The 288,358-nt window shown below is 41.9% G+C and overlaps 1 protein-coding gene, 1 long non-coding RNA gene and 1 pseudogene across 2 annotated transcripts; 1 reads left to right on the top strand and 2 right to left on the bottom strand.

The window, feature by feature from the left end:
* Window positions 1-76,394: 76,394 nt before the first annotated feature.
* Window positions 76,395-76,507, bottom strand: LOC116979432 (annotated as a pseudogene).
* A 54,084-nt stretch (window positions 76,508-130,591) lies between these two features.
* On the top strand, window positions 130,592-262,482 carry klhl4 (kelch like family member 4). Its single transcript, XM_033030395.1, has 11 exons — window positions 130,592-131,200; window positions 216,529-216,702; window positions 220,233-220,369; window positions 221,811-222,007; window positions 238,768-238,980; window positions 239,773-239,959; window positions 242,762-242,986; window positions 251,254-251,416; window positions 256,719-256,931; window positions 260,333-260,504; window positions 262,382-262,482. The coding sequence occupies exons 1-11, from the start codon at window positions 130,785-130,787 to the stop codon at window positions 262,439-262,441; spliced, it is 2,157 nt and encodes a 718-aa protein (XP_032886286.1). The 5' UTR covers window positions 130,592-130,784; the 3' UTR covers window positions 262,442-262,482.
* Window positions 192,659-205,182, bottom strand: LOC116979016. The gene is made up of 4 exons (XR_004413616.1): window positions 205,171-205,182; window positions 204,323-204,326; window positions 202,887-202,895; window positions 192,659-192,730 (listed from the first exon to the last, which is right to left on the bottom strand). It is a non-coding gene; the product is annotated as an uncharacterized LOC116979016 (long non-coding RNA).
* Window positions 262,483-288,358: the final 25,876 nt, after the last annotated feature.

The raw sequence follows: 288,358 nt of genomic DNA, 5'->3' as shown, positions 1-288,358 counted from the left end.
GAAGGATTTGATTAAAAACGTGTACTTAAACACGACGAAATGTAATGAGGAGCGGATACTTAGAAAGAAAAGTGAAATCTCTACCGAAATGGAAAAGATGTCGGCGATTCTGCGTCTGGTTTCGCAGTTGCAGGGAATCAAAGGAAGAAAGGCGGCCGGCAGCCGTCCATGTAAATGGATCCATACCGATTGGACATCTGCGAGTATTGGGCATTGTGACATCACACGATGGAACGAATCAAAAGGCAGAAAGGCAGCCGGACGGCAGGCACACAGTTTACCAAGTGCAGACCCGTTGGGTCTGTTTCCCCAACGGCGTTTGCGGGGAGGGGGGCTGAGGCATCACACTCACATTAACCACCCCCCAAACACACAGGTGGGGGGAGGGGGGGTGAGAAGAGGGGAGGGAGGGGAGAGGAGGAGGATGAAACGGGACGGATTTGGGAGGGAAAGGAGAGCGGGGTAGGGGGTGAGAGAGGGGGATGGGGAGAGAGATGTGGGTGAGGGGGGGGGGGGTGGGAGGGAGGGGAGGAGGGAGGGAAGGGGAGAGGGGTTGGTGGAGAGAGGGGAAAGAGTGGGGAGGGAGAGTGGAGGGGGAAGGGGAAGAGAGGGAGGAGAGAGGGATGGGGAGGGGAGAGAGATGTGGGGGGGGGAGGGATGGGGACGGAGAGTAGGAGGGAGGGGTAAGAGTGTGGAGGGAGGGGGAAGAGTGTGGAGGGAGGGGGAGAGAGGTGGGGGGAGAGGGGGGAAAGAGTGGGGAGGGATAGTGGGAGGGGGGAGAGGTGGAAGAGTGGGGAGGGTCAGAGGGGTAGGGGGAAGGGGTGTGGGGGGAGAGGGGAGGGAGGGGGAAGGGAGGGAGAGAGAGAGGGGTGGGGGAGGGAAAGGGGTGGGGTGAGGGAGAGAAGTGGTAGAGTGGGGAGGGAGGGGTAGGGAGAGTGGTGGAAGAGGGACAGAGGGGTAGGGGGAAGGGGCGGGGGGAGAGAGGGAAGGGGATAGGGTAGAGAGTGAAGGGGGGTGGGGGAGAGAGGCATGGGTGGGAGAGGGAGAGGGGTGATAAGAGGGAAACTTAGAAACATAGAAATTAGGTGCAGGAGTAGGACATTCGGCCCTTCGAGCCTGCACCTCCAGTCAATATGATCATGGCTGATCATCCAACTCAGTATCCGGTATATTCCTTCTCTCCACACCCCCTGATCCCTTTAGCCACAAGGGCCACATCTAACTCCCTCTTAAATATAGCCAATGAACAGGCCTCAACTACCTTCTGTGGCAGTGAATTCCAGAGATTCACCACTCTCTGTGTGAAAAATGTTTTTCTCATCTCGGTCCTAAAAGATTTTACCCTTATCCTTAAACTGTGACCCCTTGTTCTGGACTTCCCCAACATCGGTTTCTATAAGATCCCCCCTCAATCTTCTAAAATCTAGCGAGTACAAGCCGAGTCTATCCAGTCTTTCTTCATATGAAAGTCCTGACATCTCAGGAATCAGTCTGGTGAACCTTCTCTGTACTCCCTCTATGGCAAGAATGTCTTTGAGCATTGGGCATTGTGACATCACACAATGGAACGTTTACCATGGGCTGGGGCTCCTGCAAAGGCATATGTAAATGGATCCATTCCGATTGGACATATGTGAACATTGGGCATTGTGACATCACACGATGGAACAAATCAAAAGGAAGAAAGGCAGCCGGCAGCCGGACGGATGGACGGCAGGCGGCAGCCACAGACTTTTATATAATAACTAGACCAAGTGCAGACCCGTTGGGCCTGTATCCCCAACGGCGTTTGCGGGGGGAGGGGGGGCTGAGGCATCACACTCACATTAACCACCCCCCAAGCACACAGGTGGGGGGAGGGGGGGTGATAAGAGGGGAGGGAGGGTAGAAGAGGAGGAGGAAACGGGACAGATTTGGGAGGGAAAGGAGAGCGGGGTAGGGGGTAAGAGAGGGGGATGGGGAGAGAGATGTGGGGGAGGGGGGGGGATGGGGAGGGAGGGGAGGAGGGAGGGAAGGGGAGAGGGGTGGGTGGAGAGAGGGGAAAGAGTGGGGAGGGAGAGTGGAGAGGGAAGGGGGGAGAGAAGTGAAGTGGAAGAGAGGGAGGAGAGAGGGATGGGGAGGGGAGAGAGATGTGGGGGGGAGGGATGGGGACGGAGAGGAGGAGTGAGGGGTAAGAGTGTGGAGGGAGGGGGTAGAGTGTGGAGGGAGGGGGAGAGAGGTGGGGGGAGAGGGGGGAAAGAGTGGGGAGGGATAGTGGGAGGGGGGAGAGGTGGAAGAGTGGGGAGGGTCAGAGGGGTAGGGGGAAGGGGTGGAGGGGGAGGGGGGAGGAAGGGGGAAGGGAGGGGTGGGGGAGGGAAAGGGGTGGCATGAGGGAGAAAAATGGTAGAGTGGGGAGGGAGGGGTAGGGGGAGTGGTGGAAGAGGGACAGAGGGGTAGGGGAAGGGGGCGGGGGGAGAGAGGGAAGGGGATAGGGTAGAGAGTGAAGGGGGGTGGGGGAGAGTGGGATGGGTGGGAGAGGGAGAGGGGTGAGAAGAGGGAAACTTAGAAACATAGAAATTAGGTGCAGGAGTAGGCCATTTGGCCCTTCGAGCCTGCACCTCCAGTCAATATGATCATGGCTGATCATCGAACTCAGTATCCTGTACCTGCCTTCTCTCCACACCCCTTGATCCCTTTAGCCACAAGGGCCACATCTAACTCCCTCTTAAATATAGCCAATGGACAGGCCTCAACTACCTTCTGTGGCAGTGAATTCCGGAGATTCACCACTCTCTGTGAAAAATGTTTTTCTCATCTCGGTCCTAGAAAATTTCCCCCTTATCCTTAAACTGTGACCCCTTGTTCTGAACTTCCCCAACATCGGTTTCTATAAGATCCCCCCTCAATCTTCTAAAATCTAGCGAGTACAAGCCGAGTCTATCCAGTCTTTCTTCATATGAAAGTCCTGACATCTCAGGAATCAGTCTGGTGAATCTCTGTACTCCCTCTATGGCAAGAATGTCTTTGAGCATTGGGCATTGTGACATCACACAATGGAACGTTCACCATGGGCTGGGGCTCCTGCAAAGGCATATGTAAATGGATCCATTCCGATTGGACATATGTGAACATTGGGCATTGTGACATCACACGATGGAACGAATCAAAAGGAAGAAAGGCAGCCGGCAGCCGGACGGACGGACGGCAGGTGGCAGCCACAGACTTTTATATAATAACTAGACCAAGTGCAGACCCGTTGGGTCTGTTTCCCTAACGGGGGGGGGCGGGCTGCGGCATCACACTCACATTAACCACCCCCCAAACACACAGGTGGGGGGAGGGGAGGTGAGAAGAGGGGAGGGAGGGGAGAGGAGGAGGAGGAAACGGGACAGATGTGGGAGGGAAAGGAGAGCGGGGTAGGAGGTGAGAGAGGGGGATGGGGAGAGAGACGTGGGGAGGGGGGATGGGGAGGGAGGGGAGGATGGAGGGAGGGGGAGAGGGGAGTGAGGGAAGGAGTGGGGAGAGAGGAGGGGGAAGGGGGTAGAGAAGAGGAAGAGTGGAGAGGGAGGAAGGGAGGGGTAGGGGGAGTGATGGAAGAGGGACAGAGGGGAAGGGGGCGGGGGGAGGAGGGAAGGGGTGGGGTAGAGAGGGAAGGGGGGTGGGGGAGAGAGGGAAGGGGGGTGGGGGAGGGATGAGGAGAGGGAGAGGGGGAGAGGAGTGGGGAGGGAGGGAGGGGTAGAGGGGTAGCGGGAGTGGTGGAAGAGGGATGGGGGAGTTGTGGAAGAAGAACAGAGGGGTAGGGGAAGGGGTGGGGGAGCGAGGGGAAGGGAAGGGAAGAGAGAGGGGTGGATGAGGAAGAGGGGTGGGATAAGGGGAGAGAAGTGGAAGAGTGGGGAGGGAGGGGTAGGGGGAGTGGTGGAAGAGGGACAGAGCGGTATGGGGGAAGGGGGCGAGGGGAGAAAGGGAAGGGGGGTGGGGGAGAGAGGGATGGGTGGGAGAGGGAGAGGGGTGATGAGAGGGAAACATAGAAACATAGAAATTAAGTGCGGGAGTAGGCCATTCGGCCCTTTGAGCCTGCACCACCATTCAATATGATCATGGCTGATCATCCAACTCAGTATCCTGTACCTGCCTTCTCTCCATATCCCCTGATCCCTTTAGCCACAAGGGCCACATCTAACTCCCTCTTAAGATCCGATTGGACACATGTGAACATTGGGCATTGTGACATCACACAATGGAACGTTCACCAGGGGCTGGGGCTCCTGCAAAGGCATATGTAAATGAATCCATTCCGAATTGGACATCTGTGAGCATTGGGCCTTGTGACATCACACGATGGAACGTTCACCAGGGGCTGGTGCTGCTTCTATGGGTGAGAAGCCAGTTTATTTTTGAAATATTGGGGGGGGGGGGGGGGAAGGATTTGAGTAAAAACATGTACTTAAACACGACTAAATGTAATGAGGAGCTTATACTTAGAAAGAAAAGTGAAATCTCTACCGAAATGGAAAATATGTCGGCGATTCTGCGTCTGGTTTCGGAGTTGCAGTGAATCAAAGGAAGAAATGCAGCCGGCAGCCGTCCATGTAAATGGATCCATTCCGATTGGACATCTGCGAGTATTGGGCATTGTGATTGGACATCTGCGAGCATTGGGCATTGTGACATCACACGATGGATACGAATCAAAAGGAAGAAAGGCAGCCGGCAGCCGGACGGACGGCAGGCGACAGGCACACAGTTTTATATATTAATAGATAGATAGATAGATAGATAGATAGATAGATAGATAGATAGATAGATAGATAGATAGATAGATAGATAGATAGATAGATAGATAGATAGATAGATAGATGTGGTATTTATATCTGTAAGAGGAGCTGATTCTGTCATATTTCTTTGCTGAATGGTTCCCTTGGAAAAAAATAGGCATCATTTGGCTTGATGGGAATTCACAAACACACAGATCAAATACCAGGGGCAGACTTGGTGCAAGTTCTGAGGAGACCATTGATTTATTCTGGGATTGAAAGGCAAAGGAATAATTGGCAAAGGGGAAGGTAAATTACTTTTGTTTAAATTTTTATTAAAGTAATTTTACTGGGACTATTAGAGTGTGAGAAAAATGTCACACTGTGACGTATTTTCAATGGACTACTAACAGCCAAAAATTGAGCAATTAACATTTACCACACAGGGGTAGAACAGAAATGTTATGGAAGCAAATTAAAGAAAATATAGTTGAATGTAAAATTCTGAGGGAGATCCTTTTCAAATGTCATTGAGTTATTACTATGGTCAAATTAGTACAGATTCCAGCATGGTCAACTTTTTACAAAGGCAAGATAGGGAGTGACTAGAAGAACAATAGATTCTATTGCAATAACTGCCAAAAGTAACACAGCAAAATAAATATTTAGATTATATATTTTTTATAGGGGAGAGGTCTGGGAATCAATCTGGGAATTATTTTGTTACTGAAAATATTAGTTGGTGCCAGAACAATTCAAGAAACTCAGCTTCACAACAATTACATATTTGGTATTAGATTATAAATTAGCCATAGCTCTCTGGCTTTGATTGATTGAATGTTGCAGCATGGAAACAGACCCTACGGACCACTGAGTCCACGCTGCCCATCGATCTTCCATTTGCACGAGTTCTATGTTATCCCACTTTCTCATTCAATCTCTGTGCACTAGAGGTAATTTACAGAGGACAATTAACGTACAACCCCCCGCGTCTTTGGGATGTGGGAGGAAACCAAAGCATCTCAAGGAAACATAAGAGGTCACGAGGAAAATGTGCTTCATGTGGTCAGGAATGAACCTGGGTCTTTGGGCCTGCATATCTTCGGTATATTTGCACCATTCATTCCAAGCACAAAACCTTCAAGTTCAAGTGAGTTCAAGTGAGTTTATTGTCATGTGTCTCTGATAGGACAATGACATTCTTGCTTTGCTTCAGCACAACAGAACATAGTAGGCATTGACTACAAAACAGATCAGTGTGTCCATATACCATTATATAAATATATACACACATGAATAAATAAACTGATGAAGTGCAAATAACAGATAATGGGCTATTAATGTTCAGAATTTTGTCCGAGCCAAGGTTAATAGCCTGATGGCTGTGGGGAAGTAGCTATTCCTGAACCTGGTTGTTGCAGTCTTCAGGCTCCTGTACCTTCTACCTGAAGGTAGCAGGGAGATGAGTGTGTGGCCAGGATGCTGTGGGTCCTTGATGATACTGCCAGCCTTTTTGAGGCAGCGACTGCGATAGATCCCCTTGATGGAAGGGAGGTCAGAGCCGATAATGGACTGGGCAGTGTTTACTACTTTTTGTAGTCTTTTTCTCTCTAGGGCGCTCAAGTTGCCGAACCAAGCCACGATGCAACCAGTCAGCATGCTTTCTACTGTGCACCTGTAGACGTTAGAGAGAGCCCTCCTTGACAAACCGACTCTCGTTGTTATGCAAACCACAAGAGTTTGTGGCTCAAGAGGTGCTGTAGGTTGCAGCAGATCACTCACTGCAGTATATTTCATGGGAATGTGCTGCATCCATTGCTCACGCTGCTCAAAAGACAAAGCGTTGGAGGAAAGTCTAGGAGGAGTGTCGAAGATGGGAAGTCATGTGCAAGAAGGAACTGCAGATGTTTGTTTACACCGAGGATAGACACGAAATGCTGGAGTAAAAAAGAGCAAGATGGCACCTGCCTGCGGCGACTTTTGCGGAGCACCAGAACCATAAAAGGCTTAAATACCTTTACATTTATTTCACATTTGCAAATAAACCTGCCTGATTAAGTCAGTCAGAAATGTCGATAGGATGAACCACCTTGAATTCTTCAGAAATCTCCACTATCACCAAATAGTGGCAACTACCTGACAATGTGGAAAATTGTAGAACTATATCCTGTCCACATATAGCAGGACAAATGGCTGCTCACTAATTGTAACTGTATCAATCTGCTCTCAATCCTTTGCAAACCTTTGAAAGATATTGTTGGCTGTACTGCCAAGTGGCACTGCCTCACAAATAACCTGGTCACCGATACTGAGGTTGGGTTTTCCCACAAGGATCACTCACTTGCAAAAGTCATCCCAGACTGGGTCTGAATATGGACAGAAGAGCTGAATTCCAGAGGGATGTTCGGAGCAGTGTTTGACAAATTGTGGCTTCAAGGAGCCAATGGCTGAAGTCCTACCTTGCCTATAGCAAGATTGTTATGCTTATTATTGGAGATCAATCCAGCAACCCAAGGACATTACTGCAAAAGCTCCTCAGTATCCAAGGCTCAAACATCTACTTCATTTTAGACCTTTCCTCCATCAGAAGATTGGAAGTAAGCCAATCTATTGATCATAGTGCAATGCTCATTTCTATTCACATCTCCTCAGTAGATTAAATTCATGTTTGCATGAAACAATACCTAAACAGCACTGGTGCTGTAGTATGGGCTGCTAATTGATAGATACCATGCAGCATGCTCACCAGACAATGATCATCTCTATCAAAACAGAATCCAGCTACCAAACCTTGACATTCAATTATATGACCATTGTCATATCATATCCTGGGGCTGGCTATTGACCAGAAACTCAAATGGACTTACTACATAAAGCCAATGGTTGCAATGGCAGCTCAAAGGTCTATTTTTCAAAGCCTTCCCATTAATCACAAGGCCAAAATCAGGAGCACGATGCAATTGACTGAATGGGTTCGAAGAAGGGTCCAACCCAAAATGTCACCTATTCCTTTTCTTCAGAGATGCTGCCTGACCTGCTGAGTTACTCCAGCATTTTGTATCGATCTTTGGTATAAACCAGCATTTGCAGTTCCTTCCAACACACGAGGCAATATTCTCCTTATGCCATGTACTTGGGCGGCGCGACTCACCCGTTGCAGCGGCCCCTACAGCCTGTCTGTCTTTTTTTTATTTTTTGTCTAGTTAAATGTAATGTTTGGTGTTTTTTAATACTAGTTTTAAATGTGTATATTTGGGGGGCGGGGCGGGGGAAACTGTTTAAATCTCTTCCCTGTCCGGGAGACCCGACCTTTTCCCTGTCGGGTCTCCGTTGTCGTTGGGGCCTAGCACCGTGGAGCGGCCTCCAACCTGAACGACCCGGGGGCTCGGGAGACTGCGGAGCTGCGGACTACTCACCATCGTGGGGCTGGCCGGCCTCGGAGCTGGGGAGCGGTGGTGACTCGCTGCTGCGACTCGACTCCTGGGGCTCGGAGGCTCCAGCAACGCAGCCGCAGGTCCGGTGGACTGGGACATCGGGAGCTCGCGGGTCCGGGGGGAGAGACCGCTTCCCGGAGCTCCCGCAACGCGACTTCTCCAGCCCGTGTCGCGTGGTTGGAATGACCCGGACCGGGACCGTACATCACCTGGCACGGCTTCATGGCCGTGGGACTCACCATCGCCCGTGGGGGTTCCAACCTTGTACTTTCAGACCGGGAGCGGGGCCGTAAATCGCCCCGCGCGGCCTAAAATGGCCGTGGGACTTATCATCACCCGCCTGGCGCTTGGACATCGGGAGAGACATTGAGAGCAGGGGAGAGAAAATACTTTGCCTTCCATCACAGTGGGTTCACTGTGATGGATGTTTGTGTGAATTTAATTGTGTGTATGTCTGTAGGACATTGTCTTTGTTTGTATGGCTGTGGAAACGAAATTTCGTTTGAGTCTCACTGAGGCTCAAATGACAATAAATTTGTATTGTATTGTATTGTATTGTATTGTATTGTATTGTATTGTATTGTATCTTTGCCAGAAAGATGCTGCCGTTCAAAAGAATGGCTACCACCACCTTGCTAAGGATACAGAGGGATGGACAACAATTACTGGCCATGCCAGTGATACCCACAACTTAAAAAATAAGTTAATTAAAAAAAAATTAAAATTGGAATTCTCATTGGGGACATTTGCTGGGGTTGTATAACTCTGAAACATAGCAAAAACTAGCAATTCATTGGAATGAATCAACTGAGAAATGGTTTGGAAACACAATTTACTCCAGGTATACTATGCAGACAATTGTGTAGGTATACTTTCCAAATGCATGTGAAAAAGGTAATATATGTTCTCTGATACATATACTCCAAAATGTTTTCTGTGAAGTTAAACCATGTGATTGGAGTGGTCTAATGCTGGCTAATATTAATATTTTTTAAATACATCAAAATAGCCAAAACACCTGCAATTTTAGCATGCCGTTTGAACAGTAGTGTCTCTGAATGTTTACATGCAAGAATATTTGTGCACAATACTGTGCACATTATTGTGCACATTATTTTTTTGCAAAATATCTTTGTGGACTTTTATATTGTTTTGGGTATCAGCCAGAATTGTGAATTCAGATGAATTATAAATTAGGGCACAAGAGAAATTTAGAGTATTAATCTCAGTCCAAAGGCTCCTTCATTCAAACTGTGTTCAATCAATTAAATTCAAAGGCACAATGAGGCAATCTGTGCTAGATGCGACATAATGAGTTGTTTTTTACAGATGGTCCTCTGAGCATCAGTTCATGGAAAGAAACATTATATATTTTTCCCTTCAATCTTTTCTTTGAAGGTTTGGTCATTATGAATAATGAATTCACCTGTTACCCTCCAGTCTGCATATTCATCTGTCTTTCCATTTGAAAGCGAGACTGCTCAACATCTAAGCAAATACTGATCTAATTAGTTTTGATGAGTTGGCACGAACAGCAACAGATAAATCAGCTCTTACTGAAGGTGAATTAAACAGGTCAACTTTGTTTATTAACCACTCCCCTGTATACATTAATTCCCTTTCAGTTGCAGGTAGCTGTTGATTCAATTTCTGCCACAACTTTGTAACTAGAGTTTGACAAAAGAGCTTGAAAGTAAAGTATAAGCTGTATACCCCAAGTCCACACCCAATCTGCAAAATGCCACGTGGTTTAAAGGGGTTGAGATCTATGCAATGTACTTTATGCAATCTCTGATGTGAAAGAAAATAGATAAAGGGCGATGGTGAGGGGTTTGGAAGGGGAGGTCATGGTGGTAATTTCTTTCTTTCTCAGCACATATCATAGCGGAACAAATACATGGTCATATCCAGGAGATTACAACAGGAATGTTTGGGAGTGATTTACATTGAAAATAACGAGTTTGGATCTTTCTCACGTCTTGAAAAAAGGAAGATATTTTATGTGCATATTGCCCTGTCTGATTAATAACATTGGATTATGTTATTCCTTATGTAGTGGTATGACAAGATTTGTTATTGTATCGACTGATAATTTGTGCTGCTGAAACAATAGATCAAAGGTTGTATTGATTACTGACCTATCTTAATGTTAAGTGATCTCCTTCATCATTGAGGCATAGGTTATTGTAGCCCTATCAACGTCATGGTCACATTTCTTATTTGTTTGCTTATAAAGTGAAGACAATACTTGAAAGATGTCCTATTTCTGGAAATTGGCATCCATCTGTGCCACTGTTCTGAACTCCCAGAAAGACTGATGATATAGATGAGAAGGTGGGGGAACATTGAAGGTTTAGGGTCTTTGAATGCAGAGGTGGGTGGTATCTAGAGCAGTTTTCAACATATCTCCAGGTTTTCCAGCTTGATGTGGTGGAATTAACAGCATGATACACAGGTACACAGAATCTGACCGGTCTCCCCCAGGGCTAATGCTATAACAATAATTATTTGTCCACACATTGAATATTGCGTGCTGTGAGTGAAGTACAATCCCTTAGGTTTGCCGGTATGAGTGGAGTGAATGGAGCTCATTGCCAGCTACCTATTGCATTTCCATTTCGGTGTCATCAGCCATCTGATGCCACCCTTTGGAGTAATAAAGTCTTACAGCTTAGAAACAGGTAATTCGGTCCAACCTGCCAACACCGGCCAACATGTCCCATCTAGGCTAGTCCCACCTGCTGGTGTTTCGCCCGTACCCTTCTAAATATATCCCAGCCATCAACAAGAAATATAAACTGAGAGAAAAAAATCATGGGATTCAGAGAAAGAAAGAAAGAAGGAGAAAAACAGAAATATTTTTTTACAGTCTTTAAATTTCAGATGTATGACCATTTACCTGCAGGATCCATCTCCCAGGACGAAGGGTAAATGTAGCAACAAAACCATGCAAGGCTGGAAGGTCGCAGGTTGTACAGAAATATTTGTCTTTTTTATGGGGTGGTATCGTGCACATATTTTAACAACATTTATAATGCTGACAGTTATGGTCCATCATTAGCTAAGGATTTCTCTGTAAAATATCTCCCAGGTGGTTTTTGATATTTCTCCCCTGCAGAAATTTGTAGAGATAATAAAAATGAACAGCCTCCTTTTTAAGTTTGATTTTAATATCCATACCTGCAAGCTGTTCTGTAGCTATTTAGCTCCCAGAAGAATGTTGTTTGTGCAGTTGGTATACGCAATTTAAATAATAAATCAAATATACTTCCCTGGGAACAACGTGCTTTGAAGTGGAACATTACAATAACTTAGCTAAAATAATACACTGACTTTTTTTGATTCCTTGTTGTGGAATTGGAAGAATTAGCTCTTTTGGGCCAGTGCAGAAGTTCCTGCAAAGGAGAAATGCATTGTTGACAATTTCTGTCAACAAAGGGCCTGTCCCACTGACGCGACTTTACAGCGACTGTCTTCAACCTTCAAGCTCGATGGCACTCGCCTGGACAACCTCAAGCTGGATCGACCGTCAGCGATGAAACCGCGAGGTGGATCGACCGACCGCACAGATGCACAAACACATCGCAAAGGCAGGGGCCAGGGAAAGCAGGGGGGCGCTGTCTGAAATTCACACCCGCGATGAACAGGAAGGTAAAAGACGGCTGCACAGTGTACGGTAAGTCCTTTAGAGAGCACGGGGTGGGGGAGAGAGGGGGAGAGAAGGGGAGAGAAGGGGAGAGAAGGGGAGAGAAGGGAGAGAAGGGGAGAGAAGAGGAGAGAAGAGGAGAGAAGGGGAGCAGAAGGAGTGGAGACATTTTTAAGAAGCCAGAGAACATAATAAAGTTTACCGGGCATTTAAATTACTGGTCGGTTTTCCTTGGTCCTGAAAACTCCAATGAGCCAATTAAAATGCCCGGTCAGCGAAGGAGATTGCCTACTACTGCCCTCGACTGCCAATATCTACGTAGGGACCCCACTCCACTGCACTACGTTCAAAAGAACCATGCTAACCAATTTTTTCTCGCAGAAAATTTTTCAACATGCTGAAAATTTTTCCTCGATCAAATTGAGGCCGTAAGTAAGCAGGAACTTCCCTCGAGCATGAAGAAGAGTTCCAGTGATCTCTTAGGACCTCCTAGGACCACGTGTCGACCATGCTGTGAGTTTGAGTCGAGGGCAAACTCTTTTAAACTCGCAGATTAGGTCGCTGCAGTGGGACAGCTCCTTTTAGACATATTGTATGCACACTGATAGAGGTACATGGCAGAACACTTAACCCATGTGCATCTTATGTCAGACGGAGTGTTTCAGTCACTGCTGCATTGTTACCAGGCTGGCATACGTAACAATGGCATTCTGCACAACAGAATCAAAACATGTCAACACAGTTAGAAAGACGTAAATATATTGTAATACTCACCTTTTTCTAAACAAAAAACATTGTAATATCTATAGTATGTTTATTCCAACCGTGAGTAGTGTGGGGAATGTGAAGAATCACAAAAGCACATGGAGAATCACGAGCGCATTGCAATTTGTTCATGCAACTTATTTAAAATGTATTGTAGGTATGTTGCAAAACGTACCTGAAGCGTCGCTGAAAATCTGTCCCAGCCCGTGTGCGCGATTTTGGCGCCGTTTAGAGGGGGGCGGGTTTAATACGCGATTTTCCCTAGGCTGCTCAAATCGAAGTTTTTCAGCCTAGTTAATTATTAACGAAAAATCGCTGGAAGATTCCCTCGCTTGAGCTATTATTAGTTTTAAGGGCTTTATTAAATTGTTATAGTAGGTTAAAAATTAACGTCTAAACCCCTGACCGCCGGCAACCGTCCGGATCTCATACAGGGGACAACAGAAGGTAGGCTGTTTATTTTTACGTTAAAAAAGGCTTCTTAAGATCCCTTTACACAAAGTTTAATGTTGCGAGTAGCTAATTTTGGGCCCATTATATCCCGCAGTATTTTTCTGGGCATTTGAGGGCACAAATCTACCGCAATGTGAACGTTCTAAACCAGCGCGTTCACAGGATCCCACTAGAAAGCTGATTTAAATGGACTTTAATTTACAGCAATTAAACACTAAATTCCTTCCATTTGGCCTATAAATTAATGTAAATGAGATTTTAAAATCATGTTTTACTGTGAATTATTTGTGAATATTATTTGGACACTTAGGCTATTTAAAAATGTTAATCATTTATTAAGAAATGGATAGATGTTTAGATCTAGTAATTGAAGTTTGAAATTAGCTACAATTAGGTTAACTAATTATATGCTTTAATTTCAGGTCATCCAAGTAAGATTATTTTATATTTGTTTCAGAATGCTTCAATCTATGATAACTGAAAATTTCATTCAGTTCTCTTAATTTTTAAGAAAGTTATGGGCTTTTGATTGTCCACGATCACAGCTTTTTTGTTATGTCCATAGAAAATCAATAGGGAACAAGATGCTCATTTCCGAGTATGAAAATGGCCATAACTTTTTAAATACTTGAGATATGAAAGTGAATTAGATATCAAATTAAACTTATTTTTATGCTTTATCTGATGGGATAAATTGCAGACTTGATTTTTAAAATCTCAAAATTTGTAACATTGCTACGTATTGTGTGCAAAAATCATTACGTATTCATTATCCATTTGCACACACTACAGTATTTTAGTCTTTACCCTATTTACCAGCATGGTGTAGATAACTTAGCAGGATATATATTTCATGCAATTACAACAGGCCTTGTCTTTTAAACAACAACCATAATCTAATCTTGCACTTGATTTGCAGAAGTTTATTTATCTCCTTCCAGATTTAAAACCCCTGTCCCATGGTACGAGTCCATTCCAAGAGCACTCCTGAGTTTGCGCTGATTCGAACTCGGAGATTTACGGTAATGGCCACTCGTCGGTACTCAGGGCTCTCGTGGACATTTTTCAACATTTTAAAAAATCTTCACGAGTCTTCCCGTGCTTACCTGCCATTAGCGAGTCTTCCCGAGTATCTACCATTCGCGTTACGAGCCGGTAAGAGACGTCCCTGAGATCCGACATACCCGCTACATTCATTCTCCATACTTACCAAGAGTTTGATTTTTTTTAAACTCGGGAGAGCTCTTGGAATGAACTCGTACCGTGGGACAGTGCTATAACATTGAATCTAATGACAGTTAATTTGAACCTATAGAATTTTCTGTTACTTTGTCAGAAGTGTTTGGATTTGGTAATCTGCTTTCCCAAAACTGTGCTATTTCAAACTCAGGCACAACTTCAGATCAACTAGTTGACCATCCAGACTTGGACCATCCTGAGCAGAATCAACTGATCCACGCTATGGATTTTTAAACCAATTTCAACCAAATATTTATTGGTCCAATAAATTTCTGCTATTTTTCTTAACTCCCAATTTTGTGAGCTTGGTTTGCTGGTCTTAAGGACACAGATGTGCTTATCTTGCTTGTAGTACTGTTCCTAAAACTTGCTAATCTTGCCCTGTATGTTCTCATCCAAATCATTGATGTAGATGTCAAACAATAACGTGCTCAGCACCGAACTCTGAGGCACACCACTGGTCACAGGTCTCCAGTCCGAGAAGATACCTTTCACCATCACTCCCTGCTTCCATCCATGGCGCCAATTTGCTATCCATTCAGCTATCTCTCCTTGGATCCCATGCGATGTAACCTTCCAGAGCAGCCTACCGTGCTCCAGTCATAGAGTTGTACAGCATAGAGACATGCCCTTCAGCCCACTATGTTTATGATGACCATCACATCTATCTATACTATTCCAGCTTGCTTGCTTTAATTCCATATCCTTCTATGCCTTTTATAGTCAAGTACCTGTCTGGATGCCTTTTAAATGTTGTTACTGTTCTTGCCTCTGCTACCTTCTCTGGCAGCTCATTGCAGAGACAGGCTGCTTTTTTTTTTAAATGAAAAATTGACTCTTTAGATCCTTTAATCCTCCTCCCTCTCAACCTAAACCTATACCTTCTCATTTTAGACATGCCTATCATGGGAAATGGACTTTGGCCATCAACCTAATCAATGCTCTCATAATTTTAGATACTCAAGCATGTCGCGTCTCAGCCTCTTACCCGTGCTTTATTTCCCCTAATCTAGGCAGCATCCTTTTGATTTGTTTCTGCAACCCCTGTAGCTTAATTAAGTCCTTACATTCTTTAATGAAACAATGTATTCGACATTATGCTCTCTTTACCAAAATTATACATTTTCGCTGTTTCAAAGGGCAGTGGATGAATGTGATCTTCCAGATATTCACAGCAATTTTAAGCAAAACATTTTGCTTTATTCTTTTGATCCAATCAGTTGCATTTTTACCTCACATTATGTGGGCTCTTATGCTATATCCTTCGCTTTTAACCTCTGCTATGTTATATGCTTTGACTATGTTCAACTGTTTGATATACAAGCTGAACAGTGTGCAAGTTCCTTTTTCATGGCAGGGCTCCTGGTACTGCCATGGGGCAGCCATATTGTCCCACACCCATTCAGCAATGACATGTCAAAACTTGATGCATGGGTTATTGTAACAATAATCAACTCCAGTCTCCTTCCCCACTGTAGTCCTCCGGGCTATGTGCTCTTGTCAATTCCCACAGAGCCTCAGGCAATCAGATGCAAAGCAAACAATTACTAGAAAACACTTCAAAAATCATTTTTGGTCCTCAATACTTATTGAAAACTTGCCATGCAAGACCATTAACAATTCAGATGGAAAGGAATAGTTACGATTCCATTACTGATACCAATTTATAATGTCTTCACAAATGAATTAAAGCAATTTATGAACATCAAAAGATAAAATGATCTATTTGCAATGCATATGCATACTGCTACGATTTGAATGCTTCAGTTGATGTTACATTGTTACAAAGGAACCACGCAGCATGAGCTTTCTGTCCAACACTCAGGGGTTAACATGGATACACTACACTGATTAATTCTGAAATTGATGTAGGATTGGGTGTAAATAAAAATAGAAATGCAACTATATGAAAAAGACAATAAACAGAGAATAAGAGGGGATGGGTTTCTTAAATGTGTATATTTTAATGCTAGGAGCATTGTAAGAAAGGTGGATGAATTTAGAGCCTGGATTGACACCTGGAAGTATGATGTTGTGGCGATCAGTGAAACATGGTTGCAGGAGGGCTGTGATTGGAAACTAAATATTCCAGGATTTCGTTGCTTCAGGTGTGATAGAATTGGAGGGGCAAGAGGTGGAGGTGTTGCATTGCTTATCAGGGAAGATATTACAGCAGTGCTTTGGCAGGATAGATTAGAGGGCTCGTCTAGGGCGGCTATTTGGGTGGAACTGAGAAATGGGAAAGGGGCAGCAACACTTATAGGGGTGTATTATAGACCGCCAAATGGGGAGCGAGAATTGGGAGAGCAAATATGTAAGGAGATTGCACAAGGTAGTGATTGTGGGAGATTTCAATTGTCCACACATAGACTGGGAAACACATTCTGTAAATGGGCTGGATGGGTTGGAGTTTGTAAAATGTGTGCAGGATAGTTTTTTGCAGCAATACATAGAAGTACCTACTAGAGAAGGGCCGGTGCTGGACCTCCTGTTAGGAAATGAGACGGGTCAGGTGGCAGAGGTATGCGTTGGGGAACAGTTCGGGACCAGTGATCACAATACCATTAGTTTCAATATAATTATGGAGAAGGTCAGAACTGGACCTAGGGTTGAGATTTTTGATTGGAGAAAGGCTAACTTTGAGGAGATGCGAAAGGATTTAAAAGGAGTAAATTGGGACAGTTTGTTTTATGGGAAAGATGTGGAAGAGAAATGGAGGACATTTAAAGGTGAAATTTTAAGAGTACAGAATCTTTATGTCCCCGTTCGGTTGAAAGGAAATAGTAAAAATTGGAAAGAGCCATGGTTTTCAAGGGAAATTGGACACTTGGTTCGGAAAAAGAGAGAGATCTACAATAATTATAGGCAGCATGGAGTAAATGAGGTGCTTGAGGAGTATAAAGAATGTAAAAAGAATCTTAAGAAATAAATTAGAAAAGCTAAAAGAAGATATGAGGTTGCATTGGCAAGTAAGGTGAAAGTAAATCCAAAGGGTTTCTACAGCTATATTAATAGCAAAAGGATAACGAGGGATAAAATTGGTCCATTAGAGAGTCAGAGTGGACAGCTATCTGCAGAGCCAAAAGAGATGGGGGAGATATTGAACAATTTCTTTTCTTCGGTATTCACCAAGGAGAAGGATATTGAATTATGTGAGGTAAGGGAAACAAGTAGAGTAGCTATGGAAACTATGAGATTCAAAGAAGAGGAAGTACTAACACTTTTGAGAAATATAAAAGTGGATAAGTCTCCAGGTCCGGACAGGATATTCCCTAGGACATTGAGGGAAGTTAGTGTAGAAATAGCAGGGGCTATGACAGAAATATTTCAAATGTCATTAGAAACGGGAATAGTGCCGGAGGATTGGCGTACTGCGCATGTTGTTCCATTGTTTAAAAAGGGGTCTAAGAGTAAACCTAGCAATTATAGACCTGTTAGTTTGACGTCAGTGGTGGGCAAATTAATGGAAAGTATACTTAGAGATAATATATATAAGCATCTGGATAAACAGGGTCTGATTAGGAACAGTCAACATGGATCTGTGCCTGGAAGGTCATGTTTGACTAATCTTCTTGAATTTTTTGAAGAGGTTACTTGGGAAATTGATGAGGGTAAAGCAGTGGATGTTGTATATATGGACTTCAGTAAGGCCTTTGACAAGGTTCCTCATGGAAGGTTGGTTAAGAAGGTTCAATTGTTGGGTATTAATGGTGGAGTAGCAAGATGGATTCAACAGTGACTGAATGCGAGATGCCAGAGAGTAATGGTGGATGGTTGTTTGTCAGGTTGGAGGCCAGTGACTAGTGGGGTGCCACAGGGATCTGTGTTGGGTCCACTGTTGTTTGTCATGTACATCAATGATCTGGATGATGGTGTGGTAAATTGGATTAGTAAGTATGCAGATGATGCTAAGATAGGTGGTGTTGTGGATAATGAAGTAGATTTTCAAAGTCTACAGAGAGATTTATGCCAGTTGGAAGTGTGGGCTGAAAGATGGCAGATGGAGTTTAATGCTGATAAGTGTGAGGTGCTACATCTTGGCAGGACAAATCAAAATAGGACGTACATGGTAAATGGTAGGGAATTGAAGAATGCAGGTGAACAGAGGGATCTGGGAATAACTGTGCACAGTTCCCTGAAAGTGGAATCTCATGTAGATAGGGTGGTAAAGAAAGCTTTTGGTGTGCTGGCCTTTATAAATCAGAGCATTGAGTATAGAAGTTGGGATGTAATGTTAAAATTGTACAAGGCATTGGTGAGGCCAATTCTGGAGTATGGTGTACAATTTTGGTCGCCTAATTATAGGAAGGATGTCAACAAAATAGAGAGAGTACAGAGGAGATTTACTAGAATGTTGCCTGGGTTTCAGCAACTAAGTTACAGAGAAAGGTTGAACAAGTTAGGGCTTTATTCTTTGGAGCGCAGAAGGTTAAGGGGGGACTTGATAGAGGTCTTTAAAATGATGAGAGGGATAGACAGAGTTGACGTGGATAAGCTTTTCCCACTGAGAGTAGGGAAGATTCAAACAAGGGAACATGACTTGAGAATTAAGGGACAGAAGTTTAGGGGTAACATGAGGGGGAACTTCTTTACTCAGAGAGTGGTGGCTGTGTGGAATGAGCTTCCAGTGAAGGTGGTGGAGGCAGGTTCGTTTTTATCATTTAAAAATAAATTGGATAGTTATATGGACGGGAAAGGAATGGAGGGTTATGGTCTGAGCGCAGGTATATGGGACTAGGGGGAGAATACGTGTTCGGCATGGACTAGAAGGGTCGAGATGGTCTGTTTCCGTGCTGTAATTGTTATATGGTTATATGGTTATATGGTTATATAATTGCAATCTCAAAACAATTTGGCTAGGATTGGAATAAAGATAGCGTGTGGGGCACAGCAGATATTATGCATATGAATAATCTTCCCATAACCACAATACTGAAATCAATGTTCTCATGTATTATACATTTGTCAGAGTTCTTTAAGCATATTGTCACAGGAAACTTCAATAATATATATTTATGGTGTCCTTAAAAAGTAAACTAACAATTGGCATTGCATAATAGGAAAAGAGAGTCTGAACCTTTTAGTGATTGTTTGTAAAGATAAACATTGTAAAAATAAGGAATATTATCCAACAGGGGGCGCTGACCTGTGCGCGGCTGCCCAGCCAGCAGCTGTCTGTCTTTTCATCTTTTTTTTATTTTTAGTTAGTTAAAGTGTTTTTGTTTCTGGAGTTCTAGACTTTTTTATGTGGGGGGTGGGGGGGGGGGGGAAGGGGGAAACTACCTTTCAGGGTCCCTACCTGGTCGGAGAGGCAGCTTTTCTCCGGGCTGCAGCTTCGACCCGTCCTCGCGGCCTACCAGCGGGCCTGGAGCGGCGTTTCCTGTCGGGCACTGCCCAGAACCACGGCTTCGGCAGCGGCACAGCGCTGGAGCGCTATCGTGGAGCGGGCGATGCCTTGCCTGGGTCGCCGCGCTGGAGCTCCAGTGAGCTGAAGACCGCCGAGTAAAACATCGCGGAGCTGCGGGTTTGAGGAGCGGCCAGCTGCGGGCGGCGGCGCTGAACTGTACACCGGGAGCCTGGGATCTCTAGATGAGATCGCCAGTAGTGGAGCTCCAACCGGCGCGGCCTTGTTGGCTTCGGAAGCCGCGGCCTCCAGTACGGAAGCGGCCGTTCCAGGGTTCCCAGGCCGCTGCGAGGATTCTCCCGACGCCGGAGCAACATCACCCGGCGAGAACGGCCAGGAACATCGGGCCTCCGTAGAGGCAACTGTGGAGGCCTCAATGGGCCCGACTATGGGTGAACTGGGGTTGGGGACTGGACTTTGTGCCTTCCCTCATGGTGGGAGCCATTGTGGGGGGATGTTCTTTATGTTTAAATCTCTTATTAATGTTATGTCTGTATTCTTTCTTTATGTGCTGCATTGGCAAGAAGCATTTCACTACACCTAGGTGTATGTGACCAATAAATAACCTTTGACCTTTTTGACTTTGAATACTATCAACTCAACAGAAAGTTTAGGGTAGCCAGATTTTGTGAAAAATTAATGTTGAATCTAAATTTGGCTTGCTGAGGTTTCAATGTTTGAAGCCAAATCACAAGTTAGTGTATGCAACAGATGGACATTAGACTGGAAAAATTGGGGGCGGAGATTCTAATCTGTACTCAACAAGGCCTCTCAAACACCAAATGGAATAAACACCCAGTTAATCTGTTTTCTAAATGTACTACAAATGGGAAATGTGTTCACCAAGAGGTCAATGCTGTTTAATTTCATTTGAGTATTCAGACTGGGTATTTGTTCAACACAATGCAAAAGATAGTACTTTTGATTCAGTAGCTCTTCTAAGTATTGCACCTTCAGTCTAAATAGTGAGGTCAGTTCCACATTAAAAATATCATGATCATTAATAATATGTAGCACCTTTAATCCGGTAGAAAAAAAGCTGTCAAGGTGCTACACAGGAACGTTAAAAGAAGAAGATAAATATTGCCGAGCCGCATCAGAAGAAATTAGGTTTGATGATCTAAAGTTTAAAGACAGAGACAGATTTCAAGTAGTTTATGAAAGAAGAAAAGAAAGGTTGAGGAGTGGAGAGTGTTGGCAAGAGAGTATTATGAAAATTTGGTTCTTAGCATCTGAAGGGATGGTTAAATTCAGGGATGTAGACGTCCATGGCTGATACAGTGCTGGTAAATGGGATTAGTATATATTGTTACACAATGGTTGGCCTGGATATAGTGGGCCAAAGGGCCTGTCCCTGTGCTATATGAATATATGTCTCTATGACCTCAGAGAGAAAAGATTACAGAGACTGGATGGATTGGAGGGATTTGAAAACAAAGATGAGAAATTTTAAAATCTAGGTATTAGTTAATCTGTACTCACCATGGATCAACTCAATCAGGGTGATCAGTAAACTTCTTCAAAGTGGTCAGTAAACTTGGTCAAGTTAGGAAATGCATTCCATAGTGCTCGTCTCCATGATCAATAAACGTCTCCATGATCAATAAACCATCGGACTGCATATATGTTAATTGATTCATATTATTGTTTTTCCAACTGTTGTTAATCAGTTCACAAATTCTAGATGTTTATTCTAGATGTTGTTCATAAGTAATAGGAGTAGAATTAGGCTGTTCAGCCTATCAAGTCTATTCCGCCATTCAATCATGGCTGACCTCTGCCTCCTAATCCCATTTTCTTGCCTTCTCCCCATAACCCTTGACACCCATTCTAATCAAGAATTTGTCTATCTCTGCCTTAAAAATATCCACTGACAGCCTCCACAGCCCTCTGTGGCAATGAGTTTCACTTTCACTTTCCTCTGACTAAAGAAGTTCCTCCTCACCTCCTGGAATCATTCTCGTAAAGCTCCTCTGGACCCTCCAGTGCCAGTACATCCTTCCTCTGATATGGGGCCCAAATTTGCTCTCAATACTCCAAATGTGGCCTAACCAGTGCCTTATAGAGCCGCAGCAATACAGCTCTGTTTTTGTATTTCAGTCCTCTTGATATAAATACTAGCATTAAATGTTGTTGAAAAGGTTGGAAATATTTAGCAGACCAGGCAACATATCTAGAGTGAGAAGCAGAAGGTACACTTCAGAATAATGACCACCTTCAGATTAAATGTTTTAGTTATGTAGGTTTTACAGTGCATTACATTCCAGTGATGTATTGCCAAGAATTTTTGAACTTCACTCAATAGACAATAGGTGGAGGAGTAGGCCATTCGGCCCTTCGAGCCAGCACCGCCATTCAATGTGATCATGGCTGATCATCCCCAATCAGTACCCCGTTCCTGTCTTCTCCCCATTCACTCATTTGTGCTTAGTTTAGTTTAGAGATACAGAGTGGAAGCAGACCCTTGGGCCCACTGAGTCCACGCTGACCATCAATTCCCACACATTAACACTATCCTGCACACACTAGAGACAATTTACAATTTTACTGAGCCAATTAACCTACAAACCTATACATTTTTGGAGTGTGAGGGGAAACCGGAGCTCCCAGAGAAAACCCACGCGGGCAACAGGGAGAAAGTACAAACTCCATACAGACAGCACCAGTAGTCGGGATCGAACCTGTAAGGCACTGTAAGGCAGCAACGCTATCGTGGCCCTAGACAATGTAAAAAATGTTGGAAATATTCAGTTACCCAGGCAACATATTCAGAGTGACAAGCAGAATCTACACTTCAGAATGACAACCTTCTTTAGAATAAATGCTTTAGCCATGTAGGTTTGGTGGTATATTCGATTCCTGTGATGTATTGCTGAGAATATTTGAACTTCACTCTTTTGTGCTAAAGCTAAACTTTGCACTACGTGATAGATGAATGATTAAAACATTTTTCAGATATCATTCCGTCACAAATGAATGGCCACTCCGATACCTTGTGAATATTCTGTAGCATTTAATTTAGAAAAAGTGTTGAGGGATTGCCTGTATTCATTGCCTGAGATTTCACATCCGAAAGCTGGGCTGTCTTTGAAATAGTAGAGGCCTGTATAGTTCCTGACATTTAAGCAGAGAAAGAACAGTAATTGACTAAGTAAGTGTGCGTGTGAATCTTGACCAAGATATATCAGCAGGGTTTGGGAATATAAAATACAGTAAACAATTTGTAGAGGCTGAGAAAACCGTCTTTCTATTTCTATTCATTCTTTAGTACATTGGTTAATAAAATACTGTTTGGATAGTAAAGCTCTTCCACAGCTCTTGAAAAATTATGTTCAGTGTGAAATGGTTATTTTAAGATGGAGTCTGGAAATATCTCACAACTAGGATGATTATCTGGCTGATTGAAAGATGTGTGGGTGCACACACTGATACATTCTAAGGAACATCAAAAGAGTGTAATTAAAATTAATTACTGGGCACAGTTCTTTTGGAACTGCTGAGTTCTTGCCTATCAATAGTTTTTTTTTAAAGAGTACTGCAGTGGATAATTGACCACCATCTCGCATGATGGGATCAATGAATAGAGAAAAGAAACATTTACAGTTACAGATCTTTTGGGAAGATCACCTTGAAAATGAAGGATGATTTGTGTGAGGTGACACATGTAGCCTTATGCCCCTGTCCCACTTACGTGTCCTTGGCACGCAAATTTAGGGACCTCGTGGTCGCGTTGAGGCGCGATGGTCCCGTGAAGGTCGCGTGTGATTTTATGCGTTCGCACAGCCGTCTGGAACGCGTGACGTCATTTGAAGATGGACATAAAATGCTGGAATAACTCAGTGTGACCGGCAGCATCTCCGGAGAGAAGCAACGGGTGATGTTTCGTGTCGAGACTCTTCTTCAGTCTGAAAGAAGGGTCTTGACCCGAAGCGTCACCCATTGCTTCTCTCCAGAGATGCTGCCGGTCCCGCTGAGTTACTCCAGTATTTTGTGTCTATCTTCAATTTTCTTGGCCCCGCTCTGGGAGTAGAAGTGGGGCGGATCCGGACCGCAACGGCCGTGAGCCCCAGGCTGAGCTCGCCGATTGTTTACCTGCTTCTGCTGCTGTTGGAGGTGAGACGTTGCATCGTGCCAGGGTCTTGGGCCTGTCCCACTTTGGCCGTCAGTTATGCGACAGGCCGTTGGCGCGCAAAGATTTCTAGCATTTTTTAATTTCATTGTCTTTCTGAAGCAAGGAAAATAAATTATCTTCCTTTACTTTGAGATCATTATACCAGTAGAGGGGCTGGAACATAATACAATACAGGTGCACAACCTTTTATCCGAAAGCCTTGGGACCAGACACTTTTCGTAATTCAGAATTTGTCGGTCTTCGGAATGGAATTTTTTTAGCGTAGATTTTAAAGGCTGGCTCAGTGGTAGATTGCTCGGCTCATATCCGCAAGGTCGCGAGTTTGCGCCTTGATCCCGGCAGTAAACTCGATCGCGAGTTTGAGTCTTCAATGTAGTTTTTTCTTGCAGAATAAATGTTTGTATGAAATGCAGTGTAGGAGAGGTGTACTGACTGTGTGGGCAGAACTTTGGAAGTGATTGCCCACCAGTCTAAAAAGCCGCTGTGTCTCCCTGTCCCTGGGGTAGCAGGGGGCGATCAAACAGCACAATATCCCCCTCCCCCTCCAACTCCAGAGGAATCCGCTCCCCGATGGGCCGCTACGGCGACAAGTGGCAGTTTGCCCACAACCCGAGCTGCGCCCCTTCATCCGCCACCCCAAGAACAAGACGTACCTTGCACACCATCAGCTTCTGCCCCTACGTGTTCCTCTGGAGTTGGAGCGGGGCTGGGCTGGAGTTGCTGCTGGCTGTAGGTCTCTGGGATCTCCGTGCTTGCAGTGGGCCTGGGGGTCGGTGTCCCGTTGGTCCTGACGTCTCCGGCCACCCACCTGGACAGGAGCTGAGACTGGGAACTGTAGCGCCCTTGCCCCCTCCCTCTGCAACTGCAAACAACCCCACTCTCCTGCAAGGGCGGTACAGTTCCCGGAGGATGGCAGGTGGCCGGAGACGTCAGGACCAACAGGAACCCGCTCCCCGATGGGCCCCTATGACGCCCCGAGCTGTGCCCCGTCATCCGCAACCCAGGTTCCTCTGTAGTTGGAGCGGGGCTGGGCTGGGCTGCTGTTGGGTGTGGGTCTCTGGGTTCTCCGTGCTTGCAGTGGGCCTGGGGGTCAGTGTCCCGATGAGGGGGCGCAGCTCGGGGAACGGCTTCTGGTGGTCCTGACGTCTCCGGCCAGTTTGCAGTTTTCCTCTGGAGTTAGAACGGGGCTGGGCTGCTGCTGGCTGTGGGTCTCTGGGATCTCCGTGCTTGCAGTGGGCCTGGGGGTCGGTGTCCCATTGGTCCTGACGTCTCCGGTGACTGGCACGGTCCTGCTGCAATCGCCGACGTGAAGACAGTGCAAAGCCCCCACGCCGGTGCAATGGGCGGGGAGCTGGAGAGGGGAGGGAAGGGGTCACACACATGGCCGGGAAGCAGAGGGCTGTAGGTGGGGTGAAACTGAAGGGAGCGAAAATCTGCTGCTGCCTGCCCCGCTGAGTTAAAAAGTTCCCACGCAAGACTCACGATACACTGTGTATCGTGAGTCTACCGTGGGAACTTTTTAACAGCGGGCAGGCAGCAGCATATTGTCAATTATTAACCCTCCCGCGCAATATAGCCTCACCTTCTCTTTTATGAATGGGGATTTAGTTCCCCTTTCTTCGAGGACCGACCGGAGGTTCTGCTGTCACCTCTGCGGGCCGCCCTTGGTGAACGTTTTCAAGGACCTTTCTTCAAGGACCGAAAAAATGGCCGCTATTCGGAGGTTTACGTTATTTGGATCTTCGGATAAAAGGTTGTGCACCTGTAGTGACATTAAATCACAGCTGCTTACAGCTGGACTGGAGCAATGGTTGCATTAATTTGCTCAAACACACATTATCAATCTCTGAACTAGAGAGATCTAAAAAAGTACCAGTTAGTGAGGGCGTAATATAGCGTAAAATAATTGATGACTTGAACCAATTTAAGGTAATAATAGAAAATGTTTTTTGTTTAATATTTGCAATTAAATATGTTACATTTTAAAATATTTTATTTTTTTTATTTTTTGTTTTTTTTAATATTTTATTTTATTAGAAGTAAGTACAGTCATATGGCACCAAAGTGCCTAATATATATTTTCATAATACATTTTATGTACAACTTCTTTTTTTTTTTTTATTACACTGAAAAAAGATTAGAATAAGAAAAAGAAGTTAGATAGTAAAGGATAGAAAGATGTGAAATATATAGTGTGTGAAAAAAGAAAACGAGTAAATGAAGAAAGTTGAGAGAGAGAATAGAGAAAAGAAAAGAAAATAAAAAAAGAAAAGGAGATCATTATTTATAGTCTTGACCAACCCTCGTCCAGTCCTGAAACAGTTATTTTTTACAATTGTGTTGCACCATATGATTCCAAAAAAAGGACGAATGGAGACCAACTCGTTATGAATTGGTCTGATTTATCCATTAGGAGGAATCGCATTTCCTCAAGATGAGCGGTGTCCAACATACTTGCAATCCACATTTTAAGCGTTGGTATTGATGTACCCTTCCAAAATTTAAGAATTAATTTTTTTGCTATTATTAAACCATAGTTAAGGAATAGATTTTGAGATGTGTTCAATTTATTCCCATCTTCCATTACGCCGAATATAATCTTTTCAGTATTAGGTTCCATTCTTGTCTTGAATAATTTTGTAAATATTTCAAAAATATCATTCCAAAATCTATAAAGTTTTATGCAGGAAACTAAGGAGTGTGTTATAGTTGCCTTTTGGGCTAGACATTTATCACAAGTGGCGGATATATTTGGATAAAATTTGTTCAATCTTGTTTTTGAATAATATAATCTATGTACAATTTTAAATTGATTTAGATTATGTCTTACATTAATTGAACATTTGTGAATATATATCAGGTATTTTTCCCATTTAACCTTCGTAATTTTTATCATTAGTTCCCGTTCCCACTCTTCTCTAAGTACCTCTGTCGATGGTAGGTCTATATTTAGAATACTATTATATAAATATGATATTAATTTTTGTGAGAGCTTCAATATTCATTGCTTCTTCCAATAAGTCAGGAGTTACTTTTTGATATCCTATTTTTCAAACTTATTTAAATCTTTTTGTTTTTAAATGCTTTTGAATTGCACAGATATTTGAAAAGTATAAAGCTTTTTGTAACGAGTGAGCCAATTTGGTTCTTGATTCCCTTAGGCTGCTTGGAGACTATTGTACTTTGCCAGACACTTATTGTCTATGAAGGGTGAGCTTGTTCAGACCTTCATATAAGAAAAACATATGTCTGTATAGGGACTGAAGGCTGTGAACTTGGGCAGTAGGTCAGAGCCAGGATGACCTGGTTTAACAACTGTAATTAAATGAAGTCAGAGTACAAAGCACTAATGCCATTATATACATTTTTACGTGTTCACAGGAATAACACTCATGAGCAGGGAATGATTTATGTGCCACAGAATTTCATGAATTGTGCAATAATTCCCAGAAATTTCAGAGGATGTTATCACTCACAACTCGCATTGGAACTGGAAATGGGCAATATGTGTTGGCCTTGTCAGCGATTTCCCAACCAAAGAATAAAACACAAAAGTTTGCAATTGATATGGACCATTTAATTGTATCCTTGGGCCAGTTGTGGCCTGAAGAACATCAGCAGCATTCTCTGTTGATCAAAATATACAGAATAACTTATAAATTCTACTTAGAGGAATATTCCCCTTTACAGCACCTCACAACATCTAGGAGCATCTCTGATCCCAGTACACCCAATTAGCTGCATTCAAAGTGCTATCACTATTCTTACCTCGGTAAGTGTACAGATAAATCTACAGGTAACCCTCAGCTTCAACATCTGGCAGCACTTGGATAATGATACTCATGATATTTAACTACACAGACTACAACTAACACAGACTACAACTAACAACAGACAATTAAGTTATCAAATACTTTCAGACATTAAATATAACATAAGATGATTTTCAAAGTTCAGAAATAATGAACACACATCGCTTAATCTTCACTGTGATTTCTAATGTCACACATTTTCCAAAGCCTTGAACTAAATTATGTTTTGGCAGCCACCCAATATTTATTAGTTACATTACAACACTGCAATATTGTTAGAATATTATTCCACTTTAAGCATATTTTCAATGCCTTCTTGCTAGCTTTTTATTAGATACTTGGATTCACACGTTAGATTGGATTTTGCCCTCAACCTATTTATTGACACAGGTCTCATTTTCTCCTTCCATCTTGTGGGCTTGCTTACTGGTCATGTGTAATGGAAGGTGTTAACAGGGTAACAATTCTAAGCGTTTGTATGATGCTAGTATTGTGAAGGGGAAAAAACAGATAGAAAGATGTTTCATGAAGGCTACAAAGGAAACTGGGCTAAAACCAGAGAAAAGAGCTGTAAATGCTCAGGAAATCAGCCAGCATTTGTGGAGAGAAAATCAGAGTAATACCAGAGTAATGGGAGGAGCAGAGCATTGATAGTGTCATTGGTCTGGAGACAGGACCCGTACGATTTTGGGACATGAAGTGCTTCATTTTTGCTGATCTAAATTGGAAACTGAATCAAACATTTTGGAGAGTAGCATTAGAGTGTGAAAGTCATGCCGCTGAGCAAAAGGTTTTGTGAAGTTAGGGGAGGAAAGAAGGAAGGAGCAGACTACAGGCCAAGGGAGGCTGGAAAGGAATCACAAAGATAAGCATTTATCTTTGAAACACCTCAATTTGTGATCACTAAGGAAGACATAAACAATCTCCCAGAAATACTAGGGGGGTGAGGATCTAGTGGGAGGGAGGAACTGAAGGGAATCCACATTAGTCAAGAAATGGTGTTAGGTAAACCAGAGTTAGGTAAACCAAATCCCCAGGGCCTGATGGTCTGCATCCCAGAGTAAAGGAGGTGGCCGTAGAAATCGTGGATGCATTGTGATCATTTTCCAATGTTCGCTCGACTCTGGATTAGTTCCTGTGGACTGGAGGGTAGCCAATATAACCCCACTTTTTAAGACAGGAGGGAGAGAGAAAACGGGGAATTATAGACCAGTTAGCCTTACATCGCTAGTGGGGAAGATGCTTGATTGTTAAATATGTTATAGCTGCGCATTTGGAAAGCAGGGACAGGATCAGTCAAAGTCAGCGTGGATTTATGAAGGGGAAATCATGCTTGACTAATCTTCTGGAATTTTTTGAGGATGTAACAAGTAGAATGAATAAGGGAGAGCCAGTGGATGTGGTGTATCTGGACTCTCGAAAAGCCTTTGACAAGGTCCAACACAAGAGATTAGTGTGCAAAATAAGAGCACATGATATTGGGAGTAGGGTATTGACATGGATAAGAACTGGTTGGCAGATAGGAAGCAAAAAGTAGGAATTAACAGGTCCTTTTCGGAATGACAGGCCATGACTAGTGGGGTGTCGCAAGGCTCGGTACTGGGACCCCAGTTATTTACAATATATATTAACAATTTAGACTAGGGTATTAAATGTGACATCCCCAAGTTTGCAGATGACACAAAGCTGGGTGGCAGTGTGAGCTACGAGGAGGTTGCTATGAGGCTGCAGGATGACTTGGATAGGTTTGGTGATTGGGCAGATGCATGGCAGATGCGGTATAATGAGGATACATTTGAGGTTATGCACTTTGGTGGCAAGAACAGGAAGGCAGATTATTATCTGAATGGTGTCAGATTAGGAAAAGGGGAGATGCAACGAGACCAGGGTGTGGTTTCACATTAGTCAATGAATGTAAGTATACAGGCACAGCAGGCAGTGAAGAAAGATAATGGCATGTTGGCCTTCATTGCGAGAGAATTTGAGTTTAAGAGCAAGCAGGTCCTACTGCAGTTGTACAGGGCCCTGGTGAGACCGCACATGGAGTAATGTGTGCAATTTTGGTTTCCTAATTTGAGGAAGGACATAATTGCTATTGAGGGAATGCAGCATAGGTTCACCAGGTTAATTCCCGGGATGGCGGGAGTGACATATGATGAAAGAATGGGTCGATTGGGCTAGTATTCACTGAAATTTTGAAGGATTAGAGGAGATCTTATAGAAACACTAGGCTAAGTGCGACCCATTGTGTCCCATGTTCACATGGGAGGGCTGGTCCCCCAATGCAATATTCCACCTCTCCACCAATTCCAATATTGGTGGCCCGTGGCGGGGGGCTTCCTGGAGTGCTAGTATGGGTGTTGCGGGCCGAAGAGACTGGTTTCCAGAGGGACATTATGGGCCAAATGGATTCTTGGGCTAGCAGCTCAGTCACTCAGGCCTGGTAGGCTGGAAGCTCAGTCACTCAGGCCTGGTGGGCTGGCAGCTCAGTCACTCAGGCCTGGTGGGTGGGCTGGCAACTCAGTAACTCAGGGCTGGTGGGCTGGCAGCTCAGTCACTCAGGGCTGGTGGGCTGGTAGTTCACTCACGGCTATTTCTTGAAATTCCATTTCAGCAGAGTACAGGCCACCAGATTCAAATGCAATTTCATACCATTTCAAGCAGAGTGCAGGCCACCAAATTCAAATGCAATTTCGTACCATTTCAAGCAGAGTACAGGTCACCAAATTCAAATGCAATTTCATACCATTTCAAACAGAGTGCAGGCCACCAAATTCAAATGCAATTTCATACAATTTCAAGCAGAGTGCAGGCCACCAAATTCAAATGCAATTTCATACCAACTCAAGCAGAGTGCAGGCCACAAAATTCAAATGCAATTTCATACCAATTCAAGCAGTGCAGGCCACAAAATTCAAATGCAATTTCATACCATTTCAAGCAGAGTGCAGGCCCACAAATTCAAATGCAATTTCATACAATTTGGGCTTTATACTCCTGGCCCCCTGGAAGGAGCGTTACTTTCATCACAGGCGCGAGGCCCAATCAGCTGATCTCAAGATTTTTTAAACATTCATAACCTTTTTATTTTTCATCGATCGGAAAAATCCTCAAGGCTGCCTCAGCGGAGGAGGGCTGTGAGTAAGATGGCCAAAAATCATAGCGATATATGGTAGCGTTTTTTCTAAAATCAATATACAGACAGGAAGTGGTCAAGATGAGACTTTTAGTTATATAGATATAAAATTCTTAATGGATTGGAGAGGCTAGATGCAGGATAAATGTTCCCAATGTTGGGGGACTCCAGATCCAGGGGTCACAGTTTAAGAATAATGGGTAGGCCATTTAGGACTGGGATGGCAGGACTTTCATATGAGGAAAGACTGGATAGACTTGGCTTGTACACGTTGGAATTCAGAAGACTGAGGGGGGATCTTATAGAAACTTACAAAATTCTTAAGGGGTTGGACAGGCTAGACGCAGGAAGATTATTCCCGATGTTGGGGAAGTCCAGAACTAGGGGTCACAGTTTAAGGATAAGAGCGAAGACTTTTAGGACTGAGATGAGGAAATCATTTTTTACACAGAGAGTGGTGAATCGGTGGAATTCTCTGCCACAGAAGGTAGTTGAGACCAGTTCATTGGCTATATTTAAGAGGGAGTTAGATGTGGCCCTTGTGGCTAAAGGGATCAGGGGGTATGGAGAGAAGGCAGGGATGGGATACTGAGTTGGATGATCAGCCATGATCATATCAAATGGTGGTGCAGGCTCGAAGGGCCGAATGGCCTACTCCTGAACCTATTTTCTATGTTTCTATGTTTCTAGGACTGAGATGAGGAAAAAACTCATCTCAGTGGAGGCCATTTCACTGGATGTTTTCAAGAGAGAGTTAGATTCAGCTCTTAAGGCTAAAGGAATTAAGGGATATGGGGAAAAAGCTGGAACGGGGTACTGATTTTAGATGATCAGCCATGATCATATTGAATGGCAGTGCTGGCTCGAAGGGCCGAATGGCCTACTCCTGTGCCTATTTTTCTATATTTCTATGTTTCTAAAAACTATTAACATCAGAGGGTCAGTGACTCTATTCCAGCAATGATCAGTTGTGGGTGTCGGGAAGGACTTCCACTATAAAAGTAAACATGACAGGACCTCATTAATGATGTTCCATGTAGAAAGCCATGGATTTGATGCTGAGGGCTGGCTGTGAGGCGTGTATTGTGATGCAGCTGGAGTTTAATGATGAGTCAAGCAATGGAATGGGCAATTAGGTATACTGGTATCTGACCTCTGGAAACCTTGGACTCGAATATCAGACAGCATCTGAGCTGTTTCCCTTTGCTTTCACATATGTGGAGTGTTGGCTGCATCATAATCCATGTTGTCTCCCACATGGATGATGCTTTGTAAAGCACTGAAGGGTCAGTGGTACAAGCTGAGGATTGAATATCTGGCCCTAAGACCCTGCAGGACGTGCAGCAATCATCAATGCTGGATGTGGGGAAGAACTTCCAATTTAAAAATAAGCATGACTGAATGGTGTCCCTTAAAGAAAGCACAATGAGTGCACCGGGATCTAACGTGTATTGCGTTTGGTAGACTGTGAATTTCTGTGCAACCCTTCCCACTATTTGATAAGGTCCCACATAGGAGATTAGTGGGCAAAATTAGGGCACATGGTATTGGGGGTAGAGTGCTGACATGGATAGAGAAGTGGTTGGCAGACAGGAAACAAAGAGTAGGGATTAACGGGTCCCTTTCAGAATGGCAGGCAGTGACTAGTGGGGTACCGCAAGGCTCGGTGCTGGGACCGCAGCTATTTACAATATACATCAATGGTTTGGATGAAGGGATTCCAAGTAACATTAGCAAATTTGCAGATGATACAAAGCTGGGTGGCAGTGTGAACTGTGAGGAGGATGCTATGAGAATGCAGGGTGACTTGGACAGGTTGGGGGAGTGGGCAGATGCATGGCAGATGAAGTTTAACGCGGATAAATGTGAGGTTATCCACTTTGGTAGCAAAAACAGGAAGGCAGATTACTATCTAAATGGCGTCAAGTTGGGAAAAGGGGAAGTACAACGGGATCTGGGGTTCCTTGTACATCAGTCTATGAAAGTAAGCATGCAGGTACAGTAGGCAGTGAAGAAAGCGAATGTCATGTTGGCCTTTATAACAAGAGGAATCGAATATAGGAGCACAGAGGTCCTTCTGCAGTTGTACAGAGCCCTAGTGAGACCACACCTGGAGTATTGTGTGCAGTTTTGATCCCCTAATTTGAGGAAGGACATTCTTGCTATTGAGTGAGTGCTGCGTAGGTTTACAAGGTTAATTCCCGGGATGGCGGGACTGTCATATGCTGAGAGAATGGAGCAGCTGTGCTTGTACACTCTGGAGTTTAGGATGAGAGGGAATTTCATTGAAACATATAAGATTGTTTAGAGTTTGGACACGCTAGAGGCAGGAAACATGTTCCCAATGTTGGGGGAGTCCAGAACCAGGGGCCACAGTTTAAGAATAAGGAGTAAGACATTTAGAATGCAGACGAGGAAACACTTTTTCTCACAGAGAGTGGTGAGTCTGTGGAATTCACTGCCTCAAAGGGCGATGGAGGCAGGTTCTCTGGATGCTTTCAAGAGAGTGCTAGATAGGGCTCTTAAAAATAGCGGAGTAAGGGGATATGGGGAGAAGGCAGGAACGGGGTACTGATTGGGGATGATCAGCCATGATCACATTGAATGGCGGTGTTGGCTTGAAGTGCCGAATGGCCTACTCCTGCACCTATTGTCTATTGTCTAGTCTGTGACAGAAATAAATGCATTTATAAGTTTTTAATTAAATGTCAATTTTGTTTTCATTTAATAGAATTAGAATATACTCATGTTTTCCTATCTTTTTCTCAGTTTGACGTAAACAAAGACAATTCTTACAATGAGTCATGCACAGATGGATTTTTTTCAGTTAGCTCAGCCTCGATTTTAACAGACTTGATGTGTGGGTGGAAGAATGCAAGAGAGTTGTCAGGACAAAGAACAAGTTAGTATGTAAAGGGCTGCAGAGGTTTCTGGCTAATTAATGCAAGATCAGACTCCTGTCCAAACCCTGTCTGAATTAACCAGGTTGGCAGGAGAGGGATTCCCATTGAAGAGAAGCTGGGTAAACCTGAGTCAGTGGACCAAGTTGTGGGCAGCGGGAATCATCCTTGCTCCTTGCTGACTTCAAAGGAAAGTACAAAAATAATAAATAATAACTTTTCTGAGCTTTGTTGTTTTTTCAGCTTTGGCCTGGTGGGAGGAAATATTTTTTTCCTTTCTTTATCTGGACCCTGGATGCCTTTATTGAAGTTCAATTTATCGTCTTACAGAAGGCGTTCTCTTGTCAGTTGAGCATTAATATCCAGTGCAGTTTGAAACTGGAGTTAACCGGATCAGGGTAAAATTGTCACCATTTTATTTTAACTTCTTGTATCTTGATGTAGCCAGGTGAAGGGAGTTAATGTGATGTTTTCAGTTCTGTCCTACATTAAACTGAAGCCATGTATGTTAGTAAGCTGCACAAAAGGTAATTAAAGTAACTTACTTACTTACTGCCTATTATGCCTCCTGGCATGTAGGGCAGCAACAATGGTCCTCCACTCCTGTCTGTTCTGGGCTAGCTTCTGGACACTAACCCAGATCAGGTCCATTGTTTTCATTTCCTCCTCTAAAGTTCGACGCCAGGTGGCTTTGGGTTCTCCACTTTTCCTTTTCCCTTCCAGTGTCCAGTGCAGGGCTATTGGGATGCTGTCTAGTTCTCTTCTCAGTATATGGGCAATCCAATTCCAGTGCCTTCTCATGATGATGGTGTCCATGCTCTCTTGTTGGCATTGAGCAAGGAGATCTTGTTTGGATCTGGTGTTTGGCCAAAATAATCTAAGGATTATTTTCAGATTCTTAGTATGGAAGACTGATAGCTGATGTTTGCTGTCATTCTCTAGCATTCCAAGCCATATAGGAGGGTTGAGAGGACACAGCTCTGGTATAACTTCAGCTTGGTCTTGGTGCTGTATTGCTGGGACCTCCATACATTGTTTAGCATTCTGAAAACATTCCTAGCCTTGCATAGCCGGTTCTTGATGTCATTGTGTGCTCTGCCATCGTGTCTGACTTTGCTACCAAGATAGATAAACTCCTCAGTTATGGGAAGATCGTTTCCATTCACTTGGATTGTCAAGGGGTTTTGGATGTTTAGTGTCATTGCTTCAGATTTTTTCTGGTTTATCTTCAGGCCAATTTGTTGTGCAAAGTCACTGAGACGGGATGTTTTTTCCTGCATGTGCTTGTGAGTGTGGGAGACCAGAGCCAAGTCATCAGCAAAATCAAGGTCTTCCAATGCTGAGAAGAGGGTCCATCGTATGCCTCTTGCTTGGTCTTCGGTTGTCTGATGCATCACACAGTCAATAACAATATTGAAGAGCAGCGCTGACATCACACATCCTTGATGGACTCCTGTCTTCACCTGGAATGTGTGGTTACTGTTCTCCACTTTGCAAGAGGAGTTGGCATAGAAGCTCTTAATGACTTCGACCATATGCTGTGGGATCCCATACATTCGCAGTATGCCCCAGAGGCTGCCTCGGTGGATGGATGCTGTCAAATGCTTTCTCAAAATCAACAAAACATCACCATCAACATCAACAATTAAAGTAACTGGGGGGATGATTTTCATTATTTAAAGTATCTTCCCTCTGTGCGATAAGCAAAAATAAAGCAGCTGAGAAATTTTAGCATAAAATGGGTAAGAAAATGACCTACTATGTTCACATAGTAATCAATTGCAAAATATACACTTTAAATTCTTAGAAAGAGCAGAATATAAATTCCCCCATTCTGACATATTGCATATATCATATTTCTAGCCCATGTGTTGGGCATTGATTCAGCTGCTTTTATCCACAACATTTCACTGCTCACCAAGCTAAATGATATATTGTGCTATTGGTATTCTTCTTCAGATCTACCAGATCTGTTTAGCTTCTGTTTAACTTCCACCAGTGAGTGTTCAGGGAAATGTTATGTGGTAGGAAGCAAAGTCTTGCACTGAATTGTCTTTCTAGGTTACTACTGAACACACTGCAGAATAATCATTTTTCAGTAACTCATTTTGACATTAAGCCAATTGCCTTTGTAAAAAAAAAGCTTTCATTGAAGTAAATGGCTTTTTGATGGAAAAAAATTATCTCTGAACTAACACTGCCAGTCATCTATTTATTATCTTGAGCTATTAGAATTCATTCCATTTAAGTGAATAACAGTATTTTTGTTAAGTGAACACAAATTAAATATTTTTTTCCCAGTTCAAAACCCAATGGGGTAAAATTTGATTTGTGCAGATCTTTAGGCAGGAGAAGCAGTGCTATTTGTGAATCATGTAGGGCAGTGAAGCTAGAAATACTTATTGAATGGTGGTGTCACGTTCGAGGGGCTGTATTACTAACTCTGCACCTATTTTTTATGTTGGTATACAGAGCAGGCTTTAAAACCCAATGGCTCTCTGCTGTGCTCAATTTGATTGCAATTCAAGATATTGGCATTAATGTGCACGTCTTGCAACATGTAAAACTGAATCAGATGCGCATGTTGTCCGAAGTGAACAGAAATGAGAATTCTGATGTAAACATTGGAAGGTGCTTTGCCTCCCGTACAATGTGGTAGCTTTATTGGTGACGCTATTGGACTTACAATAGAATTAAGAGCAGAGAAGAGGGCTCAAAGCCAAACTCGCCTTGTCAGGGAGCCCATAGGAGGAAGACAGAAGGGATCTGATTCAACCAGGAACACCAGTTCTACCACCACATGTTCAAAGAGCAATGTACCTGGAACTAAGCTTTTCAAAGAATCTTATAGCTAAGATCTGAACTATGGTGAGTCACGGTGATTATGTAAGGAATGGCCTCCAGCTCATTCCATCAGGCAATGGCTGATATCTGCTACATCGTCCAATTTGGAGAATGTACCTACATTTGTGATGAGATTCAGGGTTTGCACTTAAGGGGAAAGGAATTCATCCTGTTCTCCTTCAGCTCCAGGACCACTGGCTGGTAATCAACCTCGCCAAGTGCCAGTTCGGCCTGCGCTCCATTTCCTCCCTGGGGCATCATGTCACCTCGCAGGACGCGGCCCCGCTGCCCACTAAGGTGGAGGTCATTCGGCAGTTCCCTCGGCCGTGGATTGTTTTACGGGGTGACCTGAGGCAATTCCGCTGACCGACACCTCCGCCGCGTCTTGTTCTCGGGCTCTCGTGGCCCATTGGATTGCTCGTGTTGGAGTGCCTGCGGATATTTCCACTGACTGGGGGGCCCAGTTCACTTCCACTCTGTGGGCAGCTCTGACACAGCTATACGGAGCACAGTTGCAGGGCTCTCGCTTAACTTTTTTTCCCTGTTGCCAGCCGGGCAACCTTGACAGCTTTTTAGGTTGCCAAATGACAGTTTAGGTGGTCATTTAAGACGGTTTGCATGAAGCATGTGATAATGTGCTTGGACGAAGTGCATAGTTACCAGTTGGAATTATGCTCCATGAAGCATTCACATATTATGTTCAAGAAGGAACTGCAGATGCTGGAAAATCGAAGGTAGACAAAAGTGCTGGAGAAACTCAGCGGGTGCAGCAGCATCTATGGAGCAAAGGAAATAGGCAACGTTTCAGGCCGAATCCCATCAGTCTGAAGAAGGGTTTCGGCCCGAAATGTTGCCCATTTCCTTCGCTCCATAGATGCTGCCGCATCCGCCGAGTTTCTCCAGCACTTTTGTCTACATTCACATATTATTTCTGCTTCAAATAATGTCACAAACTAAACATATTCACCAATCAAGACATTATATATACCGCAATGACATGCAGCAAAATTACAGTACAATATCTCAACTCTTTTTACATATTGGAATTGATGCAAGCATGGTTTCTGTGAAGGACCGAAAATTACCATGACATGGCCATAGCATGGGTCGTTAGAGCTATTGGCACAGAAGCACTCTCGCTTCCCCCATAATTTATCCATAACAAAATATACAGGTTGCAAGGAAATTTCTAAAGGCATTTTATGATAATAGCTGTTAAAACCGACTATACCCATCTGACAGGTTAAACATTACACTAACTGACAAGAGATGACCAAAGGACATAACAGCAGCAAATGTCCTTTTGGTAATATGTTTAAAGGTGTCAAAACAAATAATAACATTGGGAATTAAAACACATTTGATTGCATTCCGTTATCAAACATAGTCAATGTTCGCTCTGAAGACCGTGAAGCTCAATAGGGTCAGGGGGTGTGTGAATCAATGCGGGGTGGATAGATGGCGGTGGGGGGATTGAGAAGGCAATCGGTGCGGAATGGATGGATTGAGGCAGGTGAATTAGTACGTGTTGGTTGGAGTATGTAAAATTGTGAGGGGAGATGTCAGTGGTGTTGAATGGGTGGTCAGTACGGAAGGATGGGGGGCGGATCAGTACAGGATGAATGGGGGTAGACAAAAATGCTGGAGAAATTCAGCGGGTGAGGCAGCATCTATGGAGCTAAGGAAATATGCAACGTTTCGGGTCGAGACCCTTCTTCAAACTGTTCCCCCCCTTCTTCTTGAATGGGGGGGATCAGTCCAGGATGGATTGGGGGGGGAGGTGGTCAGCACAGGTTGAATGGGGGGGATCAGTACAGGATGAATTGGGGGGGGGGGGGGGAGTGGCAGGAGAATCAATGCGAGGTGGGTAGGGTGATTAATAGATTGGGGGGGGGGGGTAGATCGGAAGGGGAGCACATGGGATGTCAGTGAGGACTGAATAGAGGAGGGAATGGAGATCAGTGTGGGGTGGAGAGGAAGGGTCCCAGGATAAGAGGGGCGGAGGGGCCGTACAAGAGAGAGAGGGAGATGGCGGGGTGGAAGGTGCATAGGAGGTGGGGAGGAAGGAAGGTCAGCGCTCCTCGGACAACATCGCCCCGCTGCCTTGGCCTTCCCTGTCCACCGCCAAAGTGCCGCCACCTCCACGCCACCGCCTCCCCTCCTCCGCCAGCTGACAGGAAGGTGCGAGGCCGAGCGGTGCAGCTCAAATATCCTATAGCTATAGGATCTTTGGTGCAGCTGCTTCAGACGGCGGAAGGAGGCCTCCGCCTCCCCCTCCCTCTCTCCCTCCTCCCTGCCTCGCCATGCGGGAGGGGTTGTGAAAGTGCCGTTGGCGGATTTGCAAGCAGTTGCCGTTATCAGGGCTATAGCGGCCGCAAATCCGCCAACGGAGCTTTCACAACGCTTGTCGCACGCCGAGGCAGGGAGGAGGGAGGGAGAGGGAGGGAGGTTCCTTCCACCGGGCGGTGTGCGGAAGGAGGAGGTGATGGAGCCTCTGTTGCCGCTGGGTTGGGGCCGTCATTCACTCCGATCCTTCGCCACCACGCACCTAGTATCTTTGCCCCACAATCAAAGATACTAGATGAATACAGCCGCCGCCGCCGACTCGAAACGCCACGTTCCTATTCTCCAGAGATGCTGCCTGACCCGCGGAGTTACTACAGTTTTTTGTGTCTATCGGTATAAACCAGTGTTTGATTGCCAAGCCGGGCAAAATGAGTCGGCATTTAGGTTGCCCGGCTGCACTTTGAGTGGTCAATGGCACCCGGGCAACCGTTAATTTCGAGCCCTGAGTTGCACCACACCATCGCCTATCACCCTCAGGCCAACGGGTTAGTGAAACGTTTCCACCGGCATCTGAAATCGTTGCTGAAGGTGTGACTCACTGGACAGGTCTGATTCGACCAGTTGCCTTGTGAGTTGATGGGCATCCGTACGGCCCCAAAAGCAGACCTGGACACGTGGTCCGCTGTGCTGGCGTACGTCTATCCGCTGCGGGTACCCGGGGATTTCCTTCCTGTGGCTCGGGGGCAGCCAGAGGCTGCCTCGGCCGTTCTGGCGAGTCTTTGGGAGAAAGTGAGCAGCCTGGCTCTTGTTCCCACCTCGCGGCATGGGACAGCCCCAGTGTATGTGCCGCCGGACCTTAAGAACTGCCTGTTTGTATTCCTTCCGCAGGGACTCGCACCGGTCACCAATGCAACGGATTTATGAGGGTCCTTTCCCACTGGTGCGCCCCGGCGTCATGACTTTCCTGTTGGATGTCGGGGGCAAGGAGGAGATCGTCTCGGTCGCTCGCCTCAAGCCCGCCCACCTGGATGTCGATAGCCCGGTGGTGGTGGCTCAACCCTGGCATAGTGGCCGTCCGCTGGTCGGTCCGGTGGCACCTGTTGTGCCTGTCTCCCCTTCACCTGTTGTGCCCGTTTCCTCTGCACCGTTACCGTTTCCTGGCTCTGTTTTGCCAGTCCCACTTGTATCGCCCATCCCGTCCTTTGTTTCCACTCGGTCCGGTCGCCTTGTCCAGCCTCCCGCTCGGTTCTGTACCTCGGGTTCTGCGGGGGGTCTTGTAGCGGCACCTAGTGGTAGCTTGGAGCATCACAAACCCTTGCTATTGGCTGACGCCGTCACGTGATTGCGGGGGTGTTTTTGCGGGTTTTTCTATAGTCTTCATTCAAGCTCCACCCTGTTAGAAGGAGCTTCATATTTTTGGCTGATCTAAAACGTGGTTGAGTAAATCGCTTTGTTATCGTTTAAAATAAAGAATCTTACTTGACTCAACCGACTCGACTCACCAAACCACAATAAATGTGCTTGAGTAACCTCAATGTAATTATTTGTAGGCATTTTATTCAAAGGTCAGTTAGGACGGCTAGTTTGTACTCTGGCATGTTCTTTTGTGTTGAAAGTATTATATCTCTGAGCTTAGGATTGAGGAAAATTAACTTTTTTTTATGCATGTGATGTAAAATGAAAATGCTGAATCCACAGCCTGTTAAACATTTTTGATAATTTTGCTTTCTATTTTTCATTTATTGATAAACCAGGTACATCATAAAATGGCTATCAATTAGTTATTCCCTGTTTTGCTGAAGACCAACTTCAACCCAAGGCATTTTAATGGTAGATGAACAAAGCTTTTCCCTTCATTTGTCCAAGCATTTCCTGGCCAAGGTACTACAAGTACTCAACAGCTATATGCCTTCCCTGAAGCATTTACTCCACGTCTGTAATATTTAATGGCACTGACATACTGTCAGGAAACTCAAAAGTCTAGAAATTAATATTTTTATTGAAATTATTGGAGCATTTAGTATGTTTACATGACTTCTTTTTATCCACTATTTAAATCCAGTATTAACTAACTGGAGGTCTGAAGAAGCCTATTTCCTTCGCTCCATAGATGCTGCCGCACCCGCTGAGTTTCTCCAGCACTTTTGTCTAACTTCGATTTTCCAGCATCTGCAGTTCCTTCTTAAACATTAACTAACTGGAAGTATTTTTACTAAGGAGAACAGAGTATCTAATTAATGTGTTGTCTGCTTTTCCTTATATATAAGTCAGAGTCTATTGGATGGATGAAAAAAAGACTGGAAAATTCTTCCTGTTCAGGGCACTGATGTTTAAATGTATCAATATTCACCGTCTCTAACCTTAATGAATTAGAAATCTGCAGTAGGAAAGGAGCAGAGAAATTGCTATTCTAGCTATTACACTGCACTGCTAAATGATCAGTGCTTCTCTTGTTGGTCACAACACCAGGTAGCACAGCTGCTCAGCTCTTCCATTTGCCATAGCTAGGGAGGAGGTAATGACATTAGCTGTGGACAAAGCTGACACATCAGGTTTCATGGGGCATGAAAGGCATATAATGCTGATGACTCTAACACCAGGCAAGAAGGTGCTTGAATAATCAATGGAAGCAATCAGTAGATAGTACAGCCACATTTCACACTGCTGCATGGCATTAAGCTGCTTTCGCATTAGGGTGGTTAGACTGCCTCATGCTTCCCAATGGGTTATAATGCTAGTGATCAACTAATGTGATTTAATGACGCCTGCAATAAAACTATGGTGCTCACTGAGTTTTCCAATTGCTGCCAGTCTTCATGGCTCAATTCACCATTCAGACAAGTGCGGTGAGAATCGTGATATTAAGACTCTTAGGAAAGGATACTGAAGGTTATGGAATTCTTTGCCACAGAAGGCTGTAGAGGCCAAATCAGTGGATATTTTTTAAGGCAGAGATAGATAGGTGTCAGAAGTTATGGGGAGAAGGCAGGAGAAAGGGTTTAGGAGTGAGAGACAGATCAGCCATGATTGAATGGTGGATTAGACTTGATGAGCCGAATGCCCTAATCTTACTCCTTTCATTTATGACCTTATGACCTTATGACCTTATTGTAAAGACGAGTGGAAATGCACTGTCTTCACTACTGTTTTATTACTAATCACACACATTACTATTCAGACACATTCCTGCCCTAGCTGTCCGTGGTCTGTCACCGGAGCTAGAGAGCGATCTAGAGGTGGGGAGGTTACAATTATACTGGTGATATGGGGAGTGGTTAGTAGTGGTGAGGTCACTGTGTTAAAGGAACATGCACTAGTCTACATCCTTCCCCTTGGAAACAAAGCAGTACAGCAGTGACAGGGCGACCACGACTCATACGCTACAAGCAGTTAAACACACACACAGTCAGGCAACAGTTAAACAAATTCCCCGTAACGTACAGGCGGCTTGACTAACCGCCCGGAGAGGGTACGCAACCCGCCCTCCCCCTCCTCCGCAGGAAAAGCAGGAGCAGGAGCAGGAGCAGGAGCGGGCGAACGAGCCGGAGAACGGGCGGAGAGGGAAGGTGCGGAGACCGGGGAGGGGAAGCTGGCACAGGGCCGGGCACGCGAACAGGCGAGGGCGGGCTGGCAGCAGGGGAGCGGGGCACATAGAGCTGAGAGGGCAGTGTTCGGGGCATGCGAGGAGCGGCAGGCAGAGAGTAAGAAATCGGGGGGGCGAAAGGGGCAGCAGGAGGCGGAGCGGGCTCATTGACCAGCCGCAAATGCTGGCGGGACCGGCGGTAGATGGTACCCTCGTGGTCGATGAGGTACGACCGCGGTGAGCCGGCAGAGCCGACGACAACTGCCAGACGGTAGTGGCCGGAGGGGGACTGCATCCGGACGACCTGACCAGGAAACAGACGCGGAAGGGGGCGGCAGGACTTGTCGTGGGAGCGTTTTTGTATATCTTGCTTTTGGGCAATGCGCTCCTGGACGGCATCAGGGCGGAGGACAGAAGGCATTAGGGACCGCTGGAACACAGGAATCGGAGGGCGCGTGGTGCGGGACATGAGCCGCTGAGCAGGCGAGCCCAGGGCAGGGTCACGGGAGATGTTGCGGAGGTTGAGGAGGGCCAGGTAAAAGTCCGACCGGGAAAGTCTGCAGTGCTCCAGCAGCTCCTTGGCACTGCGGACGGTGCGCTCAGCAAGGCCGTTGCTCTGCGGGTACTCGGGGCTGCTGGTGAAGTGACGAAAGTTCCAGGTGGCAGCGAAATGGCGGAACTCCGTTCTGGAAAACTAGCCACCGTTGTCCGACTGCAAACTCGCAGGGGAGCCAAAGGTTGCGAAGTGGCGGCGCAGCTTGCCAATGACAGCAGCAGATGTGAGGGAGGGCTTTTTTCTTTTTTTTCTTCTTTTTTTTTTCTTCTTTTTTTCCTTTTTTTTTTTTACTTCTGACACCATGTAAAGATTTGTGGAAACGCACTAAGTCTTCACTACTGTTTTATTACTAATCACACACATTACTATTCATACACATTCCTGCCCTAGCTGTCCGTGGTCTGTCACCGGAGCTAGAGAGCGATCTGGAGGTTACAATTATACTGGTGATATGGGGAGCGTGAAATCCCAAGTTACAGGAGAGTTAAAGAATTGCATGATATGCTATCCAAGGCAGAATATTGCACATGGCATTAAACAAGCCTTACATTGTGCATCGTCTCCTCTGAGGGCCGAGACAGACTATCAGGAAGTTCTCAGTGAGTACACAAAATCACTGATTGAATTTATCAATGCCTTTCTTTGTGGTAGAAGTTCTGTCTTTATTGAGATTAGAGGAGATTTTTAAGAACATTTTTGCATTGAAAATATTTGAAATTGGCTTCAGGACACTAATGTCTATGTGAATATGAATGCTGCTTTTCTATGTAGGTTTATGTTCAGCAGATCTGTAAGGCATCTGGAGGGGAAAAATGGCAGAGCTATTGTATATCTCGGATGACATTGCTCACAATTTTTTTAATGTGGCAATTAAACCAGTGACATCAAAGTATAACATTCCATGAGTAACAGAGGCAGAACAAGTAATAATCGCACACTAATAAGAGGTTTCCTTGGTAAACAGGTAATACAAATAGCTCAGAAATGTTGCAAAAATGTAAGGAGGTGAAAAGTATACTGTTGAAGTCTGTGGCAGAGGACTTACATATTTTTTTTAGCTCTGCATTGTTATTTTCAAACATTTTGCTTCTGGACCCATCATCTTCAAAAATGTTAGTGTCGTAGAGAGATACAACACTGAAACAGTCCCTGTGGCCCACTGAGTCCCAACTGACCATCATCCACCCTTGTACACTAATCCTGTATTAATCTCACATTCTCATTAACTTAATCATTGATTAACTTGATCAAATCAACAGACATATAGTGATCACATGAAACATTATCAGTGAGATCACTGACAGATTTTGGATTACATTTGCTCATGAGATGATTTTAGCCATTAGTCTCGGGATGGGGCACTTTTACTGATGGCACTCACAAAAGCATTTTTCATGTACGTGACCTTGACCCTGTTCCTCACCCTATTTGGCTCAATGATGCCGCACAATGAGTGGAATTTTTATTACCATTCCCCAGATGTTTTGATCCCTCTAAGGGGTGTATGGGATAGAATGTGAACAGTGGGATGGAATACTAATGCTGCAGGAGGTCTGAAGATCACCTCGACACATCTTATTAGGTCTTCAAAAGTCTTTTGGCATTACCCCATACCTCAGGGATTCTCATTATTGGTCATCACCATCCCAACGTCTTTGATCATAAGATCATGTGAGTAGAATTAGGCCATTCGGCCTATCGTCTACACTGCCCATTCAACCATGGCTGATCTATCTTTCCCTCCTAACCCCATTCTCCTGCCTTCTCCCCATAACCTCTGACAGCCGTTTGCCAGCCTTTTCTAGTGTTAGGCGTCCTGCCTAAGCCTCCAAGACAATAAGACTTCAATGTCGCCTTACATTAATTATGGAGTTCCTTGTGCCTGTCTCCCCAGTAGAAAACCACATGTGTGCTGCTACTTTCTAAATGTCATGGGAAATATGCTGTCATCTTTCAGTGTTGTCCCAACCATGCTTCTGGGTGTCAGCCATTCAAGCATTGCTTTAAATGTCCTTTGGGCCAATCATTTTTTGATAATTTCTTTGCACTGAAGCTGACCCTAACATATTTCTTGCAGATACTGAAAACTTTTTAGAAACTGCTATATGTGTGAAGATCCCAGTTTGATAACCATTGCTCTAAACCAAGAATTTAGAAAGAAAAAAAATCTAGTAAAGAACATGAGTAATATAATTCAATAGCTTTGTATTGGCTTTTACAAAAACACTCACACTGTCCAGAAAATCTATCATTTAAAATTTGACCTTACTGTAAATAATAGTTATTCAGCTGGTCTGAAATCCTTAGATGCTTACATGAAATATGTAATATGTTAATGGTTATGCACACTGCACACACCCAGGAGTAAGTTTAAATTATTATTCTGAATTTGAAGTACAACATCGAGACAAAACTAAAAGGAGCTATTCTCACATGAAGTGTGGATGCAGTGTTAGGCAGATGAGAAGAACAAAGACCAACAAGATTACAATGGATGTCTCACAGGATATTGATAACTGCATATGTAGGTGAACATAATGAGCTTTTCACCCCCTCCTCACCTTTTGTCACCTTTCATTTTTTTTAGTTTAGAGATACAGCGTGGTACCAGGCGCTTCAGCCCACCGAGTCTGCACCAACCAGCGATCCCCACACAGTAACGCTATGCTACACACACTAGGAACAATTTACAATTTTACTGAGCCAATTAACCTACAAACCTGTATGTCTTTGGAGTGTGGGAGGAAACCAAAGATCCCAGAGCAAACCCACGCTGGTCACAGGGTACAAACTCCGTACAAACTCCATACAGACAGCACCCGTATTCAGGATCGAACCTGTGTCTCTGGCACTTTAAGACAACAGCTCTATCACTACGACACCGTGCCGCCCTAGAAAATAAAATAAACTAGTATTCACAGACACCCAAGATGGTTATCCTTTTCCAAGCCAGGAATGTGGACTCCCATTATAGTGCATTATTTCCACAGCTATTTTTAATCTTTATATTAATATTATTTTGAGCAGCCTAGTATTAAACTTTCAATCATAATTCCCTGCCAAATACAAAGTGAAGAATTTCCAATTATAATTTTTTAAAGCATCAATATCACCTTAATGGAAATTTCATTGCAAAGGGATCAAGCAATACATTAGTATCTGTTCTTCATTAGTGACTGCAATAGAGATAATTCATTTGGCAGTTATTGAAAAACTGGAAACATAAAGAACTAATTCATCAAATAAAGAGACGACTGTGAACACTTCCATGGAGAAAGGATCATAGGTTTGCTCCACTGTTACACATTTTTGGTAATTTACCTTTGTGTTTTCCTTCATTAATTTTTTGGCAAATGAATGTTACTGGTGAGACAGGGTTTTATTACCTCCCGTAATTGTCCTTAGGTACTGAGCCACCTGCTACAGTTTCCGCCATCCTTTGGTGAAGATACTCTCACATATTTGTCGGGGGAGGGACTTCCAGGATTTAGAGCCAAATATGATAAAGGACTTGGGATATGTTTCTGAATCAGGATATTCCACAGCTTAGAGGGGCACCTTCTGTGGTGATAGTCTATTACTCCAGCTGCCACTGTCCTTTTCGGAAGTGGAAGTTGTTGGTTGGATATGCATTCTCACAGTGGTCTAGGCAAGTTACTACAGCTCACTTTAGTAGGTGGTGCACAGTGGGGAGTGGAGGGAATTAATATTCGGGATGGTTGTTGCGGTGCCAGTGAAGCAAACTGCATAATCTTTGATGGTGTTGATCTTCTTGTATGTTCTTCTTCACTTATCCGGCACGTGGAGTGTATTCCATCACACTTTGGATGTGTCCCTTGAGGTGAGCAACTTGCCACAGTATATGCAGAGTCTCAACCTTCTGTTGATGATGTCTCCATGCTCCAGTTGTGAACGACAGGGGATGCAGCAATAGTACTGCCATTGAATGTCAGCATGGGTACAAAATTGGTAGGGACAAATCAAGTTCACAAAGTGCAGGAGTAACTCAGTGGGTCAGGCAGCATCTCTGGAGAAAAAAGATGGATGACGTTTTGGATTGGGACCCTTCTTCAACCTGCTCATGAAGGGACTGGATTTGCTGAATTCTCAGTTGGTGTAGCTGGGAGATCACATGTCTGGCCCGAGCATGAGCTGATGAAATCAGTCAGAAAGGCGCACACCCCAAAGAGCCAGATCTCCCACCTCGGTTCATTGCACAGGTGAAAGGAAATATCGGAAGTATCAGGTGAAGAGAAGGAATAATCTGAAACTAATACCCAATGTACCAGATACTCTCCCAATCTGATAACTAGTCCACACATTGGCCAGCATAATTTGATCAAAGTGTCTTGGGAGCTGAAAGATGTTACTAGATTTTACCGCAGCTGTTTTTTTTAGTTTTCAAGGAATGAAGGAACAAAGTTTTGCTTTAAATTCATTTCACAAGGATATTTTTCTTGTGCCATTTGACATTGTATTGTATCCGAAGCCCAGAACCTTGTTACATTTCTTAGTTTCAGCTCTAATTGTAGTACAACTAGGAAAGAGACTATGAGAGAGAACAGGTTATGGGGAAATTAGTGGCGCATTGGGAGCGATGGGAAAACCTTGCAATCTGGCATAGACGCGATGGGTCAAATGGTCTGCTTAGTAATAAGGAAATATAAGAAACAAAATATGAGTCTGCTTTGTATTGTTGGTGGCGACTGCCTGATATTATTGACAAGAACTGTAGCTTTTTTTATATTTTTCTAATGCAGATGATTACAGGACTTCGCTGATTTTAAGCCATCAGCAGGAAGTCTTACGCATTGACTGTACAATAAAATTAATGTGGAAACTCATGGGCAGTGCGCTTGCAATTTCCTGATAACCACAGCTTGGGAGCTGCGTTCTGCACCAGTCATTTGTTTCATTTATATTTTCCGCCTCTAACCACTGAATAGATATAAATGAAACTGAAAAGATATCTATAAAAATTGAAAGCTCACTCTCTATCAGCATATTGAAAGTGTTCCTGCTCCCTGACCACAACCGATCTCAAACTGAGACTGAAATGCCGTCAATTCCTGCAAAATCATTCAGACGGGAGCATCCCGGCGCTCAACGCAACAAATTCACTGATGAGTCTCAGTGGAACCTGGATTGCTACCAGTGAAGGTTGCCCACCAATATTAATGCTGGGATAGTCCAACTCATACCAACACATGGAAAGGAAGGCAAGGACTTGTAATCACCAGTCAGCAGATCATATGTTCCAACCCAGGATGTGCTTACTACTCTTCATTAATTGCCCATGAGAAAGTGATGAAGAGCCACTTTCTTGAAGTGCAATGTCCAGTAACAACAACAAAATGGTCTGTGAACCTTGAGGTGCTGCTTCACAGCGCAGATAAAATAGAACCACATTGGTGTGGATCAGGAGGCATGCTTAGGCCAGGGCTGGTGCCTTTGTCCAAATGACATTAGTAAATCAGATGGGTATTTGATTACTCCAATCCATGGATTTAAAAGCAACAACCAAGTTGCTGGAGGAACTCAACAGGTCTGGCAACATCTGTGGATGGGTTGATATTGGCATTGGTTTATTATTATTACAGATACCCTGCAAATTTTTTTAACGTGCTATCCAGTCAAATCCCATACACATGAGTACAATCAAGCCAAATACAATAGATAAAAAATAAAAAGTATACAATGTTACAGTGTTATAATGTTACAGATATGGAGAAAGTGCAGGTTAAAAAAAATGCAGGGGACTCAATTAAGTAGGTTAGAAGATCAGGACTACACCCTTGGTGTATGAGATGACAATTTAGTAGTCTGATAACAGTGGGGAAGAAGCTGTTCCTGAATTTGGTGGTATGTACTTTCAAGATGAGAGAGGAGAGAAGATGGAATGCCCAGGGTGTAAGTGCCTTGATTATGTTGGCTGCTTTCCCAAAGCAGCATGGTGTAGATGGAGTCGATGGGGACGCAGCTAGTTTGTGTGAACGACTGGGTGACATCACAACTCTGCAATTTCTTGCAGTCTTGGGCAGAGTTGTTGCCAGACCAAGCTGTGATGCATTCCGATAGGATGCTTTCTATAGTGCATCTGCAGAGGTAGGTAAGAATCATTGGAGACATGCTGAACTTTCTTAGTTTTCTGAGGAAGTAGAATTGTTCATGTGCTTTTTTGCCTGTAGCTTCAATGTGAATGCTCTGGACATATTATATTTATGTAGGAACTTGAAGCTTTCGCTTATTTCCATGTCAACATTATTAATGCTGACTGGCCGTGTATGCACCTCGTTTCCTGAAGTCAGTAACCAGCTCCTTTGACTTGTTGATCGTGAGATGAGATTTTGTTGTCTTTACAATATGTTACTACCCTTTCTATCACCTTCCTGTGCTTTGTCTTGTCATTGGTAGAGATCTGGACCATGACAGTGATGTTGTCAGCAAACTTATAAATGGAGGTGGAGCAGAATTTATGGTCGTGTGTGTATAGGGAGCACAGTACGAGTCCAAGATTGTGAATTATTGTTTGGGATTGAGACAAACTGGACTGGAAGGATAAAGGGGAGATAGCCAGCAAGAAGAGGTGAGGGGAAGTGATGCTGTAGAAGTTGCAAATGATAGATGGACCCAGATGAGGAGTTGTTTACTTTAGTTTAGTTTAGACATACAGCGCGGAAACAGGCCCTTCGGCCCACCAGGTCTGCGCCGACCAATGATCCCCACACATTAACACTAACCTACACTCATTAGGGACAATTTTTACATTTAACAAGCCAATTAACATACAAACCTGTACATCTTTAGATGTGTGGGAGGAAACCGAAGATCTCGTGTCACGGGTCACGGGGAGAACGTACAAACTTCGTACAGACAACACCCATAGTCGGGATAGAACCCGGGTTTCCAGCGCTGCATGTGCTGTAAGGCAGCAACTCTACCACTGCGCCACCATGACGGCCCTGGTTGATTGGCCAATATACGGTGGGGATGGAGATAGATTCAGACGCTGGGAGTAATGTGGAGATAATAAAGGGCCGCAGATTACGAATCTGATGAGGGGGATGTTGGGTAGAACAAACGCCTTAAAGATCTTTGCCAGAATGGGCTGAGGTACACAGCAATTTCTCAAGGACTGGGCTCTGAATTAACACCAGAGCACCTTCTGGCACAAACCTGTAGAGCGGCTTAATTCCATAGTTTGCAGAAAATATTAAACTGAGAATTCTGAGAGTTATTATAGACAACATTAGGAAAACACAGTCAAAATGGTCATAAAAGCAACAAATCTGTGTTAATATGGTGTGCTGTAAAGTGATTGATTTGAGTTGTAAGAAAGAGGAGAGGCAATATAATGTGGTTCTACAACTTTAAAGGGATTACATGATCAAAGAGAGCTTTTGGTCTTTGAACATGTTTCAGAAATTGGCAGGAAGAGATGAAAAGATTTTGAATTCTTAAAGGATCCTTGGCTTTATAAATAAGGACATAAAGTGCAAAAGCAGGGGAGTTCTGCTGCAGCATTTCTCAGCTTATATAGCTGGAATTTTAGGAGCTGGTCACGTTCTACAGACTGATCAGGCGATTGGAGTCAAAACAAGAGGTTATGGGGAGAAAGCAAGAGAATGGGGTTAGGAGGGAGAGATAGATCAGCCATGATTGAATGGTGGAGTAGACTTGATGGGCCGAGTGGCCTAATTCTACTCCTATCACTTATGACCTTATGACAAGGATTTGAGGTTTGTACTAGATGAAGTGGGGGGGAGGTACAACCCAACGCATTGTGTGGTACTGAATCTGCCTTATTTAAGAACTAAGACCGCGACTCCTGCCGTTTAAATGTCATTAACTCGTTCACCCCCGACGATGAAAACCTCTACAAAACGAACAGCCAAGACAAAGCCGCCGGAAGAAATATGTGACAGTATGAACAAACATATGGTGGAGGTAAACTCTAACCTACAAAAGTTGGAATCTGAATTTAGCAGTAAGTTGGAACCTAATATTGCTGCGGTACAACAACATGACGTGGCTATACACCAGTTGGAAACACTAGCTGAGTCAAGTGCTGAAACAACACAAAGAGTATTAAAGGAGCCTCAGCATCTATCTGACTTACTTGCTAAAGTAACCAAAAAATGTATTGATCTAGAGGGACGCTCTAAACGTCAGAGCTTAAGGATTGTTGGAGTTAAAGAAGGTAAAGAGGAAGGTAAAAACCTACGTGACTTCACTGCTGAACTCCTACAAGATGTTTTACAACTGGATGAAAAACCTTTGCTGGATCGAGCCCACAGAGCACTGAGAGCTCGACCAGGTACTGGCGCCCCCCAAGACATCTGATATTGAAGGTGCACTACTGTCATGTTTTAGAAGATATTTTGACGAGAATTTGTGCCAGCAAAAAATTAATATACCAAGGCGACAATATTCGTATTTTCAGAGATTATCCTGCTGAGGTTGTTAAGAGAAGAGCACTTTTTAATGAGACAAGAGCAATCCTGAGCAATTCAGATATGGACTGCTGTACCCTGCCAAGCTGCGAGTCACCTACAAGGATAAATAATCCTTCTTTACTGATCACAAAAAGGCACTCGAATTCGCTCGGGAGATTGAAAAGTCGTTGAAGGAGTGAATAACATCCCACGGTTTAATAGCCGGCAGAGAACTGATTGGACTCTAAGCTGGACTCTACGGTGTTATAACTTAAAGATCTTTTAAGTTGACGATCTATCCAAATAGGGATCTAGTGTATAGTTTAAATCTCCTCCAATTATCAAATTGTATTGTCCAAATTCTGGAATGGTATTAAATATTTTCTCAAAAAATTGCGGGTTGTCAAAGTTTGGTGTATAAATATTCACCAAATAGTCTTGTGGAATGCAATTCACCCACTAATATAACATATCTACTATCTGTATCAACAATAGAAGAGGTATATTTAAATGGTATACCCTTACGAATTAAAATGGCTACCCCTCTTGACTTAAAGGAAAATGATGAATGATATAATTTATCAATCCATTAGCCTTTCAGTCTATTATGTGCTGTGTTTTTAAGGTGGGTTTCCTGAAGGAACATTATGTCAGCATTAATTGATTTTAAGTGTGATGGTACTTTACCTCTTTTAATTGATTTGTTAACACCCTTGACATTCCAACTACAAAATGTAATTCTTTTACCCCCAATTTTCGTGGTAGTGTCTTGCATCTTATCAGTTATATGGTCTGTGATAAAGTACTTTCAACACTTTCACACAACATAAATTGCTCCCTCTCTGACCGTTATAAAAATTATTTTACCTCTATATGGTGGAACTGTCTTGATGACAAACAGACTTAAAATTGTTGAAATTCTCATCTCAGATTCTGTTTTGCTTTTTTTTGTTCTCTTTAGTTTAGGGGGATTTTGTTTCTTCCTTTTTTCCTTTTTTTTCCTTTTCTTTTTATCTTTGTGTTTTTTTCTACATCTATAAGTTTTCTTTTAAACATTTAACTGTATTTACATAGAGACCGGGAGGTCTATATTCAATGTGTATTTTGACACTGGACTCATATTTAGGTTATACCTGTTATTAATGTAATCCTGATCCCTATGTATCAATATCATTGTTATGTTTATCATTATTCTTTTTGCTTTGTTTTTTTTTGTTTGTTTTGTTTTTGTTTTTTGGAAAAAAACAAATAAAAAGATTTTAAAAGAAAGAAAGAGCATGGGAGGATGAATTGGCTCAACCCATAATGAAAGACACATGGGATGAAAGTTTACAACATATATATCACTGTTCGTTAAACACTAGACATTCCTTAATACAGTTTAAAATATTACATAGATTACACTATTCAAAGACAAAATTAAATAGGATCTTCCCAAGTACTTCCCCTCTCTGTGATAAATGTCAATTTCAAGAAGCCAATTTAACTCATACTTTTGTAACGTATAAAAATGCAAAATGTTTGGACGGACATTTTTAAAATTATCTCTAAAGTTATCGATAATCAACTGGACCCAGATCCAAAATTAATAATATTGGGATTGTCAGAACATACCACAAACCTTATGATAAGCCAGAGACACTTTCTTGATTACAGTTTAATAACTGCGAAAAAATTAATACTTAAATTTTGGAAAAAAACAGCAACCCCCACAATTAAAATGTGGATTAAGGAAATGACGAGACCTTGCATTTGGAAAAAAATAAGATTTGTATTAATTGACAAACCAGAACTATTTTCTAAAATATGGTCCATTTATTGAATTTTTAAAAAAGTAAACTGGTTTAACACAAAATTAAAGTCACAACTTGAGTTTAGGGTTGGATGAACAACTATGCTCAATATCTCCCGGATCTATCTCCACAATCTTTATGTTTGTAATCTCCTTTCCTTCTTGCTTTTTTTTTTCATTCTCCTTTCTATTGGTTTATATTAAAAAAAAGAAAGAAAAAAAAGAAGAACTTCTTTCACAATGCAAATGATTTTTAGTGAGTCCAGGGATGAGGCAGAGTCCAGGTACACTGGGTGGGTGAGGCAAGGGTTTGGTTGGGGACACAGATTGGCAAAGGGTTCCTGTACTGGGAGGAGGTGTCATGGTTTGGGAGTGAGGTGATCAGTTGCTGGTAATTGCTTGTGGTGTGGCCTATGATTTCCATTTGGGAGTGAGACATAAATGAGTTGGTGCTGAGTTTAATGGTGGTGGTGGGGAAAACCATATGTTACTTTAAAAGACTGTATTAGATGGTCAAGGGGATTCAGTGGCTGGTAAAGTTAGGCTAGTTTTGATTATCGTGATTGTGTGATGGTCACCTAGATGGTCATATTGGGTAGAAGCAAGGAACTACAGATGCTTGTTTACAAAAAAAAGCACAAAGTGCTAGGGTAACACAACAGGTCTGGCAGCACCACTGGAGAACATACATAGGTCACATTTCAGGTCAGGACCCTTCTTCAAACTTATTGTGGGTGAGAAGTGGGGAAGAAAGCTAGCAGAGAGGCAGGGCAGGAAATGTTGGAGGATGATGTGTTGGATGCAGAGGCTGGTAAGGCGAAAGGTGAAGATCAAGGGAATTCTATCCATGTTCCTTCCGGGGGAAGGAGGAGCGAAGCAGAACTACCAGACACAGAGGAGATGCAGGTGAAGGATCCATCTATGACAGCAGGACAGAAACCACATTCAAAGAGGACATGTTGGATGTCCTAGAATGGAAAGCCTGATCTTGGGAGCAGATGTGGTGGAGATGAAGCAATTGAGATTAGGGGATTGCATCTTTGGAAGAGGCAGGCCGGGAGGAAATGTAATGCAGATGGTATGGAGAGTCAAGTTTGTAGTCGGTCATATTGGGTGGGGAATGAGGTGTACATGATTAGTGATAGTGCACTTATCGGAGCCAAAGGAATTGTTCTCTTGCTGGGCCTTTCTCCTGGTCGCCTTTTTCATCATCCTGGTCATTTTGCTCCTACTCTTCTTCAGTCTGCATCTTGATTTTGCATACAGCTCTTCCTCTGGTACCTGCCTACTCTTCAGGTTGCTAGGGCAGTCCTTCTCCCTCAAGATCTAACCTACTGGACAGTGCTGGATATTGGAGTTATTGGCTGAATCCCAAAGCTCCAATTTATCTCGGTAAGGGAATCATACAAACACTGCGTGACTAGTGATGCCATTAGGTGTTCACCAGATGTGGAGAATCATTAGAAACACTAATGTGAATAGCATATGAGAGTGCCCAGTGCAATGTCCCAATGGTGTGACTTCAGCCGGAAATAATTGCTATTACCCTCCAACTCATATTACATCGCTCTTATGTTTAGGTTGTGTGCGGAATATAGGAGCTAATCAATAGAGATTTTACGCTTTAGCATCTGTTTTATGTTATGTACATTGATTGTACATAAATAAAATGATACTCGGACACTCAAGCTTCAGTCTTAGTTGAAATGTGTAAGATAATCTCAAATACTGCAAAATCCCAAAATAATAGTTTCAAGAATTAGTGATAATTGGGTAAAACTGAAAATAAAATAAATCTTTTTAGTAATTTAAAATATAAACTGTGATTTTGGGCAGAATAGACAAATATTTGCTTTTCTATAAGGTACTGCATGTAATTGTTTCTCCTTCGCCTTTGGGCATCATAAACTGTAGCTTAGTACCCGAACAGTCCTCAGTGCAATCATTTTCTCCAACAGTTCTGAACTCTAGTTGCTCTACTCAACCAGCAGTTCAGCAAATGAATTCTTATCTGAAAATCTCATTAGTCTATCTTGTTAGCAGCTCATTTACATACATGTTTTTTAATCATTTCCAATTCAGGATCCTTTGAGGCCTCATATTTTACACAGAGATTCTGATATATGATTGCAAAGTAATATTCAAAAATAAAACCAGGATGAACTGCATGGTGTATTTACATAATATGCTCTTTTAATCTCAACAGTAACATACTTCATATGACTCATTCAATCCAGGCAACCCACTTGCCGTGGTACAGAGATCTATGTGCCTGTGATGCTGATGCAAGCAAGGTTTTCATTACACCTGTACCTCACTGTACTTGTAGATATGACAATAAGTTTGACTTGACTTAATATTCCACTTAAAAACCTTTAAAAGGCACTTCATATTGATGTAAAGGTGGACCTTTTTTAATTAGTGGGTGCGTCTGTGTTAAGTGATGCAGATCTGTGAGCAGGTCAAAGCTTTTCACTGTATTTCAGTACACTGTGACAATAAGCTAAACCAAATTTTCAAAGCCTATGTTCTGTTCCCAGTGACTAATGGTTTAGTTTATAACAATCCATGTACAATTGTAGATATGGGAAAAATTCCTCAATATGCCAATACACTTCCAGCTACACTGTTGAAAATATAGTACCACAGGGAAATCATAAGCAAACAAAATGGCAGTGGTCATGATTGAACTTTGAAGAGCCTAGCAATTTTTCCAGTGCGCCATGTTGGAAATCTTGGAACAGGTGCTGCAAAACTCATTCCTGGTGGATAGCAGTAAACATGCTGTATACTTGTAGCTGCATGTTCTACTCCATTTTTAAATTATTTGTATAATTGAAACTTAAAGACCTGCTAACTAAAAACAATTGAAAACATTGCCACTAATCAAATTCAATAATAAAATAGGATTTTATTACCTTTCTCTTGGCAACTAATTCATTTTGCGAAGGATTTTAATGCCACAGACTGAGCAAGTACATTTAAGTTTGTGCAGAATGTTATTCATCAAAAGAAACTATATAGAAATCCTTTACTTTGTGGATAGATCGTCCCAGTCAAGACTCATCAAGATTTTGAAGTTAAAAGTTAGGGTTAAAGTGAGAACATTGTTACTGAATAATAAAGTTACAGAATGGATGCAGAAAGTACGAATGGGCCTAAATGAACATGGGGATTTCCAGATAGAGGAGGGATTGATGTATGTGGTGAGAAAGCAGAGGTAGATGCCTATCAGAAAGTAATAGCGAAAATTTGGTTTCTCTGACTATTCATTTTGTAGAATTGATTGGGTTCACTTATTCTTTCATTTTCTTGCTGTATCTCTATTGACCAATGACATGTGATAAAGTGGTGAGTGGATTTACATAATGTGAATCATTTATAATGCAGCCAATCTTTACCATACTGTTTTTAATTGTTAAGTTAAATATCACAATTAATTTCAAACCACAATTCCCATTCCTCAGGAGAGAATAGCAAATATTTCAGGTACAGAGGCATTCAATGAAGCAAAATAAACAATTTATTGCCTCAGAAATCCGACTCCACTAAATTTTCTCCATAGCCCTGCATATCATTCTCTCTCCAAAGACTGGCCAGATCTGTTTTGACGGTCTAGATTGATTCCTTTTCTGATAGCCCTGTGGAAACAAATGGAAGATAATAAAGTTCATTTCTTAAATCCTTTGCTAAAAAATATGTCTGTGGCCCCAGGTTTTTTGAAGCATGGGAGCAGTTCCTATATATCTTATCTAAATTAATTGTAATCTTCTATACTTCTATTAAATTTCCTTTCAATCATTCTGCTTGAAGCACTGTTTTTCCAGTCTATCCTCTGAAGGAGGAAGTTGGCTCCCGGTTAGCCTTTGTTTGATTCATTACCATCTGGAATTTGTATCCAGGATTTTTAAAGGGGAAATTTACCATGAACATCACTGCTGACTTTTCTCTATCTCCTTACTATTGCCCCACCTCATTCTGCCCACCAAAATATATCACCTTGACCTTCTGTGTTAAATTTCACCTCCAGTACAACCAGCCTACTTGCATTCTCTTGAAGTCTTTCACTCTCATCTGTGTAATTTATAATGTTTTCAAGTTTTATGGCATTTGTAAGTCTTAAAATTGTGCTCTAAAATCCCTGTGTCCAAGCCGTATATCAAAATCAGCAGTGGACACAGGGGACCTTGGGGAACTCCATTCCACCGGGTGACGCTTCGATGGCAGCCTCGCCTACAGTTTGTCTGTCCCTTTTGTCTTTTTTTGTCTTTTTTTGTGTGTTTAAAAAGTTAGTGTTAATGTTCTCCGATTTGTATTATGTGGAGGGAGGGCGGAGGGGTTACGGGAAACTTTTTTTTTCAATCTCTTACCTTGCAGCGGATGCAATTGTTTTCCGGGTCAGATCTCCGGTCGCTCTGCGGTCTAACATCGTGGAGCTGGAGTCCTTGCTCAGGACTGACTTTGTGCCCCACCACGGGACGTGGACTTACCATCGGAGCCGATTCCTTGCCTGGGATTGACACTCCAACTGTGGCCTGCGGACTTTAACATCAAGGAGGTCGCAGTCTCGGGAGAGACCGAGTCGGGAAGCTCCAAAACCGCACAACGTTCGACAAGCCCCGACCCGAGGTAGATCGCCCGGCGCGAGGGAGCTGAGATTCCCCCCCGATGCAGGAGCTTGATCGCCTCGACGAGGAAGCCCGCCGCCAGCCTCAGGAGTAAGATCGTCCCGTCAACAGAAGGTTAGAGGCCCCCAACCACTGGAGGATAAAGAAGGGAAGAGGTTGAACTTTTTTTCGCCTTCCATCACAGTGAGAAATGTGGAGGAGTCACAGTGGTGAATATTTATGTTAAAATGTATTTTGTGCATTCTGTTGCTTTTTATTAGTATGACTGTATGGCAAATCAAATGCCTCGTGTATTAAAAAACATACTTGGCTAACAAAGTATTATCATGACTATGACTATAGCTCTCTCTAATCCATTCTCCACTACTCTTCATCAGCACCATTAATAGCCTCGTCATCCTAAATTGGCCAAGAACCGGATATGTGGTCATTTTATCAAATGTCTTATGAAAATCCTTACCTGCAACAACATCTGTACTGGCTTCATCTCCCTGTAACCTCAGCATAACTTCTCCAAATATTATAAAGAAATATCTTCCATTTTACTTAAATTACAACTGATATATACATTGAAGTTCATCAGACTGCCCAGTTGCAATAGACAACCCTGCACAATAGTTAATCATCTTAGTGCAAGAGGAGCTTATAATATTAATTTAATCCTCAGAAATGTGCCTCATCATTTGAATTGTTACCTGAAATATTCATTTAAAACTTCTGAACAATTTACAGTTTCCCAGTTTACTGCACCTTGTTTCCCAGTTTACTGCACAAATTTATTTCATTTGTATAATATAACTATTTCACAAAAAGGTTAAAAAAAGGACAAAATGACGAGAATGCTGGTTAAAGAGCATGGTGGAAAGATAAAAAGGCATGATTAGTAAGTTTGCAGGTGATACTAAAGTGGGTGGTATTATATCTAGTGAATATGGTTATCACAAGTTACAGCATATGCTTAATCAGCTGGGCAAGTGGGCTGAGAAATGGCAAATGGAATTTAATGCAGATAAATGTGATGTGTTACATTTTGGGGAGTTAAACCAGGGCAGGCCCATCACAGTTAATGGTGAGGCCCTGGGGAGGATTGGAGAGCAGAGGGAACTAGGAGTACAGGTACATAGTTCCCCCCAAAAAACAGTGGCATAGGTAGGTAGGATGGTCAAGAAGGTTTCCGGCACATTAGCCAGGGTATTACATAGAAGTTGGCACATTATGTTACAGTTGCACATGACATTGGTGAGGCCACACTTGGAGTACAGTCTTCCGTTTTGGTCACCCTGATATAGGTAGGATATCATCAGCCTGGAAAAAGTGCAGAGAAGATTTATGAAGATGTTGCCAGGACTTGAGGGCCTGAGCTATAGGGAGAGGTTGGGCAGGCTAGGACATCATTCCTTGGAGCGCAGGAGGTGGATATATGATCTTATAATCATGAGGGGAATAGAGAGGGTGAATGCATAGACTCGGGGTAGGGGAATCAAAAACAAGAGGACATATGTTTAGGTGAGAGGAGCAAGATTTAATATGAACCTGAGGGGCATTTTTTTCACTTACAGGGCAGTAGGTATATGGAATGAACTGCCAGAAGAGGTAGTTAAGATAGATACTATAACAGCATTTAAAATACACTTAGACAGGTTCTTGAACAGGGACGGTTTAGAGGGAAATGGGCCAAACATGGACAAATGCGACTTGCTTAAATGGGGCATCTTGATCAGCAGGGATGAGTTGGGCCGAGCGGCCTAACTCCGTGCTATATGAATTTATGTCTAGGTCTGCAGTCTGTAGTGTGATGCACCTACTTCCAAACTGTGCAATCATTGCCAGTTGCTAAAGTTCAGTGCTAGCTCACTGCGCCAGGGTCTTCGAAATGGTGTGAGCATACTGGTATCCATGATCACTCCTCACTCAAGGTCCTTGAAAATCAAACTTAGTTTTCAGATTTTAAAACCAGCCTTGAAATTAACAGGAACATGAATCTTTGTTATATTGAGAAACCAATGGCGTGTGGTAAACATTATAGGAAACCAAAAAAATCCCTCCAACTAACTTGCTCTTCCTTTACCTGCCTTTGAACATCCCTGAATCTGGACTGGCCTGTGAAAGTGAATGGGCGTGAAGTGGAAAACATTTTCAGAGAAAAGGGAAATCACTCAAAGAGTTCAGTAAACAGCATCTGGCACTCTCAATCTGATCCAGGCAGCAGAAGAGACCTTGGGGACTGCAGACAGGTAGCGCAAGGTCAGAAAGGCAGCCATATGCAGACAAAGTTAAGCTGCACTGCTGTGTGAAAGGAAAATGATTGTGGAAATGAAAGCAACATTGGGAGTTCTGTTTCAAGTTCAGTAATAAACACTCTAGTGCAGGACGTTCTTCCGACCAATTGATGCAGATTAACCATGAAAACACAATTTAGCAATTGTGGAATAGATCCGTAGAACATGAAGTAGTAAATACAGTTACAATTATTCAAAAAATATAAACATAACATGCAGAATATCAACAGGAACAATCTTTGTTTTGCAGATTTATCTTTGAGATATTACTCCAATAAGCCAGCTCCGGCTTTACTCTTTATTCTGCATTAATATTGTTTCCATTAATAAAAGGGCATCAGAGTATGATATCACTTGGATTACTCATTTGACTGCTCTGAGAATTAACTTGTTGCAGAGCAAGAAAGAAGACTCCTTATCTCCTGCACACTATTGTCAGGAGTATCGTCAGGACATACAGTAAATGTGCCTTTTTTTAATCTTCCTTTAGTTTTGCAGTTGGTTGGTAACATTTTGTTCGTGTGACATCCACATTACAAATATCACCTTTCAGTTCTCAAAGCCTGAAAAGCCCTGAGGTCTGGAAATTAATCCAGTTATGTGATAATTTACAGAACAGAATTTCTAAATATAGGGACTTATTTCTTTCAGCTGCATAAGACTATTTGGGCCTAGATAATCCATTTGCTACAGTTTCAATCAAAGCTTTTACTTGACTAGCATGCAGTAATGATGAGGAGGGTCACATTCAGACCACACATTTAAATGTGCTGATCAACAAATGGTGGTATTAATGTTTTAATTAATGTGACAAAGCACTGAGTGGTTTGCAACTAAATCATAAATCAAGGACTTAGAAGGTTTATAATTCTTCCTTGAAGAGAATTTTGTGACGTCAGGTCACGTGACACAGAGTACCATGCATCACTTTTATAATCGAACATACTTAAGATCTCTTATTTTACAAAAAACATCTCCAGATATGACATAAGTAGAATAAATAGATTGTGTAGTGAATTGTATTGTATTTTATTTTATTATCTTATTAAAGGGCAAAACAAAACAAATGCGTGCAAATTCTAAACGAGGGAGGCATATATTCTCCAGCACACTGCAGGATATTGCTGAGCATTCTCTTTTCCAACATTTTTTTCACACAATCATTTCCTCCTGAAGAACAATTGGTCTTGGTGCTCTAATCCTTATCTATCCTGATTTAACTTTTCTCAATCAACGAGAGGATTATGGCACAAAATCTTGTCACAGTTCTTTCACGCTTTTAAAATTGTGAGGAAGGTTGGTGGGAGGACAGGAGTGGGCAGGGTGGGAGGAGGGTGGTGAAATACAATGAGCCATGATTCTAGCTCATTGTAACTAATACCTGCCTCACAAGGTCACTGTATATGGCTTGTCTGCTGACACTCACTGTCAAGTTACAGTCATCAGGAAGAGCCGTTTGGTTGTGTTATGGACATTTTATTGACCAATACCCAAAATTAATAAAAAGAGAGAGGTGCAGTAATATATCTCATATCCCAGAGAGAATGCCAAAATCACTTGATAGTTAGAGAAGTACTTTTGCAATGTAATTACTTCAGGAAAGGTAGCAGCTGACATGTGCACTGTCACATAAAATCCATACGTTAACAACCTGATAGAAACAAGGAACTGCAGATGCTGATTTATTAAACATGACCTGATAACCTTGTGGTATCAGACGAAGAAGTACACCAGTATACTGAGGATAATGCTACCACTGCTGGAAATAGTTCTTTCATGTTCTGTTGTGAGACCAGAGTATTTTAATTTAATATTTCAAATGAAAGATAGGGATGGCAGATTTAAAAATTCTGAAGGGCATTAAAAAATATATTAAAATTGAGCTATATTGCAGACCCAAGCATGTGTTTAGAAACATAGAAACATAGAAAATAGGTGCAGGAGTAGGCCATTCGGTCCTTCGAGCCTGCACCGTCATTCAATATGATCATGGCTGATCATCCAACTCAGTATCCTGTACCTGCCTTCTCTCCATACCCCCTGATCCCCTTAGCCACAAGGGCCACATCTAAGTCCCTCTTAAATATAGCCAATGAACTGTCCTCAACTACCTTCTGTGGCAGAGAATTCCACAGATTCACCACTCTCTGTGTACAAAATTATTTTCTCATCTCGGTCCTAAAAGATTTCCCTCTTATCCTTAAACTGTGACCCCTTGTTCTGGACTTCCCCAACATCGGGAATAATCTTCCTGCATCTAGCCTGTCCAACCCCTTAAGAATTTTGTAATTTTGTAAGTTTCTAGGTTTATGGAGAAGGGATTTCTTTGTGACAAGTAATTATGAACACAAGCATCTTTTATATTTTCCCAGGGTGGTTAATTTTAACGTTAGAAGAGCAAAGTTTAAAGGAGATGTGAGGGGCAAGGTTTTTACACTGATGGTGGTGGTTGCCTGGAATGTGCTGCCAGGGGTTGTGGTAGATACAGACATGACAGTGGAGTAGAATAGGCTTTTAGATAGGCACGTGGATATGCAGGGAGGGGTGCGATATGGATCATGTGCAGGCAAATGAGATTAGTTTATCGGCATTATGTTCAGCAAAGACATTGTGGGCTGAGGGGCCTGTACCAGTGCTGTACTTTTCTATGCTTGGTGTTCTATCTAAAATTAGGGCTTTAGTGCAGTTACATCTGGTAATCCTATGCAATTTCAAAAAAATGTGTGATGAGTAAACTCAGAGTGTGACAACTCTCAACAGGAATCTATCCCACTTCTGATTCAGATCACTCCCATTGGGGGAGATGGGGTGGATAAGGGAACATGCACCCCAGTTCTCTGATGGTCGATCAGACATTATTGAAGGTGGGCTGGCATTTGGAAGGTGAGGAAATCGTTAGAATGGTCGAGGCAACCCCCCTCTCACCATTACTGCCGAAGATAATGGTTGGCTTTGATTGCAAAATGGGATTCATCAAGGCTATAAAGAGGATTCCAAGCTTGTCTTCGACCATCAACTCCCATTCTAAGCATTGGTCCTTCAAGCCTTCTTCCTCCCATTAAGGTTTGTGATTCTCTTTGACATCTATGCACTTTCTTAAGTGTGTATGTGTGCATAAATATTTGTCCAGCTGTTTTCAGAAGGTGTTGCATACTGGTTGACAATATTGGCGTGCCTTGTGCTCTCTGTGCACAGATACATGATACAGTACATACCAATGGCCATAATACAATCTCATATGGTGTCCAATGCATTTCATGGGCAAGTGTAAAATTGAAACCTATCACGCAATGCGCAATAAACACATGCTATATGATGGTATGTCTTGCCCACAATAATGCACGCTGCTCGATGTCTCAATAACAAGCTGTGTTATATAACCCAGGAAGAAAGTACAATTAATATTGCTTAGCCTTATCATGTCCTTAGGACATCACAAATAATTCAATTGTTGCTTTGAAAAGTGCTGCCAGTGGTATGAAAGTAAAGGCAGAAGCATTTTTGTGTACAAAGGAGCATTATAAATCATAAATAAATGAATGATCAATTAAAATATTTATGGTGTTGTCTGAGGCAGTGATAAAGCTCGGGGTATTAAGAAATCTTCCTTTCTCTTTTAAATAGTTTTCAAAACAATGATACTGTTTAATATTAAAATCTGGCAGCTGTGACAATGCAGCAATCCTTTGTACTGATAAACGTAATTAATTACTAGTTGCATTGATTACTAATGTAATGGGCTTCAAGCAATGAATCTCCATCTGAGATGTGTGAATATGATGAATCTAAACTTCGAACATGCTAAAAATTACCATTGTCTTACACTGCAATAGACTATGCCATACTGAGTTTTAACCATATATTAATATAGAGCAATTCAAAGGTAGAGTTTGATGCTCAAAATTTGTGACCCATAAAATTCACAAAGTGCTGCAGCAACCTGGTGAGTCAGGCAGCATCTCTGGGGGAGAGTGTTGTGCAGTGTTCAAGAGCCAGAAAAATAAGACATAGAAGCAGAATTAGGCCATTCAGCCCATTGAGTCCATGGTTTATGTTTGCTGGGAAGAAGTTGCTCTTGAACATGATGATTATAGGTTCCTACTCCTTCTTCCTGACTGTAGCTGCATGATTAGGGCATGGTCAGGGTAGTGTGGGTCTTTGATGATATTAGCTGCCTTTGGAAAATTTAAAGATGGTGTTGCAGCTGTGAATGGTTACATTGTCACAGAGCAAGTGGAGCAGAGGACTGAGCGCACAGCTTTGAGATGCTCCTGTGTTGCTCATCACGGAGGAAGTATTGTTGAAAATTCGTACTGATTGTCATCTGCTGACGAGGAAGTCGAGGTTCTGCAGGCAAATCATAGAAGGTCCACGTCTTTAGTGAGGCAGGAGTTGGTATGCATCGTAACCAACCTGACAAAGCACTTCATTACCACAAACAAAAATGTCACCACTTGGTAATCATTGAGGCATCTGATCTTGTCCTTCTTGGGCATCAGTATTATGGATGTCCTATTAAAACAGGTGGGGACCTTAGTAGTGAGATGTTCAAAATGTTCCTAAAAACCTCAGCCAGTTGGTTTGTGTAAGTTTTTAAAATGTGGCAAGATACATTGTCACGCACTCCAAGAGTTCACCCTTCTGAAGGATCTTCTGATATCAGCCTTGGTGACTGAGATTATGCTGTTGTTGGAGCCTGAGAAAGTACATCGATGTTCTCTCTTTCAAAACGGGCATAAAAAGCATTGGTCTCGTTTGGGAGGGACTGCGTATCTGAAACTTGAGCTTAGTTTAGTTAGTTTAGCCTTATAATGTCTCTCTTTAGTTTATGTCCAGTGAAGAGGAGTTAGGTGATGTCGGTAGTGCAACACTCATCTATACCTGCTGGTGCTCACATGATGTGCAAAAAGTTCTGGGTGCATGCTGGGTGCTTTCAATGATGTAATTAGGGAAACAAGATTGTTCTGACTAGATAAGGCCACTGAAGATGTTTACTCAAGCCAAAATTACATTTGCAATGTGATTCATTTCAGAGTGTGTTTTGTTCATTGACTCTATGACCCCTAGAATTTTATTCTTCAGGGTAAATTTAAACCTAGGGAAATGCTGCAGTCTCAAAACAACCAGTGTAGGATGTACTGAAGGAAATGTGCTGCTGAAGTGATTCCTTTAACATCATAAACACCGCTAGTGATCCTGGAGAAATGTATTTGATTAAAGATTCCACTTTTGTCTGAAGAAACAAGCATCCTGTTACGTCTGGGAGAGCTTTGAAAATAACAAAATAGGTCAAATTAAATTTCCTTTATGAAGATATTTTCTGAAAATCTGTGTCAGCTCAAAGGAAAAAATCTATAGTTTTGTTGATACCCCTCCAGGCTCCTGCTCACAGTGTAATGAATGCTTCAGCTGGGCGAGTGTGATCTCTTGCCTAACTTATACTTGGGCAAAGATATCATAAACAAATTCTCCATTGTCATAATTGATGAGACCTCAATTTAATCGATTCCTCCTATTTGTGTCCAAAATAAGAATCTAATGGGAAGTTGGAGGAGACAATTTATTGCCAGCAGGCTTCAGGGACCAATCTAAATGTAGCTGGATTCTGGCCGTAAATATAAACCATCACTGACTCCAACACAAATCAAAAGACAATTTGGGTACTGTCAAAGCCAAATCAAAATGAATGACTTCGGAAACCAATAGACTGATGCATGTAACAATTACCATGTGGAGGCCCAATGGCACATACTTAGCAGCAGTACTACTCATTTGTCATTTGTTTGCTTCAGGCAATGCGCCTCACATTTTCTTCCCTTCATGCTTTAATCAGCAAACAACCTTAATGTGATATTGATGCGCTATTTTGTGTTGACTTTTTCTTTGGTTGAAAGGTCACCTCACAACAGTTTCTGATCAAAAAAAATCAGGTTTAAGTACACATTGCTTAGTTTTAATTTTCAGATAAATTTACTGACTTGTTCCCTTGCTCCCTTGTTCATTTGGGAAACTGGTAAGTACAGTTTTTGATTGATATTGCCTTTTAAATTGGAGTCTTCAAACTGGGTCAACTAATGTGTCCTTGGAGACCATTGCATAATTTATAATGTTCTTTTTTCTAATAAAATAACAAACTTTCTTGACAGATGAACGCCCAGTTGAGAAATTGTGGTCACATTTGCAGAATATTTCAGCTTTTGATCTTAAAGAAAAAATATAATGGTCTAATACTGCACACAAACTGCAAAAAGCCTATATGTAGATCTATTGAAAATAAATGAATGAATGAATGAATGAATGAATGAATGAATGAATGAATGAATATGTTTATTGGCCAAGTATTCACATACAAGGAATTTGCCTTGGTGCTCCCCCCACAAGTGGCAACATGACATACAGTGGCAGTTAGGAATGACACATAAAACTTTAAACATTAATAATAAAACATTATTGATTAAACATGTGAATTAAATAAAACACCAGAGCAAACGCAAGAGGCTACAGATTTTTGGTTATTGAGTAGAATTAATGGTATATATTTAGGTTAATATGTTAGAAAAAGAAATTTCTTCATGATTTATCTTGCTCCATCTTTTAAAATATTCAAAGCCAAAGAGTTTAATTGCGAAGTTGGGAATTTTGATTTGCTGTGTTGTACGATTTGCATTATTTTCGGCAGCAATTTTCAGTTCAGTGAGAGTCATGGCTTCCAGAGAAATGTGTAGTTTTTTAAAACATATTTGCCTTCCATAAAGAAAAGAATGAATACTGCAGGATATGAAATTATATCAGTGGAAATATCAGGGATTAGGGGTAATAGACGGATCCTATAGGGAAACCTATTATTTACCAAGCTGTACTTCATAGCACAAAAAATGAAATAACTATTATCTCACATGTTTCAGGAAACATATAATGTTCTTGGCAAACATTCTTCCCCTTACACAAAAAAAGTTGACAGTGGTGTAAGCTGGGAATTTCATTATCTCCAGTCCCTGCACCAAGCAATTTAATTCATAATTTTACTGCATGTCAATGTCATGAACATTTCATCTCCAAATGTTACAACAGTGAAACATTTGAGAGACTGTAATACTGAATCCAGCCTCTCAGTGTCGTGTGTGGGAGGGCCTTATCCTATAGTCTTTTCTTACAGAGGGTTTACAGTGGCTGCACCAAGCTCCAGTCCTTCAGCATTCATTCCTGCACTTTGAAAATGTGCCATCTGGCAGCATTTGGGTGTGAAAACCTCCTTACTCTGGAAGACCTGCACGTGTCAGGCTGAGCAACATACATCTTTCACTATAATGACAATTCTCCAGCTCAGCAAGCTTCGCTGGGAACTGCCTGTCCTCTGTTGCGGAATCCTCTGTTGCGGAATCCTCTGTTGCGGAATCCTCTGTAATGCAGCTGCATAGGATGGACCTCAACAAAACCACTACGTTCTTTTGCAGACCTCTTGGCAAATACCTAGTCCACAATGACATTTGGATTGAGGCCTTGGATGTGCATGAAATGTCTTCCGAGTAGCCAAACAAGGTCTTGTTGCTTGTTCTAAGAGAATCTGTTAATCCATCAGGGGTAATCAGGTCACTGTTCAAGGTAAATGGGGGAATATGAAATTGTTACTGAAGGAACCATCTTGCTCTCAGGGGAGACATTTCCCATTTAAGTTTATGAACAGAAAATTGTATCAAATATGAATTATTTGAAAATAATAATAATTACTGCAATATATGTAGGTATGTTACAAAACCTACCTCAGCGGCGCTGCAGTTCTGTCACTGGCCGTGTGCGCGACTTTGGTGCCTTTGAGAGGGGGGCGGGTTTAAAATGCCGTTTTTCTCCAGCCTGTTCAAATGTCAGGCTGTCAGGCTGTTTAGTTGCTGATGAAAATTCGCTCCGACTGCCGTTATATCAAGTTTATTAAAAATAGCGCTGGATAATTTAATAGCAGGAGTAAAATTAAAATCATCTTCTAAAGCCGTGAACGCCGACAACGGGACGAATCTCATGTTATCATAGTTATCCATTGTCATTCGTACACAAAACAAGCGTAAACATTACCAACTTGTAAATGGTCCACATACCCCATGTTTCGGAAAGAACCAGACCCACCTACCTCCATGGTTACTGGTGGTCTTATGGTAAGTCCAAAGGCCCCTGATGCGGTTCTATTTTCGTCCTTGATTTGGAGAGTAGGAATGCTGGGGTGCGTGGATTGCATATTTTTCCTGAGGGCCGGCTTGAGCCTTGGGCCTGAAAGACCTCTGCCCAGCTTTCAAGCTGCCACCTGCTTCAGTGAACCGCTTACTGCCGATGGAGGCGTGGGGGTGTTGTCGCCGGAACGATGAAGCTTTGCTCGTCGTTGGTACCTTGATCAGTCCGACAGCTTTTGCCTGTCTTACCTGTTGGATAGGTCTTCCCTGAAGAGAAGATTCGGCGGCTGGACATTGCTGGCCTTACATAAGCCTGCAAATTTGGGATGTAAGGCGTTCTTATGAAAGCAGTTCATTTCGAAGTGTGCATTGCACATCAGCACCAGGGCATCCAGCTGGAAGTCCGATAGCCCGCCACCCACAGATTTGGCAAATGCCGTGATGCCTGAGGCCAGTAATTTTCAAAATTTGTTGGAGTTTCATTTCATGGGTTTGATGCCTCCTCCAATGTCTCCCCAGATAGCGCTGTTCACTGCCGGCACTTTCAGTTTATAGGTGTATGGTAGTTTGCAGCCGTCACCTGTTCCTGTAATGATGTGAGGTGAGGTGAGGTAGCTGATGCTTAGAAGCTTGTAACGTGAGGGGAAACTCTGTCCCCACCCCCCCCCCCCCCTCCCCCCCCCCCCCCCCGGGTTTTCTGCCAATGGCTGAAATCCAACTCTTCCAGCAGCGGCCCATCTTGAACCTCACGCATGTATTCCAGTATGTTCTGTGGACATACTTCCGAGTTTGGAGTCAGACATACACTGACCCCTGGCACTCCCCTCTACAGAGAGGGAGATTTGTAAGCAGCCCTGAAACAGGCGCTGTCGCAGGCCCCCGAGGAGACCTGCGCTGATATGGCCCCATTCCACGGACCATATCAGGATGGAGCATCACCTTTGTGGGATGAACGCCCGAGGACGCTATCCATGCTCCATCTGGGTTAAACGTCCGAGGACGTACCCATGTATGTCGGAGGGGAACCCTCCTGGCCTGACTCGTCCCAGCCCAGGCCTCTCAGACTCCGTTTGGCTGCACATCCTTTCGGGGCTGCCGAGTCTGAAGTCGCGGACTGCACTGTCAGCGACTCGGGTAGCGAATCCGACGGCCGCCAGCTACCCGCACTTCCATGGTCTCCGTAGCCGGTTTCCCCGCGGCCCGTCCGGACTTCGCCCCGTATTTCATATCCAGCAGGAAACTCTGTAAAGCAGGAAACTCTGTAAAAGAGATTCCTGCAAGCAAAAAACACAACCTGAAAATAAGTTCAAAAACTTACATGCAGGGTTTGAAACTTACCGCTGGAGGAGCGACACGCCTGCCAGCCAGTCGTGCTCCATGCGTTAGACGAATTGACGCGAATGCAGGCTGGAGGGCTGGCGGGCTTCTTCACATAGTCACTCACGTGACTCCGAAGTAAAATTAACAATACTCTTGATTCTTGAGCACAATTACCTCTTCTTTAAATTATGTGCTTGAAACTCTGGAGACAACAGGAGTGAGCTTGATGAGAATGCTTCTCCAATGGAATGATCTGCAAACTATCATTCTGATAGCAGATTGACAAATTAAAATTTCAGTAAATTAGCACAAGATGCAGAAGATGTGCAACTGCAAATGCCTTCAGAAAAGAAAGGTGAAAATGAAACAAGGTTAATTAATTAGAAATGAAATCTCCCCCAAGATGTTCAACTATAGATTCCCATTGCCATTTTTCTTCTTATCGGCACTCTGCATTTGAAGGTGCATTCCTTTCAATCAGTTTGGATTCTATCTGTAGAACAGAAAATGAGCTAATCACAACTTACATATTGAACACTTCAACAGCTTCAATTACTTGCATCTACTTCTTGGAGGAATAACAGAAAAAATGGCTATCACCATAAATAACTGTTAATTACCAAAATCCGTGAGATTTCAGCAAATATGAAATAACATGTATTACACTCAACATTCAAGGTGATAAAAAGTTGAAATAAATCATCATATCATTTCATCCATGCAAACAAATTGGATTGTAAGCTCTGCTGCGTTTTCAAGTGCAAGGCTTAAATCACGTGCAATATTATTAATTCAAGTTGATATTTCTTTAAGCCTTTTTCAAAATGCAAGAAATACATAAATAGAATAAATGTTTAATTAGTTTATGAAAAATATATCACTGACGTTGAGGGATTTGCAAGAAGACAGCTTAAAAAGTGAATGTACATTGGCTTTGACACTACTAAGAGCCTAATTTATACCCTTTGATTTTATTGATATTCCGCAGTACTGCTACAAAAAAGCTGCAAATGTTTTCTTTCCTTGTACAATTCGGCTTTGAAATGGTAACGCTGGAGATTTGAACTCCTTCTACATTAAAAGAGAACTGTAACTGCGCTGAATAAAGATTCAAACAGGAGTGAATTAATTTGTTTCCAATTAAAGACTAATGTAGTTAAATCAAAATTTGAAAAGAATTAGATTAGCTTGAATAATATCAGCATAAGGATTTACTGGCAACGGTCTCCTAGTTGGCTGATTCAAGGACCTTGCAGGGTTTACAGCAGATGCTAAAAAATATATATTACATGTACATTGTGCCTTTCCTGACCTGAAGACATCTGAAAGCACTTTTTAGCTAATAGTGCTTTTGACCTGTAGTCAGTGTTAAGGGCCTGTCCCACTTGGGAGACCTCCACCGCGAGTTCTGGTGACCTTAAGCGACTAAAAAAAATCAAGGTTGCAGTGACGTACGACCTCCTACGACCTCCTATGACTATGTTGAAGACCTCCCTCGACTATGAAGAAGACCTCCTTCGACCTCCTTCGACTATGTTGAAGACTGGCTTGGACCATGTACGTTTTACTCGAGGATGGTCTCTGGAAAATTGGTCCGCAAATGAGCACGACCCCCTTCGACCTCAGTGGCCCACACCGAAAACCAACAATGACCAGTGACGAGTGTCTACAGCTCCAATGATCACCTGATAAAATGATGTCATGTCTGCATTTTTTTCTCACAAAAAAATGCCTCCCAGGTTTTTTTTTAAATCATTCTAATCCATGCAAGCAAGGAAGGAACTAGTTTGGAGGATGTTAGTAAACACACAACTACTGCTGTTTGCAGTAGCCCTTTTGCTTCAGCAGCCTTTTAAGAAAGGTAGAAGGGAAAGAGCATGGGTGAAGAGGAAGCACAAGAAGAGGTCTCAATGGATGAATGGACATGATGTGATGGACTGTCCCAGTACACCAGATGACTGGAAGAGAGTGGTGTTGGACTTTGACAAAAGATGGAACTATAAGCACACATGTGGGGCAGTGGATGGCAAGCATGCCATTCTTGTCCCTGTACCCCTCATTTTCCTTATCGTACAGGATGGCATTCTGCTGGAACCATTCCTCAACCCCCCCGTTGCCTGGTGAAGGTGTAGGGCATAACTTTCCTTCAGCCCTCCTTCACCACCAATGGGGCATCTGCCTCTGATGCTGTGTCAGACACAGGAGAAAGGGCTGCTTTGCTGCCTTCAAATGAGGCAGTGAAGGATGGGGTGGTGGTGGGGACATATACTAGCAATGTTACAAAATTTTGAGATTTAAAAAATCATGTATGTAATTTATCCCATCAGATAAAGCATAAAAATAAGTTTAATTTGACACCTAATTCACTTTCATATCTCAAGTATTTAAAAAGTTATGGCCATTTTCATACTCGGAAATTAGCATATTGTTCCCTATTGATTTTCTATGGACATAACAAAAAAGCAGTGATCATGTGCAGTCAAAAGCCCATAACCTTCTTAAAAATTAAGAGAACTGAATGAAATTTTCAGTTATCGTAGATTGAACCAGTCTGAAACAAATATAAAATAATCTTACTTGGATGACCTGAAATTAAAGCATATAATTAGTTAGTTACCCAAGTGTAGCTAATTTCAAACTTCAATTACTAGATCTAAACATCTATCCATTTCTTAATAAATGATTAACATTTTTAAATAGCCTAAGTGTCCAAATAATATTCATAAATAATTCACAATAAAACATGATTTTTAAATCTCATTTACATTAATTTATAGGCCAAACGGAAGGAATTTAGTGTTCAATTGCTGTAAATTAAAGTCCATTTTAAATCAGCTTTCTAGTGGGATCCTGTGAACGCGCTGGTTTAGAACGTTCACATTGCGCTAGATTTGTGCCCTCAAATGCCCAGAAAAATACTGCGGGATATAATGGGCCCTAAATGAGCTTCTCGCAATATTAAACTTTGTATAAAGGGATCTTAAGAAGCCCTTTTTAATGTAAAAATAAGCAGCATACCTTCTATTATTTGCTCTGTGCGACCCTGACAGCTGCCAGTGGTCGCGGGTTTAGAGATTCATTTTTAAACTACTATAACTATTATACGAGGCCTTTAAAACTAATAATAGCTTTTGCGACGGGGTCTTCCAGCGATTTTTCGTTAATAATTAACTAGGCTGAACATCTTCGATTTGAACAGCCTAGAGAAAATCGCGTTTTAAACCCGACCCCCTCTAAACGGCGCCAACATCGCGCACACCCGCAGCGACAGATTTTCAGTGACGCTTCAGGTACGCTTTGCAACACCTACATATACCATCACCCTGGTCTCCTCCTCCAAGAGTCTCTCATGCAGGGCTACCTCCTCCTGCACTATCACCTCCTGTGGCATCACCTCCTGCCACTCCTCCTCCTGGGTGGGCAACACCTGCATGGCAGGTTTTTTTGAGGGTGGTGCCCTCCCCATGCGCTGCTGCCTTTTTGGTGCCATCTCTAAAACACAAGTCCCCTCACCAAAAAACTCTCCAGCTATGAATGAACATGCCCTGGAGTGACGGAGGTCACGTGCTGCTGTTTAAATCACCTTTTTTTTCCTACTGACATTTTTTTCACCCCGGAGCTATTACCTTCGACTACCTTCGACACCTTCGAGTACTTAGGACTAGCATCACGATCTACTACGACCGACTTCGACTAGACCCACGACTAAAAAAGTATTTATTTTTCCCACATCGACCTATTTTTAGTAGCGGTCAATTTTTAATATTTTGAAAAATACGCTGTGACCTAGCTGAAGCCTCGACTACGCGGAGACCACTCTCGACCATGAAGGAGAGTGACGAAGACCTCCTATGACCTCGTGGAGACCTTTCCGCGACTACGGGTCATGGGCAAGGTCGCCAGAACTCGCGGTGGAGGTCGCCCAAGTGGGACAGGGGCTTTACTGTATAATGTAGGAAATGGCAGGAAACTTGTGGGCTCTTGTCATATGTCAGAAAATTTTGATCAAATATCTGGACATGTTTATGAGTTTCCTGCTTTCAGTAAGAATGAGTGCAATAATCACATAGTTGATAGAGCCATGGCCTTGTAGCAGTTGGAGAGAGAAAAGAGGACCAAGAGAGATATAGCAGGGAAACAGATCCTTCAGCCCTGTTGGGGTACCAATGTACATTAATAGTAAGATTAAACGAGAACTTACCAGTTCGAAGTTTGATCTGTATTTTATGAGGAGTAACGTTGAGGGAATACATGAAGAACCCGCCACTATGCACGTGTATCATTCTTCAAAGCAGCGGAGTGAATCACAGATACGTGTAATGACTTAAGCATAGTAAGATTAGAGAAAAGATACCAGTTGTGTTTATGATCAAGGGTGGGAGCGGAGGGCATGTATTCCCTCAACGTTACTCCTCATAAAATACAGATCAAACTTCGAACTGGTAAGTTCTCGTTTAATCTTACTATTTTACTTCGGAGTCACGTGAGTGACTACATGAAGATTTCAAAGCTCTGTGATTCAAGCCATGGAACGAGTCCATCATCACGTCTGCCTTGGTTTTGGGGAGAATAGTGATAACATATTAAACATCAATATGATATATATAAATAACCATAAAGTTAATAATAATTGATAGCCCCTGTTTTTTGGGGTAAATTATGGTACAGAAACTTAACAATGTTTCTGAACAATTCCAGTTTCCATTACTGGTTAGTTATAATCCTTAGAATGTTCTTTCCGATGGCCATCCTGCAGTCCTGAGGATTTTATCCATAGGAACCTCCAATTTAAATGCTGCCGACGTTGCTGCAGCCTAGTGGAGTGAGATTTTAACCCAGTTAGTGTTTACACCAACTTATGTCAATACTATGTTAGCCATTTAGCTGGCCTGGCCTGTTATTCTTTAATGAGGCTGTCTGTCGTTGATGAGAAGTTCCTCTTCTGTGCCACTTATGGTCTGGGTTTGTTCCATGTATATTTGTAGATGTCTCGCAACACAGTCAATCGTCTGTAGGGTAGGCTCTAAAAAATGTTATTTTAAGGCCTGCTGACCCCTGTCTGTTTAGTTCCCTAATTCCTGAATATAGAAGTGTAAGTTGCCAGGTGAACTGGTCAAGGTATCCAGCCTTAATTTGGTAGGGACTGAGTCCTTAGTGCCGTGACCTAAGCCATCAGCATGACAGTTTTGTAAAATGTCAAAAACTGTAATGACAGCGCTGTGGCTGGAGCCCAGTTATTTAACAACGTTAAGACGATGCTGATGTCCCATATTTGGGAATACCTGGTCTTTGGGGAATTCTCATAAAAAGTGTCCCTCATAAGCTGTTGTTCCGTTCTCTTGCCATAGGTAAGTAGATGGGCCACTTCTGGCACAGTTGATGTCACTAATACTAAGCCCCTGTAGGTTAACAAAGCTTCCAAACAGGCTGGATGATGTATTATGGTTGCAACACATCTCCCATTAGTTTATGTATTTTAGACATTGTCTTTAGGTTGATTGTCTGTGGCCCGCTGTGATCATGTCCATTGCTCTGGCCGTCTGTTTTGGATGGTGCTGCATGGTTCTAATCTCATCCCCTAATACCACCTAGAACCATGGTTGGGTAGGTCAGTCGGGTACTGTTAAAAACACCAGACGCAGTGTCTCGTAGTATTTCCCTTAGTACCCCCCCCCCCCCCCCCCCCCCTCCCTGATGAGGTTGCCAAATTGTGTTGGCCAGATTGTTACATGATGTAGATTCCCTTTCACCCATGTGGTTGATATGTGCTACCACAGTAGTGTTGTTAATTTATAATCTAATAACCTGTTTAATATATTCCAGAGCAACATGACTTTAGGCCATGAAAAAACACCCAACATTTCCAGGTAGTTATGCCCAGTGTTAGTAATAATGATGCTTGCTGTGTATTCCATCTTCCTCCACAGCTGGAGATGGAATTGGTAACACACCGTCCTAGTGCATAGTATCCATATGTAGGACCATAGACTGGTTGCTGACAATGATAGGATTGGAGTTAACTGAGTTAATGGTGAACCCCAAATAATCCCTTTAGTTCGAAGGGCCGAATGGCCTACTCCTGCACCTAATTTCTATGTTTCTATGTTTCTATGGAGCAATGCTCAATGTTATCTTTCCACCATTTAGTTCCAATATGGCTTCTGTATGGCTTCATCATTCTATTGAAATGATCACCATTAATTTTAAGAGCTCATATTTTGGCCCTCTGTAAATCTTTATAATGTAAGGGTCTGAATTATGTGGCTGGAAACCATATGTTGCCAATATTCTTGCTACCAGTCTGATGGATGGTTTATCCTCATGTCAATGATTTTGCTGTATGCCTCTATTAAGGTTGTAACCTCTGTTGGCAAAGTTACTGACATGAGGAACTGAGTTAATGGTGAACCCCAAATAATCCCTTTAGTTTGAAGGCTTTAATTTTGATTTAATTGGATGGATAATGATCCTAGTTTCCAAATAATTGTTAAGTGGCTGTTACCGTTTGTTCAGCCCGTCCTAAGTTTCCACACAATTAGTATGTCATCCAAAGAAGCCATTACCATTGTGTGGCTGGTTGTCATATTTTGTAAATAACCTAGGTGCTAATGTAAACACATTAGGTAGTGCTCTATACTGCTAGAGCTGAGCCATCAAATCTGATAAAAATAACGTCCGTGGTCACCTGTTATGGGTACTGAAATTGTAAGCATCCTTTGAATCAATGCTTGCCATTTTCGTTCTTAAAAGGAATATACTTATCAATAGAAAAGGTTTCTGTTCTTAAAACGAATATATCGTTTTATTTATTTTTCACTTTTCCATCTATTTATTTATTTTTCACTTTTCCATCTATTTATTTATTTAATTAATTTTATGATATATGGTCCCTAGATAAGGGACATATCAGACATTTAAACTGATAAGAACAGATATTATACTTGATCTTAGCCAAAAAGCCGAGATCTGATCTATGATTGATGCGTCAAGCGCCATATCCTATTTTGTTGGGAAGGGAATGCGTAGATAATAATTCTTCCCTTGCAATGCAGTTAAAACCCCATCTGTTGCTGATGTCCAGTGTCTGTATCCCTTATGACATATTTGGTAATTGGTGATTATGTCTGGATACGAGTAGATCGGCAGCTGGTGTTCCATATCGTGTAGAAACATCAGCAAATACTATAGCCCAACTTGGTGTTCTCCTCCAAATTCCTCTCTCGATATATCAGCTGGACTAGAAGATTATGTGTTGTAAAATTCTATTGTGTATCCCCGGATACTGTTTAAGATATGAGTGTCAAAAAGTTATTTATTCGATGTCTTCTCGCACCAACCTCCTTGCTTCCTTCTGGTTTTACTGTTTTCTTCTGGATCCCCGAGGCCGTGTGTTGTGGGTGTACACATCTTCCAGCATAGGGGCGATACCTTTGAGGATGATGTTTGGACGTTTAGATGAGCTCCAGTTTGGCTTCATTGTCCAACTCCTTGACCTTCTAGATAGGTCACCCCCAAATAAAAAGATTTTGCTAGGAGGTTTCGGGTTTACACAGGCCCGCGTCAATCCCGGTTGGATGTAACCAGATGCATAAATTGATTAGTTTAGTACATTCATGGATTTACAATCCCCGGTGGCAAGTGACAGCTATGGTGTCAGCTAATGTTTGCCCCTGCAGTAGATAGAAAACATATGGTCTATGCTGGCTTCTAACCTGGTTTGTAGATCTTTCCCAGTTAGCTTTACTCACAGCTGTACTGTTGTTCCCCCTGAAACATAGACAGACATTCCCGTGTGACTTCCCAGATGGGAATGGAATTTGTCAGTAAATTTTTGGACTGCTAAATCCTTCAGTCACAACATAAGTATTCCTGTATTTCTATCAGGAAAGGACCAATAATGCACTCTATGTACTTTGTGACTTAGAAAAGGCATCACCTCATTGTTACAGCTCTTACATCTGTTTACCTGTCCAGGGTTTGCCCTAGACTTGACCCCAGCACTCTTCTGACAGAAGAGTCTACTGGGGAGAGAGAAGCATGATTATAGCCCTATAGGAAAGGTGCTGCTTCCTTCTCCCTGAGTCTGTCTTTTCCTCAACCACTTCCCTGTAATAGTAGAAGTGAAATACAGCCCTGTATAAGGTGCTGCTATGGGACTTACCCACTGGAGGTTTTCTTCTTGGACCTGCATCGCTGCAAAACGGTATGTTCTCGCAGGTGCAGGCCCCGCAGTGCCAATGCGGTGCAGTGTACACGGCCACTGTGCCGCCTGTATCCCCGTTGGCCTGCGGTGCTCCAAAGCGCGGTGCAGTGCTCACAGCACTGAGCTGCCCGTACTGCCGTTAGCCTGCGGTGCTCCAACGCGGTTCAGTCCCTCGGGGAACTGGCCGCTCGCAAACCGCAGGTATGGCAATTTTAACGCGGTGCAGTGCTTCCCGCACTGTGCCACTCCTTCTCCTTGTGCCTGCGGTGCTCCAATGCGGTCCAGTCCTCTCGGGGAGCTGGCCGCTCGCGACCCAAGCACAGCGGCTCCAACGCGTACTCAGTGCTCTCGGGCACTGACCGCTTGCCGCTATTTTTAGTGCTGTGGAAAACCCCCAGCACCTTCCAGCCCCTCGGACCCATGTAGTATAGGTCCGTGGGGCTGTTGTCCGAGCCGTCGGAATGACGGCTCCAGAATGCTCCACCGCTGTCGGCGTCCTGCTGGAGCTGAGGTCGGCTCCGGCTCCCGTTTAAGGGAGATAGTGGTGCCCCCGGCCGTTGCTGGCTGCCTGCAGTTCTGCAGACTCTCCCCAGCCAGTTTTCATCAGCCTGCCTGTAAAAAAGGTAAGTCAAGAACTAAGTTCTCCTACCTTACTTGTTGCAGGTTCAACCCTGCCATTTGGGAGGAACGTCCTCCCCTCGTAATGACTTGTTCACAATGCGTGTAGCGATAATGATACACGTGCGTAGTGGCGGGTTCTTCATGTAGTCACTCACGTGACTCCGAAGTAAAATCATAGTTTATTCTCCTCACATTCTGATCCACATAAAATATTCTACTACTCACCTCTACACCAGGGAAAATTTACAGCAGCCAACTAACCTACTAACCAGAATGTTCTTGGGATGTGGGAGAAATGCAGAGCACCAGGCGAAACACCGGAAGAACATGTAACCCCCATACAGACAGAGGTCTGGATTGAACTTGGGCCTCTGGCACTGTGAGGCAATGGCTTTGTTAGCTGTGACAATGTGCCATCCCTCCCTCTTGAACACAGGAAATTCCCTGGGAGTGACCCAGAGCCTCCAGGAATTCATGAAAATATTGAAAATTCAGATCACCAGAATGCAAGCTTTTGCTAAATTATATAAATGTCTTTCTATACACCAACTGGAGTTTGTGGCCGTTGACTTCAAAGCAACTAATCAATGCTTGGAAGATAGATACAACATGCTGGAGTAACTCAACAGGTCAGGCAGCATCTCTGGAGAAAAGGAATAGGTAATGTTTCGGCATGAGACCCATCAGAATGAGAGTCGGGGGAATGGGAAACTAGAGATACGAAAATATAAAAAGTATGCTTGGTCCTGAAGTTCTGTTTCCATCAGATTTAAAATTGGAATTGGGCAAATCCTGATTGCAGCAGTTTTTTAAATAATATTTCTAAAGGCCATTGGGTAAAGGCACTAAATATGCTAAACTTGAGATTTATTGTTTATTGCAAGAAGCACATCAGCGAGAGCTTTGGCAACAACTCAGTAGTAACATTGGTTTCAAATCTGATTCTGCGTTTCATGGAAATTATTGATTGAAAACAGATTTCCACATTTTTTAGAGCAGACTTTTGTTGTTTAGACAACCAGTTAAAAAAGTTCAACATTGGCAGTGTTGCAAATGACTCCTCCCACTTCCTCCAAATCCAAGGCGTGGCTATGGACACTCGCGTGGGCCCCAGCTGTGCCTGCCTCTTTGTGGGGTACGTAGAACAATCACTGTTCCGGCGTACACTGGCCCTATCCCCGAACTCTACCTCCGATACATTGACGACTGCATCGGTGCTACCTCCTGCACCCATGCAGAACTCACTGACTTCATTAACTAAGTTCCATCCTGCACTCAAATTCACTTGGACCATCTTCCACATCTCCCTACCGTTTCTTGATCTCACCATCTCCATCACAGGAGACAGACAATCAACTGACATCTATCATAAACCCACTGACACCCATAGCTATTTAGACGACACTTCTTCCCACCCTGCTTCCTGTAAAGACTCTCTCCCCTACTCCCAATTTCTCTGTCTACGCCGCATCTGCGCCCAAGATGAGGTGTTCCACAGCAGGTCATCGGAGATGTCCTCATTCTTCCGAGTAGTGGCGCCATCGAGTGTGGCAGCCTCGCCTGCAGCTGTTTGCACTTTCATCCTTTTTTAAAATTGAGTCCGTCACAAGTTTTGTTTTGGAGGTCTTTTAGTCTTTTTATGTGGGGGCGGCGGGGGCGGGGAAAACTGTTTTTCACAGTTGCCACCTGGGTCGAGGATGCATCTGTCCTCCGAGCCGCTTCTTCGCCCTCTCTTCGCGGCCTACCATCTGGATTGGCGCGGCCTTTCCTGCCGGCGACCGGCCAGAGCTTTGGCTTCAGCAGCGGCACGACACTGGGGTGCCATCGTGGAGCGCCTGATGCCTTGCTGGGGTTGCCGTGTTGGAGGCTCCGGAGTGCTGGGATTGCCGACTTTGACACCGTGAAGCTGTGGTCTGCGGAGGTTTCAGCCGCAGGCAGCGCTGACTTTAACATCGCGGAGGCCTGGGCGTAGTAGGAAGCAGCCGTTTCGGAACTCCAAGCCACTGAGAGTGTTCTTCCGACGCCGGAGCTCCATCATCCTGGCGAGAGGGCCTGAAACATCGGGCCGTCCGTATCGGCAACTACGGAGGCCTCAATAGGCCCCAACCACTGTTGAACAAGGGGAAGAGGACTGAACTTTTATTGCCTTCCCTCGCAGTGGGAAATGTTGATTCCAATGTGGGGGATGTTTTATGTTTTATGTTAAATTCTATAGTGTTGTGATTATCTTAATTGTGTGCTTCATGGTAACTCAAATTTCACTGCACCAATTGGTGTATGTGACAAAAATGTCCTTTGTCCTTTGTCCTTCGTTAGGGAACAGGGGTTCCCTTCTCCCATTGTAGATGAAGCCCTCACTAGGGTCTTCTCGATATCCCGTATCTCCGCTCTATCTCCCCCTTGTCCTCACCTTCCACCCCCATCAGCCGTCGCATACAGCACATAATCCTCCGACATTTTTGCCACCTCCAACGGGATCCCACTACTAGCCACATCTTCCCATTTCCACCCATTTCTGCTTTCCGCAGAGACCGTTCCCTCCGAAACTCCCTGGTCAACTTCCCTCCCAAACCACCCCCTCCCCAGGTACGTTCCCCTGCAACCGCAGTAGATGCAACACCTGTCCCTTTATCTCCCCCCTTGACCCCATCCAAGGACCCCAACAGTCTTTTCAGGTGAGGCAGAGGTTCACTTGCACCTCCTCCAACCTCATCTACGGTATCTGCTGTTCCAGGTGTGGCCTCCTGTATATCGGCGAGTCCAAGCACAGGATTGGCGATCGTTTCGCTGAACACCTCTGCTCAGTCCGCCTAAACCTACCTGATTTCGCGGTTGCTCAACACTTGAACTCCCCCTCCCATTCCCACACTGAGCTTTCTGTCCTGGGCCTCCTCCATTGTTAGTGGGTCCCAGCACAAATTGGATGAACAGCACCTCATATTTTGCTTGGGCAGCTTACATCCCAGCGGTATGAACATTGACCTCTAACTTCAAGTAAACCTTGCTTACCCTCTCTCTCCATTCCCTCCCGCTTCCCAGTTCTCCGACCAGTCTTAAGGGCCTGTCCCACTTGGCGATTTTTTCGGCGACTGCTGGCGTCATATCAGGGTTGTCAAAAGATTTTGAACATTTCAAAATCCAGCGGCGACAAAATAAATGTTGCAACACTTGAAAAAACACCGCCCGTCAATGCATCATCACGGCGTAAAATTTTCAGTGACTTGATACGTCAGTCAATGATGCCAGCAATCGCCGAAAAGATCGCCAAGTGAGACAGACCCTTTACTGTCTCCGACTATTTGAAGGATGACACTCTACATTGAAAACATTATTTTCTAGAGTCAGAAAGTATGATAGTAATTAAGACTCATCTTGCCAAATGAAACATTTTTACACTAATAGCACCACATGCACCTGGTATGTTTGATGGATAAATATCGTTTATGCACAGCAATTTCATACTCTTCATGAATTTCAGTCCAAATCTTTCACTGAGCTTTTGAATTAATTGAACAATTGTGGAGCTTGATAGTCAAATGGCAGCTCCTCGATCTCCATGTTTAGTTGTGCACTTTGGGACACTGGAAGATGCAGTGATTGCTGCTACTTCAACAGCAAATCTGGTTCATGCCCTGTCCTTGAGATATTGGACACTTTTGGAATAAATGTTAAAGAAAACCAAACAGAAGTTTACTGGCAATTTAAATGGAAGAACTCTTCCTTAAATTCACATCATCTTCTGTTCTACTTAATCTTTTCCCACCAGATGTCATGTAATTTATTTGAGTATTCAACCACATTTAACTGGAGATTAATTGATATGATTCTCAACTGAACTGATATGATTTTATAATTGAATTATCAGTGTTCTATTGTCCCACTGTTTCACACCCTCTTTTACATTCATTTGAAAACATTATATATTAATTCAACCTTTTTTTGTAATACAATGTATTATACATGTGTCATGATCTGACTCAAGAGTGGAGCAAGCTTCCTCCTATTCTGAATTTGCATTTATCTTAGTACTGCACTATTGCATGGCCCAAAGGATTCTGCACTCTCATTAGACTGTAGTTTTATGAAGCACTCAAGCAATCTTCTGAAGAGACATTGCTTGCAATCAAATTTTCCATTCGATGTGAATGGATGGTATATTAGCTGCATCAGCAATTGCTCTACAATAAAACGTGGCTGTTAATTCTTCTTCATCACATGGCCACTAATACATGATCTGTGCTGCAAAGTCAGTCAGCTTTAGTGAAATGTGTTGGAACGAACTGTAAATGCTGGTTTAAAACAAAGATAGATACAAACTGCGGGAGTAACTCAGTGGGACAGGCAGCATCTCTGGAGAGGGAATGGGTGATGTTTCGGGACCCTTCTTCAGAATGATGTCAGGGGAGAGGGATTGCTAAACATTTTAACTCCCCCTCCCATTCCCACACTGACCTTTCTGTCCTGGGCCTCCTACATTGTCAGAGTGAGGCCCAGCGCAAATTAGAGGAAAAGCACCTCATAATTCACTTAGGCAGCTTACATCCCAGCAGTATGAAAATTGACTTCTCTAACTTCAAGTAACCCTTGCTTTCACTCACTCTCCATCCCTCCCCCTTCCCAGTTCCCCAACCAGTCTTACTGTCTCTGACTACATTTTATCTATGTTTGCTTTATTGTTACCAGCTAACAATGATTTATTCTCCATTTTCCTTGATTTCCATTCCCTTTGTAACATTTTCACACCTTACACTTCCTAATTTAAGTACCTCCCTCTCCCCTGACATCAATCTGAAGAAGGGTCTCGGCCTGAAACATCACCCATTTCTTCTCTCCAGAGATGCGGCCTGGCCCGATGAGTTATTCCAGCATTTTGTGTCTACCTTCAGCTTTAATGAAAGTTTAGTGTAGTTAGATCAAAGTGATTTTGCCTTTGCAATGATGACAGTGTAAAATGAAAGGTTTGTTGTAAATATTAGCCCAAGCATTTTAATAATCCAATTTAGCAACGATACATTTTGAAGGATAAATGAGAAGATTCTCATCTGACCAAAATAAATATTTCATCATCCTCAAATACTTTTTTTCCATTTTTTTCCTATGTAGAGAATGGGTTAAAGTTGGGATAAAGAAGGAAGGCATGGATGAGAAAAGGCTATTCATTTTATAGGGCTAATTTCCCTAATAACTTTTCTTCTTAAGTCCTTGATCTCCAGCCCAGATCTGAGCTGGTATGAATCGGTGGGGGGGGGGGGGGGGGGGGGGGGGGGGGGGGGGGGGGGGGGGGGGGGGGGGGTATGCCGTGGGTGATCTCCTGATGTTTGTTTTGTCTAGCCCATGAGCACCACAATGCGTTTCTCAGCCACTGTGTAGCGTCTGGCACTTTCCCAGCACCTTTTCTTTCTGCTTGTGGCAAAAAAAAGCTTTGGCAAGTAACCACAGCTCAATGATAACATTTAAACCTATGTGCATCAATCACTTCACCATAGTTTGGTATGCCAGGCCTATGCCTGCAACCCTTGCATCTGTGCAGTATTAACAATCAGGCAGCAAGCTCTTTTGCAGAAGGACTGGGATAAATTGTACCAAAGCTGTAAAAGGTATTCTGCCAGTAAGCTTAGAAGCATAGAAACATATAAAATAGGTGCTGGAGTAGGCCATTCGGTCCATCGAGCCAGCACTGCCATTCAATATGATCATGGCTGATCATCCAAATTCAGTGCCCCGTTCCTGCTTTTTCTCACACAGCCCTTGATTCCATTTGCCCTCAGAGAAATATCTAACTCTCTCTTGAAAACATCCAGTGAATTGGCCTCCACTGCCTTCTGTGGCAGAGAATTCCACAGATTCACAACCATTTCACTTGTAAACAACAATGGGATGCATGGTGCCTGTGTTGCATTTAACCAAAGTTTAGTTCCAAATACACAGCATATCCACCTTTCCTGCAAAAATACCCACCTCTGGGCAATATTCTCATTCATTTTGGAGCGAAAACAATTTCCATGTCTGAGTTACATCAGGTTTTACTCGTGGACTTCTCCATTTCCCACTCAGTTTTAATTCATCTATATACCATTGTCCACGATGTATCCCAAAATAAGTTTCATGCCTTCTGTCATTTTGCTGCCAATTGGCACCCTGGTCCGTAGGCACCAAATGCAAAATATTTCCGCTCATTTAAAAATCCTTCAAGTGCATGGCATCTATCTACATTTGAAGCCTTTTCAAGGATCACACTTCCAATATTCACAAAATCATATGATTATACAGCAGAGGAACACGTCCCATTGGCCCATCTAGTCCACTCCAACTGTGATGGTTATCTACACCAATCCCATTTACCCACATTAGGCACATATTCCTCTGCACATTTCCTAACCAAGTAGTTGTCAAAATGCCTTTCCATCATGAAGAAAGAAAAGTGGCCAATTAAAATGAGACAAGGCCTTCTCCACAGCCAGAGTGAACCACACACAGACTGAAAGAGAAAACACTTCGTATTCAGCATGAATAGCTACAACCTAGCTATGGCATGAACGCTGAATTCTCCAATTTCAGGTCACCAACCCCACCCCCAACCCTATCTTACTCTCATCTACCCAACTTTCCCTAACACCTTGTGGATACCTTTCTTTCCACTTCCCCCACCCTCAGCATCCAGTTCCTTCCCCTCCTCCACCTCCTCCATCTGCTCATCGCGCACCCCTCCCTACATGGGGTTCCCTATTTCTCTCTCCCCATAATTCTAATTCCTACTCACCACTCCTCCCTCTGGTTCTATATTTTCTTCCTTTCTTATCAGATACCACAAATTTGTCTTCTCCACTTATCAAGCCAAATGTTAGTTACTATTTCCACCCTTCTCCCCTCACATAAATCACCTACTTATCTGGAACCACCCATCTATGATGATCTATCATCGCCCCTTCCCTCCTTCCCTTCACCTCGCCTCTTTCTACCTTCTATTTCTCCTCTACACCATCAATCTGAACAAGGGTCCCAACTCGAGAAGTTGTCTGTCCGTTTCCCTCCCCGGACATTCCCTGACTCACTGCATTCCTCCAGCAGTTTGTTTTTCACTCTAGATTATAGCATCTGCCCAAGTCTCTTGTATCATTCACTTTCAATGTCCATCTGAAGCTTCTTCTAATTGCTAGAAAGGGAGTTCAAGGGATTAATTGCTCATTCATGAAGGTTCCAGGAAAATATTAAAGGATTAACAACCCTAGTAACATTAATGCCCTTTGCCCCCCCCCCCCCCATTCAACAATCCAGATCCCGGCTTTCTTTAATCCACTGTAACAATTATGCTACTGGAGCTTGGCTTCTATTTAACCTCAGTAAAGCACAATGGGACACCGTTACAATAAAGGCAACGTCTATGTCCAAAGTGTGCTGTATCCTCACATGTCAACAGCCTGTTAGGGTTGAGCAAAACTTAATTAATCTACTTGGGCGCATGCCAGTGTATCATTTGATATACACTCTTCCATTTAAAAGCAATCCTTCAGCATTTTTATACATTGCATTTGGTCCTAAGCAGCGCCAATACATCAAAAAAATTAACATGATTGCTGATTACAAAAGCATTTTGATTTTGCATTCTTCAAAAGTAATTTAAAATCACCTATGAGGTCCCTTATAGTGCTCCTATGGTTTTAGAGGAATTTAATTGACCTTTCATATTGCTAGAAACACTGTTGGAAAACATATGGAAAAATGACTCTAAAATCCAGTAAGAGTAATGTACTGGATGTCCAATTATCTTGAACATCCAGTATTGCAGACTACAGCTACCAAGGCAAGATAGGGATTCCAAATATCTTGCATTGTGAATGGGAGTATGTGGCTGAGTGTACTCAATACTCAGGAATTACCAGTAATGTGAGGGTAAATATGGCAGGTAAGGATAAACAAATTTGAGAACAACTGTGCATTGATTTTAGGATTCATAAATAGGGGCATGATGTACGAAAGCAGAGATTATGTTACACTACAAAACACTAGTTAATCGACAGTTTCAATTTTAGAGATTACAACCTGGAAACAGGCCCTTCGCCCACCGTGCGGAATAATGATCATCCAAACAATGATACATTCTGATGCAACTATTTATGTACATGCCAAATATTCTGCATGCCTTGTTCTGTTTTCTTCTCAATTATATTAACATTGTGTATGATGAGTTAGACTGAAGAACCTGCTTCGGTGCTGTATGGTTCAATGGTTTTATAAATGTTTGAGGTCTAGATGACCCATCTGTAGTTTTCTTGCCCAGAGAGAGTTCCATTTATGTTTGTTTATGGTTTAAGTTCAGAGAAGGGAGAATAAGCACTCTCAATATGTACGCATGAAGACCAATAAGTTGGACAGGCATTAGGAAGTCCAAAATATATACTGAGTTCAGTTTTGGGATTCTAATGAAGTTATGCTCAAGATTATCTCCTCTGAGTATTAAACAGCCTCCCCCTACATCAAATCCCAAATTTGGTGTTCTGAAATGGTTGAGGATAGCTAGCAATGAAAGCTCTGTCAGTAATGTAACTGCTGGTAAGTGTCACTTTGATTTTGAAAATAATTACCTCCAATGGACTCTTGTCTTGATCTCTCATTGTTAACATTGATGCCTCCCAAAGATTTGAACTCAGTCTGCTTACACTCATGTACAAGCAGCCCTTATTCAATGTCACATAAATTTTCATGTGTACGACATGACCCAGTTCCACTTCACTTCCATCAACTGCCCTCTGCTGAACAGACACCAGGTACTGTTCGAAGGAATTTCCCCCAAGTAAATATTCGGAAGCTTTAACCTTCAGATGATACGACAGATGCAGTCGACATATCACCAACTCTATTACTCTCCCTTATGCTTGTCTTGAACTGGAGCAGGACGTTTGCAACTTACTGTCACACGGAGATGAGCCTCTGGTAACGTCTATTCTATTATGAAGATTTCTCTTTGCAAAACATCACCTCATTCTGCCTTGTTTCAGCTTGTAAATCTACGTTTGTTACCTTGAAAATTCAGGATCTTATCCCTCCTTAACTCTGTGAAATTCAATAGATAATAGACAATAAACAATAGGTGCAGGAGTAGGCCATTCGGCCCTTTGAGCCAGCACCGCCATTCAATATGATCATGGCTGATCATCCATGATCAGTACCCCGTTCCTGCCTTCTCGCCATATCCCCTGACTCCGCTATCTTTAAAAGCTAAAGGCCCGTCCCACTGGCGATTTTTTCGGCGACTGCCGGCATTGACTGACGTATCAGGTCACTGAAAAAGTCGTGGCGTGATGCGGCGTGAAGCGGCATGTATTGACACACAATGTTTCTGCAAGTGTCTGCAAGTGTTGCAATTTTTTTTTTGTCGCCGCTGGATTTTGAAATGTTCAAAATCTTTTGGCGACCCTGATATGATGCCAGCAGTTGCCGAAAAAATCGCCAAGTGGGACAGGCCCTTAACGCTCTCTTGAATGTGTCCAGAGAATTGGCCTCCACTGCCTTCTGAGGTAGAGAATTCCACAGATTCACAACCCTCTGTGTGAACTCAGACCTAAAAACATCAGAGAGGTAGCATTTACCTGGTAAGCACTAAGCACACAAACTCCCTCCAGTAACCTCTTTGTCTTTCTTCCCTCAGGTAAAACCTACTTCTTTGACCAAACCTGCCCTAAAATCAATCTTATTGATTTGACAATATCAAATTTTACTCAACAATACTCCTGTTAAGTGCCCTAAGGTAAAGAGAAGATATACATTGATAAGTTAAAGACATGATATAAATTGTTACCTACAGTAAAAATGCAATTAAAATAAACCAGAGAGACGATTTTTAAATCCATTGCATGTCAGTTAAAAGTCATTTGTTCAATTTATCCTGTTTTGAAAATATTGGTTTAATTATTGGTCAGATGTCTGTGCAAAACCTCTGGATATAGTTGTGCAACTATATATATATAGTTGCACAACACATATTTAACTAGATATTAATATGTATTTTACAGATCTGGGATATGTATCCTTCAACAAGCTGCATCAATGTATTGTAATATTATCCCAAAACATTTGATTCTTATTTAATGCTGCATTTATTATTTTGTCTTCTCAAATGAGTGTTTTTGAAAATACATAGGCACTTGTTTCAGGTTATCTATATTTATAAGCTATTTCTTTGAAAAAGAGGAAGAGCTTATCAATGATTCATTTACAAAAAACAGCAGTCTGTCATGTACAGCTTACAGATATATCTGCAATGCAGCAAAATGATTCTAAGGGATTACAGAAGTTTGCACAAGTTCTTAGACTTTTGTTGTGAATTTAAAGCTAGGCAGTATTACATGGTGAGTAGAAGCAGAAACACAATCACATATTCCAGCAGCTGATGAACAAAAATGTTTTTTTCTTAGAACATATGCAGACAATATTTATATTCTGAAATGTTGGGTTTTTCCAAGCTGATTTCTGCCAATAGTAAAACTAACCTGCTCATCTATGTCTTAAATATTTTAAACATATACTTCTTAGAACTTAGCAATGCTGTTCAGACAAGGATGCTGGTTGTCAAATTTGTTGCGGTTACATTTAAACACAAGTGCAACGTGTTCTAACATATGCCTGTTTCTGCCATTCTAATAATGTAAAACCCAAGTTTTTTTTACTGTATATATTGTGCTGCAGTAGCACAGGTTTTCATCATTCTGACAGGTCCGCTTCTCAGTAATTGGTTTCTCCATGACTAAGGTTAGGTGTTGCAAGTTAATAATGTGGTGTTGTTTCACAAACTGCCATTTCAATTTCTAGTCCACAAAGCTTCATCTTTGCCTCTCTCCTGCCATTAGGAAACGTAATCAGCCACTTGGTCTATGCAAATTTCTCTAAAAAAACATTGAATCTAAAGAAGGCAACTCAGTCCCTCAAATCAGTCATACTATTCAACAAGATGCTGTTCTGTGTCTAAAACCAATTTACCCAGATTAGCTCTTTACTGCCCTTCTATTACAAACGATTCATAATTTATAGTTTTGATTTTGTCAGAATGTCATCAACTAGTTGAAGGAAAGTGCTCTAGGTTACAGGACGGCACACTTTGCCCGTCACAGTACACGGGTACAATTTCTTTAGAGATTCCTTCAGTATTGCAGGACCAGACTGGGATCTGCTGGGATCAGAGCTGGCAATTCCAGTGGGACTTTATGCTTCATAGTCCCATTAACCACCAATAGCTTTTAGTCTAGTTTAGTTTAGAGCGTGGAAACAGGCCCTTCGACCCATCGAGTCCACGCCAACCATTGATCACCCATACACTAATTCTATCCCACACACTAGGGACTATGCAGAAGCCAATTAACCTACAAACCCGCATGTCTTTGGAATGTGGGAGGAAACCGGAGCACCCAGATAAAACCCACGCGGTCACAGGGAGAACGTACAAACTCTATACAGACAGCACCTGTGGTCAGGATCAAACCTGGGTATCTGGCGCTGTAAGGTAACAACTCTACTGCTGTGCCACTGTGCTGCCCAAGAGATTTTTTTTCTCAGTGGAATTTCTCAATGTGAATACTTTCTTACAACAGTTCATTGCAAACCATTTACCAGTGGCTTGTATTGGATCAAAGTGTGGAGAAAGGATAGGTCACACCAGGAAATCTGAGACAAACTAAAGCTTGGGAATGACACCTGTCTGGTCCTTACACATATCCAGTGAACAACAAATTATTGGAGCAAAAGGACAACCTGCAGGGGGAGCTCAGATGATCGAGCAGCGTCTGTCAGAAGAGAGCAGCTGTCAATGTTTCGGGTCAAGGCTCTGCATGAGGACAGATTATTGGATGCCAATTCTACCATCAAACAGCATCACTGCACCCTCTGTCCAGCATGCAGATTGTCTGACAGCCACAGGTAACCTGTCCTTTTACTTCACGTAATGTTATGCCACACACAGAGACACAAAGAACTGCAGATGCTGGAATCTTGAGCAAACAATGAAAGGCTAGAGCAATTTATCAGGTAAGGCAGTATCTGCAGAGGAAATGGACAGAAGACATTTCAAGTTGGGACCCTTCGTCAGACTGATGGAGTGGGGGGACAAAGCTGGAATTAAAGGTGGGGATGGGAGCCAGGCTTAGCTAGTGATAGGTGGATGCAAGTGAGCGAAATGATTGGCAGATAAGTGGACCCACACGTATGTTGACAACAGCCAGTTCTGGAGCATCATCACCTTTTCTCTTTCCTTCACTGTTGATAAATTGTTAAACTGAACAGAAATTCCATCCAAATAAACGTTGGGAGAGCAAAGTTATTGCCTTTGGATCCGTTCTATGAAGTGAACTGCTTGGCCACCAACTCCACCTCTGCTCTTGCTTGCTGTCCCATGAGGCTGAATCATACTGTTTACCTCCAAGTAGAAAGTGCTTGGTGTTGTTTACTCTTACTCCTAACGACATATGCACAATAACATAAAGACCAAGTATGTTCTCCTTCACAAATTGTCTGACTTTAACTTGTTTCATATCATTTGCTGCTGAAATCCCACCCATGTCTTTATTTTGTCTGGACATGAGAATTCCAACACACAGATGGCAATGATCCCATCTTCATCCAACCTTACTCTACCCAAATTTTGCTATCTATTTCCCTACTTGCAGTGTACCCCAGTTACCCATTCCTTGTGTGCTCACTGACCTACGTTGACAGCTGCTTCACAAATGACTTGTTTTTAAAATGTACATCCTTGTTTTTATTTCAGTCCAGGGCCTTGCTTCACCTGTAATCTCTATGATCCACAACATCTGCCTACCTCTATCTTCGTCATTTTGTGAGATGTGAATGTTTCATCATTGCCACTCTAGCAGGCTGGGTCCTAAATTCTGGAAAACATTCCTCAATTCCCTAATCTTTCTACCTTTCCCTCTTCCATTAAAATTACAATATGCCTTAAATTTCAATTCTTTGACAATTTTTTGTAACTTTATTCATTTACAGGATAACAGCATTTCTGCAAAACAATGATGTTTCACCCATTTCTAAAACCCGTGTACTGCAGATGGTAATGGTGAGCTCTTTCTCAAACTGTTCCAGTCTTCTAGTGAAGGGACTCCCATATGCTGTTTGGTAGGGCCTCCAAGATTGAGATCGAGGAATGTCAAATATTTTGGAGTGTGTTTCAAGGTGAAATGAAAATGCTGTTGTACTTTTCTACATTTACTGACCTCATCCTTGTTCTTAATGATGGAGGTCATGGGTTTGGGAGATCCTGTTGAAATAGGTTAGGTGAGTAACTGCAATGCATTTTGCAGACAACACCCACTGCCACCATTTTGCAGTAGTGGCGGAGGAGGTGGCAGATAGGATGTAAGTACCTGATGTTCTCAAGTGTCTTGATTTCTATTGAAATGATATTCAGATAGGCAAGTGGAGAGTATTCTATGCAAATCTTGACTTGTGTCTGGATGATGGCTGGGAAGGTTTGGTGTATCAACTCTGGATGGTCTGTAACAGAATACCTAGCCTGTGAGCTATACTTGGAGCCATTGTATTTATATGGCTTGTCAATAGTGAGCCCAACTATCTCTGGGATATTGATGGTGGGGATCTGGTGATGGTAATGACACTGAGCACCATGGGTAAGTAATTAAGCTCCACCTTGTGGGAGATGGTCATTGCCTGATACTTATGTCAACTCAAGTCATGTTGAGTTTATTATTATACGCACATGTACAGTGAGGCCAGGGCACAATCAAAAATGCTTGTACTAGCCTCACCACATGGACTGTGAGAACATCGAAAAACGTAAATTACAGATAAATTACACATAAATTCTACATGGCAGTGAAAAGATAAAGGCTGCACCAAAAAAGACAAGACATTAGTGGAAAAATGCATAATTATAAAACAAGTCCATAGGAGAGCAAGAGGTGGTCCATAGTGTTCTGTTACTGAGGTAGGATTAGTAACGTGCAGGTTGGTTCAAGAGCTGATCCTGAACATGGGACTTCAGGTTATTGTGGACGAAGCAGCTGAAAATGATAAGGCCTGAGGCATTTTCATAATATCCTGAAAATGAAACGATTGTTTCTTTGTAAACAACAGTCGTCATCCTTTCATGAGTCCTGCCTCCAACAAGTGGAGACATTACCCTTTGATTCCCATTAACCACATTTGCCATGGTTCCTTTGTGCCAAAGGGAGCCAAATACTGACTGGGCACAAAGTGCTGGAGTAACTCAGCGGGTCAGGCATCATCTCTGGAGAATGTGGATAGGTGAGGTTTCAGGTTGGGACCATTCTTCAGACTGATAGTACGTGGGGTGAAGAAAACTGGAGAGAGGGGAGTGGAAGGACAAAGTATTGCAGGTAGTAGGTCAACCAAGGAGAGGGTTTTTCTTGACAGGTAGATGGTTGGTATAAAGTCCAGAGATAAAAACAGCAGGTGTGAGACAGGTTTGAAGAGTTTCTGATTTTGAAGCCCAGGAAAGAAAGAAGGGGTGGGAGGTGGTGGAGCGGAGAAATTGGTGAGAGTGCATGTGGGGAGCAGGGGAGGGAAAGGGGGGGGGGAGAGAGAAGTGGGTTTGGGGGAGAATGGGAATAGTGGGGGGGCGGGGGGGGGGGGGGGTAGTTAATGGTTACATAAACAGTGAGTGGATGTCAGTGTCGAGTCGCTCAAATTTTATTCCTTGTTTCCTTGTTCGGACAAAAAATACATAATGTCTGGTGCTCATTGGTTTTGGAGAAGTCAAGCCAAACTGGCTATTAGTAAGTATGTGTCACTTTTCAATGCTGCTAGTGACACCTTCCATCATTTTGCTGATGGTTAAGTCAATTGATGGTGTGGTCATTGATAGGATTGGATTTCGCTGTTTTTTGTGGGTTGGACACACAGGGCAATTTTCCAAATTAGTAAGTAGAAGCCATTGTTATAGCTGTACCAGAATAGGACTCAAGGGCCTGAACTATAGGGTGAGGTTGAGCAGGGTAGGACTTTATTCCTTGGAATGCAGGAGGATGAGGGGTGATCTTATAGAGGTGGACAAGATCACGAGAGGAATAGATAGGGTGAATGCACAGTCATTTGCCCAGAATGGGGGAATTGAGAATGAGCTGCCAGAGAAGGTAGTTGAGGCAGGTACGATCATAAGGTTTAAGAAACATTTAGACTGATACATGGATAGGATAGGTTTAGAGAGATATGGGCGAAATGCACATAGGTGGGACTAGTAAAGATATGGCATGTTGGTAGGCATGGGCCAGTTGGGCTGAAGAGCCCGTTTCCATGCTATATGACTCTGTGATTCGATCAACAGCCACGACCAAATGATTAGGTAGAAGTCAGCGTTATAGCTATACAAGAATAAGTTGCCATGGTTCTTCCATGTGAAAATTAGCACTGACTGGACACAAAGTGCTGGAGTAACTCAGCAGGTCAGACAGCATCTCTGGGGAACATGAATAGGCCCCCTAACCTTTGTATTCTTAGTGCTCTCGGCTATTTTTGTTATTATCATACAAATAAATCAGATTATTAATGATGGATTCTGTGATGGCATTGACCTCCAAAGGAAGAAGATGAATATTCAACATGACATTTCTAGTTGAAGATGCTTGCAAATAATTTAGGTTAAGAAAAACAAAAAATGCTGGGAATGCTTGAAAATTCAGCCAGTGTAGGAGTTAGGGAAACAAAATGTATGTTTTAGATCGATGGCCTTTCTTTAGAAGGAGGAAGATTAAGAAATCAAACATTTTAAATTGCAGTGGAGAGAGACGGATAGAGATGAAAATGGGAATATCTGTGATAGAGGAGACCAAGAGGGACTGAATAACAAATAACACATATGGTAGTGGAGGTGTGCTAATCACAGTTGAACTGTGTGGTTGGGACGTAAATAGAAAGAGATGGATGAGGGCAGAAGAGAGAAGAAAGTAAAACAAACTGAAATGGTGAGATACAGAATATCAGGGTGGAAATGTCCAACACCAGAGGGGATATCTATAAGGTGAGAGGGGAAAAGTTTAATGGAGATGTGCTGGGCAATTGTTTTTTACAAAGGGGTAGCAGCCTGGAACGTGTTGCCAGGAGTGGCGGTGGTGACAGATATGATAGTGGCGTTTAAGAGGCTTTTAGATAGGCACATGTAAGTGGAGGAATAGAGGAATATGGATCATGTACAAGCAGATGAGATAATTTTAACTTGGCATCATGTTCAGCACAAACATTCTGTGTTAAAAGGCGCATTCCTGTGCTGCACTGTTCTATGTTATTACTGCAACTGCTCGAGGAGCAGGTTCACAGCATCCTACGAGACACATTATAGTGTCCAGGATTTAAGATTCAGTTCAACGATTTCAGATGATTGGGAATTTCAGTTTGCAACAGAATTGGCTGATCCTGATAAAATGTCTGACCACCATTTCCCTCTTTATTCTCAGATGCTGCTTGAGCTGCTGAATATTTCCAATATTCTCAGATTACCAGCAATGGCAGTGTTTTCTTTTATCCCACAGTTTCAGCAGTGTTTCCTGCCCCTGTTATAGAGAAGCAAGAAGCCATCACCTCTTTCCTCCTATAATCACCACCTCCCGAGTCATTCAATCTCACTCCGCCACCACTCAAGGCCAGAGGGTTCACTTTATCTCTGCTCCTTCCTCTGCAACTCAAAACATGTTTGATTTCTAACTTTTCCCAGTTATGATGAAAGAACATCAACCTGAAACATTAATCATATCTCTCTGGACAGGCATCTCTGACGTACTGAGTATACCCAGCCTTTTCTATTTTTATTTCAGATTCCCTGCAATTGCAAATTTATTTTATTCTCCTCATGGCCAGCCTTGTTTATGGCTTTGTTGCTTAGTGATCAACCTCAGTTGAGAAAGCCTTCTTGTATGAATTGATTTGATAATGCTACTGAATCTCCGTGGGGATACATTGCTGTATTAAATATAGTAAATGAGTAGATGTTGTGCTACAACCAAATCAAACTCTTTGCATTTTCAGGAAACTATTTGCAGCATGAGTGCAAATGTGTTAACATTTTTTGAAGCGCTCGGAAATAATGTATTCAAGCCCAATTAGTTACTAATTTTATCTTATGGCATGCATATCGCAGTGAGCCAGCAATAGGCAAAGGTTTCAGATACATTTCCAAGGGTTATACTGATTCTTGTAGGACAGAAGAGTGTCATAAAAAATACAAAGCAGTTGTTAAGAATGAAAACGATTGTCAGTTCGAAAAGAAAAGGCAATGGATCATCCAAGAGATTAGTTGAATAGCTTCTAAATCCAGACCTCAGAAATGCAATCTTGACATCTGGAATGAATACAGATATCAGGACAAGAAAATGAGCAGGCAGATATTGTTGGATCAGGGACTGACTTGAAAAGGTTTAACTTTAGTTGAATCAGTAGGAATATATATAAAAAAGCAGAAAATAGATAGAGTTAATCTCAGATGTCTGGAAGCCAGTTCTGAGTGATAACCATTATTACACTAAATTCTAATTGCCTGAAAAGATGGCAAGGACCAGAACATCTGAGCAATAAATTGATTTCAATACTTATATTGAATAGACATCTGCAAGATTTAATTTAAAGGATAATTAGTTTCATTTTGATTAAATTCCCGTGAACTGTATTGTCTATGTTAAAGATGATTCATTCCTTTACCTTCACTCACTGGCAATGGAAGAGGGCTTTTTATATGTAGACAAAAGGTAATGTTCTACCTTACAAAACATCATTTTGAATGACTGGATAAAATAACCTCAGCTATTAATGGTAGTTTGAGATAAAATTCAAGTAAAATAACAGTTCGCTATCAGTTTGATGGAAATGAGTGAGGGGAGGGCATGGTGAGGGAAGTGGCAGCAGTGAGAAAGGATGGTTGCTGTTAACGTTGCTTTAATGACGAGAAACAATTTATTCCATGGACACATATTTACTTTGCAAATCCTATCGACAGTGATGTATCCAACTTTTCACCAATTATTTTGGTCTGATGATTTAATGATCATGATTTGACGATTTCCAACAACATTCTCAAATTTTCAGCAGAAGAATATTCCTAAAAGTTTGCTATTAGATTGCCAAGAGACATTTTTAAGACATCAGTTTACTCTCAGTCATAAAAGTAATTTATATAAATCAAAGAACATGTTTTCAAATGCTGGCAGTAGCATTAACAGTGCAATACTTTAAAATTATATTTTATCTTATTTTAGTTGGACACAAATGTTACTGTGTGTGTGAGAATTAAGGCTGTGACCCCAGTGATGAAGTGAGGGTGTGGTGTGACTGCATCAGTCACACATGTGAAGGCCAATTTAATCTTAATGACAATGCTTTGTTTATGCACTGAGATAAACATGAAGTGTTGTTGGCAGAGCACCATCCTGGTGAAAAAGCCACGTAGCCTGTCAGAAACTTGCAGTTATTACAATGAGGGATTATGCATTAACTAATATGGTACATGCTACAGAAATATATTACGGAATGCTTTGCAAATGGTAAATGGTTCCTACATAAATTATTAGCGAGCACAGGGTACAAGTCCAGGCCCAATATTTTTTTCTTTAATTTGTCATTCATTTCTAGGATTTGATAGTGCTCTGAAATGCTTCGGAACATTCTTCTATATTGATAGCTTTTTTGGAAATGCGGTCGCGTTGTTAATGAGCTGGGAGTTTAGGTAGAGAATCCCAATTTGTGGAAACCAGGTGGCTGATAACTGTCTCTGAAGGTCAAGTGGAGGGATGGAGAAGGCATATTAAATGAGAGTTTGAATAACAAAATGTGCAGGATGAGATGTAAGACAGGAGGAAATCGTGGAATGATTTGTAGATGAGAAGAAGCACTGCACTGATAAACCGCAGACAGGAAAAAACTAAAAATGCAGGATGCAATACTTCAAAGCAGGTCAAGGTAAAACATTGTTACAAAATTAATTCCCGGTTTCAAGCATTAGCTAATAACATTTACAAAGTGAAGAAGCATTGTTGAAATGTGTAAAAAAATCTAAATTGGGAAAAAATCAATTGTTTAGCTCAGAATTAAAATGTTGAACATGTACCCTTTATTTAGGTGTGATCTTTAACTGTTCAGACACCCTTGATGATTTTTTCCATTCAGATTAATTTCAGATTCAGGTAAATTGCACCAGGGTGGAATGAAATTCTATGTTCACATGAAGCTCACAGAGTAAACAGTATACAGTACATGGTAATGATTGATACAAAAATAAAAATGAGTGCAAGATTGCAGTGCACTCTAAAGTGGTGCAAAAAAAAATACTGTAGTGCAATAATAAAGCAACTGAACGAGGTATAGTTAAGAGTATGAGAACATGGCAGCACCTTCGGGAAGACTGTGTGAAATAGATAGACACAAAATGCTGGAGTAATTCAGCTGGGCCGGCAACATCTCTGGAGAAAAGGTGACAGTTTGGATTGAGACCCTTCATCAGAGATGATGGAAACATAGAAACATGGAAATATAGAAAATACGTGCAAGAGAAGATTCAGCCCTTCGAGCCAATGCTCCTCCTGCACCTATTTTCTACATTTCTATGTGATGCAGTGGACCATTCAACATGATCATGGCTAATCATCCAAAATCAGTCCCATGTTCCTGCTTTCTCCCCATATCCCTTGATTCCTTTAGCCCCAAGAGCTATATCTAACTCTCTCTTGAATATATCCAGAGAATTGGCCTCCACTGCCTTCTGTGGCAGAGAATTCCAGAGATTCACAATTATCTGTGTGAAAAAGTTTTTCCTCAGCTCAGTCCTAAGGCCTACCCCTTATTCTTAAACTGTGACCTCTGGTTCGGGGACATTTTTCCTTCGTCTAGCCTGTCGAATCCTTTAAAATGTTTATATGTTTCTCTAAGATAACCACTCATCCTTTTACCTTTTATATTTTACTGAATATGAGCCGTCGATCCATTCTTTCATCGTATGTCATATGTTTAATTCAGGTGTTTAATAGTCATGGGGAAAAAGCTGTTCTTAAATCTGAATACTCAGGCTTTTAAGCTCCTATATCTTCTTCCAGAGGTAGAAGAGAGAAAAGGGAATGGCCGGGGTTGCAGGCATCCTTCATGATAGTTCCAGACTTCCTGATACAATGCTCCATGAAGATGGACTGGGTGGAAGGAAGCGACAAGCCAGTGATGGACAGGGTTGTGTTCATCACTCTCTGTGGGTTCAAGCAGTCAAGAACATAACAATTGACATACCAGATTGAAATGCTCCTTGTCAAAGAACTTTCAATCGCACATCAGACAAGGTTTGAAAATATCCTTGTGAACTTGCTGAATCTTCTCAGATTCCTAAGAAAATAATCACACCGTTGAGCCTTCTTGATCACTGCATCGGTCTATCATTTTCAACTGAATATTTTATTAACTGGAAAATAAAGACACAATGTAGAAGTAGGAAGGCAGGGCTGTTAATAATTAGACTAAGATTGCTGACACATTTAATTCTCTCATTCATTATTGGTTCATAACACAATTAATTCCTCTGAAATATTAATGTCCTGCAGAGGGCTTTTTTTAAACTGGAAATGTCATTATTTATCCTGCCAACAGCAGGCAATTGTGGATTTGATTTATTTAATACATATCCATAAAGAACAGTTATCGTTCCAACACTTGAAGGCATCTCAAAATTATGAAAAGAAAGCCTTGAACAAAGCAAGCCTCTGATAACATTTACCATGGTACATGTGAACAAATTAGGTGCAGGAGGCAGCCATTGGGACCCCTGAGGATCCTGTATGTTTTATTCTAGTCCCTTCTCACTCTTCTAAACTGAGGCAAATACAAGGCCAATCTTTCCTCATAAGACAATTTCCCATTACAGGTAAACTTTCTCATAAATACGAATTATTATCATCCTTCCTTATACACAGTACTCCAATTGTAGTTAGCAATACTCTATACATGAAGCATAGCATCCCTTATCTAGTATTCAATTCCCTATCAACAAATATTCTTGGCTTTTTAACTACTTTGTACACTGAAAAATCTTGCACCTGGAATATTCAGATCTCTCTGCATCTCAGAACTCTTACAATCTTTCATATTTAATTAATCCATTTTTGTTTTTGCATTTAGTCATTCAGTCACAAAATACAGCATGGAAACAGGCCTTTGGCCCAACTAATTCATGCTAACCAAGTTGCCTGAGCATTTTCCTGCTGAAATGAGATATTTCACATTTTCCCATATTAAATGCCATTTGTGAGATATTAGCCTATTTATATGATATCAGTTTATATTATGCTCTGATCCCCGTCACAGGCAGACAGGCCAGGATAAGCCAGGAGGTCCAGTAGGCCTTGGTGGACTGAGCGCAAATATTCATCGAAAAGGTTGCTGAGTCTACACTTGGTCAACAATGTACAGGAGATCACATCCGGAACACTGGGAACTGTAGTTGAGGTTAGAGGAGTTGCATGTGAATCTCTGTCTTACCTGGAAGGTCTGCTGGAGTCCCTGGATGGAGGAGAGGGAGGAGATATTAGGGACATGTGTTATATCTCCTGCATTTACCTGGGGAATAAGTGGTTTGGTGGGAAGGAATGAGTGAACCAAGGAGCTGCGGAGGGAACGGTCTCTGTAGAAAGTGGAAAAGAGTGGTTGGGAAGATGTGGCTAGTGGTGGGATCACATTGTAGATGACATACAAATTGGAGATTATGTGTTTAGATGTTGAGACTGGTGGAGTGAAAGGTGAGGATCAGGGGGCTCTATCCTTGTTCCATCTGGGGGAAGGGGGAGTGAGAACAGAACTATGGGAAGCAGAGGAGATGCGGGTGAGGGATCAATCTATGACAGTAGGGGTGGGGAAACCACATTTACAAAAGAAAGAGGATATCGGAAATGTCCTCAAGTGGAAAGGCTCATCTTGGGAAAAGGTGCAGTGGAGACTGTAGAATTGTGAGTAAGGATTAGAGTCTTTGCAAGAGACATGGTGGAAGGAAATGTAATCCAGGTAGCTGTGGGAGTCCGTTGGCTTACAGTAGATGTTAGTTGATCTGCCCCCAGTGATGGAGATGGAGAGATCAAGAATGTGGAGACAAATTTGAGGTCAGGGTAGACGTTAGCGGTGAAGTTAATGAAAGCAAAGATTTCTACACAGGTGCAGGGGGCAATCGTAGATGTTGCGGAGAAAGTTGGGGGATGGTGCCAATGTACATTTAGAACAAGGACTGTTCAATGTAACCAATAAAAAGGCAGGCATAGCTGGGGCCCATGGGAGTGCCCATGGCTGCACCTCTAACTTGGAGAAAGTGAGAGGAGTCAAAAGTGAAGTTGTTGGGAGTGAAGACAAGTTCTGTCAGGTGGAGAACAGTGTTAGTAGAGGGAAATAGATTGGGGTTCTGTTCAAGGAAGAACTGGAAGACTTTGAGACCTTCCCAATGGGGGATGGAAATGTAAAGGGACTGAATGTCCATGATAAAGAAAATTCAATGGGGGCTTGAAATTAAAATTGCTTGAAGGCTATTGGCGGGAAGGGACTGGACTGGGGGGGGGGGGGCAGGATGGAATTAGGGCGTGTGGAAATAAATGCAAACATACTCGTGTGACCTCATTGATCATTACAATACTTGTTCAGTGAAGTTATATACTTCTTCAGATCCTCTCTGACAAAAACAACCTCAACTGAAGCAAGCAAACAATCACAACAAGCACAGTTAAAGAACAGTCTCTCTGTCAGTGGCAGCTGACATTGTCCCAGATCTACTAAACATGACTGGATTTTGACTCATAGGATTTGCTACTGTTCCTTTAGCATTAGTAACTTGCTTTGGGGATGATAGACAGTTCATAGACCACAGGAATCTGCGTTTGAGAACAGTCTTCAACTTCAGGCCTTTTATCATTTCAACCAGTGCATGGGTATCTTTCCTCGTAGAAAATTCAAGGAATCAGGGTTGGCATCCAGTAGTTCTAGTGTAGGGCATGTTGCTACTTCACTGCTGAAGTCACTGAACAGTTTTGACAGCATTTTCAGATTTATCATTCGATTGTGGTTATAAAGGTAATGGTGTTATGCATCTAAAACTCAGATTCATATTGTCATTGTACAGTGTACAGTACAGAGACAACGAAATGCAGTTAGCATCTCCCTAGAAGAGTGACATAGAATATGAGCAATAAATAAATATATTTACGTGCATACAGTCATAGTAGTGCATTTTTTTTTTCCCTTGTGGAAGGAGTGTCCGGGGGAGGGGGCGAGGGGGGGGGGGTGATTGGCAATCACCGAGGTACAGTGTTGAGTAATGTAACAGCCGCAGGGAAGAAGCTGTTCCTGGACCTTTATCAAATATTGCATATTCAACAAAGGCAGTTTGTGGCCTATTATCAGTAACTTCCGAGTGGTGGCACCATCGAGTGTGGCAGCCTCCCCAGCAGCTGTCTTTCCTTTTATCCTTTTTGTTATTTTTAGTCTGTCTAAAAGTTTGTTTTTGGAGGTCTTTTAGTCTTTCTTATGTGGGGGGGGGGGGACCGTCTTCTCAGTCACTACCTGGTCGAGGATGCGTCTTTTCTCCGAGCCGAATCTTCACCTTACCTCGCGGCCTAGGATTGGCGTGGCCTTTCCTGCCGGAGACCGGCCAGAGCTTCAGCAGCGGCGCAGCACTGAATTATCATCGCGGAGTGGGCGATGCCTTACCGGAATCGTCGTTTTTGAGCTCCGGAGTGTTGGGCATGCCGACTTGAACACCGTGGAGCTGTGGTCTGTGGTCTGTGGTCTGCAGAGTTTCCAGCTGCGGGCGGCACTGACTTTAACATCGCGGAGGCCTGGGATCTTTTGCTGAGGATCGCCAGTGTTGGAGCTCCGCCCAGCTCAGTCTGTGGACTTCGGAAGCCGCGGTCTCCGGTAGGAAGCAGCCGATTCGGAAACTCCAAGCCGCTGAGAGTGTTGTTCCATTCCGACGCCGGAGCTCCGATCATCCGATCATCCCGGCGAGACGGCCTGAAACATCAGGCCGCAGTAGCGGCGACTGTGGAGACCTCAATAGGCTCCGACCAGGGATGAACAAGAGGAAGATGACTGAACTTTGTTGCCTTCCCTCACAGTGGGAAACATTGATTCCGTTGCGGGGGCTGTTTTATGTTACATTCTATAGTGTTGTGTTTATCTTATTTGTGTGCCGCATGATAACTCAAATTTCACTGTGCCAATTGGTGTTTGTGACAATAAATGTAACTTGAACGAACTTAACTAGGATGCCAAATCTACCAAACATTTTTTGAATTTTTTCAAAATAATTTCAAACCGAGGGATCATTTAAACAATATAATTTGGTAACCCGCACCACAAAGTATACAGCAATGTAATCTTCCCCACAGCCTACCCACAACATCATGCTGAAGTAAAGATTTATTTGAGCTTTGATATGCCAAACAAATATCACAGTTGGAAATATACAATTTAAGCTCAGATGTCATTCTCAGCCAACAGAGACAACCTCAGGCTACACAACTAGAAACTTCTGTGCCAATGTGTGGCGAAGCAACATCGATTGCTTACATAAATATATTTGTCATCACAAATTGTTGCCTTTTGAATATTAGATTTCACCTTTAATTCACCTTGAAAATCAGTGTGGATAGAGGAATTCAGGCACTTCCGATGTGACCGTCGGCTGCCTATGCTACATGCAAACTTTATTTTGTATCTGAACTGATTATCTGCAACTGGATGATTGAACTATTCCAGTACCATTTTCATCTTTACCTGGAATTGATCAACTTCTTCCAGCTCCTGTGTAAAATCAAAGCTACTCACCATCGATGGATACATCTGCTCAGAATATTTGCCTACCATGTTTGGATCCTAGTTACTGGTAATTTGAGGGTAACTGGTGAGGCAATGGCAAGAGAGGCTTCATTTGGGGAGGCTGAGCAGGGGATGATTGTAAGATAAGGTAAGGAATTTTTTTTGCAACCTTCTTCCTTGGTTTTAGTGTAGCAGGGATGGTAGTTAAGGCACAAGAATGTTCCTTCTACAGGATGAGCAAAGTAAGAGAAACCTCCAATGTCCCGGAGCACTACATATGTGTAAAGTGCATCCAGTTGCAGCCTTGACTGACTGCACAGAGGAGATGGACAACCTTAAGATTGCCCATTAGATGGAAGGCTCCATGAATAAAAGTCAAAGTTAGGTGCTCACAGCTATGGTAAACAGAAGATAGATGGGTGACCACTAGAAAAGGTAAACAAAAAGGCAGAGAGTGCAGGAATGAATCTACTGTTGCCATTCCCCCCAAAACATATATACCCTTTTGGATAACAATTTGAATGGTAGTCCTAGAGAGTGTGGAACAGAGAAATCTGGGAGTACAAGTGTGTGATGCCCTGAATGTAGCAAATTAGGTGGATAACATGGTGAAGAAGGCCATTGGCCCACTTATCTTCATTGGGAGGGTAGACAATAGACAATAGGTGCAGAAGTAGGCCATTCGGGCCTTCGAGCCAGCACCGCCATTCAATGTGATCATGGCTGATCATCTCCAATCAGTACCCCGTTCCTGCCTTCTCCCCATATCCCCTGACTGCTATTTTTAAGAGCCCTATTTAGCTCTCTCTTGAAAGCATCCAGAGAACCTGCCTCCACCGCCCTCTGGGTACCGAGTATAAAGTTAGTTCATCATGATACAAGTCATCAGTTGAGACCATGCTTGAAGTACTATGTGCAGTTCTGATTGCCCAGCCATATGAAGGATGTCATTATGTTGGAAAGACTTCAGAAAAGATTTACCAGGATGTTACCTGACCTTGCAGGCTTGAGTTATTGGGAGAGTTTCGATAGGCTTGGAGTTTGTTTTTTTAAGAGTGTAACAGGCTAAGTGGTGACCTTATTGAGGTATGCAAGATCAACAGGGACATGGATAAAGTGAACGTTCATTTTCACCAGGGTAGAGGATTCTAAAACTAGGGTTGTAGGATTAAGGTGAGATGGAAAGATTTACAAAGGACCTCAGTGGCAACATTTCACTCAGAGAGTAGTCCATATCTGGAATGAGCTGCCAGAGGAAGTTATAGAAGCTGACATAATTACAATGTTTAAAAGATGTTTGGACAGATATATGGATAGGAATGTTTTAGAGGTTTATGGGACAAATGCAGGGCAATGGAAATAGCCCACTATGCCAGCATTGACAAGATCGGCAAAAGGGCCTGTTTCAGTGCTGTAGAGCTTTATGACTCTACATTTTTGTTATCATGACAGCATTCTTTGAAGTATCAGTGACATTATTTATTGGTTTGAAAACAACTATTTCCATTGTTTAATATTCATAATGTCCCGTGCATAGATATCATCATCATTGAAAACATCAACGGGCACTGTGCCTTATAATGCTATCTACGACAGTGATCGCAACTTCTATCATAGATATATGATTCACAAATGTCAGAGACAAACATATGTATTAAGGATACCTTCTCGATTTGTACGAATTTCATCTCTGCTTCATCTCTAATAACTTTGATTTGTAGCCAATTGGCTGTCCTTCCTATAATAATGTTGTCCTGTCCAAAAAACATAGATGCACTACTTTGTAATGTTATCTCTTTAAGTTATGGCATCTAGGAACTAATGTACCAGTCACTGCATCTTTACACTTCTTCAGCACCATATCTTGGAATTTCTCCCAGAACCACTTTACATCTTTCTATAATAGGGGTGGATTTCCTATCTCTGATGGATGAAGGAAAAAACATATTCTGACATTGTGCTTGTCCCAGCAAATGTTAGATCCTTGCCACATCCATTAATGTTATCATCCCAGATTTAGGCTGATCTGCACAAAACCCTTTGACCTGCAGCAACACCTCCCGTTAAAGCAAATTCCTGCCTGTGAAGCTTCACTTTACTTCATTTCACTGTTTTTCGCAGTCACTGGATTTTGGAAGTCATGCATCAAAATGCCTACAATGGTTTTGAATGATTTATTCCTGCTTTCCTGTAAAACCTCAGGGCTTAGAATCATCAGCGATTGCTTCAATTCCCAGAATTTCCTCTACCCACACATACACTTTCCTTTAGAAAAGTTCTGACAGAGCTGATCCGAAACACCTTACGCCTCCTGCAAAAAGGAGAGTAATTAAATCTAATGACTGCTCCTCTGAGCTCATCATCTAATACCCATTTGAACATTTAGAATAATAGAAACTTCACAAAAAAATTTGGTACACTTTGTATGATTGGCAATAAATAATTTTCCCTTTCAATAACTTTATTCAAGTTTTTTACTTAACATCATCTATTCTCAAGCATGTATTTATTACCAGCAGAGGTCCTATAAACATATTTGCGTCTTTATAGGACTTTGGTTAGGACACAATTAGAGCATTGTGTGCAGTTCTGTTCATCCTATTACAGGACAGATGTAGAAGCTTTGTAGAGGGTGCAGAGGAGGTTTACCAGAATGATATCTGGATTGGAGTGGTTGGATAGATTTGGATTGGTTTCTCTTAGACATCGGAGGTTGAGGGGAGATTTGATAGAAGAATATAAAATCATGAAAAACATAAATAAGGTAGTTAGTCACAACTTGTTCCCAGGTTGGAAATGTCCAACACTGGTGGGCATAGCTATATGGTGAAAGTGGGCAAGTTTAATGGAGCTATGCGGGTTAAGTCTTTTTACACAGTGGGATCCTGGAACACACTGCCAGGGGTGGTGGTGGATATGATAGTGATGTTTAAGAAGCATTTAGAATATGGGCCGTACAATGGAGCAGCAGTAGAGTTGCTACTTAAAAGTACTAGAGACCCAGGTTCGATCCTAACGATGGGTGTTATCTATACAGAGTTTGTACGTTCTCCCTGTGACTGCGTGGATTTTCTCTAAGTGCTCCTGTTTCCTTCCCACTCCAAAGACGTACAGATTTGTAAGGCAATTGGCTTCTGTAAATTGCGAATTGCACTTAGTGGGTAGGATAATGCTAATGTGGGCTCGGTGGGCCGAAGGGCCTGTTTCTGTATCCCTAAAGTCTAAAGACAGGTACATTGATATGCAGGGAATGGAAGGATATTGATCACCGTCAGGCATACAAGTTCAGCTCAGCTAATTGTCATGTTCGACACAAACAATGTGGGCGGAAGGGCCCATTCCTGTGCTGTATTGTTCTATGTTCTATACATACAGTCCAACCCACATTTATAGTCAACACACTGTATTGATTCTTGTACCTTCCCCTCAATTGCAAAATAAGCTCTAATCACAAGGTTAAGTGGTTCTGCATAGGCATGTTTAAAATAAATTTTTGCTGTTTTCCTGTATGTGAAGTGGAAATACATTACATTTGGGCTTCCTTATGAACTCAGATGATTGCCTGACTAATTTAATTGTTCAGCACTACTCATCGCCCAAGCTCACTTGCAACATACACTTTTGTTCCTGGTTTTTTCCAATGTCTTCCATGCTATGTTCAAATGATAATTTTCCATGACTTTGCTTGGCAAAATAATTGTTCTGACTGACCTTCTCACACTTACTCCTAGGAGCAGTAACCAATTTCTCTTCTGTGGAACTTGTGTTTCCTCCTGTTGTTCCAACACTCCCATGACCTGGGGTTTCTTCAGGCTGAACGTATAACTTCAATCTCTCGTGTGGAGATATCCTTTTATTTTTGTATTCCGCTCATTCTTTTTTGTTGACTTGCTAATTTAGGTTGAAGTTACAATTTTCTGCTGCATGACAAATCACATCTGTTTTCATTTTACTTTTCAAATGATTGCTTTTCAAAACAACCTATCCTGTACTCTTAAATCTGCAATTCCAAATAGAAATCTGTCTCTCACGGTTTCTTCTGACATAATTTCATGCAGCTAATACCATTAGGGGAGTTTACACAATGCCATTCTGTACTGATCATAAGATTCTAGTATCTTGCCTTTTCCTGTTGATACCGCTCAAGCAGGATGCAAATACATGGGACTTTTCCCAGCTTAGGTACAGTATTAGTTTGTGCTTATCCCTATCTTTGTCCCAGGCATGCACTTACCTGCACTTACCTGTATCACAGTAATACCTGGGCTCATTCCGTCTTCTGGTCCATCTCCATCATTACAGTATAATTCTGCCAAGCAAGCTTGAATATCATCCAGTTTTCTGCGACATTCCTGTCATTAAGTGTTTCCGAAAGCCAACATATATAACTTCCAAATCACATGACTACCTTCCTGATATCCTAATTGAAATGAGAGTTGTTTTAAACAATCATGTCCAACATCACTGCCACCAGACATCAATTCTTCTTCAATTATTAGCATAGCAAATGTTTGTGGCAAAGATAAATCAATTTTTATTGATTAAAAAATAAACTAATTATCTTAAAGTCAGAGAGCCAGATTTACTGACTGTTTGTTGGATGCCCTAGATTCCAATGTAAGGAAGTATACTTACTCGTGCAAATCTACTGACTACAGTAATAGTATCTACTCAATGAATTTGTAGATCAAGTTCAAGTGAGTTTATTGTCATGTGTCCCTGACTGGACAATGAAATTCTTGCTTTGCTTCAGCACACAGAACATAGTAGGCATTTACTACAAAACAGATCAGTGTGTCCATATACCATAATATAAATATATACACACATGAATAAATAAACTGATGGTGCAAATAACAGATAATGGGTTATTAAAAATCAGAGTTTTGTCCGAGCCAGGTTTAATAGCCTGATGGCTGTGGGGAAGTAGCTATTCCTGAACCTGGTTGTTGCAGTCTTCAGGCTCCTGTACCTTCTACCTGAAGGTAGCAGGGAGATGGGTGTGTGGCCAGGATGGTGTGGGTCTTTGATGATACTGCCAGCCTTTTTGAGGCAGCGATTGCGATAAATCCGCTCGATGGAAGGAAGGTCAGAGCCGATGATGGACTGGGCAGTGTTTACTACTTTTTGTAGTCTTTTCCTCTCCAGGGTGCTCAAGTTGCCGAACCAAGCCATGATACAACCGGTCAGCATGCTCTCTACTGTGCACCTGTTAAAGTTAGAGAGAGTCCTCCTTGACAAACCGACTCTCCGTAATCTTCTCAGGAAGTAGAGGCGCTGATGAGCTTTCTTGTTAATTGCATTAGTGTTCTCGGACCAGAAAAGTTCTTCAGAGATGTGCACGCCCAGGAATTTGAAGCTCTTGACCCTTCCAACCATCGACCCGTTGATATAAACGGGGCTGTGGGTCCCCCTCCTGCTCCTTCCAAAGTCCACAATCAGTTCCTTGGTTTTGCTGGTGTTGAGGGCCAGGTTATTGCGCTGGCGCCATATGGACAGTCGCTCGATTTCTCTTCTATACTCTGACTCATCCCCATCAGTGATATGTCCCACAACAGTGGTGTCGTCAGCGAACTTGATGATGGAGTTCGCACTGTGACTGGCTACGCAGTCATGAGTATAGAGTGAGTACAGCGGGGGGCTGAGCACGCAGCCTTGAGATGCTCCCGTGCTTATTGTTATCGAGGCTGACACATTTCCACCAATACGAACAGACTGTGGTCTGTGAATGAGGAAGTCGAGGATCCAATTGCAGAGGGATGCGCGGAGACCCAGTTCTGCGAGTTTGGTAACCAGCTTGGAGGGGATGATTGTGTTAAATGCCGAGCTGTAATCGATGAATAACAGCCTGACATATGGGTTTTTGTTGTCCAAGTGGTCTAGAGCGGAGTGGAGGACAAGCGAGATCGCATCCACCATTGATCTGTTGTGGCGGTAGGCGAACTGCAATGGGTCCAGGTTTTTGTCGAGGTAGGAGTTGATTTGCTCCATGATCAACCTCTCTAAGCACTTCATCACTACTGGCGTTAGTGCCACTGGTCGATAGTCATTGAGACACGTCACCTTACTCTTCTTGGGCACTGGTATAATTCTCAGTGTTGATATTTGCTTATAGTCCTTTTAAGAAAGAGCTGCTGATGCTGGAAAAATCAAAGGTAGACAAAAATGCTGGAGAAACTCAGCAGGTGAGGCAGCATGTATGGAAAGTGGCATACGAAAGTGGCATCTCCATAAATGCTGCCTCACCCGCTGAGTTTCTCCAGTATTTTTGTCTACCTTTGCTTATAGTCAAATTCTTATGGAAAAGACACAAAGTGCTGGAGTCACTCATTGGGTCAGGCAGCGGTTCTGGAGAACACGGATAGGTAATGTTTCAAGTTAGGACCGACGGTGTTCTGTGAGAGCCTCTATGATTCCTGCTGCTCTCCTGCTCTGTGATCATGCTCTGACCCAGGCACATAGGTTTCCTCAAAATGCCGCATGTGTATCTCAACAAATACGTACGTTGCCATCTTGTGCCACTTGGCTTCCAGCTCCGTTTCCAGGCCTCCCAGTTTGGGGCCCAACAGGATTTCAGATACCAACACTCAATCCTGTGCTTCTCGCAACAGTTCTCCTTTAATGCCCTGTGGTCTACACTCTTCAACATGTGTTGGCACCAGCAGGTCCTCGCTCCGTCTCTCCTGCAACTCTGGACCTCACTCATCCAGGTTTGCAATGGATCTCAACTTGATTTTATTCTCCACCGAATCTACAGAGAAGGTTCTCGGCCTGACATAGAAACATAGAAAATAGGTGCAGGAGTAGGCCATTTGGCCCTTCGAGCCTGCACCGCCATTCGATATGATCATGGCTGATCATCCAACTCAGTATCCCATCCCTGCCTTATCTCCATACCCCCTGATCCCTTTACCACAAGGGCCACATCTAACTCCCTCTTAAATATAGCCAATGAACTGGCCTCAACTATCTTCTGTGGCAGAGAATTCCACAGATTCACCACTCTCTGTGTAAAAAATGATTTTCTCATCTCGGTCCTAAAAGACTTCCCTCTTATCCTTAAACTGTGACCCCTAGTTCTGGACTTCCCCAACATCGGGAACAATCTTCCTGCATCTAGCCTGTCCAACCCCTTAAGAATTTTGTAGGTTTCTATAAGATCCCCCCTCAATCTTCTGAATTCCAGCGTGTACAAGCCGAGTCTATCCAGTCTGACACATCACCTATCCACGTTCTCCAGTGGTGCTGCCTGACCTGTTGAGATATCTCAGCGTATTGTGTTTCTTTTTGTAAACCAGCATCTGCATTTCCTTATTTATAATTCTATTGCTTCTGATGTAGCTTCTGATCTAACTATGTAGCCTCCACAGAATCTGCCATAGATAGAGTGGGTGGTACTTATTCAAGTTAATTATTGTCATATGCACAAGTAAGATGAAGTGCAGATACAATGAAAATCTTGCTTCCAACAGTGAAAAAAATCACTGCAAAAATTAAGACATGAATGCAAAAATACAAAATTAGAAAACGAATCTGATGTAGCACAAAAGGTGATAGTGTTGTTCCATTACTAAGGTACGATTAGGTTTGTGCAGGAAATTGACTTCGTAAACCTGGCAGTGTTATATTTTAGGCTTCTGTGCCTCCTGCCTAATAGTACCACCATAAGGAGGACATGGTGGGAATCTTTGATGAGAGATGCCGCATTCTGGAGGCACCACGTCATGTAGATGCTTTTGTTGATGGGGAGGGCAGTGCCCAGGATGGAACAGGCATGGCCCACCCCTCAGCATTCTCTTATATTTCCATGTGCTGGAATGGCCATAACAGATCACGGTGCAATGAACCAGGATGCTTTCTACAGTGCATCTGTGGAAGTAAAGGGGCTGTCCCACTTGAGCGACCTAATTGGCGAGTTTAGAAGAGTTTGAAAAAATGACATGCTGAAGACCTCCTTCGACCTCCTTCGACTATGTTGAAGATCAGCATCGACTAGCTACGACTAGCTACGACTAACCTTGGGAAAATTGGACACCGAATAGTAGAGAGTGAAGACGACCTCCTTCGATCTCCTTCGACCTCCCTTCGACTATGATGAAGACTATCTACGACTACCTTCGACTACCTTCGACTACCCTCGATTACATGCCGACCTACTACGACCTACTATGACTAAACCTACGAGTAAAAGAGTATCGATTTTTTTCATGGTGGCCTTTTTTTACTCGCGGGCATTTTTTAACATATTGAAAAATCACCGCGACCTAGCTGAGGCCTCGAGTACGCGGAGACCACTCTCGAGCATGAAGGAGAGTCACAAAGATCTCCTACGACCTTGTGTCGACCATGCTATGAGTACGAGTCGAGGGCAAACTCGCCAGAACTCGCGGATTAGTTCACCCAAGTGGGACAGGCCCTTTAGATATTTGGTGACATGCCAAATCACTTTAAACTTCTAAGGAAGTAAATGGAGCAATAGATGGATTGCTTGGGATATTGTGCATTCCTTCTGCTGTTTGTGCCTGGCCTGTAAATATATATAAACTTGGAGAAATATACATAACATATTTGAAAGGAGTGAATACACAAAAACAAACATTAGATTAACTATTAATGGATAATTATTATTTAAGGAGGGGATATCAAATGAGCTGAAATATCTTGGAGAAATTACAACACTAGTAACTTAATATATCTAACAAGATTTCACTTCTTATTCAGTTCAATGGGTCCCAAAGCTCATTAAGAATCGTGCTTGCAAAATTCCAAGTACTGAGGCTTCACACAATTCACTTGAGAATCAATGAAACTCACCCCAGAGGAACTAAAAGTACTTTGGTTCTATCTTCACTAAGGAAGACATAAACAATCTCTCAGAAATAAAGATTTCAAAGGTTTCAAAGGTCTTTTATTGTCACGTGTACCAATTAACATACAGTGATATGCGAATTACCATACAGCCAAACCAAAACAAGCAGCAAGACACACAACTACATAAAAGTCAACATAACATCCACCACAGTGGATTCCCCACATTCCTCACTGTGATGGAAGGCAATAAAGTCTAAACTTCTTCCCTCATTTTTCTCCTGCGGTCAGGGCTGTCGAACCACCTGTCGGAGCGATTGAAGCTCCCGCAGCCGGCGTTCGAAGCCCCTGCGTCGGGGCGATCAAAGCTCCCGTGTCGGGGCAGTCGAAGCTCCTGCGGCTTGGAGTTCCCGATGTCCGTCTCTGACCAGAGACCGTGGGCTCCACTATGTTAAAGTCTGCAGGCACCCGCGGTAGAGCTCAGAGGTCGATCCCTGGCAAAGGGATCGTGGGCTCCGTGATGCTAAAGTCCCGCAGGCACTCGCGGTGGAGCTGTCGAAATCGGTCTCCAGAAAAGGCCGGCAACTCCTCAATGTTAGGCCGCAGTGCGGACAACGATACGATACGGAAAAGAAAATGTGCATCTCCGTCAAGGTAAGACATTAGAAGAAGCTTCCCCCAAACCCCTCACCACCACCAACATAAAACAAGCTAAAGAACACTAAAAACATATATTTAACACGTACTAAAAAAACAAAGAGGAAAGGGACAGACAGACAGTTGTCGAGGATCTAGCGTAAGGTAGGAACTGAAGGAAATTCACATTAGTCAGGAAATGGTGTTAGATAAACTGTTGGGACTGAAGGCAGATAAATCCTGATGGTCTGCTTCTCGGAGTATTCAAGGAGGTGGCACGAGAAATCGTGGATGCATTGGTGATCATTTTCCAATGTTCTATAGACTCTGGATCAGTTCATGTGGACAAGAGGGCAGCTAATGTAACCCCATTTTTTAGGAAAGGAGGGAGAGAGAAAACTAGGAATTATAGACCAGTTAGCCTGACATCAGTAGTGGGGAAGATGCTTGAGTCGATTATTAAAGATGCAATAGCAGCGCATTTGGAGGGCAATGACAGGATCGGTTAAAGTCAGCATGTATTTATGAAGGGGAAATGATGCTTGACTAATCTTCTAAAACATTTTGAGGGTGTAACTATTGGAATGGATAAGGGAGAGCTAGTGGATGTGGTGTATCTGGACTTTCATAAACCCTTTGACAATGTCGCACACAAGAGATTAGTGTGCATAATTAGAGTGCATGGCATTGGGGGTAGTGTATTGACATGGATAGAGAACTGGTTGACAGACAGGAAGCAAAAAGTAGGAAACATAGAAAATAGGTGCAGGAGGAGGCCATTTGACCCTCCGAGCCAGCACCGCCATTCATTGTGATCATGGCTGATCATCCACAATCATCCACAACCCGTGCCTGCCTTCTCCCCATATCCCTTGATTCTGCTAGCCCCTAGAGCTATCTAACTCTCTTTTAAATTGATCCAGTATATTGGCCTCTACTGCCTTCTGTGGCAGAGAATTCCACAAATGCACAACCTCCTGGGTGATTAGTGGGGTGCCGCAAGGCTTAATGCTGGGACCCCAGTTATTTACAATATATATTAATGATTTAGACAAAGGAATTAAATGTAACATCTCCAAGTTCGCAGATGACCCAAAGCTGGGTGGCAGTGTGAGCTGCGAGGAGGATGCTATGAGGCTGCAGGGTGCCTTGGATAGGTTGGGTGAGTGGGCAGATGCATGGCAGATGCAGTATAATGTGGATAAATGTGAGGTTATTCACTTTGGTGGCAAGAACAAGAAGGCAGATTATTATCTGAATGGTGTCAGATTAGGAAAAGGGGAGGTGCAACGAGACCTGGGTGTATTTGTACATCAGTCACTGAAGGTAAGCATGCAGGTACAGCAGGCAGGCAAATGGCAAGTTGGCCTTCATAGCGAGAGGATTTAAGTATAGGAGCAAGAAGGTCCTACTGCAGTTGTACAGGGCCCTAGTGAGACCGCACCTGGAGTATTGTGTGCAGTTTTGGTCTGCTAGTTTGAGGGAGGACATTCTTGCTATTGAGGGTGTGCAGCGTAGGTTCACCAGGTTAATTCCCGGGATGGCGGGACTGACATATGATGAAATAATGTATCGAATGGGCATATTTTCACCGGAATTTAGGATGAGAGGGAATCTAATAGGAATATATAAAATTCTTAAGGGAGTGGACAGGCTAGATGCAGAAAAAATGTTCCCGATTTTGGGGGAGTCCAGAACCAGGGGTCACAGTTTAAGAATAAGGGGTTGGCCATTTAGGACTGAGATAAGGTAAAAACAACTTTTTCAGCCAGAGAGTTGTGAATCTGCGGAATTCTCTGCCACAGAAGGCAGTGGAGGCCAATTCACTGGATGTATTCAATAGTTCGATATAGCTCTTAGGGCTATGGAATCAAGGGATATAGGGAGAAAGCAGGAACGGGGTACTGATTCTGGATGATCAATCATGATCATATTGAATGGTGGTGCTGGCTCAAAGGGCCGAATGGCCTACTCCTGCACCTATTTTCTATGTTTCTAACTCCATCCCTTCCTCTGGCTTTACATTTCATGCATCCTCTCCTCATCTCACAGCCTTTCTTCCTTTTCATCTCTGGTATTTATCCAACCATCTGCCAAACAGATCTTCTTGAGTCCACCTATCATTTGGCTGTCTTTGTCCTACTCCCACCTCTCTTCCAGTTCTCTCTCCCCTACTACAATCAATCTGAAGAAGGGTCCCGAACTGAATCATCACCCACTGATGTCCTCTCATGATACTGCCTGACCCGCTGAAGCACATATTGTCTTTAAAAAATAATATATATATATACAGAGCAAACTTATAGGTTTAAACCTTAAACAATGTTATTCCTGCATCAATCTGTCCAGACGTGAATAGAAGGACAATGTTGTCTTCCATTTTGTTCGCTAATTCTAAAATCCTCTCAGTTACAACAGCTTTTCATTTTAAAAAAGCAGTAGAAATTCTAAAAGAACGTAGAATCAAGTTAGCTTAATATCTGAGCTTGCCATTTGTCTGTTCAAATATTAGCTTCAAAGAAAATCAATTGATTCATGGTTGGCAATTCCACCAACAAGAAATAATATTTCTCAAAAATGTTTTGATCAATAATGATATGTCACCATCTTATTTTTCATGTCATGAAAGCAATTCCCTTTTGATGTTTTCAGAGCAATTACTACTATAGATAATCCATATGGGCTAATTGATGAGCCATATCATTTTCCAGACCTTTGCTTGAAGGGGAAAGGGATTTGTAAAATAAGACACACTAAAATATTATATTTGGTTAACAGATTCTCAATCTCTGAGTATTGTTATTCCCTGAAACTACTATTTGAACTGGGGAAATTGCCACTTGAGTTATAATGCTTATAAAGGCAACAATATGTTATGAGGTAGTTTATAATCCATTGTGGCGAATCTGATCTTTGATTGCTTACAGTGGTGATCCTGAACATATTTTCAAAAGAGCAAAACACAAAATTGATCACATAAACTACCGACATAACTACTGGCGTAGCTGACACAACATAATCCTCAGTGATGGTATAAAATAACCTTCTGGTGCCTTGGGATGTAACTATCGTACATGCAAAACATGCTTATTGCCCTTCAGTGTCAGAAGGAAAAAAGTGAAAAGTGACCTTGGTGTTGTGTCACACAGCTTAAACAGGCAAAACTATTGACTAATTTTGCCATTCTTTTTCTTGTCACCTCCAATTTTATCCTGTGTCCTCATCACTTCACCGAAGTTGCATGTGTAAATGGCACCAATTAATCATCTGGCAGCTTACCATTCCTCATGCTAGAGCCCAATTGTCAACCAGTGGAGCATTAGTTCAATTCTCACTCAACATGTGAATGTGCTCCTTTCCAACGGAAACCATTGGGTCACAGTCCACAGTGGCACCCCTAACCTTCGCTCATTCTCCCAGCCCAAAGATGAATTTTAGAAGCTTGATCTACAACTTTTTTCTGAATCCTTTAACTTAGTACCAGTCAGAGTATAACATGAGGACCTCAGAGCTGCATGATTAAGATGCATATCTGCATCTTGTTATCTTAAGTAACTGAACTGCAATATTCAATAGCAGAGGAAGCATTACTCCATGCACACGGTGCAAGCATAGGTAATAAACATTCACAATGAAGACATGGGTGCATCAATTTTCCATATGGAATATTGAAGGCCTTTCTGCCCATCCAGCCTATACTAGCTCACATGGCTACATTATTTCCCCACCAACTTTCTCTGTAATTTAATCTCCCTGTTCCTGACAATTCTGTCATGAACCTGCACTAAAGGTAATTTATAGCTGCCTACTATAAATGCCATTATGACTGGAGAGCAAACATCGAGGACATTCCAGGGGCTTGGTGATCAAATCAGTTGAATCAGGAAATTAGCCATTACAGACCACACTGGGCAGCTTGAACACGGTTGTTCAGCCAAGATCAGAAAAACGGAAAACAAATCAGAGAGAAAACATAGCAATAACAGTTTAAATTGACTGAACCCTAATGGTAATGGATGTACCAAGGTACATGCTGACTGCTTCATTAAATCGTTAAATGATTAGAGCCCATAATTCTGAAGCATTTTCTATTTATATGAGTTGTTACTTGGATGGGAATGCATTTCCTTTTAAATTTTCTTGCACTTCAGTCAACATTTGGCAAATGAGCCAACTTAGTTTAATAACAATTTTGAAACAGAAAACAAATCTTTACCAAGTTGAATGTAGAATAAGTTTGATTAACACATAACTACATGTACACGCATATTTGGGCAGCTTACACTACAGCGGTATGAATTTTGACTTCTTTAACTTCAAGTAGCCCTTGTTTTCCCTCTCTCTCTATCCCTCCCACTTCCCAGTTCTCCGACCAGTCTGACTGTTCCGCTCATTACATTTTATCTCTGTTTGCTTTGTTGTCACTTTCTCCTAACTAACAGTGATCTATTCTACATTTTCCTTGATAGTCATAGTCATAGAGTGATACAGTGTGGAAACAGGCCCTTCGGTCCAACTTGCCCAGACTTCCCAGCTACACTAGTATGACCTGCCTGCGTTTGATCCATATCCCTCCAAACCTGTCCTATCCATGTACCTGTCTAACTGTTTCTAAAACGTTGGGATAGTCCCTGCCTCAACTACCTCCTCTGGCAGCTTGTTCCATACACCCACCACCCTTTGTGTGATCTTCATCTCTTATGATCTCTTATACTTCCTTATCTCTGTGACCCTCTCCCCTGACCCACATCCTCAGTTGCCATGACCCTGTTGAGGATTTGTGGTCTCACCAGTCCGCATGTCCTCCTGACTTTGTGGCTGTGGCTGTAACAGTCCGACAAGATGGGGTGGGGAATGGAGTAGAGGCCTCAAGCATTGGATCCTGGGGTCCTGCTCCAAACTGATTTTACACAATTAATAAATCAGAAATAAATGAACATTTAAATTATGTGTACATTAATAAATATTGAAGTGAAATAAATTAAAAATAATAAGACCAAGGCAAGATTAAGACTAAATGCAAAATAGACACTAATCAGCACTAATCATATTTTCAATTGTGTTTAATGGTTAAGGTAAAAGGATCTTTCTCCTTGGTTCAGTATATTTGTGTTCTGCTCATGAACACAATGCTGATTCCAGTTTGTAACTCATTGCAATGGGCAGGGAGATAAAACGAAGCTGACCTGTGCAATGTGGTGGTGGTATTTCTCCAGCGAATGAGAAGCTAGTGAAGATAGGGAAGTGATATGACTCATGAGAGGTATCTGTTTTAGTGAAGCTCAGAGTGAATCCAGCGTCAACACATCAAAAAGATATTAGCAATGATTTCATTTTCCTTTTTAATTTATTTCTTAGCTGAAGCACTTTTCTCATGGAGTACAAATGGTGCCAGTTGTCTGAATAATGAATGCCAATGTTATTAATGAGCTGCTCTTTCAGGTATGGAGACACAAAAGATTATAGAACAACAAACAAATTACTAGAGTAACTCAGCATGTAGGAATCTGCCACCTTCTGTCACTATTTTCACTTCGCACTCCCTCACCTAACTTCACATACCCATCAATCCTCCACAGCTGGATCTACCTATCGCATCTCAGTTCATGCCTCACCCCTCCCTCTTACTTCTTCATATCGGCTATCTACCCGTTAACTTTCAGTCTCGATGCATGATGACCATCAAACACATCAACTATACATGTGCCTCAACCGAGTCCCTTCAGGAATTTGTTTTTCTTTGCTCTTTCAGGTGTGCCGGGAGGAGTTTCAGAACATCCTAGATAGTTGGTTAAGAAAACTCTCTCTGTGTTGCTACCATTAAAATCCTCCTCAGTGTGTATATTACACAACACATAGAACAGTACAGCATAGGAACATGCCTTTCGGCCCAACATGCCCATGCAAAAATGGATGGCAAGTTAAACTAATTTGCTCTGATGCGATTCATCGGGCCGAGACCCTTCTTCAGGGTCTCGACCAGAAACGTTGCCTATTTCCTTCGCTCCATAGATGCTGTCTCACCCGCTGAGTTTCTCCAGCATTTTTGTCTACCTTCGATTTTCCAGCATCTGCAGTTCCTTCTTAAACAACTAGAGTTACTCTAGCATTTTTTGTATTTTTATGATCATACAGACGTTATGTCAACAGATACCATATGCAGCTTACTAGAATAAGCATAGACATTTCCCAAGGACAACAGATCTGAATTCTAGTAAAAATTATTTCCTATAAGATTTGAAAGTAGAACAAACCCAATGCATCCTGTCAACTTTCTGTGTAAATCAAATCCATTTGCTCTGCAAGAACGTAGGAGGAATCTTCATGCAGCAGCTCAGAAAACACAATCTGCCACAGGCAATGATGGTCCAGTTTTATACTGTCATCATAGAGTCTGTCCTCACCTTCTCCAGCATGGTCTGGTTTGGCTCAGCCACCAAGCACGACATCCGGAGCTTGCAGCGCATCATTCGATCAGCTGAGAAGGTTGTTGGCTGCAACCATCTCCCCATCGACGAACTGTACACTGCAAGGGCCGGGAAGCAAGCGGGCAAGATCATTTTTGACCACTCTCACCGTGGCCACAAACTCTTGGAAGCACTTCCCTCTGGAAGGCGACTCCGGACTTTCAAAGCCGTCACAGCCAGACATAAAAACAGCTTTTGTCCACTCAACAACCAAAAGTCTGTAGCCTCCTTTTGCGCTGGTATTTTTAAAAATTCTTTACATGTTTAAATTATAATGTTTTATTCTTAATTGTTTACTGTATATCGTGTTGTTACTTGCGAGCAAAGCACCAAGGCAAATTCCTTGTATGTATACATACTTGATTATTTTTTTAAATATTCAGTTCGCTGGGTGATTGCTATGAAACATCAAATCTATCTATCTATCTATCTATCTATCTATCTATCTATCTATCTATCTATCTATCTATCTATCTATCTATCTATCTATCTATCTATCTATCTATCTATCTATCTATCTATCTATCTATCTATCTATCTATCTATCTATCTATCTATCTATCTATCTATCTATCTATCTATCTATCTATCTATCTATTTAAATAGATGCAGGAAAATGTTCCCGATGTTGCGGGAGTCCAAAACCAGGGTTCACGGTTTAAGAATAATGGGTAGGTCATTTAGGATTGAGATGAGGAAAAACCTTTTCACACAGAGAGTTGTGAATCTGTGGAATTCTTTGCCACAGAAGGCAGTGGAGACCAATTCACTGGATGTTTTCAAGAGAGAGCTAGATTTAGCTCTTAGGGCCAAGGGAATCAAGGGATATGGGGAGAAAGCCTGAACGGGGTACTGATTTTGGATGATCAGCGGTGTTATGAATGGCGGTGCTGGCTCAAAGGGTAGAATGGCCTATCCTGCACCTATTTTCTATATTTCTATTTTTCTAGATAATGGTGGTAGGCCCAAGAGATATGCTCAACCGAAAGTGTTGCAGGGCATGGGAAAAAAGATTTGTTTCTTCTCTAAATTCAGAAACATAATTTTTACTCCCTACCAGATGGCATGAATTCCACAAATCTAACTTTGATCTGCAGGCATGTAAACTGTTGCCATACTGATCACCATATGGCATATATTCAACAGAGCAAACAATACATCATCCTTCATAGGTGTGACTGACAAAATTGGCAGACCTGATCTTTACATAGGCAATGAGATAGTTTTCTTAAAAATGGCAGTTAATTTCAAATTGAATAATTGAAAACAAATCAGAATAGAGAATTATTCAGTAAAATGTGTAATATTTGAATTAACTCCACAAATCATTTTAATTTAACGCACATCCTCAGCGTAGACTTTAAAAAAAAAATCTTAAGCTGCCAGGCAGCATTTATGAAGCACTTTCTTTAGAAATCTCTTGCCAATTATACTTTCTGACATGCTCAATCATTTTCTCATTTCATTTTAGCTTTCCAGCATTATTTTGACTTTGAACTCAGCAAAGTGATCTGAATTTCCAGCTCCACAGAGAAAATGATAAATATGTTGTTCTTTACAAACAAAAGCCTCCTTTACTTACTCAGTGCACTAGTCAGTTTGTCACACTGATTTGATTCTGAGTTGCTGGGAGTTTTGATTCCGGGAGTTTATATGTCTCTGCCTCTCTGTTTGAAATAGTGGAGACAGGTCACTTCTTGACGGTGAGCCTAGCTGTACCTGACAAGGCGAATCCTGGGATAATTTAGGTACATTTGTGCACCTGAGGTGAAGTTAAATAATCGTGCTTGTTTCTTCGTGAGTGGGCTTTCTCTTTCAAATGTAGGAATCCCTCTAAATCAGTTTCAACTATTCCCCCGTTGGCTGCTTCAAGTGACACCAGCAGAAGTAAATACAATTCCTGCAATCAAAATCCAGACATAAACAAAGGCAGGAAGTGACACACCAGTGGTAATGTGGAATAAGCCACATAGTAAGTTGAAGAATGCAACCTTTCAAATCAACACTCTGATGATAATCATGTTTAGGAAAACAACTCCCAAAGTTCAGAGCAATTGGACAACAATTTGCCTCTTCAAAAGCATTAGAGCAGCTCCAAAATCACAAGGTCATTTTTATTGCAGATAAAACAAAGTGCAGGCTAGATTTTTAATTCTGGAGCATAGTGAATCAGCAAGCAGATCTCACAACACACCACAACCTCTTCTCAGACTCCTCTTCAAACTGCATTTTTGAATATTATTTTGAGTATTATTGCATGTTTAAAAATGTATCATGGAACTGCACATCAGGCACCATGTTGACATTTTGGGCAAAAGAAGAAACCAAAAGTAAGTCTCGGTACAATGTGTTTCTAATACAAACGTTTAGCATTAGAGCACATGTAGGACAAATATAACTTGATTATGATAAATGCAGTAACTGTGTTATCTATCAGCTTGTTTCATATAGTATATAATGGATTGTAGGTCAAGTTGGAGTGTTATAAAGTATACCTTCTATACATAACTAAAACTCTGATCTTATCTTCCGGTTTGCGCAGTCTTTCAATTTGCGCAAAAACGGTTCGCGATAGCGCTATGATTTTTCATCAGTTCACTCACCGTTCTCCTGTGCTGCAAGTACACCAAGTTTCGTTCCAATCAGATGAATGTCGTAAAAGTGAGCAAGGTTTAAAAAAATCTTAAAAACCGCACATGCGCAGATCGATCTCTTCTCCTGCCAGTCGGCGCCACGCGGATTAGTCTCTTCCCCTGTCATTCCCAGGACGGTCGGCCCCTTCCTGCCCAATCGCGTCTTTACTGGAGCTGAGGACTGTCAGTGGAGGTTTCCAACCGGACACAATTTTCAGAGGGACCCGATGCAGCCCCGCACTGAGCAGCCCAGTACCGGAGACCCAGCCCAGACCAGAGTCGGAGACCCAGCCCAGACCAGCGTGGGGGACCCAGCCCAGCCCAGAGTCGGAGATGACGCCGATGTCACCAAATGGAAAGTGGAGACTGATCCCGGCGTCCCCATCGCACCGCCAATTCCAGCCACTACCCCTCTGGTCCCCCTCGCTGGCTCCTCCCCCCCTCCACCATGATACCCCCCATGGCTCTTCCCCCATCTTTTCTCCGAGCTCACTCCCCCCCATCACCTCCGCCCACACACCCCTCTCCCCCCACACACACCCCCAACCGCATGTACTCCCCCCCGCCCACACCTCCCCCTCCACAACCCCTCGCCCCCACAACCCCTCCTCCCCCACAATCCCCACCCCCATAATCTCCCCCCCACACACTCCCCCCCATAACAACCCACCCCCCCTCCACAGCCCCTCCTCGCCCCCACAACCCTTCCCTGCCCCCACAACGCCCCCCCCCCCCTCACAACGCCGTTGAAGAAAAGTCCACGCTGCGCCCACTGCTGAAACTCCGGGTCCGACTCCGGGAAAGGCCGCACCAATCCAAGGTCTTAGGCCGCGAGGGAGGCGACATAGAAAAAGTCGCCTCTCCGTGGAGGCGGTGACCAAAAGCGGTTCCCCCCTTACCCCCTCACCACCCCAACGCAATACACACCAAGAGACATTGAAACACACATTTGGACACATTAAAAAAAACAAAAAAAGTAGAAATTACGAACATGCAACTGGCAGAGCAGCCGTCTCGCAGCCCCCCTTTGATGGGAAAGTGCTGCTGCAATAGTGAGCGCATTATGTCAATCTGACATAGACGACAAAAATAAGAAATATAGACGTATTTATGATGGCATGGCTTTGTATCAGCTCTGTCTAGGTATGTTGCAAAGCCTACCTGAAGCGTCGTTGAAGATCTGCTGCTGAGGGTGTGCGCGATTTTGGCGCCGTTTAGAGGGGGCGGGTTTAAAACGCGATTTTCTCTAAGCTGTTCCAATCGAAAATGTTCAGCCTAGTTAATTATTAACGAAAAATCGCTGATAGACCCCGTCGCAAAAGCTATTATTAGGTTTAAAGGCCTTGAATAATAGTTATAGTAGTTTAAAAATCAATCTTTAAACCCGCGACCGTCAGCAACCGCAGGGTCTCATAAAGAAAATAGCAGAAGGTAGGTTGTATATTTTTACATTCAAAAGGGCTTCTAAAGATCCTTTTATACAAAATTTAATATTGCGAGTAGCTCAATTTGGGCCCATTATATCGCGCAGTATTTTTCTCGGCATTTGAGGCACAAATCTACCGCAATGTGAACGTTCTAAACCAGCGCGTTCCACAGGGACCCACTGGAAAGCTGATTTAAATGGGCATTTATTTACAGCAATTGAACACTGAATTCCTTCCATTTGGCCTATAAATTAATGTAAATGAGATTTAAAAATCATGTTTTATTGTGAATCATTTGTGAATATTATTTGGACATTTAGGCTATTTAAAAATGTTAATCATTTATTAAGAAATGGATAGATGTTTAGATCTAGTAATTGAAGTCTGAAATTAGCTACAATTAGGTAACTAACTAATTATATGCTTTAATTTCAGGTCATCCAAGTAAGATTATTTTATATTTGTTTCAGAATGCTTCAATCTATGATAACTGAAAATTTCATTCAGTTCTCTTAATTTTTAAGAAAGTTATGGGCTTTTGACTGTTCACGATCACAACTTTTTTGTTATGTCCATAGAAAATCAATAGGGAACAAGATGCTCATTTCCGAGTATGAAAATGGCCATAACTTTTTAAATACTTGAGATATGAAAGTGAATTAGATGTCAAATTAAACTTATTTTTATGCTTTATCTGATGGGATAAATTACAGACTTGATTTTTAAAATCTCAAAATTTTGTAACATTGCTACTCTGTCTGAAACATATGTCACTGTTTATGTTTAATGCAGTTTAATGACAATATACTCGATCAAAATGGAAAAGATAGGACACTATGCCTGATAATTATGACTGCACTGTTCTAAATAACTCAGAATATATATTTAAATATGGAATATGTGAAAACTAAAGTTGAGTTATTTTGAAAGGTTGATTATGTTTCTTTTTCCACTGGTGCTACCTGACCTGCTGAGAATTTCCAGCAATTTTTGCTTCAGTATAGAATTCCAGCATCTGCCATTTAAAAAAAATAAACATTGCGCATATCTACCATCCACGCTCTGTATTTTTCTGTAGAAATATTTTGCCTTTATCGGGAGAAGTTGGCATAGTTTCTGGGACAGGCTTCTATTTTGTCCGTCCTTTAAAAGGTCTCTAAGTGGATGAGGGGTACCTCATTGAAAAATGCCGAATAGTGAAAGGCTTGGATAGAGTGGATGTGGAGAGGATGTTTTCACAATGTTGTTGCAAAGAGACTCTGGGTTTTAAAAGTATGAGTTTCAAAGAGATTTCATGTTTTAATAAGTTAACAGCTAACCTACATAACCCTGGTTAAGCAAGAAGTAAACTTGTCAATGGAAACATTCAACAATGGTTCAATGAGGATGGGAGTGGGCTCAATGGACTTTGGGATGCTGCACAGGAACCATAGATGGAGGATGTGTGAACAAGAAATCCAATCTTGTATTCCCACCCACCTGGACACATGCAGTCAGGACAAAGGGCCATGAATGTCTATGAGAAGGGTCAAACCCAGAGGACATGGATTTCAGTGACATCACCTGACTGTTAAGATGAGTGAATGCATCCTTAAACATTCTCCAAAGACATAATTAACTGCAAGGAAAGCTCAATTTTCTGTGCCCTTACCAGTCACCTACCAACGTGATATGAACCAAGGTTCATGTCCAAAGCTCAGTACATTTCACTCTCACACAGAGCACTGTTTTAAGACTCACGCACACCTACCACAACCTGCCAACTATTCAACCATAGGTAGACACAAAATGCTGGAGTAACTCAGCAGGCCAGGCAGCATCTCTGGAGAGAAAGAATGGGTGACATTTCGCATCGAGACCCTTCTTCAGACTTTCAAAAACATTCAACTATTTCAACTATTCAACCATGACAGCCATGTCATACAGACATTTTACAAACACCCCCGATCACTTGCAGGGCAAAGTGGTAGAGCAGATGCAGGGTTAAGTTTGTTTGGATGTTCACTCTCCAGTGGGGAGGAAGTAATGTTGGCCATTATTGGAGGTGCGTGTTGCTGAGTGTAAAAACATCCGACGTGAATCCTTTTGCTCCCACTTCACCTAACACTCAATCCACTATCTGTTATAATATAAACATGCATATTGCAAACCAATGCTGGACTTCCTCATTATTGAGATCTGGTAGATGCAACGTGGCCTGACAGTAGATGAACTGCAAGTGTTTTTTTATTAAGGGGGGCACAGTGGTGCAGCAGTAGAGTTTCTGCCTTACAGCACCACAGACCCAGGATTGATCCTGACAACAGGTGCTGTCTGTATGGAGTTTGTTCGTTCCTCCTGTGACTGCTTGAGTTTTCTGCAGGTGCTCCAGTTTCCTACCACATTCCAAAGATGTGCAGCATTTTAGGTTAATTGACTTCTGTAAATTGTCCATAATTTGTAGGGTAGAACTAGTGTACAGGTGACCGTTGGTCGGCGTGGACTCCATGGACCGAAGGGCCTGTTTCAACGCTGTATCTTCTAAATAAATTAAACTTAACGCAATAATGGTCATTCACATTTCAACCACCAGAGCAGGCACATACCATAGATGTTATAGCACAGAGGAAGGGTTCGGATGCGAGGAAATATTTAACGCAAATGGGCCATAATCTGGGCAGAGCCAAGATTAGATGAAATGTTTTTTAACTCTGAAGGTTATAAGATTGTACAGAGTTCTGCTGCAGAGATTTAAGTGAGGACTTTCATGGTGCAAGCTTCAGAAGAGGGCTGGTTAGTTCGTACAATGAAATGCCTGTGCATTGCTGACCTGTGGGAAGGTGTTGTCAATATCATGGAGCACAGTGGAACCAATGGGATTTTATGCAGAGCCTGGGGCTTGTCTTTGAAGCAATGAGATTCCATGCGCACACTCATCCACCCAGTCAGCCTACAGTGTCTAAGGGGTGATGTCTCAGCCTCCATTGCAGCATAGACAGCAAGTACCGGACATCTCACTGTTGCCGTCAATTATAAAATGCAATGAATCTTGAAGTTGTCATTGCACGCTCAAAACCTATCCTCTGGCAGGTTGCTCGGATGGCTGTTGCTCCATCCCAGGGGAGCAGGAGCCAAAGTGTGGATCATGAACAGACTGTTCTCCATCAAGAAGATACTATTCATTATTCCTCTCCTCTAATGTGCTCTTGCTGCACGCTGACAGTTGGCCTGCCTCAGCTGGCATTAGTACTGCTTTATTACTGTCACATTTACCGAGATATTGTGATAAACAATTGTATATCCAAGGAGATCATATTGTACACAAGTACCATCATGCCTCCCATGAGTACAACAGGTAGTGCAAAAACAGAAAGGAAAAAGAGTGCAGAATATAGGGATATAGATATGCAGGGAGTGGAGGGATGTGGATCACAAGCAGACAGTGGATATTAATTTAACTTGCATCATGTTTGACACGGACATCGTGGTCTGAAGTAGTGGTCTCAACCCACAACACACCTATTCCTTTTCTTAGTCTGACCCACTGAGTTACTTCAGCTTTTTGTGCCTATCGTGGATTGAAGTGCCTTTTCCTGCGTTGTTCTGTTCAATGCTCCATGCTCTAATATAGTGTTACAGCTATCGAAAAAATACAGATTAAAAAAAACTGCAAGACCTGCAGCAAGGTAGAATGGAAGATTGACATTTATCATTAGTATATGGGAGGTATACGAGTCTGATAACAGCAGGAGTAAGCTGTTCTTGAATCTGGTAGTATGTTCTTTCAAACATTTGTGTCTTCTGCTTGGCAGGAGAGGGATTGGTGTTAAATGACTGTCCTGAAGCTCCTGACTTTCTGTGCAGAGGACAGCAGGTCGTTTGGCACGATTGTGTTACAGGGCCATGTGGTGCCGTCGTACAAACCCTTTTGTAACCTCCTTCACTGAAAGTCAGCAGACACATTTGGGGTGCATTCAATGGGTACAATGTAATTGGAACAGCCACATAAAAGACAGGCACCAATTGAGTATGAGGGGTGATCTATTGGGTATATGTATCTTTTGCCATAACATATGTAAATCCAGTGTGGAATATTTATCTTGTAAATGCGAATGGCATTATGATTAAAGGAATGCCATGCACGGGAAATGAGGGGTCTAATGGAAAACTGAAGTTATATTGACTGATTATGAGCTTCTAATTACTTGTTTTATGGACTGTCAAAGCAGAACAGAGTTTAGAACATTTTTTTCCTTTCTTCTCCTCTTCCTTCTCTACTTTGTGATCCTTATCATCAGCTGCTTGCTGTACAGTGGATGAAACTGGTGCCATCCAATGCTGGTGAAGTTAAATAGTGCACAGACTAACGTGAATCACGATACCCACACTCTGCTTGGAAACGTACAGCTCTTCCTATGTAATGAGGTACCAGAGGTGTTGTTGTGGAAGGACAATGATCTCCTCCATTAGTTTGCTTGCTGGCATGACTTTTACTGCACGTATCTCGCACATATGTGCATGAGCAAACATACCAGTTTCAATCCACAGCTTGCCTTGAGTCACATATAAGATATACAACAGAATAAAGGCATAATTTCTGCTGGCAGAATACAAAGGATTGAACTACATGACTCACTGGAAGGAGCAGAATAGCTGTGGGTCTGGTAATAAGGCAAACTTACCACGCAACAAGCATGAAGTAATGTATGTGCAGTTAATGTCATCCTTCACCACAGGCACACTTTCGATGCTAACAAAGTTACACAGTCTCTGCTGAGAGCGATGAACGTGTGATTAAAAACAGAAAATGCTGGAAATATGAAGGGTCAGACAGAAACTGAGAAGAATGAAACAGTGTTAATGTATCAAGTCATTGATCGCTCATCTGAACTGGTTGGAACAAGTTTTAAGAGCAAAGAGCAGAGCAAAGGAGCAAGGGAAAGTGTGAAAGAATGGAAGGCAGGTGTGATTAAATGGCAAAAGGAGTGACAGTCAAGTTGAATGAAGATGGCGACAGGGATCAAAAGGTTATTCAGGCATAATATAAGTGCAAAATAGTTTTTTTTAAATAGCAGAGGAATGTGGATCTTCTCACTTGCCACGCTAGCAGTGGACTTTGCTGAATATTGTCAGACTGGGCAAAGTCTGAAAGCTGCCAACCTCTACTGGAGTCTTTGCAACAATCCATGTTGTGACTATGGCAGAACACAAACCATGTTACATATTCTTAATGACTGCCTGCTGATTAAATTCAGTGCTGAACATGAAGGCCTCCCATGGCCGCTGAAGATGCAATGCATGGTTCGTGAAGTGATGCACATATTGACTGACTGAGTGCCTTATCAACCCATTTGCTGAAGGCTTCTGTAACTTGGAACAACTCAAGAAAGCAACAAACACTTCCAGGTTTGCAACTAACCAGTAAGCAAAGTACCATCCCTTTCAATTGTTCAGCTGCTGAACATGTGCCTCTTAAGAGGACTGTATGTAAAATACTGAGTTTGAAAATGGCACAACCATTGTTACATAAATCTTATGTACCAATTGATATCATGATCACACATTTCCATTGAGCATTCCAGATCCTGTATAGTAAGACATGCCTTCTTCACAGTTGGGTTTAAGCATTAGATTTTTTTCCAAATTGCTGAATACCACAATTTGAATCTGCCTGACACTACTAAAGCTGTACTACCTGCAAATATATTGCATAAATTACGAGTAAAAGTAATGTTTTTGCAGAGCTATGCATGGGTCCTATGTATCCACTTCTATTCAAAGGAAGATTGAAGTGGATGAGCCACAGATTTGGAATGGCTCATGTGGTAAAGGTTGTGCAGATTCTCAGATTTACCACCAGTAATCCTGGCGAGAAGGTCCAAAGAAGATGTTGGACACGTGCAGGGGCAAGGAGTGCCGCTTGATTTCCTGATCCCTCTCCCTTGCAGCAGTTGAAGCAGCTATAACTAGCCACATGATCGCCACATGATCGCCACATGATCGCCACATGATCGCCACATGATCGCCACATGATCTCCTCCAGCCCCCCTCCAGCGCCTGGCAAGATGCCAAAGGCCCACACACTGTTCCTCCAGTTAACTCACTAACTGTCCATTAAGGTGGTTCAATTATAGTCTCTCAAGAATTTACCTGTTTACTTCAAATCAACTAATCACTTTTGAGAGACACGATCGGGAGACGTGTGGTCCAACAACTGGCCCCATTACTGAATGCAAGCAGACTATTTAAGTGGCAATCAGTCCTACAACGATATTCCAGGCAACTTCAATTTACGTGCGAAGTTGGTAATTGGACTGAAGGCAGGTTAACCGGCTCAATACCCAAGCTATTGCACTTCAGAGGCTCCTTAATGCCTGAAAGAGCCCTCAAAAATCACCTCCCTTGGGGTGAGTAAATTGTTGCCTTTTCTCCAGTGTGTAATATTTTTCGAGGAGTCACAAGCTCAGCGCTGTTTTTGATTGCATTTTTTAGTGTACTTGCGTCACTGTATAAAAGAAGACCAAACTGGGCGATTTATTAATTCTACAACATCCTATAATGACAAATTGAGAAAGATTGAATCTGTGATTTTCTTTTGCAATATAGCTGGGGTAAAGGTGTACTAAATTAAAGAATATAATTTTCTGATCTCCAAAATTAATGGCAGCCATAGTTTCTGAATGTGGGAAATTATTTTAATAGATGGTTTACTGAGGATTTTACCCATCGGCACTTTGGAGTAAAATTGCCTCTTTTTCATCCCTCTGATTAAAATAAAACCTGAGGCATTCAAATAAAGTTGTCATTTGGGATTTTTTTTATTGCTGACAAAATACAAGGAAGCCATGAATCAAAAGTGATTTTCTGCATCGGGAGACATTACATCTTCAGCTATTTTTAAATTAAAAAAAGCTAACACTTGCATTCAGTGATCCCGCCACATCATACATCATACGGCGAAACTGTGCAAGATCAATGGCACTTTGAAATTTATACATCCTTTGCCCTAATTTAATCACATCACAAAACAACACAATTAACTTAGACCGTTCTTCTCTCTCACCACTTTGAACTGCTGTTTAGTGTGTGGCAGGGCATGACACTAGCCTTTTGACCCTCTTTCCAGTAAAGAAAGTGACAAGGCAAGTCAAGGGACCATTACAGTCAGACTGGGGGAAAAATGTTTTATTGTTGATTCAGTCTTTTAGTGAGAGAATGTGACTGTCATGTGGAAAAAAGGATGGCAATATTCGCTGGCTGCATTTACTTTTCCCGGGAATCACAAGCCCAGTATTTCATTGTATGGCTTCCTGGATCTAATGTTACGGCTCGTATTTCTGAAAAGCAGATGGGATCTTGCAAAGGACAGTGTCAGTACATCTGTATTCAGCTGCATGTAAGACAAGCTGCTGTTTGGAGTTTTGGTAGCTGTCTTCCTGTGTTAATCTGATTTACTCGTTTAAGGGCTGACCTCATCATCCTGTCAGTATGCTATCCCACCGACACAGTTAGCAGCAGCTTAGTGTTTGCTGTGAGTGCTTGCAGTACTGTGTACTGCTGCTCTGACAAGAAAGGTTTGTTCTTTTTGGTTTCTCCACTGAAAGGATTCGGTGCAGAGGCGTGAAGCAGGAATAAGAGGAAGCTAACATCCATTTACAAGTTTAAAATTCTCTTGGACAATGATGTCTGTATCCGGGAGGAAAGAGTTTGACATGAAGCAAATTCTGAGACTGAGATGGAAATGGTTCAGCCACCCCTCGCAGGGCTCTTCTGGTAACACGGGCTGCCTCCAGCAGGAGGGATCTGAGCACCGTGGCATGGGTCAGAACAGGTTGAAAAGCCACTCTCGGGACAGAAATGGGCTCAGGAAAAACAGCAGCCCGATAAGCAGTTTACTGGCACCTGTACCAGGGCCAGTTTACAACAGACCCGACAGTCAGCCATGCTATCAGCTCAATACAGTTTCACGCACACCGGAGAACGAAGGGCTCTCTCAAATTCCAGCACCAGATGACTCACTTAAAGAAGAAGAAAAAGAAAACAAAGAAACACGGGAAGCGGACGGTGCCGATCTTACAGATGAGTCTGGAGAGAGGTAGGAATCTGTTGTGGGGGAATAATGAAAAAAGCTGAATAGTGTTTACAACACTCGTTTTATAGATGAAATCCATTACGTAGGGATGATTTTGTCCAGTATTTGCTGCAAAGCTCGCATATATTTCCTATGCTTTGCCTCCTGTAAGTAGAACGGATAAGCTACTAGTACATTATTGCACATTCTGGTGAGGGGTTCTCATTCATGTGGATAATTTGTCTACAATCACATGTTTTTCACACCTTAGTAAATTGTGCTAGTATGCGTTGCAACTCCATAGGCTGATGAGAGTTTTGTTTCGACCGCTCAGGCAAGCACTCTTTGACAGTCTGTTTTCACTGCAGTCAGCAGAACGGATAAATAATGTATTCTGGGTTATATTTAAAACGTGTCAAACTCATGTTTATTCAAAGCTTTATTTTATGGCACTTTACAAAACAGAATTTTAAGTGTTTTTTTTTCTTCTCTCCCTTATTTATTGTGGTGTGGAAACACCTGACTTAAGTGCGAAAAAAAAACTTCGAACATTTTGGCTCCACTTCAGAGAGCCAGGGCACTACATACTGTGAGAGCAGGGGACTCGGTACCACGTGGAGTGGCTGATGTAAATAACATTGAAAGGGAGGCTAGATAAGTATTAGCTGGAGGAAGGAGCAGAAGGTGAGATGAAGTAACGTGAGAACAGATACATGCGGAGCGTTAAACCCGGCACAGATTTCGTGTTTGAGCTGCAATGATTTCAATCGTTGCCTCACAAGTGATAACCCGTAAGGTGAGAAGGGGCAGCAAATATGCTGGCATTGGTTATCGGTTATTTAGTGCTCTGATTCTGAATTCACATAGAGCAGACTCTTTGCCATCAGGAAGAGCAGAGAGAACAGGAACAGCAGAGGAAAGGAGGCAAAACGGAAGCAGGAGTTGCTGCAGCCTGCTGCTGCTGCTGGAGTAATAACACTGGCCCGAGGGCAGGCAGTTGTTGTACTTGGAGAGAAGGAGAATATTGTCGGGAGTAGAGGACGAAAACAACCAGTAGCCAAAGAATGGGAGAGGGTTTCGCACAGCCACTGACAGAAAAAAGTTATTTTTCATTAAAGATAAAACCAGAAAATTGCAAATATTTTTCTTGGTAGGTTTGTCACATTGTATTCTCAGTTATAGTATATTCAGGAATAATCCCATTATCTATGATATGTGGATATGCTAATCAGGATTGTAAAGGCTGCTTCAGGGTAACTTAGAGGACCTGCCAGTGTAAGTCACCGTTGGGTGCTGGTGGTGCTCCTCCTCCACTTGGTGCCCTTTAAGTATTGTATTTACCTGCCAGTGCAATCACTTACCACAAACCCCAAGTACGAGACTGTTGTGATCAACCAACCCCTCCATCTACCCACTGATCTATTGTCTTGATTATATTCCCATCCATCGATGTGCAGAGCCAACTCTTCTCCCCCCTCCCCAAAAACTGACCACGTTCACTATAGATTGATTCCAGTTTGCACTCCTACCCTCAACTGTCCACTGCCTTCCATGATTACTGATTCAAATCTTCCTGCTAACTCCTCACATTTACCTCTCTCCATCTCCTCACTAACTCGGACATCTCTCTTGCATCCACTCAGCACAACCCATCTACTAAACTACTTAATTGTCCCCAATCAACCCCCCCCCCCCCCCCCAATCATTGTCCCCAGATCAATACTCATCTCTGTGCCATACTATTCTATGCCATCCTGGACATGAGCCCAATACCACACTTTTCTGATGTGCAAGGGAAAGCCATGAGGCGACACCTTGGGGTTTTACTTGACTCAACTTTTCAGCAATGAGCTTTAATCAAAGTCATCGTTTATCTGTTGTAAACACACTGTTAACTGCCACAATCCAGGCACCTTTTAATTTTGAGGCATATGATGTTTAACCTATAGTTAACCTATATGATGTTAAGCCTATAATATCTAATTACTAAACTACTTCTATAGATGTTAGAAGAGAAGCAGAAAATTGGTTCCCAAGTTTTCAATGTAGATTATTGGCTTATTTTCACATGTTGACATATTTGATGGATATTATTGGACAGGAAGCTATAGGTATTTAATTAATCAGCCATACAACAATAACAATTAAGAACCTCTGGGTCTACCACCCTGCCCTTCTTACACCATTCTTCTCTGACTGAGTCTGACAAGTATTGAGATTAGTGCATATAATATGCAGGCAATTTGTGATTAAAAAAAAGGAGGTCATTATTGGGGATCTTGAAGAGCACTGGTGGATACATTCCCAGAGCCTGATGGGATCTATTCCAGATTATTAAGAGAGGCAAGAGAGGAAATTGGCGGGTCCTTGACAAAGATATTTGCATCCCCTCTAGCCATAGGTTCAATACCAGAGAATTGGAAAGTTGACAGTGTTGCTCCTTTGTTTAAGTAGGGAAGTGGAGAGAATTGAGGGGCTTCATGTCAGTGTATGGTAGCTGTTGGAGCGGATTCTATGGGATAGGATTTATTCTGATTTGGAAGGGAATGGCTAATTAAATGCAGTCAGAGAGCTTTGTACCCAGCGGGTAATCTCTTACGTACTTGATCGAGGTTTTTGAAAAGGTGATGGATGATGTCTAGGTGGATTGCAGTTAGGCATTTGATAAGGCACCAAAAATAATAAGATATATGGGATTCACAGTGAGTTGGTCATATGGATTCAGAACTGGCTTATAGAAGACAGAGGGTTGTAGAGGGAAGGGGTTATTCTGGCTGGAGGTCTGTGACAAGTGGAGATCTGCAGTGATCAGTGTCGGGACCTCTGTTGTTTGTAATTTTGATTGAAAAGTGCAGCATGGAAATAGTTTATTTGGCTCATCAAGTCCATGCCGATCATCCATCACCCATTCATACTATTTCTATGTTATCCCACTTTCATATCTACTCCCTAAACATTTGTGGCAATTTACAGAGGCCAATTAACCTACACACCTGCATGTCTTTGGGATGTAGGGAGGAAACAAGAACACCCAGAGGAAAGCCATATATGTAAATGACCTGGACATAAATGTATATGGGTTGGTTAGTAAGTTTGTAGATGACACCAAGACTGATGGCATTGCAGACAGTGAGGGAGGTTGTCAAAGTGTACAGCGGGATATAGATCAGCTACAGAAATGGGCAGAAAAATGGCAGATAGAGTTTAACCCAAACAAGTGTGAGGTGTTGCACGTTGGGAGGTTGAATGTAAGTGGAAAGTATATAGTTCACGGCAAGACCCTTATCAGCATTGATGTTCAGATGGATCTTGGTGTCCAAGCTATAGCTCTCTGCTATGGCAACACAAGTAGATAGTGTGGTGAAAAATGCATATAATATCCTTGCCTTCATTTGTCAGGGCTTTGAGTATAAGAGACAGGAAGTCATGATGTTGCTTCATAAGACTTAGGTTAGGCTGCATTTTGAGTATTGTGTGCAGTTTTGGTCAAATTACAGGAAGGATGTGGAGGCTTTGCAGAGGGTGAAGAAAAGTTTTACTAGAATGCTGCTTTCATGAGGGTATTAGCTACAAGGAGATATTGGACATACTTGGATTGTTTGAGGGAAAACCTGATATAAGACTATAACATTATGGGAGGTATAGATAGAGTATTTTCCAAGGTGCAAATGTCAAAGACTAGAGAACATAACTTTAAGGTGAAAGGGGCAAAGTTTAAAGATGTGTGGGGGAGGATTGTTACACAGAGTGCTGGGTGTCCGGAACGACCAGCCAGAGGTGATTCTGGGGGCAGATATTGGTGTTTAGGAGGATTTTAGGTAGGCACATGAATATGCAATGAATGGTGGGATATGAATCATGTGCAGGCAGAGGAAATTAATTTAACTAGGCATCATATTCAAGACAAGAGAGATACAAGATACATGTATTTGTCACATGTGCCAGTTGTCACAGTGAAATGTGATCACCATACAGCCATACAATAAAATAAAGAACACAACACAACATAAAACATCCCCACCCAACAGAATCAAAAGTTTCCCACTGTGACGGAAGGCACCAAAGTCAGTCTCTTCCTCTGATATTCACCCGTGGTCGGGGCCTCCGGAGCCCTCTGCAGTCGCCGCTATGGTCAGCCGGCCGCTCAGGCCCGTGATGTTGGAACTCCGATGTTGGAACGGGAGGCCAACCTCAGCGGCTTGGACCTCCAAATCGGCCGCTTCCCACCAGAGTCCGCAGCTCCCGACGTCCCCAGGCCGCGCCGGGTGGAGATTCAACACTGGCGGCCCTCGGCAAAGGGCCCCAGGACTCCGCGATGTCGGTCAACGCCGCCCCCAACCACAGCATTTGGCACAGACATTGGGGATTGAAGGGCCTGTTTTAATGACACGGAAAATTGTTTTCAGATTGAGATATGAGGGTGTCGCCAGCATAATATTATTTTATTATTTCTATCTCACTTTATAGGTTTCATTCTAGTTCGTTCATTCCCATGCCTCTAGTTCATTCCAATGCCTCAGTCCCAACCTTTCTGCATCCATTAGGCTATTAAACTCGACATCAAACAAACTCTGAACAATAACAGCCTATTGCACTTTATCTGTTTATTTATTGTGTGTATATATATGGTCTATGGTATATAGAAACTGAACCTTTATCTCCTGTTCTGTATTATGTTGACATATTCTGTTGTGCTGCAGCAAGCAAGAATTTCATTGTCCTATCTGGGACACATGACGATAAAACTATCTTGTCTTGTCTTGTTGTCTAGCTGTTCTAAAACAGCAGGCAAGCAATCTATTCTGTCGTTCCATGAAGCAACCCAAGACAATGTAATTTCCTCAATGGCTTGGCTAAAATGGAAGTCACCGTTTATGTACTTCAGGGTTCTCACTCTTTTCTCCTAGCCAAACATGGGGTAGAGTTCTCCTGGTCCTTACCTTTCACCCCAACAGCCTCCGCAGCAAACACATCATTCTCTGACATTTCCACCACCCTCAACTTGTCTCTTGCTCTCTCTTTTTGCAGTGCAGAAAGCCATATTGATTTGCACGTTGATGATCCAATTTTAATCAAAGGATATCTAATAATCCACTTGCAAACTAAAGAATAGGAGATGCCCACGCAGTCTCTCAATCTAGTCATTCATTCAATTGATCATTTGTAAAACATCTCCATCTACACCACTGGGTAACTCCAATGGACATTCAACATACCCAGTGTTAGCAAAACAAATTGTATTGTTCAGGATAAAAAACATTTTTTTGACTTACTTTAGCACATGGGTTCATTGATCATGCTGGCTCACCACACCACAGTTCATGGTCTAATTTTGCTTACACACAACTTGGCTGGATGCAGTAGACATTTTTTGCTGACCTTCTCATTCATCAGCAACAGAGCCTCTTGGTGCTGTGAGGAGACCCCACTGAAATACGTTTGAAGCCACTGACAGCCAGTATGCTGGATTTTATCATTGCAACATTTGTCATTGATTTCAAGAATGTCTCTAACATTTACATTTTATAACACAAAACATTTTAATTAAACTAAAAACATAAAACACGCAGAACTGATTAAAACATTTAAGCAGATTTTAAAGGAATTAACTTGGCCCACTAAATTCTTGCCCTATGATGCTCAGTGAAATCAGTAGGGTCTTGGATCCTGAGCCAGGAAGAGGGTTGGAGATGCGATTCCTCCACATGCCACGATGCTGGGAAACCCAGCAAGACTGTATGCCCTCACCAGGTTCCATCTGAAGTTCAGAAACAGTGTGAATGCACAGATTTAGCCCTTGGCAAAAGTCAGCATGATCTGACCTAATGTTTCTCATGAAGCATTTCTTCTGTTTGGCCTTAAATATTTTTAAGGTTATTGCAAGAAAGTCATGGGAGAAATTTGATTTAGCAGCAAGGCATGGGTCAAATAAAGAAAGCAAATGGTTCCTTTAACCTATTTCCCCAATTGCTTTGTAGCTAAGAGCCTGCAGCCCCGGCACACCGAGTTCACAGCTTTGATTGTACATGATGGGAGAACACTTGTTCCTTTATAAAAAAATTGATCGGAGCTGAAAGTTTTATTTTAAATTGGCAAATTGCAAGCATATGCTAATTTCACCCCCCCACCCCCGACAAACACTTTCCACCCACACTGATGGTAATCACAACACCCACAAGCAAAAAGGTCTTATAATCAAATGGAATGATGTGTGAATATTAATGATAATGTGGGTAAAACATGGAGGTGTGTAAACTTTATTCTCGTCAAGCAGCTGCAGCATAGCCTTGAATGTTAAAGCTGCCCACTCATGTGGCAACATTTTTCAAACATAGAATATTTCTTCTTAAAGTAACAGGCCACCTGAATGAGGTAACGTCATTTAAACTGTTTATTTTGAACAGTGGAGAAACAAACATATCAACATTTAAATCATGTAGTGAGATAGGAACATTATATAAGCACTTGTATATGAACAACTTACACTAATTTAGCATATTTCATGTAATTAGATGAATTAAAAATTAATGTGCTCACATGAGTGTTATCGATCATAATTTATGATTAAGGTATATAGTGTTAAGGCCAGATGATTTAAAAAGTAACTGGTCAAGGAGGCATGGTGTGATGATCATTTTTTAAGAGATATAGAAGCAGCGGCTTTGGGGATGAAACTAGAGCTTAGGCTCCTGGCAGCTGATGGGATGAAGACAAAACCTGGAAAAATACATTTTAGGTCATGCAAAAGATCTTGTAGATATGAAGGCTGATAATTCTTACAGTCCAGTAGCTTGTGGAGGATTTAAAAAGAGAGGCACTACCTGAATATTGATTGTCTATGGTTGCATTGGGAATTTGGGGCATTTGTGCACTAGAATTACGGTTATTAATTTATTGAATTAAAAAAAAATCATTACATATTATCTGTGTGAATTGTGTTTACAGGCTTGTTAAGCAGCTGCAAGTAAGAATGTAATTGTTCCATTGACTCTTGACTAACAGCCAATGCATGAATGGAAGATGATGTAGATTAACATAGCGTTTTCATTCAGTTTATAAAGGGTGGATGATGGAATAACATTGAAAAGTCAAGTCTTGCCGTCATAAAAAGATCAATGATTTAGTAAAAGCTGAGACAGAAGTATTTGTTACGACCTAAATTATGGTAAACCTGTCAAACAGAAAAGAGTAAATAGCTATTTAGAATACTTAAAGTGAGATAATAAATAATGTGATGTATCATCAAAGGTTGTCTTTAACTTTCAGATCAATGCCAGGAGGCATTTTCCAGAATATATATTGTAGAATAGAGGACTTGCAAATCGATAAATAATGTTTCATTAGTAATAGCTGATAAAGCCTCGGATGTTTTAATGTGCAGCTTATGACAGAATGACGTTTGATTGTGTTTCACAGAGAGTATTATTCAAATTTGTGAAGAGAGCATGTTTAGTAATTCAAATCAGATTAGCCTTTTGCACTTTGTATAGATCTCAAGGTATAACCAGTTTGTGGGGGAAGACAATGAATATCAAAATAAAAAATGGAGGTTATATAGCAGATGCTGTATAAATGAATATGTGATTTGATTCCTCAGTCTTGAAGCAAAGGTACAGCTTTAATTAGCTCCCAATGGCTCTTTCTTCTAGTCACATGCATTTGGTAAGATTGAGATCACTATGTCCCAAGTCGGAATATAGTTAATGAAATAAGGTGAACCCAAGATGAAACAGGTATCACTTAGAAACATCTTAAGGGGCTGTCCCACTGCGGCGACCAAATTGGCGAGTTTAGAAGAGTTTCGCCTCGACTCATACTCGCAGCATGGTCGACACAAGGTCCTTGGAGGTCTTTGTAACTCTCCTTCAGGCTCGAAAGTAGTCCCCGCTAGGTCGCGGCGTATTTTTCAACATGCTGAAAAATGCCCGCGAGTAAAAAAAGGTCGCCATGGAAAAAATCTATATTTTTTTTACTCGTAGGTTTAGTCGAAGTAGATCATACATAGTAGGTCGGCATGTTATTCGTACGTAATCGAGGGTAGTCAAAAGTAATCAAAGGTAGACGAAGGTAGTCGTAGATAGTCTTCAACATAGTCGAAGGGAGGTCGAAGGAGATCGAAGGAGGTCGTCTTCACTCTCCACTATTCGGTGTCCAATTTTCCCGAAGCTAGTCGAAGTTAGTCTTCAACATAGTCGAAGGAGGTTGAAGGAGGTCTTCTACATAGTCGAAGGAGGTCTTCAATAAGACACTTTTACAAACTCTCTTAAACTCTTCTAAACTTACCAATTAGGTCGCCGCAGTGGGACAGCCCCTTTACACTGTTATATCTTAAAAGGTGCTCTGATTTACAGTAAACCCCTATCAGCTCTTTATCATGTGTATTTATTCCAGAAAGAAAGCTATCATTCCTGTCACAAAAAAGGTGAATTATAAGTGTCTATTTTCAAAGTGGACATTAGCAGTAAGGAGAAGCTGCGAGCAGATTCAGAAGGAACTAATTCTAGTGTTAAGTATGGAACAAAAGCACTCTCTCCATGTTCAGCGTGTTTAGATTCACTTGCAGAATTTTTCTAAGAAAGATTGAATGTTCAATGTTCTTTGCTGATACAGGGTTAGTTGATCCCACTGCAAAGATTACAGCCAGCCTTAGCGCCTCCTGGTTAAGAGATTTCAGATCACTGTCCAATAGTCTCTAGTGAAATGCATGTTTGTGGGTCGATGAATTACTGAAACCCTTCTCCCCGTCAATGGATCAACAGCCTGGGAAATCGCTGTCAACCTCTGATACTGACCGTGTGACAATAGGCAATAGACAATAGACAATAGATGCAGGAGTAGGCCATTTGGCCCTTCGAGCCAGCACCGCCATTCAATGTGATCATGGCTGATCATCCCCAATCTGTACCCCGTTCCTGCCTTCTTCCCATATCCCCTGACTCCGCTATTTTTAAGAGCCCTATCTAGCTCTCTCTTGAAAGCATCCAGAGAACCTACCTCCACCGCCCTCTGAGGCAGAGAATTCCACAGACTCACCACTCTCTGTGAGAAAAAGTGTTTCCTCGTCACCGTTCTAAATGGCTTACTCCTTATTCTTAAACTGTGGCCCCTGGTTCTGGACTCCCCCAACATCGGGAACATGTTTCCTGCCTCTAACGTGTCCAAGCCCTTAACAATCTTATATGTTTCAATGAGATACCCTCTCATCCTTGTGAGCAAGATATTGGCAGTAACTCAAAGATGGAGTCAACGTCAGGAGTGTCATTATGGAAGAAAACTGGACCCACAGCTGCATAGAAATAAAAGGAATACCTTAACTGAAAGATGCTAGTAGTTAGTAAATGGGTTATATTCGGCGCTGCAAAGCACCACAGAGCATCATGAAAGGCGGCGCGGTGGCGCGGTGCCAGAGCTATTGCCTTACAGCACCAGAGACCTGGATTCGATCCTGACAACACGGAGTTGACTACACGACTACACAGCTGTCTGTACGGCGTTTGTACGTTCTCCCCATGACTCCACGGGTTTTCTCCGGGTGCGCTGGTTTACTCCAACATTTCAAAGAGAAACAGTACAGGTTTGTAGGTTAATTGTCTTTGGTAGAATTGTAAATTGTCCCTAGTGTGTGGGATAATGCTAGTGGACGAGGATTGCTGGTTGGTGCAGACTCGATGGTCCGAAGGGCCTGTTTCTACGCTGTATCTCGAAACTAAATCGAACTAAGTTTATTTAATCTTTAAAGGACATTACAGTCTATCTGCGATTACCCCAAATGCTGCACTCTATGCAAATGAGTGACTATTTCTTTTTGCTTCGTTTTAAACTCTCTGAAGTGTAAATACACTGAGCAAAGATAAATATTTCCAGGAACTCATTAAATAATCAACTACAGTGTGAACAGTAAGTAATGCAATTCACAAGGATTAAACTAAGATTATCTCTGGGTAGCAAAGTTTAGTCTTAGAATATTAACATTTTATTTAAATCTACTGATGAGAATTAGTACATTTAATTTTAGATCTGTAGTTCAATGCATATAGTTATTTAATAATAACTACAAATAAACAAATCCATTGATTTCTGCATGAATGTTCTATAATTTAAGAGGGCAAAATATATCAACTATGGATTTAACAAATTATTGATCAGTTGTTCATGTGTAACTGGTACAGTTATTGGATCCTAACAATAGGAGTGAATAGTAAATCTCCAGAGAGGCATGTAACTGAATGGAAGAACATGGTTTAAAATTGGATGTGCCTTGATCAGATGGAAAACTTATTGCAGGAAATAATTTTCTTCTGTCAAATTATTGTTCTGAATTATGGACTGTAAAGTATCCTACAATGAACCAATGATTCTGTTGTAGTTCTAGTAAATTCAATGGGCAATAAAAATTTCAGTGACACAGGAGTTCAAATAAGATGCTTACTCAAACTCACTGCAAATGGTGCTTACTGCATACATCCACATGATAACACCATTCTGTCATTTGACCATGTCTTATTTATGTAATGCTATACATATTTGCATCACACTGCTTGCCACTTCAAAGTTAATGCGCATAATCGCCACTAACAATTGTACATGGTCATTACACACTGACTTCCTCCATCGGTTTAGCTTTCCCAAATGTGTACGTCTCTAATCATTATACATGGCTGGTAATGAGCAGCCTTTGGGGTTAGTCAGCACTGATATGTGACATTTGAAAAATAATTGACTGTTCATCATGTAATGGCACTGCCTCATAGCTCCAGTGACTCAGGTTTGACCTGACTTAGAGTATTGCTTGCGTGGAATTTGCGCTCTAACTGCGCAAGTTTATTCTGCATCCCAAAGAGCTGCTGGTAGGTTAATTGCTGACCATAACTTATATCTAGTCCAGAAGAAAGACATAAAATGCCGGAGTCACTCAGTGCGTCAGGCAGCGTCTCAGGGTAACATGGATAGGTGACGTTTCGGGACAGGACCCTTCTATGGACAGATTGTAGGGGGGGGAAGAATAATGGAAAAGATGAGAGGCAGGACAGAGCATGGCCAGTAATAGGTGAACACTGGTTTTCTTTGATAGGCAGATCGTTAGACAATGGCCAGAGAGGAAAAGACAGGTGTGAGCCCAAAAAGGATAAAGAGTTGTGAATTGTGAAACTTGAGGGTAGAAAAGTTGTGAATTGTGTAGCCATTGGAAGGGATGCAGGTGGAGGGGAGTGGAGGGGAGGGGAGAAACCGGTACAAGATTAGCCTGGTGTGGTGGGGGGAGAGAAAGGGGAGGGGGAAGAAGATCCTTTAGTCCAGTAGAGTGGCAGGAGAATCAGACACCTGCATGGCTGTGGTGGAATTAATGTGGGGAATGGCGACGAATGGGAAAGCTTTGACTGCTGGCATGGACTTGATGATCAAAATGGTCTTCCTCTATGTGAGAAAATAACAAATGCCACAAATAGATTCATCATACTGTGCTTCAGCATTCATAAATTACAATTAAAACACAAAGTACTTGTGCTATAACTCCAGGATAAGCACTCAACTAAGAAAACCAACCCCAAAACCAAAGTATTATCTAACTCAATACACCAACTTACAATAAATGAATGCATATGCAACAAAAAAAAAACCCAGCTACCTACATATTATATTATCTCTTTAGCTACACTAATCCTGTAGATGCAAGTTATCAAATGGGCACCTCCCTTCATTGGTGTTTCATTGTTAGGCCCATGACACCTCAGGAAGGCCCAACAGTTGGTTCTGATGTCCCAGAACAACCTCCCTCAATACCTGCTCTCACCACCTATGCTACCAGTATCTACTAAATAAAGGACAACTATCTACATATGAATTAGCTCATTAAAAAAAAAAAAAATCCCGTAGATGCAAGTATATGCAAAAATAACAAATGCCATGAATAGATTCATCATCATACTGTACTTCAGCGTTCACAGATATGTCTCTTGCTGTGATCATCTGATATGTATGCAGATTGGTGTCAGAACAGATGAAAGGTCTACAGCTTGAAACATTAAATCTGTTTCTCATTCCACAGTATCTGAGTGTTTCCAGGATATTCTGTTTTGAGTACAGGATAACAGATGACCAGAGTCTATCTAGAGACAAAATGTGCAAGCAAATGTTGATACCTCCAATTGAAGTCAGAGCAGGGGGAAATGGTGCAATGACACCATTGAACAACCTTTTAATTGATTGCACGGCAGTTGTAGAAATACTATTTTGCAGCTGTATCCAATAGAATAGAGGCTAATAAAATTGATGTGAAGTATTTGGAGTATCAGAAGGCCTTCGTAGATCAATACAGCACCAAGCAGTAAGAGATGTCAAGACCATCTCTTATCTACCTACACAAAATCCATATTCCTCAATTCTCTGCATATCCATATGCCTATCCAAAAGTCTCTTAAATGCCACTAATGTGTATGCCTCATTCTGGGCACTCGTGGCCGTGTGTGTAAATATCTTTAAAATTTTCCATCTCACCTCAAAACAAGGCCCTCTAATATTTGATGTTTCCATCCTTGGAAAGCGGTTCTGATTGTCTACTCTATCATGATCATAAGATGTTAGGTGTTAGGAGCAGAATAAGGCCATTTGGCCCATCAAGTCTACTCCGTCACTCAATGATGGCTGATCTATCTCTCTCTCTCCTAACCCCATTCTCCTGCCTTCTCCCTATAGCTACTGACACCCATTCCAATCAAGAATCTATCTATCTCTGCCTGAAATATATCCACTTACTTGGACTCCACAGCCTTCTGTGGCAAAGAATTTCACAGATTCACCACCCTCTGACTAAAGAAATTCCTCCTCATCTCATTCCTAAAAGAACATCCTTTAATTCTGAGAATAGGACCTCTAGTCCTAGACTTTCTCACGAGTGGAAACATCCTCTTCACACCTACTATATCCAAGCCTTTCATTATTCTGTTTGTTTCAATGAGGTCCCCCCTAATTCTTCTATACTGCAGTGAGTACAGCCCCAGTGCCATCAATCGCTCATCATATGTTAATCTACTCATTCCTGGGATTATTCTTGCAAACCTCCTCTGGACCTTCTCCAAAGCCAACACATCCATCCTCAAATATATTGCTCACAATATTCTAAATGCGATCTTACCAGCACCTTAGAGAGCCTCAGCATTACATCCCTGTTTTTTGTAGACAAGCCGTCTAGAAATAAATGCTGGCATTGCGTTTGTTTTGCTATCTATGCCTCTCGTAATATTTTTGAGATGCACCTCATCTTGGCTTAATTGCAACATATACAGGTCTTCTGTGGAAAGCATGTAACAAATTGGTTAAGCTCGTAAACAGGGTAAGTTGACAGTGAATGGTTCTACTGTTGAATTTGATAAAGGGGCAGAATATCTTGACCGAGAGTTAGTTATGTCTAAGCGTAAGGACTGCAAGACCGCTCTCCAGTTGTCTGACTTAAATAACTGCTAGTCTTAACATAAATGCATCTACAAAATATTATGATAGTTTGAATAACAAACTGTTTTGGAAAGCAATGTACCTGCCTCACCGAAGCACCAATGATAACCATAGTACTGAGCTCAGTAACAAAATTAATAAATACAGCAGTACTGTCGGTTCTCATGAATACATTTATAGCTGCAATGTAGTGCAAACAATTTTATAGCAAAATATTCAACTACAGGCGATTGTGAAGGGATTATTCAAACAAATTTTGGATACAAAAATGGTCTGTATTTACAAAAAATCACTGGCATTCAGGAAGGGACACTGCCTCCCAGGCAGGGTGCTATCTGAATGGAGTTTGCACGTTCTCCCTGTAACTGCGTGGGTTTTCTCTGGGTGCTCTGGTTTCTTCTCACACTCCAAACACGTACAGGTTTGTAGGTTAATTGGCTTTGGTAAAAAATTCTCCCTAGTGTGTAGGTTAGTGTTTGTGTACGGGGTAATCGCTGGTTGGTGTGGACTCGGTAAGCCGAACGGCCTGTTTCTGCACTATATCTCTGAAGTCTAAAGATGGTCTCCACCAGTGACATACAGAGGACACAGCATAATCTGGCTGACATTATAGAGTCACAATATAATGTGGCACAATTAACCACAGAGGCATTTACCAAAAACATGGTCTCCAATGGCTTCAGTATATTAGTTTGCAGGTGAGGGTAGTGGACTTTGTTTCACATGGAGGTAATTTGTCAGTAAATAGGCAACCTCCTATCATGTAACACCATCCCCCTTGGTCCCTACTCCACTCCCTATCTCTGTAACCCCCTCCAGCCCCTGCACCTCTCCCCGTCTATGTAAGCCCTTCTGGTCCCTCTGCCCCCTCTGGCTACACTGCAGGGGCTACTATAAGGCTAATGCAGTAAATTAAATAGTAAATGATAAACTCCAAACAAAGCATGAAAACAAACACCACACTCAGTCATTCAGCCAGTGCATATATTGGAACTGATGTCCTTTTGTAAGAACATACATATGAACAAATAAATCAGGAGCAGGGGTGAGACAATTCTCCTTCAAACTTGTTTCACTATTCAATAAAATCATGGCCAATCCAGTCTTGGTCTTAAACACCACTTTTCTGTTCTATCTCCATATCACATTCACTGCCTTCTAATTTTAATATTTGTCAGACTTTGATTTAAAGATTCAATCTGCACAGCTCATGGAGTAGAGAACTCCAAAGATTCATGACTCTCTGACAAAGTAGAAATTCTTCCTGTCATCTGACTGAAGTTGATGTCCCTTTATTCTGAAAGTAATCCTGCAGGTTATAGATACTCTCACCATGGGGAACATACTCTTGGCATCCATCCTGCCTATGACTCTCACAGGCATAAATAAAAGTTTCAATAAGATCACTTCCCATTCATCAGTGCCCCAATCAGTGTAGATCCAGATTGCTCAACCTTTCTTCATGCATCAATCCTTTCATCTTAGGAATCAACCTGAGTAATGGTCTTTGCACCTTCTCTAATGTAAGAACAATCTTCCTTAGATATCAAGGCAAAAACAGCATGCAATATTTCAGGTATGGTCCCACCACTGCTCTGTAAACCTCCAAACATTCAGTATTATTTTATACCATTTAACCTTCTCAATAAAGGCAACATTCCACTTGCTATCCTAATTACTTCTTATACAGGTACCTGAATATTAACTTTAAATGCCTCATGCACTAAAATTGCCCAATGTTCATGTACCACAAATGTACCACAAAAACTCCATCAAATAATTTTCATTATTTCTTCCAAAGTAAATAACCTCTCTCTTTTCCCTATATTATGTTCCATAATGCCAACTCATCTGTATGTTTAACCATTTATATTCCTTTGCAGGCAAATTTGGCAAGGGTGCATTCAGTTCTTTCATCCAGGTCACTACTGTAGATCCTACTGGAACACAAGTAATTACTGAATCTAAAAAAGACCCATTTATCCAAGCTCTCTGTTTTCTGATAGTTAGCCACTGCCTATCCCCATCAATTCATCCCCCCCCCCCCCCCCACCCCCACATCTCCTGAATGTTCTTAATTTATGCAGTAAAGTAAACTTTTATGTAGCTCTTTATTAAATGCCTTCTAGAAATCCGCCAGATCTACTGGTTTCCCTTTGTCCAACCTGTTAAGGGCCTGTCCCACTTGGGCGACCTCGTCTGCGAGTGTAGAAGAGTTTGCCCTGGACTCAAACTCGCAGCATGGTCGACACGAGATCCTAGGAGGTTCTATGAGGTTGCTGGAACTCACCTGCATGCTCGAGGGAAGTTGCCGCCTACTCGCGGCCTCAGCTAGGTCGCGGAAAATTTTTCAGGGTATTGAAAAAATTTCTGCAAATAAAATTTGGTCGGCATGGGACTTTTTCACTTGTAGTGCAGTGGAGTGGGGTCGCTATTTACTTACAGGCACTCGAGGGCAGCCGTAGGCAATCTCCTTTGCTGCCCGGGCATTTTGATTGGCTCATTGGAGTTTTCAGGACCAAGGAAGACTTACCGGTAGGTAAAATGCCCGCTAAACTTTATTATACTGCTTAAAAGTGTCTCCACTCCTTCTCCCCCCTTCTCCCCCCTTCTCCCCCCTTCTCCCCCCTTCTCCCCCCTTCCCCCCCCTTCCCCCCCCTTCTCCCCCCTTCTCTCGCCCTTTCTCTCGCCCTTAACTCCCCCCCCCCCCCCCCCCTGTGCTCTCTAAAGGACGTACCGTTACTGTGCAGCCGGTTTACCTTCATCTTCATTGCGCAGACAGCGCTCCTCCGTCTTCCCTGGTCCCTGCCTTCGCGATGTGTTTGTGTGTGTGTGTGTGTGTGCGTGTGCGGTCGTTCGATGCAGCTTGTGGTTTCAACGCGGACGGTCGATCCAGCTCGAGGCTTTCCAGGCGAGTGCCCTCGAGCTGGAAGGTCGAAGACACTATTTTTAACTCGCCGTTAGGTTGCCCAAGTGGGCCAGGCCCTTTACATTCTCAAAGAAGTGTAGCAGATTTGTCAAACAATATTTCTATTTAAATTAAAAAATGGTAACTCTGCTTGATTGTCTGATGACTTTCTAAATGTCCTACTATTGATTCTAATAATGGATTTGAGCATGTTCCAAACTTGGATGGTGATTCTGTGAATCCTGGCTAAAATAGAGCAGTAATCGCACCAACATTTAGTAAAGGACTCGTGTGTTGTTAGGTCATTTTGGTCTAACAATACATCTTACTCTGCAGAATTTTACTCTGCAGAAATAAGACCAACTTCTGAATGGTGCCAGTAAGTCTAGGGTCCAGATCAGTGTTGCAGATAAGAAATGTATGATTCAATTGACAGAATGAATGTGATTTCTGCAGAGGACCTCCAAAGAAGTGTAAAATGCATGAAGTTGATTGGATTACTGCAACAGCATTGAAAATATTGTAAATAATGTTGTTAGACAGTTCCCCTGCTGTTTGTTGATTGGTTAAAAGTGTTACGTCCTGGAAGGATTGTTTGAATTCCATGGTAAATGTTGCATTATTCAAGTTAAGTTTGCTTCTTCCAGAAGCATCTCCTGAAACATTGTATGGGAGATTCTATTATTGGTTTGGGGAACTGTCAATAATGTATTATTGTAATTAATATGTTTGATTGTATTGTAAGGGGACCACCCCTATGTAGTTCGCCCCTCAAAGTTTGGGGACCTCTTAAAGGCAGCCCCCACAAGGATCTTTATCGATCTTCTGGAAGAGCGCTTGGGAATGCATGACCATTTGGAGTGTTTCTGCTTGAAGGAGGCTGAAGGGCTTTGCCAGGCAGATACAAGGATCGAATCCGCGGTAGATTAGGTATCGTATAGGGGAATTTGTTGTAACAATCCAAAAATAAAGTTTAGTTGTTCCAGTGCTTGACTCAGTGGTTTTCGACTGAACTAGACTGGGGGGGTAAGCTTGAGAAGAGCGTATTTACATTTCATATGGTCTGCTCTTCCTCCTCTCTGCATTTGAAATTCTCCAATCCATTTTCAGCCTCTCTAGAATCTAGAATATTTTAAGAGATTACAACCATTGTATGCACTATCTCTGCAGCCACCATCTCGTACTTAATGAAGAAGAGCAAACGGAAAAAATGCAATAATGTCCAATGAACTTCAGCCATTCTTCACTGTCTATAGGGAACAACAGACGCATTGAGATATGAAGACAAATCAGGGGCTTTCCAACCAGTGTTATGCGGTAACACAACATTTCAGATGCTTGAAATAGTTGAGAGATAGACATTTCTAAAGAACTTCAAACATATTGAAAAATGAAGCAAATTACTTTTCTTCATGTCTGTCATCTTTTCAATACACAGACTATGAAATATGAAGGTAGGAATGTGATTGTATGCTTTCTAATGTCATATAGGCCCTCATTTTACAGTTTTAGTTTTAGAAATACAGTGTGGAAACAGGCCCTATGGCCCACTGAGTCCATACTGATCAACACTCACCCATACACGAGTTCTATCCTATACTCTAGGATCAATTTTACAGAACCCAATTAACATACAAATCTGTACGTCTTTGGAATGTGGTGGAAACGAGAGTACCTGGAGAAACGCCACATAGTTACAGGGAGAATGTACAACTATACAGACAGCACCTGTAGACAGGATCAAACCCGGGTCCCTGGCCCTGTAAGGCCCTGACTCTACTGCTGCGCCACTGTGCCACCACTTTTGTGCACAGGTTTGATGCATATGCATGGCAGATAGTCAGGAAGATAAATTCCTACCACCTTAGCTGGAAATCAAAGATATCAATGCATGCTGACTTCCTAGATATGTATCCATCCTCCAAAGAATTATGATTGAAGAGATGTCCACATTCTCAGTTCACATGTTGACATTTTTTTAGTGTTGATTCATCTCACTGTTTACTTGAAAAATTATGAGTACAATAACTAAGCAAAGCAACATGCCAATTAAGGAGCACCACAGCAAACACAGTGGTTTGAAAAGTGGCTTCTCATACATGTCAATTAACAAATAAAATACAATATTTCCAGTATTTCCTCTCATTCAGCTGAGAAATGGAACACAAGCCTACATTCTGGCAATAAAACAGGCATTGCAATGCACTCAATGGCTATGTTTTGAGATCTACCTACACTAATCACACAAGCAGATGCATGATAATCACTGCATCAAGAACAGACAGATGCAATGAAATTATTTACACTAAAATGAAAATATAAAACCGCACTTAAAGTTTAATCAAACAAAGTCAGCAGGATTTAAACTGAACATGACATTTACTGAATTTGTCTGCATGTGGGCTCTCCTCATGCAGTGGTGTACCTGTTGTAGGCTGTCCCTCAAAGTAAGCTGTCCAGCCACGGCACACTGCCCAATAGTAGAGATGGTCTCTCTGCTCTTTTGCACTCTTAAGGTCGTTTGCTCCACTGCAATTGTTCTCATCTCTGGTTCACGGAGTTAGACTTTGCCATCAGCCAGGCTTGTGCTGGAGCTGTCAGGCAATTTCAATAGCCCGGGGCAGCAGATTTGAAAGCTTTAACAAAATTTAAGTCAGCACCATCCTGATACACAAAACAGTGCTTTGTTCCTGCAGCAGTTATCTTTAAAATCATGCCCCTGAACAACTCATGTAGATGTTTTATTTCCGTGCTAAAGAAATTATCCAAGTAGATGATTATACTCAAAAGTACACACAGTGCTGGGGTAACTTAACAGGTCAGGCAGCATCTCTGGAGAACATGGATAGGTGACGTTTTGGGTCAAGACCCTTCTTCAGATATTATAATATTGCTCATACTATAATACAATCTTCAGGATTATACTATTGTTTTCTGGCCAATGCCATTGATCAGGGAGATGTGATAAGGTTATTAGACTGAGGGTAACAAAGAATTATAGATAATAATATTGACCAACAAACAACTGAAACTGGTCTTTGTTTTAAAACTTAATAAATATAAATGGCACAGTGATGGTCACCTTATTAGATTACTAGGAGGGGGCCACTTTGGGATTTCCTGAGACCATGAAAAGTGTCACAGGAACGAAAGTCACACTGCCTTTTAATTACTCTTTAACGCTTGCAAATTGACCGCACACCGATTTATTTTCGTTCATTCCCGGAAAACATTCCCTGCACAAACCTCTTCTCCGGCTTCCTCCTGCTATGTGGCTGACTTCATCAGCCATGTGTCCTCTCCACGAGCCACCTGGCCGTTCCACCTCCATAGCTTACTGCTTGAGCATCTTGCTTCAACCTTCAACGAGACCCATGGTGTGTTTGCTCGCTGGCTGGCTGACGCTGGTCGAGTTGATGCCAGGCTGCATGACTGGCATTGCCATCAGGTGCTGCTGGGTCTGGAGGTTGCAGGGACTTTGCCCATCGTGCATGGATGCCCATCCCTAGGAGAGATAGTCCCCGTGTGATGATTTTTCCACACGCCGGTAGTCGTTGTTGGCTCAAGAGTAACTCGGGAGAGGAACTTGGTACATCGCAGAAATGAGAAATAAACGGAAAACTTGGACATACACGTGGGAACTCCTTGAAACTCATGAACATAAACTTGGAATCTCGTAGACAACCGCGAGTTTGATTTTTTCTTTCACTCGGGATCACTCGTGGGTGGACTTGCACCGTGAGACAGGGCTATAACAGCGCCAGAGTCCCAGGTTCAATCCTGATTATGCGCACTGTCTGTATGGAGTTTGTACGTTCTGTCTATGACCGTGTGGGTTTTGCCCCGGGGCTCCAGTTTCCACCCACACTCCAAAGATGTACAAGTTTGTAGGTTAATTTTGCTTCAGTTAAAAATTGTACATTGCAAATTGTCCCTAGTGTTCAGAATAGTGTTAGTGCAAGTGCATGGGGATCGCAGGTCTGTGTGGATTCGGTGGGCCGAAGGGCCTGTTTCCGCTCTCTAAACTAAAGCTAATCTAAACATTCATTTATTTTCTTCCCCTCTATTGCTTCTGAGCAGTGCATCCTCAATAACTGCAGGTTTAGTGAACAACACTTCTTCTTAAAGATCTATTAAAAGCTAATCATCATCTATGCACAACTATAAAGAATAAATACACTAAATAGAGAAGGGTAGACCTATTTTTATTGAGCAAAAAACATTTGAAAATTTTGCCTCAGTACTGCAAATTATGTATCTAGTTGTGTTTCTATTAGTTAATTTATTCTATGTGACATGAATTGGAATTAAATCATGAGTTGATTATGGCACTTTCCAGATTTATACAATCCTAAATTATATTCCTTATTGCAGGTTAATAAAGATAAGTTGTGTTAAAAAATAGATAGCATTTGAAAATATCCAAATACCATTATCTCAGCATTTCAATATGAGTCAATATGTATATTCTTGAATATTATTAAAAGTAGTCCATTCCTTCCCTGATACTGGATGAAGCTTACTTTTGTCGGCAACATTTCATTCACACCACAGATTTAACATCAAGTGGTCCTCACAAAATTCATTGGGCAGGTAATATTACTTTCCAAATCAGTGAACTAGCTAAATATGAAACTTAATATCCTGCTGCTTCCAGTTAATTGAGATTGCATAATTCTGATGGAGTTCATTGTCCTGTTCAATCCTAAACTGAATTGGAAATAATACTTGGCACTGGAACTATAACAAGATGAAATGTTTGTGACATTGTCATGTGATGGAAGAAGCTCCCTGCAGCTTTGCCTGTGCTATATGAGATAAGCTTGGTTAATTTAAAATTAATGAAAGAATTTGCTTGGGGCATGGGTACATATTTGTGTCATCAGGTTTAAATTGGAAATCTTGTTTTTCCATAAAGGGCAACAATGCTCTGTAAATACTGCAATAACCATATAACCATATAACAATTACAGCACGGAAACAGGCCATCTCGGCCCTACAAGTCCGTGCCGAACAATTATTTTCCCTTAGTCCCACCTGCCTGCACTCATACCATAACCCTCCATTCCCTTCTCATCCATATGCCTATCCAATTTATTTTTAAATGATACCAACGAACCTGCCTCCACCACTTCCACTGGAAGCTCATTCCACACCGCTACCACTCTCTGAGTAAAGAAGTTCCCCCTCATGTTACCCCTAAACTTCTGTCCCTTAATTCTGAAGTCATGTCCTCTTGTTTGAATCTTCCCTATTCTCAAAGGGAAAAGCTTGTCCACATCAACTCTGTCTATCCCTCTCATCATTTTAAAGACCTCTATCAAGTCCCCCCTTAATCTTCTGCGCTCCAGAGAATAAAGACCTAACTTATTCAACCTTTCTCTGTAACTTAGTTGTTGAAACCCAGGCAACATTCTAGTAAATCTCCTCTGTACTCTCTCTATTTTGTTGACATCCTTCCTATAATTGGGCGACCAAAATTGTACACCATACTCCAGATTTGGTCTCACCAATGCCTTGTACAATTTTAACATTACATCCCAGCTTCTATACTCAGTTTCTTTTCTTTCTATCTGAAACTTCAAACACTATGATCAATACAGTGATCATGAGCTTAAAATTCGGTCCAGGGACAGATATAAATCCAGACACATATGTGCATCGAAGCTGGAACTTTTACCAGTTGTTACCTTGCTCAAAAAATCGCAGTAACACTACCATCTTTCCGCAGCTCATTTATTTACACGTTCTATTTGTTGTGAACAACATACAGAATCACTATTTATTGCTATCAGACAAGAGCTGAAAAGATGAACCAACGATTTAACAGTGTGGCAACAAACACAAATTCAGATTTATTTATTACTAGACCAAGCGCAGACCCGTTGGGTCTGTTCCCCCAACGTGCGGTTGTGGGGGGGAGGCGGCATGCAGCGTCTCACACACACTAACTATTCCCCCCCCCCTCGCACACACGCTAATTACCCCCCTTGATATTATATTAATATTATTAATTTGCTAATTTTACCCCATAACCACCCTATCTACTGACACATAGCCCCCAACTTGCAGTCACATCTAGCGGGGGGGGGGGGTTAGAGAGTGAGGGCAGAGAGAGAGGCAGACAGAGGGGCAAGAGGTAGAGGGGGTGGAAGGGAGGAGAAGAGGGAGGGTGGGTGAGGGGGGAAATGTGGGGGAGGAAGGGAGAGAGGGAGGGGAGGAGAGAGGGGGTAAGAGTGAGGGGGGGAGAGAGAGGGGGTGCTGAGAGGGGAGGTGGGGAACAGGGAGGGGGAGGGAGGGGGGAGGGTGGAGGATAGGGAGGGGGGTTTAGGGGAGGGAGGGTGGGGGAGGGGATGGAGGGGAGGAGGGGGAGAGAAAGAGAGGAGAGAGAGGGAGAGGGGGAAGAGAGGGGGAGGAGAGAGGAGGAGGGAGGGGGGAGAGGGGGTGCTGAGTGAGGGGGAGAGAGAGGGGGGGAGAGAGAGTGGGGAAGTGAGAGGGGGGGGAGAGTTGGGGAGAGAGAGGAGGAGGGAGAGAGAGAGTGCCTTTTTACTTCAACCCAAACCCCCCAAACAACCATTTGCAGGCAGCGCCTTTTTACTTCAAACCAACCATATTTTCATTTTCAAACCACATTAAGGGCACTCACGGTTGAGTAGACATGTGTGCAGTGTTATTCAGAGCTCAGAGAGACGTGACCTCCATCTTGCAGAGACTGAGTGAGGTACACCACTTCCTGGTTTTAAAGTCCCACCCCATCCCTCCAGCAGGGGCAGCAGAGAGAATGGTGAATTAAAAAAAAACATTAATATGTCTCTGATTTTTCATCGATGGGAAAAATCCATGGTCCAGGAAGGCAGACGTGGGCTCTGAGCGAGGTGGCCAAAAATGACGGTCATAGGTGGCAGCATTCTCTTGGAAATCGCAGCACAGTGGGCCAAATGCGGTCAAGATCAGACTTTTAGTAATATAGATTTCTGGTTCTGATTACATTTCTACAAATCTACATTTCAGGTAGCTGTTGCTTTCAGCAGACAATGGTGCCTTGTACTATTATTATCAAGCAATAAAGCATTTGGAAAAAGTGAATATATCTTGCGCCTTTACTTCCAACGCATAACCAGCTTTGAGCCGTAAAGTTTAGCTTGCAATCTCTCCAGGACTGAGCTAAGGGAGATTGAACAATCAAAGCAACATTTGATAGCCAAGTATTTTCTGTTTGGTTAAGAGATACAGTGTGGAAACCGGCCCTTTGATCAGCGATCACTCATACACTAGTTCTATCCTACACACTTAGGACAATTTACAGTAGACAATTAACTTACAAACCTGCACATCTTTGGAATGTGGGAGCAAACCAGAGCACCCCAGAGAAAACCCAAGTGGTCACAGGGAGAACATATAAACTCTATGGAGACAGCACCCAAGATCGAACCTAGGTCTCTGGTTCTGTAAGGCAGCAACTCTACTGCTGAGCCACCATGGTGCCCAAACCATCAAAGATTTATTATTTTACACTGATGAGAGTGAGCTGCTTGACAGGCCAGGTAACTTCTTTTGTATAAGAATGAACTGCAGATGCTGGTTTAAACCAAAGATAGACGCAAAAAAGCTGGAGTAAGTCAGCGGGACAGGCAGCATCTCTGGAGAGAAGGAATGCGTGACGTTTCGGGTCGAGACCCTTCTTCAGCCGGGTTAGGGATAAGGGAAATGAGAGATATAGACAGTGATGTGGAGAGCCAATGAATGAAAGATATGCAAAAAAGTAACGACGATAAAAGAAACAGGCCATTGTAAGCTGTTTGTAGGGTGGAAATGAGAAGCTAGTGTGAATTGGGTGTTGGAGGGATAGAGCAAGAAGGAATGCCGGGGCTACCTGAAGTGAGAGAAATCAATATTCATACCACTGGGCTGTAAGCTGCCCAAGCGAAATATGTTCCTCCAATTTGCGTTTAGCCTCACTCTGACAATGGAGGAGACCGAGGACAGAAGGGTCTGTCTAGGAATGAGAAGGAGAATTAAAGTGTCCAGCAACCGGGAGATCAGGTTGGTTCACGCAGGCTGAGCGAAAGTGTTCCGCGAAACGATCGTTCAGTCTGCGTTTGGTCTCGCCGATGTATAAGATTCCACATCTTGAACAACGGATACAGTAGATGAGGTTGGAGGAGGTGCAATTGAACCTCTGGCTAATCTGAAAGGTATGCCGGGATACCTGGACAGAGTCGAGGGAGGAGGTATAGTGACAGGTGTTGCATCGTCTGTGGTTGCAGGGTAAGGTACCTGGGGAGGGGGTGGTTTGGGTGGGAAGGGATGAGTTAACCAGGGAGTTGCAGAGGGAACGGTCTCTGTGGAAAGTGGAAAGGGGTGGAGATGGGAAAATGTGGCTACTGGTGGGATCCCGTTGGAGATGGCAGAAAGTTCGGAGGATTAAGTGGATCTTTGTTAATCAAAGGGAATCTTACTTCTTAAATACATTTAATTTTATAACAAACACAATATATTTGATTAAATATAGTTGTCCAATCGGTATTAAATAGAACATCATGTTCAGATTCAAGGTGATCTTTTATGTTACTTATTCGTTGACAGGTCATGGGCATTGCAGACAATATCTGCACTTATTGTCCATCCCTAATTCCCATGAACTGAGGAGGATTTTAAGAATCAACAAGGTTGATGGGACGGGAGTTGTATACATGGCAGATTGGAAAAGGATGGCAGATTTTCTTTCTGAAGGATACTTGTGAAATAGGTTTTTTTATACATGAGAGGGTTTTTTATACAGCAGTTTCAAGATTACTGTTGATGAGACTAGTTTAGTTTAGTTTAGAGATACATCATGGAAACAGGCCCTTCGACCCACCAAGTCCACACCAACCAGCACATTAACACTACCTTACACACATTAGAGGCATTTTTTTTACATTTACGCCAATTAACCTACAAACCTGTACATCTTTGGAGTGTAGGAGGAAACCGAAGATCTCAGAGAAAACCCACGCAGGTCATGGGGTGAACGTACAAACTTTGTTCAGACAGCGCCCTTAATCAGGATTGAACCTGGTCCTTGACGCTGTAAGGCAGTAGCTCTACCACCTTTTAATTTAAATTAGCTACTTTTAATTAAAATTCCAGATTTATTTAAATCCTTGAGTTTGAAAACCCTTGTTACCAAGATGGGATTAAAGTTTGTATCTTGATTTGGTCCACAATCCTGACTCCCTATGCAGTAACTTACTCATAAGCCACTGTACCTAACAGGGCTCAATGGAAAAGAGCGGCCACCTGGTTACACTTAAACGTTATGACCTCTCATGTGTTATAATACCAAGGAACTGAATAACAAATAAAATATTTAATTTGGAGCACTACAAATTTTAGCATTCACCATATCTGTTAAAGCAAGTGAAATAAATTAAATGCTGGGAATATTCAATAGATCAGTGCAGAGGGGAAAATAATATTATTTTTAGTTAACTAGTTATTGTTAACTTTGTTCTTCCATCCTGAAGTATTTCTACATTTCCTGCATTTATTCCATTCATTTCAGAATTCTACTTCATACCTAGGTTCACTGATATAATCAATAATTTCTACATTAATAGACTATATTAGGAAGTTTTATTTCTTGACCTAACAGAGTTTGTTTATGGACTTTCTCAGATCATCTCTCACAAACTTGCATCTTTATAATGCCATCAAAAATAATATATTCTTTTGCAGTTCAGAGCTCATAGCTTATTCGTTGTGTTTAATAGTCTGATGGTTGTGGGGAAGCAGCTGTTCCTGAATCTGGACGTTAGTCTTCAGGTTCTTGTCGAGGTAGGAGTTGATGTGCACCATAACCAACCTCTCAAAGCATTTCATCACCACAGATGTTAGTGCCACTGGTCAATAGTCATTGAGGCACGTCACCTTACTCTTCTTGGGCACCGGTATTATTGATGCCCTCTTAAAACAGGTAGGAACCTCAGACCTAAGAAGTGAGAGGTTGAAAATGTCCGTAAAAACTCCAGCCAGTCCGCACAGGTTTTTAGAACACGGCCGGGTATACCATCAAGTCCAGGCGCTTTCCGAAGGTTCATCCCCCTGAAGGATCTTCTGACGTCGGCCTCTGTGACTATACCTGTAACACCGTCAGGGCGAATAGGGGCTTGGGAAGGCACATCAGTGTTCTCCCTATCGAACCATGCGAAGAACGCATTGAGCTCGTCAGGGAGTGATGCGTCGTTGTCGTTTGAGCTGCCTCCTGATCTCGCCATGTAGGACGTGATGGCATTCAAGACCTGCCACAGTTGCTGTCAAGTCAAACTGAAATTAAAGAACAGGTGCAGAAAAATGCTACAATTGAAATCACGAGACAGTGATTAAAGTGGGCGGAACCCCAGCCTGCCGAGTTCTGCCTGGGGGTCAAAAGGGCACACAGCACCAGAAGCCAGTGAAGAAGAGACAAGAAACTTGAACAGTAAATCAAAAGGACTGTCCGAAAAGACTGCCGTGAGAGCCAGAAAAGGCAAGCAGGACTGATTTCTACAGACCCGATTGGCAGCCGGTTTTTCACCTGTTAAAGACCAAAACTGTTAAAGACCAAAACTGATAAAGACCAAAACTGTTAAAGACCAAAACTGTTAAAGACCAGAACTGATAAAGACCAAAAATGGTAAAGACTAAAACTGCTAAAAACTGCTAAGGACTAATCTGCCAAAATAAAAGAAGGAGAAAATAAAAAAGGTGGAAAAGAAGTGTTTGGTCTGAGTGAATCCAGTTCATCATTTCGGGGTAGATAAATCAAATCCCTTTCAAGCGGGGAAACTGCAAAAACATTAGAAGACTTGACAGTGAAAAACCGCTGTGACCAGGAGACTCCAGTGAAAAACCGGGCGGGGCCAGGAGATCTGGAAACCTGGAAAAGAGACAGTTAAGTCAAATAAAACATGGCTGATGAAGTTGCTGGAAAGGTCAGCTGAGCAGCTCAAGCTGAAGAGGACAACAGCAAAACGGGCATTCTCTCGTCTTGTTAACAGCATCATTAGGAACCATGAAGAAATGTCTGAAGAGGAGCTCAGGAACAATTTCAACAAACTCATGCAGGAGGCCGAAAAAGTCATGGAAGCCAATGACGATGTGGAGGCTGGACTCATTGCAGAGCTGGAGGCGGAGCTGGACGCAGATGAGGAAACTGTGTTAACTGAACAGCAAAATGCCGACCTAGCAAAGACTGCAAAGGAGTGTGAGTCGAAACTAAAAGAGGTCAAAGGGCTCATCCAGGACACTCTATGGGCAAACTTTGGAAATGTTGAATTATCCACCTCACTACAGACAGCAGATGGTGCATGTGAACTTGCTGCTGCCACCGCACCATCAAATAGCAACCAAGAAGCATATGAATTCATGCTTAACCACCTGCAGAAACTGGTAGAGACTGCAAAGGAGACGTACAGTCGGTGGAAACGTTGGGTCCCTCTGGATGAGCAAGAGAGCTTCCAGAAACACCTAAGAACACTCGAGCTTCTCGTCCCCAAGCTGGTTTCCAGGAAGGCTGACTTCATACAGGCAAGAATAAAGAAGGACGCTGAAGGATTAGCACAAGCGGCGAATGCTTTCAATTATCATTCACCAGCCATCAGACTGAGACCCACGGCCCTTCCTAAGTTTACTGGAAACAAGCGTGACTTTTATAGATGGAGGAAGGATTGGGAAGCACTGCAAAAGCAAGGTGAACCCACTGGATCAAATGAGGTGAAGAAGGTTCAATTGCTGGACAGTCTGGAGGACAAAATTACAAGAGACCTCCGCCTCACAAGTTATAACACTGCAGATGATATATTTCGTGTCCTAGAGAACCGGTTTGGAAATCAAACAGCTATTGCTATTGAGATAGTGGAGGAGCTTCAGGGAATCCCACCTGTCAGAGGACATCAGCCACGTAAAATAGTGGAATTAATTCAAGCTGTGGAAAAGGCGCTTAATGACTTGAGCGATCTCGGAGACACAGGCGCTATTAAAAATCCACTGATGACAAAATCAATTGAAACCAAGCTTCCAGAAACCCTCAAGAAGGAATGGCTGGTTTATGTAGCTGACAAGAGGAATGCTGTGGCACCAGAGAAACGGTTTGACAGTCTCTTGTCATTTCTCAAAGAGCAGGAGAGCATATACGAACAGCTCGAGCAACTGAGGGACGAGGAGCCGAATAGAAAGGAAACTCGGACTGAACCAAGACATGCCAGAACCAAGTCTACCAAGTCAGAAAATGACCACACAAGTTGTGTAGTCTGTGGTGACATAAAGCATAAAAGGAAGCTGTACTTCTGCAAGCAGTTTCGAGGGCTAAAGCTGACAGAGAAAAGAGCTGCAGTAAAGAAATTGGGAGCATGCAAAAAGTGTCTTGAAGTTCATGATGATGGTTCATACTGCAAACCTGCATATCTGTGTAAAAATCAAATCTGCAAGGATGAACAAACTCCTGAGCATCATTTTTATCTGTGCCCCAATTATGAGATGAGGAAAAGCAGTGTGGATCAGAGAAGGAGTAAATTTGGTCCAGAGGAAGATAAAGGCAAGAAGAAATATACAGTGTACCAAGAGGAGTTTTTCAGCAAACTTCCACCAGAGTTGGCAAAACAATGCCGAGATGTGTTCTCGAACGCTGCATCAAGAGCCTTCAACACTGCAAAGCATCAGCCAAGCCTCCTAAAGGAAGGTGGACTGCAAGAGCATCCAGTGATTTTGATGCTTCTGGAGGTCGTAGCAAATGCTGGACAAAAGGTTGGGACATTAATTGACTTGGCTTCAGATACCAACTACATAACTCACAAGGCTGCGAGTAGACTGAACCTTAGGAGTGAAGACATCACGCTTATCGTCCATGGAGTTGGGGGGATGAAGGTCCACGTAGAGACGAGGCTCTACCTTCTAAAGATCCGAGTGAAGACTCCCAAGGGCACACTCAAGTCGCACCAGTTAGTTTGTTATGAATTGGACAGCATTGCAGATGTTCACAAACATGTGACACCACAGCAGCTGCAAAAGTTCTTTCCAGACGTCCCACTTGAGGAACTTGTGAGACCAAAAGAGATACATTTGCTCATAAGCCATAGAGAAGGTCAGCTAGCGCCTCAGAGGATTAGAACTGTTGGAGATCTCATTCTGTGGGATGGACCACTGGGAAAGACTGTTGGAGGTTGTCATCCTGAGCTGTTTGAGAAGCTTACCATGTCAGCCCACATGTCCAAAACACACTTTGCAAGATCAATGAGAGCAGCTGCTTTAAAGTATGAGGAGCTCACTGCCCCAGTCCCTGAGGAACTTTCACCAAACGGACAGGTCGCCGTCAAAGTTCAGAAGTCACGTACATCAACCGCCAATCGGGACTTCTTGGATTGGTGGAAGTGGGATAGCATTGGAGCAGCATGCGAGCCAAAGTGCGGAGGTTGCCGCTGTGGAAACTGCCAGCCAGGCGGAAAAGAAATGACTCTTGCTGAAGAGAGAGAGCTCGAAGTGGTAAGGGAAGGCCTCACCTACGTAACAGGAGACCGTCACAGTAAAGACCCACATTGGCATGCTAGCTATCCTTGGTTGGAAGACCCAGCTTCTCTACCAAATAATAAAAGGACAGTGGAAGCCACATTTCTCAGGACGGAGAGGCAGCTATCCAGAGAACCTGAATGGAAAAGTGCCTACACAGCTCAGGTGCACGACATGGTGGACCGAAAGGCTGCAATCAAATTGTCCGAAGACATGATTGCAAACTGGAAGGGACCAGTGTGGTATGTGAGTCACCTTATTGCTCCAAACCCCCACTCTGTCACAACCCCAGTGAGACTAGTGTGGAACAGCAGCCAAAAGTGCAATGGTGTCAGCTTAAATGATTTGCTGATGAAAGGTCCAGACGTCCTCAACCAAATTCGCGCCGTCCTCCTCAGATTCAGAGGCGGAATCTATGCTGCTCTGGAAGACATAAAGAAGATGTATAACTCAGTCTGGTTGGAGGACCGTGAAGTACACTTACACAGATTCCTCTGGCGAGATTCCGAGGACGAGGAGCTGGGAGAGTATGCTATCACAAGAGTGAACATCGGAGACAAACCTGCGGGGTGCATTGCACAGTTGGCAATGCGTGAGACTGCTAATCTTCCTTCTTTTACCCACCTCAAGGATGAGCAGCAAGTACTCCAGAAAGACAGCTATGTTGACGACATCCTCACATCTCACAACAGCCTCGACCAGTTGAGAATCATCACAGCAAATGTGGAACGAATCCTAAAAGCTGGTGGGTTTGAGCTCAAGCCTTGGGTTCTGTCTGGCCAAAGTGGGAGGAAGGAGGACAATAATGCTTTAAAGAAAAGCAAAACAAAAAGCATGATCCTACCAAACCAAATGCATGGTGATGATAACAAGGCACTTGGTCTGGGCTACATTGTTGAAGAGGACATGCTCCACGTTATGGTGGGAATCAATTTCTCCAAGAGAAAGAAAAAGATGCGGCTTGGTCGAAGCCTTCTACAAGAGCAAATCAAAACTCAGACGCCAAATCCCCTAACAAGAAGAGAGCTTCTCAGCCAGGTAGCAGGGCTATATGACCCCATCGGCATAGTTGCTCCTGTTAAGCAAAAGGGAGCGATTCTGGTACGCAGAGCTTTCCAAGAAGCAAAAGAGGGAAGCTGTTCGGTCAGAGACACATGGGACATGGCACTCTCAGATGGACTCAGGGAGGATGCAATTAAGCTCTTTGAAGAGTACGTACAACTTGGAAAAGTCAAGTTCGTCAGGGCACTGACTCCCTCTTGCTCCGCAACTGAACCCTTGGGAATCACCTTTTCTGATGGAAGTGAGCACACCTACGGGGCAGTGATGTACCTGAGATGGGATTCAGACCATGGCCCAATTGTCAGACTTGTGGAATCCAAGGCCAAGTTAACTCCCTTGGACCACAGAGGAGACGCTGTTAAAGCAGAGATGTGCAGAGCAGTGTTCGCCTCACGCTTAAAGTATTTTGAGCTACACAGTCAAATTCAAGTGGAGAAGTCGTATCATCTTGTGGATAGCCAAACAATCCTTGGTGCAATACAGCGAGAAAGCTACGGATTTCAGACATTCTTCCCCAATCGGATTGGAGAGATTCAAACAAGCACCAACATTCAGGACTGGCGGTGGATTCCTGGCCCACAAAACATCGCTGATGTAATCACCAGAGGTGCCAGCCCTCAAGACCTTGCTCAGTATTCGGAGTGGCAAAATGGACCGAAGTTCCTGGTATTGCCTGTGAATGAGTGGCCAATAAAATCAGCTAAAGAACTGGCTGCCACTGCCAGAGAGAACATCAACAAGTTACAGAAGAAAGCTTTTGTTGCAGCCCCATCAAGAGCCAAAGTAGAGAACCAAGAACCGGAACCAACAAACCCAAAGAGACCACCTGCAGGGCCAGCTATTCAGAACCTTGTTGATGTCAAGCGGTTCAGCATTCTAACTCGACTGATCAAGACAGTTGCATGGATTTGGAGAGCAGCGAATAGGTTTCTTGGCAAGATCAAAGCCCTAAACAATCCAAAGTGGGAGGCCATCTCTTTGACAGGAGTCATTACAATAAGAAAACAAGAAAATGCTCTAAAATACATTTTTTGTGCTGCGCAATGGGGCACAACTTTCCCAAGCACCACAACAGATCGACTGGTAGCCTATAAATACCCCATCAAACCTAGACTTCAAAGTTTGACTTTAAAGCGTCGAACTCCCAAGTGGTTCCATTGGAAGATCGAGTGGGAGGTGTCAAGTCAAACTGAAATTAAAGAACAGGTGCAGAAAAATGCTACAATTGAAATCACGAGACAGTGATTAAAGTGGGCGGAACCCCAGCCTGCCGAGTTCTGCCTGGGGGTCAAAAGGGCACACAGCACCAGAAGCCAGTGAAGAAGAGACAAGAAACTTGCGAGCAGAGAACTTGAACAGTAAATCAAAAGGACTGTCCGAAAAGACTGCCGCGAGAGCCAGAAAAGGCAAGCAGGACTGATTTCTACAGACCCGATTGGCAGCCGGTTTTTCACCTGTTAAAGACCAAAACTGTTAAAGACCAAAACTGATAAAGACCAAAACTGTTAAAGACCAAAACTGTTAAAGACCAAAACTGTTAAAGACCAGAACTGATAAAGACCAAAAATGGTAAAGACTAAAACTGCTAAAAACTGCTAAGGACTAATCTGCCAAAATAAAAGAAGGAGAAAATAAAAAAAGGTGGAAAAGAAGTGTTTGGTCTGAGTGAATCCAGTTCATCATTTCGGGGTAGATAAATCAAATCCCTTTCAAGCGGGGAAACTGCAAAAACATTAGAAGACTTGACAGTTGCCGAACATCCGTCTCATCCTCCAGCTTAGAGCAGTAGTCCCTTTTGGCCTTTTTGATGGACTTGCCAAGTTTGTATCTGGACTTCTTATAGACCTCTGCATCGCCAGACCTGAATGCCCGGGATCTTGCCTTCAGAAGAATGCGGGTCTAATGGTTCATCCAAGGCTTATGGTTAGGAAATACTCGGAAGGTTTTTGTTGGAACACAGTCCTGGTTTACAATCAATAATGGCAGCACAGTGGCACAGCAGCTGCTTTACATTGCCAGAGGCCTGGGTTTGATTCTGACTACGCGTATGTCTATATGGACTTTGTACGTTCTCCCTGTGACCGCATGGGTTTTCTCCGGATGCTCCAATTTCCTCCCACATTCCAAAGACTTGGCTTCTGTAAATTGTTCCTAGTATAGAATTGAACTGGTATCCGGGTAAACGTTGGTCAGGGTAGACTCCTAGGACCGAAGAGCTTGTTTCCACACTGTATCTCTAAACTAAACTAAACTAAAATATCTAGTCAAACATACTGTGTATCTAGTTAAACAGTGGTTTGATCTAAAAATAGTTACAATCATGTTCCACTCAATAAATAGTTTTTCATCTGCATAGTGCTAAGAACAACAATGAATTAATTTCTATGCTCTGCATGAGCCCTGCAAATGATGTGGACTCCAGTGAGGGTTTTTGATTAATGATTGTCAGATAGTTGGATAAAGGCCAGATGTAAAAAGGCAACATGTTTGAGACAAAAAATTGTGAAATGCCAAGCGAGAAGAATGACTATGGGTGGGAGGGAGAGGGGGAAGAAGAAAGGGAGAAATGGAAAAATCGAAGGTAGACAAAAGTGCTGGAGAAACTCAGCGGGTGAGGCAGCATCTATGGAGCGAAAGAACAGGTGATGTTTCGGGTCGAGACCCTTCTTCAGACAGATAGATGCTGCCTCACCCACTGAGTTTCTCCAGCACTTTTGTCTACCTTCATATTCCACTTGAGTAGTTTACCACTTGAGTATCTTACAAGCCAATTTGTATTGGCATTGAATTTTACAATTTATTTGAGCAACCTACAAACCCCCCCCCCCACCCCCCCCCCCCCCCCCCCCCCCTTTCCCTTGGTGGACAACATGTCTCGTGCTTGGATATGTATGGAAAGAACAAACAAGTAATTGTAATTATATTTATTAAAGCCCAGATGCATGTAATCCCTTAACACAATGCCATCGATCAAACATCTTTCAAAGAGCAACATTCTGTTTCTATAACATAACGATGTGTAAAATGTGTTATTTTCCTCAAAGAAATATCAACGGAATGATGAGCAGCAATATTTTACAAATTGCAAGCCCTACTGAGCATCTGAAACATTATGTAAGTCTCAATAAATATAGAATATTCAGCAGAAAATCAATAACAGATTAACTCCTAATTTCTTTCCACAATGTCACCTTGTGTTAAGATGCATAGTACAAACACTATCAGGGCTCAAGCTGTTGAGGGGGTTTACTGGGACTAAACATATTTTATGCTACAAAGCTTCTGCTGAAGCATATCAGTAAGTAGATTAATTACACATCTTTGTAGGAGATCAACATCAAATTCTGCTAGAGGATCAGTAGCATCTTTCTAATACAATTATGATGACAGGACAAAATGTATCTTCTGGATTTTTTTTAATACCTATTTTATTATTAAATATTTAGTTAAAATTCTGTGTATATTTGTTACAGGTAATATGTTGTTTCTAATCTAATATGCACAATCTCACTCGTTCATTAGTTTCCCTAAAATTGCTGAAAAAATATGTTGCCTGCCTGGCAATCCCTTAATTTTAAAACTTGAAAGCACATTTCACAATAATCATCCCATTTTTCATGTTCTCCGTAACCTCCATATTCTTCCATGCTTGCTGCTTCAAGCTTCATCTCTTGTGGGTCATTTTCAGAGCCCTAGGATTTCAACCCTAAACCTTGCCACCAAGTGCACTTCTCTTTCACCCTTTAAAATGTCATTTCAAATCTATCGCATTGACTAAGTTCTTGGCTATCTGTCCTTTATCTCTTCAACTGGCTTTTTGCATATTTTGTTTGATAATTTTCTCATGCAGCATATTGTAACATCGATCCAAGTTGTGATTGTGAAGGCATTTCATTAGGGTATGGCATTCAATTGAATATATAAACAATACTGATGTAAATTATGAAAAATTTGGAATGCTGTTACGAGATTATTTATAACAAAATTAGTCAAATGGTTAAAAGATGGATGAGAAGAATGGTAATTGAAAGTAATCTATTGTGTGACTGGTGGATTTGTGATCCTTGAATAATTACAATGATGAAACTCATCATAAGCATTCTAAGGGAGTAAAATGTTATCTCCGACTGATTAAGAAAGAACTGCAGATACTGGAAAAATCGAAGGTAGACAAAAAAAGCTGGAGAAACTCAGCAGGTGAGGCAGCATCCATGGAGCGAAGGAATAGGCGACAGTCTGAAGAAGGGTCTCGACCCGAAACGTCGCCTATTCCTTCACTCCATAGATGCTGCCTCACCCGCTGAGATTCTCCAGCTTTTCTGTCTATCTGCAACTGATTAGGTTACACAAAGACTGCTATACTCCACTCTGACTACAGATATCCTAAATTGAAATGAATTGGATTGAATTCAATTTTATTGTCATTGCACTTTTCAGTGCAACAAAATGGTTTAGCCTGCAGTCATAACATAGAATAATAACAAAACAAACACTCAACACAGTTTAAAGTCCCAAAGTCATTGTCTCTTCCCTCCTTGCTCTCCCTCTGCGCTGAGGCAATCCAAGCCTCCGATGTTGCGACCCCGCCGGGTGATGGTGTGCAAGTCCCGCGGCTGAATCCGAGCTCCGCAAACGGGCCGGTTCAAACTCCGCGGCCCGGGGCGGTCGAAGCTGCCAAAGCTGCCGCCCTCCAGTCCAGCGGACGCAGCTGTAGTTGCGGGAGCTCCGGAAAAACAGGTCACCAACCTGTGAGCTCCCGACGATGTCGTCCACTGGCCCGTGGCCGAGCCTCCGAGGCTCCAAAGTTGGGTCGCACTGCAACCACAGCCCCGAAGTCGGCCAGCCTCGCGTTGGTTAGTCCTGCCTCTGCAGCCTCGAGGTCGGTCGCAGTTGGAGGCCGCCAGCTCCGCGATAGGCCTCAGCGCAGACGGACACGGAGACGGGGGATACGGCAAGAAAGGTCTCATCCCCCCCCCGAAGGAAGAGTCAAAAAACATGTTACACCCACCACCCCACACATACACAACTAAATAAACTGAAATAAACTGTAAAAACGGGACAAAAGAAAACAAAAAAAGAAAAGACAAACGGACTGCAGGCGAGCCGCAGCTGCAAGGCAGCGCCACCACTTCCGGATAAGACGATTGTTTCTAATGTCCATAGAATTGCATACCCTGTCTGCTTTGACTGGATGCAGATCCAAGAACAATACCATAAGAGAAATATGATGGTGTCAAAAGGCACTCTGAGATTATTCTGCCATTCATGAGATCACCACCATTTTCCCCTCAATCCCAATGTCTTTTGATTCCAGATGCTCAATAATCTATCAGTCCCTAGTCTCGGCCTTTAATATACTCTAGCGACTGAGCATCCACAGTCCTCCAGGGTTAAGTATTCCAAAGATTTGTGTTGTCTGCATAAAGACACTTAACATCATTTGCATCCTAAATGCCTGAGTCTTTACCTCCAAAACCATACAGCAGTTTTTCAGATTTCCCTTCTTAAGAAAACCTTTCCAAACAGTCTTCCTCATAACTCACTTTCTCAGCCAGCATTGTAGTATTATTAAACTCATTTTGTCTCAATGTAGAAACAAAGAACTGCAGATGCTGGTTTATACCAAAGACGAACACAACGTCTTGAGTCTGAAGAAGGGTCCTGACTCGAAATGTCACCCATCCTGTTTCTTCAGAGATGCTGCCTGACCTGCTGAATTACTCCAGCACTTTGTGTCCATCTCATATTGTCACACCCTGGTTTGAAAATTCCATTGCACAAATTTGAAAAAAATTGAACTGTGTTATTTAACCTGGAGCAGAAAAACATTGCACACATTTCTGGATGTCTTTGTGCTTGTTGGAATATTCAACCTTTGATTTTTTTTGTAGACTCTCTTTTGTCCATGAGGCATTCTTCTGAAATGAATCTCAATAAATTGAAATACCACAACATTGAGGATTAAGTTTCAGCATGATGTTCAAATTCAATGGTCTGAAACATGACAGTTTTCATTTGCCATAAGAACAAAGAAGTTTTATCAACCCAATTTCCCATTATTATTTAAAGGGACAGAATGGACAGCAGTCAAACAACATTCCTTTCCTTCACTGAAATCTGCGCTCTCCTACCTTTTCTCCCATGTTATGGGCGGCGCGACCGACGTCGCAGCGGCCTCTGCAGTCTGTCTGTGTATTTTTTTATTTTTTTGTTCTGTTGAGGGTTTAGTTTGTTGCGGGTTTTTTAATGTGTATGTGTGGGGGGTGGGGGGTAGGTGGGGGAAACTTTTAAATCTCTTCCCTGCATGGAGACCCGACCTTTTCCCTGTCAGGTCTCCGTTGCCGTTGGGGCCTAGCGCCGTGGAGCGGCCTCGGACCGGAGCGACCTGGGGGCTGAAGTCACGGAGCCTGTGGAGCTGTGGAGCTGCGGACCTACCTCTGTGGAGCTGTGGAGCTGTGGAGCTGTGGACCTACCTCCGTGGAGCTGGCCAGCTTCGGAGCGTGGAGAGCTGCGGCGGCGAGCTGCTGCGACCCGACTCCGGTGGATGGTGACACCGGGAGCCCGCGGGTCCCCGGTGGGAGACCGTTTTGCGGGGCACCGGCAACGGCGACTTCTCCCGCCCGAATTGCGGGGTTGAGAGTGACCCGGAGGGGGGCCTTACAACGCCCGGCGCGGCTGTAAATTGCCGCGGACTTGCTAGCGCCCGCCGGGGGCTCCAACTTCAAGACCCAGGGCAGGGCCCTACATCGCCCGGCGTGGCTTTGAGTGGCCGCGGACTTGCTAGCGCCTGCCGGGGGCTTTGACCTCGACTTCGGGAGGGGGATGGAGAGCAGGGGAGAGACAAGTTTTGCCTTCCATCACAGTGAGGAGGAGATTCACTGTGATGGATGTCTATGTGAATTGAATTGTGTTGGTGTGTGTCTTGGTTCTTTTTTTGTATGGCTGCAGAAACCAAATTTCGTTTGAACCTCATGTGAGGTTCAAATGATAAATAAAAGGTATTGTATTGTATTGGTATTGTATTGTATCAAACCACAGCCATCTTTTGCCAAGCATAAAGTCTGAACACTTCCTTGGATTCTTGCTCGTCTGCATGCCTTCTGTGGGTATTGTTCTCCAAAAGTTAGCCGAGGTCCCTCTTGCTCTCTGGGAGTATTCCTGAACCCTCCCCTGTCATTTTCTTATATTTATTTATTTAAGGAGGCTATTCAGTACATTAAATCTATGCTAAAAGCAATTCCATATGTCCCATTTCCTCATTATCTTGTTGTATCTTATTCTCTCTCACATGCTCATCAACATGCCTTAATTTTCCTTTTATCCATATACGCGGGGTAATTACAGTGGCTAACTAACCTACTAACCCACATGTCGCTGGGATGTGGGAGGAAGCCGGAGTAGCCAGGGGAAACCCATGTGGTCACTGGGAGAGCATGCAAACTCAACACAGACTGAATCTGAGGCCAGGATCAAGCTAAGTACCTGAAGTGTGAGGTAGCAATACTGCCTACTGTGTCACACTGATGCCCACTGATGTCTTTACTCTGGAAGGTACACACACAAAAAAAATGCTGGAGAAACTCAGCGGGTGCAGCAGCATCTATGGAACGAAGGAAATAGGCAACGTTTCGGGCTGAAACCCTTCTTCAGACGGACGTTTGCTGCTGGCATTTGTGTACATGGCTTTAAGATCACAGCTGCTAAACTAAATGCCAGCAGTTGCAGGAACTTGCAACAGATCAAAACAATAGCACACTGAAAAAGACATGATGTGGGTTTAACAGGAAAACCTCACAATGCAGTTCTGAGAAACTCACAACACAAGAACACACTGTCTGTGTAACTTTTGAAAATGGTGCTAGTCCTAATAGGTAATGTATAGTACTTATATAGAGAATACTAGCATAGAGAAGGGTCTCGACCCGAAACGTCTCCCATTCCCTCTCTCATAGATGCTGGCTGTCCCGCTGAGTTACTCCAGCATTCTGTGTCTTTCTTCAGCAATATTATATTATGCAGTTCCCCAACAGAACTGCATGTTGTTAGCATCCACCCAATAGAGACAGACTATCAAATGTGCAACAGTTCATTATTTCCTGATTAACATTGAAGATGATACCATTAGTTGGGACTCAGTTTTTACATTTCATTGAGTTATGCTTAGCACAAAAAATATTGAAACATCATCAATTTGGGAAATCACATCTTATTATAATTTCCCTCATAAGTTAAAAATTAGATATAGCACATTGTTGTCCTGAAAGTAATTAACTTTTTCAGGTGACCTCAGACAAAAAAGCATGATAGCCGCACTAATCTTTTAATTTAGCTTCTTAATATTAGAAATCTGAGGGAAAGATTTCTGACATTGCATTGTGTGAATGCATTTACAGAACCATTAGCAATGCAAACTAAGTCTTGCATGATAATGCTGGATAATGCTCTGTTCTAGCTAGATTACTGTTCACTGAGCAACTATCTTCACATTGACACCATAGCCAGAGAATGATTCTTGTTTGTACCAGTGATGAAGGTAAATTTTTTCAGCACTAGGACACGAGCAAGGTTGCTTCACAGCTCCAATCGAACTATTGTGACTTCTGTCTGTAAATAGATGGGCTGTTTAAACTCCCATTACCATAATTGTATCATTTAAACATAAGGTTTCCTAATAAATTTAAAAAAAAAATTGTCAGTCCTTTGCATATATCAGACTCCAGATCAGTGCAATACAATTAATTGTTCCTGTTTTCTACACAGTATCTGTACACAGATAAATAATTATTCTGCAGAATGTTACAATATTTTTTTAAATTGCAATTTCATACACCTTTGTAACTTCAAATGATTCTTTTAATATTTAAGTGTGAAAGATGAGTTGCTTGCGTTTTATTGCTAGCCATCATAAATAAAGGATTGGCATGTACAAGTCATCTTTTACAACTTCAAGTTATCTTAAAGTGGGTTCATGCAAGTCATCGACATACAGCAAATTCACAGAATCAGAAATGAAACACTCGGCGTGATGATTTATTTTTGATTTGGTTGTTTGGGGGATAAATATTAGTCAGGAAATCAGGAGACCCTATCCACCACTTCAATGTTCTTCAGATAGTTCCATGTCTTTGATTCCACCTGAGAGAATCTTGGTTCAATGTCTCATCCAAAATAAACAGTCCAAAATACAGTCTTCTTTCATTACTGCATTTGAAATGTAGCTTAAAATATATACTCATGTTTATGCATACTGCCTGAATCAATAGCTTTATCGATAAGAGATATAGCGTCTATCACCAAGACTTGCTTCTGTTTTACACTATTAAATTTTACACTATTAAATCCATACTATTCCAACTCCTGACAGAATGGAGGGGGTTATTAATGCTTGTAGCCAGTGCACTGTTAATCATAGAACTTTGTCTGGCAGGAAGATGCCATCACTTCATTTTATTTCCTCGATCAACTATTACTGACTAATTTTTGAGAAAAAATGGAACTTTGCTAATTAATTGGTGACACGTAATTCCCTCTGGAGTTTCTCAATGATCTTTCCTTGACACCGTACTTTCTTTTTAAATACAACATTAAGCCCTCAGTGTCATCATCAAAATATGGTTGGTTTCTTATTTTGCTGACATTGCCCATGACTGGATTACTGCTTTATAATCCCTCCATTGTTTTTATTTTGTCCGATTACTTGTCTCATATCCAGGAACCGAGAATAAACTCCATGCAACTAAACAAAGACATTGATTTTCATCCTTAGGCTTAATACCCAGCTGCTGTATCCATCCTTTTCTCTAGTGAATGATTGAGTTTGCACCAGTTTATTTGTAATCTATTTAACCATGAGATGCTCATTTAACTACAAAAACCCTCCATTATTAAGTCTACCTATTCCGACTTCATTTACATCACCCATAACTATTCTCACCAAACACTGGTAGATTGACGGTGAAGCTGATTTGAAAACTATCTTTTGAGTTATTTTGGCAGAAAGGCCAGATTCATCAAGCAATTTGGATGAGTACAGCCGGCTGTTGTGTTTTAAAAAAAAATCCTTTTGCTCCAGCACACATAGAAGTGTTCGGAACCAGAGTCCCAGAGTCCCAGTGAAGGGTAGCATCAGGAAGAGGCAGTATGGCCCAAGGACAGGTGTTACATAGAAACATAAAAACATAGAAAATAGGTGCAGGAGTAGGCCATTCGGCCCTTCGAGCCTGCACCGCCATGCAATATGATCATGGCTGATCATCCAACTCAGTATCCTGTACCTGCCTTCTCTCCATACCCCCTGATCCCTTTAGCCACAAGGGCCACATCTAACTCCCTCTTAAATATAGCTTGGATTGTGTTGGATTGTCATCACCCAGCAAACTATCTGCCCAGTGAATATAGATATAACAGAATCTTAGTCATTTTATTCTGATAACATTACCTGCATTATTATTTTATGAATGTTTACATTGCATTGAATTCCATTAGCATAAGTAGGAAAATTAAATGAGAGGACTTTTTCAACTGAGAATAATTGTGTAAGAGCTTCATAATAATTAGAATTGCAAAGCATGCTTGTTGAAGGTAAAGAGTGGAATGGAATGCAATGGGAAGAATACATAGCAACTGTTTCATTGAAATAATAAACAAAAGAGGACATATTGCTGCAGAAAATCATAGAACTGTACAGCAGGCTGAATTATAACCATGAATTACTCTTCAAATTTTCCTCAGATTGCACAGAATGAGGAGTGGCGGGACTCTTGTGTCCTAAATTCCAGGCAATGTTTCCTTTTCTGAAGAAGGGTCTCAACCCGATACGTCGCCAATTCCTTCTCTCCATACATGCTGCCTCAACTGCTGAGTTTCTCCAGCATTTTGTGTCTACCTTCCCTTTTCATCTGGCTGGTTGACTTCATCCTGGAAGGGTGGGGAGCGGCAGCTGGCAAAAGGTCCAGAGAGGAACAACTCAGTTTAGTTTATTGTCACATGTATCGAGGTACAGCAAAAAGCTTTTTGTTGCGTAGTCAGCAGAAAGACATTACATCATCACAATCGATCCATTTACAGTGTATAGATACATGATAAGGGAATAACATTTAGTGCAAGGTAAAGCCAGCAAGTTTTATCAAGGATAGTTTGTCGGTCATCAAGGAGGTAGATAGTAGTTCAGCACTGCTCTCCAGTTGTAGTAGGATGATTCAGTTGCATTGCATTGTTGTAAACTTGCATTGTTGACTGACATTCTGGGATTGAGTCATAGACAGGGGATGTTAACTCTTTTTTTTGGGGGGGGGTCAAAAAGAAAGCACCTGTCACATCCTCTGGCATACTTTGCTATTGTGTCCACAAACTTGATCAAACAATATTTCTTCCTGCTGTGGAATTCATAGCAGCTTTTCCACTCAGACCCCAATAAACATGCACAGAGATACCATTGCCATAACAAAGCGCTAAGTGTTATTTTGGATGAAGCTGGGTGTTTCCTCTGTCAGTGACATTCTGTAACTTTAAACGAAATGGGCAAATTAATGTAAAAATTAGATGTTAAAGATTTAACATGTCATGACAATTCAGGTGCATTTGAAATCCTAATTTCTTTTGTATATGCTGATTGATCTGCTGCACATTAGTCCAGCATTTGCAGTTTATGCTTTTTAATTGTTTGATATATTATGCCTTGTTTCCAAGAGCCAAAGTTACACTTTGGGTCACAGTAATATCGCTGCAGAATAATAAAGTAAAGGAATTGCATGAGGTTGCATTTTGAAATGTTGGTTGATTAAATCATAGGAGAAATCTATATTTAGACCCAGTTTGAAAATCATTATTTCAAATAAAATATTTTCATTCAACAATGAAGATTGAATATCACTGTTCTTCCAGAGCATGGGAATGAAATATCAACTGTAATGCTATGGCATGCACTGTTTGACACATAAAAGTGCATTCAGAAATTATTCAAACCCCTTCACTTTTTCCACATTTTGTTACGTTACAGTCTTATTTTAAAATTGATTACATTCTTTTTTTTTAATCATCAATCTGCACACAATACCCCAGAATGAACAAGTGAAAACCAGTGTTTAGAAATTTTTGCTAAGTAATTAAAAATAAATAACTGAAATATCACATTTACATACGTATTCAGACCCTTTGCTATGACACTCAAAATTGAGCTTAGGTTCATCCTGTTTCCATTGATTATCCTTGAGATGTTTCTACAACCTGATTGGAGTCTACCAGTGGTAAATTAAAATTGACGCATATCAGGGGAAGGGTATAAAACAATTTCTGCAGCATTGCAGGTCCCGAAAAGCACAGTGGCCTCTGTCATTCTAAAATGGAAGAACTTTGGAACCACCAGGACTCTTCATAGAGCTGACCGCCCAGCCAAACTGAACAATCGGGGGAGATGGGCCTTGGTCAGGGAGGTGACCAAGAACCTGATGGTCACTCTGACAGAGCTTCAGAATTCCTCTGTGGAGATGGGAGAACCTTCCAGAAGGACAACTATATCTGCAGCACTCCACCAATCAGGCCTTTATGGTAGAGTGGTCGGTCCTCAGTAAAAGGCACATGACAGCCCGCTTGGAGTTTGCCAAAAGGGTTGTTTTCACTGGTGCTCTGCTCTGATGAAACCAAGATTGAACTTTTTGGCCTGAATGCCAAGCGTCACATCTGGAGGAAACCAGGCACCGCTCATCACCTGGCCAATACCATACCTTCGGTGAAGCATGGTGGTGGCAGCATCATGTTGCGGGGATGTTTTTCAGTGGCAGGAACTGGGAAACTAATCAGGACCGAGGGAAAGATGAATGGAGCAAAGTACAGAGAGATCCTTGATGAAAACCTGCTCCAGAGCGTTCTGGACCTCAGAGTGGGGCGGAGGTTCACCATCCAAGAGGACAATGACCCTAAGCACACAGCCAAGAAAATGCAGGAGAGGCTTTATGACAAGTCTGTGAATGTCCTTGAGTGGCCCAGCCAGAGCCTGGACTTGAACCCGATCGAACATCTCTGGAGGGACTTGAAAATATATGTGCATCAACACTCCCCATCCAACCTGACAGAGCTTGAGATGATCTGCAGAGAAGAATGGGAGAATTTACCCAAATACAGGTGTGCCAAACTTGTAGCGTCATACCCAAGAAGACTTGAGGCTGTAATCGCTGCCAAAGGTGCCTCAACAAAGTACTGAGTAAAGGGGCTGAATACTTATGTAAATGTGATATTTCAATTATTTCTTTTTAATTAATTTGCAAAGATTTCTGAACACCTGTTTTCGCTTTTTTTATTATGGGGTATTGCGTGTAGATTGATGATAAAAAAAAAGTATTTAATCCATTTTAGAATGAGGCTGTAATGTAACAAAATGTGGGGGTCTGAATACTTTCTGAATGCACTGTAATTCCTTTGTATTCTATTCCACACTCTGAATATTGAATCTACCTTTACCTGCCATAAGTGTGGGCCTACTATTATATACTCATTCAGGGAATAATGATGGTTGGAATAAAGGAAAAAGTTATTTTAATGTGATATTTAGATTATACATAAAAGGACAAGAGTAGATTAGCTCACCAGAAAGGAGGTGACATTTTAATGGATAGAATATAGTTCCTTGGAGCAATATATTCTAGAGCCAAAAGAAGGGAGGTCTGAATTAAAAATTCATAAAAGGAGTCTGATAAGCAGAAAAAGCAGTGATGGACAAATAAAGAAAAACATTTTCAAAGATAATCGCTATGTAATTAGATTGAATTTTAGCTTTAAAGATGTGTTGTAAGTGTTTCAGTTTCTAAGATTGCAGATCTTGGCACTGGTAACTTCAACTGGATGAGATAGAGAATGATGATAACACATTGGCCAAAACATTTATTGAGTGAAGCAAAAAATAAACAGTAGGATTTGTTCAAAAAAATACCTGCACCTCCACTATAAAACTTGCAGGGAATGGGCTTCTCTTCCCAAATTAAATAATTGTGCTAGACAGAGGAGGTGAGGGAAAGTGTAAAACTAAGTGACAACATTAATGAGTGTGTACTTAACCATGGCTGAGTGAAATATGAAAAAAAAAACTGTAAGGGAAGACATAGCGGACTGTACAAGATACAAAAAGGAATATGAAAATACAGGAAGTGGGGAAATGATTCACTGAGCAAATCAGGAACATGGAGAGGTTAGAAACATGTAAATGATAAATGCAGTGAAAGCAAAACGAAGTTCATTGGTTATTCAGAGAGAGAAAAAAATAAAGATATCTGAGGGCCCGTGGAAGAGATTGGAAGGATAATGGCTGTCAGTGGGGTCAGGAAAAGAAGTGAATCAATAAGAGTGCTCAAAGAAAACAGCATTTTACTTAAGGAAGGTCAACTTATCCATGGTAACCTTCACGGCTGGACTCTTTGCCAATGCTCCCAGTGTAGGATTCATGTCACAGTGCATGCCCACATATGTGGATGGATGAATGTACCGTTATTTATAGACATGCACGGTGTACACATCAAATACACAAATCACATTTAGCTATATCGATTGAGCTCTGAATTAAATTATTTTACGCTGCACATAAAAATATTGCACAACATGATTGAATTTCCAAGCCAAGATCTTTAGAATTGGGCAAATATGCTGTTACATATAACAATAAATAGAAGAGCAAGATGAAACTCAAACCACGCAGGTATTAAAATGAAATTCTATCTGGATTTAATAACATTACAATTACAAATAGACTTTTGTAAAGTCGGTAGGATCTCAGAATGTACACCATTCTGTGTCACCCTTATAAATGTGTACTGCAGCTAAAGCAAAGTACACTGCTGTTATTTTGTATCTCATACATTATTCTATTGGTACAGCCAAGCATTCTGAAACATGGATTAGATTTCAATTTAATGTTATATTTGACACCATCCTCGTCCTTTCTACTCAAAACACAGGTGATGGTAGGGTTTCCTTTTTCAATATAATTGCAATTTCACTGCAGACCATTGGCAAATTTGCACTCAATTTACGAACATTTATCCTTGCATATCCAATGAAATTCATTTGCATATCAAAATATGTAAAATTTATCAGCAACTAGGGACATATTCTGTGCTTTAAAACTTTCGCAAAACACTTTTTGATTTAACTAATTTATTTCAGATATCTGTAATTGATATATTGTAGGTATGAATGAAATGGCTGAAAATCTGCTTAAATTAAAAAATGCACATTTTAAAACTAGGTGTCTATCCACTACTTCAGAGTACCTTAATTATAAGTCTATAAAATTCACCTTCAACACACTTATAATAATAATAATAATAATAATAATAATAATAATAATAATAATAATAATAATAATAATAATAATAATAATAAACTTTATTACGGACTCAAGGTCCAGACAAGGGGCAACATTACATTAAACATGCATTGCATATCAAATATCATAAATACATTTAAAATCATGGTATATCACTTAACCATATAACCATATAACAATTACAGCACGGAAACAGGCCATCTCGGCCCTACAAGTCCGTGCCGAACAATTATTTTCCCTTAGTCCCACCTGCCTGCACTTATACCATAACCCTCCATTCCCTTCTCATCCATATGCCTATCCAATTTATTTTTAAATGATACCATCGAACCTGCCTCCACCACTTCCACTGGAAGCTCATTCCACACCGCTACCACTCTCTGAGTAAAGAAGTTCCCCCTCATGTTACCCCTAAACTTCTGTCCCTTAATTCTGAAGTCATGTCCTCTTGTTTGAATCTTCCCTATTCTCAAAGGGAAAAGCTTGTCCACATCAACTCTGTCTATCCCTCTCATCATTTTAAAGACCTCTATCAAATCCCCCCTTAACCTTCTGCGCTCCAGAGAATAAAGACCTAACTTATACAACCTTTCTCTGTAACTTAGTTGTTGAAACCCAGGCAACATTCTAGTAAATCTCCTCTGTACACTCTCTATTTTGTTGACATCCTTCCTATAATTGGGCGACCAAAATTATACACCATACTCCAGATTTGGTCTCACCAATGCCTTGTACAATTTTAACATTACATCCCAGCTTCTATACTCAATGCTCTGACTTATAAAGGCTAGCATACCAAAAGCTTTCTTTACCACCCTATCTATATGAGATTCCACCTTCAAGGAACTATGCACGGTTATTCCCAGATCCCTCTGTTCAACTGTATTCTTCAATTCCCTACCATTTACCATGTACGTCCTATTTTGATTTGTCCTGCCAAGGTGTAGCACCTCACATTTATCAGCATTAAACTCCATCTGCCATCTTTCAGCCCATTCTTCCAAATGGCCTAAATCACTCTGTAGACTTTGGAAATCCTCTTCATTATCCACAACTACCCCTATCTTGGTATCATCTGCATACTTACTAATCCAATTTACCACACCTTCGTCCAGATCATTGATGTACATGACAAACAACAAAGGACCCAACACAGATCCCTGAGGCACCCCACTAGTCACCTGCCTCCAACCCGACAAACAGCCATCCACCATTACCCTCTGGCGTCTCCCATTCAGCCACTGTTGAATCCATCTTGCTACTCCTGCATTTATACCCAACAGTTGAACCTTCTTAACCAACCTTCCATGAGGAACCTTGTCAAAGGCCTTACTAAAGTCCATATAGACAACATCCACTGTTTTACCCTCATCAATTTCCCTAGTAACCTCTTCAAAAATTTCAAGAAGATTAGTCAAACATGACCTTCCAGGCACAAATCCATGTTGAATGTTCCTAATCAGACCCTGTTTATCCAGATGCTTATATATATTATCTCTAAGTATCTTTTCCATTAATTTGCCTTATTAACTTGTAAAAACATCATAATTTATATATTTTTAAAAAACCACAATACTTAAGTTAAAAATCCAGATTAAAAGATGATCAATGTCCTACAACGAGACAACGATACCAGTGTCTCCACAGCTGGGATTCGTAGCGTGTAGTGCTAACCCTTATGTTTGTCAAGGCCACAATAAGCACATTTTTAGAGTCATTTATCCTGCAAATGAATTTATACATGTGGTGTCTTAGGATAGCTTCTTTTTTTTTTTTTTTTAATATTTTATTTTATTAGAAGTAAGTACAGTCATATGGCACCAAAGTGCCTAATATATATTTTCATAATACATTTTATGTACAACTTCTTTTTTTTTTTTTGTTACACTGAAAAAAGATTAGAATAAGAAAAAGAAGTTAGATAGTAAAGGATAGAAAGATGTGAAATATATAGTGTGTGAAAAAAGAAAACGAGTAAATGAAAAAAGTTGAGAGAGAGAATAGAGAGAAGAAAAGAAAAAAAGAGGAGATCATTATTTATAGTCTTGACCAACCCTCGTCCAGTCCTGAAACAGTTATTTTTTACAATTGTGTTGCACCATATGATTCCAAAAAAACGACGAATGGAGACCAACTCGTTATGAATTGGTCTGATTTATCCATTAGGAGGAATCGCATTTCCTCAAGATGAGCGGTGTCCGACATACTTGCAATCCACATTTTAAGCGTTGGTATTGATGTACCCTTCCAAAATTTAAGAATTAATTTTTTTGCTATTATTAAACCATAGTTAAGGAATAGATTTTGAGATGTGTTCAATTTATTCCCATCTTCCATTACGCCAAATATAATCATTTCAGTATTAGGTTCCATTCTTGTCTTGAATAATTTTGTAAATATTTCAAAAATATCATTCCAAAATCTATAAAGTTTTATGCAGGAGACTAAGGAGTGTGTTATAGTTGCCTTTTGGGCTAGACATTTATCACAAGTGGCGGATATATTTGGATAAAATTTGTTCAATCTTGTTTTTGAGTAATATAATCTATGTACAATTTTAAATTGAATTAAATTATGTCTTACATTAATTGAACATTTGTGAATATATATCAGGTATTTTTCCCATTTAACCTTCGTAATTTTTATCATTAGTTCCCGTTCCCACTCTTCTCTAAGTACCTCTGTCGATGGTAGGTCTATATTTAGAATACTATTATATAAATATGATATTAATTTTTGTGAGTCAGCTTCAATATTCATTGCCTCTTCCAATAAGTCAGGAGTTACTTTTTGATATCCTTGTATATATTTTTTCACAAAATCGCAAATCTGAAGATATTTAAAATATTGGTTGTTTTTCAATTTAAATTTTAATTGTAATTGTTGGAATGATAGTAAGTTTCCCATTTCATACATATCCCCGATCCTTCTAATTCCGAGACTTTCCCATTGGTTATATGTCTTATCAATAAGAGATGGTTTAAATAAAGGGTTATTCGCTATTGGCATTAACAGTGATAGATTTCTTAATTTTAAAGATAATTTTATTTGTTTCCAAATTCTTATTGTACCATATATAATTGGGTTCTTCTTATATATTGTGTTATTCAGTTTTTTTGGGGAGAAGAGGATCGTTCCTATATTACTAGGATGGCAATCCTCCTTCTCCATTTTTATCCATTCTGTCTGTTGGGTAGCACTATCCAACCAATAAATCATATTCTTAATATGCACTGCCCAGTAATAATACATAAAATTCGGAAGTGAAAGTCCCCCGACCTCTTTTGGTTTACATAAGTGTTTTTTTGTGATTCTATGTGATCTATAGTCCCAAATATAATTAGTAATATTAGAGTCTAATTTAAAAAAAAAGTATTTTGGTATATATACCGGTATAGATTGAAATAGGTATAGTAATTGTGGTAGGAAGATCATTTTTATTGCATTTATTCTACCTAATAATGATAAGGGAAGTGTTTTCCAAAATTTAATCAACGTATTAAGTTTATTTAATAAAGGCATGAAATTAGCATTGAATAATGCTTTATATTTTCTAGTAATCTGAATACCCAAATATTTAAATTTTTCTGTTGCGATTTTAAAGGGGAACTTCAGTAAGTGTGTAGGTTCTTGAGGTTTTAATGTCATGATTTCACTTTTATTCCATTAGGATAGCTTCTAAAGTACTGACTCCTGCAGCCACAAACATATAAAATATACACAAACATATAAAAACATTATAAAATGCATTTCCTGTTTTTATTAGTATACCAGTTAGATCTTCTGCAAAGTATAATGAAATTCACATTTAATAGTTTTTAAGGATTTTGGTGTGCTTGCATCCAAAGGAATTACATTTTATAGTCTCCCCAAACACTTGCAATGGGCAATAGCAGTATTTCCCAATGGTGATGCATTCACACTGTTAGTTTATGTCCATGGGGACTGTTTGTTGCATGATCTACTTTCCTTTTAATTTATGTATTAATGGAATGTCAGCAAAAGTGTTAAGATCAATGTAGCCTAAGTAGCCTGGAGATGGTGTGGATAAGATGCCTTTTAATGGCTGCATTTTTTCTGCTAGGGTATTTCTGCAGCATCTCTCTTGCTGGTGCCTGCTCCCTGCCCAACTAGAGTCTGAAGAACGGTCCTAACTCAAAACATTACTTATCCATTTTCTCCAGAGATTGTGCCTAACCCATTGAGTTACTCCAGCACTTTGTGTCTTCCAATATCTATGTAGTTGTTTTACTTAAGTTATAGGTCAATCATTAATTCCCAGGACGTTGAAAGTGGGGCATCTGAAAATGGCAGTGTATTAAATGTCAAGGGTATGTGATTGCAAACTTTATTTCCTTGGAGTTGTTTATTGATTGGCAACAGGATTTCACAAGTATATTTAAAATTAATTGAAAACATTGTAAACCTACAATTGTGAAGAACTTGCATTTTGAATTCCACAATATTTTGAGTTGCTTATGCCAATATTGGATGAACACAATAGCAATTATGCAGGTTGCAGTGACAATTCGGAACTTTAAGTACTGTAATCTTTTCTCAGTCACTAATGGCTGTGCACAGTTCAACTTAATTAAATTCAATTGAACTGGATTTGGCAGCAGGCTGCAATACTATAAAACACTTTTGTGCTAGAGACTGTACACAAGTTTCCAGTCATGTCTTATTGTTTTGTTCTAAACTCGAGTTCAATTTTTTTCTGAATACATTTCACAATTCATGTCATTAATGTTTCATTACAGTGTGCCAATGATCACTTAACAATGCACAGAACAATAACCTCATGACAAAATTATTCCCCTGATTAATAAAACTGTTGAACTACAGGAAAAGAGACCAGAATAAAACTTCCAAGTAATACAATTCCATTGTGTTATTGTGTTAATTCGAGGTGTTATTGAGTCACTCGGATTCATTTATGATACATAACAAAAAATGATTATTTACTGTAAACCAGCACATGTTTTCCAGTGCAGGAATCTTGATCAATCCTGTAAAGTGGTTTCCCTCTGTACCAGCACACCGTTAAAGCATTGCATCACATATAATGATAATTTCCTCAGCTTTGATCAAATGTATAAGTGCTCCAGTGCAGAGAATTAACAATGCACAGACGGGATGGTGTAGTGGTACAGATAACATTTGTGAAGCTGACTCCAACGTGACCACTCCAGGTTTTAGTGCCAGCCAATCAAAGGTGAGTAACTTTGGCATTAAAAATGCTTATGGAGCTTTTGTGTTTCTATAGCTTCTGAATGTTTATTTTCTTAGCTTGTGGATGCTGAGACTCTTGAGTTCGGTATTCTAGAAGATAAAATTTGATAGATTTAGGTGGTAAGCTCCATTGTTGTACAGCTGTGGGTCAGGAGAAGATGCTATGTTTCCTCCAGCTCAGATGCTATGTTTCCTTCAGCTGTGGGTCAGGAGAAGATGCTATGTTTCCTCAAGATAACCTCCACACAATCCTATCATCTTGATTGGACTATCAACTTACCGCCCTGTTCTCCCACTCTGCATCTTAGTGATATTCAACACTCCTCTATCAATGATGCCAGCCCTGTGATTCACATTTATGATTTGATGAATGTTCTATTAGACTTTGAATGCATAAATCTAATTTTCTTAATCTTCCCTTGTTTTAGTGACAGAATAAGTTATCAAGGTCTATTGTTTATAATTCTTGATATTCCATTCACTTGACCATTTCCATGGTTATACTATGTTCTTAAATTCAATACAAAGGCTGCCGTTGATTCCGCACCAAATGTCTTTGTGTAGTTTGTCGATATGTTTGTTTGAGAGAGGTGGTAGAGTACGTTCCATTTTGGTATTACCACTATGATCCTTGTACAAGGACGAAATCAGCTCAATTTTGCAAATAACAATACTTTTCCCAGTAAAAGGTATTTTGTACACTGACCTAGAGACTGGAGTGCATAATGTTTTCTTCCATGGTATGTGACTGAAAATTGATTTAACTTTGAGTATATTCAGGTCGAGTCAGCCAATCAAAATACCTGCCTGGGCACTTTGTGGCATGAGTCACCTTTGTGACTTCTATAGGATTTCAATGTCAGGGATGAATGGAATGAATTAATCCATATGCAAGGTTCCTTTCAGAGATTTGCAGGAAACATTGTCCTGGGGACATCCCAAAAAAGATACTCCTGGAACATCAGAATCTTAATCCCCTGACTGGGAGACTTACAGATAGATGGAAATCCACCCTTCAGATATTATCAGCTTCTGTTATTCCTAAACTTAAATTAAATCAATTTTCAAAACAGTTGATTCAATTACTATCCTGATAATCTTATTCTGTTTCTGATTTATATTTTGGCTTATTAAATATAAGTATGTTCAACACATTTGAATAATAATTCAAATGTGGAATGCTCACTGGTATCATTATGTATTTGCATGTTTTTGAAACATGAAATATAAAATGTGAGATCAACATGTGCACCAACAATGCAGAAAATAGCTGAAATCATTGTTGAAGTGGCCAGCATATGTTTTTTGTTGTTGTCTTTATGCATTTATATTGCAATATACTACTCCATTAGCATCTCTAATTCTACATGTTTCTATTTCTGTGTAAATAGTTTACATTAAAATGGCTCTAGACAACAACATTCAAAATATTCTACAAAAATCCAAGAAACTGGACATTATGGAAAATGAATTATCACTAATGAGGCCAAAAAGGTCATAAATAAACAGATGGACAATTTGAGGCAGATTAACAGGGGTTTAAGACCAACACATGGTATGCACTGAGTGATGGATTAAGTGCAGTATCATATTTAATGGTTGATTTAACTAAAAGTCCTGTGGGCCTCATATCTGAATTACAGCGCACTCAGCAATTAATTCCTTGGGTAAAATATTAAGATTGATAAATAACAAAGTCTCATAGTGCAAATGATTGCTATTAAAGAAGAGAAACCCAACAGAAATGGCAGGCGCATCCCTTGACCAATTTTCCTTCATGCCTCTCCAATCCTTGTTTACACCTCTCTTACTTAATTCAAATTAATGCATATTAACTGCCACAGTATCATTCAGCACTTGGGAGAGTTTGGTTCTATAATGTTGGTTATGAATACATTTTGCAGAATAGTATTATCACAACTGTTATTGGATATACAAAAGACGAAGATTGAGAAGTTAATCAGCGCACATTGATGAACATTAGCCAGTTGTGGCTCAGTTCCCAGAATGTGGGCCGGCATTTGAAAATGTAGAGTGGCACAGTGGCACGACAGATAGAGAATTTGACTCACAGCTCCAGTCACCGAGGTACAATCCTTCAGGTGGGGTTTGCACCTCAGAGCTGGATGAGGTTTAATTGATTAATTTAAAGATATAAAATGGAAATAGGCCCTTCAGCCCATAGAGTCCATGTTGACCTTCTAGGATAGTATGATTTGAAAAGTTACTCTGGTTTCCTCACATATTTTAGAAATGTGCAGGTTTGTAGGACAATTACTAAAGTAAAGTATAAAGTAAAGTTTCCTTTATTGTCATTAAAACTTTTAGTTTGAACAAAATTGCGTACCTTGCAGTCATGACAGAAAATAAAATAACAGGTCACACAATGAACACAGTTTAACATCCACCTCAGTGAGTCCACCAGGCACATCCTCACTTGTGATGGAAGGCAAAAGTCTTAAAGTCTTTATCTCTTCCTTCCTTGTTCTCCCTCTGCGTTGAGGCGATTCAGGCTTTCGATGTTGGGCCCCCAGCCGGGTGATGGTAAGTCCTGTGGCTGAATCCGAGCTCCGCAAACGGGCCGGTTCAAACGCCGCGGCGTTTGGGAGTGAGACTGGGGGTGTTACTATGGAGGTTGGGTGATGGGCATCCAGAGGAAAGCAGAGTGTAAGGGGATCCCACCTGAGTCAGATTCCCAAAGCAGTGTTGGGACCCATTCATCGCATCATGGTGCATCAAAGCAAACAGTAGATTTAAAACCTGGATGGGGTGAGGCTGCCTAACAACAGGTATGTTTCTCAATTTCTCCCAACAACACTTTAATGGAGTGATGTACAGGGATAGACACCAGTATGTGCACATCTGACAAGGAAAATTGCCAATCGGTGAAAATTAATTGGAAGAGATCAAATCTCCAAGACAGTGCGGTTTGACCAGAAGTCAAATAAATTACTCTCCGTGCCAGGAAAAATCAATTTTCATGCACTGTGCTGAAAAGATACTGGTCTGTAACCAAATTTCCAAGTCAATATCCTTCACTGTATTTCCTGCAGTGAGTTTAGTTTTTCCCCATTGACAAAGGCAAATGTGGTAGATTAGCAAACATTTGTAGGTCAATCTTTTCTGTGCATTACAATACAATAATGAAAATAAAAATGAAGAAAAGTTTTGATTTGTTTACACATTTGTATTAGATAATGAAGTAGAGTGTCACAAGAGCTTGAGGTGTTGGCACATTTACTATTTATTTCCAGTATTCTACTGTGACTGTCGGTCAGTCCTCGAAACTTTCTCCATCTGACTACAGATTTCTGTCAATTACCAATGTCCAATGTTTTGCAAATAATTGAAATGAACAAAAGAAGCAAGCTAAAAATTTAGAATTATTTTTATTAATGTTCCTAATCGTTCAAAGCAAAGCCATTCCGAATCTAGAGGCTTCTGAAGGAGAAAGAGGAAACAAGAATAAACCAGGAATCATAAAATTAATGGCATAGGGTAATAAGGCCATGAAAGGCACAAATAAGTCACTGAGGTGGATTTCTATTGTTGAAAAGTTGACAGGTTATGTGCAGGCTTTGAACACTGCACACAATCTGGACATATTATTATAAGATGGACAGTGAAACACTAATGCAGATTTGCAGAGTTATACTGGAAGTAATAGCTTATAACTGTAAGGAAAGACTGAGCAGGCTGTTCTTTATTTTCTCCAGAAGAGATTATTGAGGATTGATTTTATAGAGATTTCTAAGTTTATGGAGGGGTTTAAGATTTTTAATTGTGAGGAGGAGCTGAACTAGGATCATCATCATAGGAACATCAAAACAAATCTAAGGGAAATCTGGGATATTTTTTGCACATTTTTAAGATCGCAGAACTCACGGCACAATGGAGCAGATGATCAGAAGAGATTGAATGAACAAGGTCATCTAAGAGAGTATGCTGATAGATTGATATGAAATAGGATGGGAGGTGTCCTGTACAGATCATAAACTGAAATAAAAACCAATTGCTGTGTTTTGTGTAGTGTAATCAGTGCCACAAACTTCTTAATGAATTTATAAAACATAACCTATGATTAATCATTTTAGCCTGTACTTTTGGTTTCCTTCTTGAGGTCATCGTGCAACTTTGGAACTCTTTCCCTCAAAGGACAGTGAAAGCAGAATCTCATTTATAGGGAAGAGTTAGGTAAGCAAGAGAGCTAACAGTTACAGTGGGCTGACACAAAGTGGAGTTGAGACATGGTGGTTTACATAAAAAGACACAAAGTGCTGAAGTAAACCATGGGGCACAGGGAAGAGAGAGGGGAGAAATTTGGGGAGGGGGGTTATTTGTAGGTTAGTTACTTAAAATTGAGGGATTCAATGTTCAATGTTAGATCGTAAGCTACCCAAGCAGAATGTTAGTGTTGTTCCTCCTATTTGCATGTGGCCTCACTGTGGCAATGGAGGAGACCCAGGATAGAAAGATAGCATGAGAATAGGAAGGGGAGTTAAAATGGTTAACTGCCAGGAGAACCAACAGACCTCATAGTGTAATTGAGGTTGTAATCAAATCACCTATGATCTTTTTAAAGGATGGAGCAGGCATTTGAGGTTGAGTGGCCTGCTCCTGCTCCTAATTAGTATGCTTGTCTGTTCTATCATTGCTTTAACTCTGTACGAAGCCTCATCTAAAGATGATGCCACACCAGCAATTGCCCAGAGTGTAAGTGGCCATGAAGCTACAAATGAGGCTATCACCTCATGCAGATAATGATGGAGATCTTTTGGTTCCTCCATTAGATTTCTAAACTGGAATCGTTCCAGTATCTCCACAAAGTACCTTATATACACCAATGTGCTCAATCGGAAATCCCCAAGCTGATCAATGTCAAGTTAGTTCCAAATCTAAACTCGAACTGCAAGTAGTTGGATTTTAATGTTTCCCAAGGTTACCATCATTTTTCACCTCCAAATATTTCACAAGATTATCCTTTGCTCTGGAAGAAGTATAATGCAGCTTTCATTACAGCCTTGGCGCAGTTAGAAATTCCACTTCAATCTATCTCATAGAAATACTATATATTAAACAAAATTAACAGAAACCCACTTCTAAATGAGAATTTGTTGTTTTTCTAAAGATATTAAGCCTTGAGCAATTTTAAATTATCAAGTGTGAAATGCAGTGAGCTGGAATTGATCCAAATTTAGTGATAGTTGTATTCAAGTAACTATGTCTTCATTAGCTTAATAGTCTTGAAAAAACATTAGCTGCATTTGCTGTAATTTCTGGAAGAAATACATTTATATTTACTGTGGTCTGTTGTATGAATATGCTTCTTTGTTTTTACTCTCTTCATTGGTCTTAATTTGTGTCTCTAACCAGATATTTAATAATAACCCATTCATTTCTCTGAGTAGCCCACTTACATTACATAATGACAACAGATGATTTTGATGGCACTTCTCAGCAGAAAATAAAATGTTGACAGTATTGGATTTTTCTCAGCTAACTTCAACCAAATAATTTATAAGGGACTAAAAATTCCATGTCATATAATAACGTGTTAAAAATATCAATGTGCAGAGTACACATGACAAAATGTTCTGGAGTCTCCTGATGAAAGAATTTCTTGAGTGTTTGTTGCATGAGGCATTAGTGCCTCAGCAATGCAGTCTGTGCAGCTTGTAATAAGTGCATATCATTTTGCCAGTAACCAAAACGGCAACTAGAATATTAACCTTTAGCCTTTATTCGAAGAACAATGAGTTCAAATGTGAGAAAGTCTTGTGACAACCACAGCTGAGACATTGCCAATACTGCATGCCATTTTGGTCAAAGCACAAAGTGGAGGCAGATGGTGCCTGACACAGCACTGTGTGTTTTGCTCAAGTGTCAATCACCAGCAGTTTCTTGTGTATACTGTTTTGACCTCCTTATTTAAAGAGAGAATGTTACATTGGAAGGTTCATAAGGTTCATTTATTGTCACATACACCAATTGGTGTAGTGAAATTCACTGGCCAGGTCAGTCATACAATTTAAAAAAGCAACAGACTCAAAAACACATTTTAACATAAACATCCATCACAGTGACTCCTATACATTCCTCACTGTGATGGAAGGCGAAAATAAAGTTCAAGTCCTTCCCTTGTTGTTCTTCCTTGGTCGGGGGCCTCGAGCCCCCCGTTGCCGGGACTGTCTTGAGTCCCGTAGCCGGTGGCATTCGGGCCCTCCGCGTCGAGGCGTTCAGCTCCCGCATCGGGGGGGATGTTAGCTCCCATGCGCCGGGTGATCGAACTTCGCTTCGGGGCTGGACGAACCTTTTGCGGAATTAGGACCTCCCGACTAGCCTCTCCCGAGATGGCAAGCCCTTGATGGTAAGTCCGCAGGTCGCGGTGGGAGCGATCCCAGGCAAGGGATCTGCTCCGATGGCAAGTCTGCGCCCAGCAGTGAGGTTCACGACAGTCCGAGGCGGCTTCCCGCTCCAGTGATGGTAGGCCACAGAGCCCGGAGAATGTGATCCAAAACTTGATCACTTCTCCGGGAAGGTAAGAACCTGAAAAAAAAGTTTCCCCCGACCCCCCCCCCCCCCCCCCCCCCCCCAACCTCCCCCCACATAAAACAAACAGAAGAACATTAAAACAAACTTTAAACAAACGCTAAAAATAACAAAAAGGATGAAAAAAACGAACAGACTGCCAGCAGGGCTGCCATCTCCCTCCTCTGGTCAGATGCAGGGTACTCAAGTAATAGGATCACCTTTTGAGGAAAGGATGGAAAAGTTGGGCAAATATTGAGGCAAGTTTAGAAGATTAAAAACTGATCTGATTGAAACAGTATTTTGAGGGGACTTGATAGGGTCGATGGAGAGGATGTTTTTTTTGATGAGGTTATCTTGGATAAGGAGTGCTAGTTTCAGAATAAACAGTTAAAACAGAGATGAGAGGAACAATATTTGGAATTCTCTGCCCCAGTGAGATGTGAAGGTAAAGTCATTGAAAATATTAGGCATGTTGATGAAGGTTTAAACAATGGGTGGGGGAGAGGAGGAGGGGAAATAGTTATGAGGACCAGGAGTTGACCTGGAGCCAAAATCAGATTAGCCATAACCGGGATGAAGAAACAAGTTCCAGGAACTGTATGCGCCTGTTTTTTCCCCACATAATGGATCTCTATGGAATCTGCTGCTGGAGGAAATTGGGTGGTTTAGGATAGAGTTCCTTAAGGAATGCTGTAACATGCAATAATTAAATGCCCATTCTTAAATCTTAAATTCTGGACTGATGATTATGGCAGCAGATGTAGACAAGTGAAGATAAATTAATATCAGATGGGTTATCCCCTTAACCATACCCAAAAATATGACCCCTACCTGAATTATGCTCAAAACCCAAATCCATCATGTTTTTTGTAGCAACCTCCCTTTCAATGAAATGCCATCCCCTTTACGTACTCCTTAAGTGATTATTCTTTCTGTTGGAGGCTGATTTACAGTCCTTTACAGGTTTTAAAATGGTCCAGTGTTTCTGCACCTTGTCAAATAGTCTGAGCGACACAATGTTTAACTTCATAGAAGAAGAGGTTTCATTATCCAAAATCACATTGGAAACTGAAGATGCAATTGTATTCAGAAATCTATTTTATACTTCAGTTCAGTTGTGTAGCGTATAACATTGTGCTACACCATTTCATTTCTAGGCTGTGAATTTAAAATTGACAAGTTAGCACTATTTTAAAAAAAAACATTGCTTTGTAGTGAACAAGACAGGAGATGAGGTAACCCCTAGAGATGTTTATGTGTGCTCTCGCAACAAAGTGGATTTTCTGGAGGCATGGTTTCACAAATTGATTATTTCACAAATACAAACGATGTTTATGATATAAATGCACCATAATTTTCAGGTGATTTTGGATCAATACAATGAGATTAGGATAAAAGTATTGCTCACGCTATGCCTACTTGAATGATAATTAACTGCACCAGGTTGCCATGACACAGTAATAGTTTTGCTTTTGAAACAGGTCCTGGAAAGCTCGAGGATGCTGAAGCCAAGAGCTGAGAATATAAATGTACTTTAATCCAATTCTTTATCTTTTTCCCACTCCTGCCACCCACACCTTCAAAGCTTTGTGTGTTTCTCTACCCCACGTCTCAATTCCATCTGCTAATAAACTGACATTGTTGTGGGTTTATGCCTTGTGATGTGTGTCATTCAGCTCCGACACTGCTTCATGCTGCATGGAGAAAGAGAGAAACATACACTACAAATTTGACACCATTGCAAACCCAAAAATAGTGCATACAGGAGAACGATTTGCTTTACATTTTGTTGCAGAAAGTAAGATAATAATAGGTGTAAGTAGGTAATAGTAATCTTGAATATCCTTCACAATCCTTTAGACCTCGGTTGTCTGCCAATCAAGCAGGAGGATATCCTTTTTTAGATCAATCAACAGCTTTGAGTATGGTTTCTTTCTTCTGTCCTTGCCTTGTCCCTTCTATTATATGTAGTTAATGTGTCCAAACATAGAAGGTCAGATCTATGAAGTGTTGCCCTCTCTCTGATTGTAAGGGATTTCCTTTGAAGAAAAATAAGAATTCCTATGGGAAATGAAAGTTCCCAGAAATATTTGGGCATATCAATGATGTAGAATTCCCCCTTTTTAAAAGTTACTGGTTGCATGACATTAATTCAATTCATGGTACCTTTAAATTGGCTGTGCAGACATGCACATTAAAATATTGGTTACAAACAATTAGCTGAATTAAGAAGTAATTAACTCAAATTTTGGCTAATGTTTTAAAAATGTAACCAAGCATGATTTAAAGATAGGAGAGTATCAGGTTATCGTAAATGCAGGAATGTCATAAATATTGTTTTAAATAAAAAGGTTATTTTGCAATCAGTTATGTTGAAAAATGATCGTTAAGCATAATAGTTCCTATTGATAACAGTTTCTTTAAGGTTAATGAATGAACTGGTCTAACTTCACGATGTTGTGGAGCGGCCCTGTGTTTGAATGTACACAAATCCCCCTCAGTAAGTGCTCTGCCTTTCACAGTGCCTTTCTCGACCTAAAACGTCACCCATTCCTTCTCTGCAGAGATGCTACCTGTACTGTTGAGTTATTCCAGCATTTTATGTCTGTCATCAGAGTAAACCAGCATCTGCAATTCCTTGCCACACTAACAGTTTATATCCTTCCTCCAAATGCTAGCTATAGTCCATTCTTCCTGCCAGCAGAATCTCTTCCATTTTCATAGTTGGAGGAATTCAGGCCACAAAGTGCACACAAAACTCTGCATGCTCACCTGATAATTCATTCAAAAATCATTGCTGGTATTGCAACTACTTTATCTGCTATACATTTCCAAACTACCCTAATGCTTATTAGAAGATAGGGCATTGACCTCTTTCATAATTATATTCTTCTTAGGATGTTAAAGATGTTTTTTAGATTGTTTCGCACTTGCAGCTATATCCAATTCAAATGTTCTCCTGATGCTCCGACCTAAAAATACAACTGCATCATCTCTGACATAAGGTTCATTAACAAATGTTAAACTTTAATTTAACAAATTTCTAAAAGTTGTATTTATAACAAAGTTGTAAGAGCTGTAGCATGTTCAGCAAAATCAAACTTCATTGATTAGTTCTTATCCTACTTTCTATCACAAAACATAATGTGAATCATTCTCATATGAGCAATATGTTCGAGTTTGCAAAGATGTCACTCGTAATGTATATTTCTGCATTTCTAGATGCATCATGAAGCAGTATTAGAGCAAGAACAGAATTGTGGGGCACAGAGGATACATGGGTGAAGGATCTATCTACAACTGCAGGGGGATAACAATGTTATTAAAGCTTCTAAAGCTAAAGAGTGCAGAGAAGATTAACAGGGGTTTTGCCAGGACCTGAGGGGCTGAACTATAGGGAGAGGTTGGGCAGGCTAGGACTTTATTCCTTGGAATGCAGAAGGCCGAGGACAAATAGGACGAGCTGAGGTGGGACATCTTAATTGGCATTAGACAACTTGAGCAGAAGGGCCTGTTTCCATGCTGTTGTAATCTATGACTCCATGAGTTCAGAGTTGATGTACAAGAAATAACGCATTGCTTTGTTTTGAAATGTGTTCAAATTTTCAAATGCTGAAAAAATAACATAACCTGGATAGGCCTGGATAGTGCAAGGCCTGGATAGAGAAAAGCCTGGATAGAATGGATGTGCAGAGAATATTTCCACTAGTGGGTCTAGGATCAGAGGTCATTGCCTCAGAATTAAAGAACGTTCCTTTAGGAATGAGATGAGGAGGAATTTCTTTAGTCAGAGGATGGTGAATCTTTGGAATTCATTGCCACCGTAGGCTGTGGAGGCCAAATCAATGGATATTTTTAAGGCAGAGATAGATAGATTTTTGATTAGTACTGGTGTCAGGGGTTAAGGAGCTGTCCCACTGCGGCGACCTAATCCGCGAGTTCAGACGAGTTTGTCCTTGACACATACTCGCAGCATGGTCAACACGAGGTCCTAGGAGGTCTTTCTAACTCTCCTTCATGCTCAAGAGTAGTCCCCGCATACTCGAGGACTCAGCTCGGTTGCGGCGTATTTTTCACCATGTTGAAAAATGCCCGCAAGTAAAAAAAGTTTAAAAGAATAATCGATACTTTTTATACTCGTAGGTTTAGTTGAAGTAGGTCGCAGTAGGTCGGCATGTTATTTGTAGGTAATCGAGGGTAGTCGAAGGTAATCGAAGGTTGTCAAAGGTAGTCGTAGATAGTCTTCAACATAGTCGAAGGGAGGTCGAAGGAGATCGAAGGAGGTCGTCTTCACTCTCCACTATTCGGTGTCCAATTTTCCCGAAGCTAGTCGAGGCTAGTCGAAGCTAGTCTTCAACATAGTCGAAGGAGGTCTTCTACATAGTCGATGGAGGTCTTCAACATGACATTTTTTCAAACTCTCCTAAACTCTTCTAGACTCGCCAATTAGGTTGCCGCAGTAGGACAGCACCTTTATGGAGAGAAGGCAGGAGAATGAGGGAAATGTAGATCAGCCATGATTGAAGGGCGGAGTAGACTTGATGGGCCATTCAGCCCAAATTCTGCTCCTATCGCTGATTTATTTAACTGCGACATTATCTAAAAATGAATTACCATAGGAAAAACTGTGTAAAATTCAATAATTCACAAAAGGATTTATAACAATATTTACAGATGCTTTTGTAAAATTACAGCAAAAAAAATAAACTGCCTAAATGTATCTTATTCATTTTAAATAGATAGTTCTGCATGACTTTATTTACACAAATTGTGTGTGCAATCAAAAGTTTCAGTTTGGGTCGAGGGGAAATAAAGAGAATGTATAATACTTGGCAGAATGTTAAGGTTTAAGGCTTAATATTACATCCATGATATTGTTTGTTCTCATCATTAGTGATGATGGTTCAACTGGTGATATGGTCACATAGCCTAGAGATTGTATTTTTGCTATATCCTGGTTTTTTTCAGTTTCATTTCATTCATTTTCCTGTTTGAACATGATTCTGATAGTCCTACAAATATCTCAGGGGCACCGAAGTATGAACTTCAAAACAAAGATACAGCAAATAATTAGTAATTTGTTTAATATTAAATTTTACACGGATGACGTTCGGTGAATTTAAATGGTAAAATTGTTGTGATGGATGCTGTCCCTTTGCTCAGCATGTCCTTCAGGCCAGATTCAAAAGTTTCACATCATTAAATCCTGTCTTTTGCTGAAAAATAATCTAAAACTTCCATCACAATTGGATGGCGACCACATAATTCAGTAGTGAAGTTAATCACAATGTATTGCAGAATCTATCTTTAAAAATTGACTATGCTTCCCCAATGTCAAAGGCTTGAATTTATTCTGCAGTAGATATTTTTTGTACTGACTACATTATCTTTCAACAGACCAAAGCTAATATGTAATTCCAACAAAGGAACATAACATTTGGCAGTAAAACCTAGATGGACATTAACTGGTTAATTCTGATAAGGTACAAGCTTGAAATTTGCTTGCATTACAACTTAGAAATAAAATTTAGTAAACTAAACCTACCATAACCCTAAAGCATAGTGAATTTCTTGCCCTTGACTGATTACAACTATATATTATTTGTTAATTTAAATTCCTGCCTATAGGTTGCTTTGGAGGTCACCTGATAATATTTAGAGTTCAAATGTGTAAAGCTATTTAAGAAAGTTAAAAACAAAATCCAGTGCTGATTTTCATACATTTAGGGCTAATTCCCAAACTGCTAATAATCCACATGTGACCCAGTGATTTTTAAATTGATACCAGTTATATACCACACATGTACTAATTGAAAATCAACTTTAAAATAGCTGTTTTTCAAACAACAGCAATAATTAACCAATCTAACTACAATTATATTCTTACACCTGAAATCTGACCGCACAAATGCTCAATATTTGTTCTTCATATGATTTAAGAAAGCATTAATTTTAAATAATACATTTTAGTTGATAGAACTCTAGGTCAGCTCAGATCACAGGTCTTTTATTGGGAAATAAATATACAATATATTCTGTCACACTCTAAAGTATATATTAACTAGTTACTGTACTGGAAACAAACACATTTTGATGAGCTGGAGAAACTCAGCGGGTGCAGCAGCATCCTTCGCTCCATAGATGCTGCTGCACCCGCTGAGTTTCTCCAGCTTTTTTGTGTACCTTCGATTTTCCAGCATCTGCAGTTCCTTCTTAAACATTTTGATGAGCATTGCCTTCACAAAATAGATCAATGAACTCGAAAATAAAGAATTTGTTCTATTGTAAAGAGAAGAATCTTCAACAATATTCAGAATATTGTTGAAGATTGTTGAAGGGGTCACAGCTTAAGGATAAGGGGGAAATCCTGTAAACCGAGATGAGAAGCACTTTTTTCACACAGAGAGTGGTGAATCTCTGGAACTCCCTGCCACAGAGGGTAGTCGAGGCCAGTTCATTGGCTATATTTAAGAGGGAGTTAGATGTGGCCCTGGTGGCTAAGGGGATCAGAGGGTATGGAGAGAAGGCAGGTACGGGATACTGAGTTGGATGATCAGCCATGATCATATTGAATGGCGGTGCAGGCTCGAAGGGCCGAATGGCCTACTCCTGCACCTAATTTCTATGTTTCTATGTTTCTAATATACATAAAACAAAAACACCTCTTTGTGGAAAAAGGAATTTTGGAAAATATTAAAACACATTAAAAAAAATCCTCAGAGATGAGGATGGATTTACAAATATCATTCTTGTGAGAAACACTGTATTTTTCTTTCATGTCCTTATTGACCTATTGATGCATATGCTTCGCTTCAATAATGAACAGTGGAGACTAGATTGCTTCATGCATTTTAAACAAATGGCTTTCCTTTCAGCCAAGAAGCCATCCTCACAGTTTTTCTCTGTGACATATTCCAATGCAAACTTCAGTATTGTGTTAAAAGATATATGACAATAAATTTAGGAATTAGTATTTCAGCTATGGTCTTTACATTGCCATCTTCAGTTTTTAGTGTTTAGTTTTAGGGATACAGCTTGGAAACAGGCCCTTCCGGCCACCAAGTTTGCACAGACCAGCGATCCCCGCACACTAACTACACACTAGGGACCATTTACAATTTGCCAATTTGCCAATTAGCCTACAGACCTGTTCGTCTTTGGATTGTGGAAACCGGAAATCCCGGAGAAAACCCACACAGGTCACAGGGAGAACGTACAAACTCCATACAGGCAGCACCCATAGTCAGGATCGAATCTGGGTCTCAGGCATTGTAAGTCAGCAACTCTACTGCTGCGCCACCATGCCGCTCAAACTTGTGATGTCAGAATAGAGAATTTTACATAGGCTGTGGTGGACAGTGAATGAAATATTTCATTCTCTGTTAAATGTTTTAGAAAAAGTAAAATATCAACAGTGTACAGAAAGAAGGAAAGGTTGAATTATTTCATACCTGGCATTTATAATTCATCACTGGTTGGTCTTCACCAGGTACAGATATAATTGTAAAATAAAATCAACTTTAAAACTCTTAATTTAGTACGTGGAATAAAACAAATGAATAAAAATAAAAATGACATTATTTCAGATGTGTGGTACTATAATCTTATTAGGTTATACTACCAGAGTACTGACTAAAGATATGTTCATAACTGAATATAAAACAATAAAAGATGCTGACTGTGCCCAAAGTTGCCTTTATATTGCCCTGGAGCTTGGTGGGAAATGACAGCAGTTCTCACTGGATAATTGACATTAACTATAATCTCATATCTGACACTAAGTTCAAACTCAAATGAGTAGCAGTGTTCTATCTTTCAGGGGAGACAGATAAATTACAGATGGCATCTCAAAGCACATAATAATAATTATTATTATTATAATAATAATAATAATAATAATAATAATAATAATAATAATAATAATAATAATAATAATAATAATAATAATATCTTTTATTGTCATTGCACATAAGCGCAAGAGATTTGGTATGCAGCTTCCATCCGATGTTATAACATAAATAACTAATAACATTTAGATTTAGATACCCCGAGAACATGGATTGTAAAAAGAACAGTAAAATAGTCAAAACAGTTCAAACAGACTAAAGTGGTCTTTGCATTGTCCTTTCCTCATACTACTGAATATAGATGTCTGATTGTTAGAGATTGTTGGCGGGTGCAGTACACTGGTGGGAATGTGAAGCATTTACTGCTGCTTGTAGCTAGAAGTGCAGTCGGAGATGAGATCAGAGTATGAAACTACTAATGTTGACCTTGCATGCAAAGTCATTGAACATTTTGAAACATCATATCCCGTTATCATTCCTTGCAATCATATTAACAACTTCCTGCAACTATGAATTCAGCATGAAGCTGGACAACCCCTTCATCTCTCCTTGTTACTCATTGAGCCTGCTTTACAGTCTGAGGTCAGGTCCTGAACCAATATGTTATCTGTCCACAGACGTTGCTGACCCACTGAGTTCCGCCAGCACTTTGTATTTTGCTTAAGATTCCAGAATCTGCAGGTTCTGTGTCTCTATTCTACTGCTTATCTTATCTCCTGCTGTCTTTTATCAATGGCTGGCAGCTGAAAGAAGTACTTGCTGCTCTTCTTCAAGGAACACAGGTTGTCATGGCGTCATAAAACCCTAGAATTGTTCAAGAGATGCAGGTTGTCATGGCGTCATAAAACCCTAGAATTGTTCAAGAGATGCAGGTTGTCATGGCGTCATAAAACACTAGAATTGTACAGCATGGAAATGGGCCCTTCAATGCTGACCCCCCATCTATACTAATCCCATTTTCCCTGCATTAGGTCTGTTCGTTTTAAGTCTTCCGTAAATATGTGGCTGTCTATGTGCCTCTTAAACGTAGCATTTGCATCCGATTTCACACCTCCACAGGCAGCATCTTCCACATATCAATCTCTCTGTGCAAAATATATTGCCCTTCAGATACTCTTTAAAACTCCTACCTCCCACCTTAAAACTGCGCCCTTGTTTTTGATATCCCTACTGTTGGAAAAGATTTTGATGTTCTACCTTATTAATGCTTCTCAAAATCTTGTATATTTTTTTTAATCACATAACCCCTCAGCCCCTTTCTCTCTAGGACAAACAAGTCCAGCCTATCCAACCTCTCCATGCAACTGAAATCCTCCAATCCAGGTGATATCCTGGTGAAACTCCCCTACACGCTCTCTAATCTTCAATCCACAGAAGTCAGTTTAGACTGGTGTTGATCATGATTATCTTTGGCTGTTGCTACAATTATGTTAATGTAACTGTAGCACATGCAGTCAATTCAGGGTAGAACTGCCATTGTAATCCCAGCCCAATGACTTTAGACTTTAGAGATACAGTGCAGAAACAGGCCCTTCGGCTGACTGCGTCCATGCCGACCAGCGATCACACCCTACACTAACATTATCCTACATACTAGGGACAAATTTATTACTTAACAAAGCTACGTCTTTGGATTGTGGGAGGAATCCAGAGCATCGGGAGAAAACCCATGCAGTCACAGGGAGCCCATTCAAACTCCGTACAGACAGCAACCTTACTCCAGAACGAACCCAGGTCTCTGGCACTGTCAGACAGCAACTTTACCACTGCACCACAGTACCGCCGGCCCAAAGTTTCCAATACTATTCCTTAACTGTTAACTAGAATATGCAACGGGCTAGCAGGACACTCAGTTGCATGAGATGGATTAGGCTGAAGTTTAAGCAGGCCCATTGCAATCTTTTCAAGGGCATAGCGTTATGCGCAATAACAAATTATTTTGCCTCCAGTGGCTACAAACCAATATAAAATAAAACACACTTCTTTCTCTAAGACTCAGCAAAACCCCTCTCCCAGAAGATAAATCAAATCCATGGTACTTTGTGCAGGCAGACTACTTGCTGGATGTTGAATTATAAATGGGCCAGAATTTGTAGACTGTGGAAAAATACGTTGTCTTCCGCTCTGCTAAAATTATTTAAAGCGTAAAATACTCATCAGTTGCTTTGCCCACCTCAGGTTGCAGGCAGCCTCCTCACCTACAACTGAGCTGCAGACCCCGTACCTTTTCTTTATTCTTCGTATGGAATTCCATTTCTGAATTATTGACCTTCAGTACCATTATTGAATACTGAAGCTTAATCCCTCCAGACACAATCACAATGTTTAAGAAACATTTGAACAGGTACATGCATAGGTACATGGATAGGACAGATTTAGAGGGATATGGTCCCAACACAGGTAGGTGGGACTAGAGTAGACAGGACATGTTGGCCAGTGTGGGCCTGTTTCCACGCCTGTTTCCACGCTGTAAGACTCTATGACTATCTATGACAATGGTGGAATAATTTTCACCTGAAGCCCCAAAAAGTGACATTATGGTAGCAAGAATCAGGAGAGAATTTCACACTCACATTAAAACTCATGAATAATTATCAGGCATCTCTTTTATTTACCAGTGAGCACCATTGCCTAATACAAAAGGTATAAAAATAAATATGACCAATCTAGTTTGTGCTGAGATTCATGGTTACCAACATTTTCAATCTAATCTGATGTGTGCATTTGGACGACAGAGAGGCACAATTTTGAAGGTTTCAGGTTGATTCTGAAAATTCGATTATTTACCCCACCAGGCCTGAGGATAAAGAAAACAATTAATGATTATGTTGACACACGCTTTTGGGGGAAAAAGATGAGATTAAAATCAGACTTGAAGGTTACAATGATAAGAATGGAGAGACAAAATCAAATAGTCCATGGAACACAATGCCTTCTGTGCTGATAGCACCATGGGATTATTATCTAAGAAAACAAGATGCTAAGGAACAATAATAGGGGTTGCAAGGTTAATAAGTATTCTACAGATTGGTGTGATTGCGTCAGAAGATAGAGCAAATTTTTACACAACTCTGCATCATAAGAAGAAATAAACAGTTGACAATGCATGATTAGTTTTATTTTTCAGCGTCTGGGAAAATAGCTTGATGGTTAAAATAGGATTTCAAAACTTGCATTTATGAAACAGAAAATGTGGGGAATTCAGATATTGCATTATTTATATCCTTGATAAATGTCCCCCCCCCCCCCCCCCCCCCCCCCCCTCCCCCTCCCCCCCCCCCTCCCCCTTTATTTGAACGTATTTAAATAGTGCTGGGTTTAAGCAGACAGGATACAATCATAAGAGTGATCGAATATACATACATTCTTAATCAAATAATATTTCCAGAATGGTGAGCGGTGAAATGAACTCATTTTGCAACACAGAATATAGCTTTAAGGCAATTCTGCAAATTGTCATACAAAATAACAAATACATTCATCAGGCAGAATAGCAACACTATTTGCTGTCCATTTCAGAACAATTGCCTTAAGATTTTGAAGTAGGCAAATTATCATTTTTTGCATATTTATAACAGTATTTGACCTAGCAATCTGAGAATAATCAATATTTTACACTCTGTTCTGTGTCTTGGGACTGTTAAGAACTGTTTAGTTAGCTAATTAGTGCTGGGGCAAGTCATCATGCTGTTGTGCCAGTAGATTGACACTAAAGAGCCTTCAAAGTCAGCAAGACAGGACCTTAACTTTCTCCGCTTGGCTAACCTGCATTTTGTCTAAGATGCCCTCTTGGTAAATCATTTTAAACTCATGCAAGAATGACTCATGATAATTAGGCCCCTTGCTGACAATTGAATTGGCTGCTGATGCACATTAGAGACATTGCAATGTTTGGCAGGTCTGCAATACGGGGTAACAAGCTCTCTAAATGGTGACCAGCTGGGCAGAATTTATGGAAATTATGATCACTATTCAAAGCTCTCCAGCTTTTCCAGTTTGCATGCTGATTGGAATTGACTGACTGCTGTTTGAAGAGAGACTTTGATATGTCTGGAGATTTTATGATGCATTTGCTAAAGCCTCACAACAACAAGATGTGTTTTCTAGAATGTCCTTGAGCATTTCACTTAAAGAAAAATGGGATCTGTGCTAGGATGTACCAGTATATCCTATTGGAGATAGCTTAGAGTCATCAGGCATTAGGAGGCTAGTTATGGTTATTATGTTTTGATTGCCTTTGACCTGGAAGAGGAATGGGAAATTAACTGGTCAAGTAGAACAATACTAAATGTTGGTGGGGAAAAGGACAGGAGGGATACAAGAATGAAGTTTTAAACAGAGTCCCTATTCACCAGGATCTTTAGATTACTCCTAAAACTCACATTCCTAATTTCGCAGTGTAATGAGATTGATATAGAGATATGTGGGCTCATGGAAGAATGACAAACCTTGTTCTGTAACCTATGGCATCCAATGGTACACTTAAAGCGCTTTTTCACGGGGCGACTTGACGCAAGATGTAACCAGAGTGAAGTGGTCGTGGTCTAGCACGATATCACACGATATAACGGGGGGTAGATAAAGAGTTCCCACGGTACTCGGCATTTCTGTTATTTGTGCGAGTGACTTGTCCGTCTCCCGAGCTTTCCCGTTAAATCTTGAATGAACATTGTGAACTGTAAAATCATCACGTGGCACAAATGATGTCACTTTTTTTTCACACACTATAAATATCCTCCCTTGGTTGAATTGGCTCATTTGGAGACATGTTTTACTGTGTATGTGGGAGACACAGATGGACTGAGCACAGTACCTCGGTCTTACTGTGTGTGGGAGAGGGGGATAAAGAGACGTACACTCACAGAGGCAGAGTCTCTCAGCCTGTGTAAGAGGGAGGGAGGGAGAGAGAGAGAGACACACACACAAGGTGGATGTGAAATCTCACCTGCCTGTTTCAGTGACAGACACCCGCCGCCAGTAAATGAAGACACCCCCATCTGTCTCCCCCTCCTCTCCCTCGACTCCCCCACCTTTCCCTCCCAACTCCAGTCCCGTCCCGACCCCCTGGGAAACTGAAGGGAGCAACAATCAACTGCTGCCTGCCCGCTGATATGACAATAAAGGCTACTTTACTTTACTTTATTTTACTGAGTTAAAGAGTTCCCACGGTAGACTGTAAAACTGGGACCCTGGTTCTGGACTCGCCCAACATCGGGAACATTCTTCCTGCATCTAGCCTGTCCAATCCCGTAGATACTGATTAGACCGGTATCTATTTATTTACTTTATTAATGATTTCAATTAAATATTGGGAACATCAGGCCGCAAACGTTATTTCTTGAGTGTTAGTGCTGGACTTTGACTCGACCTTCCTAGTTAGCCGGCGCCTGAGACTGAGCCAAGCAATGTCCAGACCTGACTTCAACACAAAGTGATGGAGGAACTCAAAGGGTCAGGCTCGTCCGACGCTCTGTGTTTTGCTCGTGATTCCTGCATCTGCAGTTCCTCGTGTCTACAGACCAGAGTTGCCACTTGACTCCAAGATGACCATCACAGAGCATACGGAAGATAGACACGAAATGCTGGAGTAACACAGCGGGACGGGCAGCATCTCTGGAGAGAAGGAATGTGTGACGTTTCGGTTCGAGACCCTTCTTCAGAGTCTCGTCCCGAAACATCACCCATTCCTTTTATCCAGATGCTGCCCGTCCAGTATTTTATGTCTGTCTCCAGTATTACTGTGTCTATCATCGGCACAAACCAACATCTACAGTTCTTTCCGACACATTAGAGGATACCGTCTCGCCATCACTCGGATTACTCGCTTCATTTCCATAACGTTGCCACCTCTCTTTACTTTGCTTACTGAAGCCTGATCCTTGTCACACCCAGTGCTCTATCGCCCAGCCTCTCATCTTTCAATCGGGTTCGGCCAGGAAGGAACTGCAGATGCTGGATTAAAACGAAGATAGACACAACATGTAGCTCAGCAGGACAGGCAGCATATCAGAAGGGTCTCGACCCGAAATGTCACCCATTCCTTCTCCCCAGAGATGCTGCCTGTTGCGCTGAGTTCCTCCATTTTGTGTCTACCTTGGGTTTATCCAGGATCTCCCCGTTGATGTCCTAACTCGCATTGGTTTGTTATTATTGTCTCATATCGAGAACCAGCAGATACAGGTTTAGGTTCAGGGGGAATGATTTAATGAGAGCCTAAGGGGTAACTATTTTACGCAAAGGGTGGTGGGTGTATGGAATGAGCTATCCGTTAAGGTAGTTGAGGCAGGTACTGTCGCAATGTTTAAGACGCATTAGACTGAAGCATGGATAGGATAGGTTTAGATGGTTATGGGCCAAACGCGGGCAAGTGGGACTTGTGTAGATGGGACATATTGGTCGGTGTGGGCAAGTTGGGTCGAAGGGCCTATTTCTACGCTGTATGATTCTATGCAGGGAATAAACTTTTGTTTGCGTGCTATACAATCATGTCAGATAATGCTATACATGAATATAACCAAGCCACGTACAGTCTGAAGAAGGGCCTCGACCCGAAACGTCACCCGTTCCTTCTCTTTAGAGATGCTGCATGTCCCGTTGAGTTACTCCAGCATTTTGAACCATCAAGTTACTCCAGCATTCTCTTTAAACCGGCATCTGCTGTTCCTTCCGACACATGCACAAGAACACCAGGTAGAGCGAAGAGGAAAATACCAGAGTTCAGAATATATGTTTTCAGGACAGTTCCAGGGGGAAAAAGTCCAATGTCCGCATTGAGATAGGTTGGTAGGTCGGGTCAGTGCCCAAACGAATGGAAGGAAGAACCGTTCTGAAGCCGGATAAGAATAGGTGGTCGGCGCGGACTCGGTGGGCCGAAGGGCCTGTTTCCGCGCTATATCTCTAAAATCTGAAGTTAGGTAATGTCTAAAGGAACTGCAGATGCTGGTTAAGGGCACAAAAGGACACAAAATGTTGGTGTAACTCAGCAGGTAAGTCAGATCTGGGAAGAAAAACATAAAAAGCTGGAGTAAGTCAGCGGGTCAGGCAGCATCTCTGGAGAAAAAGAATAGGTGGCGATTCGAATCGGAACTCTTCTTCAGACATCCTAATCGGAATTGAGTCTGAAGATGTGTCTCGTCCCGAAACATCACCTATTTTTCTCCAGAGATGCTGCTTGACTCGCTGAGTTACTCCAGCTTTTTGTGTCTGTCTTCGGTTTAAACCAGCATGTGCAGTTCACTCCTTACACGGGTCTCTGAAGAACATTGATTGGTAGCGTTCCGGACCCTGCTTCGGAAAGGCATCGATCGTTAGTCGGCGAGGACTCCGAGCTGTATCTCTCAAAGAAGTACATGTGAAAAATTTCTCACGGACCATAAAAATGTGGGAGCTTTCAGTAAAGTCCCTTTTAAAGTCCCTTTTAAAGATTATAAATATTTTCATGAATCTCATTAACATAACTCATGAATAAGTTGATGTCCATATGCGGATGCAAATCTTTATTTTTTAAATTCAATCCCACAGAAGACAATTTTTACTCACCGTCTGTCCCCAGCTTCTGGGTTCACCGTTCGCAGGAGTTCCCACGGTAACCGCAAGAGTTATTACGGATATCGCACGGATATCGCACTGGCCACTACGTTCATATAATGTTGCAATGCTCAACCACAAGTGTACAAGTCACTCTTGGAGAAATTCAAACTTGCTTGAATTTTCTCCCGAGTCACCAAGTTACACGATTACCTGCCGTTAGCGCCACGGTGGTCCACGGTGGTCCACGAATGCCGTACTGTTATCGCACGAGGTTCCCACGATGTTAAACTCTGGTTAACTCTTGCGTCAAGTCGCCCCGTGAAAAAGGCCTATTACTGTTTAGGCAGCTCTCAGGATGCCTCAAGTCATTGTAGTCCCTTGTTTGCTTTCACCAACAAGAGAGAGGTCCTGACCTGCCATCTACCTCATTGGAGATCCTTGGACTACCTTTAATCTGACTTTACTAGACTGTATCTTGCACTAAACAGTATGCCCTTTATCCTGTAGCTGTACACTGTGGAGAAATTGATTATAATCACGTACCATCTTTACGCTGCCTGGATAGCATGCACCAAAAAAGCTTTTCACTGAACCTCGTTACATGTGACAATAGACTAAACTAAAAAAAGCTTTGCTTCCATTGTGATTCTATGCAGCAGTAACTCATTTGCAGCAAATAATTTTAGCATTAAAACACCAACTGTAATACTGAAGGCTGTTTTAGCATCTAAGAGTGTTGGAGGATGGATATAGAATGGATTAGATAGGTTCAGTTAATCATTTCAATTTCCCCATCTGCACTGCAAAGTGTTTTATTGCACTGATTCATAGGGGAAGAAACCTATAATTTCCTATACAGTTAGAGAAAGACTTGCTAAAAATAGTTGTCGATTGGGTGGGCCTGAAAATTCAGCAGTAAATTTAAAAAGCCTGAAAATGAGATGGATAGACATAAACAAATATACAATGGCAGCTCTGCTCTGCTAAATGCAATTGTAATTGAAGAATGGAAGCTGCTAATTATCCTGAATTTGCAAAGAAACCAGCTATTATCTATTTAAATTTTTTATCACCTCCCCCAAGCTCTACAATGTCTGGTGTTCAGAACAATGTAAGCATTAGTCCGGATGATTGATACGGTTTTTTTTTAGAATGAGGCCTATCAATATGCAGTAAGTAATTTGCGGCTGCAATAGCTCCAGGATACCATTGTGACGTGTTTTCTCCTCATCTGCATTACTTTATGCAACCCTAACATTCTTGAAAGGGCACACACCTAGCCTGATTCTGTTACTCTAAATCCACATTGCCTTCCTTCATCCAGAGTACTGGGACTCTTGCAGGCAGGTACGGAACACGCTATCAAAATATGGAGGGGACCGGGGGACAGGAGGGACACCATTTTTTGGCGGCCACGCCCGCATGCGCACACTCACACACACTCACACACACATGCACGAGGCTTCTGAGGCTCAATCTAGCGCTAAATGCAGCTCAACTCTGCCTGTCTCGCCAGGTTAACCTACAAGCCCTGACTGGACTGACGGGACCAGCGTTGCTTCTCCGCGCTGGCCATATTTCCCGCAAGCCCAGGCAGGTTAAGCTGGCGGGACAGGCAGAGTTGAGCTGGGTTTAGCGCTGCTTCTTTGCGCTGGCTGTGGGCCTGGGGGTACAGCTCGGGGCTGATTCCCGACCTCTCTGGCCACCCGTGGGGGGCACTCGGATGAGGACGGGACAGCGCCGGAGAGCCGGCCGGAGAGCCGGCCGGGATCGATCCTGGCTGCGGATGAGGCGCAGGTCTGTGTCACGTCTCCCTCCTCCAATCACCGCACTCTATCCTCAGTCCCACCCCGCCCCACTCCTCCCTCCTCCAATCATCGCGCTGAATCATCGTGTCCGGCCCCCATTGCCTGCTGACCAACATCTCTCTCGTCCAATCGGCGCCCTTGATCAGCAGTCCCACCTCCACTGTCTCGCGGAAAGCGGAGATTTAAAAATCCGGATGACATAAACTTGGGGGGGATGTCCCCCACCTCTCAAAACATGGGGGGGACATGTCCCATATGCCACCCCCCCCCCCAGGTTTTCCACCCCTGCTTGCAGGAACTTACAAAGGTGCTCCATACGACATATAAAACAAATTCCAGTGGCCTTCCAGCTAGACTGCAACACAGCATCTTTCCATAGTAACAGTATCAGGTAAAACACTAGTTAAAACTGTTAATATGTAATACTGATAATTTAACTGAATCCAGGGTAGAATAATTAATTACTTGCTGCATGAATTGTCCCACTCTACTCCAAAGACACTGTTGTGGCGCCTGCTGGCGCACGCAGGTATCGAACCCGGCGTTCGGAAGCCGCGGTCACATGACTTTTGAGGGACTGCTGTTTTCGCACTGTTTTATTTTCACGTGGCAGTTGTGTGCTGACCACCGTTGTGGCCGGATGTGTTTGTATGGCGAGTGTAAGTTGTGGCTAGAAGTGCACCGGACCATTGCGTATCATCCGGAGTCGAACGGTTCGGTTGAGCGTTTCCTCAGACACCTCAAGTTGGCGTTGAAGGCTCGGCTCACCGGCCCCGATTGGATTGACCAGTTGCGCTGGGTTCACCTGGGCATCAGAACTACGCCTAAGGAAGACCTTGACGCCTCCTCGGCCGAGCTGGTTTATGGCTCGGTTTTGCGGGTACCTGGGGATTTTCAGCCCGTCACCCGTGCTCAGGAGGTCCCGGCTTCGGCGGTGCTAGCTGACCTTCGCGAACGAGCGTGCGCTTTGGTCCCGGTTCCCACTTCCCGACACGGGTCGTCTGCAGTGCATGTGTTACGGGATTGTGCTTATGTTTTCCTTCGTAGGGATGCTCACCGCTCGCCGTTACAGCGGGTGTACGAAGGTCCGTACAGGGTGCTGAGGACTGGTACCTCAACGTTCACGTTGGACATGGGTGGCAGGGAGGAGTTCGTCTCCGTCAGTCGCCTTAAGCCAGCCCACGTCGACAAGGATAGCCCGGTGGCGGTGGCCAGTCCGCGGTGTGGAGGGCACCCGCCGGCCGTTTTGCCGCCCTCTGCACCTGTTACCCCCGGTTATGTTTCACTGGCCCCCTCTGTTACGCCCGTCCCTCGTTCGCGTTTGGCGCGTCCGTCCGGTTCTGTTTTGCCGGCCCCTACTGTTATGCTCGCCCCGGACTACGCGTTCCGGTCGAACCGTCTGGTTACCTGTGCGTTTCCGTACCGCAGATTCTGGGGGGGCCATGTAGCCGTGCCTATTGGCGCACACAGGTATCGAACCCGGCGTTCAGAACCGCGGTCACATGACTCGGGAGGAGCTGCTGTTTTCACGCGGTTTTGTTTTCGCGCAGCAGTTGTGTTTGTAAGGACCTGTGAACTAATAAGTATTTTGCGAAATAAATAAATTGATAAAACTTAGTTGTCGTTCTTGCGACAGCCAAAATACCATAAAATCCAAGCAAATAGCAATAGGTCTGACAATTAAGCAATTTATTACAAAGTGGAGAGGACATAAATGGAAGGTACACAAAATTGCTGGGGAAACTCAGCGGGTGCAGCAGCATCTATGGAGCGAAGGAAATAGGCGACGTTTCGGGCCGAAACCCTTCTTCAGACTGATGGGGGGTGGGAGAAAGAAGGAAAAGGGGAGGAGGGGGAGGAGCCCGAGGGCGGGCGGATGGGAGGGTGGGAGGAGACAGCTAGAGGGTTAAGGAAGGGGATGAGACAGCAAGGGCTAGCAAAATTGGGAGAATTCAATGTTAATGCCATACGGACGCAAGGTCCCCAGACGGAATATGAGGTGCTGTTCCTCCAATTTCCGCTGTTGCTCACTCTGGCAATGGACATAAATGGAGCCAGTTTAGCACTAAAAAGGAACAGCATAAATGGCAGGTTACCAACCAATTGCCAAATGTATTCATGTGACAAAGGTCATAATTATCAAAAATAAATTCAAAGCTGCTCGATGATGATGCATATTTTCTGTTTACACTAATGTTTGCTATGACAATTAGTGACTGTTATTTGGTTTTAATGCTTCACATAGTGGCAGTAAGAACTCCCTAACATTATCTGGTGATGTAAGATATATCAGTAAAATAATTTATTTACTGAGTTGAAATTTTAATTTTATCTTAGTGGATTAAATATTTTACCTTTGCCACTTTTTTAAATTAAAATTTTAAAAAGTGGTAAATATCGTGGTTAAAATTAGGTTTATTGTCATGCGTACCAATAGATTAAACTAAAAAAAGCTTTGCTTCCAAGGTACAGTGAAGAGACTTGTTTTGCTTGCCAGTCTATCAAATCCGATGACACAAAACAAAGACAATGTAGCCAAACTCAAGTATATAGAGCAAAGGGAATGATACGGAGATCTCAGCATTGCAGTACAGCAGTTCCAAAGACAATGCTCAATTATTAAACGTAAAAACTTCATCATTTTCTTTGTTTAAAAGCAGCTATCAAATCAAGGATATATGGAGAATTGGAAGTCGTTTTTTTGTGTAAATGAGGACATTGTTTAAAGCCTGTTTAATGCACAAAAGGGTTTTAGAGGCAAGTAATATTTTCGAACTTACAGTGAATTTCAATGTTCAAATATATCATGTGCATTAAAAATACTTCCACTGTGAAAATGCACTATAAAATAATGAACTAATTTTTCAAAACATTTCACAAAAACTACATGCAAATTTAGCTTTGAACTTGCAAGTAATTAGTTATTTTTATACTTGTTTTAGTACAGTATGTACAGAATGCTTAACTGTGTGATATATGAATACATTCTTCTGGTAGCTAATATATGGTATTATTTGTTGAAATGAGAATCAGCATAGAATCAATAAAGGATAAGGTTATTGGCAATTTTACACCTCTGACTTATTTTTTTTAATTCCCAATGGTTTCCAAGATCAATCTGGGGCAGGATAAAAATACAATCCTTCTAGGCTATGCTACCTCACAATGCATCCACTATTGTTAATCACATAGGTACACTTTTCCAGTTCATAGATTCTATTTTCATGTTTCCCTTTGAACAGGATTAGTGTAAGTGGATGGATGAAGGATACGTAGCCCAGCCAAGAAAGAGTGCCTTTCATCTTGTTCCAGATTGTTCTCCTTATGGTAAAAAAAGATCATTTGGCCAACCGCAACTAAATTGGCTATCAAGGCAATCACACAATTCCATTTCCCCTTTCCCCCTGGCCTCCATTGTCACTTACACTGGGCCAATCAACCTTTCTGCCTGACTTTAAGATGTGGTAGGAAACAAGAGTATTTGGGCAAACCCACACGGTCATAGGGAGGGTATGCAAACTCAGCAGGTCAGGATCAATTCTGGGTCCATAAAACTGTGAGGCAGCATCTCTACCATCTGTTTCACTGTGCCACTATGAAAAATGTCCTTTAGAGAATATGTACTTTGCTACCGTGTGACCCAATTTACAGCAATTTTTCATGATTCATATTTATGAAAATATTGTGATTAAGACGCATGATATCTTGTTAAATTCATCCCATTTTTTTCTTTGCATCCCATAAATTGTGGGTGTGTGTGTGTGTGTGTGTGTGTGTGTGTGTGTGTGTGTGTGTGTGTGTGTGTGTGTGTGTGTGCGTATATATGTGCATACAACATTCATAGCCGATAACATCCAAGTTGCTGCAACGATTACCTTGCATCATCATTTAATAAGAAAAATATTCAAAACTTGAGTTCACTTATAACATTACAGATGTAATAGATCAAGCATGATACTGGAGAAACAAATGTTAATTGAGATTTCAAGGCAAGAAATAAATGATTCTCAAACTATTGTTCTATTTTGTCCTCGTATTGTTTGCCTTCAATTATAAATATACCAGAAAATGCTGACAACTGAAATATCTTTATAATTTCCATCCTATGCCGGAATTCTGATTTGGGTTGCTGAAAATGGGAACAGGATGTTCACACAAAATAGAGACAAAATGCCCATAAATTAACTTGACAATATCGTTGAATTGTGATAAACACATGGCACCTTGCCAAGATTTCTTACGCTTTGATCATGGCTTCTACAAGCTATGAATATTAGCTGCAGCATTTCATGATACTGTTCTGCAATACTTTAGCCATTGCAATAAAAATGTTAATAAGAGACACAAGAGACTACAGATGCTGGAATCTTGAGGAACAAAAGGGATTGACTTCGGGAGCTCCAAGCCGCAGGAGCTCTGATTGCCCCCATGTGGGAGCTTCAATCGCTGGTTGCGGGAGCTTCGAATGCCCCGTCTGCGGATGGTTTGACTGTCCCGACCGCGGGGAAAAAAGGAGGGAAAATATAAGACTTTATTGCCTTCCATCACAGTGCGCTGTTGTGGATGTTTATGTTAATTTTTATGTAGTTGTGTGCCTTGCTGCTTTTTTGGTTTGACTGAAAGGCAAATCAGATTCATCGTATGTTCTTACATACTTGGCTAATATTTTTTTTGTATCTTGTATCTTGTATCTTTAAGTTGAGGGGCGAAAGATTTACTTGGTACCTGAAGGGCATATTTTACACATAGAATGCACTGTGTATAGAACCAGATGCCAGATGAAGTTGTGCAGGTAGGTATAATTACCACAGTGGTGTGTGGATTGGAAAGATTTGGAAGGATATGAGCTGTGCACAGACAAGAAAACGGTCTGCACAGATAGGTTGTGTTGAAGGGCCTATCTCCATGTTCTACAGCTCTATAATGAAAACCATGTGCAGAACATGAATAATAACTCAACATTTTTCAGCTCCTGGGAAATATAAGCCAATTGAATTCTTACGTTATGGATTCTTTGAAAAGGTGTGACATGCATTTCACTGTTTGAAATTCATATTCACATTTTAATGCATTGACTAAAATAAAGATGATATTTTTGAACATTAACGATTAGGCATTATGTAGAAACAAATGTTTTTCAGTTAAATGTTTGATTTGGATATTTAATAGAATTGATATGAATAGAATGACATGGGGGCACAGTGGTGCAGCAGTAGAGTTGCTGCCCTTCAGCGCAAGTAATCTGGGTTCGATCCTGCCTATGGGTGCTTTCTATACGGTATTTTTCTGTTCTCCCAGTGACCGTGTGGGTTTCCTCTGGGTGCACTGGTTTCCTCCCACATTCCAAAGACGTGCAGGGTTGCAGGTTAATTGGCTTCTGTAAACTGTCCCTAACATGTAAGATAGAACTAGTGTGCGGGTGATTGCTGTTTGGCGGGACTCAGTGGGCCAAACGGCCTGTTTCCACTCCTCTGTATCTCTAAATTAAACGAAACTATGAAATCAATCATGATACAATCAATCAATTGATTGATTGATTGATAGGTTTCCTGTCTTCATTCCAGGTATTTTGCAGTGAATGTTTCGTCATTCATTTATTAAGTCAATGGGGCAGAAGTTATAGTCAGCTACAATTCAGCAGTTCTTGCAAACCTTGCTCAGTGTCGACGAATGAACAAAGTCCAAAATATTAGAGCATTGTTCTTCAATGGAAAAGTGGGTCAGAACCAATTTAATCTTTCAAATGAATGCCGCAGAGCACTACTTAGCAAACAAGTGTGAGTAGGGCCTAAGGCCTGTTTCCAATGAGAAGCCCTGTGATGATGGGAATTAAATAGAGTTGAAGGTGAGGTGCGGAGTGGGATTTGCAGGATCAAACCACAACCACACAAAATTGCTGGCTAGATAAATAGAAGCTGCAGAAAAAAAAAAGCCTGAATAAATCTAAATGTTTTGGGCATTCAATAACATTAAGTATCATTCATCATCATCATCATTGAAAACATCAATGGGCACGGTGCCTTACAATGCTATGTACGACAGTGATCACAACTTCTACAGAAGTGTGGTTGTCCGTGGCTTGATAGAAGCTCATCTGCCCTTTGACAGCTCTTGTTTTTTGGCCCTGCTGGGGGTCCACAGACCCCTCCTTACCTGGCAAACCATGTGTTTAGTCGCCGACTATCCGACCATGGAGCAGGTAGCACGGGATTACATGATACCCGTGGCAGGGGGAGCTCCCCCCGACCTGACCATATCATTTAACATTTATTAAAACTCTTCCATTATAAGCTACACCAGCAGGTCTCACCATGCTGCACTACAAGTTATACTCATGTATGGTATGAATTGCCTGGAACAGTATTGAAAACAATAGTTTTCTTTGTAGTTCGTTGCACGTGGCACAAATAAGATAATACCAATGCTTTACTGACAATTCTAATTAAAAGCATTGTATCAGATATTCTGCATTTCGTTGATGTATTTTCTAATGTGAGAGCTTTGAATTGACTGCCCGAGCTCTGCAGTGGAGCTCAGACTTATTGGGATGTTTTAATTACTTTACGTTCACTGTGTTTAATTACCCATAAGTATGTATGTTATTAATTAACTTGTTTTGATTAATTACATCAACTTCAACACAGACACATGTCTAAATGTCAGCGTCGTTAAAATCAGAGACTTCACAGTCGGCACAACCGCATCTCCAGCTATGCTGACTTTGAGAAGGTGCTTCAAAGGCCGTGACTCCACACTGCTCCACCCAAAGTTCAGACCATGCCTCAAAGCTCAAGGTGTGGAGAGTCAACAAAATGGACCTTCTGCAATTTAACTAGGCCACTGCACACTCGTAGAAACTGTAGGTGGTACTTCCCGCTGGTGCAGCACAATACAAGAGAATTAAAGTATTTGAGAGTAATCAAAAGATATGTCCCAAAGCAGAACCATGGAATTCTTACCTGCAGCAGCCCAACAGATATGTAAACATAGTACTCTGTAAAATCTGTAATAAACAACAAAAAAATGTTCCAAACAAATATAAATATAATAATAATAGTGCCAGGGCAAATATAATGCCCTCAAGTCTATGTACTTAGGAGTTTATTTGGAGGTTGTAGTGTTTAATAACCTGATGGTTATAGGCGCTTCAAAAAGAAATGGAAAAATCCCAAAATGCATTCACGTACTTACATAAACAAGTAAAATAATTAGCATTAACCAATCCTTATTTATTGCAGTCATTCTTCTCCATTGAAATTAGAATGGAAGCACAGGGAATTACTGTGGTTTCCCTCGCTGGATTCCAACATTAGAGCACATCAAATAAACAACCAATTCTAGTCGACTCTCTGACTATGTTTTTGTCTCAATGATTCTATGTTTGTACGAGTCGAAGTTAGGGATAGAATAAAACTGAAAGAAAAGATGTATAACACATCAAAGAGTAGCCGGAAGCCAGAGGATTGGGAAACTTTCATAGGACAACAGAAGGAAACATTTGAGGAAGGACATCCTTGTGATTGAGGCAGTGCAGCTTTGGTTCACAAGATTGATCCCTGGGATGGCAGGACTGTCATATGAGGAAAGATTGAATAGACTAGGCTTGTATTCACTGGAGTTTAGAAGGATGAGGGGGATCTTATAGAAACATATAAAATTATAAAAGGACTGGACAAGCTAGATGCAGGAAAAATGTTCCCAATGTGGGGCTAGTCCAGAAACAGGGGCCACACTTAGAATAAAGGGGAGGTCATTTAAGACTGAGGTGAGAACAAACTTTTTCACCCAGAGAGTTGTGAACTTATGGAATTCCCTGCCACAGAGGGCAGTGGAGGCCAAGTCACTGGATGGGTTTAAGAGAGAGTTAGATAGAGCTCCAGGGACTACTGGAGTCAAGAGATATGGGGAGAAGGCAGGCACGGGTTATTGATAGGGGACGATCAGCCATGATCACAATGAATGGCGGTGCTGGCTCGAAGGGCCGAATGACCTCCTCCTGCACCTATTTTCTATGTTTTTATGTTTCTATGAAGTTGGCATGTGATCCATCCAGATATCGTGCAGGCAGATGATGGACGATGGGCTATAGAAATCTATTACTTTTGCTTCCCACATACAATGCTTAAATTTCTACAATTTAGAGGTAAACGCCAGGATAGGTTTGGGAACCAAGACATTGCAGCACTTTTTAACCTGTTACAGTAAAACCCTATGCTCGGTACCCAGGTCTCAAATTATTTTCCCATGGTAGGGGCATCAAAAATAAAAGGGCTTAGTTTAAGATGAGAAGAGGATGTTTCAAAGAAGATCTGAGGGATATGTTTTTTTTGCTCAGAGAGTGTGTGATATCTGGATCATGCTACCGGAGGTGGTGGTGAAATCCAATACAAGCACTACATATAAGAGGTATTTAAGTGGACACTTGACTAAATAAGGCACAGGATACAGTCCGAATATATGCAAATGGCATTTAAATGGATGGGCAAAAAGGTTGATATGGACATGATGGGCCAAAAAGTCTGTTTATGTTCAGCACAGCTCTCCCCAATCTATGACTGCAAGTTCACAAAATCTGCGTACGAGTAGAAATCCAAAACGTGTCGACAGTTGTTTATAAAATTAATAGTTTCATAAATACTATTTTGTCCCCACAAAATCCAGGGTACATATTTTTTACAATTGTTTAGAACATATGAAAGATGGTGCATTGGAAAGGTCTGTTTACCTGTCAAAGTTTTTATCCAATGAGAAAGTAGATATAACGAGTAATGAGGCATATTTTATAGTTGAAACAACAGGACGTGTGTGCTATTCAATTTTGAGTCTGCTCCACCATTCAACATGATGAAGATCACCCATGTAATTGAAAATAATAAAGTTATGTGGGAAAAATTACATTGTCATTCACTTTCAAACAAATTGACCTTATTTTCTGATCATACACAAAGGTTATTTGACAATCAATTATGCCTGAAGTTTCAGACAGGCTCAAATTTTTTTTTAAAATCTGATAATTAAGTTCTGAAAAACTAGCTGGGACAATATTGCATTAAAATAGTTGTTGGTTGAATGAAAAAGAGCAATCAATCGCATGTTTTAACAAATGATACTAAATTATATTGAAGATGATAATTTGTCTCTTGAAAAGATAGTTATTTATCAGATTCATTATTATGAAAATGTAACAAGTAAACATAATGTTGTTCAGTGATTACCAGGCTAAGTGGTAAAGTGTTATTCTGGACACCTGCTATTCATATGAAACATGACAAGGGACTTTTTTTCATATAAAAGTACTGAGTTCTTGGCAATATGAATTCAAAAAGAGGCTACTCAGCTCCACAATCCTGTACCCATATTCAATTAGATCAACAACTCCACTGACTCAATGAAATTTGAAAATGTTAAGGATATTCAGCAGGTCAGGCAGCTTCCACAGAGTCAATGTTTGTCAGATTCTTTCGATTCTATTCTTTTTTCAAATCTATTGAATCTGCAGATACTTTTGATTAATTTAATTTTCTTCTCTATCCTTAATACAATTCTCTAACAAAAATCCTTATGGTCAGTACTGAGAGGACAGAATTATATTTCCCATGACAGGTCTGATTAGCTTTAGGAAATTCATTTTTTTAATCATTTCATTTTTTTAGTTTAGTTTAGAGACACATCACGGAAACAAGCCCTTTGGCCCACCAAGTCTGTGCCAACCAATGTTCACCCCGTACAGAACCACTATACTGCCCACGCGGGAACATTTACAATCTTTACCAAAGCCAATTAACCTGCAAACCTGTACGTCTTTGGAATGCGGGAGGAAACCGGAGTACCTGGAGAAAACCCAAGTGGTCATGGCGAGAATGTACTAACACCATACAGACAACACTCGCAATCAGGCTCAAACCTGGGTCTCTGGTGCTGTAACTCAGCACCTCTACCACTGTGCCACCATGCTGCCCACTTCTACCTTCTACTTCTTAACCAATCTATTGTTGGTCAATCCTAGAGAGATCCAGACCACTCTGGTGTTTATTTTGTTTTGTGTTAGTTTCTTAACATGCAGCCCATGCAGCACCTGTCAGTTGGAAAATAAATGAATGGTGCCAGATTTTGCTTTCGTTGTTTCACAATGTTTTTTCCTTTGTCCACAGGTTGTCGTTAAATAGCTGTTCTCCCAACAGAATGAGCTCTGGTAGTTCGGATGAGTTCTTCCAGTCAATGAATCATGCAGAGCAAACATTTCGGAAGATGGAGAACTACCTCCAGCACAAGCAGCTGTGCGATGTTCTGCTAATCGCTGGTGACCACAAGATTCCTGCCCATCGGTAAAGATCAAGCTTTATTCCCATTCATTGTAGGACTTGTATATCTTTTACGTGTGTCTTGTATTCCTTTTGGAGTCACATTGGATTGCTGTTTGATCTTCAGCTGATAAAAAAATTAAATGGTTTATATTTTCCCCTGATTCAAAACACTGAATGCTTACAAATAGAATTTAAAAAAATCTATCAATGTACTCAATTTTGAAATAGGCATATGTAGATTTTGAAGAGGCATCTCAAATATTGGTGTATGGCTTTATTATTTCTTACAGTACTGCCAATAAAAATTATGGAATATAAATACTGTATTCACCTGAGCATTTGTTTAAATATCCGACGGTTATCATAAAAACACAGAACACAAATGAATAACAGGAATTACACTTTAAATCATCACTGCCATTTCCCCCAAGAGTCTGTTTTGAATTCTTGAGAGTACCAGATGGTGGTGATTAAAGGCTCTGGCTTACAACTCAGGATGTCAATACTTAAACAAAGCCTAATCAATGTTTCAATCCTATTTTGGGGATCAAAATTAATTGTCTTTTATGTCTTAATGTTTTTGTAAAAAATAATCTTCGTATCTCCTGCCAAAATTTAAACCTGTGCTCGCTGATTTTCACCACCAAAATACAAATCTAAATTTCAGTATTTTATATCATCTTGCTGAACAAATAATTTATTACGACCTTACTAGTAATCAAGATAGTGTTTAATTGATAGCAACAGGCCAAAGGACCTGTTTCCACATTGTATCTCTAAAGTCTAAAAAGTCTAAATTGTTACATAATTTCCCCGTATGACAACCTGATCTGGAGAAAAGCATTAAATGGATCTGTAACAATTTATTTAACTAATATGTGGCTTCCAAGACAATTGTTAACAAAAAGGATTAGTGCTACATTTTTATTAAGAAGGAACTGCAGATGCTGGAAAATCAAAGGTAGACAAAAGTGCTGGAGAAACTCAGCGGGTGAGGCAGCATCTATGGAGCGAAGGAAATAGGCAACGTTTCGGTCCGAAACCCTTCTTCAAACTGATGTGGGGGGGGGGGGGGGGGGAGAAGAAAGAAGAAAGAAGAAAGGGAGGAGCCAGAGGGCTGAGGGAGAGCTGAGAAGGGAAGGAGACAGCAAGGGCTACTGGAAATTGGAGGTCAATGTTCGCCGAACACCTTTGCTCAGTCCGCATTAACCAACCTGATCTCCCTGTGGCTCAGCACTTCAACTCCCCCTCCCATTCCGAATCCGACCTTTCTGTCCTGGGCCTCCTCCATGGCCAGAGTGAGCACCACCGGAAATTGGAGGAGCAGCACTTCATATTCCGCTTGGGCAGTTTGCACCCTAGCGGCATGAACATTGACTTCTCCAATTTCCGGTAGCCCTTGCTGTCTCCTCCCCTTCTCAGCTCTCCCTCAGCCCTCTGACTCCTCCTCTCCCTTTCTCCTTTCTTCTCGCCGCCCCCCCACCCTACATCAATCTACATCTCTGGCCTGGCATCCGGAAATATGGACGACTACAAGGACGATTGAGAAGGGCGGTGAAGGACGCACAAAGATGGGACAAGATGGAGTCACAGATGGAGCAACAGGACACCAGACGCCTGTGGCAGGGGCTACGGACTGCAACCAATTACCGGAGCACGCCACCCTCATCCGCAAGTGCCGGCACACCTCCCTCGCTGATGACATGAACTTTTTCTATGCTCGATTCGAGATGGGCAACATCACCCCAGGTTTACCGGCTAACGACAACACCGCCAGCGTGCTGGCTAACGAAGCTGAAGGGAGGTCCATCGCTGGGGATGTGCACACATTCTCACTGTCCGAGCGCGATGTGAGGAAGGCTCTGTCATGGGTGAACAGGAGGACCCAGATGGTATCTCGGGGCGAGTACTTAATCCTTGTGCTACGCAGCTAGCTCCGGTGCTCACTACAATATTCAATCTCTCCCTGGCCAAGTCCATGGTCCATGCCTGCTTCAAAAGATCCATCATTGTACCTGTATCAAAAAATGCCTCCCCAGCCTGTCTGAATGACTACCGTCCGGTAACCCTCACATCGGTAGTCATGAAATGCTTTGACAGGGTGGTCAAGAAACACATCTGCGCCTTCCTCCCTCGCAACATGGACCCGCTACAATTCGCATATTGTCCGAACAGATCCACGGCCGATGCGATCTCCCAGGTTCTGCACACTGCTCTCTCTCACCTTGACAGCCAGATGGGGGCTATGTGAAGATGCTGATCATAGACTTCAGTTCAGCCTTCAACATGATAGTCCCCACCAGACTTGCTGAGAAGCTGCTGGAATTGGGGCTCAACACCTCCCTGTGTGCCTGGGTCCTGGACTTTCTCACCGCCAGGCCCCAGGTAGTCAGATGGGAGGAAATACATCGAAGTCCCTCACCCTTGAGCACAGGATCCTCCCAGGGTTGTGTCCTCAGCCCCCTACTGTACTCCCTGTACACACATGACTGTGTGGCTAGGTTCAGCTCCAACTCTATAATCAACTTTGCTGATGATACTGTGGTGGTGGGCCTGATCTCCGATAACGATGAAAAGGCCTACCGGGAGGAGGTGGCTGATCTGGCACTCTGGTGTCAGGACAACAGCCTCCTCTTGAATGTAAAAACAATTAAGGAGCTGATCGTGGACACAACATCCGAGGACGTACACACCATTGAAGATAAATGGGGATACTGTGGATAGGGTGAGCTGCTTTAAATACCTGGGAGTCTACATCTCAGAGGATCTGACATGGACATCACACGCTGCCGCATTGGTGAGTAAGGCAAGGCAGCACCTTTACCATCTCAGGCAATTGAGGAAATTCGGAGTGTCTCTGAGGATCCTCCAGTGCTTCTACTCAGCGGCTGTGGAAAGCATCTTGTCCGGAAACATCACAATTTGGTTTGGGAACTGCTCTGCCCAGGACAAGAAGGCTCTGCAGAAAGTAGTGCGTTTGGCCGAACGCACTATGGGAACTACACTCGCCCCTCTGCTGGAACTATACATCAGAAGGTGCAAATCCAGAGCCAACAAGGTCATGGGGGACCCCTTCCACCCCAGCAACAGACTGTTCCAGCTGCTACGGTCAGGAAAACGCCTCCGTTGCCATGCTGTGAAAATGGAGAGGATGAGAAGGAGTTTCTTCCCAGAGGCCATTAGGACTGTAAACTCCTATCTCACCAGGGACCAACTTTACTGTACCAATTTACTGTTGTGTGGTGTCTTTTTAAAATTGCTGCTGTTTCTTTTTTTTCATCCCACAAATATGTAATATGTGAATATGTGATCCTGATCCTTTGTGTTATGTAGTTTGATTGCACAATCCGCAAGCATTGCCACTTTTCATTTCACTGCACATCTCGTATGCGTATGTGACGAATAAACTTGACTTGACTTGAAGAAGGGTTTTGGCCCGAAACATTGCCTATTTCCTTCGCTCCATAGATGCTGCCACTTTTGTCTACCAGTGCTACATTTTTATTGTGAAGTGTTCTGCTTAACATTGATGTTGTTTCCATTGTCTACAGCCTCGTCCTCAGCGCTGTTTCAGATTACTTTGCTGCCATGTTTACAAATGATGTACGTGAAGCCAAGCAAGAAGAAATTAAAATGGAGGGTGTAGACCCAGAAGCACTTAAAGCACTTGTTCACTATGCTTACACGGGTAATCTATAATTCAATATTTATTGAGGACATTTTATTGGTTCAGTAGCAATATTTATATTGGAAGTTCAACCTCTTCATATTTCCAATAAATAAATTTAAAAAATACATTTCACCACATATCTGAGTAAATTAATTGGCTTGAACATATTTCAACATTAGGATTTGTGCTTTGAAAGTTTTTTTTAGCTTAACTATTGTTGAATATTTTAAGTCTTGGAATATGGTTATTTTAGAAAATTGACAAATGTTCCCTGTTTGATTTCTATGCGAAAGCAAATGGGATACAAATACCTGAAGTCTGCTTAGTACATATTAAACCATTTAAAAGGTCAAGAATCTTGAAGAGCTCCATCATATAAATATGGAGTAATTAAACTCTTGCAAGATTAAATATCCACAACGTTTCATAAGTGTGAGATTACATGATGAACAGTTATATTCACACACGGAACATCCACCACACCACCATTTTGAATGTGTGAACTGCATTGAACCATAGTTATTCACTCAGCTCTTATCATTGACTTTCAAAGCCTTGGGTTGTTGAATTGGGATCGGGAGAGCTGACCAGTTTGCCTCAATGCGGATTGGCAGTGGGATTCTATTTTTACCTGGCAAATTAAGGTCAAAATCCTTCTGCTGATATTGTTTAGGTTAGTTTAGAGATACAGCGTGGAAACATTTCCTTTGACCTACCATGTCCGCAAAGACCATTGATCACCCGCACACTAGTTCCATGTTATCCCACTTTTGCATTCTACGCACTTGGGGCAATTTACAGTAGCCATTTTGTCAACCTATAAGGCTGCATGTCTTTGGAATGTGGCAGGAAACTGGAGCATCCAGAGAAAACCCACGTGGTCACAGGGAGAATGTACAAACTCTGCACAGATAGCACCCATAGTCAGGTTTGAGGCACGTCTCCGGTGCAGCAGCTCTACTGCTGTGCCATACTGTGGCGCATGTTTTTTTTATTATAGCTGTTAAATATTGACCACTAATTTAGACTTTAATTTAGTTTAGATATGCGCAATAGTTCCAATGTTGCTGACTGTTACATGGAGAAATGAAGAAGTTATAGGGGATACTGCCAAATGTTTACTGCAAATCCGCCTCAATTGAGGATCATTTCGGCAACACGAATACCTTGCAATACTGAAACTCTGAAACTTGAAACAATTTGCCAAACTAAATTGACTTTGCATCACAACTCAAGGTTAAAAAGTTGAACATAATTAGATTCCTGTTTTGAAATTCAGATTTAATACATCCAAGGCCTCTATTGTTCTAACAACTTTTCCTGATGCTCAACTAAAATGTATTTTAATTCCAGGTAAGATACAATATTATGGAGGACTGATAAACCTGTTTTTGTGGTGTGTGATTCTATGTCCCTATGACAATACTATTGCTGAACAGTACTACCATTTGTGTCACAGGTCTCCTCGAACTGAAGGAGGAAACGATAGAGAGCTTATTAGCTGCAGCCTGTCTTCTACAACTCTCTCAAGTGGTAGAAGTGTGTTGCAATTTCCTTATGAAGCAACTCCATCCGTCAAACTGCTTAGGAATAAGATCGTTTGCTGATGCTCAAGGCTGCATGAATCTGCATAAGGTGGCTCACAGCTACACCACGGTAAGAACGTCACAGATCAATAAGCTGCTTTTGGATGCAATGGTATAGAGGAATGTTCCAAAAGAGAAAAAGGTTCCTAAAGGGCCTGTCGCACTTGGGCCATCACTTATGTGACTACCCGGTAGTGATGGTCGTATGGCGGTCCAGCGAGAGTCGCGCGCGCCATCATGCTCTGCACAGCCGTCTGGAGCGCGTGACGTCATTTGAAGATGAACACAAAATGCAGGAGTAACTCAGCGGGACCGGCAGCATCTCTGGACAGAAGGAATGGATGATGTTTCGGGTCGAGACCCTTCTTCAGTCTGGGGTCTTGACCTGAAACAACACCCATTCCTTCTCTCCAGAGATGCTGCCGGTCCCGCTTAGTTACTCCGGCATTTTGTGTCTATCTTCAATCTTCTTGGCCCCGCTCTGGATCCGCAATGGCCGTGAGCCCCAGGCCGAGCTCGGTGATCATTTGCCTGCTTCTGCTGCTGTTGGAGGTGAGACGCTGCGTCGCGCCAGGGTCTTGGGCCTGTCCCACTTTGGCAGTCAGTTACGCGACAGGCCGGTGGCGTGCGAAGATTTCATGCCGGACGAAGTCCATACTCCTCCATGCCACTCCACACTCCTCCACACCACTCCACACCATTCCATGCGCCCGTCCCCGCGCTACCCACACGCTAGCAGGTCGCGTAAATGGCGCCCGAAAGACAGCCAAGTGGGACAGGCCCTTAACTCTTCTTGTGAAAGCTGAAAACTTGAATTAAAGTCTAAAGGACGCTTTCCAATCAGTCTTATGTCACTTGGAAATGTGACTAGGCATTTTCAGGACTGAGTTGTTTTCAAGCCAAAATGTCACTTGGTGCTGGAGGTTGGGGTGGGAGCATGAAATGTAATAATTCCCCATGCATTTATCCTTTTCATACACTAAGAAAAAATAGATCAAGCTGTCCTCAGAGTGAATGACTGTGCATTCCTGATATAAATAGATCTACCCAACGTTTAAATAGACTGAGATCCCTATTAGCCAAGTCCCTTGCTTCCACTAAAACACAACAATATTTATTTGCCTAGCTATTTAATAACTACAACCTTCATTGCCATCTCTTTTCTAATAAGTGGAAGTGCAATCCGTGTATATTGGATATCGTAGGAAAGCAGATCATCTGGAGGAAAGCTATGCAATCAAAGTGAGAATCTGCAAACTCCACACAGGCAGGAACAAGGGTCAGATTGAACCAGGCTCACTGGAGTCGTAAGGCAGCTGTCCACAGATAATCACTGCATTGTCTAAGTTTGCTTGCAACGCACAAAAAATGATAAAAAGCAGTCTACAAGCTGTGCTGCTGTTTAATCCTCCCCTTTTAAATGACAAAAATCCTTGGTTGTGATCCTCTTAGATCCTCCATGCTACTCCCAACCTAATTTACCACATTAGAAAACTTGATCCCAGATACTGATGATGTTCCACTGCTGGTGAAAATTAGTTATTTTAGCCTTAATTCAGGGAAGTGATGAAGATTACTAATGACAAGAAAGATATCATTACATTTGTGAATCACACAACTAAAAAACTAAATTCAAAGGGATAAAATAATTACCGGCTTCTGCTATCAGGAGACCTAAGCAATTAAACTAGGCTTCTACTTTGGAACTGATATATTCAGTAATGTTGCATTATTGATGTTTCTGTCTCATCTAAATGGTCATTATTTTTGCATGCTTTTATGATGAACGTAGTCTTGTGTTACTGTTCCGTACAGTTTATGCCAAGAAGATTTCATCAAGACATCATCAGTTTTATGTTATTTCTAGCCCCATGCTACTTCCCAGTCAGTGCCTGTTTCTTCCCGTATCTCCAAGTATTGAAGAATCTATTCATTCAGTAGCACAAGTCCTCCAAAGCTGGAAGAGTTTCCTTCTGTTGTGATATGTCCCTTTAAGGGTTAGGTCAAAATTCACATCACTCTTAATGCAACTTTTGCAAATGCTTTTATTGTGACCCATTCAAAAATAGTTAAGTTTCTTGGTCGCCACATACAATTGGCTGATATTAATTGATGCAGCATTTGAAGTGATTATATCTAGAATATTTTGCTCTCTACAGCTCAACTATTCATTCCATATACTTATGAAATTAGCCAGTAATTATGCTAAAATATATATGTAGTTTATATTGCAGGTCTCCCCTAAGTCAGTTAAATCAGTGAACAAATTAAGATTTCATACATGTATGGGGCAGTGATAATGCTGCAAAAATAGAATGGTCATTGCTAATATCTCATTCCAATTATTGATCTAAATTTATTATATAAATTCTATGAGCAAACTTCTGACTACTTTTTAAAGTTTATAATGAGGGCAACCCTAACTCATTATAACTTCTAGTAACAAATACAAAGCTGTAGTTCTCTACAGGATAACTTTGGATTCCTTAACGTAGGTTATAATTTTGAAATAAATCTAAACTTTCATTGTAATTACTGATACAAGCATTATCATTGGAGAAATTTAAGCTATACTGTGTTTCGAATCTTCTGTAATTCAGTTTTAGTTTTTTAGAGATACAGTGCCGGAAATTGGCCCTTCAGCCCACCGGGTCCGTGCCGACCAGAGATCCCCACATATTAACACTATCCTGCACACACTAGGGACAATTTTTACATTTACCAAACAAATTTACCTACAAACCTGCACGTCTTTGTAGTGTGGGAGGAAACCGAAGATCTCGGAGAAAACCCATGCGGTCATGGGGAGACAGCATCGAACCCGGGTCTCGGACGCTGTAAGGCAGCAACTCTACCGCTGCGCCACCGTGCTGCCTTCCATTTTTCACCACCGTGCCTGCATTTCTTTCAGTGATTGGAAAGTCCACTTTGGACCAAACAGAGGTGCGTTTAGACCAGCTTGATGATATGACGTCATCCATCATACATTTGTTTGTGCGGCACACTGATGCAGTGATAGAGTTGCTGTCCTACAGCGGCAGAGACCCAGGTTCCATCCTGACTATGGGTACTGTCTGTATGGAGTTTGTACGTTCTTCCTTTGACCCTGTGGGTTTTCTCTGGGTGCTCCCTTATTCCCCCCACAGTTCAAAGACATGCATCTGCTTCTGTAAATTGTCCACAGTGTGTAGGATAAAACTAGTGTACAGGGATAATTGGCCGGTGCAGACGTGGGGACCCGGAGGACCTGTTTTCACACTGTACCTCTAAAGTAGAGCTGTACAGGCAAATATCACAAGTTAAAAATATGTTTACATTTGGGAAGAGAACAAGTAATTGGTTCCATCTTCAACCAAAATTAATTGTGCATGAGTGGCTGGAATAGGAACAGAGGGAAGGTGAAAGTGGAGGTAGAAGACAAATTGTAGGCATCTGATACTATATGGTATATTGTCTAACTCATGATCTCCACCAGGAGGTGAACACTGCTGGGAAAGGAGAATGAAGGTGAAAGCTGAAAGGGATTAACATTTGTTATATGAATGTACACTATGCAGTGACATGGCATCTGCGTTAAATGCCACACAGGTACTATTGTTGAGAGGCGACAAATGACAGCAGAGAAAAACTGATTCCATAACTGAATTCTAAAATCACTTTAGGGGAATTAATACTATATAGGTATCTGCACCTTATATCAGAGCCGAAGGTAGACGAACACAAAGATAAACCAGAGCCACCAACATAGAATGCCTGGAACAAATTATTGTTTTTGGAATAAATACTTCAACAAAACAACATTTACCTTAAGAAAGGCAGGCAGAAATTAATATTTATCAACTCGTGGACAGTAAAGATAGACTTTGAATTTGATTTCATTAATTTTAACTTTAGATTTGGACTGCGGTTTATTAAATTGAAATAGTTATCTGCCCCATAAAAGCACTGACCTTGAATTGATTATTTACAGTCTATTTATGCGAAAGATTGTTTGTCACATTCACAGTATTGTGAGCAGCATTAAACTTAGCATTGAAGTTAAAAAAATGTTACACTTACAGGTAAGCAATGTAACAATTGCTTAACCACCTCATTCCCAGGGAGAGGGATAACTGGCAGCAATAACCAAAGCTAAATAGGTTTTTATTCGTTATTGGCAGTACTTTATTCCAGGTGTAGCTTGGAAATCTGTCATGTGTAGGTTTATGTGTAGGAAGGGACTGCAGGTGCTGGTTTAAACCAAAGATAGACACACAATGCTGGAGTAACACAGCGGGTCAGACAGCATCTCTGGAGAAAAGGAATTGCATTTCTCTGGAGATTCTGTCTGACCCACTGAGTTACTCCAGCCTTTTATGTGTAAGTCTATAGATGTCTGTAAATCATATGTAAAATCAAGGGGCTTGCTGTACTTACCAGTAATTTAGCTAGGTGCATAAAATCTCACTGGAGCGTTCAAATGAGAGTCATGAACTATCCAAATATTCTTGGTGATATTACGTAGTCAATTTACATTAAGAGAAAAAACAATCGATCTGCTTATATATTCTTGTTCCGTGTGCTTTAGTGATCGTGCTATCTGAAAAAGACATTTTGGAAAAGTTAATATCTGGATATAGAGCACTAGTAATTATCGGAAAAGTGATACAGATGCAAGTTCTGTTTTAAGTTGAACTGCAAGAGATTGACGCTGATAATTCACACCAGCCTGCTACCGAGCAAGTGTTTCACGCCTACACCATGCGAGTCTTTGTGCTGCATCACAGCTACAAAACCAGAATCAGATTACAGAACATGTAACCCTAGGCTACACTACGTTGCCATGGAAATTGCTTGTGAATATGTTTCAAATGGGAATTTACAGTGTGGTGGAGGCAAGTTTAAAGGTTTTAATCTTCTTTCCCCACTCACTACAAAAGTGTCTCCCCGTTCCTGCTCCAGGTGCGGACCCATTGGGGCAATATTCCACAACTGCCCCATAGCCCCAAACTGCGCAGGTGCGGCTGAGGGGTTCCCTTTGTGACGCCAGAGATCCCCGTTGTGACATGAGTCACGGCAACACTCCCCCAACTGCGCATTGCCATTCCTCGCCCTACCCCTATCCTCCTCCATTCCCCCTCTTCCACCACTACTCGTTCCCCCTCCTTTTCACCCTCCCTCTTCTTTCCCCTCCTCCTCACCTCTCCCTCCCTCTCCTTTCCCCTACCCTCAGACACTCCCTCCCTCCCTCCAACCCCTCTCTCCGCCCTCATCTCCCTCTACCCCCTTCATCTCCCTCTATCTCCCTGCTCCCCCACTCCTCACCTTCCCTCTATCTCACTCCTCCATTCTCCTCACCCCACTGCCCTCCTCTCCCTCTATCCCTCTCCCTCTATCCCCCCTCCTCCCCCACTCTCCCTCCTCACAATAGACAATAGACAATAGGTGCAGTAGGCCATTCAGCCCTTCAAGCCAGCGCCGCCATTCAATGTGATCATGGATGATCATCCACAATCAGTACCCTGTTCCAGCCTTCTCCCCATATCCCTTGACTCCGCTATCTTCAAGAGCCCTATCTAGCTCTCTCTTGAAAGTGGTGGTGGCTTTGAAATGCTGCACTGCAAATGGTTCTTGGTGGTGGTTGCTTTGAAATGCTGCACTGCAAATGGTTGTTGTTGGTGGTGGTGGTGGCTTTGAAATGCTGCACTGCAAATGGTTCTTGGTGTAAACTTGACAACTTCACACTGAGCATCTGCCCACTCACGCAACCTGTCCAAGTCACCCTGCATTCTCATAGCATCCTCCTCACAGTTCGCACTGCCACCCAGCTTTGTGTCATCTGCAAATTTGCTAATGTTACTTGTAATCCCTTCACCTAAATCATTAATATACATTGTAAATCGCTGCGGTCCCAGCACTGAGCCTTGCGGTACCCCACTAGTCACTGCCTGCCATTCTGAAAGGGACCCGTTAATCCCTATTCTTTGTTTCCTGTCTGCCAACTAATTTTCTATCCATGTCAGCACTCTACCCCCAATACCACGTGCCCTAATTTTGCTCACTAATCTCCCATGTGGGATGTTATCAAATGCTTTCTGAAAGTCCAGGTACACTACATCCACTGGCTCTCCCTTGTCCATTTTCCTAGTTTCCTATTTACATCCTCAAAAATTTCCAGAAGATTAGTCAAGCATGAATTCCCCTTCATAAACGATGCTGACTCGGACTCCAGCATCTTTGAATACTGTCCCTGACTTCCCTTGTCAGCCACGGTCACCCCTTACTCCCCTTGGAATCTTTCTTACTCTTTGGAATGAACTGATCCTGCAACTTCTGTATTATTCCCAGAAATACCTGCCATTGTTGTTCCACTGTCATCCCTGCTAGGGTATGTTTCCAGTCAACTTTGGCCAGCTCCTCCCTCATGGCTCCATCATCCCCTTTGTTCAACTGTACTCACCTCTCCCACTTTCCCCTCCCTTTACCCTCCCTACCCCCTTCCTCTCCCTGTATCACCCTGCTCCCCACTCCTCACCTTCCCCTTATCCCACCCACCCCACAATGGAAACCACAATTTAAAAAAGTGAACCTCCTCCCTCTCGATTAAAAAAAAAAATGAGCTTCTCAATGAAAATCGTGTTTTTTCTTTAAAATAACCTAAACACAATGTTAGCTGTTAATGAAGACGGAAGAATTTGATTAAAATTGAGATTTTTTGAAAATCGCGATTTTTAATGTAAATGAGATTCGGGATCCCATTGTGACGTCGAACACGGCTGATGGGAAGGGCAAGTGGAAAAGTGGTTTGAAAAGTGATGTTTGTAAAGTTTAAAATGTCAATAACTTGTAAAATATAACATCAATCCAAACAAAACTTGGTACTGCACATTCCAGGACAATGATGAGAAGGTGGGGCAAAAATTGTAGTGCCATTGTATACTGTTTTGCCAGGTTTCGAGATCTCACACACACACATTCACGCATATATACAAACAAATAAACAGACAAGATGAGAGTTTTTGTAATATATATAGAAATCATTAGAAAATTTGAATTCTATCCATGTAGCCTCTGATAATACTTTGAATTGCATTTCAGTTCATGTCCTTAGATATGACCAAAGCATTTTTTAATTACAGTTCAAACACTATTCTGCAGTGTATGCACAGATGCCTCGTCAAGACAAGCAATTTCAAATTGAATTCTCCAAGTGTACCAAGGACATCCTGTTTAAACTCTTCAGTCGTGGACATAACAGTACAGATTAACAATTAACAATTTCCTGCTGCAGTGTCTTTCCCATACACACAAAGCCCATCTTGATAAACAATGTTGGCTATTTTTGTGAACTGAAATGGATGTATTTCTGTTCCTATTCTCCAGACAAACCCACAGTGAGAGATTTTGATAGGATGTGGCTAATAGCCTACAATTCTTGTTACAATTGGAGTCAGCACTTTAAGTCTGCCTGTTTTGTAGTTATTCTGTATTTTGTGACACAAAAAAGGATGAAAGATATCTGTAAAGCACAAAAATAACTCTTGGCAACCAGTACTTCCATCACAGAAAGCTTGTAAAGTAAACAAGTGTGATGTGTCAGTAAATTCAAATGCATTGGAAAGTAATATATGGAGTTCTGCAGAAGATTAAAAATCAGGATAATGAGGGTAGAATTCTTCATATTACTCCCAGTTCCACGTGCTCATGAGGGTAGGAGGAGCAAGATAGAACAGATGAATGCATGCTCAGGAGTTGGTGCAGGGCACAGGGATTCAGTCCTCCTCATCAACTCCCCCTGCCAGGCTTCTACCCCCTTTTATGAGCCATGCAATTCCATCAGCTGGCGTAATACCAACCATCTTGACCTCCACTCCCCATACCCACTCCAGTCTCACCCCCTCTAAACGTGCAGCCCTCTGCTCACTCTGCACCAACCTCAACATGGTTATTAAGCCTACCGACAAGGGAGGTGCCATTCTAGTCTGCATGGCTGACCTCTATCGTGCTCAGACACTTCCTCATACCTACCCCTTGACCATGACCCCATAGACAAACATCAGTATATTATTGCTCAGGCTGTTTGTAATCTTATCACTTCTGGCAATCTCCCCTCCACAGCCTCCCATCTTATCCTGAGCCAGCCCTGCACTGCCCACTTCCATCTCCTCCCCAAAATCTACAAGCAGGATTGCCCTGGCAGATCATTGTTCCTGCCTGCTCCTGCCCCCCTGCACATCTCCAAATACCCTGATTCCAGCACATCAATCCTTGTCCAGTCCCTTCCGAACTACATCCAAGACACCTCACATGATCTTCATGCCTTCAATAACTTTAAATTTGTAGGCCCCCATTGCCTCATCTTGACCATGGATGTCGAGTCCCTTTACATCTCTATCCCCCACCAGGAAGTTTTCAAGGCTTTCCATTTCTGCCTTGAACAGAGACTGAATCAATTTCCCTCTACTAACCCTCTCCTCCAGCTGGCAGGACATCCTCATCCTCACGCCAATTTATCATTTGACTCCCTTCACTTTCTTCAGGTTAAAGATGTAGCTATGTGGCCTTGCGTGAGCCCCAGCTATGCCTATCATTTTGTTGGTAATGTTGAACAGTTCTTGTTCTAAAGGTACACTGGTACCATTCCACCAACTCTTTCTTCACTACATGGACAACTGCATCAGGGCTGCCTCCTGAACCCTGTACAGAACGTGTTCATTTCGTTAACTTTAGAACTAACTTCCACCCTGTCCTCTAATTCACCTGGACCTTAGCTGAAATGTCTCTCCCCTTTCTTGATTTCTCCATCTCCTTCAAAGGGGATTGACTGGCATCTACTACAAACTCACTGACTCCCACAGCCACCATTGTTTCATTAAAATTATACTTAGAATATTTAGCTATATTTAAATAGGATATATTTAAGGCAGAGATTCTTGATTAGTATGGGTGTTAGAGATTATGAGGAGAAGGCAGGAGAATGGGGTTAGGAGCGAGAGATAGATCAGCCATGATTGAATGGTGGTAGACTTGATGGGCTGAAAGGCCACATTCTACTCCTATCACATGATCTTACGATCTTATGATTTGACAGACATAAGAAAGACAACTCTATAAGCACAAAGTCTTTCTTTCTCATCAAAACGACTTAAAGTTATTTTGAGGAGTGGGTGAGTGTGATTCTATAATATTTTGTCTCTGTAGGCAAAGACAAGTTTTGTTGACTGGTCTTTTGGTGTTGTGGTTTTATGCACCATTACAATACCTGTCTTGAAGTAGGCCAAAAGCAGACTTATGTGGACTGTGAGAATGAACCTTGTATCAAACTGAGGGTGTGGGCAAGTTTAGCTTTTCCTATACTTGGCCTAAAGTGGAGCTGGATATCTGGAGTGGATGCTCATACTTTAGTCACTTTTTCCGATGTTTTAATTTCTTTCACAGCACTTGACCTGTGAAACCGACCATCTCCTTAATTTGTTTACCATTCGTCAGTACTGAACCATCCCTGATCTTAAATACATCTACTTAAAATGGGTGTGGGTTCTGAACTGGACTCCCAGTAGCACTTTTAGGAATCCTGACTAGTGTTGAATTTTCTCGGCAACTATTTCCCAGTTTCCTTCCTACACGTACTGTTTTGCACTGTATTTCCTTCCTTAATTATCTGCCATATGTGTGTTCTTTATTTGCTGTTATCAACACACATAAGACAAAGGGTAGAAGAAACATAAGTTAAACAATCTCCATTAAACCTTGGTAAAACCTCTTTGAATGTACTCTATTCATTCAGTTTGAGCAACAGTTTGTGAACTCCTCTCAGTTGTGGAGTGAATGATTTGTATGCGTCATATAGCTGATGTGAGAAATTGCTAGCTAGCTGCAAATAGTAGTTAATAACCATATAACCATATAACAATTACAGCACGGAAACAGGCCATCTCGGCCCTACAAGTCCGTGCCGAACAATTTTTTCCCTTAGTTCCACCTGCCTGCACTCATACCATAACCCTCCATTCCCTTCTCATCCATATGCCTATCCAATTTATTCTTAAATGATACCAACGAACCTGCCGTCACCACTTCCACTGGAAGCTCATTCCACACCGCTACCACTCTCTGAGTAAAGAAGTTCCCCCTCATGTTTCCCCTAAACTTCTGTCCCTTAATTCTGAAGTCATGTCCTCTTGTTTGAATCTTCCCTATTCTCAAAGGGAAAAGCTTGATCACATCAACTCTGTCTATCCCTCTCATCATTTTAAAGACCTCTATCAAGTCCCCCCTTAACCTACTGCGCTCCAGAGAATAAAGACCTAACTTATTCAACCTATCTCTGTAACTTAGTTGTTGAAACCCAGACAACATTCTAGTAAATCTCCTCTGTACTCTCTCTATTTTGTTGACATCCTTCCTATAATTGGGCGACCAAAATTGTACACCATACTCCAGATTTGGTCTCACCAATGCCTTGTACAATTTTAACATTACATCCCAGCTTCTATACTCAATGCTCTGATTTATAAAGGCTAGCATACCAAAAGCTTTCTTTACCACCCTATCTATATGAGATTCCACCTTCAAGGAACTATGCACGGTTATTCCCAGATCCCTCTGTTCAACTGTATTCTTCAATTCCCTACCATTTATCATGTACGTCCTATTTTGATTTGTCCTGCCAAGGTGTAACACCTCACATTTATCAGCATTAAACTCCATTTATCAGCATTAAACTCCATAATACTGAAGTCCATGTGCATTGAAAGATAAAATAGTGCTGTGGAGGGTGGTGCCAAGCATTGTGTATTGCCAATCTAATACCAGGGCCTCGGAGATGTCCTCATTCTTTAGGAAACGGGGGTTCCCCTCTTCCATTATAGATGAGGCTCTCATTAGGATCTCTTCGATATCCCATAGCTCCGCACTTGCTCCCCCTGCCCCCATTCGTAACAAGGACAGAGTCCCCCTTGTCCTTACCTTCCATCCCATCAGCCATCGCACACAGCATATAGAAACATAGAAACATAGAAAATAGGTGCAGGAGGAGGCCATTTGGCCCTTCGAGCCAGCACCGCCATTCATTGTGATCTTTGCTGATCGTCCCCAATCAATAACCCGTGCCTGCCTTCTCCCCGTATCCCTTGATTCCACTAGCCCCTAGAGCTCTATCTAACTCTCTCTTAAATCCATCCAGTGATTTGATCTCCAACATTTTCGCCACCCTCAACGGGATCCCACTACTGGCCAAAACTTCCCATCTCCACCCCTTTCTGCTTTCTGCAGAGACCGTTCCATCCAAAACGCCCCAGTCAACTTGTCCCTTCCCACCCAAACCACCCCCTCCCCAAGTACTTTCACCTGCAACCACAGGAGATGCAACACCTGTCCCTTTACCTACCCCCTTTACTCCATCCAAGGACCCAAACAGCCTTTCCAGGTGAGGCAGAGGTTCACTTGCACCTCCTCCAACCTCATCTACTGTATCCGCTGTTCCAGGTGCCAACCTCTACATCATTTCGCTGAACACCTCCGCTCAGTCCGTCTTAACTTACCTGATCTCCCGGTTGCTCAGCACTTCAAGTCCCCCTCACATTCCCAATCTGACCTTTCTGTCCTGGGCCTCCTCCATTGTGAAAGTGGGGCTCAGCGAAAATGATGGAGGCCTAAAGCTAAAACTTCTGTCCCACTTAGGTAATTTTTTTTCGGCGATACAGGCGACTAGGGGAAGATGCAGAGTGCAGAATATAGTTCTGTCATGCAACAGCTCCATAGACAAAGCTCAATTTCCACTATGGGGTAAAGGTGAATCAGGCAGTACCTTAGCTTATGGAGGGACAGTTTTGAAGCCTGATAACAGTGGATAAGTTGTTCCTGAGTCTGGTGATATATGCTTTCAAGCTTCTGTACCTTCTGCTGGATGGGAGCAGGGAGAAGAAAGACTGGGTGGGACGTTGATAAGTGAAGCATTATGCCTGTGAGATGTGTCTGCCATGGCTGGGATTATGTGTAAGATGGGAGGTGTGCATGGGTGTTGTAGTAGCAGGAAGAATATGACTATGTTTTGGAGCTCTGAATATCAGATGGAATATCAATTGCTTGATGGGGTAGTAATATGTGGAGCAATATTGTCAGCCAGGGAAATTTATGATCCTTATACTAACCTTGACCATCTGCTTAAGATCATCAGGATTCTTTCTCAACTGGATCCCATCCTGGAACTATTACTGCAAAGACTTAGAGACAAAAAGCTGGAGTAGCTCAGTGGGTCAGACAGCATCTCTGGAGAAAAGGAATGGGTGACGTTTTGGGTTGAGTGCCTTCAGTCTGAAGAAGAGTCTCGACCCGAAATGTCAACCATTCCTTTTCTCCAGAGATGCTGTCTGACCTGCTGCGTTACTCCAGCTTGTTGTGTCTATCTTTGGTTTAAACCAGCATCTCCAGTTTCTTCCTACACATACTGTGACAACATTCATGGCCACCCCTTTGCCTCCTCCTTAATTAACATGAAGGGTTGCCTAAGCCTGAATGAGTAGGATATCTCCAAGTATTCATCTGTTTCACAAGTGTATTGAGGAAGATGTTGGTGTCAGCCCCTTTCTCCTCAGTGTCCCCCAAACTAGACAATGATTTCCAGCAGTGGTTTGGGTTATAGATGGCCTCCCTTTCTATGAGAAGCAGGCAAGAGATAAATTAGCTCTGGTTAGCTTTGACTAGTCCAATGATGTTACTGATAGTGATACACTGATAGTGAAGAGAACATGATTGGCACCACCTTAATATTTTAATATTTTAACCAGGTTTAGTTTAGTTTAGAGATACAGCATGGAAACACGCCTATCATCCCACCGAGCCTGCGCCGGCCAGTGGTTCTATCCTACACACTAGGGACAATATACAGATGCCAATTAATCTACAATCTGCAAACCTTTGGGATGTGGGAGGAAACCAGACCACCCGGAGAAAATCTATGCGGTCACAGGGAGAATGTGCAAACTCCGTACAGACAGCACCCATAGTCAGGATTGAACCTGGGTTTCTGGTGCTGTAATGGACCTGTCCCACTTAGGCGATTTTTCAGACGACTGCCGGCGACTGTCGGAGTGGAACACACACACACACGCACATCGCTTCCTTCACCAGCCAGTTATGCAGGCGGGGGACAGGGCAAGCGGGGGGAGCGCTGTCTGAGTGAAATTCTCACGATGCAAAGCCAATGTGATACAGACATACACCACGTTGAACAGGAAGGTTGGCGCTGTAATTAAGGCGGCGAAAGCACAGTGTACGGGAAGGGTCACATATTCTTTAAAAGAGGGAGGGGGAGATGGGGGGAGAGGTGGGGGAGGGGGGGAAGAAGGAGACAACTAATAAGAAGGCTGTGAAGCCCGGCGGACATTAACATTACCGGTCGGTTATCCTTGGTACTGAAAACTACTGTTTACTGTTTACAACCTACGAGAATCTTCGACCTCCTGGCAACCCACTAGGACCTCCTGGCGACCCACCCACGGTTCGAAAATTCTCGCTACTCTCCATGGCGGCTTCATTCAGGTCGATGCTAACTTTTCAACGTGTTGAAAAAACTTGCGTCGACCATAATGAGGCCGCGACTAATTCCCAGAATGCAGGAACTCCTCACGACCATGAAGGCGACTCCCTGGCAACTACCCGCGAACATGTGGCGACCATGTGGCAACCACATCATCTCCTTCCGTCGCCTAAAATGTCGCCTAAGTGTAACAGGCCCATAAGGCAGCAAATTTACCGCTGTGCCACTGCTGTTGCTGATCATCCTCATAGATTGTGATTTTAGTGTGTTTTTCTATGCATGATTGAATATCTAGGCTATGAATTTAGAATAATGTTCATATTTCATATTCTATTTCAACAATGGTCTAAACCAGCGTTTCATGTAAATGAATTATGACTTCTTTATTGATGTGCTTCATGCCCCCAATTAATAAATCTGAAAATTTAATGGACTTTTTATGACATCGGTTGAAGTGAATTGAACATATTTTAGTGTTTGGTTCTCACAGACAAGTAGATGAGATTTTGATTAATCTCCAGATATTAGGAAGATTTAAAGCCTACAATTTGAATTGTTAGATATTCTAATATAGTATATCAAAATAACAGTTCCATATGGTTTGCTTCTTTGCACATAATGTTTTATGGATGGTAAATTAACGTGGCTATGCACTTATCCACTTTGGTGGCAAAAACAGGGAGGCAGATTATTATCTAAATGGTGTCAAGTTGGGAAAAGGGGAAGTACAGCAGGATCTGGGGGGTCCTTGTTCATCAGTCACTGAAAGTAAGCATGCATGTACAGCAGGCAGTGAAGAAAGTGATTTACATGTTGGCCTTCATAACAAGAGGAGTTGAGTATAGGAGCGAAGAGGTCCTTCTGCAGTTGTACAAGGCCCAAGTGAGACCACACCTGGAGTATTGTGTGCAATTATTTCTCCAAATTAGAGGAAGGACATTCCTGCTATTGAGGGAGTGCAGCGTAGGTTAATTCCTGGGATGGCGGGACTGTCATATGCTGATAGAATGGAGCGGCTGGGCTTGTGCACTCTGGAATTTAGAAGGATGAGAGGGGATCTTATTAAAACATATAAGATTATTAATGGTTTGGACACGTTAGAGACAGGAACATGTCGCCGATGTTGGGGAAGTCCAGAACCAGGAGCCACAGTTTAAGAATAAGGGGTAAACCATTTAGTACAGAGAGTTGTGAATCTGTGGAATTATTTTCTGAGTGAAGGCCAATTCTCTGGATGCTTTCAAGAGAGAGTTAGATAGAGCTCTTAAAGATAGCGGAGTCAAGGGATATGGGGAGAAGGCAGGAACGGGATTCTGATTGTGGATGATCAGCCATGATCACATTGAATGGCGGTGTTGGCTCAAAGGGCCGAATGGCCTATCCCTGCTCCTATTGTCTATTGTCTAAAATATTCTTGCGTATTACATGTAAATGTTTATTAATATGCACTGTCCCCTGAATAAATAAATTACAATTACAATTTAAGGCTGTGCAAAATAATGTCAGGTTTCTCTAATAACTGTAATAACTCTAAAAAAGATGCACACGCTGGAATCTGCAACAAAAAAAAAATAGATTGCTTGTAGAACTCAATGGTTTAAGCAGAATCTGTGGAGATAAAAGGTGTAAATTGATGTTCCAGATTATAACCTTCCATCAGGATTTCATCTCAAAGCATTGACATACACCTTTTGCTTCCACAAATGCTGCTTGACCCTTTGAGTTCTTCCAGCATTTTTTTTCAGGTTTACGATATCTGGAAAAACAGAAACTTCTTAGGGACGGCACAGTGGGGCAAGGGTAAAGTTGCTGCCTTACAGTGCTAGAGAGCTTGGTTCAAACCTAACCACACGTGCTGTCTGTGTGGAGTTTGTACGTTCTCCCTGTGACCGCGTGGATTTTCTCCAGGTGCTCTGGTTTCCTCTCACACGCCAAAGATGTGTAGGTTTGTAGACAATTGGTTTCTGTAAATTGTAAGTTGCCCCTAGTGTGTAGGATAGTGCAAGTGTATGGGGTCTTTGCTGGTCAGCGTGGACTCGGTGAGCTGTAGGGCCTGTTTCTGCGATGTATCTCTAAAGCCTAAAGTCTTCATCACAATGAAATCCCTCAATTTATATCACTTGATCATGGGCAAATATCAGAAAAGTGCTGGAAATCTGAAATAAAAACGAAATATTCAGGTCAGGAAGCATCAATGGAAAGAGAAACAGAGTTAATGTATCAAGTCTGTACCAAGCATCAGAATTGAGAAAGTTAGAAAGCATGTGACCCTTCCTCTAGATTGGGGAAATCAAAGGTAGATTGGGTGCTCACTTTGTTTAATCTGCAAGTCTGAATTTAAATTCTCCATCCTACATCCATTCCTTACACTGCTACAAGGAGAAGCTTGAGGATCAACACTTCATCTTCTGTCATGGATTTGGAGCCTCGATATTAAATTCTTCAACTTTAGATAAACATCTTTCTTCCTGTCTTTAGCAGAAATGGCCACTTCTGTCGGTAAACCATCTACAAATTTTGCTCCGTTTCTTTCTCCTTTAGTATAACCTGGGCTGCTATTAGCAACATTGTACAGACAAAGCAGTTTAATCAACTTTTCACTGACTCTTAATTCAGTCTCACTGTCACATTTATTCCCTTTGTTCAACACACCCCTCCCCTACCTTCTCTGTTGAAAATTGACCTTTTATCTCACTTTCCCAGTGTTGCACCTGAAACATTAACTTCTCCTTCCACAGATGCTGCCTGACCAGCTTGGTGCTTATCACATTTTTTTTTAAATTTCATAGTGATGGTTCAACAGAACAAATCAGCAGCAAATCTATATTGTCAGCATTCCATTATCAGTTATGGGATGAACCACCAGCCAACAGTAGTTTTAGAAGAGTCCAATTTTAAGAAAGTCTTTACATATCATTATCTCTATTTACTGCTCCTAAAACATTGAAGAATGACCTTGTCTCCACCAGTTGAGCTCCAAGTGCATTGAGGGTTAATGTGATGTGTAATGGGCTTCAAACTCTGGTAATGAACAGTTCACAAGTTATAGGAGCAGAATTAAACCATTCAGCCCATCGAGTCTACTCTGCCATTCAATCATGACTGATCTCTGCTTCCTGATCCCATTTTCCTGCTTTCTCCTCATAACTCTTGATACTCGATTAACAACTGAGATATTGAAGCAATGATCCACCATAATGTTCAAACGGGAATGTTATCAATCAGTCATGTTATATTGATCACATGTCAAGGGAATTATACACAACTAATATCTGACGTTACTAATCATTGTTTTGTTGAATTGGTCACAGGAACATTTCATGGAAGTGATTAAAAATCAAGAATTCCTTCTGCTCCCTGCAAGTGAGGTTGAGAAACTTCTTTCTAGTGATGACATTAATGTTCCTGATGAGGAAACCATATTCCAAGCTCTGATGATGTGGGTGAAGCACGAGTTACAGAAGAGGCAGCAGGAACTTGCAATGCTCTTGTCTTACATCAGGCTCCCTCTACTCTCCCCACAGGTAACGGAAAACACAAATTGAGTTGAAAAGACATTCACATACAGGAATTATTAAGCATTTTCCAAAGCATTCAATTAATAGTAACCTGATTCAATATATCAAGAATATTCCAATGACAATTCCCAATGTTCAATTTCCTCAACTGATTCAGTGGTAAAGCATCAGTTCTCATTACAAACTCAGTTTTACTAGTCTGAGTAAATGATCCAGAGGCACAAGTAGGCAATTTCTTAATTGTTTTCCTTGAAGTAGGAAGATCAGTAGATCTCCTATGAGGCTTGCAAGGCAAACAAAGGTCTCGTCTACTTCAGTCTCCTCTCCGCCCCCCCCCCACCCCCCCCCCCCTTATCCCCACCCACTACTATTTTAAACCCCAACAAGGTTACAATATAGCTGCTCCTTCTGCTCCTACTCACTTGAGTAGACTGATGGGACTGAAGGCTGATAAATCCCCAGGGCCTGATTGTCTGCATCCCAAGGAAGTGGCTCTAGAAATCGTAGACTCATTGGTGATCATTTTCCAATGTTCTATAGATTCAGGATCAGTTCCTGTGGATTGGTGGGTAGTTAATGTTATCCCACTTTTTAAGAAAGGCGGGAGAGAGAAAACAGGGAATGCGTCACATATACTTGATTGCTGAGTGCCAAATCTAATATAAATAATCATAATAATTTGCATTTATGTAAGGTTGTTCAACTAGAAAGATCTGAAAAGAGATAGTGGTACATTTCTTTGAAGTAGCACACCATGTTTTATGACAAATAATGACTGCTGGTATCTATTTATTTTAGTTGTTGGCTGATTTGGAGAACAATCTAATGTTTGCAGACGACTTGGAATGCCAGAAACTTCTTATGGAGGCTATGAGGTATCATTTGTTGCCAGAGCGACGGCCGATGTTGCAAAGTCCTAGAACCAAACCTAGAAAATCTACAGTTGGAGCACTTTATGCAGTCGGAGGAATGGATACTAACAAGGGTAAAAATGAATGGGAAATTGAAGATAATATTACTAATGTGTAAAGAGTTGTAACTTCTTTGGAATTTTCTTGGTGGTTGCCCTATGTGTTGACAATGGGATTTGACATTGAAACTCTTTGCTTTTAAAAATATAATTTTAAATTATTGCCAACCTACTTTGAAGTGAGAATATTTTGCAAGAAGTTGAGAATATGTTTGTATTTTCTTCCTCCATCTCTTTCTGCATGGACAATCCTCAACTCAGGGGATACATTAGAGAGTCAAATGCCTTTAAAATTATTGCAATGGCTTCCAAAAAGGACTTAAGTTTGATTTGAGACTTCTTGCACTCTTCACCTACACTCAAATTCTTAGCTGCTACTCCATATCCCACGCAGCATTGAACTGCCCAATGCAGGGAATACCAAGTAGGAAGACATGATCAGTGGGTATTTCTGTACCTTGATCCAATATATCAGCCCTATCATTCAATTATCAACATATTACTAAAACACTCATCTTGTTTGTTTGTATGCATGCGTGCGTGCGTGTGTGTGCGTGATATCCCCAAACACTGCCAAAAAGGTACACAATAGCGCTCCTATTTTAGGCCCACCTTATTCACCATTGTCCAGTAATGTAAATGAAACAATTTTTGTTCAGATTGATGGTATATTTTACATTACTGACATTTTAAACTTTACAAAAATCACTTTTCAAAAGACTGTTACACGTGCCCTGCCTGTCAGCCGCGTTACAATGACGTCACAATAGATCCCGAATCTCATTTACATAAAAAAATCACGATTTTCATAAAAACATCATCTTAATCAAATTCTTCCATTTTCATTAACAGCTAACATTGTGCTTAGGTTATTTTAAAGAAAAACACGATTTTCATTCTGGGTGGATGGGATAGGGGGGAGGTTTCATTTAAAAAAAAATATCGCAATTTTCATTGTGTGTGGGGGGGGGGGGGGAGTGGTGGTGGGATAGGGGGAAGGTGAGGAGTGGGGGAGCAGGAGGATAGAGGGAGAGGAGGGGGTAGGGAGGGAGAGGGAGTGGAAAGTGGGAGAGGTGAGGAAGGACAGTGGGGGAGGGGGAGGGATAGAGGGAGAGGAGGGGGGAGTTGCGGATGTAGGGAGTGGGGGATAGAGGGAGAGGAGGTCAGTGGGGAAGGGAGGAGCTGGGGAACAGGGAGATAGAGGGTGAGAAGGGGGTAGGGAGAGGAGACGGTTTATAGAGCGAGGGAGGGAGTGACAGGATAGGGAAAAGGAGAGGGAGGTAGAGGTAAGTGAGGGGAGGAGGAAAGGGGAAAGAAGAGGGAGGGTGAAGAGGAGGAGGAGGAAGTGCTGGGTGATGAGGGAAAATGGAGGAGGATAGGGGTAGGAAGAGGAATGGCGAGGCGCAGTTGGGGGAGGGTTGCCATGATTCGCGTCACAACGATATCTGGCATCACAACGGATAACCCCTCAGCCGCGCCTGCGCAGTTGTGGGCTATGGGTGAGTGGTGGAATATTGCCTTGGGGGACGGGCCCAATGGGTCCGCACCTGGTCTAGTCTTTTATATACCTCAGATAATAAATTTGTTTACTGCATTAGCTGAGGCAAGTGTCCAACAATATTTCTCCTACTTTAAGAGTTGGAACATAATAGTTATCTTAATTCATACCTCTAGGTTATTAACGTTTTACTGACCATTTGTAATCATTACTCATAGATTGGGCAGTTAGGGTAGACAGAACCTTTTTTTCCAGAATTGAAACATCAAATGGTGAGAGAGACAAAGTTCAAGAGAGATATGCAAGGCAGGTATTTTTACGCAGATGATGGTGAGTGTCTGCATCATGCAGTCAGGAGTGATTGTGGAAGCAGATATGATAATCATAATCCTAATCATAATAGTGATTTATTAGCCAAGTATGTTTTGCAACATACGATGAATTTGATTTGCCATACAGACATACCAATAAAGAGAACAAGACATCCGAATACATTTTTAACATGAACATCCACCACAGTGACTCCCCCACATTCCTCACTGTAATTGAAGGCAAAAAAAATTCAATCTTCTTCTCTTCTTTGTTCACCTGCGGTCGGGGCACTTGAACCTTCCATTGTTGGGGCGGTCTTGGCTCCCACAGCCGGTGATCGAGCCCTCTGCATCGGGGTGATCAAGGTCCGCATCGGGGGACCTCAACTACCTGCGCCGGGCGATCGGTCACCCTCGGCTTGCAGCTTCCCGACATCAATCTCTACCCGAGACTGCTAGCTCCTCGATGTTGAAATCCACAGGCCGCTGTTGAAGCGTCGATCCCAGGCAAGGGATTGCCGCCAGCTCCATGATGTTCGACCGCAGAGTGACCGGAGATGCGATACGGAAAAAATTGCACCTCCGGTAAGATAAGGGATTGAAAAAAAGTTCCCCCCCCCCCCCCCCCCCCCCCCACCTCTCACATAAAACAAATACTTTTTAAAACACATTAAAAATAACAAAAAATAACAAAAAATAACAAAAAATAACAAAAAAGACAAAAAAGACAATAAGACAGACAGACTGTAGGCGAGGCTGCCATCGCTGACGGTACACCTGATTTGACATTGATACTCTTTGCTTCCATTAGTAGATAATGGAATTTAAGAGACTTTTGGATAGACACATGAATATGCAGGGAATGGAGGGATATTAATTATGTGCAAGCACATAAGAGATGGTTTTGACGTTATGATCAGTACAGACATTATGGGCTGAGGGGCCTGTTCCTGTGCTGTACTGTTCTAAGTTCTATATTTTTATATACACTTTTAACTATTTCTATAGGTGCCACAACAGTAGAAAAATATGACCTCAGGACAAATACCTGGATACAAGTAGGCACAATGAATGGGAGACGCTTGCAGTTTGGAGTGGCAGTGATCGACAATAAGCTGTATGTTGTTGGTGGGAGAGATGGATTAAAGACGTCCAACACTGTTGAATGTTACAATCCAATAGCCAAAGTCTGGTTGATAATGCCACCAATGTCCACTCATAGACATGGACTAGGTAAGAAATACTGTAACTATTTTTATCTTGATTACAACAGTTAAAACTATTAACTAACCTCTTTTTTTGAAGCATGCACATAATTAGTATTTTGTAATTTACTTACGGTTCATAACTTTGCAAAGCACAGTAGATTTAATATAAGAATCTATTTGACACAAGCAACTGCTATTAGAATGTTATTATTAGAATTCTCAGATAAAGGTAGAGGTTGCACCATTTACACCATGGTTGCTTTTGACAAACATATATTTCCAAAGGGCACATGGTACTGACAACTAAACTCTACCAAACAGTCCAGTCTTAACTATAATCAATAAAATTACTACAAGAAATGTAATTCATCCATATCATTTTTATTTATATGTCATGTCATAACTACCTTACAAAAGGGCAAGCAACTTGTGTGACAATAGCTAAATACTATAAAGTAGGGCCTTATTTTGTGCCGTATATGGCTGCTATTCATTACCAATACACCAATATTTTTTAATCTAATTTTCCTTGCAGAACAAATTTCTGGTTTCTGCGACCAGGAAAAACTCTGCTGCAAAGTACTTTCACAAAGGTGTTCAGAATTAACATATCTACACATCACTTGGTCACCTCCCAGTGCGCAATTAAAACATTGAATAATAGAGCATAAAATGAAGCAGATTGAGAGAACATATTTTACCCTACTACCCCTGTATTGTTATATTGTTACAATTAAAGCTGGGTTCATAATACGCAAATTGTAACAATATAACAATGTAATTGTATATTCATTTATTTACCGATGCCAAAAGATACCTCATAGAGTCATAGTCATAGAGCTACACAGGACAGAAATAGGCTCTTTGGTTGATGTCAGCACTACCTGTCCCTCCACCTGTCTTCGTATCATTAGCAAACTTGGCCACAAAGCCATCAATTCCATCATCCTGATCATTAACATAGAATGTGAAAAGTAGTGGAACACCACATGTCACCAGCAGCCAAGCAGAACAGTTCCCCTTTATTCCCACTCCTTGCGTTCTGCGGGTAAGCTAATCTTCTATCCATGCTAGCACTTTGCTTCTGATACCATCTTGTTTAGTAATTGATGAACAAAATACAACAGATCACCTTGATGAATATTGCTAATGCCATGACTAACTTACTTAAATGAAAATGAAGAGAGAAACAGCAAATGTGTCAGTAAATGATATTTTGAGTTAATGTTTAAGATCAATGACACTTCCTCATAAATTGCTGGTGTAAAGCAATTAACAAAATATAACTCCGTTTTGTTTTGAAGATGCTTTCTGATCTGCTGAGTTTTACTTACATTTTTTGTTACGCTTTAAATGTCTTGCATCCATTGATTTTGTTTTGTATTGTCAATAGTCAACAGTGGATTGCTATTTGCAAAGGGGTTGCCGCCTTAGAGGATATTTTGCATACAGACCAGGAATCTTTCATCTAGTTTATTCTTAAGAATTGAACTGCATAAATGCTTTATTTCATCCTTTGTTTTAGTTATCTGCCTTGGGCTTTGGAGTTTGAACAGACCATGCAGATAGACCTAACACAAAGGGATCTTTGAGTCTCCATATTTGTGCCATGTTCAATTCAAGCTCAAAACAAAACATGTTTAGAAAACCATTATGGTCTCATGATTTCGAAAAGAGTGATAAAATGTGGAAGTATATTTATTGCTATAATGCAAGAAATGCATTAATTTGGCACACTCACTTTGGCACAGCAACATTCTTCAAACAACAATGAGATAATGACCAGATGATTTACTTTATTTTAAGGTGATTTATTATTGAGATGTAGTTTAAGAGAGGCAATGGCAAGTAGAGAATGCTGCTTGTAACATATAAATAATGTAGTATTCTCAAAAAGATCAATAATTTATAACCATTGATGTTAAAAAATACTTCCCATGATTGATGACTCTAATAGGATGATTGAATGGCAGCACTGGGAATCACAGGGGAAGACATTGTAGTCAATTCTTTGTTTTAGCACATCACACGATTAGAACAACTGTTCCATACTCTTATTAATCCATCAAATAATGTTGAGTGATTTATTTCATTACATTTCCCTATTAGAATAATGTTTAGTTTTGGCAAATTTCTGCTCTCCCAACCTAGAATCCTTCTTTATAAACTGCAAACCCTTCTACTCTCCGAGGGAATTTAACTTTATTCTCACTGGAGTTTACCTCCCCCACCCCCCTACCCCCCCCCCCCCCCCTACCCCCCCCCCCCCCCCCCCCCCCATGCCTGTGTGCATGAGGTGCAAACGCAACTCGCTGACCAGGTAATGAGGGTAGAGAGTGACTTCCCGGACTCCGTGGTTATTGTTTTGGGGGAGTTTAACAAAGCCAACCTCAGCCGTGACCTTCCAAAGTACAGACTTCATGTTACCTGCCCAACCAGAGGGGAGAGAATACTTGACCACTGTTACACGTCAATCAAGAACGCATATCGCTCTATTCCCCGGGTGGGTCTGGGTCTCTCTGATCATTGTCTAGTTCACCTTATTCCGACCGACAGGCAGAAACTAAAATCTGCTTAGCCTGTGGTCAGAACAACGAAAAGGTGGACAAGCGAGGGCATTGAGAACCTACAATCCTGCTTTGACTGCACGGATTGGAATGTGTTCAGGAAGCAACCACAAGCCTCGATGAGTATACAGACACTGTATCATCATGTGTCAGCTTTTGTGAGGACAGTTGCATTCCAACTAGGACCCGGACTTCGTCTATGAAGGTAGAAAATCTAGTTAAGGCACCATTGAGCATTATTGCAACCTGAGTAAACCACTGATGCACAACTTATTTTTGGTGGAGAGGGCAAGATGTACAATCCAAACCATTTCTGAAGATTTCTCACGAGAAGCATGTTTTATCGGAATCATACATAACCAGATATTAATACATTGAATTATGTTCAAGGGCACTAATGCCACAGTTCTCACTGTTTCACTCACCTCCTCTCCACCGTACTGGCTGTGACTATCCTGTTTCTTCGTCACCACACCTCCTGTGGTTCGTTTTATCTTGCCAAGCACGTTTACACCTTGAATGAGACGGAAATGAATCAACATCCATGGGAAATAAAATAATTACCAGAGCAGGTTAATAACATGCCATCTGAACTATGTGACAGAGCTATTGTTACTCATATGGTGCTACGGTGATAAAACTTGATATCAACTTAGAGGAAGAGATAAGGCCCAATGGGGTCCCTGGATCCATTGTCTCAAATACCTGGACCTTCTATTTGGTGGGCACAGGGGTCTGAGTGGACAGTTGGGGTGAGTCATGCTTTTCCTCCAACCTATAGCTTGTTGACATTCATTATAGGCTGCTTCTTTTAAAGCACTTGGAACCGGCCCGAAGATTCCAGGCTCATAGCCTCTGTTGGTTTTACTGGAGAGTCGGCACCTCATATCATTGCCAATTCACTCTCAAAATTGTTGACTGGCAGCAACACAGTCAACGACCAGTCAGACCAGAGGTTATAGAAGCACCAAGCATAGGTATGTCAAAACGGCCCACACCTGTGACTGCACACTGCATGTGGTTCATAATGCCCCTGTCTCACTTAGGAAACCTCTGGTGACCTTGCCCGCGACCTAAGGTTTTAATGAGGTCGCCGGAGGTTTTGGTCACTCTCCCTAAAGGTCGAGTGGTTTCCGCGTGCTCGACGCTTCATCTAGGTTGCTTCGATTGTTTCAACAAAATTAAAACCGGCCTCGACTAAAAATAGGTTGTCGTTTGGTCGAAGCCAGTGGAGTGGAGTGGGGTCGCTATTTACTTACAGGCAGTTGAAGGCCATCTCCTTCGCTGACCGGCCATTTTGATTGGCTCACTGGAGTTTTCAGGACCCAGAAGACCCGCTGGTAGGTAAAATGCCCGCAAACATTATTAAACTTAAAACTGTCTCCACTCCCTCTCCCCCACTTCTCTCCCCCTTCTCCCCCCTTCTCTCTCCCCTTCTCCCTCTTCCATTCTCCCTCTCCCCTCTCCCCCCTTCTCTCTCCTTCTTGCCCCTTCTCCACGCTTCTCTCCCCCCCCCCCCCCCGCGCTCTCTAAATGACTTACCGTGCTCTGTGGCAGCCGCTTACCTTCCTCTTCATCGCGCAGACAGCGCTCCTCCGCTCTCCATGGCCCCAACATTTGCGATGTGTTTGTGCGTGTGCGGTCGGTAGCAAAGATCCTATGGTCGGTAGATGCAGCTCACACTTCGGTCGATCCAGGTCGAGGCTTTCCAGGCGAGTGACCAAAACCTACGGCAACCTCATGGAAACCTTGGGTCACGGGCACGGCTACCAGAGGTTTCCATTCAGTTTTCCTAAGTGGGGCAGGGGCATTAGTTAATTAGTTCTGTTCATAGGAGCAAGTCTACTCTGCCATTCAATCATGGGTGATCTACCTTTGCCTTTCAATCCTTTTCTACTGCCTTCTCTCTGTAACATTTGACAAACTTATAAACCAAGAACCTTAAAAAAAAAAAACAGCAATTTGCCCCTAGTAGTCATCTATGGCAATGGATTTTACACATTGACCACCCTCTGGCTAACAAAATTCATCCTTATCTCCTTTCTAATGGTACATCCATTTATTCTGAGGCTGTGCCCTCTGATCCCAGACTTTCCCACTAGAGGAAATGCCCTCTCCATGTCCACTCTATCCAGGCCTTTCACTCTTCAGTAAGTTTCAACAAGATCACCCTCAACCTAAACTGCAGTGAGTATAGGCCCAAAGTCCTGAAATGCTCATTATATGTTAACCCAATCATCCCAGGGGTTATTTTTATAAACTTGCTCGGGACCCTCTCCAACACCATCACATCCATCTTCAGATATGGGGCCCAAAACTGCTCACAATACTCCAAGTGTGGTCTGAGCAGTGCCTTGTAAAGCCTCAGCATTACATCCCTGTTTTTATATTCCAAGACCACTTGATCAAGTGGGACCCATTGGGTCCCGTCCACTCAATGCACAATGTGGGGGGCGGGGGGGGGGGTTCGGCCTGCGGCGTCACGCACACTAACCACCCCCCACACACACAGGGGGGGGGGCGAGAAAGGGAGGGAGGGGGGTGAGAGGGGGGAGAAAGGGAGGGGGAGGGAGGTGGAGGCGAGGGGAGAGGTGGAGGGTGGAAGGGGGGGGCAGAGGGGGGAGGGGAGAAGGGGGAGAGAGAGGGGGAGAGAGAGGAGGGGAGAAAGGGAGGAAGGTGGGGAGGGGGACATGGGACGGAGGGAGGGGGAGGGGGGGGAGAGAGAGTAGAGGGGAGAGAGGGGGGGGATAGAGGAGGGGGAGAGAGGAGGGGGGAGAGAGGGGAGGGGGAGAGGGGTAGTAGAAGAGAGTGGGAAGAGAGGGGGAGAGGAGGAGGGGAGCCGGGCAGGGGAGCGGGCTGAGGGGCCCACGGCGAGCAGGCGGGCGATGACCAAATGACTGCAAGTCGGGGGGGGGGTGACGTAACTCGCAGTGTGTGGAAAACAGTGCGCAGCAGGCCGCACGAGCAGACCCATTGTGACGTCAACCGCTCGTTTATTTTCTGTTATTTGAAAATATTGAACATTTTCATAAATAACTCGAGAAATAATGCATTAAATTTTCAGATAAGGCAATTTCTGACTTCACAGCGTAAATCTCTATCGGAATATGTAAAATTTCACCGTTAGCGCTTCGTGTTTTCGAGATGTGAATCGCACACAAACATCACTCAAATAAATACACATCCAAGATCAGAGTTTTATGTATAAAGATTCCTCTTAAAATGAATGCTAACATTGTATTTGACAATAGACAATAGACAATTTGCCTTTCTTACCGCTGATTAAATCTGCAGTTGGGCACATAGAAGAGTTAACACAAATAACAGAAGTAATGAGATTCAATAAATCACATCTCTCTCAGCCATTTTATTTGTTAATTAAATGGATTTGTTCAATATCAACTGGCTGACATATTTATTGATTGAGGATGTTTACCTACATACACAACATACTTCAAAGACAAATTCAGTACCTGTAATGCAAGTTTTATATTGAATATTATCTTTATTTTCATTCATGCAAAGCATGCGTGAAGAGAGAGGCCAGGACTTACTAATTGACTGTGAAAGATGCTCGGAAGTCACTTTCTGGGACAGCTCATGCCAAATGTGGGGAAAATACTCCTGCTGCACTCCATTGTTGGAAGTTGTAAGAGAGAATAAAGGAATTATGTTATTTTTCTAAGTTAGGATGGAGTGCGACCTGGTGGTACAGACAAATAATGGTAATCTCCTGCCCATCGTGGCCTTCTCCTTCTTGTGAGCAGAAGAATTTAGGCAGAGTCATCAAAAAGGCATGTTGATGTGCTGGTGTTATACCATTCAGTATGAAGCCGTATTGTATGCTCAACAATTACATATTAGCTTTTATGTTTTTTTGAATTATAATAATTTTAAAATGCTCCTAACCATTAAAGGTGCTTCATCTTGGACCCTTATTTTAGATCTCAGTGTACCCCGATTCGTTTCTCTCTCTTTCCACGTTATCTTGGTGCTACAATGATAGAAAGCAAAATACAAAATAAAAAAATTAAGTTTCATTCAATGGAAAATGGTGCAGAGAAGTTCAGCACGTGCAACATAAAACATTACAAGAACATTCATCACCAAGCCGCTGAGAGGACTCTCCCGACGCCGGAGCAACATCACCCGGCGAGAACGGCCTGGAACATCGGGCCTCCGTAGAGGCAACTGTGGAGGCCTCAATAGGCCCGACTATGGGTGAACTGGGGTTGGGGACTGGACTTTATGCCTTCCCACATAATGGGAACCATTGTTGGGGGATGTTCTTTATGTTTAAAACTCTTATTAATGTTATGTCTGTATTCCTTTTTTATGTGCTGCAAAATGGCAAGAAGCATTTCACTTCACTACATCTAGGTGTATGTGAATGTGACCAATAAAATACCTTTGATACTTTGATTTGATACATAATCAGAAAGTCGATGGGGTAAAATAACGACCATAAGGCTTGATTTACTCTGGTGGCAAACTCTCATCCTGCTGACTAGAGTCATTTAATTCTACCGATTAAGTTAGTTATTGTAGTACATATACAACTGGTTGTGATTGATAATTGTTGCTTTAAAACTGCAACACTCTTTGGACTGCGACAAGTGACTAAAATCTTTGTGAGGTATCATTAGCAGAAGGACATTAATATTAGGAAGGACGTCACATATTCTGGGGAGACTAACACCCAAATAATTAGATCCAGTAAAGTGAACAAAAAGCAAGATTAATAGACTAATTATGTGAACGAATCAACGCTGCTGGGGACAGAATGATTGAAGACACAAGAAACGGCAAATGCTGGAATCCAGAGCAAAAAATGAAGCTGCTCATGGAACTGTGGCGATATGTGGCGCAACCGGGCACTTGGAAAACCCCTAGTAGGTTAGCAATGAAACAATGGGACATTGGAGATGTAGTGAAGATGCATAGGTCTAAAAATATCACATAATGGTAAAACACATTCCAGAAATCCCACATGGACAACGATTGAGCACAACATGATACTTAACTATATCTGCTGTATCTGAGATTGAAAAGAACACGGGTACTAATGGGAACTAATTGTAGAGGGCATGGACACTGGTGATTCAGTTAGAATTATAATAGTTGGAAATCATTAATTTAATTGTTGTGAATGTGCTAGATCAGTTTTTAAAGGTTACGTAATATATGGCATGCAATATTGGCCATGAGTGATGATTGCTGTTCTTAGGCTGATACTCCTTTAAAGATTGCAGTATCTGACTAATTGCTTTTTAGATTACAACTACATTTATAGAAAGTTCGAGAGACAGACTGTGAGGAGCATGTGAAATAACTACATACACATGTATTTGAAACTCTGTCCCACATGCATCAGTCCATGTACCTCGACAACAGCCTCCGTTGCACTGTTGCAATACACTGAATGCATTTGATCAATTCGCTATACTGTAGCTTTTGATATAATTCCATTGTACTTTTGATATAATTCCATTTGATATAATTCCGTTTGATATAATTCCGTGTGTATTGCGTAAGTATTGATTTTTTTAAAAACATTTGACATTAACATTTTATCTTTTATAATCTCTATTACAGAATGTTGGATTTAATTCAGACATTTCCTTCAAGCTATAAAACTGTTTTTAAGCTGAATTTATTTAGAACTACATTGCTATAATGATAAATATTATATGTTCAAATCTCCTAACCCATCTTTTTCTTTCAGGAGTGGCTGTACTAGAAGGGCCAATGTATGCAGTTGGCGGACATGATGGGTGGAGTTACCTCAACACAGTGGAGAGATGGGATCCACAAGCCCGTCAATGGAACTATGTTGCTAGCATGTCAACTCCAAGAAGCACTGTTGGAGTTGCAGCATTAAATGGCAAGTAAGTGGATGAGTCATAGATGCATAGATCAAATAACATAACCTAATCAGAAGTTAATAAATGTACAAAATATAAAATGGTACAAAAGGCACGATAATTCAAATAAGATATCATACATAGATTCCACAAATCAGTAATCTTCTTTGCATTTTAAATAGAATTGCAGTAAATTTGGCTGTACAAAACAACTGAACCAACCTACTGCAACCAGAGAGCAGTCTTGAACTACTATCGGACTATCTTTGATCGGACTTTACTGGCTCTACCTTGCACTAAACATTATTCCCTTATCATGTATCTGTGCACTGTGAATGGCTCGATTGTAATCATGTACTGTCCTTCCGCTCGCTGATTAGCACACAACAAAAGCTTTTGACTGTATTTTGGTAAATATGATAATAAACTGATAACTGAATTCTGTTACACATGAAAAATACACTAAAGCTGTAAGTTTGAAAAGCTGGAGGTGCTATAGGACTAACCCACAAAAAAGGATAGGGCTAGTTCTGAAAACATCAAAATTAAATTTTTTAAAAATGATAAATGGCAGAGAAGGATTATCTTTGAAGTATTGGGAAACAATTTAAACAAATAGATGAGGAATTTTCGAAGGCAGGCAGTAGAAAATATAAGAAAGGCAGTCAGTACAAAGAGCCAGAAACAGTCATCAACTGGTGGTGATATTTTCCCCTGAAAGAAACTGATTTACACGACTTGTGTCAATTTGTGCAACATCTGTTCACTCAAAATCTGTTAGCATTTGATATGCTGAATATTCATTTTATGATAGATGAAAAGCTAATTGCCAACAGCCTATTCATTGTTTTAGGCACTCCAGATTCAAGTTCCAGTTCAAGTGAGTTTATTGTCATGTGTCCCTGATAGGACAATGAAATTCTTGCTTTGCTTCAGCACAACAGAACATAGTAGGCATTGACTACAAAACAGATCAGTATGTCCATATACCATTATATAAATATATACACACATGAATAAATAAACTGATCAAGTGCAAATAACAGATAATGGGCTGTTAAAGTTCAGGGTTTTGTCTGAGCCAAGTTTAATAGCCTGATGGCTGTGGGGAAGTAGCTATTCATGAACCAGGTCGTTGCAGTCTTCAGGCTCCTGTACCTTCTACCTGAAGGTAGCAGGGAGATGGGTGTGTGGCCAGGATGGTGTGGGTCCTTGATGATGCTGCCAGCCTTTTTGAGGCAGCGACTGCGATAGATCCCCTCGATGGAAGGGAGGTCAGAGCCGATTATGGACTGGGCAGTGTTTACTACTTTTTGTAGTCTTTTCCTCTCCAGGGCGCTCAAGCTGCCGAACCAAGCCACGATGCAACTGGTCAGCATGCTCTCTACTGTGCACCTGTAGAAGTTAGAGAGAGTCCTCCTTGACAAACCAACTCCCCGTAATCTTCTCAGGAAGTAGAGGCGCTGATGTGCTTTCTTAATAATTGTATCAGTGTTCTCGGTCCAGGAAAGATCCTCAGAGATGTGCACGCCAAGGAATTTGAAGCTCTTGACCCTTTCACCCATCGACCCGTTGATATAAACGGGACTGTGGGTCCCCATCCTACTCCTTCCAAAGTCCACAATCAGTTCCTTGGTTTTGCTGGTGTTGAGGGCCACGTTATTGTGCTGGCACCATATGGACAGTTGCACAATCTCTCTTCTATACTCTGACTCATCCCCATCAGCGATACATCTCACAACAGTGGTGTCGTCAGCGAACTTGATGATGGAGTTCGCACTATGACCGGCTACGCAGTCATGAGTGTAGAGTGAGTACAGCAGGGGGCTGAGCAGGCAGCCTTGAGGTGCTCCCGTGCTGATTGTTATCGAGTCTGACACATTTCCACCAATACGAACAGACTGTGGTCTGAGGATGAGGAAGTCGAGGATCCAATTGCAGAGGGATGCGCAGAAACACAGTTCTGCGAGTTTGGTCAACCAGCTTGGAGGGGATGATTGTATTAAATGCCGAGCTGTAATCATGAATAACAACCTGACATATGAGTTTTTCTTGTCCAAGTGGTCCAGAGCGGATTACCGGAGAATGGGCAAGTGATAGGTGGATAGGAGAAAATGAGGATGACTTGAAAGATGTGCACTCTGCAAATAATACAGAGCTTCCTGTGGAGACCAGGAGATTAAAGATGGAGAGCACATTTTTAGGTGTGATTAGGGATTAAGTTAAGGATTGCACCAAAAACTGTAATTGTAATGGAAAAAAAGATTGGGGCTGCTGTGGGAAGCAAAAGCTCTGTCCTAGACCGTAAGAGATTTCAGAGAATGTTTCACATATTCAACAAAAATAGGTTGATATGGGATCTGCTCTTATTTTTTGTCCAATCATTTCACATTCAGGTGTAAAGAAAGGCATAAGATCACCTGCAACCAACAGATTGAATAACAAATACATACCTACGAGGAATGTCGGCAAGGAATATCTATTGAGGATAATTTATTTTGTATTCTCACCGATTCATTGAGACATTGTGGTTTGATTTTGGAGTCTGGAGCAGTTTGTGCAAATTTTGCCTGTGATCCCATGGGTCCAATACATACAACAAGATTCAAATTTGCGTATGATGTATCATGGGTTTAGTCTGAATAATAAATGTGGGCAGAGTAGCAATTGCTATAAACTGCCCTATGGAAAGTAATGCTAATGTTGCAGCATTCTAGATATTCAGGGACAGAATCAGTGGTAATTTGCATCAACATTCACTTCACAAGCCATTCTCCTCTAATTCCATCAGAATCAATTACATTTAGTGGAATAAACAATCTTAATATTTCACATAGACTGACCTTTAATTTGTCCATCGTTCCTTGGGGACGAAACAGAACTGAATAGCACTAAACAATCTAAAAATATCAATTGGAATGTAATTACTGCTAATTAGAACCAACTCCCTAGGGTATTGTGAAACAGCAATCTGTATTGATTTAAGTCATTTTGATATCATACTTCACTTGCACTGTCCATTCCAATTAGTGAAAATGTTTGTAAATTTTATTTTTTTAAATCCTTTCCCATCCTCTTGTCATGGTGTGCTAGGCAATATGAACAAGTTAAGATTTCACTTTTAGTTTTCTTATGTGCAGATCATATTCCATTTGCATTCAATTCAGCTTCCTTCCAAATTATCTTCCATCCAAGAATTTCAAGGGCTGTCTGATATTCCACTAACCTGCTGGATATTTGCAGTAACATGGACATTGAATTCCCATTTCTCAGTGGTAGACATCACAGTTGCCTAATCTGTGGACATCTGAATTTAGAGCACATGCGAGCCTAGATGAATCCATACATTCTCATTGACTTATTGACAAGGATGCCGTTGTTCTCATTGTGAACCACCCTGTGGGAATGGAAAACCAACTCTCCAAGGGAAGCAGTGATCTGCTTCTTTCAATTCAGTTTACAGCATTTGCTGCAGGTGATATATTTTAAACATTTAAAATCTGTAATTGATAGATCTTTGTTCACTAAAAGTAAGAATAGAATAAGAAATGCAGATAAATAATCATAAATCAGTCACACGCTGCCGAGATTGAAGGGGGTCCAGGTGGGGAGGGGTCGACGAGAAAGAAAGGACACCTGGTGGGTGGCCGCCTGCTGCCTTGGGCAGTGGTAAACCTGGCTCACCGCCGCAAGGAAATATAGACTGTTCGATTAACTTTTTGCAACTTTGTTGGCGCCAGAAATGTGACGACTCTTTGTGCACTGACTAGGTGAGGTCTGCTGTATGTTTTTGAGTTAAATAATTGAATTGAATTGAATAAAATGTTATTAGCCATGTATGTATACATACAAGGAATTTGCCTTGGTGCTTTGCTCACAAAAGGATAAAAATACGATATACTGGATTATATGCAATAGCAGAGAAATTCAATGTACCTAAGTACATGTGATAATAAAGTACCATTAAATCATTGAAGCATTGAACTATGAAACAGACAGAATGGGCAACTGTTCCTATCTTCCCAGGTTTCTCAGGAAATCAAATGCAAACTGAGTGATAACCTATGTGTACATCGTTATTGAGTCTGTAAGGATGATCCTAAGCTTCCAGTAACCCATTATTTCAACTCCCTGGTAGATAAAAATGCTGGAGAAACTCAGCGGGTGAGGCAGCATCTATGGATCGAAGGAATAGGTGACGTTTCGGGTCGAGACCCTTCTTCAGACTGATGTGGAGGTGGGGGGGGGCGGGAAGAAGAAAGGAAGAGGCGGAGGCAGTGGACTGAGGGAGAGCTGGGAAGGGGAGGGGAAAGAGGGAGAAAGCAAGGACTACCTGAAATTGGAAAAGTCAATGGTCATACCGCTGGGATGTAGTCTACCTAAGCGAATTATGAGGTGCTGCTCCTCCAATTTACGGTGGAACTCACTCTGGTCATGGAGGAGGCCCAGGACAGAAAGGTCGGATTCGGAATGGGAGGGGGAGTTGAAGTGCTGAGCCACCGGAAGATCAGGTTGGTTATTGCGAATAGAGCGGAGGTGTTCGGCGAAGCACTGATTTAGAGCAGCTGACACCTAGAGCAGCGATGCAATTGATGAGGTTGGAGGAAGTGCAGGTGAACCTCTGCCTCACCTGGAAAGACTGTTTGGGTCCTTGGATGGAGTCAACGGGGGAGGCAAAGCGACAAGTGTAGCATTTCTTGCGGTTGCAAGGAAAGTACCAGTGGAGTAGGTGGAAGGGACGAATTGACCAGGGAGTTATGGAGGGAGCGGTCTCTGCGGAAGGCCGAAAGGGGAGGAAATGGGAAGATGTGGCCAGTGGTGGGATCCCGTTGGAGGTGGCGAAAATGTCGGAGGATTATTAGTTGTATGTGAAGGCTGGTAGGGTGGAAGGTGATCAGGTAGTCCTTGCTTTCTCCCTCTTTCCCCCCCCCCCTTCCCAGCTCTCCCACAGCCCACTGCCTCCACCTTTTCCTTTCTTCTTCCCACTCCCCCACCACGACATCAGTCTGAAGAAGGATCTCGACCCGAAACGTCACCTATTCCTTTGCTCCGCTGAGTTTCTCCAGCATTTTTATCTACCTTCGATTTTTCCAGCATCTGCAGTTCCTTCTTAAACATTTTAATTCCCTGTCTCACTTCATTCAGTCCTCATATTGGTGTATTTTTTCTGCTTGCTGTGTATAAATTGGCTACCATGTTTTCTATGTAACACCAGTAACTATACATTGAAGGGATTTCAATGGCTGTCAAGTGACTTGCAAAGGGCAAGCATTTTTCTTTTGTTTCAGTGAGTTGCAAAATTCTAATAGTGAATGTTGTTTTGCAGACTCTACGCAGTGGGTGGCCGAGATGGAAGCTCCTGCCTACGATCAATGGAGTGTTTTGATCCTCATACCAATAAGTGGAGCATGTGTGCACCCATGTCCAAGAGAAGAGGAGGAGTAGGTGTTGCTACATGCAATGGCTTTCTTTATACTGTGGGAGGACACGACGCCCCTGCTTCTAATCACTGTTCTAGATTGTCAGATTGTGTAGAACGGTAAGTGTGGCCAAGTTTGATTTCTTTATCCCCTGGCTTTATGCCCACTCCTTCAAAAAAGGCACGGGTTCTTGCTGACAAATGATCCCCTTGATGGTGAGTGTAAACATGAACTGAGTGTGCTTTTATCACATTAAAACAATAACCCAGTTAATGCAAAGTAATAAAGAAAACTAACTGACAACATTTCTGACACCCTCTGTAGCGGCAGATTTTTATATCGTTCAAGAGATTACTCCCTCTAGCCACTAGGTTGAACCACATGGTTAAGGAGAATTTCATAATATGCATGTGAGCTCTCCGTGAGACCTTCAGAGCTTCTTCACAGATAAATCTTCATAACACTGTCTTTTGATTAATAGTTTCTTTATTGTTGAGGAAAAACAACCTTATACTCCGACTCGTACACTTTAAACTTCGTCAAACTACGGCATATTGCTTAAACATTAGAATAATCCACGTGTCTTGGTTAAATGTCACATGGTCGAAGTTAACCTTCCCCATGTGAGTGCAAAACTAAACTAAAAACTAAGCTTCTGCGCAAGAAACCTAGCTCCAAACACGCACTAGAATACGTAATAAATCCCACCCACATAATAAAGGGCAGTCAAAAATTTAAAGGCACATACCATAATTAAAGACATACAAAATAAGCTAAATGGCCACTGCACCCTCTTTAGTCAATAAACAATAGTTGCAGGAGTAGGCCATTCGACCCTTTGAGCCAACACCGTCATTCAATGTGATCATGGCTGATCATCCACAATCAGTACCCCATTCCTGCCTTCTCCCCATATCCCCTGACTCCACTATCTTTAACCCTACCTATGTCTCTCTTGAAAGTATCCAGAGAACTGGCCTCCACCGCCCTCTGAGGCAGAGAATTCCACAGACTCACAACTCTCCGTGTGAAAAAGTGTTTCCTCATCTCCGTTCTAAATGGCTTACCCCTTATTCTTACTCCTTACCCCTTTTCAAGCCAGAGGGTGGTGAAATCTGTGGAATTATTTGCCACAGAAGGTTGTGGTGGCCAAGTCACTGGATATTTTTAAGGGAATATAGATAGATTATTGATTTGTACAGGTGTCAGAGGTTATGGGAAAACGGCAGGAGAATGGGGTTAGGAGGGAGAGATAGATTAGATTCCTTTATTGTCATTCAGACCTTTCGGTCTGAACGAAATTATGTTGCCTGCAGTCATACACAGAACCAATAAAAACAAAACATACAATAAACACAAATTAAACATCCACCACAGTGAGTTCACCAAGCACATCCTCACTGTGATGGAGGCAAAGTCTTAGATCAGCCATGTTTGAAAGGCGGAGTAGACGATGGGCCGAATGGCCTAATTCTACTTACATGACCTTTCATAGTTTGGTGTATCTCCATTGGCTTCTCTCTGTAGATCTAAAATATCAATGTGAGACTTACATCCTATTCATTGCGTCTATGTCTGTCTTAGTTATAAATGACAATCATCCACTCATTTCTGGAGTTTAACATTTTTTCTATTTTCTATATGTTTGTTCAATTTAAGATTGAATGTCATAAATTATATGCTTTCAATATTTGTCATGTATAATTGCAAGAGTAGTTGATAAAGCTATTAGCTGATGTTTTTCTTTTCTTAAAGAAAGACATAGGAATAAGCCCAAGGAACTACAGGCTGGTGAGCCTTATGCAATAGTAGGAAAATTATTTGAAAAGGTTCAAGGGACTAGGTTTATGCATATTTAAATGGCAGGAGCTTATCATTGATATTCTGCATGATTATTGAGTGCTTCATATATTGAGGCATAACACACAGAAAGGTGTGAAATTATGTTGCAACTGTTGCGTTACGTTGAATAGTTTCTGTGTGAGGCCACCTGAACTGCACACAATAATCATCGGTTAGATTATACTTGGATTATTGTGTGCAGTTCTGGTTGCCTCACGATTGGAAGGATGTAGTTGCGTCAGAGTGAATGCAGAGGGCGTATTCCCACGAGCACATGGCGTGCATTACGTGCACATGGAACGTGGTGACGTAGGCAGTGACACGCGGTCGCGCGTGGCGCCCTGGGATTTTGGGATTCATAAAATCTTCACGCGCCACCTGTGTGACGCACAAATGACGCCCAAGTGGGACAGGCCCTTAAGGCTCTTGTGGGATATATTGGATGCAATATTGGGGAAAAGATCGGCAAGTGGAAATTAATCTCAGCAAGTTTGAGGTAGGTATTTTAGGACATATATGGCAGGGCATCAGGCAAAGTGGATGTACAGGGGGACCATGGGATTCAAGTACGTAGTTTCCTGAAATTGGAAACATAGATACTTAGGGCAATGAAGAAGAGACATGGCATGTTTCTCTTTGTTGGTTGGGACATAGAATATAAAAGATGGAACGTTATGTTGCACCTTTACAAAACACTGGTCAGACCACAGTTGGAGTTTCCTGTTCTGTACTGGTCGCCACATGAATGAAAGGATGTGGTTGTGCAGAAAGGATTCACCAGGATATTGCCTTGATTGGAGGGCTTTAGCTATGGAAAGAGATAACTATAACCACTACAATTTTGCATCATTCTGCTATTCTGCACATGTATTTATTCTCATACTATCATTACTATCAGGGTGATCTGATAGAATCTTTTACCATTAAGAGAATCATAAATAAGAACAATTGTTAGTTGTTTTTCAATAGTAAGGTTATCAATAAATGATAGATTTTTGGTGAGAGGAAGGAGTTTTAATGGAGATTTGATAGGGAAGTTTTTTCATCTGAAACTTGCTGCCAGAGGAGGTGGTGGAATCAAATACAGGCATTACATTCAACACACATTTAGACAGACTTGATTAGGCAAGGAATAGAAAGATATTGACCTAATGCAGGTGAATGGGATTATATCCCATTGTAGGCAAATAGATCAGGATGGATGTTATAGCTGAAGGAACCATTTCTGTGCTACATGACTTAAAATTCTATGATTTTTCTCCAATGGATCAGTCAAACCAGTTTTCTATTATTAATGCTGAGCTTTTTTCAATGAGTGTATGGGCCAGAGAACGGAACATTATTGGTCAGCATATTCATTCTGAGCAACTCTCATCTTCTGGTATTTGAAGCTTCCTTATGCAGAGTTACCTAAGTATGTCAAATGTGATCGAATTAGTATTTCCTGCAATTGAATCGCCACTTCTTTTGTATACTGTTTAAACTTTTGTTTATATATCAAATTTGTACCATAGCAATTGAACAATGAAAATAAATCTGCAAAGATTTAAAAATTTATAATAATGCTAAATTCATAAACAAACCTGTGCTATAAGCATAAACTAGTACAATTTGTTCTGAAAATACACTGATAAAACTTTCAAAGTTTTAACAACCATCCTCATTCTTAATTTTGTAGGTATGATCCAAAAACAGACACCTGGACAACAGTGGCACCTTTAAGTGTTCCAAGAGACGCTGTTGGAGTGTGCCTTCTCGGAGACAAGCTCTACGCTGTGGGAGGATATGATGGACAGACGTACCTAAACACCGTAGAGTCATACGATGCACAAAACAATGAATGGACAGAGGTAACATCTCAATAATCCATTCATTTCTTTTCCATGTGTTCTCCAGCATCTCCTTCAATGAATCTCACTATTTATCTAAACCATCCCATGGAGGTTTCTGCAGACATTCCTATTTGTTTTAATAGTGATCACCCCTTCCAATTATGGTTATTTTCAGAGTACACAAGTGAACATTATATGTTGATGTTTTCTTTGGAATTTCAACATAATTTTAAAATACTCGGTCAGGTTTGAGAAGTTGCAGACACAAAGATTGTTGGCCATTTCTAGGATTCCCAAGATGTAAATTCCTGGAAATGTTTATATATTTCCATTAAGATTACTTCTTCCCAGTTAATTTTAAATATCTTTCCATTTATACACTGTTGGATGGTAGAAAGTAAACCATTTTGATTAAAACAGATCGCTGACCATCTATTCCCAAATATAACTGTGGGAATCAGTTTGGACATTTAATTAATATTTCTATCGTCTAATCTCAAGATTTATTTTCTGCAATATTTTCAGAAGGTTTAAATTCTTAAAATAGAACAGCCACACATTTAGTTGAAGTGACTGTTATTAGTTATTACTAATCTTACTTGAATAAAGTAGTATTTTTTGCTGGAGTAAAAAAAAGCCAAATTATATCCATTCTAACCAGTAGCTTTAGTTCAGTCTGCAATAAGGTTTGTGTGAACCTATGATAACACACAGAGTTTTAAAGTAATAAAAAGAGAAATTAAATTATAGTACTGAAATCTATATCTCAGTTCATGGACAAATAAACCAATTGAATGCTTGAGGAAATATTTCCCTTGATTATCAGTTTAATAACAATCCGTTAATATTGATAATTCATTTGAATTTGAATTTATTCTTCATGTATTGCAATATTCTATTGATATTTAAAAAAAATCTAACTGTGGAGGGGAGAGATACAAGAGATTGCAGATGCTGGAATCTGGCAAAAAAACAAAATGCTGGAAGAACTTACCGGGTCAATCAGCAAGTGTGGAGCCAAAGAGATAGTCAAGACTGTTGCAGGGTCATGACCATTCATTTGCCTGCACTGATTTGCCTGCTATGTTGCGTTCCTCCAGCAGTTTGTTTTTGCTGACTAGGGTATCTGTTTAGCTAATCTAATGTGTTGATTATGGTGGTTTTGGACTCACCACTTTTACCTGCTGCCCATGGAACTTGTATCTTCATGAACCTGGGCCGGGATTGAAGAGTTGATTGAGCGGAGTATCTACAGGTGGGTGGTGCATGATGACTAAGATTCATGTGGCTATTGAAGTCATGTCCTTGGACACACTGACAGGAGACAGGGTTTGTGGATAAACTTCATTTCCTGTCAAAGCTATGTTTTTTAAAATTATTGTAACATTCAAAAACAGTTTTAAAGTTTGAAGATTTCTGTAAGGCAATTATTTACATATTTAAAAAATAAATACAATAACATGTAAATGCAAATAAATAATTAAAACAATAAAAAAAAGCTTAAAGTAAATAACTGACTTTTTCTCACCTAATCGCAGACCAGGAATCCCAATGGAAATAAATGAAGACAACAAATAAATGAAGATCCCATGTCAGGTTTAATCAGAGAGGTGGATTTCCCAGTGCAATGCTGAAGAATTCAAACAAAACCAGGGGTCTCCCATTGAACTTTGTGAATTCCTGGTACTGACTGGGTCTTGGTCATTCCTTTTGGAATAACAGCCCCAGCAGCTCGATTTGACTCAATAGTGTTGCACCCATTAGTTTAGGAAGTATTTTACCAAGGGTGGAAACCATAATCCAGGGTTATTAAGGGATTGTCTCTTAAGCATGCAGCTTTAACCTCTGCCACTAATGTTTTTGGAGGCATTATCTGATGTGTTTCTCCTCTGCAGGAGGTGCCGCTGAAGATTGGAAGAGCTGGAGCTTGCGTTGTTGTGGTGAAATTGCCATGAAAGATTAAAAGAATCTCATGTTCTCCAAGATCACAGAGAATTAAAAAAAACTACTGTATATAAATTAGCCATCATTCCAAAAACTGAATCAACCTCACCACTGACTGTGATTGCAAAACAGTAAGCTCAGAAGAAATGAGCTATGATTTGATGCAGACACTGGTGAAATACATGAATTATGAGCCTACTGTTGATATAAATTGATGTCATCAGAACCACATCATTAACAGAATCTCATTCCAGAGTTTGGAACACCTTACCAGATGTCTCCCTGGAAGGGGATGCAGAGTGATGATGAATGAAATGCAAACTACTGTGTGAACTTAGCCTTTGTAAAACTTTATTAGTGTAGCTTTCGCTATGACGGATTCAACTGTTGGTTTACAGGCGCTTGCTCAATCTGAGAGAAAATTTAAGAGCTCTTACTTTTGTCAATGTTATTGTGTGAACAATTGTACATTACAGTGATTTTTCAAGAAAGTTTTATCATTAATTCTTAAAGGTGACATTTAAACAATCAAAATTGGAAAATGAAATGACACTGAAGTGTCATAATTTGTTTCATATCATTTATAGAAATTCAGCTTGCAAATACTTTAATTCAAACAGGACTTTGTAACCTTCACTCCATGACATTATAGTCTCCCTTCCACTGGCCCAAGTCTTTGTCATGCGAAAAGTACCAGTCAAGAGGTTAGAATAATGTGAGATGAAAAGCACATTTGGGAAATTTTCCTCAACAGCACTGTTCTACTTTAATCTGAGCCATCACAATATTCTCACCATCACTAATATTGCAATACAGGAATAGACAGGAGACTCCAGGGACATTGTGAAGCTCATCCTTCACAACCAAGCATGAGATTATATTAAAGCGTTCTGTACACCATGTACAGTAGCCCAAAATGTTTCTCCAAATTTTAAGGCTTTATTATAAATCGGTAAAAAAGTTCAAAAGTTGATACTTTAATTTCATATTTTTAAAACTATGTATCATAATGTATAAATACTGTTTCTTTAAAAACTACTAAATGGCGCACAATTATTAGCAGGGATGTGTATCCATTACATCAAAAATGGCAACAAACTTCAAATGTCCATGGTTTTAGAGTGCTTAAACATTTTAATTTTAAAAGCCAGCAAGTATCATGTGGTTTCTAACAAGCAATGGGGGGGAAATTTCTAAATCTAGACAGTAAGAGATGTTTTAATGAAGCTAGAAACATATTTTCTAACCTCGAGTAATCTCATTAACCTGATATCATCATATAATTTGAGGAAATAAAACTATTAATGCCAACAAGAGAACAAGACACATTTTGAGGACAATAGGAATGTCACTGCATTAATACATGTACCTCAGCTCCTGAACTTATTAATGATAAATAAGTTATTCCTTGAATGATTCTTCAAATTTTATTCCATATTTAGTATTCATAAATTTATTTTTTCTGAACATGCATTTAAATATTTATACAATGTGGATGGGGTTTTGAACAGCTCCCCATACTTTTGAAAACCCAATACATCTCTTTAAAGCAATGTGATGATTCAAAAATACCTACCTGCGTTCAAAGATATATTTCTATTGCATAACACCACTATTAAATGTATGAGAATCATTTTCATGATACTAAATGATCTTTGACATTTTTGCATTAATTAGTATATCAATGGAAATAATATTACACCGAAGTTAGTCATAGTTGTATTTATGTAGTGTTAGCAATGCAGAGTTATATTTATGGAGATATATGAATATAATCTTTAATCCAGATGTCTATGTACATATCATATTTATATTGGAGAATGTACTATTGGGGACTGGTTTTCTGAGCCTCTGAATGTGCCAACAAAATGAGAGCAGGTGTGTACAACCTGCTGAATGGATAAACTAATAATGGTATACTTGCAATGTGTAACATTCCATTACATTTTATACAATCATCCAGAGAACAAAGAATATTTTATACATTACTAGGTAAAGACCAGCACAAGTCACAGCTGCAGTATTAGGAACTATGCCACTGAATCTGAGCAGAGCAGGCTTAACATCAGTGAGCCCGGGGGGAGGTGGAAGGAATAGCTTATATATTTAAACAATTACAGGATTACAGGATATGTGAATTATACATTTGGATAGCAAACTTTGGTCCTGATTCTTACTGATTACAGAATTTCTAAACCAAGGTTAATGAGTTAAGGCCACCATAAACTCATGCAGTTACCAGTAATCATGAGATCCTATCCTCCGTACACTGGAAACAACAAATTAGACAGTTTGCAACAAGTAGGAGAGTTTTTAATATTGCTCAGGAGAAATGCATTGCATTGCCTTGGAAGGATTAGTTTGTATTTTATTTGGCCCATCATCATTTTTGTTTTGCAGAATCAGTTATTTTGTACTGGGGACCAATTTATAAGGCAACAATACAAACAACAAGGTATACTGTTTGTTAGGTAAGCTCTACTCTGAACTAAAATGTAAATAACATGAGGAGTATTATGATTCTTGCAACCAATCCAATTTGACAAATGAGTATCTGTACAGTTTGTAAAGGACATATAAATCACTCAAAAATATCAGTGTCTCTGCATAACTAATTGTATTTGGTATCGTTAGCACTCAACAACATAGTGAATCTATATAGAGGAGCTGAGGGGCTGCTACTTCTGCCAAAATCTACGTTGTTGGGCGGGGGTACATATTGGATTTAAGGAAGTCTTTCATGACATGCTAATTATGTTTACAGTTTAGCTGACAGTTTTAACTCCTCTGCTGCCCTGAAAGAAATGGCTTTCAGTTTTGGAGTTAATTCAATTGGCAGGAGGAATTGTGATGAACCTATCCATTTGTACAAAATAAAAAAAATACATTTGCTGTACAGTACACAAATTTATTTGTAATTTTTACATAAAAATGCAAGTAAACAGGATTTAAATAAATTCAGATTATTTTGAGTCAGAAGTAGTCAGAAACATTATTTATAGGCCAAATTTGTTGCCGTTCATCACAATCTTTTGGACAAATAATGAACTTTTGGATGGTTGCACATGAATTATCAACTACCGTCTAAATTTGCAAAACAGATTGCCAAAAATTGTACTTTGAGCAGCTATTTACACTGCCTTTCAGTATTACTGAACTCTGCATAGGCAATGAAGTATCTTTTCAGTATCGCAATTTATACCAAATCTTTGGTCATCCTAATGTTTTTTTTTGTCAGCATGTGAGAAATCTTTCCTTTCTTAATTCCTTTTTGGTGTATCTGTCTTTAAAATTTCTGTGTTATCCTACAGTTCTCTGTTATCCTACACAGTTTGCAAATAAATAAAGGTGTTAAAATGTGCAAATGTTGCTGTGACCCTTGTTTCCATACCAACTCCAAATAGAACATGAATTTGTTATTACCCATGCTAATTCATATGTTCATGTCCTAGGACTAGAATTAGGCCATTCAGCACAACGAGTCTACTCAACCATTCAATCACATCTGATCCATTTATCCCTCTCAACCCCATTCCCCTGTTTTATCCCTGTAACTTAAGATATAAGCTTGTATACTCTGGAATTTAGAAGGATGAGAGGGGTTCTTATTGAAGCATATAAGATTATTCAGGGTTTGGACACGCTAGAGGCATGAAACATGTTCCCGATGATGGGAGAGTCCAGAACCAGTGGGCCACAATTTAAGAACAAGGGGTAAGCCATTTAGAACGGAGATGAGGAAACACTTTTTCACACAGAGAGTTGTGAGTCTGTGGAATTCTCAGCAGAGGCCGGTTCTCTGGATACTTTCAAGAGAGAGCTAGATGGGGCTCTTAAAGATCGCGGAGTCAGGGGATATGGGGAGAAGGCAGAAACGGGGTATTGATTATGGATGATCAGCCATGATCACATTGAATGGCGGTGGTGGCTCGAAGGGCCGATTGGCCTACTCCTGCACCTATTGTCTATTAAAGTTAATTTCCTACCACAACACTTTACCAGCATTTCACATCTCTCAATACCCTCCAGTCTGAAAAACAGCCTTCCACCAGCAACCTCTGGCAACCTCTTTCATGATGCCAATTTTCTATCCAGTCGGCTAGTTCTCCCTGGATCCCATATGATCTAACCTTTCAGAGCGGCCTGCCATACAGAACCTTTGTCAAATGTCTTGCTCAAATGCCAAAGTCCAAATAGACAACATCCACAGCTTTGGCCCCATCAATCATTTTGGTTACTTCTTCAAAAAGCTCAATCTGATTCGTGCGACATGATCTCCATTGTACAAAACCATGCTGACAAATCCCTAATCAGCCTCTGTCTATGCAAATTCATATATATTTTATCTCTCAGAATACTCTGCAGTAACTTGTCTACTGTAGATGTTTGGCTCACTGGTCTATAGTTCCCATGCTTTTCCTGCAGCCCTTCCTAAATAGAGACACATTAGTCCAGTCTTCCAGCACTCCATCCATATTTAATGGTCATTCCTATATCTCAGCCAGATTGCTTGCAAATTTCTTCTCTAGCTTCCCACAGTGTCCTCAGATATATCTGATCAAGCCCAGAAGATTTATCTACCTTCATATGCCTTAGACCATTCTCCACCAAAATACTGACTGCCCTCAAGACACTTCCATTAACTGTCTCAAGTTCATCAGTTTTAATGTCTTTCTCCACGGGAAAAACAGAGGAAACATAGTCATTGAGGACCTTGCCCATCTTCTTTGGCTTCGCTTTGGTTTCTGAGGAGACCAATTCACTCCCTTGTCACCCTGTTTCCCTTAATGTACATAACATATCTTTGGATCCCTAAATGCTCTGCCAGAGCTATTTTCTGACCCCTTTTTGGTCTCCTGATCTCCTTCTTAAGTATACTCCGAAGTTCTTAAATTCCTCCGGTGATACTCCTGATCCCAGTTGCCTATTCCTTTCCGTGCCTCCTTTTAAATAAGTCCTAAATAACAAGCCACATCCTCAGGTCATGCTATCTCACTTTATACTTTCCAGTCAAGGGAAATAGCTTCTCTCATCTATTTGTGAAATAATCTTTTAATTTAAAACAATATTTCGGGCATTTCTGCATCCACTACAACCCCTATGCTTCCCGATCTTAAGTCATACTTGGTGACATTTTTTTTAAGTTAGCTAAAAATTGATATCATGTCTTCTGGTATGTTGTTTGTACCCAATGTTTTAATGTTGTTGTCTGCACAGCCAGTTTAAGGGTACCAAGTGGCCTCTTTAAATTAATGCCACACAGCCAAAAACTTTTAATGGAGCAAACCCGATATTGACCAGATATTTCTGGGACTTTCCAATCCCATAAGGAATTCTTATTTTCCTTTAAAGGAAATCCCTTACAATAAGAGACAGTTGGCAACACCTCATCAATCTGATCTTACATATAATCGAAGGGAGTAGACAAGGATAGAAGGAAGACACAATACTCACAGCTCTTGAGTGACTTTGAAAATATATCCCCAGCTTAATTGGGAGGCATCATGGAGGACCTAAGGATGGTGCTGGACGATTAAATTAGTATTACCTTACTGTCATAATTTCTTATCCCACTTTCTGCCACAGAATATATTGTGAATCATTCGTCTGTATGCTATATTTTTTGTATGCAATCACGTTAGTATCTGCCCTGTCAAATCAGTAATACGTTTCAATTGAAATACTTCTTGGTCTTCAGATAAACTTTTAAAGAATTTCATTGTACCTTGTGATGAATATAGAAACATAGAAACATAGAAAATAGGTGCAGGAGTAGGCCATTCGGCCCTTCGAGCCTGCACCGCCATTCAATATGATCATGGCTGGTCATCCAACTCAGTATCCTGTACCGGCCTTCTCTCCATACCCCCTGATCCCTTTAGCCACAAGGGCCACATCTAACTCCCTCTTAAATATAGCCAATGAACTGGCCTCAACTACCTTCTGCGGCAGAGAATTCCAGAGATTCACCACTCTCTGTGTGAAAAAAGTTTTCCTCATCTCGGTCCTAAAAGATTTCCCCCTTATCCTTATACTGTGACCCCTTGTTCTGGACTTAGAAACATAGAAACATAGAAATTAGGTGCAGGAGTAGGCCATTCGGCCCTTCGAGCCTGCACCGCCATTCAATATGATCATGGCTGATCATCCAACTCAGTATCCCGTACCTGCCTTCTCTCCATACCCCCTGATCCCTTTAGCCACAAGGGCCACATCTAACTCCCTCTTAAATATAGCCAATGAACTGGCCTCAACTACCTTCTGCGGCAGAGAATTCCAGAGATTCACCACTCTCTGTGTGAAAAAGGTTTTCGTCATCTCGGTCCTAAAAGATTTCCCCCTTATCCTTAAACTGTGACCCATTGTTCTGGACTTCCCCAACATCGGGAACAATCTTCCTGCATCTAGCCTGTCCAACCCCTTAAGAATTTTGTAAGTTTCTATAAGATCCCCCCTCAATCTTCTAAATTATAGCGAGTACAAACCGAGTCTATCCAGTCTTTCTTCATATGAAAGTCCTGACATCCCAGGAATCAGTCTGGTGAACCTTTCCTCAGATTAGGAGACCAAAACTGTACGCAGTACTCCAGGTGTGGTCTCACCAAGACCCTGTACAACTGCAGTAGAACCTCCCTGCTCCTATACTCAAATCCTTTTGCTATGAATGCTAACATACCATTCGCCTTCCTCACTGCCTGCTGCACCTGCATGCCTACTTTTAATGACTGGTGTACCATGACACCCAGGACTCGTTGCATCTCCCCCTTTCCTAATCGGCCACCATTCAGATAATAATCTACTTTCCTGTTTTTGCCACCAAAGTGGATAACCTCACATTTATCCACATTATACTGCATCTGCCATGCATTTGCCCACTCACCCAGCCTATCCAAGTCACCTTGCAGCCTCGTAACATCCTCCTCACAGCTAACACTGCCCCCCAGCTTCGTGTCATCCGCAAACTTGGAGATGTTTCATTCAATTCCCTCGTCCAAATCATTAATATATATCGTAAATAGCTGGGGCCCCAGAACTGAGCCTTGCGGTACCCCACTAGTCACTGCCTGCCATTGTGAAAAGGACCCGTTTACTCCTTCTCTTTGCTTCCTGTCTGCCAGCCAGTTCTCTATCCACATCAATACTGAACCCCCAATACCATGTGCTTTAAGTTTGTATACTAATCTCTTATGTGGGACCTTGTCGAAAGCCTTCTGAAAGTCCAGATATAACACATCCACTGGTTCTCCCTTATCCACTCTACTAGTTACATCCTCGAAAAATTCTATAAGATTCGTCAGACATGATTTACCCTTCATAAATCCATGCTGACTGTCCAATGATTTCACCACTTTCCAAATGTGCTGCTATCCCATCTTTAATAACTGATTCTAGCAGTTTCCCCACTACTGACGTTAGACTAACTGGTCTGTAATTCCCCGTTTTCTCTCTCCCTCCCTCCCTTTTTAAAAAGTGGTGTTACATTAGCTACCCTCCAATCCTCAGTAACTACTCCAGAATCTAAAGAGTTTTGAAAAATTATCACTAATGCATCCACTATTTCTGGGGCTACTTCCTTAAGTACTCTTTTTGTATACTATACTTATAAACCATTTTCTGGCATTTGTTTGTTTTCAACAAAAATAAATCAATGTCACTATCCAGCTTAAGAACATTGTAGCTATCGAGTTCTTTGCATACAGGGCTTTCAAGGAAACAGGCTGAAATAGCTCCAAGCCCAGTTACAGATCAAACAGTTTAGGTTTTTCACGGAGTCTAACTGGCAGAAAATTTGTCTATGCACCTCTGATTTTTTACAAAGTCATCTTTCAAAGTCACCTCAGCCTCAAAGGGAATAGGGGGGTATTAGCCAACAAATGATAATAGGGGGAGTAAAACAATGGCCGGAGGATGCATAATTCCCTTTCAATAGCATTAAAATTTAACACTCCTCATCCAGATGCCATTTGTGATTGCTGTATAAGCAGCAAGAAATTCAATTGCTATTTTCACAGGATTGTGACGTTCGGTTTCCCTGGTAATGCTGCACTGAAATTGATGTTGGGCTAAGGGGCAGGAAGGGGTATTGTTACTAAATAACGTGGAGCAGAGGGATAGTGGAGGAGATAGTAGTAGAGTGCTCCCAGGTGATCAGAGCATTATGGACATGGATATGACAACAGGAGGCATGCTTTTTTGTGCAAGTGATCATTAAGATCCTCCACAGTTATCGGGAGAGGCTGGATGGTTGGGACTATTTTCTTTAGACTGGATAGACTAGGGGAGAAAACGAAATACTCAAAATCATGATGGACATGGATAAAGTGAACGCTCAGTCTTTTTCCCATGGTAGAGGGAATAGAGAGAGTGGAGAAAATTAAGAGGGACCTCAGGGGCAACGTTTTCACTCAGGGGGTAGTCCATATCTGGAGTGCGCTGCCAGAGGAAGCTATAGAAGTAAATACTATTATGACTTTAAAAAGACATTGGAAAAAATTAGAAAAGTAGGGTTTAGAGAAATATGAGTCAAAGCAGGCAAAAGGGACTAGCCCAGAAAGCCATCTCGGTCAGCATGGACAAGTTGGGCTGAATGGACTGTTTCTATGCATTATAGCTCTTTAACTTTAATGGCCATCCCTCCTGGCTGGAGGTTATCAAAAAATACTCTGCAAGGATGTAAGCACTCAATGAATGTCTGTACATAGGAGGTCCTCAATGAAGGCAAATACTCCACTCACTCTGACTGCTGCTGTGAGCTGAAGAAAAAATAATCTGAGGAGTTATCTCCTTCAGAATGGTGGCTTGGTTGACTTTCATCATGGGCTGTGATGAACCGCGAGTTGTAACTGTAGCCTGAAATGATCATCGAGTTTTATAACTCAGAATAACCACGAGACTAGTGTCAATGGGCAGAAAAGTCCAGGAACATAGGGGATGGTATTTTCTAGCTGATATGTGGATAAATAAATTGTTATTTCCAGATCAATAACATCGAAAATCCAGTGCAGGTGAATTCTTCATGCAGCAGTAATGTTGAGGTAATTTCCAGGAGTTACATGTTAGAAAAAAATCTAGCTGAAAATGTCAAGGAACTAATTCCCCGATGGATGCCAATGATGTGTGTGCACATTCAGTGTAGTTAGAGCATTGAATCAACGACTTGCATGCGTTCAGGGAGCTCTCTGCTCCTTTTCTGGTTTCTACATTGCCCACTGTTCGATTAAAGAACATGTCCATAATCCCATAAACTGCATGCACAAAATTACTTCATTATAGGTTAAGCCAATTTTCAATGGCACTTCAGTCTTCCCCCAGAATTGTGTGAACAAATGACTTGGCTTTTGAATCATTTTAGTTACCGGGTATGTTTTTGAAGTCAATAAAGCTGTTCCTGCTTTGCCAGGAGTGGCTGACATTGCAAAGTAAAAAGCAGGAAGAAAACCTTTGCAAAACTCAATATGTCGCAGACCGATTCACTACCAATGAACTTGTTTTAGTGTAATTACCACAACAAAGCAGGTGAGAATTTACATATAAGAAGGTCTGACAAACAGCAATGGACTGAGGGACCAGAATGTCTCTTTTAATCATGCTAGTTGAGAAATATATGATGGGCAGGGAGCCAAGCGATTTCCTTTGGACCTCTTCCAAATCACATCACATAATTTTTACATCTACCTCAAAGAGGGCACACAGAACACAATTACTGTTCATCATGCTACACATTATACTGACCAGACAGCAACCTGTTCAGCACTGCAATAAAATATCACTGTAGTGAAGTTCATAGAATAGAATAGTAAGATTAAACGAGAACTTACCAGTTTGAAGTTTGATCTGTATTTTATGAGGAGTTACGATGAGGGATTACGTGAAGAAGCCCGCCAGGACGCATGTGTGTCTTTCTTCAAAGCATCGGTGTGAAATCACAGATAACTGTAATGACTAAACATAGTAAGATTAGAGAAGAGATACCAGTTAAGTATATGATCAAGGGTGGGAGCGGAGGGCACGTAATCCCTCATCGTAACTCCTCATAAAATACAGATCAAACTTCAAACTGGTAAGTTCTCGTTTAATCTTACTATTTTACTTCGGAGTCACGTGAGTGACTACGTGAAGATTTTAAAGCTCTGTGATTTCATGCCGTGGAAACGAGTCCATGCATCACGTCTGCCTTGATGACTGTAGGAGGAATTGTGTTAACATAATTTGGACATGAATTCGACATTGAAATCATAAAATTTGTTAACACAAAATTATAACCCCTTTTTTATGGGTTTAAATTAATTTACAGAACTTAAAATTGTTTCTGCAAACGTTCCAGGTTTCATTACTGGTTTGTTGTAAAATAATTGGAATGTTTTTTCCCCAGACCATCCTGCTGCCTTGAGGATTTGGTTCATTGGTACATCCAACTGTATCGCTGCCGATGTAGCTGCAGCCCTGGTGGAATGAGATTTTAAAATATTAGTATCCACCCCAGCCTGTGTTAGCACCTGTTTCAGCCATCTTGAGATGGTCTGGACCGTCACCCTTTTGTGTGGTTGCTGACCAAAAGTGCCTTCTCATTGCCTCTTAGGATTTTCGTTGTCTCCATGTATAACGACAGATGTCTTACTATACAGAGACGGTCATCTGTTGGGTATGACCTAAATTGTATATTGAGGCCTGCTGATCCCTGTCTGTTCTGCTTTACTAACTCATAGATATGAAACGTAATATTTTCTGTTGAGGAAGTCATGTTGTCCAGTCTTAGTTTATGCAGTGACTGTACCCTCTGTGCCGTGACCAATGCCATTAGCATGACTGTTTTTAATGTCAGTCTGTGTAGGGACAGAGCTGTTGCTGGAGACCAATTCCTGAACATCTTCAGGACAATACTTACATCCCATATTTGGGAGTACCTGGTTCTTGGGGGATTAGTATTAAAAATTCCCCTCATAAGTTTTGTTACCAGTGGGTGAGTCCCAACAGAGTAACGCTCTGTCCTCTGCCATAGGTAAGTCGATAGGGCACTTCTGGCGCAGTTGATGGCACTATAACTGAGCCCCTCATCATAGTGGAGGCCTGCCAGATATTCCAGAACAGACGGGATGTTCTTGTCTCTGTAGGTGATGTTGTTTTTATGGCAGTACATCTCCCACTTCCTGATATAGACCAGATACCGTTTTTTGGTTGACTGTCTTTGAGCCGCCGAGATCATGTTCACTGTTCGGTCCGTCAGTCCCAGTTGTAGTAGAGGTGTTTTTAAACTCTACAAATTAATAAGTTCAAATGTTTATGGCATGGGTGGCTATCCCTTGTTACGGGATGTAGCAATAAATCTGGTCTATGTGGGATGGTGATACATGGTTCTAATACCATGTTTAATACCACTGGGAACCATGGTTGAGTAGGCCAATCGGGTACTACCAAAATAACGGACGCAGAGTCTTGTTGTATTTTCCTTAATACCCGACTGATGAGGCAGAAAGGAGGGAATGCGTAAATAAACAATTTCCCCCCAATGCAGCGAAAATGCATCTGTCGCCGCTGCCCCAGGGTCTGGTTCCCATGAAACATAATTTGATAACTGGTGGTTAAGTCTGGATGCGAATAGATCGATATCTGGTGTTCCATATTTAGCTGTAATATCAGCAAATACTTTTTTATTCAACATACATTCGGTGTTTTCATTAAATTTGCATGACCTGGTGTCTGCCACTAAATTTAGTCTTCCTGGTAGGTAAGTGGCTGATATCCAAATATCTCTCTGGATACACCATTGCCAAATTGTATTAGCCAGATTGTCACATGATGTCGATTTGTTTCCACCCATGTGGTTAATGTATGCTACCACGGTGGTATTGTCTATCTGTAGTCTAACATGCTGTTGATATGACCCAGTACAATATGACTTTAGGCCATGGAATGCACCCAACATTTCCAGGTAGTTTATGCCCAGTGTGAGTAATAATGATGCCTCCTGAGCAGTCCATCTACCTCCACAGCTGGTGATGGTATTGGTGGCTCCCCACCCAAGTGCACTGGCATCAGTTTGTAGTACTATGGAAGGGTTACTGACAATGTTTGGATTGGAACAAAGCCAGATCTATCCACCAGTTTAGTTCCATTTTAGCTTTGATTGGTAGTTTCATAGGTCTGTCAAAGTGACCTGCATTAATTTTGAGTGCTTGTATTTTTGCTCTCTGTAAGTTTTGGTAATGTAGAGGTCCAAATTGTGTGGCTGGAAAGGCAGCCACCATTTTGCCAATTACTTTTGCTACCAATCTGATGGATGGTTTGCTGATGTCAATGAGGTTATCGCAAGCCTCTATTAAATCTCTAGCCTTTCCCTTAGGCAGAGTCACCGACATGTGAACTGAGTCAATGGTGAACCCCAAATAGTCCATAGTAGTGGAAGGCGTTAGTTTAGATTTAACTGGATGGATAATAAATCCCAGTTTTTCAAATAACTGTTTTGTGGCTGTTACAGTTTGTTTGGCCAATTCCAAAGTTTTGCCCACAATGAGTATGTCATCTAAATATGCCACGACCATGTGTTTACGTTTCCGTAGAAACGCTAGGGCTGGTTTCAAAATGTTTGTGAATAGCCTGGGGGCTGATGATAATCCATTTGGCAATGCTTTATACTGTCAACGTTGTCCCATCCAGTTGAATTTTAAGTAACATCTGTGGTCACCTCGTATAGGCACTGAATAGTAAGCATCTTTTTAATCGATGCTGGCCATGAAGTAACCTTTGGAAATTAATTGTTTAGCAGTAACAAAGGTTTCCATTTTGAAGTGAATATATTGTACAAATGTATTCAATTTTGTTAGATCTATGATGATGCGACAACCACCATCTTTTTTGTTTTTGGTAAGTATATTGGACACGAATTCTAATGGTTCGTGTTGAGTTTTCTCAATTACACCTTTTACGTAAAGCCGCTCCAGTTCAGCTTGCGCTTTTGATTTTTCTTTATCAGAAAGCACGAACATTCGGTTCGGTATATGTTGAACTGGAGGGCTGTACTTGTGTATAAACTCTATTGTATATCCCTGGATACTGCTTAAGATGTAAGTATCGGTTGTTAACATGCTCCATGCATTCAGAAAAGAGTGTAATCTCCCCCCAACCTCCATGCTCCCTGTATTTTGTAGGGAACCAGACCCACCTACCTCCATAGTTACCAGTGGCAGGTTTACTTCCTTTTGTAGGTTCTTCGCTGCTGTTGTTGCGCTGGTGTCTGGATTTTCGGTTTGGTTGGCGTTGGAGGTCCCCGCATCTTCCAAGAAGGCCGGCTTGGGCCATGGCCTAAAAAGACTCATGTTTTGAGTACCGGGCCTTCAAGCTTTCACCAGTTCTGCTGGTGGGTGCGTAGGGGTACTGTCTTTGGCTGTAGTGGGTTTTTGTTGGAGTCCCTTTTATTTGTCTCAGGGTTTTTGCTTCCTCATCGAGCTCCTTGACTTGCTTCGATAGGTTGCCTCCAAACTATAGTATTGGTGGTTTTATGGTCCCAGGTTTGCACAGTCCCTGCAACCCTTGCACACTTGTCTTTCCTTCTGCGGACCCCTCTTCCAGGTCAGCCCAGAACTGACCCGCAGTGCTCCCCTCTGATGAGGTAGAAGCACTGTGCAGCCCTTCAAGAGGTACTGCTGTGGGTTTATCATAGGGCCCACAGTGACCCGACTCCATCTCCCGGAGTTTGTCACGTTGGAGCAAATGCTCCACACACCGCTCCATCCGGCTCCAGCGCTCTCGGTCGCTGGCCGCCCGCGGTTGTTCAAAGTCAGACTCCTCTGAGTCCACGACCTTGTTTGTTTTGTGTCTAGCCTTACCGCCCGGCCGCGTGGATCTGGCCGGTGCGGAGGCGACATCAGGCACAGCTGACCCCACTATCGGTGATCCGAGTGCCGTTGGCTGCTGCTGGCTGCGCGCTGCTCCGCGGTCCTCCCTCACCAGGTTTGTCGCAGCCCATTGGTTTCTCCACCTGTAATCAGCATGGGAAAACTCAAAAAGACCGCAGCTCTTACCTGCAGGTCCTGGTTTAAATTGTCGCTACGGGGGAACGTCGTTCCACCCCGCCTCCTCTGTTTTCGACTTGTCAAAAGTCGACGGCCCCATTCTGAATAGTCTCCCGCCCGGCCGTGGTGTTCTGGCCGGCGCGGGACAAAAAGTCGGCACAGCTGATCCCTTACGGGGCTTGTGCCTTCAGCTGCTGCTGGCTCCCGCAACTTCGCGATCCTCCACAGCCAGCTTTACTCGCAGCACTTGTGGACACTATTTTGTCCAGCTTCCCCCCCTGTGTAAAAACAGTGCGGGGACAAAAACTACCGTAGAGTAAATCACTTACCTGCAGGTCTCGGTTTCAAACTTACCGCTGCGGGGGAATGTTCCACCCCGCCTGTCGTTTCGCAAGAGTGAAAGCGATATGACACGCATGCGTCCTGGCGGGCTTCTTCACTTAGTCACTCACATGACTCCGAAGTAAAATTGCTGGTTCTGAAACAATGTTTCAATTATTAGATATGGATATAGATGTATCTACATGGATATAGATGTAAAATTCATAGCCACAGACGGCTGTGTCAAGTATCAAGTATCAAGTATCCTTTATTGTCATTCAGACCTTTCAGTCTGAACGAAATTTCGTGCCTTGCAGTCATAACATAGAATAAACATCAAAAAACACACAATAAACACAGATTTAACATCCACCACAGTGAGTCCACCAGGCACCTCCTCTGTGATGGAAGGCAAAAATCTTAAAGTCCTTGTCTCTTCCCTCCTTGTTCTCCCTCTGCGCTGAGGCGATCCAGGCTTCCGATGTTGTGACCTTGCCGATTGATGGTAAGCAAGTCAGTCCCGCGGCTGAATCCAAGCTCCGCGAACGGGCTGGTTCAAACTCTGGCCTGGGGTGGTCGAAGCTGCCGAAGCTGCCGCCGTACAGTCCAGCGGACGAAGCTGTTGTTGCGGGAGCTCCGGAAAAACAGGTCACCAACCTGTGACCTGCGAGCTCCCGACGATGTCGTCCACGGGGCCCGTGGCTGAGCCTCCGAGGCTCCGAAGTCGGGTTGCCGCCGTCGGAACGCCGCCACAGCCCCAAAGTCGGGTCGCCACCGCCTGAGCGCCGCCACAGCCCTGAAGTCGGGTCGCCGCCTGCCGCAACGCCACCACAGCCCCGAAGTCGGCCAGCCTCGCGTTGGTAAGTCCTGGCTGGCTCTGCCTCTGGAGCCTCGAGATCGGTCCCAGTTGGAGGTCGCCAGCTCCGCCATTAGGCCTCAGTGCAGACAGAGGCAGATACGGGGGATACGACAAGAAAAGGTCGCATCCATCTGAAGGAAGAGACTAAAAACATGTTCCCCCCCCCCCCCCCCCCCCCCCCACACACATACACAACCTAATAAACTAAAATTAACTAAAACAGGACAAAAGAAAACAACAACAAAAAGAAAAAACAGATAGGACTGCTAGGGCAGCTCCGCCACTTCGACAGTCCACTGTGGTGGCAGTCATTGGATATTTTTAAGGTGGACATTGACAGATACTTGATCGATAAGGATATCAGGAGTGAAGGCAAGAAATGGGGTGGAGAAGGAAAGAGATCAGCCATTATTGAATAACTTCAATACCATGATTGAGGTAGACGCGATAGGCCGAATGGCTTATTTCTGCTGTCATGACTAATGAACATGAACATATTAAAAAACTGTGCGGTCTTTATTACATTAATCAAAATCTTTATTACCCTTAAAGGTAAAGGGCTAACAGTATGAGTTAAAATCCAATCAATGGCATACTTCCAATAATCATTCTTTTCTTGCAACTGTAATTTTCTGCAAATAGGAGATAGCAAAACAGACAATAGTCAGAATAATGTACAGATACCTCTTTTTGTTATAATTGGGTCAAAGCTTGGTTTTGAATTCAGTAAACAACTTGAGTAAAACTACAGATTACATAGTCGTAACTGGTCAGAGCATATATAGGGGTAGTAAGGTCACTCAGTGGTGCAGCAGTATAGTTGCTGCCTTCCAACTCCAGAGAGCTGGATTCAATCCTGACTACTGGTGTTGACTGCACAATGTTTGTATGTTCTCCCTGTGACTGCATGGATTTTCTCTGAGTGCTCTGGTTTCCTCCCACACTCCAAAGACATGCAGGTTTGTAGGTTAATAGGCTTCAGTAAAAATTGTAAATAGTCCATGGCGTGTAGGATAAGTGTTTGTGTACTTGGTGATCGCTGGTCAGCATGGACTTGGTGGGCCGCAGGCCTGTTTCCAAGCTGTAACACTAAAGTGTAAAGTCTAAAGATTATTTTTTCCAAACTGAATTTGCTGCCTTCACCCTGTGGAAAAAAATAATTGAAAGCTATATTGTTGCAGTGTGTTTGATTATAACATATCTAGAGGCATAGTGGTTATGATCTTTACTGTGTGACAATTCCAAGAAAAGGGCAGGGAATAGCATCAACTACAAACCTCTTCTGACCTTAAAGTGTTTTAACTCTATCAATCAAGAAGGACAGTGAAGAATCCTCCTCGAATACAGCTCCACCCAGACATTCATCTTTGTTCTTGCCCACACAATGGCATGCAGATTGTGAATTTAACTAGGAGCTAGCAACACAGTGTTATCCATCCAATCCGATTCCCAATAATTCTCACGGGAAATTGTTTAACTCCTGTTATCTCCACTCAAGAACAATGGCTACCCCAACCTCAGTAATTGAGTTATGTAATGCACACAATACTAGGTTACTGTATGTCCACTGTTGAAGGCCAAGCTTAAAGTAATTATTGACATGTTCACTAAGTTTATGTAAAAGAAAAGCCAAAAGAATCAAGTGTGTTTATTTGTTGCATGCAGCAAGAATCTATCTATCATAGTCTGGTAGATATTTGGTCTCTTCCTTCGGGGGGATGCGACCTGATAGATATTAAAAGTCTGATCTTGTTAATGTGTATATGTGTGTGTATATGTGGTTATCTTTACATTTTCGTGAAAAAACTACGCGGTGACAATAACATTTTTACATATTCCGGTTGACATTTTTCCCGTCGAGGCCGGGATCACGTTATCTGAACATTTCATGCTTTATTTCTCGACTTATTCTCGACTCATTATTGATTGTCAAAAGACTTTGAAATTAAAAGCACCAGCTTCAAATTATAACATCACAGTGGCTCAGCAAGCAGTACTGATTCTCAGTGAAGATTTCATCCTATATTTGACACATTATTTGTGATTAAAGCTTTAAAAATGCCAACTGTCACAAGATTGTTACATATTTAATTCACATTTTTCACCTCGAGGCAGAGATCACTTTCACTGAACATTTTATGTTTTATTTCTCGACTTATTACTGATTAAAGTTTAAAAAAATCAAAATACCTTCAATTCCTAACCAACCACCTTCAACTGATGACATCACATTGGCAGCTTCAACTGAAGATTTCACAATGGATATACTAGCAGTGTGAGGGGCAAGTGCAAATGCATTTTTTTTTAAAGATAATTGCTGAGGAAGGCAAGGGGAGTGCTGGAATCTTACGTTCGGGATCGGCTTGAGTTGGAGGTCCGTGCCTCCCATGTGGGCTACAGGTAGGGATCGGGTGCATTGGGGGAGCAGACCCAATGGGTCTGCACTTGGTCTAGTGTACCTAGAACTCTCATCTCGTGTGTGTGTGTGTGTGTGTGTGTGTGTGTGTGTGTGTGTGTGTGTGTTGTGTGCGGGTGTGTTGTGTAGGTGTGTGTTGTGTGTGTTGTGTAGGTGTGTGTGTGTGTGTGAGAGTGTGTGTGAGAGTGTGTGTGTGTGTGTGTGTGTGTGTGTGTGTGTGTGTGTGTGTGGGTGTGAGAGTGTGGGTGAGAGTGTGTGTGATAGTGTGTGTGTGTGTGTGTGTGTGTGTGTGTGTGTGTGTGTGTGTGTGTGTGTGTGTGTGTTATATCTGTATCTTCCTTAAAACCCTACGCCGTAGCGCTAACATTATTACATATTCTAACTCACAATTTTCCTGACCACTCAGGTTCACAAGATTTCATCCTATATTTCATGTTATTCGCGATTAAAGCTTTAAAAATGCCAACTTTAATAAGATTTTTACTGTTAAAATCTTTCTTCCCAGCCTCCAACACACTTTGATGCAAAGTTGCAAGACAGGAATACCCTGAACTATTCACCTCAATGGGATATTTCACCAGGAGGGGGAGGGCCAATTGGTATTGCAATTGGAACCTGCAGCAAGCAGGGAAAGTGCAATTGGATTTTTCTTTTAAATCCAATGCTGAGGGAGGCAGGGGAGTTCTGGAATCTCACATTCGGGAATGGGTTCAGTTGCGTTGAGGGAACGGGTGAGTGGAGGAATATTGCGTTGGGGAGTGCACAATATTGCAATTGGGGGAGTACACAATTGGGGGAGTGCACTTGGGTCTAGTACTGGGTCTTGCAACAGGTCTGCAATTAGTTGAGTAGTACAATAAAATTCTTACTTACTCCATTATCAATTACCTCAGCTGCATAACACCACTCTTTGATTGATCACAAAATTCTGGAAAATGTAAAACATTTTCAGTAATCTCCCATCATTAGGATAGAGTCATAGAGTAATACAGTGTGGAACCAGGCCCTTCGGCCCAACTTGCCCACACCGGCCAACATGTCCCAGCTACTCTAGTACCACTTGCCTGCGCTTGGTCCATATCCCTCCATCCTGTCCTATCCACACCCTTTGTGTGAAAATGTTACCCCTCAGATTCCTATTAAATCTTTTCTCCTTCACCTTGATCCTATGTCCTCTGGTCCTCGATTCCCCTACTCTGTGCATGAGACTGTGCATCCACCAGATCTATTCCTCTCATGATTTTGTACACCTCCATAAGATCCCCCCTCATCTCCCTGTGCTTCATGAAATAGAGACCCAGCCTACTCAACTTCTATAGCTCACACCCTCTAGTCCTGGCAACATCCTTGTAAATCTTTTCTGAACCCTTTCAAGCTTGACAATATATTTCCTATAACGTTTTACCCAGAACTGAACACAATATTCTAAATGCGGTCTCACCAACGTATTTTACAACTGCAACATAACCTCCCAACTTCTATACTCAATACTCTGACTGATGAAGGCCAAAGTGCCAAAAGCCCTTTTGACCACCTTATCTACCTGCGACTCTACCTTCAAGGAACCATGCACCAGTACTCCTAGATCCCTCTACTCTGCAACATTACCCAGAGGCCTACCTTTTACCGTGTAGGACCGGCCCTTATAAACGTCCCAAAATGCAACACCTCACAATTATCTGTATTAAATGCCATCAACCATTCCTCCGCCCACCTGGAATATAGTTCCCTGCATTGTAGCGCATCAGTTCCATAGATATAGCCCAATCTCTGCAATGGCATAGAGGTGAATCGGACAATGCCCTAGCTTATGGAAGGACTATTCGGAAGCCTTATAGTACAGAAGGGAAAGCTGTTCCTGAGTCCGGTGGTGGGTGCTTTCAAGCTTCTGAACCTTCTGCTGCATGGGAGCAAGGAGAAGAAATAACTAGGTGGGATAAGTCTTTGATTATGTTGGCTGCTTTTCCGAGGCAGCGGGGTGTATAAATGGAATCAGTGGTGGGAAGTCTGGTCTGTGTTACGGACTGAGCTACATCTGCAATTTCTCATATTCTTGAGCACGGCTGTTCCCAAAGCATGCTGTGATGCAACTCCACAACATGTTTTTTGTGTCTGCTGTGGATCTGTTGTGATTGTAAATAAACTGCAGACTGTGAGGCTGGGGTTAATGTGTGCTGGTTGGATGGCAGGAATGATTCAAAGCTTCCTTGAAAACCATGGCATCCTCATCCATTCATGTGAATCCCCATCTTTTGACCAATCAAACTGGAAAAGGTGCATCCTGGATCAATTGAGAATTTTGAGTCTCTTCTTTGCTAATATGTATAAACCCAAATGGCTGAAAGGATGAATTGCCTCCGATACTCTCTATCAAACATTTCCCACCTCTACTGTGGCAGAGTCTGCAGGTCTTATATTGGCCTCATCAACCATCTCAGAAACCATAGAAAGGGTAACCTGGGAATAAAAAAAGTAAACAAGGAGAGAATATGGGCCTTTAAAAATCAACAGTTGTGTATGTGTGTTGCATAGTCTTAAATATATAGATGCTCATCTGCATTTACCATGCAGAAAGTCATGGGTGCAAGGCAACTCAGTGAAAGTAATAGTGATGTTTTGAAGAGAGTTTGCCATACAGACGAGGAAGCGCTGGTGGTCCTAAAGCACATTAAAGTAGACAAATGGTATAGATTTTGGGGAGTGTTGGTGGGAAATGTCGGCCTGATCACTGCATTATCCTTGACACCACAAAGGTTAGATCACATGAAATCCAGGGCGAGTTAGCCAATTGTATACATGATTGTTTTTAAGGTGGGAGATAAGGGGTCACAGTTTAAGGATAAGGCGGAAATCTGTTAGGACCGAGATGAGAAAAACATTTTTCACACAGAGAGTGGTGAATCTCTGGAATTCTATGCCACAGAAGGTAGTTGAGGCCAGTTCATTGGTTATATTTAAGAGGGAGTTAGATGTGGCCCTTGTGGCTAAAGGTATCAGGGGGTATGGAGAGAAGGCAGGTTCAGGATACTGAGTTGGATGATCAGCCATGATCATATTGAATGGCGGTGCAGGCTCGAAGGGCTGAATGGCCTACTCCTGCACCTAATTTCTATGTTTCTATGTTTCTATGTAATAAAGGGTTGTTTTCAGATTGGAGGCCTGTAATAAGTGCTATACCATCAGTGCTGTGTCCACTGGTGTTCATTATTTATATTAATGATTTGGATGTAGATGGCATATGTAGTAATTTTGCAGATGGCACTAAAGTTGTGGTATGGTGGATAGCTAAGAATGTTATCTACAATTACAATGGGATCTTGTTCAACTGGACCAATGGGCCAAGAAATGGCCGATGGAGTTAAATGTGAAGTATTACATTTTGGTCTGACAAAACCGGGCAGAATTTCTGCAATAAGAGGGGAGTGTTGTAGAACGGAGATACCTACGGGTATTGGTACATATGAAGGTAACGGCGCAGATAGACAGGGTAGTGAAGACAGCATTTGCCGTGCTGTCCTTCATCAGTTGCGGTATTGAGTACAGTAGTTGGAAAGTTATGTACAGCTGAATAAAACATTGGTAAGGTCATTTTTGGAGTACCATGTACAGTTCTGGTCTCCCTGCTATAGGAGGATGTCATTAAACTGGAAAGAGTTCAAAATAGATCTATAACGATGTCATTAGGTCTGGAGAGTTATAGGAGAGGTTGCAGAGGCTGGGTGTTTTCCTCCCTGAAGAATGGGTGGCTGAGGGATGATGTTATAGAGATACTAGGCCAAGTGCAGACCCGTTTGGTCTGCTCCCCCAACACACCCGTTCCCTACCCGTAGCCCTACAGGAGGTGTGGTCCTCCAACTCAAGCTGTTCCCGAATGTAAAATTCCAGCACTCCCCTTGCCTTCCTCAGCAGTAATCTTTAAAAAAAACATCAAATTGCACTTGCCCTGCCTGTTGCAATAGCAATTTGCCCTCCCCCTGCTAGTCGAACCAATGTGACGTCATCTGTTGAAGCTGGTCGGTTTGAAATTCAAGGTATTTTGATTTTTCTTAAACTTTAAATCAGCAATGTCGAGAAATAACGCATAAAATGTACAGTGAAAGTGATCTCCGCTTAGAGGGGAATAATGTGAATCAGAATATGTAAAAATCTTGTGAAAGTTGGCATTTTTAAAGCTTTAATCACAAATAACATCAAATATAAGATGAGGTCTTCATTGAGGCTGGTCTCTGCTAGCTGAGCCGTTGTGACATCAACAGTTGAAACTGGTGGTTTAATTTCAAACTCTTTTGACTTTTTTAGACTTTTAATCAGTAATGAGTCGAGGATGCCGAGAAATAAAGCATAAAATGTTCACATAAGGTCCCCGGCCTTGACGGGAAAAATGTCAATCGGAATATGTAAAAATTTAATCGTTACCGCGTAGTGTTTTTACGAAGATATAAAGACAACCACAAATACACCCACACATATAGACACACTAACAAGATCAGACTTTTAATAAGTATATGATGATATAAAACCATGAGGGGCATAGATAAGGTGAACAGTCACAATAATTTATCCTGGGTAGGCGAGATAAAAAGTAGAGTTAGTCATGAGTGGGGAACATTTTATTAAAAAACTAAAGGCATACCTGGAATGAACTGCCAGAGGCAGTGGTAGAGATGGGTACAATTATGACATTTAACAGACACTAGACAGGTACATGGATAGGAAATGTTTGGAGGGATATGGGCCAGGCAAAATCAAGTGGGACTAGCTCGATTAACCAACATGGTCAGCATGGACGTGTTGTGCCAATGGGCCTATTTCCATTCTGTATACATCTATGATTCTAAGAGAAGTGGTGTGAAAGCCAGCCAAGCCTGACCTAAAGAGACTGCCGAAGAAGAAGGATACAGTTTTCGAGGCAGTGCTGAAGAAAAAGGATATAGTGTTCCTTCTGGATGTTAAATGAAGATCCTGTCAACCCTGTCAAGTTGACATGAAAGAACTTACAGCACCATGTGCAGAAGAGCAGAAATTTACTACCGTCCTGGTCAACATACTGAGAGAATATGTGACAATCAACTGTCAAGCATGGGTGTATGACAAAACTTATCACATACCCTTATTCCCCATGGAGCATTCTGTAAAGTGAAAAGTGCTATTTAAATAGAAATCTGTTTTTTCTTCCCATCGAATGAAGACGTTAGATATGTAATAGCTAATTAAATGACTGCAAGGTTTAAACAATAATAGCATTAAAATTAATAGTATTGGACAGTAAGGCACATAAGGAAAAATTTCTCACAATGGTCCAGGAAGATGAATGCCACCTTTATAAATCCCAATGTGTTGTCAGCAACAAATTACTATCATAACCTACTGCTGAGCTTGATAATTGATATAAATAATTCATGCAATCTCCCAGCTAAAACAAATATTAACATGCAGATGTCCATAAAATCTTCTGTAACATGATTGGGTATTATGTCATTCCAAAATTGTGCTCTGTATGTCAGGTAGGATAGTTAATAACTAACTCTGCTTGGTGAAACAAATATGAATGCTAATATTTTTTTCTATTAGCGAATATCTTGGAAAGCATGCACTTGACAATGTTAGCAACAGCTTATATCAGAAACTGAACCTGACGTTTTGATTGTCAAGCATCAAGAGAGTCAGGGACACAAAGCTTGATCTCTCGGAGGGTCTTCTCTCAAGGAAGGCCAAGAGACACGGCCTGGCAATAACCTTACAAAGAAACCTGAATGTTTCTAAATAGACTGCAATTATCCAATGTGTGAAATCATCATGCCATTATACACACTTTGTGGCAACATGAGCACACGGTATATTATTATAATAGGTAGAGGAGCATCTTGAGTTGCCAGTCAATGTTTTCTCCTTTACCTCTGTTGCACCTATACAGAGAATACTTCTTGATCTTTCAGATGCTTTGCAAATTAGAACTGTCTCAAGTTCTTCTCCTTCCATTCCAATTCTTTTCTCCAACTTCTTATATAAATTTACTGCGTCTTCAATGTGTAAAAAGCAGATCGCTGAGTTTTTGAAATATTTTTCATTCAATGCTCATTAATCCTGCAAATCACCAGCCTTCTATTGGGATGGGAATGCCATTTAAAAAAAAATTACAAATTAGTTCGAATTTGCAATCAGAAGATTGCAGCCATACAATGAAATATAAATAGGTTTTCTAGAGCATAATCAACTATTTCCCTAATGGGCCTGTCCCACTTAGGCAAATTTTTCGGCGACTGTCATAGTCGTAGCAGGTCGCCGAAAATCCGGCGACTGGACCCCTCCTACGACAATGTCGATGACAATATCTACAACAACCTACCTCCTAGTCGATGTCAAGCTATGGCGAGTTACCGACAACCGGCGACCCATAGGACGTCCACCAACGACCACACCACGACAAGCAACGACAAGGTAAGACAATTCAGTCTCTGGTACCTGTTGCCGGTTGACGTAGGTAGTCACCAATGGAATTCACCAAAGTCAGCACCGGCAACAACCTACATCAGCCTGGCAACAACCTACGTTAACCTGGTGACAACCTATCATAGCACCTACGTCAGGAGGTCAAGATATGCTCATATCTGTCAAACCCACTGTCGCCAAAAAATGTTCAACACGTTGAAAATTTGTGGCGATCAGAAAGACACTACGACTCTTTGCGCGAATGAAGACACTACTCACGACCTTACAGGCGACACCCCGGCGACCATGAGGCAACAGCCAAGTCAACTGTAGTCGCCTAAACAAATTGCATAAGTGGGACAGGCCCATAAGACCCGATTATTATTATGAATACACAAATATGCACCAGTGAGTTCACCATTCATTTGCTTGAAGAAAATGGTGGTTATAAAACTCACTCAAAGGTTACAAAGATTTTGAATGACCCTTAACAAAAGTCATGGAAATAATGATAATTATTTCAGTATTGTTTTAAATTGCTTTTCAAAATCATCATTGATGTAAACTTGCCTTTCCTCTTGTTAACAATTGTGAAGTTTTGTAACAAATTTACATATCTCTGACACACTTAAGCACTCACACTCATTTTCCTTCACTAATCTCACATCAATGCATCCTTGGAGGATTTTCAGGAAGTAAGGAGCAAACTAAAAATGGAGATCAGAAGGGCAAAAAGGGGCCAGGAGACACCTCTGGCAGGTAGCATAAAAGGCAATCCCAAAAGATTTTATAAATACATAAAGGGGAAAAGGGGAACTAGAGAGAGAGTGAGACCTCTCAGGAATAAAAGCAGTCATCTTTGTGTGGAGCTACAGGAGAACGGCAAAGTCTTCAATGAATATTTCTCCTCTGTATTTACCGAGGAGAAAGACAGTAGGACAGAGGAAATTGGAGCAGAGGTAAGAGGAAAGCGCTCCAGAGGGCTATTGACAACGCCCAGAAGATTGTCGGCTGCCCTCTCCTCACCTTGGAGGACCTACACAGTTCCCACTGTCTCAAGAAATCCCAGAACATTATAAACTACATTTCCCACCCCGGACACTCCCTGTTTGAACTGTTGCCGTCAGGCAGATGGTACAGATCAATGAGGACAAGGACAAACAGACTCAAAAACAGTTTTTATCCCACAGCAATAACTACACTTAATATATCCACCAAATGAGCGCAGGTGCGCTACATACCAAAGGGATTGTGCAATCGACAGAAGAATGTATAGTTGTGTGTTTATGCTTGTTTTTTTCATGTTATTTATTCTAGGTTATTTCAGATATTCTCTTTTACGTTTTGTTAGCTTTTAGATAATGTGTGAATGGTGCACTGACTGGTTGGCATTTTTAATTTAATTGTACATGTTTACATGTTATAATGACAATAAAGAACCTATCCTATCCAGTCACTGGAAGTGTAATGAGAGGCTTTAAAATTGAGAAAGGGCTTGTGTGCTGCTTGGCCATTTTGGTCAAGTTTAATGTGTCTCTGTAAAACTGAGACAAGCTGCTGAATGGTGCCAGTATGTCTGTGGCCTAGATACGTGCTGCAGAGGAAGAATGGGACATCTGCAGTGTTCTTACAATGAGGTGGAAAATGCATAGAACTGATTGGGTCAATGCAAACTGAGTGTACAAAGTATATATAATGTTGTGAGACGGTTATCCTGTTGGTTGAAATGATGAGCCTTTGAGGAACTGTTTGAATCCCAGGGCACATGTTACACTACTCATCTGTGCTGGCTTCCTTCTAGAAGCTTCTTTTGAATACAATGTATATAAGATTATATTATTGGGTTAGGGAACTGTCAATTATGTACTGTTATTATTAATATGTTTTATTGGTT

This window comes from Amblyraja radiata, chromosome 12 (genome assembly GCF_010909765.2).
Source record: "Amblyraja radiata isolate CabotCenter1 chromosome 12, sAmbRad1.1.pri, whole genome shotgun sequence".
Taxonomy (NCBI): domain Eukaryota; kingdom Metazoa; phylum Chordata; class Chondrichthyes; order Rajiformes; family Rajidae; genus Amblyraja; species Amblyraja radiata.
Note: the sequence above shows the minus strand (reverse complement) of the source record. Positions and strands in the feature narration are given on the sequence as shown.

Excerpts from the sequence above, each read along its gene's own strand:
- klhl4 (XM_033030395.1), top strand. The coding sequence starts at position 130,785 with ATGATGTCTGTATCCGGGAGGAAAGAGTTTGACATGAAGCAAATTCTG. Across the intron at positions 238,981-239,772 it reads TCCCTCTACTCTCCCCACAG|TTGTTGGCTGATTTGGAGAA; the intron begins GTAACGGAAAAC and ends TATTTATTTTAG. Across the intron at positions 256,932-260,332 it reads TTGTCAGATTGTGTAGAACG|GTATGATCCAAAAACAGACA; the intron begins GTAAGTGTGGCC and ends TTAATTTTGTAG.